This window comes from Ochotona princeps, chromosome 22, assembly GCF_030435755.1.
Source record: "Ochotona princeps isolate mOchPri1 chromosome 22, mOchPri1.hap1, whole genome shotgun sequence".
NCBI lineage: Eukaryota > Metazoa > Chordata > Mammalia > Lagomorpha > Ochotonidae > Ochotona > Ochotona princeps.
Window position 1 is genome coordinate 8,713,102 of NC_080853.1, and position 278,294 is coordinate 8,991,395.

At 51.8% G+C, this 278,294-nt stretch overlaps 2 protein-coding genes and 2 non-coding genes across 8 annotated transcripts; 3 read left to right on the top strand and 1 right to left on the bottom strand.

Moving 5' to 3' along the window:
• Positions 1-62,418: 62,418 nt before the first annotated feature.
• SULF2 (sulfatase 2) lies at positions 62,419-130,013 on the top strand. Of its 3 annotated transcripts, none has more exons than XM_058679530.1 (21): positions 62,419-62,580; positions 79,226-79,502; positions 93,142-93,381; positions 109,174-109,325; positions 112,883-113,052; positions 116,082-116,232; positions 118,160-118,335; positions 119,952-120,080; positions 121,415-121,471; positions 121,834-121,963; positions 122,577-122,787; positions 124,388-124,616; positions 124,736-124,832; positions 125,139-125,233; positions 125,645-125,704; positions 126,115-126,284; positions 126,489-126,631; positions 127,861-127,984; positions 128,998-129,031; positions 129,194-129,247; positions 129,873-130,013. In XM_058679530.1, exons 2-21 carry the CDS (start codon positions 79,328-79,330, stop codon positions 129,901-129,903), a joined length of 2,628 nt encoding a protein of 875 aa, XP_058535513.1. In that variant the 5' UTR covers positions 62,419-62,580; positions 79,226-79,327; the 3' UTR covers positions 129,904-130,013. The 3 variants fall into 3 exon arrangements, with proteins under 3 accessions (XP_058535513.1, XP_058535515.1, XP_058535514.1); XM_058679531.1 differs by lacking the exon at positions 62,419-62,580 and adding an exon at positions 62,828-63,087; XM_058679532.1 differs by lacking the exons at positions 121,834-121,963; positions 122,577-122,787; positions 124,388-124,616; ... (7 more) ...; positions 129,194-129,247; positions 129,873-130,013 and having other exon boundaries at positions 62,420-62,580; positions 121,415-121,475.
• Positions 130,014-134,106: 4,093 nt separating this feature from the next.
• NCOA3 (nuclear receptor coactivator 3) lies at positions 134,107-215,813 on the bottom strand. Of its 3 annotated transcripts, XM_058679510.1 has the most exons (24): positions 215,645-215,813; positions 185,402-185,492; positions 176,710-176,791; positions 160,621-160,725; positions 159,788-159,960; positions 158,641-158,741; positions 156,892-157,066; positions 155,412-155,600; positions 152,665-152,766; positions 151,280-151,420; positions 150,870-151,017; positions 149,832-150,223; positions 148,521-149,389; positions 147,609-147,741; positions 145,165-145,359; positions 144,240-144,479; positions 144,015-144,141; positions 141,746-141,905; positions 139,561-139,854; positions 137,523-137,615; positions 135,894-136,107; positions 135,178-135,352; positions 134,768-134,909; positions 134,107-134,436 (listed from the first exon to the last, which is right to left on the bottom strand). In XM_058679510.1, the coding sequence occupies exons 4-24, from the start codon at positions 160,704-160,706 to the stop codon at positions 134,425-134,427; spliced, it is 4,161 nt and encodes a 1,386-aa protein (XP_058535493.1). In that variant the 5' UTR covers positions 160,707-160,725; positions 176,710-176,791; positions 185,402-185,492; positions 215,645-215,813; the 3' UTR covers positions 134,107-134,424. The 3 variants fall into 3 exon arrangements, with proteins under 3 accessions (XP_058535493.1, XP_058535494.1, XP_058535492.1); XM_058679511.1 differs by lacking the exon at positions 185,402-185,492 and having other exon boundaries at positions 145,165-145,272; XM_058679509.1 differs by lacking the exon at positions 185,402-185,492.
• LOC118760190 (small nucleolar RNA SNORA14) lies at positions 203,225-203,338 on the top strand. The gene has a single exon (XR_004996633.1). It is a non-coding gene; the product is annotated as a small nucleolar RNA SNORA14 (small nucleolar RNA).
• A 29,079-nt stretch (positions 215,814-244,892) lies between the features above and the next one.
• LOC131483057 (small Cajal body-specific RNA 20) lies at positions 244,893-245,017 on the top strand. The gene has a single exon (XR_009247490.1). It is a non-coding gene; the product is annotated as a small Cajal body-specific RNA 20 (non-coding RNA).
• Positions 245,018-278,294: the final 33,277 nt, after the last annotated feature.

The following is a 278,294-nucleotide window of genomic DNA, read 5'->3' on the forward strand; positions in this document are numbered from 1 at the left end:
GTGGTTAGACCCGTCAGCCACTGACTTCGTGGCTTCAATTCCCACACCAGCTGCTGGGAGGCAAGTCCTCCTTAACCCTTAGCAAGCACTTGAGAAAAGAGGCAATTTCTTCCCCACACCAAACACGTGCTTACCATAACCCCCAGCCATGGTTCTCTTGGGCATTTATTCCAGAGAAATGAAAATTTGCTTGCAGACAAAACCATGCCCATGAATATTCACAACAGCCTTGCTCATCACACGGTCGAAAAGCAGAAACAATGCATGGCTTAGGGCGGATAAATGGTTGTGGAAGCTGCAGTGCCTGCGTACCACAAAAGAAGAGAGAGCTACTCCTCCATAGGAGAACACGGACAAGTCTCCAGGAGCTGTAAGCAGTGCAAAAAGCTGATCTGGGTAGGGTCCACACTGAAAATGAGGAAATGGTCAGTGGTGACTGCTGGGGGTGGGGAAGTATCAGTTTCTGAAACGTCTAAGAGAAGATTCTTCGGGAAATAAGAAGTTTATCTGAGCTGACAGGTGGAGGTTATGGGACCAAGCAGCCCTGGGCGTGGTACCTGGACAGCGGTTGTAGCAGGTGCGGAGGCAGAGGCAGGACCTCAGCAGAACTGGGACTCAAACAAGCAAACCTCTCACAAATGCCACACCCTATGGACCCCAGAGACTCCCACAGTCCCATCTTGCCGGCCTCATCAGTAGCTCAGACTTGCACTCATCCCCAATCCACTAGCCATTCCTACGAAGACAGCAGAGGTTGGGCACCTGCCTGAGTTTGGGGAAGCCAAGCCCTGCAGAGCCCACGGTAATGGAAGGATGTGAAACAAGAGATGGAGCGCCATAAACACAAACGCTCACAAATGTGTACAAGTGAAACCCACTTTCTTCCCTGACTCTCAGCTCGCCACGCTCTAGAGCAGTGCTGGGCGGGCAAGGGGACTCTGGGACATTGCAGAAGCCCTGTGTCCTCATCCCCGCCTCCATGGCACTCCACGGCTCTCCCTGGTACTTAGTCACATTCCAGCTCTCTCTCACTGCTCCATGTCCTCCACTGAACTTGGGGAAAAAAATTAAAAAATGATGAAACACATGTAAGAGGATGCCTTGAGGGGTCAGTGGCCAGGGCCAAGGCCACTGGGCTCCTCTTGGTGTCTCTGCTGTCATCAATTATTCACTGGGCCCTGACAGTGTCCCTGGCGCCACCAGGACAGGAAGAACATGGTGGAATAAGGGGGTCAGGGGAAGGAGCTTCTCGGGACATCCCAGGGAAAAGGTGCTGCCTGTGGGGCCAGAAGCCCCCCGCCACAGTCTCTGTGTCCTCTCTGAAGATCACTCCATTCCTCATTACGCCACTGTCGCCACTTTTCCCAAGGCACACTTACTTTCTGATTTCAAAGGTGATATGCAAGGGTGATCAAATAGTCCCCTAAGATAGAGAAGAAATCAACCCAATTCCAGCAGCTTTCTGGGGTTTATGGTCATCACCCAGGGGCTAAGCTGGGATTAGATCTCAACATACGACCTCCCAGTGCCTCCCTGATGCCTACCCGTCCATCAAACATGTTGCTCTCACCCACCCACCCACCCACCTGCAGTGAGCACAGGAGCCCACACTTGATGAACCCGCCTCGGTCCATCCCCGCTCACATGGCCATGGCCCAGCTGTCCTCTCTCTCTAGACAAGGCTGTCCCCTTCTTTTTTAAAAAAAATATTTATTTATTTTTATTGCAAAGTCAGATATACAGAGAGAAGAAGAGACAGAGAGGAAGATCTTCCATCCACTGATTCACTCCCCAAATGACCACATCGGCCGGAGCTGAGCTGATCTAAAGCCAGGCTCCAGGAGCCTCCTCTGGGTCTCCCACACAAATTCAGAGTCCCAAGGTTTTGGACTGTCCTCGACTGCTTTCCCAGGCCACAAGCAGGGAGCTGGATGGGTGAAGGGGGCCACAGGAACACGAACAGCTCCCATACAGGATCCTGCCATGTTCAGGCAAGTACTGTAGCCACGAGGCAACCACACCGGGCCCACCGCTGTCCCTTCCGCTCTTTCTTGGTTCCTGTTGGGTTACCATCACCAGCCGTGCCATGCTCACGGCTCACGGCCTGCGGCTCAGAATCTTGTTTTTCTCAGCATCATTTCCACTCACAGGTCAGCAGGAAGGAGATCCTGACCCTGAGTGGGGAGCCCACGCCCAGGCTCGATTGCAGGTCTGCTGCTAAGGCTCCCAGCCTGGGAAACCGTGGTGGCTGTGCACCACAAGCTGACTGGGCGGCCTCTATGAGCTTCACTTGCCCCTTATGTTTAACGAGGGGGGCAGACACACCTCCTGGGGATGGGCCTCGCTCACTTCCCTGTGGCTGAGTGGGGTCTGCTCGCCCAGAGCTCAGCACACAGTGGGCGGGGCAGCCCCTGCAGAGCCAGTGCCATGTAGGCCTGGCACAGAAAAAATGGTTCCCATGTGAGTTTGCACCCATCTTTGTGATTGTTTTCAGTGCAAGGCCATGCCTTGGTCAATTTCACGTCTCAGCAGAATCTGTGACCCTTGACTGGGGAGGTGGCGGGCACAGCATCCAGCTATGCAGGCTAATAGAGAAAGGGTGGGGCCTGCAGTGAATAATTGATGACAGTGGGGCCTGCAAGTGTCTGTGAGTGGTCACTTTCATGAGAGCATCATGGGCCAGAGCTAAGGCATGGAATTTTCCAGAAATGATGCCAAATTCGTGCCAGGTATCCGGGTCTTTAATGACTCCAGGAAGCCTGCACAGTCACCTTGAGCCTGCAGAGAACTGGTCTGAACCAGCCTGAGCCTGCCGGGTGCCGGATTCCAGGTTCCTTCCTCCACATAACCAAGGTGGTAAATCACAGGTGTCAGACAATTTCACGCTGACGTGGCTGCCTGAGGATGCAATCGACCTGCGGCAGCTCTATCTCACGCATGATCGATCACCAGGGCTTCATGGGGAATCACCCACGCAGGCTGGGCCCAACCTTGACGGCCGTGGCCCCCTCCTGGTCGGCTGGGCACTCCCCACCCCCACCCAGGGACACCTGACCAGGTCGGGAGGCAGCTATGGTCATTGCAAGTACAGAAGCATGAGTGTCCCTGGCACTTGGCGGGCAGGGGCCAGTAGTGTTACTAAGGTCCTCCCCCCTGCTGCACCTGTGCACTGGACAGCCCCACAGCAGACTTCCCAGCATTTTGAAAATGACCCCTGCAGAGCAGGAGAACAACAGAAAATAGATGTGGGACCTGCCAGCCAGGTGATCGTCCTGGCAGAGGAGTCCACAGAAATCTCAGGGGAGAGCCCGACCTGTAGACACCAGAGGGCGCGGGGGTGGCAGCTGCAGAGGTGATGCAGGGAGCAGGGCCCTGAAGAGGGAGGTCAGTTCCTGGAGTGCAGTCAGCATTTTCCCACAGCAAGTAGAGGGCAGAAGGGGACATACCAGAGGATGCCACTCTTTCTGCTGTGTGTGTGGCAGGCACTGCTCGCAGCAGGGTGTGTGCAGCACAGTGAGACTCACGGCAGAGGAGGAGGGATGGGGTCTGCCGTTGCACACTCCTTCTTTTCACATCAGGACCCTGCACCTGCCGTATCCTGTGTTCCATCCTCCTCCTCCAGGAAGCCCTGAAAGCCCTGCTTCCACTCATAGTCACCTCCTCCCAGAGGCCCTCCCTGACCACATGTCCCTCCCCCTCTCTCAAGTCCAATTCTTGCCCTACTCCATGCCTATTGTCCATTGTCCTTCATCCAGCACAGGGGCTGTCCCTGGAGACAGGAGCTGGCTTTGCGGCTGTTGAAGGCATTCATATCTGTATCTTATCTGGGTAGCCAGCTGCACAGAGATGTCCCGAGGGGCTCACGCCCAACCCGACGGCACCTGCCAGGGGGCAGGCCACAGCCTGGGGAAGGCAGGTGAAGGCCTGAGCTGGTTCCACAGGCTCTGGTGTTCCTACAGGGAATCCACTTATCTGCCATTGGTGTTGTAACAGTCCCTTTTAATTAAAAACTCAGTTCTACGCATTATTGATATCACAGTAAAGAAGCAGAATTCTTTCTTCGTGGGAGGAGGTATTTGACACCGGGCACTCTGCCATTCTGAAAAGACCCACCTCACAGCAAACAAGGACGCTGGGAGCATCCAAAGTGACAGGACACCCAGAACACCTGTCCCTCCTGCCGACAGCCAGGTGGGCTCCGCCCAAGCCCCTTGCGGGGGCTCATGACCACCAGGCGGAGGCTGGTGACTCCTCCCACTCTGGAAAGCCTGAGTGGCTTTCTCAGGTTGGGGGTGGGGACACCTGTCTGGGGGGAACAGGCAGCTGTGCACCTGCCCTTCTCTACCTGACCTTGAACCCCTGGCTAACAGCCTCCTGGACCTGCTCTGCCCTGCCCTGCCCTGCCCCCAGCTCCAGTCACCACTACATACATACACGCGAGAACGTTCACATGTGCATTCTAAGCCACACACACACACAAACTCACTCACTCAAGCACTTACAGTCATGCAACCACACATAAATAGCTACACACACAATACACAACTACATCACATAGTCATACACTCACAAAATACACACAAAACCACCATCATACACCGTCACAACCACACACACACTTACCCTAAGGGCAGCAGGCATGGACCACAGGTCACAGACATTCACCTTATACCAGTCCTCACTCCCTTTGGCCTCCAACCTGGCAGAATCTGCTTTGCACAGGTTTGTGTGATCTCTTCTCTCCTAAGGTCTCCCAGGACATGATTCCAGGGATTGTGCTGTGGTCCCTTGGCCACCCAAAGGGCAGCTCCAGCTGGACCAAGATCCAGCATGGGGAAGGTGGGAGGCAGGCAGAGACCCTGGCTCAGCAGGTGCAGCATTCTCATGTAGTGGGGATTCTGACTCTCAGGCTGCACCTGGCTGAGCACTCCCAAGGTAACAGCAGGAGTAGCAAGTAGCAACTCATCTGGGTCGAGTTTTAGTAGCAAAGCGATGGCAGCTCTGGGCTGCTGCACAGTGCTTTGGAGCAGACTAACATCAAGAACTCCCTGGACAGATTCGGGCCTTTGCTGTTCCTCCAGAAGGATTGTGAAGTCCACCCCCTCACCCATTGCTTTCCCAGAGACAGGGTGGATGACATGTGGGGTGCTGGGATGGGGGCCCTCAGCCTGCATCAGCAGAGGTTGGCCGAGCAGTGTCAGGTGCGTCTCATGCCAACTGCACACAGGGCAGCTGCTCTGAACTTCATCTGTGATGGACAAAAACGGGTACCTTCTGCTCCAGAAGACACCCAGGAGACAAAATCCTGCAGGCGGAGCTTTTGGGGCCAAGAGCCCGCATTCTGAATCCTAAGAAACCCAGGGTGAGGAGATCTCCTGGGGAAAGAAGGGGAGGGGCCAGCGGAGGGGCAGGGGTGAGGCCCCAGGTGGCCTGAGAGCTGTGGATGAGCTGGGACGGAGTCCTGAGCTCTTTGCTGATGTCTTTGACCACGGACAGAAGAGGAAGGAAAAGAGGCTATTGGAACGGTGGGGTGGCCTCTGGGGGTTGGGAGCTGGAAGCTGGGACCTTTTAGGGGCTCCTGTGGTCTGGGTGTCCCTGCCTTGCAAGTTCCCAGGCTGAGTCTGCAGCACCTGTTCTGCAGAAGGTTCCAGAAAGCCAATGTTTGCCTTCTTCTGGAACATTCCCTCCAGAGGCAGCTGCAGGTGGGCTCTCATCTCTCTCAGAGGACAGCACTCAGAGCTTCTGGAAAGGCCACTGATTAAACGCTGGGACGGAGAGCGCTGACCCGGGCAGGTGGCAGCTCAGAGCCGACAGTGGGGCAGGTGGGGCTGAGGCCCCTGCTTTCATGCCCCCCTCCTGCCCAGGCCCCTCTGTCCCTGCCTCATGCAGGGCTCGGGAGGCTCCAAGCCACTAGAGAAGGGGGCTTTGATCTCCAGGGCTCTCTGACGGGGCAGCTGCAGACGACCTGAGATGAAAACTGTCAGGCAAGCAAAGGCAGGTGACTCGGGCAAGCAGCAGGTGGGCTGGCTTCAGAGACAGCAGTGCCTGAAGGGAGGCAGGAAGGAGCGACAACTGAAGAACTCCCTTCTGGGGTCTGTGTCCAGAGTTTGGGGACTGTGAGGGCTCCTTGGGGTCAGAGCTCTTTGTGGTTCCCCAGAGTGCTGTGTACTGAGGGTCAGCTGTGGGCACTGACCTGGTCCCCACCTTCAGGGGGAGCAGCCCTGGGAGAGGAGACAGTCAGCATGGAAGCTGAAAGTGATGGAGATTGTGGAGTTGATCTGCTTGGGAGAAACTGGGATTGGAACAAGCAGGGAGCCAGGGGCCCATCAACGGAAGGTGAAGGATGGGCCTTGAGCTGAGCCTGAGCACAGAGAAGACTCCAGCCATGTTGAGGCCACTGGAACATTCTGAGTACGTGTGCAGAGGCCAGGAGGCAGCCCTGGATTAGACAAGTATGGAAATCAGAGATGGAGCTGCAGAGACGGGGTGAGGATGGTGGCCTTCCATGAGGCTGGCAAGGGTGGGGCAAGGCAAGCAGAGCCCTCCGGGACAGGACCCTGGAGTCAGCCTGAAGGTGGCAGGAAGCAGTTACAGGAGACCTGCATCCTGGGGATGCATGGCTAATGCGCACCTTGCAGTAGTCATTGGTTGGCTGCTGGAGGATAGGGCATGGGTACAACGGTGGAGACAGGCCTGGCTGACCCCTGGTTATAAGTGCTGGACCCGGAGCAGCTCACCAAGTCCAGGGTTCTCAGCTGCGAGTGACAGATGCAGGAACTGTGCCAAGGTCGCTTCCAGACTGGCGAGCCCAGTCATCCATACCCCCTCCCTTATCACGCACTTTTTGTAACCGGGACCAGTGACCTGGACCTGCCAATATCCAGGTCTGTCCCAGGTCAAAATGACCTGCCCCGAGAACAGCCCCATCTGAGTGCCTGTGCGGACACTGCCCTCACCACTCTGGGTTCTTTTTGTCTGCTCTGAGGTTTCTTGTGTGCCGTGAATACAGTCTTGGAGTTGGGATTACACTCTTATTTCCACCTCCAGTGGAGCGGGACAGAGTCACTAAGTGACAGAACTGCTGGCTGATGAGGTGGTGCGGCCAGGGACAAGTGGTTTGCTCTGCTTCAGCAACAATCCAGGAGGCCTTCTGAAGACACTGCTGCCATCTCTTGCCCATGTGCCTACCAGCAGGTAGCTACTCAGAGCTCCAATGCCCCCAGGCTGGTTCGCCCATACCAACCAAGGCTGACTGGGACCTGCCCTTTGAGGTGGAAGGAAGTCATGTGCGTCACGTGGGGCAGCAGACAGGCGGATCCAGGCTGGGGCATCCCCTGCAGCGTTCCTGGGACCTCAACAACAAAGGAAAGGGTGAAGGGAGAACTTGGGAGCCCAAGCCCTCTGACTGGTGTAGACACCCCTGAGCTATGATCTGGGCACTGGACAACGCCCAGCCCATATCTGGGAGGCCACAGTGGCCCTGCAGGCTGAGGGGTCCGAGGAGCCCCTGGCCAGTGGTTCACCAGTGTGCAGGAGCCAAGTACAGGTGCAGAGAGCAGCAGCGTCTAGCCTCTGCTCTGGATAAGGGCAGGGTCAGCCCTCAGGTCACTCTTCTCCCCTCACCCTTTTCCACCCACCCCAAGCAGCTAGCTTTGACTCAGGTCTGCACATTCTGTGCGTGTGTTCACATGTGTGTTTGTGTGTGTTCACACAATTGTCCATGCAGGCAATGGGACAGCCTGATGTAGGTCTCTCTGTCGCAATGGCTTTTTCTTTCTCATTTCCTGTGCAGGCTGAGAACAGAAATCTCTTCGGTAATCATGAGAGGTCATGCACGCAGATCTCATTTGTGGCATCCTCCAAAGCCTGAATTCTCTCTTAGAACCCAGACAGGGGAGGCAGCCAGCAGGATGGGGGCTGGGATCATCAGCAAGCTAGGAAACGGGCTCTGTGTAAGTCCACTGCTGGCAAGAGGGTCCCCTGGGGGTGGGGAGGGGGCTCACAGGCAGAGTCAGGACGGGAGCATGGGTGGGGAGCCTTGCTTCTGCATGAGGCTGGAAGTTGGCCCAGCTGCAGTTTTCTTTTCTCCATGAGCTTTTCAGAGACGGAGTCTCCCAGGGCTGGAGTGGCAGCCTCATAGGGTCAGGGAGCAGACTCCTTCTGTCCGGTCCACGTCCTGTGTCTGCAGCCCACCCTCCTCCATGGGCCCACCCTAGCTCAGTGCCAGGGTTGCAGCCAACCATCAGGATGTAGGAAAGAAGTCAGTCCTTACCTTGAAGGGCCCCACCTGCAGGCTGCACCCATCACTTCGCTTTTCAACCCTCCAGGAACACAGTCGTGTGGCCACATCTAGCTGCAAGGGAGTCTGGCAAAGGCAGGTTCCCCTCAGAGTGGCCCCCTGCCCACTTACATTGTTCAGATTCTGCTGGCTGTAAAAGAAGGGACACAGTGGGTGCCTGGGAGCAACCAGCAGCTCTTGGAGATGAAAACCTCTAGTCAGTTTGAGAATCTTCTACAGGAAATTTAGTGAATATTGCTCAAGTAGAAGACTACATTTTTTTCCACTGAAGTTACACACTGACATCAACCTAGAACATTTCATGTGTCATGTTGGGTATGTTACTGAAATTTTCGTTGAGCATATCCATATTCATTGCAAAGTCAAAAAAAAAAGTCTCCCTTAAGGAAATCCTGTCATCTACTTGACCACCTTTAGTGGAGCCCACAGAAGTGCATCCTCCATGGGGGAGCACATGTTGTTGACCCTGTTTCCGTAACTCAGCCCCAGTGCCCATGCACCTGGAGAGCTCCGGGAGCCCTCAAGCATCTTCTGTGCTGAGCAGGATGGGTCTGCTGCATAAACCAGGAGCTGTGGGCACAAGAGAAGGAGCCCCTGGGTTCCCAGGTTGACTCCTGGTTGGGGCATCTCAGAAAGAGGCAAGGGAGTGTTCATGTGGCAGATGAGATATGCTGGCAAACATGGAGCCCGTGGCGGGCTTTGCTATGCAGGGGCAGGTACTGTTGGTCCGAGGCGGCCTTCCTTGCTTTCTGAGTTCCCTGCTGGTTCTGCCCCCATGGAAACCAGGCTGTTTGGCGGAGCCTCCTTGTCTGTGTTTGCTTTTTATCCTTTCCAAAGAAGAGGTAAAGGCATAACATATGCATAATGCATAATTATAGCGCTCGGATTTGTTTAACTTTATCCCTGCGGTTTGTCAAGTGTGCTTTCAATTTACAAGCACTGTGGTGTAATCAGGCACACGTGGGGGAAAGCAAGATACCGCTGCTTGCGGGGACACAGCGTATTCTTAACTCAGCTCCTCACCTAGGTGGGAGGCCACGCATGTCAGGTCTGTGTGCACGTGTGTCGTGTCCACGCCTTTTCCATTGTGCACTCCAAGACTTGCTCCTGGAGACAGGCAGTCACTCACCTGGAATACCTCTTTCAGACACAAGCCAAACCCAGGACCCACACTCCAGCCACCTCCTGTATTCCACTGTCTCTCCTGCCCAAATCACCCCAGGGCCAGGTGCCAGCAATGGGGGGGGGACTGCCCCTCTGCCCCAGACACTGCAGAAGTAGCTCCAACTAATTAATCCTGAATTTGTTAACCCTACCTCACCTGTTCCCACAGCCACCTCAACATGCTTTCCCTTCGCTCCGTCTGCCCCCTCCTAGCCCCACATAGCACTGCTTGGCAGAAAATCTGTGACTCAAATGAACTTTATGGGGGGTAGGGGGAGCAGCTAGCATTGTGGCATAGCAGGTAAAGCTACCACCTGCAATGGTATTTGTACTATACAGGTGCCAATTTGTGTCCTGGCTACTTCACTTCCATCCAGCTCCCTGCTGATGCACCTGGGAAAGCAGCAGAAGATGGCCCGAGAGCTTGGGGCCCTGCCACCTCCACCGGAGACCAGGATGAAGCCCTTAGCTCCTGATTTTGGCATGACTTAGCACCCGTTTTTGCCACCTACTGAGGAGTGAGCTACTGCATGGAAGATCTCTCTCTCTTCACCTCCCTATCTACAACTAAGACTTTCAAATAAATAAACCTTTTTTTAATGAACTTCTTCCTTCACAACACTCGTGTGCGTGTATCTGTCTTACCACACCTGATTGAAAGCCTCCATGACCTCATCTGATGCAGTGTCGATGGGTCCCATTCCACAGACCAACAGGAGAACAGCCCCATACACTCTCGGATCCCTGGCAATGTGTGCAACTTTGCATCACAAAGACATGAGCGGTGTCAGGGCTCCACGAATCACAATGATGCTCCATGCAGCCGGGTGCCCAAGGGACCTCAACCTGCTGCGAGGTCACCTCCTGGCTTGTGAGAACAGGTGGCTGCTTCAATGCCTCCAGAGGAAAGAAATCGAGTCACACCTTCAGTGACCCCCTTGGAAGCACCATCCGAGACCCCGATGACCCCTGGCTGACTTCCGGCCCCCTGGGGGTCCTGGGAACCGCCGCAGCCCACTCAGGCTAGGAGCGACCCTGATGCCTGTGGTCCCAGCGCTTGCTGCTCCAGCCCAGTGTTTGCAGAGAGCCCGGGTTGGGGCCGGCGCCAACCAAGCTGAGGATTCTAAATGAGCTCCTTTCTTCCCTGGCTCTGCTTGGCCTTGATTTGCATGACTAAACATCCCTACTTTTTTTTTTCCAGGAACGTATTTGTTTGTTTGGTGGTGGTTGCTGTCTCCTATGGAGAAAACAAATTACTTGCTCACCAAGCAGATCTGGCAGGAGCCCAGGCCTGCTTCTGGGCAAATGTAGTCTACTACCGGGAGAAGAGAATTCGATGGTGGCGGGATAGGGGTAGGGGGCTCTGATGGGCCCCTCCTCCCACCCAGGGCGGGGGTTATTCACCCACTTTGGTGGCTGGCAGATCTCCCTGAGGGAGGGAGTGTGGATGCTGGCGCAGGAGGCCGAGGAGGCACTAAGATACCCCTCCACAATGCAAAGCTGTTGTCACCCTCTGATCTCACAGGTGTCCCTGACGGAGACAGTTGTAGGGTAGGCAGTTAGTTCAGGGTCACGGAAGCCACTCCCCCCACCTGTGATGCTCACCTGGAACCTGAGAGGGGGCGGTACTGCATTGCATAGCCAATCCCCTCGCAAGCCCCCATAAAGGCCCCTGAGAGGGAGCGGCTCTCTCTCTTGGTCACGTGCTTCCATCACCATTACACTCTGACTCTTGGCCTCCTCCGCACCTGCTGTGTCTCTGACTTCCCGCAGACAGATTCTGACCCTGTATGTCTGTATTCCTCATGCAGCTCACTGCTTGATGTCAATGCTAAGATACTTTGTGTTTCTAATTTGTGCACTTTAAAGAGTTCCAGGAGAGGTGAGGCCTAGCAGTAATGGAATGTGGGCAGAGAAGACAGGAAAAGGTGAATGTTTGCAGCTTTGTGTGTCCAGGTTGTTCACTGTGTATCTCTTAGAATAACATGGTTGGGCAAGCTGGGTCACAGGTATTCCACTGGTGGACTTCAGGGTAATGACCATTTGTTCCTCTCAGGGTTTTGATTTAGACTGGATTGCCATATGGACTTGTCATTTGCTAATTTCTAGTGGGCCCTGTTATCACCAAGCTTGGTTAATAAAGACTCTTAATATACCCCAGATCTGCCTGGCATGATCACGCTCACACCCCGCAACAGGCTGTGGGTTCACCGCATCACCGATTCCTGCAGTGTGGTCCTCAATTCTGCCGCAGCCAGCACCTGAGTTTTTTTAAGAACAACTATTGGCCCATTTCCTTTTTATTGAGCTACAATGACACGCATAGGGAATGTTAGCAACCTCCACGGTCTGTTTTTAGTCAACCTAATATTTTAGCTATAACCCAAAGGGAAAAGGAAAGGCATTACAGTAATTAAGCACCCCGCCACATGGACGTGCCCTGGCACATGCAGCCAGGAGAGCCGATGCAGGCATCCGGTGCCTGAGCCTGTGCCTGCTGTCCCGCTGAGCGAAGCTGCAGGCACAGCCGGCAAGCCGGCAATGGTGATGTGCGCGGGCAACTTGGATGCTTCGGGAGCTTTGCTGCTGGTGATGCGTTTTTAGGTGGAGCAGCAGAAGTTCTGAGCCCTGTGCATCGTTGTGTCGTGGCACACATTTTTCACAAACTTCCTGATGTTTCTTGGTACATATCCCTGCTCAAATTGCATCTGTCAGCTAGGCACAGGAAGAGGTTAGCAATAGCAATAAAATGGAACAATAAGATATTGTGACAAATGTCATTTCGAACTTAGGAATTCTTTCCGGGATTTTTCCATTGCCTGTTTAACAATTTTGCATCTGCAATGGATCACAGGTAACTGGAACTGTAGAACACAAAAACCAGGGTAAGGAAAGAGGAGGGATACTATATGCTTAGACTAGATACCCCAAAGACCCTTTCATCTATGATTCAGAGATGTACACTGCAATATTTTTCTTTTCTTAAAACATGTGTTTTTATTCATTTGAAAAGCAGACACAGAGAGAGAGAGCTCTTCCACCTGCTAGTTCACTCCCCTGATGGCTGCAACAGCTAGGTCGAAACCAAGAGCCAGGAGCTTCATCCAGGTCTCCACTGCAAGCAGCAGGGGCCCAGGCACTTGGAGCATCTTCCTCTGCTTTCCCAGGCGCATCAGCAGGGAGCTGGATGGAAAGCAGAGCAGCTGACAGGGTAGGAGGCTGGCTTCACGGTGGACAGCTGAACCCGCTGTGTCCCAAAGGAGTGCTGCAGTAGTGGTATTCCTGCTACTGCAGTGAGCTAATGATGGTGACGGAGCCTTCCTCTGCTGTCTGCTTGCTTCCGGATGGCCGCTCCCTTCCTCTCAACTCTACATCAAATCCATCCACACTTCTCAAAACAGCGCCCGTTCCTGCGCCACCATCCCCAGCTCTGAGCCTGGCAGCTGCTCTTAAGTTGACCCTTTCCACACCAGGGCGCAGGAGCCGCCCCTGGCTAGCATTGCCCATCTGCGTGGTTCCTTTTTGCTCTACTGCTGTCTCTCCAGCTAGAGTGGAAGCCCCATGACACCAGCACCTTGTGTGTCATGTTCAATACTTTGGCCCCAAAATCTTGCACTGTGCCTGCTATAGCCAGTAATTAGCATTTGTTTGTTGAGTGACCAATCAAAGGAAGTCCACGTGAACTGCCCGCAGGCAGTCTATCTTTGTGTGACTGGACAGGCTCTAGTGTCCTGGTTAAATCCAGGGCCCAGGTGCTCTTAGCACCCTCGCCTGCCTGGGACCTGGCAGGCAACCCCACCCAGCAAGGTACCACGAATGAGAGCCAGCTGATGGAAATGAGCCAGCAAACTCACTTTGCTACATTTAAACAGAAAAAAAAAAAAAAAAAAAATTAAGACATGTGGACCTCTAGGAGATTGCTCACAGTTAGAGAAAACTTAGGCAGAATCTGGTCCAAAAACCACCTCATGGTACCTGATGTACCTCTCTGGCAACTCCAGGCCCAGAAAGGAGAGCTCCCACTGCCCCAGCATCACTCCAAGATGCTGACCCTGATTAGAAACTTATTAGAAACTCCTTATTAGAAACTTCTGAAATGGGATGTGGGAGTAGCTTCTCCCACACCAATGGGCCTATATTGATTTTTAAAAGTTCCCCTTTCTGAAATTTGCAAAATTCCCAATCAGAAGTCGGTATGTGCAAGTACCTATGAGGCCCTGCATCCAGAGCACACCCGGCCTAACCCCGGCCAAGCAGCCCAGGGTGATGGAAAGGCCAAGTAGCTGGAGCCCACGGTGGGCAGCAGCCGCTGCAGAGGTGTAAGGCTTTGCTGCCTGCCAGGAAATAGAGCAGACTTTCTGTGTGGCTGAACAGAAGGACAAATATTCCCTCAACTCCTCAGGCAGGTGGCCCTGGAAGAAATATTGTCCTTTTTAACCACTGGCTCGTACCGCGCCAGAAGGCTGCCATAAGTCACACTGCAGTTAGCTCTCTGCTGCATGGCGGCAGACAGCGCTATGCCCCCATCCCCGAAAGGCCCTGTCTTCTTAGCTTGTGCCCCTTAAAGCAGCAAGCAGATGGCCGAGCGGCCATCGGTGGGCTCCTGTCACCTCATACCGATGCTCGGTAGAGTCTGCCTCACGATCCATCACCTTTAGTTAAGATCCCTCCCAGATTTGCACCTGTGAAAGCCAGCATGGTGGTAGAGCAGTGAAGCCACCCCCTCTGATGATGGCATCCCATTTGAGTGCTGATTCGAGTCCCGACTTCTCCACTTCCAATCCAGCTCCCTGCTAATGCTTCTGGGAAAGCAGCAGAAGATAATTCAAGTGCTTGGGCCCCTGCATGGGAGACTCAGATGAAATTCCTGGCTCCTGGCTTTAGCCTGGTCCAGCCCTAGCCATTGTGACCATTTAGGGAGTGACACAGAGGATGGAAGATCTGTCTCTCTCTCACTCTGTAACTCTGAATTTCAAATAAATAAATCAACCAAAAGAAAGAGGAAAAACAGACAGGGGCTGCCCTGCTATCAGAACTTTCCTCTCCTTCCTTCTCTGCTTGAACGAATATTCATTAGATGTCAGCTGCACGCTGAGTGACAGGCCAGAAGCCAGACACGCACACTGAGAATAAAGCAGCAATGTTCCTGCTGACATGGACGGTTCCTCTGAGGTCGAGTTTAGGGAGGAGAAAGCTTACCCCGATAGTCACTCCAGTGCAGAGGCAAAGAGCCACATGCCCCGTTCCCAGCAGTAACAGCTCCCACAGTCCTGCGCATAGCCCCTGGGGTGTAGCCCCTGCCTGCCACTCCAGCCAGCACGCAGCACCCAGCACCCTGCACTACTGCCTGGGCTCAGCCCACAGGGGCTGTTCTTCCTGCTGATCCAGGCTGCTCAGAATCGAGTCACACAGCAGCAGCAAGCCATTTGGAAGCTTCCGTCCTTCTGTTCAGGGTCCAATTGGAATGCTTAGCCAGCAGGGCACTGTGGAAAGTTAATAGATTGAGGTCCCCCTGGCTGTACCCAGGAGGCCAGTGGTGGCACTGGGGTAGGGTTCCTGAGACGCTAGGACCACTGGCAGAGAGACCGTAGGAAAGACGCTGAGTCTCAGAGACCCCTAGGTCTGGCTGGCCCTGTGTGGATTCCCTGTGGCACCACACCAGTTCATGCAGGACACACGGCCTCGTCAAGGAGCGGTATAAGCAGACCGCATGCTATTTCCCATGAACCCACGCGTGCCTGAGCCACAGCTGCCAGCGAGGCAAGGACAAGGCACCTGTGGCCCTGACGGGTATGACATCAGCGCAATGTCCCTGCTTTGGTCAGCCGACGCTGACCCAGCATGTGCGTACTGAGCAGGGCAGGCTGTGTGTGCTGTGAGCAGCTCTACCTCCTACTGGCCTGTCACTGATGGCCTTCGAGCCTAGGAGCTGAGAGCGTGTCCACTCCTGCTTGGCACACCGGACGTGACAACGTAACCACTGTCCTGAATGTAAGCAGTCCCCTCTCTGACACTCCTGCACCAGGCAGAAGCCACCGCTGCTGTCACTGTTCCCGAGCACCGGAACGAATGAGCTGTCATTCGCTAACCAGGAAGCCGGGCGGCCGGCATGTCACTCCGTGAGGCTGACGTGCACCAAGGTCACGGGCCATTTCCTCTTCTTTACTCCTTGTCTGGACGGATCGATAAAACAGACAGCGGCCGTGCGTGGGTTTGTGGTTTCAGACTTCTAATGATGCCCGGGCATCGCTGTCAACACAAGAGAGAAAGGAGGAGGTGGCAGGGTGGTGGAGAAAAGGCCCTGGGGGCAGGGGTGGGAGGGAGAGTGCCACACAGGGTGGCAGGGCTGTGGGTGGAATCACGCCTGGTTGGTGATTTCTTCGTGATCAGATGTTTCTGCTTAGAGATTCCTTCCCCAGCCCGAGCTTTAGAGGAGGAAGGCATTCCTTGCACATCCCCAGTGGGGGGCACGTAAACCACAGTTACCCCCTCACCTCTCATCGTATGCTACACTCCCTTGTCCTCACCACACAGTCCCCTTGACCCTACTATCCTGCAGCAGCCTTGTTCTCCCTGGTCCCCACACTCCTGGCATGTACTGGGAATAGAACACAGGTCTTGATCAACCCTTGCTAGGTGGGTGGACAAATGCACAATCTAATCGGGGCATTGCCTGCCCCGCCCCAAGGAATGGGGTGTGTGTGCTCAGTAATCGCCTCATGATGCCTGAACACGAATCCGACCATCAGCAAGACTCAGGGTTCCTGGGGCAGGAGGCGGGGAGATGGACAAGGGTGGTGCCTGGTACTTCTCAGCACCCTCCCACAAAGCTCTGTCATCTGTCAGCTAAGCAGAGATAATCCAGGCCTGGGTGGGATGAGTGGGGATCAGGCCAGGCCGGGCTGGGTCAGGTCTCACTGCGTCGGGACTGGAGAGGCTGTCACCACGCAGAAGGCTTGGTCAGTTTCGGCTGCTGTGCACAGAGTTCTTCCACCTCTAATGTCCTGGCCCAGACACCTTTCCTCCTTGGTCCCACTTCTGGTGAACTCCTGCTCACCCTGAACTTCTGATGCACACGTGATATGGTTCCCACCCATTTTCATACTGAGAATGTCAGCTCCAGATCTCAGGGATCCAACAGAATCCTGCCCCTCGTCCATTGCTGGGACAGCTCCTGTTGGAAACAAGCCTGATGCCAGGGCTCAGCAACGGAGGAACAGAATCCAATGGGCATCCCAGAAGGCTCGAGAAGGAGGCCGGTGTAGGCCAGCACCTTAAAGGACAGCAGGTGTACACTCAACCAGCAAAGACTACTGGAGTCTGACGATGCTCCCAACTCTGGGAGCTGCTGAAGTAAGCAAGGCAAAATTCCTGCTCTCCAGACTCGGCCATCCCAGGAAAAGTCACACACACACACACACACACATCAGAGGGCCAGGCCAGGGAGAAGGCACGGTGGAGTTACAGGACCAAGGAAGAAGGGTGAGTTACTGCAAAGGAGTTTGGAGAAACTCAAGGCAGAAGTACCTGCCCTGGTAAAGGATACATGGCCTGGGAGGGGGCAGGGAAGTGTTCTCACCCAACAGATGGAAGCCAGTGCCAGGCGCCCCATTACCCCTCGGGATGTACACAGACTCTTCTCTCCATATCGGAAGTGGGTCCTTGAAGTTGTCAGGACACTGTGCACAACAACGCACAGAGGGACGCAAGTCCATCCTGTCCTGCCCTTCAGTGATGGACGCCTCAAAGGACCAAAGCTGTGAAAATGATCAAAGGATGGCCCCTCCCACTGCCAGTAGCCCAGTATTCTACCTGGAGAACAGGAAGCTCTCGCTGAGCCCCCTGCCCAGATGGAAAGCCTGGGCTCACAAAGGCCTGCGTGCCCTCACGCTAAGATGCGGCTGTGCTGGTTACCAGCTTATTTGGTCAAGGTCAGCTGGGCTTGGCTTTGTGTGAGGTTAACAGGATTTCAGCCTTGGGGGTGGTCCCTTTGATTTTTCCCCCTTTATTCTCCCCCTTTTGATGCTAAAAAATAGCCCCACGACACCAAGAAAACAAGCATGGCAGAGAAGATTAGAATTACACAGATGTAATTCGCTTTCAGAGTCGTCAGAGGGTCAGCTCCCTCCCACCGGAGCCGAACCACGAGGAGCTTGGTTACATAAAAAATACCGTGAGCCACCTCTCTTCGGAATGTCATCTCAAGGACCCCACCTTGAGGTGCTGGTCGTTCAGACCCCCCAAAAACCCCAAGCAGAGCCTCTGTAAAGTAGGGGCAATGCAGCAGCCCAAGCAGTCAACCTTCGGTGGCAGAGTCAAGGAGAACAGGTGGGGGCCGGAGCTGTGGCATAGCAGGGAAAGCCAGCCCATGTGGGCACTGGCTTGTGACCAGCTGCTCCATTTCTGACCCAGCAACCTGCTGATGCACCTGGGAAGGGAGCAAAAGATGGTCCAAGTGCTTGGACTCTTGCAGCCCACATGGGATTCCCAGAAGAAGCCCCTGGCTCCTGGTTTCAGATTGGCTCACTTCTGGCTGGTGCAGACATTTGGGGAGTGAACCAACGGATGGAAGCTCTTTCTCTCTGTCTTTCCTTGTCTCTGTAAATCTGGCTTTCCAGTAAAAATGAATAATTTTTTAAATAAAATTTTTTAAAATAATGGATAAAAATAAATCTTTTTGAATAGGACTGTCCTCCATTCCCCTGTGTGTGCGTGGAAGCCTTTGTGCATGTTTGAGTAATCATGTGTAAGTGTGTGTATGTGTGAGGCTGTGTGTGAGTGTACACACATGCAGTGATCCACGGTGAGGATGACATCCTTAATGTGGGAGGTTTTGAAAAGTTGAGGGGGGATTTTTGGTTGTGCAATAAGTAATATGATTAATGGATAATTTTTAAAAAGTGAAATCATGACTGTCACATGAATTAAATGACTCTGTGTCAGAGATGCATTGAATGCACTCATTCATAAAGGAACCGATTGAAAACCAGTGCAGAGAACATTGCTGGCAAGAGCTCGCACGGATGCAATGCAGGCGTGCAAAGCTGGCTTCTCCCTGGAAGCTACAGGGACCCAGCACGACTCCCACGGGACACCAGGTGCGTCTCTCCGCACAGGAATTGTTGGCATTTCTGTCCTTCACTGCAGATCAGCTTCTACTGACACAGAATCCTAACAATCTAGAAAATGACGGTGATAGACAAAAGTCACCTGGGCTGGTGTGCTAGCATGACATCCCCCCGCAGGCAGAAGTGGGGACTGTCCAGCCCATGAGCCACTTAAGGTCCATGAAAAAGCCTTTGGTCTGTTCCCTGTCGAGGCAACCATATGAAAAACTGGAAATTCAATAAATAGAGAGCAGGCTAATTTCACGTTGGTCATTTTATATGGCTTACAAATGACGCTATAATATCCAAAAATATCCTCTTGGCAGGAAAGAAGATTCCCTATTCCTGTCCTGACAGATGTAGTAGGTTAAGCTGCTACCTGCAACAACCACACTCCATATCTGAACACTGGTTCAGCTCCCTGCTAATGGGCCTGGGAGCAGAAGAAGATGGCCCAAGTCCTTGGGTCCCTGCCACCCACATGGGAAACCAGAATGGAGTTCCATGCTCCTGGCTTGGGTCTGGCCCAGTGCCTGCCTTGCAGCCATCTGGGGAGTGAACCCAGAGATGAAGATCTCTGTCTCTCTTTCTTTCTCAGTCACTCTGCCTTTCAAATAAATTTTAAAAATTGTAAAAACAACCCCTAAATTTCAAAATCTTTCTCATTTCCTTTTTCACAGGAACCACTGGCATGGAGCAGACTGTAGCTTCCACCACCGGTAAGACAATCCCACATAGTAAACCATCGTCCTGGGGCCCTCGGCACTTGTAAAGGGCCTTCTGTATTTTCCTGCAGATGAAAAACTGTTTCTAACTAAGCGAGCCTTAACCCCAGCTCCATGGACGCACGGAGGAGCTGCAGCAGCAGCTCCTTCACACACAGTTACCCTGGACTCTGGCAGCCAGCCCTCCTGGTTCTCCCTGCTCCTGCTTTTCTGGTTCAGGCGCTTCTGACACTCCCCTGACTCTGAAACGGAGGCTTCCTCGCCCATCACTGACCCCTGGCACCTGGCCGAGGAGCTGGTCTCGGGCACCTATTTATGTCCCATTGTTTGGGTTCAGTTCTATTATCCTGTCATTCATATTAGATATACTCATTGTATAAACTTCTAACAAGTAAGATTCTACAAGTTAATCTCCTTAAATTTTTCAATATCGTGGCACAACAAGGGTCTGCTTTTGTTGTTGTTTTCTCAAAGATTTTTCAAAGAGGATGATCTTCCATCTGCTGGTTCACTCTTCAACAGGCCGCAACAGCTGGAACTGAGCTGAACCGAAGCCAGGAACTACGAACTTCTTCCAGGTCTCCACGCAGGTGCAGGCTCCCAAGGCTTTGGGCCATCCTCTACTGCCTTCCCAGGCCACAAGCAGGGAGCTGGATGGGAAGTGGAGCCATCAGGACACGAACTAGTGCCTATAAGAGATACCGACACATAAGGTGAGAGATTAGCCAGTTGAGCCATCACATCCCTAGTCTTCTTCACTCAACCACAGACCCAGTGCACCCTTCACCTGGTTCAGCATCTAGGGAACCCCCTCCCCGCCTCCCTGCACCAGTCTAGTCTAGTAAAATCCCTCCTGCTCTTGGTGTCTCCATGGTTATTTTCAAATACCTGGATTCATCTCCCCCATATAGGAGATTCGCTGGGCCCAGTCCTGGCTGCTGCAGGCACTGGGGAAGGGGGGAGTCGATCAGCAGAAGAGGCTCCCCTCTGCTCTCTTTCACTCCCTGCTCCATGTGGATGCATACATGTGTTCATACTTGTCCTCACTCACATGTCCACATCCATATACATACACATATGCATGCACACTGTGTCTCTCTCTGCCTTTCAAAATAATCATTTTTAAAAGAGGTGGGTGCTGTGGGAAGTCCTTAGGGGCCTCTGGCTTCCTCTACTTCCCACATCACTGTCGCTTTCACATACACGCCCTCCACAGCACCACCATCTGGGACGCACTGCAGCCCTGGGACCCTCCGCAGAGCTGGCCCCACGCTTGGTGGATTCCAGCCTGCAGACATGTGTGCTACATAAAACTCTTCCTTCTGAGGGCCCCAGCCCCAGAATCATGTCCTAATCATGGAAAATGGACTGGCACTGGACTGGCACTGTAGCCATCACCGCAGTCCTAACACAGTCTTCTTTCCTGTCTTAACAAGCTGTCAGAAAGGACTTTCTTGAACATGCTTCCCACAGGGAACCCCTCCCAGGCTCCCAGTGTGTGGCAATACTCCCATTTCAGTACAATAAACCACATCACAAGGCTTGCTGCTTCTGGAAAATTAGAGCCACTTGGGTCAAGGGAGCAGTGAATCCCTTATTCCTCTTGTCTCTTGAGTTGGGCACTCGCTGTCTGGAGTTTCCTGGAAACCGAGAGCCCTGGCTCGGTGAAGGTGGCTTTCACTTACATTTTGAATACCCCAGGGATTTGCAGTGACAAGTGCAAATAAGAAGACATCTTCCCTACAATTCTCCATTTATATCCAACAGCACCTTCCTCTGGCTCACGGCTGTGACCTTGAGGAGTACAAGTGACCTGCAGATATGGTCAGGAATGAACCCCAATGCCAAGTCACCCTAGAACTGGAGCCTCCAAGTTCTGGCTGACTGTGCGTTGGGATTCAATGAAGCAGAACATATTTCTTGGGGTGGAAATACAGATAAGCCCTGCCCCCCTCATCGTCAGAGCATCTGCAGCTTTAACCACTGCTCATGGGTTTCTGTTTTTTAACCAATTTTTAATTACTTCAAATGTAGATATTGCATATATACACATATATACTATTTTTTTTTAAAAAAAAGATTTTTTTTTTTTAATTGGAAAGGCAGAGAGAGATCGATCTTCCTTCTATTGGTTCACTCTTCCAAAAGGTTACCATGGCCAGGGCTGGGCCAGGCTGAAGCCTGAAGCCAGGAGCTTCCTCCAAGTCTCTCACGTGAGTGGCAGAGGCCCAGGCACTTGAACCATCTTCTGCTGCTTTCACAGGTGCATTAGCAGGGAGCTGGATAGGAGGCACAGCTGCCTGGACACGAGCCAGCATTCCAGTACAGAGTGCTGGCACCATGCCAGCCCTTCACTGGGAATTTTAGCTAACTGCAGACCCTCCTCTACCACTCCAGGGGCAGGGCGAGCAGCAGCCCAGCACTCACGGGCCTCAATCCAGGCGCAGAGCCTCCTTACCCTGTAGATATTGTTTCATGTCCTTTTTTTTTCCATCTTGTAAAAAATTAAAACCTTTTATTCCTTTAAGGTTCAGTCTTAGTCCTGTTTTGTTTACTCATCTCTTTGCTGTCTTGACTTTGCAAACTGTAGAGGTTTGATTTTGTCTTTGGATCATTTGTGAAGCTTTTCCTGGCTCCAGTGCATTCGTTTTGAATCTCAGGGAGTTGCTTCTGTGGCCTGTACGCCTGACTCCCTCAGCTGCCATCGTCTAAATGACACAGGTCTTCTGGAAGCTTCCATGACAGGCCCCAAGCACACTGGACACACCCTGCTCATGTCAGTTTTCATCTCCCATCAGACCACAGGCTGAGCATTCTTCTCTGGGCTCCTGCAGTGGGGGAAGTGTTCTTCCCTCTTGGAATGAGTCCCAGGACACGGGCACAGTCTCCTGGGTCATAACAAGGAGGCTGGCAGACAGCTGGACCCATGAAGCAGACGGATTGGCAGGTGCTGCCCCAGGGAGGGGTATTTGCAAGACTCTTGCTGTCTGCGTTTGAAAGCCACGAAGGTTTCTATGGGGACCGATGGCTTCATCGTTCTGCTGCCGCTGGCTCTGTGGGGCATTCCCATCAGTGAGTCACATGGAATATCCATGTAGATGAGAAAATGTCATTAAAACCTGCTTCAGTGGCTTTAGGAAAAACAAAAACACGATTTTTAAATTGGCTTATTAGCATTCGGGGTTTTTTCCCCTTAGTAAACTGGAACTCTCATAATGGTATTTTTTTTACAAGTGGTATTGGTTTAGCAATCAGGAAATTAGAGGCATGAATCTCAATGTTTAATTCCTGGTTTGTTTTTTTAAGCAGACCCTGTCTTTATTTTAAAATCTGATATTTTCTTCTTTCTGGGTTTCTTTGAATTGGTTTTGATTTTTAAACTATTGTGTAAAAAAAGATTTTTTTTTAAAATCCTGAGGCCAACACTGTGGCTCAGAGAATAAAGTCATGGCAATCATGGCCAGCTCCCCAAAGTGGAGTCCCAATCGCAGCCCTGGCTGTTCCGCTTCTGATGCAGCTCCCTGCTGAGGCACTTAGGAAAGCAACAAAAGACAGCCCTTGGGCCTCTGCACCACGTGGGAGCCCCAGATGGAGTCTCCTAGGAACTCTCTCTCTGCCTCTCTTGCCCTCTTCTTTCTCTCTCTGAATGGTTTTCCACTGCATTGACCTCACACACTGGCAAGAACTCTGCTCTCAGCTGCTTTGGATCCCTACAGAAACAAATCCAGCAAAAGAGAGGTGTTCTTGGCACTAAATCTGCCAAGCCTGGACATTGAAGAATCACTTTAGCCTAAGGGAGCCGAGGGAGGACACACCAGACTGCCCTGGCCCAGAAACAGGATCCATCCCCCACAAGGATTAAAGGGAGAGCCACCTTCCGCTAGCAAGCTGCAGGCTGATCCCTGAGAGAAGCAGAGGAATGGCTGGTTTGTAGTGTGAAGCACATGCTGCCATGGAGTGCAAAGTTGGCAGGTGAGACAAGCATGGACAGCCTGTCTCCCCTCGCCCCACTTCCCCAAAGTATGTCCAGCCTAGAGTCTACAGCACCTTTCTTTCTCCCTTGTCTTTGTGACTTGATTAGGGCAAAGAATTACAAATACACACAACTTGTAAACGCCTCTCATACATCCAGGCAGCACATATGAATTTTTGGCAGGTGTAACACATGATGCAAACCCAAAGGAATGTGGGGAAGTTTGCCCCAAACGCCGGAGCTGTGAAGCACACATTTTCCCCCAGGGTCCTGTAGCCATGGAGCGCTCACATCTTGTTTACCTGTGTTTGAGCATTCCAGGGTTGTTGAGCTGCCGCCACTCCTCCACACAACCTCAGATGGCGTGATCACTGGGGTCATGTCCCAGCCATCTCTGTGGTCTTCAGTCTGACTGGGCACCTGGGGCAGCATTCTAACGAGCCTGCAGCCAGCCCTGCTGAAGAGCTCAGTGGTACAGCTGGCCAGGCCTTTGGTTTGCCATGGCCAGTGAGGCAGGAAGGGATGGAAGCTAGGATTCCTCGGAAGGTAGCAAACGGGAAGCCTGCCCCACACCATGGGCATAAGGCCAGGCTTGCAAAGGAAAAATTCCTGGCTGGGACAGCCTTGGGAACAGCTGGTTAAGGCAGCTGCAATGTCACCATCCCACATGGGTGCTGCTTTGAGTCCCAACTGATCCACTTCTAACCCAGCTCCCTGCTAAGGCTCCTGGGAAAGCAACAAGATGGCCCATGTTCTTGGGCCCCTGCCAGCCACATGGGACACCCAGAGGGAGTTCCAGGGTCCTTGCTTCACCTTGGCCATGGTGGCCACCAGGGTTCTGAAGCACTCTGTGACTCTCTCTGTAACTGACTTTCAAATAAGTAATGATAAATCTTTAAAATAAATTCATTGCAACCACAAGGACAACCTATTTGCTTGTCTCTCTCGACAGGTACAGAGTGTCCTCGTGTCACCTCACCTGTCAACCGCCTTTGACTCTGCAGCCCTGCCCCCACCCCAGGGTTCCTTCCCATCATCCTTCTCATTTCAGTCCAGTCACCTCCTCGGGCAGGCCCTCCCAGACCACCCCAAACAAGGCAGCAGCCAGCCCTCCCCATGGGCTTTTCCCCGCTGACCCCCGTTGGTGCCTTTCATTGCATTGTCACCTGCTGGGGTGGTGGCTTCTTCGTTCACTGTTAACCGGGATACCTGAGAACCTTGTAGGAATAAACATATGTGTTCCATGCTGCTCGGGCTCTCACAGGACCTGGGGGAGGAGCCAGGACCAGGGGGAGGAGTCAGGACCGGGGGGAGGAGTCAGGACCAGGGGGAGGAGTCAGGACCGGGGGGAGGAATCAGGACCAGGGGGAGGAGTCAGGCTCTTAAGGTGTCCAGGGAGAACCAGGCTCTGGAGGTTGCTGGCAGCTCAGGAAGCCTGGTCGCTGCCTGCCTGGGTCTCACCTGCCCCCTCACGTGTTTTCTGCCAGGCCCTGTGGGATTCTGGGTTTGGAGCCCCACTATGGGTTGGGTAAGAACAAACTGAGCCTCAGACCCTCGCCTCTGTCAGCCCCTTCCTCCCCAGCCCCACGGCCCCTCCATCCACAGCCCACGGCAAGAGCCCGGGCTTTCTGCAGCCCGCCAGCCTCTGTGGCCAGCGCCTCTCAAGTGTCTCCTTTAATCCCGAGCTGCCAGGGCCGTGCATGAGATGTTACGGCCACCTCAGCCCTACTGTGCACTGAGCTCACCACACACACACTCAGACTACCTCAGCCCTACTGTGCACTGCATACCACACATGCTCATACACACATACAAGACACAGCCACACACATCACCACACATGAGCTCACGTGCATGAACACAAATCACGGGCTTTTACACAGAGATGCATACATGCTCACACACACACACACACACACACACTCACACGCAGCAGGGTCAGTTTCTGCCTCACTGCCTCCCCGATAGCGGGAGCGCTAATGGGGAGCTGCTGATCGATGAATTCACGTGGAGACAGGGTCGTCTGGTCTGACACACAGGTGTCAGGTGCTGTTGCCATGGAGAGCGTGTGGCGGCTGCCAGCACCCACGCCAGGGCTTGAGCCCCGCTGACACGCAGGTCACCGGGAGCTCTGCGTGGAAGCACAGGTGTGGACTGGCATTCTAATGAGGCCTGACTTGCTGCTGCCTCTGGGTGTGTGTGTGTGTGAGAGAGAGAGAAAGAGAGAGACATACAAAGGAGCTTTAAAGGGGCCATAGAAAATTCATGTTCCTTTAACTTCATTTTTCCGTGACCTTTTAGGAGTCCTTGCATTTGTGCATGTCTCATGGTGTGTATGGGTGTGTGCGGGTGTGAATAGATGCGTATATGAATTGTGAGTGTATGCGGTGGTGTGAGAGCGTTGTGTGCACATGCAGGAGTGAGTGCACATTGCATTGTGTGCACATGTGTATGCATGTGAGCGTGTGTGTGGGTATGCACTGTGTGGGTGTACATGTACGAGTGTGTGTGCCTGTGTGTGAGCCTGCACATCCATCCAGACCCTGAGTGCAAAGGGTGACACCTGAGAGGCCCAGGATCCCCCAGCCACAGGGGACAGGAAGTGAGCTCTGAGGTTTCACTGAGCATTGTGGGACTCAGCCCTTCTCCATCTTGCCAGCAGCCTTGAGGCCAGGGACATGCAGAGCACACTCAGCAGCCACACCATAAACCCATAGCAGCCGACCACAGCCCAGCCTGTCACCCGTCAGCTCTGGGTTCCCCTAAAGCTGGATGGGGACAAGAAGAGCAACAGGAGGGGTCGGGAGAGCCTAGCAGGACAGGCAATGGGGGGAGGACTCCAGGCTCTTGGCAAGGTCTGCACCACCTGCCCGTCTTCGGGCGGCTGCCTCGTGTCCCTCCTGCACAGCACACACCACCCAGCAGGGCCCACGCCGGCCACTTCCAAAGGTAAGTCCAGGTGCCTCGGGCCTGCTGGAGCTGCTGCACCAGCCAATGGCAAAGGAGGGACAGAGGGAAGAGGCTCCAGTCCTCCATCAGTCGGTGTCCCACAGTGGGTGGACAGGCTGATGAAAAACAAAGCCGCAGGCATGGCCTGGCAGCCAGGAATCCCAGGCATGTCTCCCATGTAAGGGACAGGAACACGATAACTTGAGTCATTACTGTCGCCACCCATCACCCAAGCAGCAGCCTTGGTGAGAAGCTGGGGCAGGGATAACAGACCCAGGCACGTCCATGTGGGATGGGGTCATCTTTTAACAACAACAATTTTAGGAAGAAATAGTTTCAGAAAATGGGTATCTTATGCAATAGCCTTATAGTGCCCAGGACAGTGACCTTGGGCCAGCCAGATGCACAAGTCTAGAAATGGTCCGGTGACCAAGTGACCATCCAGGTCAGGAGGAGTAGGCACTGAGGGTTAAAGATGCCTGTGACTTCGAAGGCGTTTAGTTTATGGTTAGTGAGTTTGACCTTCAGCCCCTGATCCCACGCACTGCTACAGATGGCATACACTGTGCAAGTGTTATTCAGGGACGTTGAGAGCAATTAGAGATGGAAGTAGAGGGGGTGCATTACTGGCCTGGGCGTCATGACAGGGCTCCTGCCCACAGCAAGACCCCAGGAGTGACAGCCCAGTGCTTGTATCTGAGGTCAGAGGTCCTCGCCACAGGAGACCCGGAGACCGGAGACCGTAGGGCTCTGGGCCTCTGCCAGGGAGGGAGGTGCAGGCTAACGTGGGCAGGTGTAGGTGTGAGCAAACGGCCCTTAGTCAGAGCTGTGATTTGCAGCTGACACGGTGGTGGTGAGGACGTTTTGCAGAGAACTGATGGCCTGACAAGGAGCCTGGAGCTGCTCCTCTCGGCGGGAGGCAGCCAGCGCGATGCTGCACTGTCAGCAGAAAAGGAGCGTTTCCACAGAGTTTAGAACAACGAGAGCAGAGCAGAACTGTGTGCACCTGCCTCGGTGACAACTAAGATTTAATGATGGGGTCATCTGCCTGGGCCATGCGGGAATGGCCACAGTTGAGGAACAAGAGTCTCCTGGCAGGTGGCCATGTCGGTCCATCCCCTCCTTATTTGTCAGCGTCCTTGTTGCTGTGTCACTGCCTCAGTGAGTGAGAGCTGGTTTTTATTTTTATTTTTTTATTTTATGATACAACTCCATAGGTAAGCTTATTCTTTACATTGTGCTCCAAATACTACTTGTACCCTGAATGAAATAGTTCATCCACCCCACAGCGCAACAGCGAGCCTGTTTATTTGACTCTGGTCATTTCAACACCGGGAGGGACGTGGCGTGGGCATGAAGTTACTTACAAGGAGGGCGTAGGCTCCTCCTGGCTCCATCGCAGACCTGACCCACTGGCCTCTGAAATGCCACCTGCTGCTGCTGCTGCCACCACAGACACACTGAAGCCCCAGCACCTTCCTCCAATCCCTTGGCCAGCCCCTGCATCTCCCAGGTGTCCTGAGGCTTTCCCTGTACACCCTGCATCAGTGTCAGTCCCGAGAATAAATCCCATGTCCCTGTCACCAATCTCTACGGTGCCCACTCAGTCCCCGCCATACTGGCCACGCCAGCCTCAGGGCCTTGGTATGGGCTGATGTCTCTTCCTGGAACATTTCCCCACCCCTATCCGGACGCTTCACCCAAGTGTCTCCAGGAACCTCACACTTCTTGGGGTGGGAGTGGAGAGTTATTCTATACATCTCATCACCCCCACACCCTGGCCCTCGCCTGGATCAGCTCCCCCAGAACCCTCTAATGACTCCAGGGCTCACTTCTTCCCACAGTGGAGTGAAGGAAGTCTTGGTTAACTGACCAGATGGAAAGGTCCTTTGCAGCTAAGTTGGTTACCCCGGGGACCAAATTGCCACAACAAGGGCTCTCAGATTCACGTTACCAACACTGCCGTTGGACTCCAGGCCAGACACTGCCCCTGGAGCATCCTATACCTGGTCAGTCACTCCTCCAATACATGGGTACTGCTGTTGCCATGCTCATTTTACAGACACAGACACTGAGACACAGAGAGGATGCCCAGACCTCTTGGCTGCTGGCACCGGAGCTCCTGTTCTTACCCACTTCTTGGGGATAAAAGACCCAATTAGGAATTTGTGCAGCAAACACAACTGAATGTGGAGGAAGGAAGCTCCTCTCCCCTTTCAACAGCATGTGGGCCATGATGACAGATGCACTGGGTTCTTATGTGGTTGGAGACCCAACAAGCGCTGACTTCTGTACAATTCTTCTAGGAGCAGAACCGCACCTTGCAGCCTCATTCCCTGCCTGCAAGCCACAGCCCAAGCAGAGGAGGGCCCTGGTCCAGGGGATTTGCAAGCTTCCCAACACCTGCTCCTCATCCTCCTCTCCACTGAAGACGCTGCCCTGCTCCCACCTCCAGCTTCTCTTCCTCAGTGCTCCCTGGGCCACGGGGGCTGGGCCCTCACTGTCAGGCTCTGTGGGGATGCCAGCTGAGCAGCCAACGTACAAGCTTCCTTCAGTCCCATGGTGAGGGACCTGCCCACCCATTACTGTCACCCTGTGGCATGGTGAAGGCCAGCTCCAGGAACCATGGTGTTCTGACAGGGGATCATGTTAAGGGGTTGTTACCCCTGAAGTGGAGATATCAGCGCTGGTTGGGGGTGAGGGTAGCATTCAACCAAGGACAAATCAGTCCTTGGGGGATTTTCCTGGGAGTTTTGCTTGCTTGCTTGCTTGCTTGCTTGCCAGCACTAGCCTGCAATCACAGCCACCTGCAGCCTGACTTCGGTGAGGATGCCCTTGCAGTCCCAGATGGAATCCACCCGCAGCACGCTCCTGGCCACTTCCCAGCTGCCTTGACCTGCACCTACTTCCCCAGAAGGTGATTCCAACCCCCCAAGACCACACCTGTCACCATGTCACATATGTCCACTAACAGACCCCATCGGGGGGTTAGGGCTGCATCCACACCAATCCCACTGCCTACCCAGGGCCCAGTTCAGCTGCCAGGGACCCCTAATGGCAAATCACCTGACCAGGCAGAGTCCTGAGAACTGCAGTTCCAGATACCGGGCATTCCTGCTTCCCAACTGTCCCCTGGAGCCAGGGTCCAGCCCAGGAGAGAAGCCAGAGGCTCCTCCTGAAGTTTTTCCAGTTTCCTTTTAGCAAGTTCAACCTGGTCAAGGTCTTTTAAAAGTCTGATCAGGTGCCTCCGGCCACCTCTCCTGGCTAACTCACCAAGTTACTTTTCTTTCCCCACTACGTGTGAATACCTGAGATGGGAAGACTTGCCAGGAACAGGCTTGTGACTTCCCAAGCCCTAGTTTTTCTTGCCCTTTAAAGGAGATGGAGATTTTAAAGGAAATAGAAGAAAAACGTAGAAGAAATTGGCTAGTACTTTGCCCAGCTCAGACAGGCAGATCCACCAGCTCCCACCTGGCTACCCTCCTGTCTTCTCATCACCCTTCCTCCTTCTTTTCTTTCTTCTCCTCTGCCGCCCCCCTGGCCCCTTTGCATTATTAGCCTTCTGAATAACACACAGCTGCTCTCTGAACTATCTAGAAATATCCATTCACTGGAAGAATAGCAACAAGCCAGGTTAGACGCCACCTGGCCAAGGGCCTCTTCGAGAGGAATTCAAAGCGCACCGCGCCTGCTCCCTCTCCGGTCTCTTGACTGTACTTTGATTTTCCCCAGCATATTATTTTGGAAAATGTCAATGTGATAGAAACGTTTCAAGAGTAGCACACAGAATGCCCACCTGCTTCATTTCCTTTCACTCATTCAGTCACCAGCATGGCCATGGCACCCTGCTTGGTTCAGACTCCCGAGTGTGTGTGTGTGTGTGTGTGTGTGTGTGTGTGTGTGTTACTCATCTGTTGCTCTTTTACTAAATCACTTGGAAACACAGCATCAACAGCAAGGCATGATCACACGCAACTCTAACAGCCACGATCCCCTCTGCGTATGTGCCATGTGAGGCAACTCTGCCCTTGCACAAACACCAGAGTGCACTTACACACACCTGAAGGGTGTGTTCTACCATACACGTGGGTGAGCAGAGTAGTCCTTCGTTCCTGGGCTACAAACCTGCATAAATCCTGACTGATCGAATATGCTGGTGACCGTAGGTCAGTGGGAAGCCTGTGCGTATCGAGACCTGGTAAAGCCACAGCAGAGGCAGGCATTGGGCACAGCAGTTAAGACGCTACTGAGGACACCAGGGCCTTATCAGAATCCCTGGGCTCGCGTCTGGGCTGTGCTTTGGATTCAGCTTCCTATTTATCCACATCCTGGGAGGTAGTAGGTGATGGCTCAGCATGTGATGGAAGAAGTGGGGGCAGGCTGGGTCTGAAAGTTCCCTGTAGCAGGGCAGTCACCCAGGTCCCCACTGAGTGGCAAGCCATCCCTTCTGGGAGGCTCTGTGGGTCCCCACGTCTCCCTCCACTCCTGATGTGCTGTGGCTGTCAGCCAGGACGACTTGCTGCACCTCTGCGGGGGCAAGGTTCCCTCTGCCATCCAGGGGTACACAGCCCACCTGTACATGAGAGCCCGTGACTGCTCCACCTGGAACTGGTTGCTTGTAGCTGAGTTCTGGGCTGCAGCTCCGGGGCCCTCAGCCCCACTTGTCTCCTCCCTGTGATGAGGAGTGCAGATTCTCCAAACCACGAGGAATGGAGCCATCCCAGTTATGGCGAGGTTTTCTAGACAGACAGAACCTGGGAAATCTCCAGGGCCTATTAAGGAGTCCCACATCCATCCCGCCCAGCTGCCCCTGCAGCCATCCACCCGGAGACAACAGCCAGAAGGTCCTCCCGAGGCCTTCCCTGGACTGACAAGAAAATGTCTGTCCACACAAAGTGACCACACAACAGCCAGCAACAGGTCAGAGGTTCGAACCTCAGGGACTCACCAGCACCCCATGAGCTTCACAGCCTTGATGTAGTGAGAAGGGCCCGTCACAGCACGCACCGGCAAGGGCAGGGCACTCAGACTACCTGATGAAGGAGAGAATGATGTGAGTATCAAAGAAGGACGAGTCATTTGGAGAAAAGGATGGGTCCTTAAATATCTTGCAATACAAAATGCTTTTTGTTCAAACATTAAACCTAATGTGTAAGTGGAAAATACCACTCCACATGCGCTCATGCGCACACACACACACACACACACTGATGCCTCCTTCTTTTTTTATTATAAGCACCAGCACCTGGTTGCAGTGACAGCACCTACCTGGTTATCTACAAGGAAAGCGACTTCTTCTAAGCTTTTCATTCAGCTATTCAGCTAAAGCTTCACTTTTCCACTCCTTATTTTGAAATCTGAAATCCATGTCTGAAGCAATTGACCCTAAAAGCCAGCTGTCCCGAGTCAAGCATCTCTCATCAGCATCTCACCATCAATCAACAAGGCCTTGAAAACGGAGACTGGGCGTGTGTCCTCAGCTTAGTGTGTGCTAGATGACAACTAATGTGAGATGGAGAAAGAATGAACAGACCTGCCAGAGGTGCCCTGATTTCTTCAAGCCAGTTGGAGCACAGAGGCAATGTCCATTGCTATAGGATGTGCTCAGCCAAAGGGACTGAATGGGTGGGAGGAAGGTTCCTAGTCAGGCAACCTTCAAGCAGGGGGGCCCAGCACAACCTCCTGAGCCAACCCCGCTGCAGAGGAAGGCAGAGAGGCTTAGCTCCAGGGAAGGAAGGACTCAAGGCATGTGCCACAGGCTTGCGTGTGAAGAGCCTCCCACCCCCTGCAGCCAGTACAATGGCTCAACAGGCTGATCCACCTGCCTGCAGCACTGGCATCCCATCCAGGTACCGGTTCTAGTCCCAGCTGCTCCACTTCAATCCAGCTCCCTGCTTATGGCCTGGGAAAGCAATAGAGAATGGCTGCACTCCCATAGGAGACCCAAAAGAAGCTTCTGGGTAAGGAATGACTCAGTTCTGGTCATTGCAGTCATTTGGGGAGTGAACCAATGGATGGAAGATATCTTTATCTCTTCTGTCTGTAAATCCGTTTTTCCAATTAAGATTAAATAAAACTTAAAAACAGAAGAAGACCTCTTGGAGAGCACGAGAGGGACATGAACCCTAAACCCAAAGGGGACTCTGGGTCCTACAGCAGTCCTTGACATCAGCCCAGCAAGGCCCTGGCCAGCACACGAGCCACACCATGGGATACTTTGAACATGTGAAACTGAGACAGCAAAGGAGTGCTGCTTTAAGCTGCCTAACTTGCAGTTGCTTGGGGCTGGCCTTGTGACACTGTAGGTTAAACTGCTCTTTGCAAAGCTGGTATGCCATACCTGAGGATCAGTGTGGCCGCCAGCAGTGCTGTGCTAACACACCTGCCAAGGCAGCAGAAGATGCCCGTGGACCTGGGCTCCTCCTGCCACCCAGGTGGGAGACTCAGACAGAGACCCAGGCTCGTGGCTTCAGCCTGGCCCACACCTGGCTGTTGCGGCCGTCTGGGGAGTGTATAAGGGGATCTTTTCCTCTGTCATTCTACCTTTCAAATAAGCCTTTAAAAAAAAATTTTTTTTTTTTTGCAGAAACATGGCATAGCGGTAGAAAGGTAATAAACTATTTTTTTTATCACAAAAGTCAAACTAAGAAGTTGACACGTCAAGAAAAGCAGAAGTGTGTTCCTTTGTGGAACTAAAGGGTTGGTGTTTACTCACATGGGACTGTGCGCACAAACGCACTTACTTTGACTATCAGTCAACCTGCTGCTGTCATAGGGGCCTCCCACAAGGCCGCAGCAGCTGAGCTCATGCCTCCTCCCAACGATCTGCAGCCCAGATGAGCTCTCGCCACAGCTCCCCGGAGCCGGAGCAGGTGTGTGTGGCAGGGCCGTCCGCTCCAGTGGTCCAGATGGCATCATCCTACAGAGCCGATGCCCCCCCACCAGGTGTTCTCATCCCCTGCTCGTGTTCTTTCCTTTTTCCTTCTCAAACCCAGGCCAAGCCCTGCTGGCCTCCTGGACCCGCTAACCCAGAGGAGCCCTTCTGCAGCCCCGCCAGACCCTGCTACCTCCACCACACAGCTGCTCCTGAGACCAAAGTCCCCCCAGCAGGGAGGCTGGACTGCACAGAGGAGCGCATTTCCCTCCAGTGATATTCCACGAGGCGCCCTTGGCAGGGGCTCGGGTTGTTTCTGACCTGCCTGGCCTCGAGTCCCCACCCTTCCACGGAGATTTGCTTGGCACACAGGTCCCTTGTTGGGGTCCCACCAGGTCGGGCATCCCTTTCTTGCCCCCTCGCTGGCCTCAGGGGAAGCCACAGTTGTTCCCAGCCCACGTGCAGCAGCACGGCTCTCCCCCAGCCCCATCCCCGCCCACGCGGCCCCCTCTGCTCGGCCTCTAAGAGGTGACAGGGTCCCCGAGTCCGTCCTGTGGTTCCTCCCGGCGCCGGCTCCGAGGTGAACCATGATTCTCCATGATGGATTGCTGCGCTAGGAGGACGCACGTGGGGAGAGCGCGCTCTCCTCGCGACTCCGAGATTTATTGTGGAGAGCCACAAGTCATGAAATCATGCATTTCCTGGGGTGGAGGCAAAGGATCTGCGCAGGAAGTCTGCGGGGGGGGGGAGGGGAGGGATCGCCCTGCCTCACACCACCCCCACCATGCAGGGATCTGCAGTCCTGGGAGCCCAGTGTGCCACCGCATCTAGACATGCAAGCTGAGGGTCACGTGATACAGAAACGACGGATTGTGTGTGGGCAGACCACATGGGAACTAGCCGTGGAGAGAAGATGTCGCTGTGTCCAGGCGTGAAAACACTCAGCGAAAGGGCAGTAGAGAGAGACAGACCCCTGCCCAGGGCCCCGTGGATCTTCCAGGAGGCCTAGAGGGGTCCGTCCAGCACGCTCCGGACTGAGGGGAGCCACATAGTGCCTGGTTTCCACATCGTAATCTGCACTTGCTAGTCTCCCAGCCTTGGCGGGGCAGCGTTTTAGGTTCCAGTCACAGGGGGCTCTGGGGAAAAAAACCTGCTTTGCATGTCTTGCAGCTTCCAGGAGCTGCCTCCTCTCCGTGTGTCGCCGTCCCCCTCTCATGTCTGGGTCCTTGCACCAACATGGTACAACTGGAAGAGGCTTCTGATTCCTGACTTCACATCAACCCAGCTCCTGCAGTTACAGCCATGAGGGGAGTGAACCAGCAGTTGGAAGATCTCCCTGTCTCCCCTTCCCTCTCTAACTTTGATTTTCAAATAAAACTAAAGAAATCTTTTTTTTTATTATTATTATCTTACTCATTAGAGCCCTAAGCTTCACCGCTGAGTGCTATAACTGGCCTAGAAGCCCCTGTCCGCCCAACTCCATGGCCACGGTGCAATCCTGCCCAAGTACTGCTCAGTGAGGCCTGGATGTGCTACTGCCACCTTGTGGTTACACCTTTCCCCCCCAAGACCCCCAAACCCTCTGAACCCGCAAACTCAGCAGCCATGCCCTGGGGATCCTGAGACAACACCAGCTCTGCCCACTTGTGCAGCCTCAACAAAGCCCCAGGGAGTGTGAGGGGAGCCCCACCTCACCTCCATGTCTGAAGCAGCCTGAGAGACGCAGGGTCAGCTCTTACCTGTTCCTGCAGTCCAGGAGGCACCTTGGGCTCTGCAGTTGGGTGAGATCTGGGAACCAACAGGCTGATCCTCAGCGCTCCGCTCTAGGTGGCCGACCACCCATATGGGTGCTGGTTCACCAGCTGTTCCACTTCTGAGCCAGCTTCTTGCAAATGCTCCTGGGAAAGCAGCAGATAACCCAAGTGCTTGGGCCCCTGCACCATGTGAGAATTCCAGACAGAGTTCCTGGCTCCTGGCCTCAGACTGGCCCGGTGATTGCAGCCATCTGGGGAGTGACCCAGCAGGTGAAAGATCTGTCTCTCCTTCTCTGTGTAGTTCTGCCTTTCAAGTAAAAATAAATAAAATTTTTCAATTGAGCAATGTAATGCTGGGTAAAAGGAAGGTTAGAAGTTATCAGATGGAGGAATGCAGAGCTGGGATGCGGCCAGGGGTATGGGTGGAAGACAGCAAGCTCTCCGCAAAGACAAGGAGGAGAGAGGAATGGGAGGAGATTTGGGTTCAGGGCAACAGCAAGGAACCCCCAAACCACCCATGCAGCTAAGATCGCCCAGGCTGGAAGCCACATGAGGTTCTCTGGAGAGGGCACACAGCAGGGAATCATTAAATTAAGTTTCCAGGGCACCAGAGACACCAAGGCTGATCCAACAAGAGCGGCTTCAACATTACAACCATCTAAACTACTTCCTGGTGCCGCTATTCACGGGGCTGCAGAGGGAGGACTCAGAAGCCAAAGCGGGCATTTCTAACCGAGAGGACTGCACAGAGAGAGGACACTGAGGCAACGTCCACTTATTCTTCATGTGGAGACACAAGTTTCTCTGCCACAGACGAGGCAGACACAGAGAGGGAGCTCCCAGCCGCTGGCTCACGCTCCGGACGCCCGCAACGGCGAGGTGCTGGGGCTGAACACACAGGTCTCCATCGAGAGCAGCCGGAACCCAACCACCCGAGCCGTCACCTGCCACCTCCCGGGTTCTGCATGAGCAGGAGCGGGCACCTGGACTCCAACCCAGGCTCTCCACTGTGGAACGCGCACATCTTAACTGTGAGGCTAACCTGACCTCCCCAACCTATAAATATCAGTTCAGGTTTTTAAACCTGAGGATTTTTCTTCTGGTGTTGAAAAACAAATCAAGTGTTGTTTTTTTTTTTTCCATCATATTCTGTGATTTGTGACTTTTGTTGCAGGGTGGCAACCAAACAAACATAAAACCTAAAAGCACAGGTAATTTCCGAATCAGGAAACACAGTACCTGCCGACTGCCACGGGAACACTCAGAGATGATCTCCTGGCGTAGTGGGGCGCACCCAAGGTCTTTGGGGGCCCATCTTCTTTATGTCGAAGGATATGCCTCTTCCAGGGGGGCTTTCAGATGGCCTCCCCTTCCCGGTGCTGTGGTTCCTTGACTGAGCGGCTGGCCACAGGTGTGTGTACGTGGTGACAACTCATCAAGGTGTACACCGATGGGGGCCCAACCTTGTGGTGCAACAGATTAAGTTGCTACTTGAAATACCAATCTCCCATCTCAGGTGCGAGTTCAAGTTCCAGCCACTCCGCTTCTGATCCAGCTCCCTAGTCATGCGCCTGGGGAGGCAGTCATGGTGGTCCAGGTACCTGGGCCCCAACACCCATGTGGGAGAGCTAGAAGAAGCTCCTGACTTCTGCTGGCCCAGCTCTGGCAGTTGCAGGCATTTGAGAATGGAAATTCACTCTCTCTCTATCTCTCTCTCTCTCTCCCCCTCCTTCTCTCTCTCTCAACACTCTTTCAAATAAATCACTCTTTAAAAAAACATCTAACTTCAGGCTCTATGTATACAATATCTATGAGACATAAACAAATTTCCCGTCTAGTCTAGAGATCCATCCCCGAGAAATCTCATTATACACATGCAAATATTCCAACATCTAAAAAGAAATGGAAATTGGGAACCCTTCTGGTCCCAGACTCTCCTGATGAGGGATAATTAACCTGCACTTGGAGGAGCAGGGGGAGGCCGCAGTGGCAGGGCAGAGCGATGTTCTGATAGCTTCTGGTTCCTTCTGCTCCGCCTGTAGGCAGAGCTGTCCTCTTCCATCTGGTCCCCTGCCTGAAACACCTGCCAGCCCCTGCCACGAACACACACCTGTCACCATGTGCATCCTCGCGTCCCCAGCTGCCCCGCCCCCGCAGGCTCATCTTTCGTGCTTGTCTTTATGAACTCCTTCCCTGGTTTCTCCTGTTCTTTTTCTCATTTTGAAGGAATGAAGTGCTGTCACCCCTGAGATGAGACAGACATGGAGACGGTGGAATGTGCTCTGAACACACAGTGACCCTGTCCCCCAGTCATTGGCCAGACCGCATCAGCTTGCTTCTGACTTCTGTTTGGGTCTGGGGGCTTTCTGGGGGAGAGACCTCCTCCCAAAGGAATGCACTCACTCTAAGTGCCCAGTTCAATGCGTTTCGGTAAAGACGTTGGCAAGCGTCGTCCCAGTCACGACACAACCCTCCCAGCATGGCTGGTATTTTATTATTCATTTTCATGTCAGTTGATGATGATTAGAGCACAGCCTATTAAAAATCTCTGTTTTTTTGAAGTTGGAAGGTTTCCTTCAAACTCAAAGCAGTGATTCTTTTTAAGTAAACATCAAATATTCTCTCTCAGGCCTTTCTCTCGGCCTCTTCCTAATTATTTATTTGAGTGGAGGAGCGAGAAGGATCTCCCTCCCACCCACTGGCTTGCTCTCAGACACTCTCAATTTATCTGCAGATAGGGCGGCGGGCAGGAGCTGGGAGCCCGGTATGCGATCCCAGCCTCCAGGCCGCTCTTCTGGCCCCTTCTGCACACTACCCCCTCCCTACGCTCCTCCCGTGGCCTGTCAGGCATGTCCCTGTGTATCTGACAGCTCTGGCAGGCCAGGATGTGCCCACCAACCTTCCCACCGCTACTGCATGGGCTGGTGAACAGGAGGCACCTGCCAGCTGCAAGCCCCGCCTCCTACTTGTCAGTCAAAGTGCCCTTTTTCCCAAGATGCCTCTGCATCATCTGGGACCTGAGTGGAGAGGATATCACACTGGGCTCCATCAGGAACTTTCTGGAGCTATCAGTAAGCTCCTAGGTGGCCTTATGTCTATGGAGCCACCCACCCCCACCTCAGTTAAGGAGGTACTGGGGACTCTCTCTCTGTCTCCTCCCCTACCACCTTTCTCCCTCTGGGCTCATGGCCCACTTTCAGTGGGGCAACCCATGCTTGTGTGTGTGTGTGTGTGTGTGTGTGTGTGTTCTCATGTGTGTTCATGTGTGTTAATGTGAGCACACATACCTTTGAAAGAAGGTTACTTTACATTTGTCATTACTAAGAATGTCTCTCTCTGTGCATGGCAAGGGCCTCACATCAGCAGATCTTTGATCCCAGGGCCCGCCCCCAAAACACTCAGGCGCAATGAGGAGGCCATGAGGGCGTCGGGGGACCAGCAGCAAGAACCCCAAAACCAATGGCAATTCCCCTCTGCCCCTCCCATCAAACAACTCCCTCTCATTGGGTGCGCATGCGCTTCCAGCGTCCCTGTCGGACCGTCTAAGCAAAGAGAGCAAGCCAGGCCCGGGGCTGCAGCACCGCTTGGGGTTGTCATGTTTATTTCTATGGTTACCTGCCTTGCCAGCATACTTGTTTCCCATTGACTCTGGTGATGTAGTTTTCCTTTGAAATAACAGTTGCTCAGTGAAAACAGAAATGGGCTGATCTAAAGAAAAATCTTGAATAAAGGACCCTGCTGGAGAGGGAAGTGGCTGTGGAGAAGGAAGGGATGGTGACCAGCAATGGTATCAGCTGTATTCATCTGTTTATTTGAAAGATAGAGTGACAGAAAGAGGAAAAGGAGACAATCTCCCACTTGCTAGTCACTCCCCCAGATGGCTGCAACAGCCAGGGCTGGGCCACCCCAAAGCCAGGAGCCAGGACCTCCATCCTGGTCTCCCACATGGCAGGGGTCCATGTCCATGGGCCACTTTCTGTTGCCTTCCCAGGGGCAATAGCAGAGAGCAGACCAGAAGCAGAGCAGCCAGGACACTGACCCAACGCACAGGTGTGAAAGCCAACATTGCAAGTTGACAACTTTACACACCGTGCCACAACACCACCACCAGAAATGATTTCAAATGAACACACGGCATGTGCTGCAAACGGGAACCCCGAGGCTCTGCCTGGAGAGCAGGTCCCACACACGAGGCTCCCATGCAAGGCAATGAGATCATGCAAGACAGGCACAGCCCAGCCAGGGAGTTGCCACTGGGGTTCTCTCCAGGACGGACACATTCCCACCAGCCAGGACAAAGTTTGCTCAGAAGACCAGGGAAGCAGTCACAGTTCCGGGAAATGATTCTGGGAAGCTGCTTGGGCTCAGAACATAGGCTCAGCATTGGTCACGTAGGTGTCAGCTGGGAGGCAGAGGTGAGGGTGGCAGGGGCCAGGCAGAAGGGGAAGGGTTGCTAAGCAACGCATTCTGATGCTGGAGTTGGCAGTGGAAGCCCAGGGACCACTTGTTCCAGGAGCACAAGCCATGACTCATAGCTGCCCAGGGACGGGGACTCGAGAAGGTGGACCTCAGCAGGAGGAACTGTGCTTAAATTGGGGGTCCCTGCAGATGGACAGGGGACAGCAGGAGGAACAGCAGAAACCAGAGTTAGGCATGACTCTGACTAACCATGACAATGACAAGCACAGCAGAGTTGGACCTACCCCCCAGACCAGGTGCAGGTCTGTCCCTCCCGTGAACATGGCTCCCAGTTTCTGAGCCCATATGAATTTTCTGTCACTGAATCCAAAAGTGCCAAAGCCAGAAAAATTGCAGTAGGAGCAGTTAGATTCTCATTTTACAGATGAGGAAACTGAGGCTCCACCTGCTCCTTGTTATTCTGTCTCTTACTGATGTTGCCTTCTTTACCTCACGTTCCTAACCCTACTCTCTCCCAGCCAATGGAGACAGAAATACAGACAATACTCACATCCTATTGGCCAGCTTTTGGTCCCGGGGGTGCTAGGAAATGTAGTCTTTATTCTTAGCGAACAAGTTCCAGCCACTCAGAGACCTGAGCGCAACCATTAGTCCCTGCCACAGCTAGTAACCCCAGTCCTGTACTCCTTTAGTGTGGGAAGAGACACCCCGAAAGTACCACAGCAACTTGACTGGCATGTTTATCACCGGAGTGGAACCCTCTGGGAAAGGATAAACCAAAGGGGGCAGGCACGAACCACCAAGTCCACTGAGGCCCCACCCCTGCCTGGGAAGGGCCCTCCTCCCACCTCCACCCTTATCCCCGCCAAGCATCTGGCTGCTTCCTGCACTTGACACCCGAGGTCGGTACTGAACTGAGGAGAGTCCCCCCACCCTGCCCCATCCCACCCCTCTGGGCAGCCAGGCTCTGTGTTTGGTTGGGAACTCCAGACTTCGAATGAAGTGCTAATTACAGCCTGGCAGAATGGAGTCTGTCACCTGCTAAAAATACCCTCTCCACAGGTAGAGCCATGCTGGGGGAAGTCATGCTGCTTCCAGTGCTAATGCACTGCGGAGCTGACCTGGTCCTGACTCTGCGGGGCAGGGGAGGGGGAGTATAGAGAAGGAGAGGTGGGAGGGCTGACATACCTGCCTGGAAACCTGATTTCAAGAGAGGGGCCAGGTGAACAGCCCCATAGCACGTGGGGCAGTGCTGGAGGAAGTGGTGGCTCCTCCTGGACCAGCAGCTCAGAGAGGAGGCTGCTGTCGAAGCATGGCATGGCAGGTGCATGGGGGGGGGCTCCAACCCCCAGGGAAGGCCCCCATCAGGGTGCAGTGTTGAAGCAAGGGCTGTGCATGTGGAGTAGGGGCGCTGGGAGATCCCACGTGTTCATCCATTCATTCCACAAGTATGGATTTCCTTCTGCTTGCCAGACCCTCTGGCAGACTGAAAGGCACAGATCTGTCCCACTCGTTTGTGGAAGTGCAGCCAACACGGAGCCAGAAGCTGCCCTGGGGTACTAGGAACACAGTGAGGAGCAGAGGGCATCTCTCCCGGGAGGCTGACACCTGCTCCCCAAAAGCACATGCAGCTCCTGGCTCCTGGCTCCTGGCTCCTGGCTGTAGTCTGGCCCAGCCCTGGCTGTTGTGAGTGCTGCGGGAGTGAAGCTGCAGAGGGAGGAAGATGCCTGTGTGCCTTTCCTAGAAGTCAGATAAGTAGGAATTTAGAAACCTCCTGATGAATATGGAATGAGTGACCAATGGTTGAGTCCCTACATACCCTTGGGGCAGATGCTATGCCAGGCATCCCCTGTTCTTGATTCCAACCCCATCTATAACAGGCACCAGCATCAGCCTTACTCAACATGTGAGGAAGCTGAGGCCCAGGGAGTGGAAACACCCTGCCCAGGGTCTCACATTAAGTATGTGGCACCCGGGCTTTGAGCCCAGAGCATCTGAGTCCAGGTCTGCAGCCAGGCCCCACACTTATCTCCCTCCACTGGGGCGCAAGATCCCCAGAGCATTGTCCCTTCGTCCCTGCTCCCAGAACTTGGGGTAGACTATGGCATCTATCCAGGCCTCTGGCTGGATAGCAGGGACCCAAGTCCTGGTGCCATCGTCTGCTGCCTTGCAGGGTCTGTACTGGCAGGAAGCTGGAATCAGACATACAGCCAGGATTCAAACCTCGGTGCTCCAGCATGGCACATGGGCATCCCAGAGGATGTCTCAAAGCCTGCCACTGGGTACTGGCTTGTTATTGATCAATGACACATGGATTATCACATGGCATCTGAGAACCCATCCTCCATGCCAGGCCTGCTCAGTTGCATGTGGTTTTCCACCTGGAATTCATTCCATGCCCCCAAAGCAGAACTTTCCCTGCAGAATCATGGGCTGGGAAGGAAGCTCCAGGCTCACACCTTCCTCATTACCACAGTCAGCAGTGCAGGCATCCCTGAACCAGCCCCATCCCTCAGGCAGCTGGCATTCACAGCCTGCCAAACACGTGCTTCCTCCCAGTAGTCCTAGCACCCACTGCACCCACTGATCCTGACAGCTGCCTAATCTGCCTGGCTTCCTGTTGCCCCCTTCCATAGGGCAGCCCTGTCCCCTAGCTTGTGGTCCCCAGTGTGACTCTAAGTGTGCAGGAGGGTAGCATGGTACGGATCCTGTCAGGACAACCCAGATCTTATCCCCCTCCCCTTCCAGGGAGCACTGCACCCTGGCCAGAAAGTCACTGCTTGGGCAACAGGGGCTTTATCCCCATGTCTTTGGTGGAAGCAGAGTCCTCAAAGCTTTGCCTAGGGAATAGGGAGCAACCAGGTTCTGTGGAGGCTCCATCCCCCTGGCAGCTTTCCTGAGCCCGCAGTACATCCTGGACTGCTCCTGCCACCAGCCCGTGTCTCCTGCACACAAGGATGTGCTCTGTCTCACACAGAGGACCTGCTTCTTCTGCTCTCTCCCACTTGAAAGTCAACTCCAGGAGGATGAGTACATATCCGGGCCAATGTATGGGGCACATGATGAGGGGCCAGGACTGGGCACAGGTGAAGGAGCCTTCCAGTACATGGACAGCCATGATAATCACTTCATCTGGTTTTACAACCTGTGCACAGCCTGCTGCGAGCTCCCAAGCATCCACCTTCCTAGGTACTCAAGCCAGGATATGAGGGAGGAAGAAGAGGCTCAAACACAAGCCCTGGAGGCTTTGGCAGCCTTGAGCTGGAGCGCGCACTCCTCCTGGGCCTCAGGATCCAAGAGGAGGCATCGAGGAGGGAAACAGACACAGAGGTGGTGCCCACAGCAGTGCCAGAGACTTTGGGGGTAGAATTATTTTAAAGGAAGCAGCAACAGAAGGATATAGAGCTGTGGGTACTGAGCCCTGGGCTGGGCGTGTCCAGGGTCCTTGTGTATGACTGCCTGCAGCAGCTGGCGGTGGCTGTGTGGCAGAAGTGAAGCCAGGTCCACCCCACTTCCCTTTCTGCTCTCCAGGTAGGGCAAGGTGCAACAGCTATCGGAAGCAAAGCTGCAATACAGATGCAGTCACATTTCCAGAACCTGAAGCCCCGCCTCCAGGCAGCGGGTGGGTGGTTATGGTGGGTGCGTTGGCACACACGCAGAGCTGTTGTCATACTGTCAGATCCACAACTCATGGGGGAGAAGGCTGGGCAGCCTCAGGGTTCCCCAGGACTCCTGGACTCTGCCAGGACAGTGGAGGTGGGCTCCAGGCCTCCTCCACCTTGCTGGGTGGAGGAGGACAATCACAGAGGAGCCCAGAAACCCACATTGCAGAACACGGGGAGCCAAACAGCAGCCCTTCTGAGAGGAGTGAGGCTCCCGTCCACCCCGACCTGAGGCCCCTGGGCGCCTCTACTGCAGACAGCTGTCCCGGTGGGCAAAGCAGGTCCGCAGCCCAGCACCAGGCAGGTGTAACCAAGAGAGTCCGTAGGGGGCTCTGGACACTGATGGGGCAGTTGAGACACACAGGCCGGCAGCCCTCTGTTGGGCCAGCTTCTGCAGCACCCCAGGTGTCCCCATGCTGGAGAAGGTGGTCATCAGCTGGATTCTCAGGCCAGGTTCTTAAAACCTGGCTTTCCCCTGAGAGGGGTCAGAACAGAAAGCTAGTTGGGCAGTAACCTCTCCTCTCTTTCACATGGGGTCCAACCTGGGAGTCAGAACAGAATGACCCACACACCAGCGCTTCCAGCTACACACTGGCCTCCAAAGAAGTCATGGTCAGGAGAAAACAGCTCTCGATGGGGCCAGTTCCAGGTGGCTAGATCACCAGGTTCACCCAGCCTTCATCCATATGCAAAGTGGGCACCAGGAAGCAGCTTGATGTTAACCAATCAGCCACCTGTCCCATTGCTGGCCCTCCCATCCCAGCCTCACCAAGGAAGTAACTCTGAATAGCGAATCCTTCAATCGTTCTTCGCTTCTGCCTTTTTCAATCCTTCTCCATCTAAGAAAACCCACACTTCTAACTCAGTGTATTGGAGCACTGACTGCAGAAGGAAGTCCTTGCTGGTTCTGGAATTAAAAAGCCGATGAACACTGTTCAGTTTGTCCTTTGCAGGGAAGAATCAAACAATTGGAGCTGCGTTGCTCAGCAGACAGACTAACTGCCCACCAACGGGAGAACTGGAATGCCAAGGCCAAAGACATTTTTTTCTAACCCAGGCCAACTGTTGGCTTCTCCCGCTGCCTCCTTTCACAGTTATTCTCTGATCGTGGAATCAGGCACAGAGGCATGCCTGGCAATGGAGTATAACTTTGCTAGACCGGCACTGTGCAATAGAAACATAATTTGAACTATGTATGCGATTTCACATTCCCCCAGCAGCCACATCAGGGAAATAAAACTAAAAAGAAACAGATGAAATTCGTTTTAATAACATTTTCTTTAACCAACATATCTGAAATATTATTTCAACATATAATAAACATAAAAATTAAGCTCTTTTATATTGTTTTCAGGCTAAGTCCACAAAATCTGGTGTGAATTTTACACCACATCTCCATGTTTATCAGAAACATTTGATTGGGATTTAGATCTCAAAATTTTGTGAAAAATATATTTTATATCTATTATAAGAAAAACATTGCTTCTACAATTTACCCAAAGCATGATTTTTATAATTTTGAATCAATTCATTCTCTTTTTTAAATGTGCCTATTGATATTTATTTGAAAAGCAGAGTCGTAGTGAGAGACAGAGGGAGCCAGAGATCCTCCACCCACTGGCTCATGCCCCCCGTTAGGGACAACAGTCAGGGCCGGGCCAGGTCAAAGCTGAGTTAAGAACTCCAACTGGGTCTCCCCTGTGGGTGCCAGGGACTCAGTCACTTCAGCTGCCACCTGCTGCCTTCCCAGGATTACAGCACCAAGAACCTGGACCTGAAGCAGAGAAGGCAGGATTCAAACCAGGCAATCCAAACTGGGATGTGGGCATCCCACACAGCAGCTTAAGATACTGTGCCACAACGCCCCTCCCCTAACTGTATTCTCAAGTTGTCCGAAACCTAACTCACATACCTGGACTTAACCGCATCATTCAAAGCGGACATTCAGTCTCCTGGTCACACCAGCCCCATTACTAGTGCCCCCTGCCATTCGTGACAGTGACTGTTGTATGGGGCAGGATAGTTCTAAATATTTTTTCCCGTCTCAGCTTATGGTTTTTGCCCTTATCAAGCCTTCCCAAACAAGACTGCAAAGCCGAGACTGCAGGAAGCAGATGTGAGACGCCAAACCTGGACTTCCATTAAACAGGCAGCTTGGAGTGCAGCTGACAGCCAGTCTCAAGCTATGGCATTGTCCAGTGGTGTGGTCTGGATGGAAGCAAGAGTCTCAGACAATTGGGTGGGTCCTCTAAGGAAGCAGGCACAAGGGACCAGTGCTATGGTGTAGCAGGCTAAGCGCCTACCTGCGGCACTGGCATCCCGTATGCGCACTGATTCAAGTCCTGGATGCTCCATTTCCAATCCAGCTCCTTGAGTACAGCCTGGAAAGGCAGCAGAGTGTGGCTCAAGTCCTTGGGCCCCTGCACTGATGTGGGAGACCCAGAAGAAGCTCCAGGTTCCTGACTTCTGATCATCCCAGTTCCAGCTGTTGTGGCTACTAAGGGAATGAATCAGTGAATGGAAGATTTTGCTCTCTGTCTCTCCATCCTTTATAACTCTGCCTCTTAAAAAGAAAGAAAAAAAAGAGAAGAAAAGAGAGAGGAAGGAAGGAAGAGACGAAGGGAGGCAGAAAAAGCACGCAAAGGGAGGAGCCCACTCTCTGTCTGGAATTTCACGACGGCATCCATTGTCTGGAGGAAGGCTCCACCACCCATCGCTCAGCCCCTGCCTCCTCAGCATCCTCCCTCCCAGGCCCCTTTTCCTGATGTAGCCTGACAGCATTGCCCTGATGCCAGCCACACCCCATGCAGCCCCACAGCTCAGGGAACATGCACATGGGGCTCCCAGCTCCACATCCCCAGGACCAGCATGAGCGTCAGCCATCCCACAATCCTGGGCCTGCACGCAAGAGAAGCAGGTCCCACGTGTGGAGTAGAGATGGGTCCCTCAGTGCCAAGAGCCCTGGATCTACGGGTGGAAATGGTATCATGGGGGGTCACTACTTTTGAGAAACTTACCATCGAGATGGAAATTCTGTCCCACACGCACAGCAGCCTCCGTGCCAGGCAGGACACATTTCAAGATGTTCTACTTCAACTGGGATGGACCCCACACCCAGAAAAAGCCTTTGCATCTTTTTCCCAGTTGGTGGGGTTTGCAGACCCAGTGATTTCCTTCCTACAACGGGCATCCTACAGTCAACATTCTAACTCGTGTCAACAGGTGCAGCATTTTCCTGCAAACCCTCAGAAATGTGGCAACCACGTTTGTGGGGAGCAGCTGACCCCACATGTATGTTAGGTGGTCACAAGATGGCGGCTGGCCGAGGGCCAGGAGGCGGGATTTGTCTCGCCAGCAGGTAAACAGGATAGGCTAGTTCCCTCGCTGTGATTGCTGGCCTATCAGATAGCCCCGTGGACCACGGGCAGACGTGATTGGTGCAAAAATGATATAAAAGTAGCCGGTAAAAGCTGGACTCTGAAGGATGGACAGACGAAGACGGACGAAGACGGGGGACAGGGCACGACTGGAACTGATGGACAGTAGAAGACTGAGGGATGACGCAGAGACTCTAGGGGGCGACGAGGAGACTGGGGAATGAAACAGTACAGGAAGAAATGTGGGAAGAAGGGTGGCGGAAGAAGCGGGTAGGAAAGCTTAGACAAACGGGGACAGGAGCAGAGGAGAGAAGGTTTTTAAACACAGCCATTTTTGCCAGTTTTTCCCCGGACCTCCAAGAGTATGACTTGGCGTTTTTAGTGTCGCTGCTGCTGGACGACGGCGACACACGTTGAAGACATCCCCCTGGCCTGGGGTGCTCAGAACTGCTATCAGAACTCCATCCCTTACTGAACTGTGGGGCTGCCCAACTACACCAGAGTGGAGCAAGACCATTCAGATGTAGTCCAGGCTGGGTTTTCCAAGAGAACATGTGAGTCACACTGGGCATCGTGAGAGTCAATGCCACATCAGGGCAGCTTGCCTGGGTTTCAGATGAGAGAGAGGACTGCAGAGGGCTCCTGCGGATGGGCAGAGGCCACAAGGACCAAGGGCAGGCCATCCAGGACTCGCACCTGCAGGTCCACACATGTCACTCATGCAGGACAAGCACCTGCCCCCCCCCCCCCCCGCCATGATCCAGATGATTGGGATCATCCTGTGGTGAACCTCAACACTTGTCTTGCCTCCCTACATTCCTCCCATCCTCCAGCCAGTCCTGTTGGCTTTACCATCTTCTGCACATCCAGCGTGAACGCCGGGTCCGGGGCTCCTTTGTCCCTTGTTGGACCCCAGAAGTGGCCTCCTCCCCAGTGACCCCACATTGACCCCTGTTCAGTTTGCCTTGTGGGCCAGAGGGGTCCTAGCAAACAGCAGGACAAGGACCATTTGGCTGTTTATCTCATCCTTTACAGGCTGACTTACAAATGAGCCTGATATAGATTGATTGAATTTCAAGTCCCACTGGCAGTTGCTGCACAGGGCTGGACCAGAAGGAGTTGAGGGGGACGGATATTCCCCACCCAGGGAATGCAGCCCACGCCTCTCAGGATGGGACCCATGTTTCTTTGCCACAGCCACCAAGGTCCTACCTAACCTCAGCTGTGCCCACTCTCCCTCCACTCCACTGCAGCTTAACAAGGCCTTTACGTACGCTGCTCCCTCTGTCTGGAACATTCCTTCCCAGAGCTTCATGTGTAAGAGCCCTTCAGTCCCTCAGGTCTCGGCTCACAGGGCACGCCCCAAGATCTAGCATGGCCCGCACTCTATTCTGATGGATGTGAGCACACACAGCTGTGTGTCTGTGGGGTTGGGGCATAACTAGGGTTTAATGACCCCCCACCTGGGCCTCCCCGAAGGGCAGCTCTAGGAGAAGCAGTCCTGGGCTGCATCACTCACAAGGACCCTGACAGTGCTGGTGGCTCAGGAGTTACTCTGAGCATCCAGGGGCGCAGCAGGAGCTGGCCTGGCCCTAAGCGTCTGCCCTGGGAGCTGGACTGTCCCCACCCCACCCAGACAAGTCCAGGATCCTCTTGGTGCTTCCGTGAGTGTCTCCTGGGCACACATTCCCGCTCACAGTTTTCAAGGATGTCCCTGAAGCCAGGACCCCATGGGGCCTAAGGACAGCTCTGTCCTGGATGGCCTCAGGCTCTCAGCCTCTCTGCAGGGACCCAGGGCAGCTCCACAGTCCCTCATGACAGAGCCAGGTGCCTGATGCAGCCTTGCTTTTCAGGGATGTCACCGCAGGCCACTCCCACTGCAGCTGGGTGGGGACAGCAGCTGGGAGGGACTGGCCAGCCACAGTAGCTCAGAGCCACCAAGACCAGCTGCTTGCCAGGCCTAGTACACTCCTGATGGAAATTTCTGAACTCTAAGCCCCAATTTCATTTTTGAAATAGTAGGGCAGGAATGCTGCAGCCCCACCAGGCAAATGAGGAAACTGAGGCAGGGTCAAGGGTGTGACTCACCTTGCTTCAAAGAGCTCATTACCTGGGCCTGAGCCGGCGGCCAGGGCTGGGTCCTGGCCTGGCCACTTTTCAAGATGAGTAAATCGCTAACCCTGAACTGTGCCTCAGTCTTACCCTCTGTAAAACGGGTCATTAGCATAATTGACCGTGCTTTTTACAAGCATGATGAAACTAGGCATCACCAACAGGAGTCCAACTCCGGAGCCAGACAGCCGGGTGCAGCCCACACGCCCACCCTCCCAGTGCTGGCTCTAGGACCCTGGATGAGTCCCCAGCCACCCCTCTGCAAACAGGAGGGAAGAATGGCAGTGCCCCCGGCACAGGCAGTTGCGAGTGTTAAATAGGGATCTGTTTGCCGCTTCTGAAGTTGCTGGTTTGTTTTAAATCAGCAGGGTCTCCACACAAAAGAGGCAAGGCAGGTAGTAGTTGTTACATAAAAATACAGGCAATGCCCGGAGGGTGCTGGGACCAGGTCTGTGCCAGTGAGCGCTCAGGGACCAGAACCCGTGAGTCCTCCCACCCGCCTGCTTCCATCTGTGTCCCCACCACAAACCCCCAGCACCTCACTCCTGGGCTCGCTGATGCCCCCTTGACACTCGGCTGCCCTCCTCCCCACACACAGTCACACACACATATACATGAACACATCGCACACATCCAAGCACAGTCACACATACATGTGTGCATCCATATGGTGTGTGTATGCATGTGAACGTGTGTATGTGTATATTGTGTATCTGTGTGAATGGGTATACACATGAATGTGTGTATGTCCATATATACACATGTGTATACATGCATTGTACATACAATGTGTGTGAGTGTGTGTGTGTGCATGTATGTATACATACATGTGTACTCACATATCCACATGTATTCACACACATACACACACGCACACCTCTCACACTCACACAGCCCCGGGTTTGTGTGCAGACCGAAGCTTGAGCCTGCAGCCCTGCATCCCAGCTGATTCCGCAGACTCTGCACCAGCTCCTCCTGGCAGGCCCAGCCCCTGCCCAGACACCTGGCTTTGGGGCAGCCCGAGCCACCAGCTGCCAGGGGCACCTGCTGGGACTCGCTCCTCTGCTGAAAAGACAAAAGAGCTGGGCAAGATCCTCACGCAGCTGCCTCCCCACCCACTCGCCAGCTCTGTGCCTTCCCGGTGACCCTAACCGACCGGCCTGGCTACCAACTCATCATCTCACAAGGGATACCAGGCACCCAGCAGAGTGTGGCATTGCCACCAGGGCAGGCCTGCAGCTGGTGTCACTCGGAACCACACAGGAGAAGGATGGGTGCAGTAGCCCAGTGGGGATAGGCGGAACCTGAGCTGCAGGACCACTGCAGAGCTACACCCCAGTTCTCCGTCTCTGCTCTGGTAGGCCAGGGTGGGGAAGAGTTTGGGGAAGGTGCTGGAGTAGGAAGTATTGGAGTTGGACTTTCAAGCGAGAACAGGATGAGGGTCGGAAGGAAGAAGGTGATGGGGAGAGGCAAAGCTTGAGCCAAGCCAGAGACAAGCATGCACTGTGTGGGGGCGTGAAGGGGCCTGGCAGGCAATGTCCATGTCATCTGCCCTAAGCAGCATCCTCCGTGATGGTGGCTAACATCCTGAATATCAATTTGTTAGGCTCTAATTATATACATTGACTTGCAAAACATACTTTATAGCCTGATTATACTGAAAAAAAAAAATTAGAGACCAAAGCAATGTTGTATGGTACAGGCCCAGCTGCCCCAGGGAAGGCCCAGCCCCAGGCACTCACTCACTCTCCCTCTCACTTTCTCTTATTCTAAAGGACTGTGTTGGGGGTGGAGGGGATGCTGTCAGGAAGTAGGCATGATCCTAACACCAAACACAAACGTTTCTCATTGCAGGAGAGTCAGGAAGGGTCAGCTTCCTAATTCAGGGTCCCATGCTTCAGGAGGGGAGCTTTGAGTCACTCACTGCCCCTAGGCATCGCCCGCAGGACAGTAGGCACCATCCACGCCCTGCATATGGCCCAGGACCTCTGGGGACCTTATACACCTCCAGCTGCCAGTTGAGGCTTCTGTCCATCACTTGCACAGGGCATGTGGCCCCGCACAGGGCAGGCTGAACATGCCAGGAAAGAGCACCTTCCCTTGACCAGCTCCCTAGCTCCTGGACTCCCACTGCCAACTGTGACTGGCCCTGCCACCCAAGCTTTTGCAGAAACTAGCTTGCAGTTGGCCCCTGAGGCTGTGGGCTGAGTACCACACCCCGCGCTAGCATCCCAGCTCACCCCCAAGTGTTGCGGCCGGCTAGGCTGGTAACGTGGCACGAAGAAGGATCTGGAGATGAGACACCGACACGGAGACCAGAGATGGTGGAAATGTCTCTCCCCGGCCTCTCTCAAGGCCTGCTTTTATTGCCTCCACTGTTGACCTCTCACCTAGTTCTTGTTTACGCTTTAGCCCACACTCTCAATATTGGATACAGCTGAGTTCCATTAGACCAGGTGCTTTCAGCCCCAAGCCCATTGCCTGTAGTGCTCAGCTTAGCGAGTGCTAACCAACTCCTTAGCCCACAACACCCAAGGTCACCTACTTGCACTCACTGGGTCTTGGTTCAACCCAAACCAAGGCCCCAACCATCAGTGACACCATCCCACTCGCACTGCCAAGATTGGACCTCCAGTGTGAGAGCTGCAGTCCAAAAGACCCAGAGGACTGCTCAACCCTTACAGCTAGATGTGAACTTGACTCAGGAAAAGCCTGGGCAGCTGTACTTGTTAAGGGGAGGGCCTAGGGTTTTCCATGAACTGAATCCATGTGGTCTTCATTTCTAAGAGTCAGGCTAGCCAGGGTCTCAGTGTGATAGCTCAATTGGCTACTCCTCCCCTTCAAGCACTGGGATCTCATATGGACACCGGTTCGTGTCCTGGTTGCTCAACTTCCCATTTGGCTCCCTGCTCATGACCTAGGAAAGTAGCCAGAAGTTCACCCAATGTCTTGGGACCCAACACCCATGTGGGAGACCCGAAAGAGGTCCATTTCCTGGCTTTGAATGGGCTCAGCTCTGACCATTGTGGCCACTTGGGAAGTGAACTATCAGATGGAAGATCTTCCTCTCTGTCTTTCCTCTCTATAAATCTTCCTTTCTAATAAAGATAAAATAAACATTTTTAAATAAGAGTGAGGCTAGCCAGGATCCAGCTGAACTGGGAGAGCTCACTGCTGCTGCTGCTGCTGCAGGGCAGTGCAGATTTGGGGGTGCCAAGAGAGCAGGGGCAACTGCAAGGGTGTGGCAGGTGAAGACTATAGGAGCTCAGCAGAGGTGGCTGTGCCCGGGGCGGGAATCCAGGCTGAACCATCAGCAAGGAGGTGTAATGCATGAGGTTTGCATGCACTGAAGAGCCAGAAGCAGAGTCACATAATGTCTGGCTTGGAGTGGGCAGGAGTGTCAGTCACCCCACAGACCAACAGGGCCAGAGGAGCAGGTTTGGGGAGGGAGGCCGTGAGGCAGGCACAGAGCCCTCCAGCTGCTGCAGGCCCCTGCAGGTGAGCGACGGAGGAGCCTGTCAGGCGAGGAGGGGGGACCTGGACTCAGACTCAGAGGACAGGGGAAAGTGAATGAGACCCCCAGCATGGAGGTGTTTTAGCTGCTGTGAAGGCCACATAGTAAGATATGCCATCCTCCATACCCACCGAGGGGCACTTATGTGGCTTCTGCCTTCTGAATGCCATGAACAGACTGTACGCACACCTCTCAGAGAGCCTGCTTGCAGCTCTTTCAGTGGGATGGCCAATCACAGGGTCATTCTATTTTAAATGTGTTGGGGAGTGCACCTGATCACCTGCGGGAGGCCTCACCTCCAAGGCCCCCAGTAGCCACTTTCCAGCCAGGCTGGAGACAGTAGTTCCAAACTCCATGTCCTCCTGACTTCCAGCCCTGTGGGGACAACACACAATCAAAACTCAGCCTGGGGGTCATCCAGGACCCATGTCTGCTGCCATCTGCCTCCAGGAGGGAGGACAGCCTAGGGGTTTGTGATCTGCGGGTGTGGTCCCTGCTCTAGGCTCAGCTACAAACTCTGCATTCAGAGAGCGTGTGAACAGAGGACACCAGCTGAGAACACCCGTGGCTGGCTGTGAACTTGAGCAGATGCAGCTGTCACAGTCGTGCATGGTGACAAAGACCTTTATATCCTCTAGAAAGTCGCTGGAGTGGAAGAGGACTGTCTGTGCATGCTGTGTCCTATTCCACACGCTCATCCTGGATCCACGGAGTGATCGGAGTCAGCCAAAGTCAGCCGTGAAGTCCTTGACCCCTGGGGGCAGCAACGCCGGCGCCCATTGGCAGGATAAGGTTAGTAGAGGCTCAGACAGTGTGACCCAGGCCCATATCATGCAGCTGGAAGCTGGAACCAGAGCTCAAGTCCTCTGACTTTGGTGTACAGCTGCATGTCACGTGCCCTACCTGTTGGCAACCCAACACCTGCCACTTACATTCATCAGAGTGTTCAACTGGCAAGGGCCCTGGGCCTGTTCAGTGTCCGCACCAGAAACAGGTGCTGCTGTGGTCATGCAGGTTTCCATCTGCTCCTGCCCTCGGATGCTTAGTGGACATGCTGCATCCAAGGCCCCTGGGGTCTTGGACCAGCTGCTTCCCTGTCTGATCCTCAGCTCCCAAAAAATAGAGGAGGGCTCAGGACACAGACCCCATGGGAGAAGCTACACACCTAGCCAGCCCACTCCCTTCACCCCCCTCCGCACCGCCCACAGGTATCCACCATCAGGTGTGTGCACCCTCACAGTCACCTCGCATCCTGGACAATAAGCCTGTATAGCTGGGATGTAATCATTGACCCATGTCCCACCCAGCAGACCCCACACACAGGAGCCATGGAGGTGATGCTGAGCTGCTGGAAAACCCCATGGCAGAGGCTTTGGGCCCTCCAAAAGCCCAGCGGTGACTGAGCCTTCAGAGTCCAGGCACACCAGTCCACCTGGTAAAGGTGCAGCTTCTTCTACACAGCTGGACTCTCCGGAATTGGGGAAACCACTCACCAATTCTGAACAAATCTCTTTCCTGTAGGCCTGACACTTGCAGCTGACATAGAGAGTGAGCTTTTGGCAAATGGTAGCTCTTACACCCATAGGTCTTCTCTCCAAGGAGAAAGGCAAACAGGCTGGTTCCAGAGGCCTCTCGGCAATCTTGGTTGCCAGCCCAGCCCTTGTGGGCACCAGCACCTGCCAGAGTCACAGCCGGCCAGAGCTAAGCATCAATGCATGAGTCACCCAGGAGAATGGGCGGATGTGGTGTCAAGTGGGCAGAATCTCTGCCGGGACATGGTCCTCCTGGAGGAAGCACAAAGAAGTGTTCCAGGGGACCCCTGAAGGCTGGCCATGGATACTCAGCAGGATCCAGCTGTCCCCTGCCACTCTCCAGGGCCACAAGAGTGAGGCCAAGATGGAGAGTATTGGACCTATGTCCTCTTCTTGCCCCACTGTGTGTGCTCAGGGCTGGAACTTCCCCAGTCTGGTAGCAGTGCCCTCTGTGTGCCTAGCTCTGGGCCCTGCAAGTTGCCCTGGATGCCCTCTGGCTCCCCAGCTGGCCCCAGACCCCTGCTCCCATCCACCTTGCCCAGGATCTAATAGATAACAGGGCACAGGCCATGTTGCTCCAAGCACCGCAGCCTGGCTCTGTACCTGAAGTCAGGGCTCAGCCACCTGCAGCCCACGAGCCAGAGCCAACCCACCCAGTCTGGTTCGGTGCGGTCCCTGAGCTAAGAATGTGCTTTCCATTTTTAAAAAGTTGTACAGAAAAAAGAAGACTGTGTAACAAAGACCACATGTGTCCCATGAGCCCCTAGCTATTCACTCCCAACGCTCCAGCTCCAGCCTGGGACACTGACATGACACAGCTGTCCACAGTCCTGCCGGCTCCCAAGAGGAGCCCCCACCAGGGATCGGGGGATTGTGGCAGGGAACCAGCATCCTTGGATCAGGGCTGGGGACACACGCGGTATGATGCATGTGCCACAGGCATGTATAGCCGGGGCCCGGGGACCCAGGCAGGGCCGATCCCAGCATGGCATGTCAGACCTCCAGGCACTGTACCTGGTTTCGGGATGGCGTGTGAAATGAACCAGCAATTGCTATGTAGCCCTGGGCTTCTGCTGACAAACCAGCTTAAGAGGGCAGGCATCTGACCTGCAGTTTCAGACCCTCATATACCAGAGGAGTGCTTGGATTCAAGTCCTGGCTTTATTCCTGCCTCTGGTTTCCCACGAAGGCAACACCTGGTAAGTAATGGATGATGGTTATGGCTTCAGAAAGCCCCATGGTCGTGGGCATTTAGTGGGTGAACTAGCAGAAGGGTTCTCTTACCCATTCTCTTGCTCTCTCTCAAATAAGTGATTTTAAAATTACAGGCCTAAGAGGGAAAATAGGGGGGACAGATTTATTCAGTCACATAACTCAGAATCCAGGTGTGATGTTCCAGCTTCAGGTCCAGCTTCACCCAGTTGTCCAGGTACGTGCTCATTTCTGTCACTGCATAATATACGACCAGAAACCGGGCGGCTCACCTAACATCAGCGTGTCTGGGCCTCCGGCGTCTAGCTGGGCTCTGGACTTGGTCACTTTGCCAGAAGTGCACAAGCCTGCCAGAACATCCAGGGCTCTGGGATCTCCTCTGAGCTCCCTGGTTGCCAGAAGAGTTTAGTCCCTAGTACCCAGACCCCCACTTCAGTGCTGCATGTCAGGCAGGGCTGCTCCTTGCCATGCGATCCCAGGTGGCAGGTGCCCCCACAAGGCCAGGTGGACAAGCCAGATTCTAGGAACGGCCCAGGTCCCTCCAGGCCTTCTGCTTGCCTAGGTCAGGTCCAGGCAGGGTAATCTCACCTTGAGTGAATACAGCATCAACAGCCTCGGGGCCTTCATGAGTCCACAAAATCTCCCCACCTTCACCTTGTTATGGGAGTGAAGCCATGGGCTACTCTCCAGGGCATGGCCCCCAGGGCTGGGGAGCCCCTGCACAAGCTCCTTTCCCCCCAACTGGTGCATCAGTGCAAGGTCCCCTGTGGCCCCTGACCTCTGCTCATCTCCGGCAAAGAGACAGCTCCTCTCAAAAGCTCAAAGCAAGTCCCCAGTCCCCATTCCCATTGGCTCTATGAGGTTCACGTGCCCATTTCTGACCAATCTCAGGTCACAGCAAGGAAGGGGTTGATTAGCCAGGCCTGATCATGTGCCCAAATCCAGAGCAGAAGGTCAAAGGCCTATAGTTAGACTGATGGATGGCAGCCATTTCCCCCAGGACACCTGGCCAACAGGGCTGGAAACACCCCAACCTTCCTCCCCATATCCAGATTCCATCCTAAGGAGATAGCTGTATTCCCCCCACCAAGTTGAAGGCCATTTTTATCATTCAGATTTCTAATACTGCTCTTCAATCCTCACTCATTCTTACAAATGCAATTTGAACTGAAAAAGCTTAAACCTTGTCTTTACCCAATGCCCTTGCACATGGACATCCAGTGTGGAATTTTTAAAAAGTAGCAGCTGCCACCTCTGCCAACAGTTAAGGCTCAGAGAGTCGACCCATGTAAGAGTGTGGGAAAGTGGGGAGGATCTTGCAGGGCCAGCAGCCAGGCCCCTGGGCTCAGGGTTGTCCAGCACGGAACACTCCGTATGAATCTCCAAGGGCTGGTCTCAGGGTCAGATCCTGATGCTTCAGCCAACAGTCCCTTCCCAGCCAAACGTGGGCAGGTTGACCGCTCAAAGAGGGGCAGCATGTGGCCAACAGGGCCACACAGCACCTCCATCCAAGAAGCTGTCCCGACGGCCTTCTGTTTGCTGGCCATTTTTGTGTGACCTGGTAGTGGCCAGTTGAGCCCAGAGCCACAGGGCCCTGGCCAGCCGAATTGGCAAAGAAGGCTGGGAGCCACACAGAGGCGCTGTTCTAGTGCCTTCCTTGCATTGAGCTCCCTAACAACTCCATTCAACCCTGGGGTGGAGACCATTGTCAGGGTCTTGGTCTGGCAGGTGAGTTTGAGGGACACTGAACTGGTGAACCTGGGGTGCATACTGTGGATTTTCTCCAACCATTGGGGTCCAAGTCACCCCCACTTATCACCTCTTTGCTCTGAAAGAACACACACGGGCTATTCATCCATTCGGTTGACAAATACCTATTTTTTTTTTTAAGTATTTATTTATTTGGAAGGCAGAGTTACAAAAACAGAGAGAGAGAGAGAGATCTTCCATCCACCAGTTCCCTCCCCTTATGGCTGCAAGGCTGGACTAGGACCCTATGACTCCAGTTGGATCTCATACATGTGGCAAGAGCCCAGACATTTAGGCCCACCTTCTGCTGCTTTCCTAGGTGCATTAGCAGGGAGCTGGATTAGAAATGCGACCACTGGGATTTGAACTGGCACTCCTCTGGGATGTGGGCATTGCAGGTGGTGGCTGAGCCCGTTGCACTGCAACGCTGACACCGACAGATACGTGTTACTGACTGAGTGTTACACAGTGTTCTGGGCCCTGAAGCTGCAACCGCAGACACAGCCTCTGCTCTCGGGGAGCTACCATTGGGTGGGAGATGCGGGGGTGGAGGGATAGGTGGGAACAATAGAACTCCCAACAGCAACTTAGATCATAAGAAGACCACAAAATGGGGAGGAAAAACAGAGAACCTCAGAGGCCATCTGAAGGGAAAAGAGGGTGTGAGTCTCGTGGGATGACATTTAGCTCAAACCTGCTGAGGGAGCAAAACCTGGGGAAAGATTATTGGGGGGAGGGGGAGGAGGGATTGACCCAACACGTGCAAAGGCCCTGCGGCAGGGAAGGGCTTGTGCAACAAAGAGACACCTCTGTGTGTGGGAGTCAGCTGGGGTGTGACCGTGGAGTCACATTCATTTCCCCAAGTGAGGCCCTGATAAGGAGGTCAGCTGGAAAAACAGCCTGTGCTTGGGGAAGTGCCCGCCCACATCCCCAGGGGCCGTGTGTCACCCTGGCTGGGAATGCTTTTTCAACAGCTCAGCTTCTCCCAGGGTACTCAGCTTCTCCCAGGGCACTCAGCGCAGGTGGCAGCGACAACTCCTCAGGACACTTGCAACTTTTCTGCATGCCATTTCCCTGACTTAAAAAAAAAAATGCAAGCAGGAGAGCAGAGAAAGCTAATGGAGTGGCTGGCAGGAGCTGTGCTTAGGAATTCAGCTTTTCCCCAGGAGCCTGGGCGTGGTAGGGTATGGCGGGGCGGGGTGGGGCTTGCAAGGCGTGGTCACAACACGCGGGCTGGCCACGCAGAAGCCAACAGCCTGGAGCTTCGTCCAGATGTTCCACATGGGTGCAAGGGCCCAAGGACTTAAACCTTTTTGTGCTGTTTTCCCTGACCATAGGCAAGGAGCTGGGTTGGAAGTAGCACAGCCACAACTTGAACTGATGCCCACATGTGATGCCAGCACTGCGGGCAGCAATTTAACTTGCAGTGCCACAACACCAACCCTCCAAAGTGATTTTTTTTTTTTTTTTTTTTTTGCTGATAAGTGATTGTTAGACTTAGCAGGTCGTCCCAACAGGAGTCTGGAATTGACATTTCCCCATGCTCCAAAGGAGCCTGTTTTGGCCTTTGAGAATACTCAAAGCATCCATGGGCCCTGCCCTCCCTGTTGGCCAAGCTCCACGGTGGGTGGTGCTGCCAGGAATCCCCCACCTGTTCCCCTGGCCCCCCTTTTGCACTCAATTAACCGAGCATCTCTGCATGTGGTTTCATCTGTCATGGCACAGCACGCAGCCTGGGATGCAGGCGGTCCATCTTTCTTGCCTGCTTACCCCGGAAGAGAACTATTGGCAGATCTGCTGCTGCCCCAAGACGAACGGCTCCGGTTATCCTAAACGGCGGCCCCTCCGGGAAGGATGGCTGCAATCACGGCTGCTTCGGAGAGCAGCCTAGGGAGGCGGCAATTACCCCGCGTACAACCTCCTCCCTCTCCTACTAACCCTTGATTCAGAAATGTGCACTTTCAGGCGTGAGGCGTTAGAATAAATTAGACAATACAATTACATGTAATTAAAGGGGAAAATGGGTAGCAAGCTGCAAAGATGAGCTGTGTTTTTGCTGAAGCAAAGCACGCCTCTGTCTGCGGGCCGGCCTCGGGAGGTGGCAGGGGAACAATTATCCTTTCTAACTTCAGGAGGGTTGGCGTTGCTGGTTTTCATTATGGCGAGAGCTTGGCGAAATACAGGCAGTATGTCTCTGAACCCACTGCCTTCTGCGCACGAGACGGCTTGAGTCTGGGTGAAGACTCTGTGGCACTTGCCACAAATGGAGATTGTTCCGGATGATACTGCAATTCGGATTTTCAAGCCCGTGCAAAACTGTCTGCAGGCCAGAGCTAAGCAGTTGGATTTCTCCACCTCACCCCTCCCCCAGTCCCACCCCGCCCTGGGAGGGACTCCACAGCCTCCCTGCTCTGGGAGAAGCGAGTTTCAGCCGCACTTGGCTTATTAAAGCCACCTGTGCCCCGGCTCTGTGCTCACATTCCCCAGCCCCCGTATGCAGCTGCCCGTTTCTGCTTGTAACGGCTCTCCTTTCCACGCCGATTTGCGGGCGGCATGGTAAAAGCTTGCCTTTTACGGCTCTCATAAAATCCCATCTACTGAGGCCTAGGGCCAGCCAGCAGGGCTGGGGTGATCAGATCAGGTTGCAGCCTCTTACAGAGAAGCACAAACACACGGAGAACAGCTCTGGTTTTCTTTTGGAAATTGAGGCAAGCAGAGCCAGCTGCACCTCTAGTGGTGCACAAGGCGGGGAGAGAGGCAGATCGGGTGGGCACCTGCACCAAGGGGCTGCCCAGGAACCCACAGAAGGCAGCAGTGGAAGGTTCAGGTCAGAGGCTCAGCCAGAAGGAAGGGTCGGGCAGCAGTAGGAGGTGGAAGGGCCGCATATCCAGCCAGGATGGCCCAGGAGATGTGGTCAGAGGCAAGGGACTTGGGTGAAAGGGGGCGTCCTGGACAGTGTGGTGGGGGCAGCAGCGGCTGGGGACTCAGAAGCACTGAGGGTCTCCAGGGCACTGCGGAGACCTGAGCAGCACTGTGGCTGTTCTGTGGCTCACCTGCTGACGGTAACTTCCCAGCCTGGGGATACCAGAGCCCCAGAAGCCTCTGAAGCTCCTCTCCTCTCCCAGGCAGTGGGGCCAGGGGTCCCCGCCTGGCTGCAAGGACAGCAGGCTGAGGCATGGGAGCTAGAGGAGAATCATGGAGTTTGGGAAAATTTTCAGGAAAGAAACACAAGCAGAGTGTACAGTCCCTCTGCCCCCGTGGGTGTTTAAGCTGGGGCATGGGGCTCAGAGCAGAGCATGTGACCCCAACACCTGCCCACAGCGAATGTCAAACACACACACACACACACACACACACACACCCCTCTCCTACAAGATTCCTCTCCTGACCTAAGGGTCAAACACAGACAGTGCTATGTTGGATCTTTCAGTGACAACAACACAAAGACGGGCCGCTGTCCGGTCTCCATGCCTAGGCTTCCCTGCTGATGAGAGAATGGAACAGAGAGCTGTGGACAGGACCTGTGCAGACAGGGGGCGAGCTGTGGACAGGACCTGTGCAGATAGGGGGCAGCCAAAACATGCAGGCTGTGGTCTTGGAATGTCTGTGTAGGGAACATGCATCTCCCCCTAAAGTTGGCTCCAAGCAAGCAACTTGGGTAGGTGTCTGGCAGAGTAACCAAGGCGCTGTAGAGACACCAGCATCCCTGATCGGCCATGCCTGGGGTTCAATCCCTGCATCCGGCTTCTGATTCCAGTTTCTTGTTCTTGTGCGCTTTGACAGCAACCAAGGCTCAAGAGGCTAGGTTCCTGGCACTTACAAGAGACGGATCGACTTCTTGTTGCTAGCAGGCATTTGGGAAGTGACCCCGCAGAGGGAATCAGTGTGGCTCTCAGAAAAGATGAAACAGCACAAAGACAGGTTCCCGACTCCTCCAACCCCAGGGTTCCCTCTGCCATCCCAGGCCAAGGAGGTATTGCCAAGGGGCTCTAAGGACCCAGCTGGAAAATTGCAGGGTCTGGAGGGGAGGAAGTCCCACTTGCCTCTGAGCTTGAGTCCCGTGAGGAATTGTTTAAAAGACCGCAGTGACATCCATTACACTGAGCAGCTGACCACCCAGTCCTGCCAGAGCTATGCACAGTCAGGGATCCGGAGCCTTGTGCAAGGCCCTGGTGCAAATGCAGCTGTGGTCGGCGTGGAATGTACAGCCAATTTTAAGACTCACGGAGGGAAGAAGGGCCTGGAAGATGCCATGGATCATTTTTATATGGAACACATGCTGAAAAGATAATATTTTGGATATATGAGGTTAAATAAACTCTATTACTAAAAGTCATTTCATCGGTTTCTGTTACCTGTTAAGAGTGCCACTAAGGAAATGTGGGTGACATTCACCCCTGAGGTACCAGCACAGCGGGCCCCCCTCACTTCTGCAGGGGAGTACACGGGAGGAGTGGGGTCTCCCGTCTTTTCTGGTCCTTGATGATGAAGTGACGGGGGAGGGGAACAGGCCACCTCTGCGGGGCCAGAGGTGTGGCCTGTGCACAATTCAAGCTCTAGGGTTTTTTGTTTGGGCTGCAATTTAACCTGGGGTGCTTAAGGAAGACTGTGAGGAAGCTAGAGGAGCGAGCCAGGGGATCCCCACACTGTATTTGGATTTTAGATAAACCTCAAAAAATTTTTCAGTGTGAGCCAATGACTGTTGGTGCTCCACACACTGTTTCTGAATCCGACGACCCTTTGCAGAAACAAGGAAGATCCCATCAGAGTGGGCTACTGGACTGAAGAGGGAGGCAGTAGCCACCGACATTGAGGAACCTTGGCCGGAACGTAGGCGGAGACTCGGTTTCCACATCTGTGAAATGGGTCTCACCAGACTACCCGTTAGATTTGAAGAAATGCACGTCCGACCGCAGGGTGTGCCCACGCGGGTCAGCCACAGCCCTCTTCTGCCTTCCCTCTCCTGTGCCCCCGTTGGGAACGGGGAGCCTGCGGTGGACAGCGCCACAGCGCCACAGCGCCACAGCGCCGCCCGGAGTCGACTTCCTCTTTGTGGTTAGGAGACTGGCTTCCCCTTTGTTTCCCGCTCCGGGACCACTTTTGGGCAGAGCTGTAATTTCCCCCCTCGACCTGGGCAGCTTCCGAGGCGCGTGGCCAGGCCGGGAGGAGACCCCGGGCACAGGTCGGGCAGACAGTGGCACTTGCGAGTGACCAGGGCCGAGCGCGGCGTGCTCCGCGAGGGCAGGCGCTTGTTTGCAGAGCGGGTCGAGTCCCCGTGCACCTAGATAAAGGAAAACATTTTTTAACGTGTCGCTGCGAGGGGGAGCGCCCTGTGGGACGCTCGGCTCCTAGCAGCCACGAGCGAGCAGACACGGAACGCGGAGGGCAGGCAGGGATCGCTTGGTTGCCAGCACAGGGCACCCTCTCCATGGCCCGCCTGACTTTGCCGCGACTGTAATGCCCGCTCGGGCGTGCTAAGAGCGCACGCGGCTCCGGCTCGCGGCCCAGCTCCCGAGCGAACCCCACATCTGCCTCGACTTTCGGCCGGGGGCGAGCGGGAAACGAATGGGTCCCCGCGAGGGTGCGCGCTCGGTACCGGGAACGCGGTCAGTCGGGTCCAGAGAGCCGCGGGGACTCGCGCCCTCCTCCCGCTGCCCCGTGCGGGAGGAGAGAGACTGTGCGCCCTCCCGGCCGCAGGTAAAGCGCTCGCTCGCGGGGAGGGCACCGCCGCGGGTCCCCGGCCGGCGTGCACCCGCTTCCCCCGCGCCGAGGCCAGCGCGCAGCCTTACGGGCCCGGGCGCGCGGTGCCAGGACGCTGGCTCGGGCCGCGAGGCCGGCGGCGCTGGGAGATTTAAGAACCGCCCGGGCAGGGCGCGGAGACGGACTTTGGCGAGGGCGGCGCGCCGGGGCGGGGGCCGGGGGCGGCGGCGGGGCCCGGGGGGCGGGGAGGAGGAGGAGGGAGGAGGAGGCAGGAGGAGGAGCAGGAGCAGCCGCCGTGCTCGCCGGGGGATGCAGCAGCGGCGGCGGCGGTGGCGGCGGCGGCAGCGGCAGCAGCAGCAGCAGCGGCGCGGAGTCCCCTGCGCCCCGCGGCCAGGCTGGGCTGCGGCAGAGGCGGCAGCGTCGCGCGCCGGGTGAGGCCGCCCGGGCCGTGCGTGCCGGTGAGTGGGGCGCGCGGGGCAGGTGGGCGGGCCGTGGGGACGCCCGGCGCTCCCGGCGTTCGGGAGCTTCCTTCGCGGGGAGCACGACCACCAGCGCCACCCAGGTGAGCCGGGACCGGTCCGGACCGCCCGGCTGCGGCTGCGGCTCCGGCTCCGGCCCCGGGCCAAGCGCGCGGAGGTAGGACCTGGAACGCGGGAGGGAGGCTCCGGCGCCGGCCGGCCGCTGGGGGATGACCCGTTTGACCCCGCCGGCGGGATGGGCGGGCAGACGGGCGGGCGAGGACTTCCCGCCGCGCCCCTAACCCGCGGACCCGCCACACCGAGCCCTGGTGGCCCTGGGGGAGGGGGGAAGGCGCGCCTCGGCCAGCCGGCCGCAGGGACATAGCCTCGGTGACCCTTTTGGGGTGCGACCCGGAGGGAGAGCCGGCTGGAAGCCAGCCCACGTGGGGCTTGTCCGGGCAGGACGCGGCAGAGCGGGGACCGGATTTCCAGAGTGACTACGAACTCGTAGGTCCCGAGGGAACACGCGGGCTGAAAGACAAACTTGCTCCCGGGCCAGGTCAGGCCAGTTGGGCTGCCCCGCGGGAGATGGCCCCTCCGTATCCCCCTCGAGGCCCTCCGAGGTCCAGCGGGCAAGCGGCAGCTATTTCCAAGAGTATGGTTTGAAAATTGCCTGTCTTGGTTCAATCGTTGTTCTGTTCCGGCTTTCGGGGATCTCCTTGTGGTGTCAGGACACCCGAGTGAGCCGCCTGTCTGCCTCTGGCCCCACGTTTCTGGTCTCCTTAGAGGACAAAGGGGATGAGATGGGGTCTCAGGTGGGGAAACGTCAGGAGAGACACCTCGAATCCTGCTGTGCTCCGTGTCCCGTGTCCACAGTTCCCCGCCCGGCTGGTCAGAGATTGAGGTCCCCAGCCCTGCATACAGTAGGTGCTGCACACAGTGGGAGGAGCAAGCCGGCCTCCTCTGTCCACCTTATGAAAGTTCTCTTTGCTTCCTTGCGTCCCCCACCCCCGTCCTGCCTGGACAGTCTCTCCTGCAGCTTGTTTTAATCACTTTGTGAGTTAAAAGTCAATATTTAATTAACCAAGTAATTACGTTCAGCTTACGTTTGAATCTGGGCTTGCGCCCCTCCCCCCTCCATCTGTGCCAGGCCTCTTTCCCCGCAGTGACCCCCTCCCCCTTGGGAGGGGGCTGTTGGGGGCTGCAGGAGCAGGGCACCCCTGGAGGCGCGGGCTGTGCTTCTCCCATCAGCAGTGCTGGGGACCCGCCCCCCAGTGCAGCTCCACTTGTCCTAGCAGGACCCCCTCATTTAATCAAACCCCTTGAGAGAGAGAAGGCAGACAGGGAGAGCTCTGGGTTGATTCAATGGCCAGCGAACAGCTGGGAGGATGTGGTGCAGGTGTGGCTGCTGACACGTGGGGCGTGGGCTGTTTTTCACGAGAGTTCTTATTTGCTCCACCAAGTTCATGAACGTGAAGTCCCAATGTTGGCATTACTGCCATGACTGAGGGCTGGCATGGGTTGGGGTTTGGGCTTTGTGTGTTGTTTCTGGGGTTTTCTATTTGCATTTATGGCTTTTTCAGAAACCCTAATAACATGGTTAAGTTTTTGCAACTTAAGAGGTCCTGGACCATGGGTGAGTTGGCAGAAGTGTGGGTTTGGAGAAAGATCTCCTCCATCGTGTGGCCACAGGTGTCTGCGACCCTGCCAGCACCCTCTCCCAAGGGTTCCCCTGGACGGCTCTCCCCCGTGGTGACAGATAGGCAGCCTCTGGTGACTGGGACTGCCCCTTCTCCTGGGTCAGCTGCGTGTCCCAGCTTGAACCTGCCTCCAGGGGGCGACTCTGACCTGGGAGTTTGGCCCGGAGGGAGAAGAAGGTGTTGGCCTCTGTGTCTTCTTGGTCTTTGCCTCTGCAAGGGAGACACGAGCTCCGCTGCAGAGTGCACCAGCAGTTCCAATCCAGTGTGGGGAAAGGTCTCCTCCAGACCCCAGGTGCCTGTTGGGATGGGACCCCAGCCCTGTGGCAGGTCCCGGTGTGACAGCTGGGCTCCACGGGCACAGGAATGCTGTGCGGTGCCTGGAATGAGGAGACCGAAGCAGCGAGAGGCCCACAGCTTCCCTACAGGTGCTTGGGGATAGGACCCCCATGCAGACTCAACCTTGGCCCTCTCTGCTGGGGACACACACACCTGTGGAGGAGTATCCCAAGGGAACTGCCTTGTACCATCTCGTCCTTCTTTCTCCAGCACCTGCGCTGGCTGGGGGCTCTCGGGTGGGAGACCTCGGGGTGTCTTGGCTCAGAGAAGAATCTGTGGTCACCCAGCCCTCTTTCCTCATGCCTGCCAGAATGCATACCCTGTGTCGACTCCTGTCACTGCACAGAGTGAAATGCCAGATGTGACTGGCACAGAAGACCCGGGGAGGGGGGTGGTCTGAGACGAAGCCTTGAGTCCTGCACAAAGGCCAGAGCCTGGCAGATTCTGTGGCAGGTGCCACCCTCTTGTGGCAGGTGGCGGAGTCGCATGGACCTGGTCCGGGAGGGGACCTCACCCCAACCCCCTTCCCTCTCCCCCCCCCCCCCCCCCCCCCGTCCAGGGTGCTGTGCCCCTGGGTGTGGCGGGGGGCTGGGAGAGTCTGCCTTCGAGAGCCCTGCTTGTGATGGGCCCAGGTGGGGACCTGCAGGCACCTCTGATCGGGCAGATTCAAGGCACTATCTAATTGGGAGATCATTAAGATCATTATAATTAATTGGCATCCTGATAAATGGCATGATTGCCTAATTGGGGTGGTTGCTAGGGAACCAGGCCTCACTTAGAGCCAAAAGGGGAAGAGGCGCTGGGCGGGCCACGGTGGGTGTCAGGGCTGCCGCTCCAGCAGCTGAGGGGCAGGAAGTGGGAATAAACCTCACTCGTGCGGAGATGCAAATGGAGTATCGGTGAGGGGCACTTTCCTAGAAGCACTGTGAAGTCATCAGGATTCTTTCTCCTGCAATCAACAGAAAAAAAAATCGCTCAAAGCTGGCTTAAGGAGACAGGAAGACTCAGGCGTGCCCCTGACACATGGGTACCTCTGGTGCAGGCACACCTGGCTTTGAGGCGCAACCTTGACCCTCAGTCCCCGCCCTTTACATCTCTGCCCTGCCTTCCGTGGGACCGAGCTCATTCTCCAGCTCCGAGGAGTGGGCTCTGGCAGCCCTGGGCACTATGGTTAGGGAAACCAGGCTGCCCGGCTCCCTGCCCAGTGACAAGCTGGAGGCGGGTGACTTAACCTCTCCGCCTCAGTGTTCTCATCCAGCGACTGGCAGAGAACACGGCACCTGTCTCCTGGTTGGTGGTACGGGATGCAGTGAGATCATCTGGCGAGTGTTCTGGCGTGGCGTCTGGCACCGAGAGCTCTGGGCAAATGCAGGTTCTTATCAGCCTGGAGGTTGCCCCTGCGGGCCCTTGAGCTCAGCCCAGACTAACGGAGTAGGCCTCTCCCCTGGGAAAGCTCCAGGGTGCCCAAGCTTCCCACCAGCCACCCCATTTTTGCCGTGTGCTTGCAGCCATCCTTCACCTGTGTGAAAAATGAGGTACTCCCCGGTGTCCCCCTACTGCTAGGGCAGGAGAATGACCCTGAGACCCCCAGAGCCTGAGAGGACAAAGCAAGAAGTTCAGTGACAGGCAGGCTTGCTCACTCTGCCTGTGGCAAGGGCTGCTAGCATGAGTGATGGCGGGTGGACGGGCCTATCCGCATTTTGGCCAAGGTGGGCGCCATGGAAACAGGCTCCTCCTCCCCCAGGGCCAGCCAGCAGGGAGGCCCGCCTTGTCTGCACTGGCCTGCAGCCTGGGCTGACTGGGGGCCGGGGCCAGGGCTTGCCCAGCCTTCTGCCAGGAGAATCATCTGCAAGTATTTCTTCAGAAATGCATGACCTGGACCCTGCTGAGTAGAGTTCTGAGGGAGGATCTGGACGCTGAGGGAATCGCTGTACCTGGGTATCGCACGGCAGTGGGAAGGCTCAGGCACCAGGACCCAGAGTGTGGGGACTTGGCCTACAGGAAGCCTGGGGGAAGGTTCCAGGCTCTGGCCAAACTGCTATGCAGGTTAAGGCAGCAGTTCTTTGCATTTGAGTATGTGTGTTTATTGAGCACCTACTCTGTTCCCAGCCATTGGGAGGCACCAGGGACAAACAGGAGAAAAACCTGGGCTCCTGGAGCTGGCATCTCAGAAGGTGGAAAGCCGATATCATCCCAGGAAACTGGTTCACGAACACAGCCATCTCCCAGGGCAGAAAGCTCTGTGGTGGACACGATAGTGTGGCCTGGTACCCGGGATCTGTGAGGGGGCAGGAGCGGCATTGATGGCCAAGGAGGACTCTCTGCACGTGTGCCCTTTGAGCTGTGGGAACTGTGTTGCAGGTAGAGGGAACAGCAGTGCCAAGGCCTGGAGGCAGAGAGGAGAGGCTTGTCTGAGGTACCTGTCCCAACGGAAACTATAAGTGCAGTTGGAAGGGGAGGGCAGGTGGGAAGTACTGGTTGTGGTGTGACGTTTAGACTTGATTGTTGAATGTGAAAGGCAGAGTTACAGAGGAGACGGAGAGAAATCTTCCGTTGGCTGGTTCACTCCCCAGCTAGCCAGCCAGGCTGAAGCCAGGAGCCCAGGTACTTGGGCCATGCTCTGTTGCTTTCCCAGCTGCCTGAGCCCGCAGCAGGCTTGGGCCGGACTGGCTGGCTCTGGAACCAGTGATCTGAAACAGAAGCCGTGGCCTGGCCCATGGGGCCTCGACTCCAGCTCGTTGTGTTTCTGTGAACCTGTACTGATACATCAGTGTTTGTGGTCACAGTGTGATGCTGGTACACATCCTGTGATGATCAGCTTGAAGTGGTCACTCACACGGCCCTCTTTATGCTAGGGCATTGGAACAGGCCTGAGGCTGGGTGGGAGGTGGGCATGGGGGGCAGTTGGCTTGATGGCCCAGGGGGTCATGAGGACACCTGCCACCCACATCACAACACCTGGGGAGTGCCCCGCTCTGGCTGCTGACCCCAGGCCTAGAAGGCAGCAGGTGGCGCTCCAAGTGGCTGGGTCCCTCCCACTCACGTGGGAGACCTGAGTTGAGTTCAGGCTCCTGGCTTCACCTGGTCCAATCCTGGCCATTGTGGGTGTTGACAGTTGATCTTCTGTGTGGTCTGTCTCCCTCCCAACCTGCACCCTCTCTCTATCTCTTTAAAAAAAAAAAAAAAAATCATCTGCTAGCTCATTAGATATCTACAAAGCCTTCCTGTTAAGTAGGACTCTCAGCTGTGCCCTGGAAGGCCAGCCCTTGTTCTGCCTAACTTTGCAACATTGTACCAATAAAATAACCTCTCAGCTTCTGGGACTTAAGGCTTTAAAAAGACCTGCTGCTCCACTTCCCATCCAGCTCCCTGCTTGTGGCCTGGGAAAGCAGTAGAGGATGGCCCAAAGCCGTGGGACCCTGCATCTGTGTGGGAGACCTGGAAGAGGCTCAAGGCTCCTGGCTCCTGGCTTTGGATCAGCTCAACTCTGGCCATTGCGGCCGCTTGGGGAGTGAATCAGTAGACAGATCTTTCTCTCTGTATCCCCTTCTCTCCGTATATCTGCCTTTCCAATAAAAACAAATAAATCTTAAAAAAAAAAAAAAAAAAAGACCTGGAGGGAGCGGGGGGCTGTTGGATCCTGGGTGCTTTACAAGTGGAGGTTGGGACCAGAGGAAGGGCAGTCAGGCCGGGTGGTGGCTCATAGCAGGCTAGCCAAGGGTGGAAGGCGTGCAGATGGAGTTCGTGGGCGGCATGTTCTGGAGGTGGAGCCGGCGGATGGGATGTCCGGAAGAGCTGAGCTGCTTAGCCCAGAGGCGCTTGGCCCAGAGGGAGGATTTTTGGTTGTCATAGCTGGTGAGAGAATGCTGCTGGTGGCTTTGGGGACACTGGGGCGGGACAGGGGCCAGGGATGCTGCGGGAATCCTCCAGGGCGTGGATCACTCCAGATCCCATAGCACAGGGAGGCAGTTTGGGGCCTGGTGATTGCTAAATGAGCAAGATTTTGGAACGTGGTGGCGGGGGGCTTGATCTGGAATTCAGTGGTGGAGAGGTGGGTGTGAGGGTCTGGGAGCTGGGTGTGTGCGGCCACACAGGTCAGCAACCGGGACTCCTCAGCCCTCCGGGAGAAGGTGCTGTGTGCCCAGGTATAATTCCCTTCCCACACTTTGGTTTGTGGGAGCTTGTAGCACAGGCCGTGTACTCGCTGAAGGCTCACGCCTGGTGACTGGCAGGCAGCGTTCAATGTTCCAGGCTGTGCCTTGGGACTGTGCCCCGGGTCCCACAGGTGACCTCGGTGGGGCCACTGGTGCGGCTTGACCTGTACAGCATCTCCAGCCCAGCCTGGGACTGCGAGGGATTCTCCCCCGCCGGACTTTTAAGTCCCCTGCAGTCCCTCACTGCGCTCGTCTCCACGCACCTGGGATCTGCTGGAGGCGCTAGCCCATCAGGTCTCCCGCGTGGGAGGTGATGGACAGGCGTGTCCCTGGGGACGCCAGGCGGTGCCCCGGAAAGTGTTTGGCCAGGTGGATGCCAGATGTGTCGGAGGGAAACAACATAGCCAGAGGCTTTTCTTATTGGCTGCCGGGCAAGAGCTCCTGCAGGGGACTTGACCCATCTCTGTGGCCCGGGACGAGGAGCTTTGGGGACGGGACTGCAAACACTGCTGGCCCACACAAGTTCAGGAGACTGTTCTTGTTGAAAATCGGATGGTGCCAGAACTAAGTCTCTGGCCCGCTGTGGAGACAGGCATAGAAACCCGTGTGGTCTAAGAGGCCCGAGCCCTGACCATTCAGAGGTGCATGGAGACGCATTCACTGCAAGAATTACCATGCCTGGAGAAGTAGCAGAAATACTTCAGTTGCACCCCTCCCAAAGCAGGGGTGTGTGGGGACGAGTCTGCCCAGACAAGGACTCAGATCTTTCTCATCCCTGTTGCTCTGTTCTCATCATGGCCTTGCTCCCTCTTAGCCTCATGATGGCTACCACCGCTCCAGACATCATATCGCCTGATGATTGGGACCGCAGGGAGGGACACCCTTGCTGTCTCTCTTAACCAGAAAGTAAAACTGTCCCTTCCCGTCTGTCTTTGCACCAGAGAGGAACGTCCTTCCAAGAACCCCCACATCCTAGCAGCCTTTGGCGTTCTGTCTCCTGGGCCGAGGGTTGGGTTTTGCACTTATCTCTAAAGCAAACACTCGGAAAGAGAAATGGATTTTATTGTTTGACTTAATATCCAGCTGTTTCCCCCAACCATCAGTAAATCAAATACCTTCTTCTTTACACCTTTTTTTTTTTTTTGCCAAATTTATCCAGAATACACTCATCATTAACCTAGGCATTCATACTCTCATGAATGAATACCCTGACTGTGGTTCAGAAACGGAAAGGAAATGAACTCTCCTTGCAACTGAGCCTTGGAGCTACAGGTGCCTGGGGACAGTGACCAAGCGGTCATTCGGCCAGAGTCACGTGACGCTCACGGGGCAGGGGAAGGGCCGCTGATGCAGATGCCACGGGTCTAGTGACCCGGCGGCCATAAACAGGGCTCACGTTCCAAGACACACACACACACCCCTTCTTTTTCTCTTCCTCTTCCTCCTCTCGCCGCCGCCTCTTCTTCCTCCTCTCTCACTCCACCTTTCCAAATAAATCCTTAAAATAGAGAGAGGTGGGAAACACTAGGTGGACCCCAACAGTGGCCCCAAGTGCCTCTCCCTGCCCACTCGCCGCCCTCATTTGCTCCGAGACATCCAGCAAGCGTGGCTGGGAGCTCCATGCAGACCTGGGAGAGCCGAGGAAGAGTCGTGTGAGAGGCCGGGTGTCCTTGTGGCCGAGAGCACGGAGTCCGCAGCCATGGCGCCTGGGTTCCAGCCCCAGCTGGGTCTCTCTGAGCCTGCATTCTGGCTCCTGGAGAATGGAGTGATCGCGGCAGCTTTCTCCTGGAGTTACTGTGGACCCCAAGCCCAGGCCTGAGCCCATGGAGATGGCTTCCACGTGTCTGGTGGCCTGGCATTTGGCCTGGCAGTTGAGTCTTCCATGACCCGGTCAGAGAGCCCGGGTTCAGGTGCCAGTATGGCTCCTCCCTCCAGTGTGCTGACGTGTGCCCTGGGAGGTGGCAGCGGTGGCTCCGGTGCCTGGATCACCACCACCCACACGGGAAACCTGGATTGCATTCCCAGCTCCCAGCCTGGGCCAGGGCCCTGGCCGGGTCTCAGCTGTTGCGGGAGGTGCGGGGGTGGGAGTGTGAACCAGTGAGTGGGAGCACTTCTCTCATTCTTTCTCACTTGCTCTCAAAAAAACAATGATAGTAATAAATTACAAAGGGAATGGACTAACGGATGGAAGATCTTTCTCTCTGTCTCTGCTTCTCTGTAAATATGCCTTTGTAATTAAAAAACAATAATAAATCTTAAAAAACCACGTATTTGCTTATTTATTTGAAAGGCAGAGAGCTAGAGGCCTTCCATCCAGTGGTTCATTCCCCGAATGCCTGCAACCCGTGGTAGTAGGAACCTGGAGCTCCACCCCGGCCTCCCCCATAGGGGACAGGGAGCCCGAGCCAGGACTCCAGCCTGCGTCCTCACTGCTAGGTCGGGTGTCCAGCCCTGAAGTTTAAGTTCCTGGGCACTTGCTTCATGCCTGGTGGTGCGTTAAGTGCTGCCCACGTGAGCAGGTGTCACCGACAAGGACAGCGGAGCGCAAAGAAGCCGCTCTTTGTCACTGCAAGCAGCGACTCAATCCGCTGCACCACAACGCCGGTGCCTTTGTGAGATGGGTAGTTCTCAGGACTGACAGTCGTGTGAGTTCATGTTACAATTAGAGTTTTCAGATCCTCCTGAAAGAAAATGGGGAGATGGAGACGGTCTCTGACCACACTGGGCACTCCTTCTGTGCCCCACCGTCCGAGGCCGTGGCCAAGTTCGTTGCTGTGGATCACAGCCTTTACCTGCCATTCTCAGTGCAGTTCTGCTCTATCAGAAGTGAGGACCAGAGAGCTGGGTGTTCCTTACACTCGACAGCCCCCACCCTGGGCTGGAAACATCTGCCCAGCCCACGGGGCGTTTGCCTCTGCTTTTCCCACACTGCAGGAGGCCGTGGGTGGGTTCCAGGGGACCTGCTCCCATCTCCACTGCCTTAGTGAGGACACTGAGGCACCGCTGGTGGTGCCCACGCTGGCCGTGGGAGTGACAGGTGGGGAGGACTGTAGGCACACGCTGAGCAGGTGGAAGGACTGAGCCTGTGTCCTTAGCCTCTGGGTGCAAGGTCAGTGCCCAGGATACCTGGCGGGCATCAGCGTCCGCATCTGTGAACTGCCCACGCATGGTAACGCCCGCCAGCCCCAGCATCCCCAGCCCTGATGGCTCCTGGCTGGGAACCCCGGGACTGGTGAGGCCTTGGCATCCTCCCACCTGGTACTCCTCAATCACCCTACAAACCCAGCACCCTCACGTCCCTACACAGAGCTGGTCAGTGGACCAGAGTCGTTCCTGAAGCGGTCCCTGGCCTGGGAGTCTTGGCTGCTGGAATGGTTGTAGGCGCCAGGCCGTTTCCAAGGTGAGCTAATGAGCGGCTCGGCTGCTCCTAGCAGGGGCGCGAGGCGTGCGGGTGGTGCACGCACACGACCAGGGACTTGGGTAGAAAAGGAAGCAATAATTGGATTATTCATACTGAGCGGTCAGAATGTCCTTTTTGTCTTGTATGCTCCATGCTGAGCAAAACCCTGACCTCTGGGCGCTGCGGGTCGTGTTCCATGGGGTTCTTGGGGCTGAGGAAGCAGGAGGTTAAGGAGTGGGGGGAGGGGCTGCCTGGGCCACCACAATTAGGCGTGAATAATGATTCTCTTGAAGTCCCACTTTATTGCTTTTGGCCAGAGGCCTTCTGCAGAAATAACTTTGTAACTCCCTGCCAGGGAACCATTTGTCCACAGCCCAGACAAAGGAACAAAGAACAGAGGTGGGGGGATTTCTGTGTCTGGTTCCCACTTCCCCTAAGCACCCAGCAAGGATGGCAGGTGTGGCCTGGCTGGAAGGCTGGGGTAGGGGCCAGGCTGCCCCTCCGTGGACAGAGCTGGCTTTCGCACTTGCTTTTTCCTTTGCCAGGAAAACATCTCACCCACAGCAGGCATCGCAGCCGCCTCCTCTGAGAGCGCTCCCTGGATTGACTCTCTGTTGACACCTTTTCTTCAAAGCTCGTAGTCTGAAACTCACTTTCATTGCTCCATCATCAGTTTTACTCCCCACCCCACCCCCTGGCCCTGATTGTCCCACTTCCTGGGGACAGAGGCCTGACCTGGCTCATGTCCAACAAGTGCCTGGTACACAGTAGGTGCTTAGGAGGTATTGGATGGCTGGAAAGGCTTACACACAGCCCCAGCCGAGCCTGGGGTTGGAAAGTGGGCTGAGCATTCGCTTCTCCAGTGCGAGTCAGGCCCTGGCCCTCCTTCTCCTAAACCCAGGCTTCCTCTTTCCCTCTAGTCTCCTGTCTGCCCCCCATGGGATATGGCCTTGTGTCCCGGCTATAGCCAAAGGCCACTGCAAACAGGTGCCTGTCTCCCAAGGTGACCAGCTGATGTTGACTGCTTGTAAGCCGGGCCTTCTGCTGGGTTGTCCCGGGCACAGGTTGCAGGAACTGGATTGAAGGGAGGTGCACCAGGGGTGGACCCAGCGGCCCTTGCGATACAGGAACGTGCCTGGAGCGTAGGTGACACTGGTTCTCAGCAGGAACCAACCGTTCTCTTTCCGTTCCTCCTGAGTTGTGGAGAAGAAAGGTGGTACCGCGCTGCCCCTTGGTCCTGTGTGAGGCCTGTTTCCCTGATTATGGAAAGCTCGCCGAGTCCACACAGGCCAGTGTTGTGGCACACATCTTTAGCCCTCTGTGCGTGGGGGTGGTTCTCGGGTGGGGCACTGGTTTGCCCTCTAGGAGCATTTGGGGGGACATTCAGTTGGGGCTGGGTGCTCCATGCAGGACAGGACCCCACAAGGAGCAGTGACCCGGCCTCCCACGTTGGCAGTGACCGGGCCACGGGGCACTCAATCCCAGGCTGAGACAGCGAGTGAAGTGGGAGCTGCAGCTGGCATGTGTGTGCCCGTGGTTTGGAGCGCGGTCACGACTGACCAAGCTGGGTTCCAGCACGAGGAACCCTTGGCTTTGTTCTAGAAGCCCCTGCCCTGCAAGGCTGCCCGATTTCCCCAGAAACGGCTGAGAGCTGCTGCTGTGGCTGGGCTACGTGCAGAAGCTGGGTGGTCTCAGCGAGTTCTGGCAGAGTGGGCCTGGTGCCAGCTGCCCTGCCCCACCAGGCCCCGAGCCCCTGTCCCGGTCCTCCACGCTGCAGACATGTGCCTCTCGGAACAATGTTCACATTGACCTTGGCCCTGAGCACACCTGGGTTCAATCGTTTCTCACCCCTGCAGGAGGGAGAGGCCTGGACGGCTCCCAAGTCAGTGCCCACCCTGCTGCTGCTACCTTCCCACCCCGAGGAGGTGGAGTTACAGAGAGGGGCGCCTTGCAGCTCTAGCTAGGAGTGCGGATCTCTGACGCTGAAGAGGGGGCTCCCTGCACCTGGTGACCCCATGCGAAGGGACAGTGGAGCCGGGGCAGTCAGCCAGTGAGCCTGCAGGCTCAGGGCATCTTTGGGGTGGGTGTGACCACAACTCCTGCTGGGCAGTGATTCATGGGCTGCTGACTTCCTAGAACGGACAGTGCAGGGAGGGGCCTGGGCACGGAGCCCTTCCAGGCCAGGCCTCTGGACCGGGCAGCTTTCCAAGATAGCCACAAGGTGCCTATGTGCTCATCCACAGTGCCCTCGGCACGTCTCCTGGGGAAGTAGGGTTTGTAACTCCAGCCAACCGTGCGCACCCCTGTAACAGGGTGTGTGGAGTGGTACAGGGCACTATGGGAGAGCGGGAAAGTGAAGGCAGCCCTGCCCGTGTGGCCTCCGAGGAGCCAGACTATGTGCTGGGGCCTGTGGAGAGGCAGTGTGTGAACACCCCCTCGGCCAGAGGGGCCATGCTGGGCCTGTGCTGCAGCTGTGGCTTATGTCCCAGAGTGGAGTGGTCCGCAGTGCCAGGGCTGTCCCAGGGCTGACTGGCCCATGGTGCCAGGGCTGTCCCAGGGCTGACTGGCCCATGGTGCCAGGGCTGTCCCAGGGCTGACTGGCCCATGGTGCCAGGGCTGTTCCAGAGCTCAGCGGTCCATGGTGCCAGGGCTGTCCCAGGGCTGACTGGCCCATGGTGCCAGGGCTGTTCCAGAGCTCAGCGGTCCATGGTGCCAGGGCTGTCCCAGGGCTGACTGGCCCATGGTGCCAGGGCTGTTCCAGAGCTCAGCGGTCCATGGTGCCAGGGCTGTCCCAGGGCTGACTGGCCCATGGTGCCAGGGCTGTTCCAGACTCCTGGCTCCAGTTCTTTGAGCATGAAGAAGACAGATTTATTCCACACTCATTCCTTTGCCATTCCCGCCCTGGGCCAAGCACTGTTCTCTCTCCTCGGGATTCTGCGTCCCCCGGCCTCTCTGCGCACAGCCCGTTCGGACCACGTCGCCCTCCAGGTCCCTCCTCTGCTCCATCCAGCAGGCACTGAGCACTTCTTGTGCCTAAGGGATGTGTGCCCTGCTGTTCCCTGTGGCTGGAATGCTGTTCCCTCCAGCATCAGCACCGCTGCAGGCGCTGGGCAGGTCCCTCTGCTGGCCCCGCAAAGGGCGTTCCCCGCATGGCACCCTCAGCAGGCAGCCTCTCTCTCTGCCTTGCCATTTGCTCTGGTGTCTGATGCACAAAGGGCTGACTTTCCAGATCTCCTAGCACTTAGAAGAGGGCCCGGTGCATGGTGGGAGCTTGTGAGTACCTGGGGGTGCCAGGGTGAAGGGGACATGGCCCTCCCACCCTGCAGGTGACTCCGAAGCGGAAATGAAGGAACCTGGTGTTATGATAGGTGCTCTGCCAAGAGCAGCCGGGAGGTGGGGGTGCAGGAAGGCCCTCCTGCCCCTCCCCAGGCTCCACCCACCCAGTCTTCCTGGCCCTGCCCAAGTCACAGTTGGGGTGGCCAAGTCAGGGCCAGCAGTCACCACACCCACGTGCCTTCCTCTCTGCCACACACCTCTCTTATCAGTGGGCAAATAAGAGAGGAAAGGTTGCTGTCGCAAGGTGGAGACCTGGGCCCAGGCCCAAGAGGCCAGCCACAGGCACACCGAGGTCATACCAGCCTGGGGTGCCGCCTGTATTGGCACCACCTCAAGCCAGCTCTGCTGCAAGGGCTGGCTGATCGTCGGCGTCAGAGGCAAAGAAGGAACTTGCTGAGTGCCGGAAACAAAGTTGTTAGAGGAGGGAGGAGGCACATCCTGCAAGTAAGGTTCCCTGCTTCAGGCTGTGCTGGATCATGCCTTGGAGGTTGTCAAGCCCGTTCTGTCCTCCCGGATGTTTCCCAGGTGACACTGACCTTCCGCCCACTCACACTGGAGCCATGGGGGATGGCAGGGAGAGCTCTGATTGGCTGGGCTCTGGATGAGCACGAGACGATGCCCAGGGCAGTACAGGGAGCTGTAAGAGGAGGCGGGCTGTGGGGTGACTCCAGTCAGCACTGGTTGAGCACCTACTGCATACAGATCTATGACAAAGGCCTCCTGAGTGTGACAGTCATGTAAGGCAAGTGCCAGCTTCTGGGGCCATCGGAGGGACCCGACGGATGGAGCCGGGGTTCCAACCCCTGATGGTGAGGCTCCTGGACCGTCACAACCTCCAGCCTGCACCCCGCATGGCCCCCACAACCTCCCCTGCACACACTGTGTTGACCACCTCCATGGTAGTCCTGGGGAGCAGAAGTCCTGTGCTTTCAGGCGCCCCTCCCTCGCTCCTCCCACCCCACCGACCTGGCAGGTGTCGCAGAACCTTGCTCTGCAGAACCTGTCCTGTTGCTGAACCCGCGCTCCTTGTCCTGCCATGATCCCAGCCTTGGATGCACTGCCCCCAGAGCGCAGGGGTCCCGACCACTCTGGTTTTCCCTTGCTCTGTACCCCAGAGCTGTGCCCTGGAATTTCCTCTGGCATGGCGGTGGTGGCAGCAGCAGGCTACCTGGGTCGACTCCATGTCCTTCTCTCTCTGTCGTCGTTTCTTTCCCACGTTCCTGAACCCTTATCTGGAAACCTGACCTTTCGCTCCTTCGTCTCAAGCACGCTGGCTGTCCCTTCTGTTGCCCTTGAACATTTACTTGGTCAGTTGCCACCAAGAGCACCCAGGGGACAGGTACTGAGACAGGCGAAGGTGTGGCCAGTCCGTTCCAGACCTCCCATGTGACTGCACAGCTGGGCCTCAGGTTGGCAGGTGAGCCTGAAGGACGAGATTGATGCTTGGCCTGTGATCTGTCGCTGAAGACCTCGTCCTGGCCTCGGAAGCCTTTCTGTGGGCTGTGGGGAAGAGGCAGGTGGGTCCAGAGCAGAGCTGGTGGCCGCTGGGCATGGTGGCGTGGTACAAACAGGCTACTGGTCAGGGGCCCCAGTGCATTCGCTGGAGACTCCATGCAGCCACTCAAAGTGTTTTCCCAAGAAGGGGAAAATGGAGACAGGATCTCTTGTGTCATTTTTAATTGATTTTCTCAGCATCCGGAGACAGGCTGGCCCAGGGCCAGAAGTCGGAGCCGAGGGAATTCATCAGACATCGACCCACTGATGAGCCGGTCTGATGAGATAATTAGCTCCTGTTACTGCCCAGGCCCTGGCGCGGAGCTCCGACTTCCATCCGGAGGCATTGCCGCCCAGAGCGGATGCTGGAGGCCCAGTGGGCAGGTGCAGCTGACCGAATCCTGGCTCCATCGCCCCATGGCCCCTTCGCCCCATGGCCCTGGCACCATCCCAGGCCTCCTGGCCACCTGCTGCTGTTTTTGGCAAACATGGGATCTCGGGCCAGGGGCTGTCAGTGAGTTGACTAAAGATGTACTTTTAGCAGGCTTCACCCAGCAGCCCTACTCCTGCTAGGGCTTCTTCGCTGGCACTCCCTGAGCTGTATGATGGCGAGAAAGTGATACTAGTTCTCTGTGCTCCATGGGAACAGTATCCACAGGTGATGCTGCTTGATAAAGGAGGGGGGCACCTGGGCATACCGGGGCATTGCCCACCAACACAAGAGACTTCCTATTCTCAGGGTGATTTCTGGAAATTCTCTCCACATTGTATTCTCTGTGATCATGGGGGCCGGAGGGCTATGTGACTGGACATGCTCATGGGCTGATGGGCGCAGGTACAGCTCCCAGTGCAAAGGCCAAAACCTGTCCCAGTGTTCCCTGAGAGGATGCGGGCACAGTTTGAAAACTACTGGGGACAGGTAAGGACCAGTGAGAGACAAAAGTGAGTCTCTGCTTGGCCACCCCCAGCCACATGCAGTGGGAAGTCCCGGCTGGTGCGTACTGGCTCCTAGAGAGCCTGCAGCAGGCGCAGAGCCTGCGGTGCGCAGCGGGAGCAGAGGTGTGCGTTCAGCTTGCGCGGACTTGATTTGTGCAGTTAGCTCCTCTCCAGGGAAGCACATGCCAGAGTACTCCAGTGCGGCTGGGGTTGAGCTTGGCGGGGAGGAGCCAGAGCGGGCTTGGCGGCTCGCTGTGCTGGGGCTGTCTCACGCTACGCTGGCCTCAGGCCTGCGATGGCGCCCGCGCATGTGCAGCCGCAGAAGTCAGCTCCCTCGGGCAGGAGGGGCAGGCGGTATCTGCCCAGACCCCTCCTGGGCCTTGCCAGGAACAGCACTGCCTGGAGAACCCAGCATGGTCGATGCCTCCCTGATGACTCCTGGCAAATGAGGCAGTGCTGGAAACAGGGAGCTCATCATATAAGACCTGAGGAAGAATTCGGGACAGTAGTGAAAACAGGGCGAGTGCAGAGGCCTGGGGGCAGGAGCGAGCTTGATCCTCCAGCCAGCGGGCTGGCGAGCAGGGCTCAGGTCACACGCAGCCCTGGCAGCCCTGGCAAGAGTCTGCCTTTTCCTGTGTTAACAACGGAAGGCGTTGGGTAGTTTGCCCTGGGAAGAAGGAGGAGGGCCCGTGGGAGGATGCGGAGGCTCCTGGCTGGCTCTGGGTGGTGGCCAGGCTTCCAGCCCTCACCATGGTCAGCAAGGACCCTTCAAGGTCACGGCTCAAGTGACACAGCCAGACCCCAAGCTGTTTGTTGACCTCCCAACACCATGTGCACTGGCACCTTCTCTCTCGCTCTCTTTCTCTCTCTCTCCCTCCCTCCCTCCCTCATTTTAAATGACTGAGGTCCAGAGCCACACTGTTGCCAGTCCCTGTGTCCCCTCCCCAGGGAGGCCCCTCGGCTGCGTGAGAGCTGTGAAGGCCCTCTGCTTCTCCCTCCCGTGGCAGGCCAGCAGAGCTCTCAGTCCCTCGGGCCGTGTGGTCACTGACTTACCTGCAAGGTGGGGCAGCAGTGCCCAGGCAACCACCTTGCTCCCGTCTGCAGGATCTGCTCCCTGGCAGAAGGCAGCGCCCAGGGAGCCCACCGTGGGCCGAATCTCCTGCAGGTGCCGGCGTGGCTCGCCTGGGCTGGGTGTTGCCACTGCTGCAGGCACTGGCTCGGCAGGTCCCGTTCCTGCCAGCTGTCGCACCAGCCGCTCTGTCAACATTGACCTGGTACTTCTCTTCTAGATCCGGTGAGAGAAGAGGGAAGACGGACTGGGAGCAAACCCACACAAGGCAACCTGAGGCTGCTGCACCCCAAGAGTCGTGCCGCAGCGGCCACTGTGCACCATGGGCCCCCCCAGCCTCCTGCTTTGCATGCTGTGGGCCACACTGTTCTCCCTGCTGGCCAGCAGCTCCGCCTTCCTGTCGCACCACCGCCTGAAGGGCAGGTTCCAGCGCGACCGCAGGAACATCCGGCCCAACATCATCCTGGTGCTGACGGATGACCAGGACGTGGAGCTGGGTAAGGGTTCTGGGGTCCAAGGCAGTGGCCCCCAGCGATCACCGGGCTAGGCACCTCCCGCTACCAGGCAGTTGTGTGAACACAGGAAACTCGCTTGTAGCACTCGAGGTCACCGCACGCACGTGGGCTCACAGCTAACCACGCAGGGTAGGGCTGTCCCCGAAGTGCCGAAACCCAGGAGAGGAGATGCTGAGACAACTCCTGCTCATGTTCCCTCCCAGGCTGGTCTGGGCTGCACCGAGGCCCATCTCCTGTCTGGTCTCCTTCCTTGGGGCCAAGGTCAGGGGCTTTTTGGCCCAAGCTCTGGCTTTCTCCACTTGCTGTGTTTGCAGCAGTAGAACATGAGCCCCTGTAAATGAGGCCACCAAAGCTAGGGTCTCGATGGTCAATGTCAGCTGCTCCCTGGTCTAACTCCTCACCTTGGGGTCCGTGTCTGCGTCAGCCTTCAATTCTCTGTTTTGTGCATCCCAGTTCTGTAGCCACCACCATCAGCAGGTGCAGCCCACTGAGGAAACAGGGTTGGAGCATCTACAGGTTTGGGCTTCAGTGGGAGGGTCTTAGAACCCATCTCCCAGGTAACGTTAGCCACAAATGCAAGATGGCACATGTACTTTCACATTTTATTTACTTGAAAGTCAGAGTTAGAGAGAGGGAGAGAAAGAGAGAGATCTTCCATCCACTGGTTCACTCCCAAAATGGCCCCCAGGGCTGGAGCTGGGTCAGTCTGAAATCAGGAGCCAAAATCCTCTTCCAGGTCTCCCATGAGGATGCAGGGTCCCAAGGCTTTGGGTTATCCTCTGCTGCTTTCCCAGACCATAAGTGGGAAGTTGGGTTGGAAGTGGAACAGCTGGGACCCGAACCAGTGCCCACATGGGATGCCAGCTCTGCGGACAGAGGATTAGCACACTATACCACTGTGCCAGCCCCTAGTATCTGCATTATTTGAAGTGAAAGAAAACTGATAAGATTGATAACATTTTGCTGAACCATTTGCAGTCAGTGTGCAATCTGAACATGTAATAGATATACAGAATCATGTATGAGCTATTTTACATTCTTCTAGATCACAGTTGAGATCTGGCCTGCGTATTGCACTCAGCAGGCATCTCACATAGGGTTAGGCGGTTCGTCATGGCTTGTGCCCGCCGTGCTGGGCGGCACTCAGCCCTATGCTTTTCCTTTGTGTTGTAAATTAGGTTCCCCCACCCCCTTAACTGCTGTGCACCCGGAATGTCTTGGGAGAAGTGTTCCAGGCAGTTAAGAGCTGTGTGTGCAAAGGTCCTGGGGCACACCCAAGAAGGCTGAGGTGGCTTTAGCTTGGGGAAGGGAAGCAAGGATGGGACTAGATCTCAGAGATGCTGGTGACTTACGGTGAGGGCTGCCAGTCACTGCCAGACCAGGGAGGGGGCAGTGCCTGAGCCCCTGCCCATTGTACTGGTGGGCTCCCAGGTGAGCCTTTGTGAACTAAATCCAGCTCCAGTTTCAAACCTGAAAGGCTTTTTTATATCAATCCAGGCCCTCTGCATAGTCGGCTTCATGATCGCAGGTATAGATTTTTCTCCCAGAGCTTCTCCGTGCAAGGGCTTGCTGCCAGGAAGAGATCAGAGCCCGGCGCCTTTCCTGACAGGCTGACACCTGCAGTCTGCGGTGGATAGCTGGGAGGAAGGTGGGGGTCTGCTGTCCGTGGCCGTGGCCGGCACAGCCTCACAGGCTGCATCTCGACTTCAGAACCGCTGGGCTCACCTTGTGCAGCCCCTTGAGGTGTTTTGGCCATGGCAGTGCCAGGGAACTGGAGGTCATGGGTAGGACCTAGAGGGGGGCAGGTTTCTAGCACACATCCAGCACCTGTTCATCAGGCATCTGTTGTCTGTGGTGCAGGCGGGGAGGGGCGGGAGGGAGGGCCGAGGTGGAAGTGATGAGCTTCAGTGGAGGGAGCAGGTGGAGCCGGGCCATGGTACGGGCTTTGAGTGGGAGGCGCTGTGACCTTGTTGGAGGAGGAAGTGAGGTCCCTGCAAGGGCAGGCATAGGGAGAGGCAGTGATGAGGGGCGGGCAGAGCCAGGGGAGCCGGTGAGCCACGCTCGGGCCTTGCTGGTCCCCGAGCTGACGCAGGAGCTATCCAGGGTGAAGGGTCAGCACGTGTCGGAGCCCAGGGCCCCTTGAATGTAACCAGCAGAATAACACAGATGTAAAGACTGGAGCTGTGGGCGAGGGAGGACCCAAGGGACGAAATGGTGGGGTAAACACGGCTGACTCAAAGCAGATTTGTTCTGTCCATTTCCTGGGTGCAGAATCAGAGACACAGAATGGCAAGCCTCTTGTCCCAGGCCACACAGCTACCAGCAGGGTTTGAACCTGAGGCCCCGACCTTCCCACTGCCAGTTCCCCAGGACAGCTTCCTCGTTGTTTGCTGTGTGGGTTTTGGGTTTTTGTTTTGTTTTGTTTTGTTTTTCCTGTTAGGAAGTACATTGCTGGTAGTAACTTCACGTGGGCATCTCAGCCCCCTGGGGAAGAGACAGCTTCCAGGACATGGCTGTGGTGCCCGTGGCATCTGTGCCCGACATGCCCATGCCCTGGTCGGTACCCATGTGTCTCCTTCACCGGCTTCTGCAGGAGGTGGGGGGGGGGAGGGGGAGATGCGCTTTTTATAAACCACAAGACAGGTCCCGATCAATAATTCATGTTCCAAAAAAGCCCAGCACATTAGCTCACAGTCTGCTACAACTGGCAGGCAGAGGGTGGTCCTAAAAAATTTATCATCTGCTATTTTCTGCTTGCCCATGCGGCAGCTCTCACGGTTTTCTGGGCTCGGAACTTCTCGGCTGAGATAATCCCAGGCTCCCTTCCAGTCCCAGGGCAGAGAACAGCCGTCAGCCCTCATTGCTGGCCAGGCAGGAAAAGGGGTTCAGCTCTCCCCACCCCCGCCCTCCACCACTGACTGCGGGCCTAGGGGAGGGGGAGTGTCAGGTGCCTAGAGCAGGAGCTCAGTAGCAGGTGGCCTGACTTACCCATAGGTCTTAACAGCAGTTGGGAAAAGCCTTCCATGCTAACGACCTTCAGAAGCCATCAAGGCGTGTGACTGGCCTTGCTTCCGCCCACACCCTCACACCAGGAAACAGACAGAAGCGCTGGGCCCTGGAGGCAGCCAGGCAGGCTCTGGAAGGAACTAGGCAGGACTCCCTGGTTTAACCCGCGAGGCCTCAGACACAGCCCTGGCCTGGGGCGGGAGCACGCACAGCATCTTTGGCTTTCCAAGGCCTTGCATCCTGCACCAATGGCAAAGTCAGACGTTATTCGAAGAGGAAGCCTCAGTTCTCTTGGTGCAAAACCCCAGCCCCCGTGGCCTTGGGTCAAAGGCCACCACAAATCCAACAGCCATTAAAGGCGAGCGGTGGCCTGGAAATTTCTGCCCCAGTGGGTCCGTATGTCACTTGTTACTGTTTCCAGTGAGACAGAAAAGCTGGTGCTGGGCCAGGCCGAAGCCAGGAGCCAGGAGCCAGGAATACCATCTGGGTCTCCCACATGGATGCAGGGCCCCAAGGACTTAGGCCATCTTGTGCTGCTTTGCCAAGTGCATTGGCAGGGAGCTGGATTGGAAGCGGAGCAGCCAGGGACTTGACTGGTGCTCTGAGGCGGTAATGCTTGCATCCCAGGCTTTGGCAGAACGTGAGCTTGGGGCCAGGGAGGGTTTGAGCTGTTGGAGAGGGACAGCCGCAGGGAGGGACATGTGTGTAATTTGTGTCTCACTGTGACCTCTGCCTGCCGGGCGGGGAGCAGGACAGTGTGAAGGGAACAAGACAAGTCCGCTGAGGTGTGTGCTGCACCTGTCCAGGCGTGAGACAGTGGAGGCCGAGATCCGCCAAGAGGCTCGGGGGTCTGGCTGGCGTGTTGCGAGACAGCCAAGGAGCAACAACTGACTTCAGGGACTGGAGCTTCTAGGGTGGTGATGGGGAGGTGGGGAAGGCTCCAAGCCTGGCACTGCAGATGCTGTGGAAGGTAGGAGGAGCCATTAGACTGGCATTGCGGAGGGCAGCGGCCCGGGGCTGGGTGAGCTTGGCTAGGGGACAGTGGAAATTACTCACAGATTGTACTTTCCTGGTCTGAGACCTTGGCCCAGATTCTCTCACAGGGGTCTGCCATCCTGGAACCCACAGGCTACCGGCCCCGGGAGAGCGCTACCCGTGGGAGAGGCCTGGCCGGGTCCCTGTTTGCCGTTTTTCTCCGTGCACACTTGGAGGTCACACCCTGTGCCGCAGTTCTGAGTCCTGAGCCACAGGGCTTGCTGCGGACCGAGTGGTGGGAAGCCCTGGCCAGTTCCAGCTCGGCACCCCCGCGGCCACATCCCCTTGACATTCCTGCCGCTACTCACTGGTGGCAGGAAGACACGTGGGTGCCGGTGATGGGAGGAGCTGGAGAGGCTCCGCTTGACCCGCCCTGAAGTACATTCCTGAAAGTCTTTTTTTTTCCCCCAGCAGTTCAGCTTGAGTTCTGGAAGCTCAGTGAACTGGGTGTAGGTTTGGCTGGAATGGGGCTTCAGCAAGATAAGGTTTTGCTTCTAGCTCACACGAACGTGTCGGAGGTTGGCAGGGACGCTTGCTGCCAGCGTGGGCTTCGAGGCGAGCCGGGACCAGGCTCCATGTCTGCCTCTCTCACCCTACGCTTATGTCTTCAAGATCACCCGCGGTTGGAGCTCCGGCTATCACGGCCTCATTCCAGGAGGCCAGGGAGGAAGAAGTAGAAAGGCGGGGGGCGGGGGAGGGGGGCTCTTCAAACCCCACCCCATCCTAGACGTCACCTGCAGTGTGGATAGAGCTCGCTTTGTCTTGTGAGCTTGGCAAGAACTAGGGGGTACAGGCAGAAGTGGGTGTTCAAGGAAAGTTGTTTTTTTTTTTTTTTTTCAAGTTTTTTATTTATTTTTATTGGGAAGTCAGATATACAGAGAAGAGGAGAGACAGAGAGGAAGATCTTCCCATCCGATGATTCACTCCCCAATTGACCACAGTGGCCAGAGCTGAGCTGATCAGAAGCCAGGAGCCTGGAGCCCCCTTCGGGTTTCCCACAAGGATGCAGGGTCCCAAGGCTTTGGGTTGTCCTCCACTGCTTTCCCAGGCCACAAGCAGGGAGCTGGATGGGAAGCCGGGCAGCCGGGATTAGAACCGGTGTCCATATGGGATCCCGGCAAGGTGAGGACTTTAGCCACCAGGTTACTGCGCCAGGCCCCAAGGAAGGTTTTAATATCACAGTATCGCAGCTACCGTAGCAGGTGGCTGGGGCCGGGGCTGCCAGCAGCTGCTGCCCCGCTCTGCCGACAGCCCTCCCTTTCCTCCCCAGGGCTCCCTTGCGGCTGAAGCCAGAGGCTGAGGGGCAGGGAGGACTTGCAAGGCTACAGGGACAAGACCTCCATCACGTTCAGCCAGTCAGTCTAGGAAATGTCATTTTCCTGCCGGGCGCCAGGGGCCGAGGAGAGAGAAAGCAATATTGGTGGGTGGCCGGGGTGGGGGCATGGGGGGGCTCAGGAGCAAGGACAGCACCCCCTGCAGCGGCCGCTGGCATTGTAAGGAGGGACACGGGGGGGGGGGGGGGAGAAGGAGCCCGTGGGGGCTGGAGGAGGAGCATCTGGTGGAGAAGGAGCCCGTGGGGGCTGGAGGAGGAGCCTCTGGGGCAGGATGAGCAGGTGCAAGAGTCCTGTGGCAGCAGGGTCTGGGGAGTGGGTGCAGTGGGGAGGGAGGATGGCTGGGGTCTGGATCGGACGGGCAGGAGTGGATTTTAGCACGGGCGTGTTGGGAAGTGACTGGAATGTTCTGAGCGTCCAGGTATGCAGGATTCTTCTCTTCAGACTCCTTGGCTGCAGGTAGACGGGGAGGTGCCGGTGCTGGGCAGCAGGGCAGGGCTCCACCGCGGGAGGAGCAGAGGTGGTAGGCGGGAGCAGGGCTGGGATCGAGGAAGGAGAATGGTTCCGATTAAGCAGGTGGACAGCTGGAGGCCCAGAGAGGGTCCCAAGGGTTGCCGGCCACAGGCAGAGCCGCCGTCCTCCTAGCCAGGGGTGGGCGGCTCCCTCTGGCACAGCCTCCCTGCGGGATGGGGAAGTACCTCGGACACCCCACCTTGGAGAGTAAACATCCTGTGGGTGGGGCAGTGCTCAGGAGTGACAGCAGCAGGAGCCACGGTGGGAAGGGCCTTCCCAACAGGAAGTAGCCAATGACTGCCAAAGCCCATTGACCTCACTGGGCCTCACCAGGCCGGAGTTCACTCCGGAAGCTTCCTGAAGGCACCCGCCCCGCCCCCAAGGCTCATTCATGGAATGCCAGCGCTCAGAGAGGATTGGAGCTTTGAGTCTTAGCTTGGCAGAGCTGAGGCTGTAACATTGGGCTTGAGTTTGTGATTCCCAGGAGCCGGAAGTCCCCATAGGGAAAAAGTACATCACAGAGTTAGCTCCCGGGAGCCAATGTCGCCTGGAATCTAGTGTCACAGCTCTGGACTGACTGACAGGCGTGCCAGAGAACTGGTTAACTGCCCAAACCTTTCTTTGCTCCCTGCCTGGGCAGAGCTGTACTGGGACAGTTGGGCAGTCTGTGCCAGTATGCAGGTGCTGCCGGGGGCATAGGCAGGAGGCTCCCAGCTGGCCTCATGACCTTGTAGACATTCCAGGAACACTCGAGGGCTGGAAGAGGACTGCCGGGTGAATTCCAACCCTGCGGGTGGACACGAGCAGCCCAGGCTTGGTGCAGGATGCAGTGCTGCCCCAGCTTGCAGCCTCAGCCCCTGCCATCCCAGGGAGGGCTGATTCACACCTGTAGGCAGGCCCCAGCCCTTCCGCCTGCTGACCACCTCTCTGTGAGGCTCTAGGCCGGGGGAGAGTGTTTCCCCATCTGGGGTGTATCCCTGGTCCTCCTAGAGCGGAACTAGCTCAGGGCTGCTGGACCTCCCAGCACAGGTGGGCTGCAGGAGAGGAGGGGGCCTCGTAGGGGCCATGGAGAATTGGAAGGGCCATTCTACAGAGGCCCCTGCATTTGTCCAGTGAATTTGGAAAGCTGGGTTGGTATGAAGTGTCCTGATTTTCAAAAGGATTGGCAAGGCAGGTGTGTGGCACAGTGGTTGAGAGACCCCGTGGGGTGTCTGCTTCCCATAGGGGAACACCTGGTTTGTGTCCCCGCTCTGCCTTAGTTCCAGCTCCCCACTAACGCTAGGAGACTTGGCTCTCTGCCACCCATATGGGAGATATTGATGGAGTTCCTGGCTCCTGGTTTGGGCTGGGCCCAGCCCTGGCTGTTGTGAACATTTGTGGAATAAGCTCATGGGTGGAAGAGCTCTCTTTGTCTTGCATAAACAATCAAATGGCTTGCTAGGATTAAAATGAGGATTCGATGATGGCATAGAATGTCCTAGAAGGGTGGGCCTGCGGAGGGCATGTGGTATGTTCATGTTCTACCCGTCCCCTGGCCAGGTGGCCTGAAGGTCCTGCTCAACCCCCGTGGGAGATGGCACAGCTTGTAGGCCCCACAAACAAGTCAGGTGTTGGGGTGGGGGTGTAGCAGGTGCTGTGAGGGCACAGCAGTTTCCTGTCTTCCTGGGCCTGTGGGGTTCCACTGGCTGCCTTGCTCCCACTGCCTGAATTCCACCAAGGGTCAGAAACCAGGCCAGCGTGCGTACCCAGGAAGGGCAGGTGTAACAACCTTCTAGAACCCCGGGGCCCTCTGGGTTGTGTTCTTGACGGAGAGCTGGCCTGAGCCCCACTCCACATGTGGGTATGGGGGATGACTGATGGCAGATCCCAGTGGGGTCACCAGGGGTCCCTCACGGGGCAGCTGTGTCCCCGACCGCTCGTGCTGGTGGGGGAGGACAGATTTCCTACTTCTCCAGCAGACGTCAGGAGAAGCCGGAGACAGAACTTATTATGGGATATCCAAGGCATGGGGACAGTGGAGAGGAGACCCTGGAGGCTTGTGTGGGCCTTTATGTCTAAATTTGTGAAAATCAGAATCTGTGAAATCTAACATCAAAGACTGTGTTGATAAAGGACAGTAAGGCATTCATCTTCATACCCGTGTATAAAAACACAGCATGCAGTGGTCTGTTTTTTTGAATGGCAGAGTACGCAGAAAGGAGAAACAGAAATACAGCTTCCATCTGCTGGTTCACTCCCCAAATGGCCGCAATGGCTGGAGCTGAGCTGATCTGAAGCCAGGAGCCAGGAGCTTCTTCTGGGCTTCTCATGTGGATGCTGGGTCCCAAGACTTTCAGCCATCCTCTGTTGCTCTCCCAGGCCATAATCGGGGAGCTGGATGGGAAGTGGAGCAGCCAGGACACAAATTAGTGTCCATATGGGATGCTGGCACCAAAGATGGAAGATTAGTCTACTATGCCATGGTGCTGGCCCCAAACTGCAGTTTTCCTTATCCTTCTACAAGGGAAGGAGCCATAAAACAAGGGTGCCAAGTGCGCCGAAAAGCCAGCAAATGGTCCTAGAGAAATGTCCTGTCTTCTTTCTTAACAATTTACTTATTTGAGACAGAGCGTTAGGGGGAGAGAAACCTCCTATCTACCAATTCAGTCCCCAAATGCCCACACGGGCCAGGCCCAAACCAGGAGCCCCAGCTCCCTCAGGGTCTCCTATGCAGGCACCAGGGACCCTGAGCACTGGAGCCATCATTACTGCCCCTGAGGGCCTGCCTTGGCCGGAAGCTGCAGGCAGGAGCCCGAGCTGGGAGTCCCACCCAGGGACCCAGTGTGGACTGCAGGCAGGCGACCACCAGACTGGATGCCCCCCAGTCCTGCTCGGTCAGGTGTGGGCCAGTCACTTTATGCCCTGGGAAATGAGGGCAAAATACTGCTGGGAGCTGGCCCCGCCCCGGGCCTCGACGCTCGCCTCTTGTTCAGTGTTCACAGAGGGGGGATCCTTGTCTAAAAGGCCTCTTCTAGAACACTCCGTGCTTTACTATCTATTCCCCAGATGAAAGATGTGGGTGGGAAGGCCACCAGCGTCACAGAGCCTCTGCGTTCACTGTTTCTAGCCCATGCCTTGTTCTCCCCACAGCTGCAACCTGTTAAATACCATGAATTTAACAGATGTCCTTTAAAGAAATAAAACCCTGTGCCAGGTGGTGCCAGCCTGTCCTGTGGGTGCTGGTTTGAATCCCAGCTGCTCCACTTCGCATGCAGCTCCCTGCCTGTGGTTGGGAAGGCAATAGAGGATGGCCCCATTCTTTGGGCCTCTGCACTCTCAAGGGAGCCCCAGAGGAAGCTCCTGGCTCCTGGCTTCAGATCGGCTCAGCTCTGGCCATTGCAGCCATTTAGAGGGGTGACCCAACGAATGGATGATCTCTGTCTCTTCCTCTGTAACTCTGCCTTTCCAATAAAAAGAAAATATATATCTTTTAAAAAAATTTGAAATCCTGTGAAGCAAAGACAGCCCATATGTCTTTGCCACCCCTGACACACTCGCCCAGGGTGCAGAGGGGCAGCCCTCCGCAGTTCGCGTCTCTCCTGAGAACATGTTTTTTCCTGCATTTACTCCCACAGTTGCGGCCAGGAGAACAGTGGCTGTGGTTAGCACAGTCCTGAGAGGCCTCTCTGAGCAGGTGCTGTTCATATCTGCAGGGGCCCCAATGTCCCCAGGGGTCAGTCTGCTGGGGAGAAGCAGGTGTGAGGGCCCGAGGCTGGAGTCCCTGTGGCTGCTGGAGCCAGAAGGCGCAGTGGGAGTCTCATAGGGTCTGGGGGTGGGGGTGTCGAGGGGGCAGTGATGGCCTCAGAGAGTCAGAATGACATATTTTAAAGGAGCCTCTGGCCAGCGAGTGTGGCACCTCGAGTGGGGGGCCGGGGTGAAGGTGGGTGACTCTTTAGGAGCCCCCCTGCATCCATCCAGGCAAGGGCTACAGGTGGAAGCCAGGGTGCCCTGTGTCCGACTCCGATTCCATTTCCCTGGCCCAGTCTACCTCCCCTCCCCAAGCAGGCCCTGACGTCATGGGCATCAGGCAGTCCCACATGCCAATGACTGACCCGTGGTTGCTTTAATTAGATTGATTTATTTACTCAAAGGCAAAGTTACAGAGAGGAAGAGACACAGAGAGATCTTCCATCTGCTGTCCCACTCCAGATGGCCTCAACACCCAGGGCTGGGCCAGGCCAAAGCCAGAAGCTTCATTTGGGTCTCCCACGGGAGTAACAGAGCCCAAGCCCTTGGACCAACTTCCACTGCTTTCCCAGGCACATTAGCAGGCAGCCGCAGCAGCCCAAAATGCCCCCCAAAAGTCACCGTGGATGGGTGAAGACTTCCAGCGGTGGGCCTCGGAGTTACAGACAGCTGGGAGAGATGTGGGGCTCCCACCAGCGTCTGCAAGAGAAGGAAGCAGGCTGTTTTTGTCTGCAGAGCTCAGATTGATGCTGGACAAAACAGGTTTGGGTTGGTGGGCCTGGCAGTGCTGAAAACGTGGGCGTGGGCATTTCCTCCTGTGGGCACCACCCATCCGCCCTCGGGCTGGGCCCGGGGTTTGAATGTATGTTGTGGTGCTGCAGCAGGGAGTTCAGCAAGGCCCCCTAGCACTCACACAGCTGCCTCACCGGCTCACGGGGCAGCGTGGATATGCAAGCACCCCACAGCTCGTGCCCATTTGTTCGTGGGGAGAGGATGCGAGTGCTAGCAGGCTCCTGTTTTGAGCACATTGAAACCAAACGGTTCCTTAGCTGCCTGCTCTTTGCTAACAGCTTTCAAGCGAAGGATTGTTCAGCAGGTGGTGGCTGGGATGGGGGCATGCCCACCCAGCTGGCCTTTTGTCCTGTGATCTCTGGAGACCAGGATGGGCTGAGTCCTGGCTGCCAGATGCTCTGGACTGGAGCACCCAGATTTGTGCAGTCGAGACAGTACCTGTGTATGTGAGTGTGCCCAGTCTTAGGTCAGAGCTCAGAATTGCCAAGCCCGACAGGAGTGGCATCTTAGCACAGCGGGTTAAGCAGCCATCTGCTGTGACAGCAGCCCATATCGGAACACTGGTTCCAATTCTGGCAGCTCCACCTCTGATCAGCTCCCTGCTAATGCACCCGGGGAGGTAGTAGAGGGCAGCCTGAGTCTTTGAGTCCCTGCACCCACGGGGGAGGCACTGGCTCCTGGCTCAGTCCTGGCCATTGTGGCATGAACCAGCAGATGAAATCTGTCTTTCAATTAGATAAATCTTTTAAAAATAAATCAGGGATGTGAGATGCTGGGGCCAAGAGTAGAATCTGAATGTGGTAGCCAGGGAGGGGTCAGCTCTGGGGATGGATGAAGGGGGCTGGGTACAGCCATGTGGGAGCTGGGGAGAAGCTCCCCCAGTGGGGATCTGTGTGCCGATTCTGCTGTATTCACTTGTTGAAACTGGGTGGATTTTGTTGTTGTTGTTGTTTTTAAAGATTTTTGTTTGAAACACTGAGTTATGGAGAGAGAGGGAGAGAGATCTTCCATCCGGTGGTTTACTCTCTGAATGGCCACAATGGCCAGAGCTGGACTGGTCTGAAGCCAGGAGCCTCTGGGTCTCCCGCGAGGGTGCAAGGACCCAAGGGCTCAGGCCGTTCTTGCTGCCTTCCTAGGCGCGTTAGCAAAGAGCCGAATCAGAAGCAGAGCCTGCCAAACCTGTATCCGGCGTTGCTCCAGGCACCCTTTCCAGGACCTGGTGAAGTAGGCGTACCACTGTAGGAGGTGCTGGGAGTGTGGCAGAGTGAACTGTTTGAAGCTGGGTAAGGCCAGACTTTTAAAATCCAGTGGACAAGACCCACACACAGAGGTCAGGTCTGCTGAGCTCCGTGGAAATCCAGAGAGGAAGGAGGTGTGTGAAGTTAGCACACAGCAGATACTCAGGCATTTGCTGAGCACCTACTGTGTGCTGGGCTGTGCAGTAGCCGGTGAACCCCTGCCCTCCTGCTGCTGCTCTGCTGGGCAGTGGCTCCAGGGGCCTCACTCCCAGAACCAGGGGGTTCCTGAGCCCCCCTAGCCATGGTCACCCAGAGCGAGTGGAGGAGGGGACCAGCTGATGTAAGGACACCTGCCACTCTCTCTCCCCAAAAGTCCCCAAGGGTAATCACAGGGCTTCCATTAGCCCTACAGGAATGGCCTGGTGAGGCCCAAGGCTCTGCCTGACCCCAGCTGACCACAGCTTCTTTCCAGGCTATGGGCTGAGCGGCACCTGCTGGTGGAGGGAGGCCTCACGGCTGGCCAGACCCTCTAATTGCCCAGATTTAAACCAAGTGACAGGAAAGGAGAGGGGGCTCCCTGAGGAGCACTTGACCTTTGTCTTAAGTGAAGGATGGGCTCTGCCAACCCAACTTAATCAATCTCAGGCCTAGAACTCCAGGCAGTGGCAATAATGCGTGCAAGGATTGTGGGGGCGGGAATGAGCTTGGCGCGTCCAAGAGCCAGGAGCTTAGGGCTGGGGCGCAGGTGGGCACCACGCAGAGACTCAGGCTGCTGGGAGGAGGCGGGCTCAGTCTCCACGCAAGGGGAGACTCCTGCCTCGTTTCGGACAGTAAACCCATCAATCTGCTTACCTCAAGGACCATCTCATTCCATTGGCTTTCTTCCTTTTTACGCTCAGTGCTTAGGGATGACATTAGCAAGGGGAGGGAGTTCAGGCTAGTCCTGTGCCTCTGAGGGTCTCTGGGGGTTGCAGGGTGCTGAGCACAGCTCTCGGCATGACCTTCAGCTGCCTGTTGCACGTGTGTTGGCTGCCCACAGCCTGAGGGCTCTAGCTGTGGGAGGGGACTTGGGCTTGGGGTTCTGGAGCTGTCACAGGCCCGTGCTGGCTCGGAACGTCCTAGGGGAGTGGCGGTTCTGCGCCTTCCAGCTTCCAGGGGCCTCAGGTGTTCCTGGGCTTACAGCTGCATCATGCCAGGCTCCGCCTCCTCTAAGAGCACCTGCTGTCGAGTTTAGGGTCCATCCTGGTAATTCCAGAATGAGCTCTGCAGACTCCTGTTTCCCCCATAAGGTCACAGTCCCAGGTTCTAGGGCTTGGGACTAGGGGCACCACCCACTCAACCCACTCCGGACCCTGAGACCTGGTGAGGACTAGGCGGAGAGATGAGGCTGGCCTTGGCAGAGAGGATGCCTATGGGGTGTTTCCATGGAGACCAGGCAGGTGGTAGGGCAGTCAGGCCTCCTGTGTTTGCTGAGTGCTTCCCACATCCCAGGGTTCTGTCCTGCAGAAGATCACACCACGTGGTGTTGAAGTTCAATGCCACGAGTTGGGGGAACCCTGGGGCTCCTGGCAGCCGTGCAGTGGGTTTTGTGGGGACACTGTGGGGGTTCTGGGCTCCAAGAACCAAGCAGAGCCAAGTGAATGGTTCAGGGCTGGTACAGGACATTCCAGCTGAGCCATGTTTGGGGAACAGGTTGGCCAGGGCGCTGGCATGATCTGAGAGCTAACGGTTCTAGGGAAGGCCCAGCCAGACCTAGTGCAGTCCCATGGTGGTTGCTTTCTGAAAGGAACAAAGTGCCACGTGGGTGTGAGTGACCCAGCCCAGCCCCAGACCCGGTTCATCTACCTACAGTCATGTGGCGGCGGGGAGGACTGGGGAGGTGTGGGCCCACCACTTTCACAGTGCACCTGGGACGGGGGGCGGCAAGGGCCTTGACCGCCGCTGGCCCCAGCCACCTCTCACCCACACCTGTGCTTGCAGGCTCCATGCAGGTTATGAACAAGACGCGGCGCATCATGGAACAGGGCGGGGCGCACTTCATCAACGCCTTCGTGACCACGCCCATGTGCTGCCCCTCCCGCTCCTCCATCCTCACCGGCAAGTACGTCCACAACCACAACACCTACACCAACAACGAGAACTGCTCGTCACCCTCCTGGCAGGCGCAGCACGAGAGCCGCACCTTCGCCGTGTACCTCAACAGTACGGGCTACCGCACAGGTGAGGGAGGCATGCGGGGGCAGGCAGGCAGGCAGGGGCTGTCCTTGCGCCAAGGATGGTGCGGGATGAAGGGGACAAGAGACAGCTTGGTCTGTTCCTCCCAGAGTTGTGCAGCACGCAGGTCTCTCTGCCTGTAGCCATGTCAAGTGGCGTTTGCGTACCAGTGGACATGTGCACGGTTGCAAAGCAGTGTGCGTTTCTCTCAGTTTGTCAACCATGTCTCTGAGTCAGCCGTTGTTGACTGTTGGGTTGGCTTCAAGCTGTCAGCATGGCGGAAAGCTCCAGAACATTGGGAGAAGGGCATTACAGTCAAGTGTGGATGGAGTAGGGAAGTGGAGCAAGGACCGGATTTGCTGTCTGAGGTGGCGACCAGGATGGTGCAGAAGTTGCCGTGGCGTGGGATGTTGGGCATCCCACGGGGGAGTCGGGGCTCCTGTGCCTTTTCCGTAGGTCCTGGAGACCTCGGCCCACCCTGCCAGGCAGGTTACCTGACTCCGCCATTGCCAAACACCCCAGATCCGATGAACTGAACTTGCATCAGTGAAAACGTAAACAAGCTCCCCCACTCCCCAACCATTGGGCAAGAAGTGCGTGCTGTTGTGAAATCAGACTTTGTAGCTGAGACGTCAAGGCCCTGGGAAAGTGCACCCAGGTGACAGGGGAGGCGTGAGCGACAGTGACGTGGGGAAAAGATGGACTCCTGGGCTAGGGAGGGGAGCAAGCAGGAAGACACATCTGTCTGCATGCTCTTCCTGCTGCTAGAATCGTCTGGAAAGTGAGTGCTTCTTGGGAGAACTGGGGGTGGGCAACTCGCCCTGCCTGGGTTGTGGGCGCTGCGTCTCTGCAGAGGGTGGTGTGTTTCGGGGAGCCCCTTGAACCAGCACCCCAGATGGTGATGTCACTGCGGGCAGTGGACAAGTGGGAACCTGAGAGAACAGGGGAGCGGCTGGTACTCGGGCCCAGGAATTCTGGCCACCCCTGCTCGGAGTTGCTGGCTGGGGCTCCAGTCTGCCACTTTCCAGCTACCTACTCTTGGACCAGCTGTATTTGACTTCCACGTCTTGGTTCCCACAAGCATGGATGGGCAAGGTGACGCAGCTCTGAAGGTTTTGCAGATTCAATGTGCGAGAACAGTGCTTAGGGCCAGGTGCTGGCACCTGCCAGGCCTTGGTGTCAGTGTTGCCTGGCTGTGACCTGAGGTAGGCTGGCCTGTAGATTGGGCTCGGAGGCCTGAAGGGAGAGCAGCATGGCAGGGTCCTCCTGCACCGAGCCTGGGGTGGCAGCTTGGGCTCCTGTGTCCAGAAGGCCTCCAGGATGGAGTCGGGATCACTTCTGACTCCCCACCACCACGTGGTAACCGTCCCCACTCTCAGTAGGGCTTCGGTTCCAGCAAGAGTTCAAGGTGAGAGTGGTATTCATCTTAAGCTGTATCAACCTCGCTAGCCACCAGCGCCCCCTCCCACCGCCGCCAGTGGAGCCAACGTCACTCTGGTGTGTCTGTCCCGACCCTGTAGTCCAATGAAGCCCGGCAAAGGGGATCACTCCCTGGAGAGCCGTTCACTGGTTTCTGACAAAGCAGGAAGAAAATGTCTGCTGCTTGTCAGCAGGGTGCTCAGGCCCCAATCCCTGAGTTCTGCAGGGCTGAGGCGTGAATTTTGCTCGAGTAATGTGGAGAAGGGAGTGCCCTTGCTGGCCACTGTGCTGGTGGCCGGGAGATGCCCTTAGCCATGTCACAGTCTCAAGGTGTCAGGATGGGGACAGGGACATCTAAGGGTTCCAGTCTCTTCACATCCAGCAGGAACTAGAGGGCCTTTGCCCAGTGGCTGGACTGGTGAAGTCCTCTTGGATTGGCCCAGCTTGAGTCCTGGGCCAACCCCTGAACCAGTGAACAGGGAGGGCACTCGGGAGCTGTCCTGCCGCTGAGCCTAGCTCGGTCAGCTGTCCCTGGAGCAGCAGCTGCAAGTCCTGTGGCCCCCTGCCTGAATCAAAAAGTCCATGGACAAATCGCGCTTGTTGGGTGGGCACTGTGGCATATCAAGTCAAGCTGCCACCTGGCGTGTCCCCATCCCATGCTGGAATACCCGATTCCAGTCCTGGCTGTTCCAACTTCCAGTTGATGCACCTGGAAGCAGCAGATGACAACGCAGGGCTTGAATTCCAACCACCCGTGTGGTAGGTGGAATTCCTGGTTCCTGTCTGTGGCCTGGCCCAGCCCCAGCTGTTGTAGGCATTTGGCAGTATGAACCAGTGAATGGAAAGTGTGTGTGTGTGTGTGTGTGTGTGTGTGTGTGTGTGTGTGTCCGTCCTTTCCTTCTGTGTCGCTCAGAAACCACAGGGCCTTTGCAGTTACTCTTTCTTTTTCTAGAAACTTCTGTAGCCACACAGCCTGTTTGCCCACCTTCCTCCAGTCAGTGTCCCAGTACTACCCGTGCCCTTCCTGACTGAGGAAGCCCATTGTATTTCCCCTTAAAGCCCTGTGACCCTACTAACAGATTTGCATATTACACATCCGCCCATGCTAAATCAGCCCTGCCCCCTGGCACTCCTGGCACAAGGCTCGTTTCCTTATGCAGCTCCATGCCTTTCCTGCCCCTGGGCCACGTCTGCACCCCAGCTCTGTGGGTGCAGGGACTATGTGCTGGGGTCCCGTAGAGGTGGGGGGGATGTTGCACCTGCTCCCCTTGAGCCAGGCCCGCACCGCTCCATCCTTCCTATGCCCCAGCTCCTTGTGTCTCTCCCCTCCACCCCCACCATCTCAGCCCTTCTTGCTCTTTCTTCCCGGCCCTTGCGCACGACACAGGAGAGAGGACCACCCCACCCCCCCGGCGCAGCTGTCCCTGCCGTCACAATGGCGGCCTTCTCTGCTCTTGGCTCTTCCCAGGCTTGGCCCCCTGCCCCCTTCTTCTCTCCTCAAGCATACACAGCTCCCTTCTTCCTTGGCCCAGCTGCCCCGTGTGTGCCTGCCTGTCACCTCTGGCTCCATCCACCCACCCTCCTGGGACCCACCAAGGCCGGGTCAGCTTTATAGCCCTTACCGGCCTAGGCTGGCCTGGGCAGTCCCCAGGAGACAGGGCTTTGCCACTTCCTGTGCCCTCAGGCCGAAGGCCCCTGAACTCCAGCTGAGTGGTCACTCCAGCTCCCCTAAGCCTACAAACTCAAACCGAGCAAGGCCCTCGGGCAGCGGCCTCTTATTTTTGGGGGTCTCAGTTTCCCCCCAGCACAGCAGTGCAGGCCTCAGTGCTGCCCCCACAGACCCAGGCTGGGAGAGGAAGCAGGTGCCAGTACTTCACAGCGGTAAGGAGACTACCAGGGCCAGGCTCGTCCAGATGCAGCCAGCACCCTCTGTCCCAGCCTCGTGGGCCACGTGCTGGCTCCTGGGGTGGCTTCACAGCCAGGACACTGTCTCGCTCCTGCTTCTGGATCCCACACACCCCCAGATCGCGTCATGCACGGGGCACAGCTGTGGGGACCGTCCTGCCCTGCCTCGCGCAGCACAGACAGCCTGGTTCCTGGTTGCATCCCTGCCTGCAGCCCTCCCCGGGGGACCCCTGTCCCCTTTACCTTCTCCCTCTTGTCAGTCTGGATGCAAATTTCCTTTACATCGGAACACCAGCACAGGCCCACCGTGACCCAGAAGGACCTCGCCTTAGTTGAGTCTATCCAGTTGCAAGTAGATGAGTGAGGACTAGCCCGTGCAAAGGGCTGGGGGAGGAGACACGGGTGAGTCTGCCCAGCAGGGTCCTCCCACATGGTCCCCTTCCCCAAGGATGCAGAGTCGAGAGCTGAACCCCAAGCAGACCAGCCCCTCCCCACCTGAACGTACCCTCCTCCACCCTGCAGAGTCCTCCTGTTCCCAGCACAGACTTCTCCCAAGGGCCCCTAACAACTTTGGTAGCTTTCAAACGCCTGGGAAGGTGGCAGTGCAGGCGCGGGGAAGCCTGGCTGTGGGGTGGGGTGGGCACATGCACCTGTCCTTGGGGCCTTGAGCAGCCTCCAGGGGGGTTCATGGCAGGTACGACCTCGGTGGCATCCCCTGCGTGCTGGCCGGGCCTCCCTGAGTGTGGCCACTAGCCGTGCTCAGCTCACTGTCAGTGAGCTGAAATGGAATCAGATTCAGATGTCAGTTTCTCAGGCAGGCCAAACCTGGATGCACACAGGGCAGGCTGGGCAGGCTGCAGGTGCATTGCCCCTTGTAGACCAACCCCACTGTCAACACCTGGCAGGCCCACAGCACACCCTAGGGGTCAGAGTCTGACAGCGTCTCTGGTGGGGCTGTAGTCTGGGAGTGACAGCTGTGCCCCCTACACACCCGCCAACAGAGCCGGGGTGGGCGGGGGGGCCTCTGTCTTCCAGCTCTGCACAGGAGAGCCCCCACAATGCTTTGCATTCCATGTGGCTTCTGAGTTTTCTGCCAGCCCCTTTGCTGGGCAGGTTGGTGTAGGTTTATCATTTCTCAACCTTGTGCCTACGTCTCTTTTATGTCTGTACACGGAACATTTGGAGGGGTAGAGTTTAATATAGCCTGCGATTCCCACAGTACAGCGTAAGACAATGGAGGAAACATTGTACTCAAATGCAAAACTGGCACGAGTGAGTCCTGGCTTCTGAAATCCTCACCCAGGATGCCAGAGCAGCCAGACTTACTTGCATTGCAAATGCTGGGCACCCACTCGTGCTGTCCGTCCCCTGGGCTGGCTCCTGGGGGTCCGTGGCTCGGTGCAGGCGTGGGACAACCCCTTGCCAGCTGTGCTTGGGAAGTTTCATGTTCAGGTGCCCTGGTATTACCAATTAGCTTTCCTTTCCTTGTAGACTGCGGGCAGAGCACTCTGGTAGGGTCGTTTGGATCTGGTGCGCGCACGCAGCTTTTCCCTGAGAGTTCCCTTGCGGGCGCATAAGGAAGCCTCATAGTGTGTGTGTCGCTGAGCTGGGACGCAGGTTGGATGGTGCTGAGAGCAGGTCCTGGCAGGTTCTGACTTTTGGCCTACCTCCCCTGCCAAGGTGATAATTAAATCCCCACCAAGGGCTGCAGGGCTCCTGCGGCTGTCCTCTGGCACCGTGGTCCCGCTCTTCAGGACCAACCTCCGCTTAGAAAGGGGCGACAAGGACATTCGGCTCTGGCTGTTCCCGGCCGTGACTCAGCAGGCAATGAAAGCTGGCACTGCTGCGGGCGCCTCCCTCCGCTAATGGAGTCTCCAGGAAATGAACCGGCCAGCCTGGCTGCACTGGCTGTGGTCACATGACCCTCACAGGAGCAGGTGGCTGAGGCCCAGCAGTGCCCCCCTATGTGCCTGTGCCCACCCCTGCACTGTCCCGGTCTAGGTGTCACCTACAGCCCAGTAGTGGCAGCTTCACCATGGCCAGGACAGGGACAGCTCTCCACCCCTGCCTTGGTGATCCCATTTCCCCAAGACTCCCTGGAACCTGCAAGTGATCTCCTGTTGCTCACGGCTTTGGACCCTTCGGGAATATTAGCAGCTGCTCACCTGGGCTCCCAGCGCCTGTGTGAGCTGAGCCCACGCTCCCTCTGGCCACATCTCCCTGCCTTTCTAGCACCACTTGGGCTGTCCTGTGCTGCTGCTTCAGTCCTGCCCCAGGGCCTTGGCACAGCGGTTGTCTGTCTGGTGTGCACCCCGCACAGTTGGTACTTGCCGTGGCAAACACCCCTGGCCCACCTCCTCCTCTTCCACGGCCTCCCTGTAGCAGGGAGCTCTCGCCATCCTCTGTCCTGTTCCGCCGTGACACCTGCTTCATGGTACTCTTGGGACATCCTGTCTCCTTGAACTCACCACCACTGTTTGTGTACCTCCTGATGCACTGTGCTGGGTGCCCATCAGTGAACAGTGCCCAGCAGGTGTTACAGCCTCAGCAAAGACCTGCACCAACATGGGGCGACTCGGGCATCCCAGCTCATGGCCGGAAGTAGGAACACAACGCCAGCTGGGTGACTTTCACTGCTCAGCATCTAGAGTGTAATTGAAATCAGCTGGTGCACATTTGCCAGGCCTCTGTGCTCAGCTGCTGTCCTGAGACCCACGTCTTTGAGCATCTTGGGTTTGCTTTCATTTGGGTCGCCTCTATTTTTAGAAAGATTTCCCCTTTGGGATAACAAAATGACTGCCAAGGTGCAACTCCTAGCCAACCCCCGCCGACAACCAGTGTTGTTTCCAGTGGCTCCAGCCAAAGTCCCAGGGGACCCTCCCTTTGGCTCTGCTGAGGTCCTGTCTCTCTCCCTTCACCCAATCAGGAGAGACTAGGGGAAATGGACTACCCTGAATGGCAACTAGCCGAGGGGTAGGAGCAGGACCCACCTCACCAGAACAGGTCAGATTGGCTGGGGCAGGGGGTGTGATGTTGGCTGTTTCTCGGGCTGCTGAAGCAGCAAGAGAGGGGATGCTGGCAGAAGAGCGAAGCAGGTGTCCACACGGGAGCCACATGCAGCTTCCCTCCTGAAACAAGGGGCAGTGGGAGGAGGGCATTTGTCCCAGCCTCCCCCCCTCCCCCGCTCACTCCACCTCCAGCCCGAGAGAGCTGCTTGGCACAGAGTCAGGCCCCACCCCCTCCTCATTCATCTCCCCGCTGGTTCTCAGGACTACAAATCCCAGCTCCGACATGTAGAACTTCCTCGGCATTGATGTAGCACTGCGGGCAATAATTTGCGTTGGGCGTCTTTTCAGAGCAGAAGAAAGACTTGTGTTGTAACCTTGCAGGCAGCCCAGAATTCAAAGGCTCCAGTTAGAGAGCAGCGCAAAGCGCCCAGCGCTCCGAGCTTCGGGGCTTGGGTTTATGGCATGCCCCGCCTTCCAGCCCTGTCTCCTCCACCAGTGTGAGTGCCAGAAACACACGGACCTCAGGCTGGTGGCATTTGCATCTCCTGTTGATACAGTCCCCGAGCAAGCAGAGGACTTTTCGCCCATTCACCACTGGCCCTCAGAAGTCCCCAAGAAACCACAGAGCAGATGGCGAACGCCTCCCACTTCCAGCTCCTTCTACTGGTGACTGGAGTAGGAGCAAGGCGTGCCCCCCGAGCAGCTCAGAACCAGCCTTGAGTCTTGCAAAATCCAGTAGCTGCAGCCCGCCTCCCTCTTATATACCTGTTCCATTTAAGTTACAGACTGCTTCTTACAATCTGGAAATTGTACTCCAAAAAAATTCAGATCTCAGCCTGTCTTTTAAGAAAAAGACAATGCCAGTGTGAGCAGCCATTGCTGTGCAGCCCAGCCCAGGGGAGTCTGCCACCTCTTTGTACGGTTTTCTTGCAACGTAGCCCCATTGAGTTAGGCATCTTATGTGTTATTTTCTACTGATTTCACTGCAGCAGAAGGGTTGGATGAGCACCACGGGGACTTGATGTCTGCAATGCTGAGCGCATGCACCAAGTCCCCGGCTGGCCGGGTTTGGGTCAAGGCCACGCCCTGTGTTTGCCACCAGCTGGGTGGTGCTGATGGCAGTGGGGTCCCCATCAGCGGTGGTTTAAGGATCCTACATGCTTGCTTCTCTGGTGGGCACAGACAGCCCAGGAAGGTGTGGACCTCTGGGCTCCTCGTGGTGGTGCTGCTGAGAGTTTGCCTCTGTTGAATGGATCCCCACTGTGGCCACGCCCAGGTGGCAGGAAGTAGAAGACAGAGAGGAAGCATGCCCACTTCCTGTGGAGGAATAACTGGAAATCGCCCATGACTTGCATGCCAGTGCATGGCAGAAAATACTCAAAATTATAGAGGAAGTCAATTACATGCAGATACGTTGATCAAGTACTTTACACACAGTGGCACGGCCGCTGCTTTACATGAGTGACTCGTTAGTGGAGAGCAGGTCTGATTGCTCCAGAATAATGAAGTGTTAGCTGCTCATGGCGCAATCAAGTGAAGCGACTGTGCGTTGCTGGCTGCATGACATAGGTGGAGGCATTGCAGATGAACATGTGGCTTCCCCGGTATGGACAGCTGCCCAGATGGCCCAGAAAGTTCTCCAAAAGAGAGATATCTTAAGTCCCCTTGACTGCTGCTCAGTGGGGCAGCCCGGCCCCCTACCTGGCGGTGGGCAGTGGTGCGCTATGGCTAGCTGAAGCACCATGGGGTGGGTGACTCGCCTGGGGTCCCTCGGTTAGGCAGATCCAGGGTCAAGCCCAAGCATTCAGGCACCTGCTGTGTTGCTAGGGATGAAGGAGTGGATGCTGAGGGTTAGTGGGTTCCTGTGTGGCCAGACCTGCTGGCCTGCGGAGAGCAGTGGCCCTGAGCTCTCTGTTCGTCTCTGGCAGCAGAGCCCCCTGCTTTTGTTTGTTTTTAAGATGCATTTATTTTTATTGGAAAGGAAGATTTGCAGAGAGTAGAGACAGGGAAAGATCCTCCATCCACTGGTTCACTCTCCAAATGGTTGCAAAGGCTGGGGCTAAGTCCCCGAAGCCAAGAGCGTCCCTCCTGGTCTCCCACGAGGGTACAGGGTACCAAGGCTTTTGGTCATCCTGCTCTGCTTTCCTGAGCCATAAGCAGGGCGCAGGATGGGAAGTGGAGTACCGGGACAAGAACCAGCGTCCATATGGAATCCTGGCACTTGCAAGGGAAGAATTAGCTAACTGAGCCATGAAGCTGGCCCCGGAGCCCCATGTTTCTCTCTTGCCTGTGCTAACATCCCCTGCACTGGGCTTACAGGTTCCTGATGGGGGCTGCTGGCTATAGGAGACACGGCTTTTATAGGACGCAGGTGTGGGCGCGGTCCCAGACTGCCTGGTTCTCCCGTCCAGCTCTGGAACGTCCCCAGCAGCATTCAGACAAGCAGGGTCTACCAGGAGTGGTGACTCCAACCGCAGGACCTGCTGCCCTGTGGGGCGGGGCTGGACAGGGCAGGGGAAGTTCTAGGGACAGCAATGACCACCTCTCCTCATGCCCCCAGCTGAAGTGGGGTTGGGAACACAGATTCTGTTGTGTTTGTGTAGGGACACCTAACGCAGATGTGAACTGAGCATGAGGTGGGACGTGAGGGACGGCCCATGGTGGCTGTGAAGACACCACCTGTCATGGCACTGCTCTGTGCCAGCCCATCAGTCATGGGTCCTCAGATGCAACCAAGGGCAGAGACTCCTCACTGAGCCTGGATTCCCTGAGCTGCACATGTAGCAACTGTTCACGGGGCACTGAGGTTGCATTGGCTGCTCAGGGTGACCCACACAGGCCTGGGGGTACCCACACCCAGTGACAGAGTGCTGGCCTGAGGTGGAACTCCACTTCCACTCCCCAGGGGGCAGCGGCGATGGATCCCTGACACCCAGTGGGAAACCCAGGCTGAGTTCCCAGCTCACAGCTTCTCCCCAAGTGTGCACACTCCAGAGAGAGAGTGTGTGTGTATGTGTCCGCCTTTCAAATGAATACGTGTTTAAAATTTTTTTAAGAATTTATTGGAAAGGCAGATATTCAGAGAGGAAGAGAGAGAGGAAGATCTTCCATTCATGGATTGACTCCCCAAATGGCCACAATGGCCAGAGCTGAGCTGATCAGAAGCCAGGAGCCTCTTCCTGGTCTCCCACTTGGGTGCAGGGTCCCAAGGCTTTGGGCCATCCTCCATGCTTTCCCAGGCCACAAGCAGGGAGCTGCATGGGAAGTGGGGCTGTCGGGATTTCAGATCCAGCGCCCAAATGGGATCCCAACGCATGCAAGGTAAGGACTTTAGCCACTAGGCATCGTGCTGGATCCACAAGTTAAAAATTTTTTAGGATAAAGTATACAGAAGGATGCGCGTATGTGGTTATGTGAGTACTACCCTCGAGATGACCACATGAGTTTTCAGAGCAATCCTGCAAGGCACATACTGTGTTATTCCCATTTCTCAGATGGGAAAATCGAGGTCTCCAGAAGGACCTGAGAAGGGTTCATTTTCATCACTGCCAGTGCATCCAAGTGGAGCTGTTTCTTGCTTTTGTGACTCTCCCAGCTCACTCTCTTCCTACCCCGCTGTGAGGCTGTGTTGTCTGGGAGTCGCCATGAGTGCCCCTTTTCTTCCTTTTCTTGATGAATTCGGCTGTGCCCAAGTGCCCTGGACGTGCGGGGCCTCGTGGCAGGGACGCAGCCCCTCCTGCCAGCAGCAGGCCGGCACAGCTCTATAATTTTTTCGCCTTTGTGGCATCTCCAACTTTTTTGGCTGCCAGTTCTGGATACCAGCTGTGGGCTTCTGCCCCGGGAGGACAGAGAGGCAGTTGCAGGTGGAGTGAGCTGAGTAGTGGTCAGCAGTGAATTTGCAGAAGGGGACACAGAGGCCGTGGCCCACCGTGTGTGTGTGTGTGTGTGTGTGTGTGTGTGTGTGTCGGGCACAAGGGTTTGTGCCGTGAGGAGCTGCCAGGAAGCTCATCCTATACCCAGCTGTGGTTAGGGCCGGGACTTGAGCACGCGTGGGAGGGCTGCTATTGCCAGCCCAAGCCACAGAAATCTGACTAGACTGTTGGCTGCCTGTGAACAGCCACTCCCCTGGACCCCAGGCTATCACTATCTTTTTTTTTTTTTTTTTTTTAGGATTTGTTTTCATTGGAAAGGTAGATCAGATTTATGGGGAAAAGAAGACAGAGAAAAAGATCCTCCATCTGCTGGTTCACTCCCCAATGATCGTAATAGCCGCAGCTGAGCCGATGTGAAACCAGGGGCCGGGGGCTTCTCCCTGGCCTCCCACATGCGTGCAGAGGCCCAAGGTCTTGGGCCATCCTCCACTGCCTTCCCAGACCACAAGCAGTGCAGTGGGTGGAAAATGGAGCAGCTGGGACACAAGCCAGATCCCCTATGGGACCCTGGAGCTTGCAGGGTGAGGATTTAGCCATTGTGCTACGTGCCAGACCCCGGGGTTTTTTTTATAAAAAGCAGGGTTAGGTCTTCTGTCTACCAACTCCTCAAATGGCCAGAATGAAGCAAGGAACCAGCATGTTCATTCAGGTCTCCCACACGGTACAGGGGCCCAAACTCCCTTCTGCTGCTTTCCCAGGCACATTAGCAGGGAGCTGCATCAGAGGTCAAACAGCTCAAGTTTGAAGCAGCACCTCTATGGGGTGCCGGTGTCCCAGGTGGCCACTTAACCTGTGGAACCACAGTGCTGGCCCTGAGCCCAGAGTTTGTGTATTCTCTACAGGTGGGAGCCCACGGCCCGTGTCTGCCCATTTCCGACTGAGCAGCATGACTTCCGGTTCTGTTGTGTTGCTGCAGGTGCCTTGTTTAGGACTGGGCAGCACTCCCTTGGCCGCAGGCGGTGTGTTTCATTCATCAGTGAGCGGACACTCAGGCCATTTGCATTTCTGGGCTGTCGCGAGTAGTGCCGCTGTGAACACGGGCGTGCGGGCATCTCTCTGACATGGGTTGTGTTTCCTTCAGACACACACACACACACGCCTGGTGGGGGTTTACAGGATCGTGGGCTGGGTCTAGTTTTCATTTTGGGAGGACCTCCACAGGAATGAGCCATCTTGCTGTGGGGAGACCACAGCTCACTGCAGCCTCTCCCTGCTGAGCCACGCCGTGGAGCGTCATAGGTGCACCTGCCGGCCATCTATACATCTTCCTTTGGAAAGTGTCTCGTTGGAGCTGCTGCCCGATTTCCCATGGCTCCTTCGGCTGTTTGCTGTCGACTTCCTGAGCTCTTTCTCCACCCTGTGACGCGCAGACGGACCCCCGTTGTCCCAGCTGCCACCTCACCCTGTCAGCTGTCTCCTTTGTGAGGCGGATGCTCTGGTTTGATGACATCCCATGTGTCTGCGTGTGTCTGTCTGCGTTTTGGGTTGCCGAGTTTCCAGGGTCTGATGTAAACCCCGCTTGGCCCATTCTGATGTCCCAAAGCGTCTCCTTGATGCTTTGTCCCAGTGGCTCAGTGTGCCCAGCGTGTGGCTCTCTGTGTCCCTGAGCTGGCTGCAGGGCCAGGCAGCCGCGATGCTCTGACTGCTCAGTTACATATGACACACACCTCTTATCCCCACACCCACCGCCGCCCCGGGAGCCTGGACTTGCTGTGTCCCTGAGGAAGGAGCCCATGGCACCCAGAGGGCCACAGGTCCAGCCAGGCCTCGCCACACCTCTGACTGTCAGGTCTGATTTTCACTCTGACAGACACCAGCCTGCTTCCTGGGGACAGCTGGCAGCTGACACCCTGTCCGTGGCCTTCCCTGGCCTGGCCCCTGCCTCCCCTCTAGCTGCCTCTCTCGGCTTTCTGTGCACTGCACTTTTGCCATGCCTTTAATTCTGGCTCATTCTCTTGGCTGGGTCTCCCAGTCCCAGAGCCCCAGGGTCCATGCTAATTTGCTTCTCCCACCTCAACTGGTGCCGGAATAACCATTTTAAAAACTGCCTTGGGAAATCTAATCAAATGCAAGCGAAATCTAATTTGGCACTAAGAGCCTGGCTGCAGCCCCGTTTTCCAGGGCCCTGTGGAGCCTAAATAATCAACTCCAGGGTTGGAAGGGGAGAGGGAGGAGACGGCAGCAAAGGCTGTTCCAGCAGAGAGAAGAGCTCAGGGCAGCGGCGCCCTGGGACAGCCGGCAAGGGTGGGCACCCAAGAGCACGGGAGGGACGCTGCGTACTCTCCCCCGCAGCTCTGCCCCGGCTGGGCCAGGACCGGAAACTCATTAGCATGCCTCACTGCACGTGCGCTCTCCTGCCAAGACCTTGGCCCAGATCCGGATCTGTGGGGACAAACCTGTAGGCTCAGTTGCCTAGGAACTAGGGAGACCTTGGAGGGAACCCAGGGCCCCACGGCATCTATCTGGGTCCTCAGCTACTCTCCTGCAGACCCAGGAGTGACAGAGAGCTTTTCCATCAGCTGGTTCACTTCCCAAATGGCTGCAGTGGCTAGAGCTGGGCTGGTCCAAAACCAGGACCCCAGAGCTTATTCCAGGTCTCCCATGTCGGTGGCAACAGGGATCCAAACACTTGGGCCATCCTCCACTGCTTTCCCATGCCATGAGCAGGGAGCTGGGGCACACAGGGAGCAGCTGGGATGCGGGCAGCACTCATGCGAGGTGCTGGTGTTGCACCCCGCGGGCCCCAGATCATTCTCCCTGACTGTCTTGATCCCTCCTCTCACCCATAACACCGTCTTCATCCATCACAGTCCCCGCTAGGATATCAGCTCCCAAGAGAATCTGCCTGCTTGTTCACAGCCACACCTTGGTGCCCAGGCCAGCTCCTGGATGGCCTCACGTGGTGCCTGATGACGGGGACAGAGAACTGTGTCACAAGGAGGCTTTGTGCAAACATCATAGCACGTGTTGTGGGCCAGCATCCGTGCCGGCCGTGGTGCCAGGCTGTCGCTGTGGAATGAGCAAGGTGGCATGCACTGCCTTGAACCCAGCAGGCGGTTCCAGGTACCGCCCGGACACACCCATTCTGTTATTTGCCGAGTGTTTTTCTTCAAGTTGCTTTATCCCTCAGACATTGCTTGTTTCAAAAAGAAACTTGCATACCACCACTGAATAAAGTGCCAAGCTTCCTTCTGGGAGGTTCTGAACCCATGGATAAGTGAAACTAAGAAGTTAGCAGCTCTGGAACTAGCGTTGTGGCTTAGTGAGTTGGGCCACCACCTGCAGTGCCAGGATCCCATCTGATTATGGTTCAAGTGCCAACTGCCTGGCCTCTGACCCAGTTCCCTGCCAGTGCACCTGGGAAGGCAGCGGGAGATGGCCCTCGTGCTTGGGCCCATGTCACGCGCATGGCAGACCTGGATGGAGCTCCAGGCTCCTGGTTTCATTTGGTCCAGCTCCAGCCATTGCAAGAACTCTTTCGAATAAGTAAATACATCTTTAAAAAACAAGATCCGCAGTTGTCCAGCGTAGCCATCTACCGTGCTGTGGCATTGGAAACCACTGCTCCTTCCAGCTGTGCCTGGGTTGCTTTGGAGTCACTGGCCTAAGGTGAGCGTGTGAAGAAGTGCACCCCTCCCCAGGTATGCAGGCCCCGGGTTCAAGCAAGAAATGGAGAAGCCCCCAGGCCCCTTCCCACCCCCTTCCTGTCTGGCAGCCACCCGGTGTGCTAACCGCAGAGGTCCGGTTGGTCCAGTTCTGAGTTCTGTGAAGGGCCTCGCACCACATGTGTCCATGCCAGGTTGAGGAGGGCAGCTGCGTGCTTGGGTACAATTTTGGGCGTGTCTCGTGACTCAGGGTTCCCGCTGCACATAAAGCTGCATAGTGCTGTGTAGCCATTTTGCTGGAGAACATTCCTTTGGTTTCTGGTGACTTGCTGTTGAATGTCACTATGAACATATCCCATGTGTGCCAGGTGAATGGTGAATGCTGGTCTGTTAGGTAAATGCCAAGATTCTTTTTCTTTTTTTTTTTAAGAATTATTTAGTATTTTTATTGGGAAGTCAGATATACAGAGAGGAAGAGAAACAGAGAGGAAGATCTTCTGTCCGATGATTAACTCCCCACATGGCCGCTCCTGCCGGAACTGAGCCAGTCTGAAGCTAAGAGCCCTGACCCTCGTCCGGATCTCCCACCTGGGTGCAGGGTCCCAAGGCTTTGAGCCATCCTCCAGTGGTTTCACAGGCCACAAGCCGGGAGCTGGATCAGAAGTAGAAGAGGGCCCAGCGGCGTGGCCTAGCGGCTAAAGTCCTCGCCTTGAAAGCCCCGGGATCCCATATGGGCGCCGGTTCTAATCCTGGCAGCTCCACTTCCCATCCAGCTCTCTGCTTGTGACCTGGGAAAGCAGTTGAGGACCGCCCAATGCATTGGGACACTGTACCCGCGTGGGAGACCTGGAAGAGGTTCCAGGTTCCTGGCTTCGGATCGGCGCGCATCAGCCCGTTGCGGCTCACTTGGGGAGTGAATCATCGGATGGAGATCTTCCTCTCTGTCTCTCCTTCTCTGTGTATATCTGACTGTAATAAAATGAATAAATCTTTAAAAAAAAAAAAAGAAGAGCTGGGGCATGATCTGGCAGCCCTATGGGATGCTGACAGCTACAGGTGGAGGATCAGCCACTTGAGCTATTGCACTGGCCCCTTAGTACCAAGATTCTATTTACAGAGTCAGAAGATACGACTGTGTTCATCCCGAGAGGTCTCTATGGTGGGGGGGCTGGCGCGCCCCCTCCCTAGCAGGCTGTACAGGTCCCAAGCACCCCATAGCCCCATCCACGCCAAGCGTTGCCCTTTGTTTTAAATACCAGCCATGCTGCCAGGCCCCAGGGAGTCCACAAACTTGAATGGGAAAAATGATTCTCGTACCCCTGACACTTAGCCTTGGCTTTCAGAAGGAGCGTGAGCCACAAGCCCACCGGGTGTCACCCGTGGAGGTCCGCGCTGCTGTGAATGGTGGTGGTGGCTGCTAGCCCATACTCTGATATTGTCACTTAGCCTGGCAGCACTCACTCTGCACGGGCTTGCCTCTGGTAGCTGAACTTTGCAGAGGACACATGACTGTACCCCAACTCATGCTGACACTTGGATGGTCATATCTTAAACAGCGTAAACAGTGACTTTTCCCTTCTGTAGGGTGTTATTGTGTGTGTGGAACATTGGAGAAGTGGACACAGGCTCCATGGCCGGGGCTGGGGGTGGTGCTGTTTTAAGTCAGTTGGTGGCTTCAAAAGGAGTAGGGGATGTGTTTTGCCTAGCAACATGGCCACCAGCCCAGCTGCCACCTCCTGGGTTCAGTACCCAGCTCTGGCTTCTGACTGCAGCTTCGGCCCAGTGCCAGCCGCTGAGGGCATCCGGGCATGAAGCAGCAGGTGGGGGCTCTCTCTCCGTCTGCCTCTCAGATACATCAAGCGGTGGTCTTCTCAGCCAAGCGCTGGGGCTCCCACCGTCCATCTCACGCGCCTCCCCTCCTGCCCACAGCTTTCTTCGGGAAATACCTGAACGAGTACAACGGCTCGTACGTGCCGCCCGGCTGGAAGGAGTGGGTCGGCCTGCTGAAGAACTCGCGCTTCTACAACTACACGCTCTGCCGCAACGGCGTGAAGGAGCGGCACGGCTTTGACTATTCCAAGGTGAGCCGGGGGTGGGAGCCTGACCGCCCAGGGTCTGACCATGACCATGAGCCTCTGCTCCCAGGGGGTTTTCTTCTCTTGGGGAGCAATGCCTGGCCCCCGGGAGTCTGGCTAGTTGACATCTTGTTGAAGCAGTGGGAGCCATGCGTTTACACCCAGCACCCAGCACCCAGCACCCAGCACGGCCACGACCAAGCTCCTGCAGCAAGGGCGATTACAGATGAAGCTGCTGGCGCTCAGCAGGCACCAGCTCCCTACCCTGTGGTTGGTCTTAAATGCCAGGTGGGATCGCCAAGTGGGCTGTGCCAAGCACTGAGGCCGCTGGCACTCCCAGCCCAGAATTGTGCCACCCTGTATTCCGCACTTGGCGTTGTCTTCCTCTTTAAATCTCACACAGCCCTTCCACTGAAGAGAAGATCACCTGAGAAAGGTTTACTTGAAGAAATGGGTTAGGGAACTCCAGCAGTGACGGTGTTGGGCGTGGGTGTCGGGCGTGGCTGCATCTGGAGCTCAGAAGTTGTTTCTCCTTACTCTGGGTCCTGGCTTCCATTCTGTCCCCACCCCTCCTCCTGGGGGCAGGGGCCCTGTCCGACACCCACCTAGCTTCCTGCTTGGCTGCAGACACCGCATCCCCCACCCAGCAGTCTCGTTGGGTGACTGGGTCCGTGCCCTGACTCTCCCTGGGCTGCCTGAAAGTCGCATGCTGTCCTTGGTGAGCCGGAGGAGGGGCTGGCCGGGCCCTGCCCTGGAACGCAGGCTGAGAGCAGAGGCCTGAGTGAAAGCAGGGAACCCACAGTGCGAAAAGGTGGACAGTGCTGCAGCCATAAAGGCACCCCAGCCCGCCCCTCCTGGGGGCGCCAGCGAGCTGGGGGGTCCCCCCCTGCCTTTGCAGTAGTCAAGGCTGGTGGCTGCTTTGTGCCTCATTGGCTAACATGACAGCGCCCACCTGGCCTCACCCCCAAGCCTCCCCTCCACCCCAGTGACTCAATCCCAGCTTCCCGGTGGGGTCAACCCAGGACTCCAGGCTGGAGCGAATCCCCGAGGCTGGCCGCGTGTCTGCCCCGGAGTGGGCAAGTTCCCTGAATCTCCTAAAAACCCCCACTTGCTTGCCTTTTCAAATTCCTCTGCACGCTGGGCCTTGCCCCCCTACAGTCCAATGATGACGTCCTGGGAGTCCCCTTGCTGCTGCTTGCCCGGTTCCCTGCTGCCCTCACGGCAAGAGCCCCCCAGGACAAGCCCGAGCATTCCTGGCCGCCTAGTTACTGGGGGTCCAGGGACAGAGAGCAGGGGCTGGGCAGTCAGAGCTGGCAAGTGCCCACTGCACTCATTGCCTGCCCCAGCAGGAGGCAGCACGGGGAGGAAGCTATGGTCTCTGCCCACGTCCCCTCCAAGGCCCTCAAAGTCTTCCATCCCAGCTTCTGGTCTTCACTTATTCGTTGGTGAAATCCATCTCCCCGTCTGTAAAGTGGGTATAATCTACTTTTCGAAGTCATTGTGAAGGTCACTGGAGAACTCGTGTTGGTTATGGGGTGGGACTGGGGTCAGGGCAAGGTGCGGGAGGCAGGCTCTGGCCAGGTTCTTTCTCTCCTGGTTAAGTACTGACACCACCACCTGGGAAGGGAAGGCAGATGGACACAGGAGATCTGGGTCCACCAAGACAGACTGTGGAGCTGGGATTTGAACCCAGTTTTGCCTGACCCCAGGGCCCTCCGCCCAAGCTGCGGCTGCTGCCTGAAGGCCTGTGACTCTAAGCTTAGCAATGGGTAACTCCACCTGGACAAGCCAGCGCCCAGGAGAGGGAGCCCCACCCATATTCCTGGCTGACCACCCCAGAGGGGTGGGCCAGGGGGCTGACCTGGGGCACAGGTGGCCTCTCCTCCCCAACCCAGCTCTGGCAGCTGGAGGATTCAGCCCAGACTTAAGGTAGGAAATGTTCCTAATCCTGAAAGGCAGGAGACTGATGCGGGAGAGGCCACTCGTCTCAGGCAAGGTCAGACCAGACATAAACGCTGGCCTCCCGGGACAAAAAGAGTGTCCCCTCCTAGACGCACCTGTGGGCACTGGGCTCCTGCAAGCACCTCAGCCGGCTGTGGTCTCCTTCCCAGACCTCCATCGGCCACTCTGATGCCCCACTCCCCTGTGCTGCAGGCACCCACAAATGCTTGTTAAGCACATGCCGAATGAGTCCTTTGCACCTGTAAATGCCCAGACCAGGCAGGCGGAGCAGCCCATGCGGCAGCTGGTAGCCGGCAGCCAGGGGAGGAGCACAGGCCCATCCTGGAGCACAGACACACAGTGCAGCGCTCACTGCTTCCTCCTTCCAGAGCAATCCTGTTGCTAAATGACAGCTGCAGGGAACAACTGCTTTGGACCAGAGCCACGGGCGAGCAGGTCTCCCTACATTCCTACCATCTCGGGGAGCACTGTTAGCGCTGTAGACCCTCCTGTCGGCCTTCAGAGACAGGTGTGATAACTGCTCTGCCCACCGCACACACACACACGAAACACCCACCAGGACGTCCAATGCCAGAGCCCCTAGCCTAGCCCACACCCTCCCATGCATGGGCCTTCCTTTTTGTGTCTCAGCCATGCACATGGGGGTGCTCCCAAAACCCACTGAAAGGGGAACACAAGAGTAAGTTTATTTTGATGCAAAACATTTTGAAACCCACCTGCTCAGGAGGGTTTGAATACTCATCAAAAATGTGTTATGATCCAATGATTTCAGAATGTTTGCACCAAAACACAAACTTGCCTCTTTTTTTTTAAAAGGGGGGGTATTTATCTTTACTTGAAAGCAGATTGTTTAGAGGAAAAGAAGAGAAATTCTTCCATCTAGTGGTTCACTCCCCCAAACGGCCCCGACAGCCAGAACAGAGCTGATCTGAAGCCAGGAGCTTGTTCCAGGTCTCCCACGTGGGTGCGGGGTCCCAAGACCTTGGGCCATCCCCTGCTGCTTTCCCAGGACACAAGCAGGGAGCTGCATGGGAAATGGAGCAACCGGGATGCGAACCAGCACCCATATGAGATGCTGGTGCCACAGGCTAGAGCCACCCTGGCAGCGTGAGTTCAAGTTCAAATAGGAAAAATGCATTGGTCCTAAGCAGTAACCATCCTTCCCCATCTTTCCTACTGGCCCGAGGCAGCAACATCCTTTTCTGTCTTATTTATTTACTTTTATTTATTTGAAAGGCAGAGTGAGAGACACAATCTGCTCTCTACTGATTCATAACCCCTCCCCAGACGTCCGCAGCAGCCGGAGCTGGGCCAGGCTGAAGCCAGCAGCCAGGAGTACCGTCTGGGTCTCCCACAGGGACCCACGTTCTTGAGCCGTCACCTGCTCCCTCCCAGGTGGCCATGAGCAGGAAGCCAGTGGGGAGCAAAGTGGGGATGCTAGCCAACACACTCGGGAGGGGCAGGTGCCCCAAGCACTGTTACTGGGTTTTGTTATTTTGTGAAGGCAGGGTTGCAGGGGGAGGGCGGGCAAGCCTGGTACGCCCTGTGCCCTGCGGACACAGGCCCGGCTCCTCACCGGTTCCCCACTCTCCTGCCCCCAGGATTACCTCACGGATCTTATCACCAATGACAGCGTGAGCTTCTTCCGCACGTCCAAGAAGATGTACCCGCACCGGCCCGTGCTCATGGTCATCAGCCACGCAGCCCCCCACGGCCCCGAGGACTCGGCCCCCCAGTACTCGCACCTCTTCCCCAACGCATCCCAGCACATGTGAGAGTCAGCTGCCTGCCTGGCAGGCTCACGGGGTGGCCCAGGGTGGAGGACCAAGCTGCAGGACAGGTCTCCTTGGCTGGGGACCCCGAGGAAACTGAGGCATGGAGAGGCGAGGGCGCATACCTGAGAACCAGTGTTTGAATCCAGCCTCCCATCCCTTCTCCTCCTGCCAGCTGGCTGGCACATCTTTCTGGAAAAGTCTCTGACTTTTCTCTGCCTCCAGCCACCTCCAGCTTAGCAGGGATGCTTGGCAGCCCTCGCCGTGACATTCCTGGGCTGCAAGGACAGGGCAATTTGGAGTCTGCCTGAATATTCAGGGTGTTTAATTTTCATTACAGTCAGAATGCATTGCCCTCCTCACCCTGCGGCTGTAATTACTTTCTGACAGCGCCGCCTGAGGGGTTGGGGAGGGAGGCAGAGGCAGTGCAGTAACCTCCTGCTCCCTGGTCTTTAGGGACCAGGATGTGACAGAAGATGATGAACCGCGCGTTGTTCCAGCCTTTAGTGCTGCCTCGCACAGCTCCCCGCCTGCCTCCCCCTGCAGTCCCAGCTGCTCCCCTGCCCAGGCTCCCCCATGCCCCACCTGGTGCAGCTGGCAGGTGTCCTGTCCTGGGCATCACTGGGGATATGGGAGCACCTGCCCACTTCCTGCAGTACCATCCCCCCACCCCAGCCACTCCATTCCCAACCCCAGGGCCCGTCGCCTTCCCCCCTGCACAGATATGGGCACGTGGGCACACAGAGTACATGGGAACATGACAGCACACACAACCATGCACACCAGCACTTGAAAACCTACACACAGGCTCACACAAAGGCAGACATGGGTTATCTTCCCTGCTGTCCCCGCCCCAGGCCCAGGGCAGGGGGTGCTGTCCCACAGGTTTCCCCACAGCTGCTCTGGGGGCCCTGGGCAGCCAGTTTTGCATTATTTGGTCTCAAAATCCCCTTCCCAGAGGTTTACCCAGGGAAGGGCAGCAGAAGGCAGTGTCCCCTCACTGTCTCGGAGTGGGGAGTTGGGGAGATGCCAGTCTAACTCAGGTTCAGGGACCCTTGCTACAAGTTGGCCCCCAAGGCCTGCAGCCAGCCCCCATCTCCTGCCACAGCTTGCTGGGGGAGAGGGAGGGCACCAGGGGAGGTTGGCTCATCACAGAACCTTCTGTACGTGGGTCAGGCCCTAGGCCAGTAAGCCAGTGCAGGGAAGGCCACTGGTTCTGGAAATCCTAAGAAAGAAGGAGGGCCTGGAAGGACCTAGCCACGGGAGGCGGAGGGGCAGAAAGCACAGTCCGGAAGGTGCCCGGAGGCTGCGGCTCACTCCCACCTCGCGCAGCAACCTGCTGGGGGCCAGCGTGGCGGTTGGCCTCCGCCCAAGGCTGCACAGTCATGCTCACGATTCCTGCCCTTGGAGCAGGAAGGTGTTGGAGTTCCTGTGGCCCAACACCGCACACCTACTAGGGCTGTCACTAGGGGACCCCCAAACCAGGTCCTCTCTCCCAGCTTGCAGAAAGCCGCTTCCCAGCACGGGGGAGGTGCAAGGAAGGAGGTGTTTGTTGTGAAATGGCCAGGGTGCGCCGAGGGGTCTGGGAGCTGCCCGCAGGTAGCAGTTGAGTTCTGGGCTTTCCCTGTACAAATCACCCCAGGACCTCTCTGGCCATCAGGGTTCTTACCTGTCTTGAGCCTGGAGATTAGAACCTTGTAGGGCCAGCTGGGTCACTCACTCAAGTCAGCGAATTCTTCTTGATGGAGAATAGGCAAGGACATCTTGGGCTATGGAAGACAGACAAGTAGCTGGGTCCTGCTTTTACATTAGAGAGGTTCAGTTTTGCCCCCGTTCTGTACGCAGGATGGCGGGACAAGCGGCCATCTCCGAAAAGGCCATCTTACACTCCAGTCCATCCCCACAGCCTCCTGTCCCTTTAAGGCTCCTGTTAAACAGCTCCATCTCTGAGCAAGGCAAACTTAGCCTTAGTTTTCAGCTTGGCTGGGGGAAGGCTCAAGGGGCACCTGGCCCCAGGCTCCAGAGTCGGCCCCATCACCACCAGACGGGGTTCAGTCAGCCTGCCCCACGTGCATAAGCTAAAGTGACAGAAGGCTGTTACGGCTTCAGAGGGAGCTATCTTTCCTGGAATCTTCTGGAAGGTTCCAAGGCCCCAAACCAAGCACAGCTGTGTTTCCACTGCATCATCTTGCAGCAGGCGTGTCTCGGCCAAAGTCTTGCAGGTGCACTTGTGATGTAAGTGCCAGACAGGCCGTGGATGTATGATAAGACGGCCTTGGTGACCGCATCACCTGCTGGGGCCACAGCTCTGCCTCTAGGAAGTGACCGCCTTGCTTCCCGCCTCCAGGCAGCCAGCAGCAGCAGCTGCCAAAGGTGACAGTCAACGCTCAGGCGATAGTTCGCTGTTTATTGATTGCTACGGATGGTCGTCACCACCACAGCCGCAGTCAGGTGGCCACTGACTCCATCACTCATTCTCCGAGATCCTGGGCGGGTCCCTGAATGTCTCTGGAGCAAGATCGTGATGACGAAGTTAGAACGTGGCATGTGCCCGACGTGCGTGCTCAGCAGCTGCCCTCTAGACTTTGCCCTTACAGGCATAAACGGTCAGCTACGGGATCTTTAAATCCAGAAGCTAGTGTGAGGGACTCTTCTGTAACCCCAGCTCAATCCCTGTGTCACCTGCCACCTCCCAGAGGGAGCTGGGAGGTACCCAGGAGTGCAGGCTTGGGCGCCGGGCGGTGGCAGGGTGTGCACCTCAGCCAGTCTCAGACAAGTGTCAGAGAAACACCTCTGACCTTGTGGCCAGTCATTAACCCTGCAGCTCTTGCAGGCCTCACTGTGGAGAGAAGCTGGAGTACCCTGGAGCAGGGTCACTGCCCCTGTCCTCTCTGGGTTGTGGCACAAAGGATGGGATGAGCTGTGCCCTCTGCAGGTCCACCTGGGGCAGAGGGGTGTTGGGGGGCTCTGGAGTACCGGGCCCTGCCCCTGTGTCCTGACCACCGTGTGTGTGTGTGCCTCCCACCAGCACGCCGAGCTACAACTACGCCCCCAACCCAGACAAGCACTGGATCATGCGCTACACAGGCCCCATGAAGCCCATTCACATGGAGTTCACCAACGTGCTTCAGCGAAAGCGCCTGCAGACGCTCATGTCTGTGGATGACTCCATGGAGACGGTAGGCACCCGCTCGTGCTCCCTGCTGCCCACCCCCAGGAGCTGGGCCGAGCCGGCCCGAGGCAAGGCTAAGGCACCGTCTCATCGTGGGGAGGCGCTCGACGCACAGCCTCCCAGGTCCGCACAGCCCTGTGGACACGTGGCTCCTCTGTGGCCTTTTATGTGTACGTGTTCTGAGCATTTATTTATTTACTTGATGAGCAGAAAGCGGGCTCGCATCCACTGGCTCACTCCCGGAACACCCACAGTGGTCAGGGCCAAGCTGGGGTAGGAGCCCGGAGTCAGGGACTCAGGCGCCCAGTAACTTGGGCCAACACCTGCTGCCTGCTGGGCTCCCTATTGGCAGGAAACTGGAAGTCAGGAGCAGAGGCAGGACTTGAACCCAGGCCCCCAGCATGGGAGGTGGAGTCCCACACACAGGCTTAACTGTCACCCCCGTGTCTGTCCCCATGTGCATTTTGCTAACAGCTTCATGGAGACTTAATGTACCCACCATGCAACCCACCCAGCTCAAATGTGCACCTCCTATACTCACACCACATCCGCTTCTCCCTGCAGTGCTAGGCCTAGACCAATGGTGTCCCCCTCTCAGAGGATCTACCATTGTGCACGTACCACACCAGTGTAGCTGCCCGCTGTGAGACCTGTGGCACCCCCTGCTGTATTCGAGGTTGTTCTAGAGTGTGGCCTGTGGCAGGATCCAGCCCTGCTTATTGCTGAACAGTGTTCCGGCACATGGACACAGGTGGCACACTGCTTATCCATGTACGTTGGTCACAGTCGTGCTCATGCAGCCAGCCAGTGTGGGTCCCACACTCTGAGCACCACAGGGACCAGCATCCCCTTCCTTGAGGCTGTGCCCTGGAGACCCAGACCCCAGCAGTAGAGACGCCCACGTCCCGTGAGTGCCTGGGTTGGAGCCCAGCCCTGCTCCCTGTTCATGTGCACTCCAGGAGGCCGCAGGTGCTGGCTCAAGTCTGTGGGTCCCTGCGACCTGCTGTGAGACCTGGGTTGGGTTCCCGGCTCCTGGCTTCAGCCTGGCCCACCCTGGCCATTTGGGGATTTGGGGAATGGATGGTAATGTTTCTCTGCTTATCTTTGTCTCTTTCAAATACAATTTGGAAGACTTATTTGTATTTCTTGGAAAGGCAGATTTACAGACAAAAAGAGATCTGCAGGTTCACTCCCCAAGTGGCTGTAACAGTCAGAGCCGAGCCAATCCAAAGCCAGGAGCCAGGGTGTTCTGCTGGGTCTCCCACGCAGGTGCAGGGTCCCAAGGCTTTGGACCATCCTCCACTGCTTTCCCAGGCCATAAACAAGAAGCCAGGACATGAACCAGTGCCCATATGGGATTCCAATTCATGCAAGGCGAAGATTTTTTTTTTAAAGATTTATTCATTTTATTACAGCCAGATATACAGAGAGGAGGAGAGACAGAGAGGAAGATCTTCCGTCCGATGTTTCACTCCCCAAGTGAGCCGCAACGGGCCGATGCGCGCCGATCCGAAGCCAGGAACCTGGAACCTCTTCCAGGTCTCCCATGCGGGTGCAGTGTCCCAATGCATTGGGCCGTCCTCAGCTGCTTTCCCAGGCCACAAGCAGGGAGCTGGATGGGAAGTGGAGCTACCAGGATTAGAACCGGCACCCATATGGGATCCCGGGGCTTTCAAGGCGAGGACTTTAGCCGCTAGGCCACGCCGCCGGGCCCAAGGCGAAGATTTTAACCCCTAGGCTACTATAATTTTTTAAAGATGTAAGCGTTTCCCCTAAGATTATATATATATATATATGTATTTGAAAGGCAGAATTCCAGAGAGAGAGAAACAGATCACTCTACAAATGGCTGAAGTGGCCAGTCACTCTACAAATGACTGGGCCAGTCCGGAGCCAGGAGCTCCCTCCAGGTCTCACCCCAGCCCATATTGCAGATTTACAACATGCTGCTCGAGACAGGCGAGCTGGACAACACCTACCTCGTGTACACCGCCGACCATGGCTACCACATCGGCCAGTTCGGCCTGGTCAAGGGCAAGTCCATGCCCTATGAGTTCGACATCCGAGTGCCGTTCTACGTGCGGGGCCCCAACGTGGAGGCTGGCTCGCTGTAAGTGCCCCACCCTGCACCCACAGCCTATTCCAGACAGCCCGGGGCGGACCCTCCCACGTGTGACCAAACTCTGCGGAGCAGCATGTGCCACTGGGAGTGGCTCATGCCTGAGCAAGGGCTGCAGGCCAGAAAACCTAGGAGCTTAGGGTGTGGGGGTGTGTGTGTGGAATTCAGTTCTGGGCGTGGGCAGTTGTCAGGCCCAGGTGGAGGGTTATTGCTGACAGGAGCTGAGCCGGCTCCCCCGCCTATCCTCACCCCGGCACCACGTGGGCCGCTCCCCTTGGAGGTGACACTTGCTGGCACCTGCAGTGTCAGTGCCAGGGGGCAGAAGGGAGCAGCAGCCACGGCTGTTCTAAGAGCAGGTGGAATGGGGTTTCCGGAAAGCAGAGCGATTGCTGTTAAGGGTATGGTTGAGCAGGGAGTACCTGGAGCCAGCAGGGGCTCACTCCTGCCCGCCCTGGCACAGTGGGCCTCCTCTCTCACATGTACCTGTGGCCCTGGGAGCAGAGTATGGGCTGAGCTTGTCCCGTGGCTTCTCGGTGTCCCCACCAGCAGAGGTGCTGTGATTACCCTTGGGGCCTGTGCCTGCTCTGTGTGCCTGGACTGAGCACTTTGACGGCCATGTCACTTGCCCAAGTTCTTACTGAACAAGGTGCAGTTACGGCCCTGATTTGTACTGAGGACCCAGACGCATGCGGGGGTTTGGCTGCCCAGGGTCACACGGTAAGGGGAGGAAGGCCAGTGGGTTTCACCCACTGTGCCACACCATGTGCTGCTCTGGGATCACTCCCTGGCTACTGAGGGCGCCCTGAGCATGGCCACTGTGGGGGTGGCCTGTGTTGGAGGCTGTGCTGTGGTTCCTAGGACCCCGGCCTACACCCCACACGGACGAGGGAGAGCTACTGGGTGTCTGAGAGCTGGCAGTGGCAATTCCTCAGCAGATATTTCTCAAGGACCTGCTGTGTGTTGCAAGCATGCCAGTGCTGGGGCTGCAGCAGTGGCCTTGGCATTGGCCTTCCTGCAGCATGCGTCCCTGTGCTGCAGAACGCGTGGTCCCACAGAGCGGCGTGTACGGGTGTCTGCTGCCGTCTTGCCTGGAAACACGCTGGGTAGGGGTGGGACAGGCGCAAGCCAAGCACGCGACACCCACAGCTGGTCCCACCTGCTGCCCTCGGGCATCCCTGCCAGGGTGGGTGCGTGGTGGCTTCTAAACCAGCCATGTTCCTGTGATTGCTGCAAGGCCAGGCCTGGCCCACACTCACTGAAGTGTGAGTCGGGGGCCACTTGGTGGGACACAGGGGAGAACATTCCAGACACAGGAGCCAGCAAGGACAGAGGTTCTGAGTCCGGACTGTGCCAGGCCTGTCTGGGAACAGTCAGGGGGCTGTTGGTCTCAGAGGCCCCAGAAGATCGGTTAGGGTCAGGGTGAGGTGGAGAGGACAGGCAGGCCTGGCTGCCCAGCCTGTGCTCTGTACCATCAGGCAGGGGCACCCAGAGCAGAGCTGGGGGTGGCAGGTGTCCTCCGGGGGGAGTCTCTCTGCAGCAGGGCTGGGTGCCCTCTCCCCTGGCTACCACTGCCCAGAGAGCCAAGTGTTTCCCCTCTGTCTCCTCAGGAACCCCCACATCGTCCTCAACATCGACCTGGCCCCCACCATCCTGGACATCGCGGGCCTGGACATCCCCACAGACATGGACGGGAAATCCATCCTCAAACTGCTAGACACCGAGCGGCCTGGGAACCGGTGAGGGGCGGCGGGTGCCTGGTCGCGGGAGGTCAGGCCACCTCTGCCCAGGTCCTCCCCAGCCCCACCTGCCATCAGAAAGAAGGGTGCCCTGCTCCAGGGGCCCTGGAGTGGAAGGCTGGGAACTGTCCCCAGTGGCCGTGGGAGCTAGCACCTGCTGAGCACTCCCCACGGCAGGCAGGCTTTCCTGCTCTGGAGCCGTGCTGGGTGGGGGGCCTGGCAGTTGGTCATGGTGGTCCTCGGGGTTCAGTGAGGTGGGCAGCATTATCAGCCATAGTTTCTTGTATTTCAGCTCTTTGGAAGGCAGAGGGGGCCGGTGTTGGGGCACAGCCCATTAAGCTGATGCCTTTGAGGGTACATCTCACATGAGCTCTGGTCGGACCCCCACTTCTGATCCAGCTCCCTGCTAATGGCCCTTTGGCTTGTCCCGTCCCTGACTGTTTCAGCCATTTGGGGAAGAACTGGTGACAAAAGAGCTGTTTTTCTATCACTCTACCTTTTCAAATAAGTAAGACAGAATCCCTAAAGAGAGACCAAGCGAGATCACTGCTCGTTTACTCTCCAAGTGCTCCCAACAAGCAGAGCCCAGCCAGGTCAAGGCCAGCAGCCTGGAACTCCATCCGGGTCTTCCCTGTGGGTGGCAGGGACCAGGTCCTTGGGCCATCCTCTGCTGCCTCCCAGGACACACAGCAGCAGGAAGCCAGATCTGAAGTAGAACTGAGACTGGAGCCCCAGCACCCCAAGCTGTGCCACACCGCCCATGTAGTGCCTGTTGGGAACATCCGGAATTGGGAGTCCCAGGTGTGACCCTGGGAAGGCAGACCCCCCACGTGCCTGGCAGTGACAACCAGATGGGCTGAGTCAGGACAGAATGGGAAGAACCATGGCCACTGTGGCCACAGCAGCACCTGGCGGCCAGCGCCGTAACTGCTCCTGGCTTCTGGCTTCTGGCTTCCAGGCACCTCTTGTGGCCCTGGCCTCCTCCAGGACCCAGGCTGTGTGTCTGTGCACAGGTGACTGCCCTGAGGGACCCTGCCTCCAGATAGCCTCCCCACCCAGTCATGAGGCCCGAGGATTGGGGATGGAGGAGAATAATGGGACTTGGGACCCTTGGAGCTGGTGGGGAGCAGGCCATGGCATCATCTTTCTCAGCCTGTGAGTCTCCCCCAACCCCCATCCCTGGGGCATGGCAGCCATGCAAGGGCCTGAAGGATCACAAAGCAGAAGACCAGAGTCCCTGACAGCGGCTGTGTGTGGTGTCGACCACCAGGGGGCGCCGTGGCCCTGCTGCCCTGGGTGCTGGTGGCTAAGAGCTGGATGTGTGCTTTCTGCAGGTTTCACTTGAAGAAGAAAATGAGGGTCTGGCGGGACTCCTTTCTAGTCGAAAGGGGGTGAGTGCCAGGTTCTGGGGGTGCAGACTAAGTGGCCCCATATCCCAGGGCGTCAGAGATGTCACCACAGGGGGTGGCAAGGACAAGGGCACTGCATCCTAAGCCCCAGCCACGAGTGAAGCCCACGTGCGTCCCTGTGGGTGGGAGGGAGTCCGTGTGCGGGTCATGCACGCCCTGCGTGGCTCCCCACAGCTACACAGCAGCGTCCCTGGTTCCTAGACTCCTTACCGTCACGTGCTGCCTTGGTAGCACCCAACCTCTAAGTTGGACTGGGGTCAGGCTGCACCTGCACGCCCCAGGGGAGGATGCTCCCGTCAGCAGGCTCCAAAGCGAGCTTCTCACCTCCTGTTCCCACCCCACAGCAAACTGCTGCACAAGCGTGACAGCGACAAAGTCGATGCCCAGGAGGAGAACTTCCTGCCCAGGTACCAGCGCGTGAAGGACCTGTGCCAGCGCGCTGAGTACCAGACGGCGTGTGAGCAGCTGGGGCAGGTGAGACCTGCTGCCACCCTCCCAGCTGTGCCCTGGGGGCTCCAAGAGCAGCCGAGGCCAGTGCCCACCGCCCACTTCCGTGTGCGGCACTGGGAAGGGCAGCAGAGATGGGAAGTGCGGGTCACCTGGCCTGGGCGCAGGCACACGGCGGGGCAGGGTGAGTGGGGCCTGGCAGAGAAGGGAGGGAAGCAGCCAGGGCTGGGGTGGCTCAGGGCACACACCCCGGAGCTCGCAGGGCCGTGCCCAACAGCACAGGGCAGCAGATCTGGGTCCTGTCTGATTGGCAGGTGGAACAGGTGCAGAAGGGAGGGCTCAGAATCCTGCTGCTGGGAGCTATAGCTTAGGGGAGGATGGGGTCAACAGGAGAGGGAGTTAGAAAGTACTGGACTGGAGCAACAGGTGGCGCGCACCTCGACCGCGTGCACTTGTCTGGCCTGGGGGTGTAGGTTTTCATGAAGGTAACGCTGGAGCAGAGAACCAGAGAGGCCTCCAGCTGCACGCAAGCCAAGGAGCAGCGTGGGCGAGGGTGCTGCGGATCCCAGGGGAGGGCCAGGGCCTGGGTGTGGGCACCTGGAGCTGGCCACCATGCAGCTGAGCCCGCTGTGTCCCACAGAAGTGGCAGTGCGTGGAGGACGCCGCAGGCAGGCTGAAGCTGCACAAGTGCAAGGGCCCCATGCGCTTTGGCGGCGGCGGCGGCGGAAGCAGGGCGCTCTCCAACCTTGTGCCCAAGTACTACGGGCAGGGCAGCGAGACCTGCACCTGCGACAGTGGCGGGGACTACAAGCTCAGCCTGGCCGGACGCCACAAGAAGTTCTTCAAGAAGAGTGAGTGTGGAGGCCTGGACATGGCGGGTGGCACAGGCGAGCCAAGTGCCCAAAAGGATGCCCCATTACTCCATCGCCAGGGCCACAGCCAAAGCTTGCACCAGCCGCCCACGCCAGCACGGGCAGCAAGCAGTAGACAAGATGTGAGGTTGGCTGATGGCATGGGGCATGCTGGGAAGATCAGTGAGGGCAACGGGGGCGGGACGGGCATGGGCTGGGCCACCTGCACACAGACAGGGTGGTAACAGGAAACCCTGAGAGGCGAGGTGTGACTTGTGTTCAGAGCCACGGCCATGGCTGGCCAGGGTGTGAGCTCCCACAAGCTGGGGCTTCGACCCAGGTCTTCCCCACGGGTGGAAAAGCCAACTGCCTGAGCCAGCACCACTGGCTGCCTGGGTACACGTTCACAGAGCTGGAACTCAAACCCAGCTCCCAACAGTACCATGCGGGGGGGGGGGGGCGGTGTGGTGGTGCTGTGGGTTAAGCCGCTGCCTGGGAGACCCACATCACAGTACCTGGGTGCAGAGGCTGCTGATTCGTGTGGCCCATTTCCCTTCCCCTGGCTGAACTGGAGGCGTGAGTTCTTTGTCTTCATGGCATTGAACACCCTTATGGGGTGACTAGAAGTTTAGAATGTTGCGTTGAGCAGTGCTAAGTGTGGCCAGTCACCACCAGAGCCCCCAGTGTTTGCAAAGCCGACCCTCTGGCTGCCCCCATGCCTGTGCCCTCTGCTTCCCTGGCGAAGTTAAGGCCCCCCTATAGAGACCTCCCAGCAGGGGACCCACACAGCATCTGCTCTTTGATGACTGGCTCTCTGCCCGCTGTGGCCCCTGTGACCTACACCACCTCTGCCCCAAGGGCCTGAGCAGTGAAAATGGCTCTGCAGCCCACCTCCAGGCAGTCCTGCTCGGTCGCCCTCTAGTGGTCACCTGGGATGCAGCCGAAGCCTAGGCTTGTCTGGCTGCGGGCCCTAACGGGCCAGACTGAAACAGGAAGTTGGCAGAGGAAGCGGGCAGAGCTGGCAGGACCCACTACACTGCAGGCTTCTGCCCATCCTAACCCTGTGGAACCTGGGCTGCAAGGCAGCTCTCCTGTTCATTTTTGCTTTTAAATATTTATTTCTTTCAAAGGTAGTTACGAAGCAAGAGGCAGAGCTCTTCCATTTGCTGATTCACTCCCCAGATGGCCGTACAGTTAGCCCAGGAACAGTTCATCCTGGATGCCCCACACGGTGCCAGTTAGATGTATAACCCGGGCACTGCGATGTGAGAATGCCCGTCCTAACATTCCCTCGGAAGTCCCCTCTCTCAAGACCTTTGTACCCTCACTCCACATCCCACCTGCGTGAGACAAGCCTTTCTCTTTCCTAGTGCTGGCACCCACAGCCATGTGTCTCAGCTCCCACGCGAGGCCTCGGGCCATGGGTGACCACCCTGCACTTTGCCCAAGGCTCCGTCCCCTTTAGGGCCAAGTGTCCTGCCATGGTCTGGACTTGCCGTAGCTGCCTCATCTGGGATCAGGTGCCTGTGGTGGAGGACCCTCCTGGAGACACCAACCAGCCCATCCCAGCCCCCCTAACCAGACTCCCCCTCCCACACAGAGTACAAGGCCAGCTACACACACAGTCGCTCCATCCGCTCTGTGCCCATTGAGGTGGATGGCAAGGTGTACCATGTGGGCCTGGCTGGCACCTCCCAGCCCCGCAACCTCACCAAGAGGCGCTGGCCAGGGGCCCCCAAGGAACAAGACGACAAGGATGGGGGGGACTTCAGTGGCACCGGAGGCCTTCCAGACTACTCATCCCCCAACCCCATCAAAGTGACACATCGGTGAGTGCAGGCGGAGGTCGGGGGTGAGGGGGCGCGGTGGGTGTTGGTGCCAGCTGCCCACACCTTTCTGGCCCTGGACACACCCCCTGAGAGCCGCACATGTCCCATCTCTCGAACAGGTGCTATATCCTAGAAAACGACACGGTCCAGTGCGACCTGGACCTGTACAGGTCCCTGCAGGCGTGGAAGGACCACAAGCTGCACATCGACCACGAGGTGAGAGCCCCATGGGGGGCCATGGTATCCCAGCACCCCTGGCGAGTGCCTGTGTTACAGCCTGTCCTTGGCACAAGCCTAGGGGGACAGGGGAGCTCTCGGTGGGCAGGACAGTCCTGCTCCTTCATTGGAGCCTGGTGTGAGGGGAGGGGGCTTCCTTCGGCAGGTGGAGCCACAGCGGCGGGTCCCACTGCTGCCACCACCAAGCCCAGGCGGCGAGGCCGACTGCGGCTCGCACAGACCATGGCTGCCTTGCCCGCCTGGCCTTGGCAGAGTTTCAAGGCCACCTCTTACTCCCTTCCTCAGATCGAAACCCTGCAGAACAAAATAAAGAACCTGCGGGAAGTCCGGGGCCACCTGAAGAAGAAGCGGCCGGAGGAGTGCGACTGCCCCAGGATCAGGTGAGGAGGTGGCAGGGCCCTGGGCGCTCCCGGCTTGCTCCTCTGTCCCCTTCCTCTCAGCCTGGGATGAACCCTCAGCCAGCCGGGCCTGCAGCACCCACGCGAGGTGGCAGAGCTGCCCCCGGGGCTCGAGGTCCACTAAGGACCCAAGTCTGCAGCGGCTCTGTCCAGCACCACCTGACCCGGTGCTGGAGCTGGGCTTCTGGAAAAGCCTGCACACCCCAGCTTCACCCCGTGCGTGGACGGGTGGAAGGGACGCCACCTAAGCCACACCTGGCCCTGACCTCATCTTCCCCAGCAGGGAAGAGCCCATCAAGCAGGCTGCCCTGCCCCATGTGCATGGTGGGGGTGTCCGGGGGACCCCAGCTGGCCCTGCAAGGGACTGAGACCTGGGCTGGGCATCTGTTTCAGCTACCACAACCAGCACAAAGGCCGCCTCAAGCACAAGGGCTCCAGCCTGCATCCTTTCAGGTAAGAGGGAGCTGTGACAAGGAGGCCCCTGAGGCCACTGCTGTGACAAGCAAAGCCGCGCCCTAGCCCCCTCCCACCCCCATCCTGCCATAGCAGTGTGGCCATCCTGGGAGCCTGAGCAGGTCTCCGGGCGCCTCCTTGTGGCAAGATGTGGGCAAGTCCAGCAGCAAGCAGGGGCAGGACTCGGGAAGGAGGGGGCATGAGTAGGGTCCCAGGAGCCACCCCCTTCTGACCTGCTGCCGCCTCGGGGACCAACACAGGCCACAGGCAGTGAGGAGACCCCGTTCTGGGCCCAGCTCTGCCTGGACCAGCCGTGGCGAACCCTGGATGGCTACGCCAGTGCTCTAGGGCCAAGTGAAACACAGATGCGGATTACTGAGGCCCCAGGCCTGCACCCCATGTGCCCCCAGGAAGGGACTGCAGGAGAAGGACAAGGTGTGGCTGCTGCGGGAACAGAAACGCAAGAAGAAGCTGCGCAAGCTGCTCAAGCGCCTGCAGAACAACGACACGTGCAGCATGCCGGGCCTCACATGCTTCACCCACGACAACCAGCACTGGCAGACGGCCCCGCTGTGGACGTGTGAGCAAGCCCGGACAGGGAAGGGCGGCCTGGGACCCCAAGGGCCAGGGGAGTTCAGGGGAGGGAGCTCAGGGGCGCTTCCCGATGTCTAGGATCCGCAGTGCTTGTCCACTCCGGAGCTGGCGGGGGTGGGTGGGTGGGGTGGGAGTAGGGATGGCATTCCTGGCAGCCACAGCCATGTCCTGCTGGCACACTCCTTGGCAGTGGGGCCCTTCTGCGCCTGCACCAGCGCCAACAACAACACATACTGGTGCTTGAGGACCATCAATGAGACCCACAACTTCCTCTTCTGTGAATTTGCCACGGGCTTCCTTGAGTACTTCGACCTCAACACCGACCCCTACCAGGTACGCACGGCAGCAAAGATGGGGGTGGAGGCGGAGGGTACCACCAGCATGTCCTGCACCCCTCGAGGAGGTGACAGTGTTTTTCCCACATCCCACCGAGTCTCCCAAAGAGAGTCAGGAAGCCATGGAGAACTGCCCAAGGCACACACAGGGAACACAGCAGCCCCAGCAGAGCGACCGGGACACATGAGGAGCAAGGGAGGCAGTTTCTCTCATGTAGCCTTGGGCTGTCTATCCTTCCACCCTTAAAGAACATTGAGGAAGGGAGAGAAGACATCTTCACCTGCTGGTTCAGTCTGAGGGAGTGGCTCCCTTAGGCAGGTCTAGTCCAGGCCAAAGCCAGCAGCTCTCCCATGTGGGCAGCAGGGGTCCAGTTACTTGGGCCATCATCTGGTGCCTTCCCAGGCACATTGGCAGGGAGCTGGATCAAAGCAGGAGGGGGTAGGACTCGACCTAGCACTCCAGGATGGTATGTCCGTGTCAGGGGCAGCTTCACCCTCTGTATGCCATGCCAGCCCACGCCTAGAACCTTTCCTGCGTGAGCTGTGTGTTGCCAGTGTCTGCTGTCCCACTGCTCTGGTCGCCATGCAGATGGCCCACCTTCCTACTCAGGGGTCAGCCCTTTTACCAGAAACGCTGGCAGAGAAAAACAGTTCGGTCCATCACTGGGAGCTCCCAGACCTTCCTTCCGACCAAGGTGGGTGCAGGCTGCAGACAGTAAAGGCTGCTGAGCTCAAAGCAGGAAGGGAAGCTATCGGGCCAGTGCCTTGCAAGTACATAGGAAGTACGCTGATGTGACTTTTGTTTTGTTTTTGTTTCATCCCCCAAATGGGTGTAATGGCCAGCGCTGAGCCTGGGACTCCACCTGGGTCTCCCATGTGGCTGGTAGGGCCCCAAGCACTTGAGCCATCTGCTGCTGCCTTCCCAGGTGCATTAGCAGGGAGCTGGATCAGCAGCAGAGCAGCCAGCACTCAAGCAGTACTCGCAGGGGAAAAGCTTAACCCCGTGACCAGAGCACTGGCCCCCACAGACACGGCTTTTACTCTCATCAAGACAGGATCTAGTGGGTCTGGAAATGGAAACATCCCTCTCCCCCTCAAACGTCCCCCTTGCGGCTACAGTAGAGGTTGGGGAGCAGGCCACACCTCCCCAGCACCTGCACGACAGGTGTGGGAGTTAGGGTGGGGAGGCCCCGAGCTCATCTGCTTGACTGCCTTCTTCCCGCTCAGCTGATGAACGCCGTGAACACCCTGGACAGGGATGTGCTTAACCAGCTCCACGTGCAGCTCATGGAGCTGCGGGGGTGCAAGGGCTCCAAGCAGTGCAACCCCCGCACCCGGAACATGGACCTAGGTGAGCGGCCACCCCAGGCCAGGGGTGAGGGAAGCGTGGGGGACAGGAGGTGTCCTCCTGGGAGGACCACGAAGGCCACAGTGGGGCTGAGATTCTGTCCGTCAAGGGCCATCGGGGAACAGGGAGGGCCTGGGCAGTGAGATGGTCTCCACCTGGAGGGATGTCCCTGTGGCTTCATGGGCAAGGAGATTGTAGGGACACAGCCGGGAGCAGGGACACAGGCACGGGGGGCGGGAGAGGGTGGCAAATGAAGTCCACAGAACATGGGGTGAAGGAGCCTTGGGCAACCCCTCCCCATCCCACATGGGATGCACTCAGCAGTGCTGAGAATGCCAACTGGGTATTTTAACATTGCCTTTCGCACCCCTATCCCTTGCCAGAAAGGGAGAAGTGCCCTCTTAATGGGCACAGCAAGCGCTGAGGGAGCAGCCAAGGCAGAGCCAGGGCCCCATCCCTCCCTCCAGGAGGGCATCTCTGGTTAGGTCAACAGAGCACCAAGTGACTTGGGAGGAAGGGCGCAGCTGCTGCTATCAGACTGAGACATGTAGCCGTACTGCTCTCTGGGAACTGGGGGTGACCCCGGCTTCTCCTCAGTGGGCCCTAACCTCCCTCCACCTGTCAAGGGCCCCCATGGTGATCAGAGTGGCCGGGAATTGAGCAGTGCACCAGTGCCAAGGGCCCTAGATGCCTTCGCTGATAAGGCCCGGACAGCCCTGACATCTGACCTTCATTGTGGACAAGTACAGTGAGCTCACTGGGCAGGCTCCAAAAACCCATGCACTTGACCCCACCAGTTCCCCAGGTGACCTGCCTGAGGACCCAGCGACAGTGGCATCTCCCTTCTGCCTACCTTTCTCAGGGCCCTTGGCTTCCCATGCTGTGGTCTGGGGACACTTCCAGGATGGTGGTGAAAGCCTTCAGGAGGCTTTCTGGGTTGGTGGGATTTGTTCATTGAACAGGTAGAGTTTGTCACTACTCTCAACTCTTCCTTTTCTACTTACTTCCTCATCTAGGACTCAAAGATGGAGGCAGCTATGAACAATACAGGTACTGTGTTTTGTCCTTTGCTCCTAGAGAAAGCACCATCCCAGCCCATCCTGCTGCTCCACCGGGAATGGCTGGCACCCGGGATACCTTGTGTGTGTAGCCCTTTGGGAACGACTCTCTTGGTGATAACATCCCTTTTCCTTTTGACACTTGAAAATGTAGGCAGTTTCAGCGTCGAAAGTGGCCAGACATGAAGAGACCTTCCTCCAAATCGCTGTGAGTCGGTTTGCCGGTCGCTTTTCTGTGTGCATGTCCCTGCCCGCTGCCTTGCTGTTCCCACAGCGGCGGCAGGCCTAGAAGATGGAGGCACCCAGGGACATACGTGTCACGCTTGCCATGCATGCTCCTGGGCTATCACTGAAGAGGCGACAAGCCCTTCAGTGTCAGAATGGCCAAACAAGGCTGCGGATGGCAAAGGGTGTGCTGGGCCCTTAGCGGTACAGCCCAGCCTCGTCCAATGGCATCCAGAAAGCCCAACCCACACCCCCATGGCACTGCTTCCTAACTGCAACCAACAGGAAAGGGGTTGGCGTGGGGGGACCCTCAGTGACGACCGTGGTAACCTCACCGATCCTGTAAATGGGGTCTTCAGGCTTCACTGAGGAAGCTCGGAAACACAGACAGGCGAGAGAATTTACCTGTAGTCACCGTGTGAGCTGCCGTGCCTGGGTGTGCATGGTGAGCTCTTCAGCTAACATCGGACCAGCTCCTCTGGGGCCTGCTGTCTCCTTCCACATTCCCCTGGGCCAGAAGCAAGGTCAACAGGTGGTAGCAGGGTCCCACGCAGAGAGCTTCCTGCCCTGAGGGAGCGAGCATCCTCACAGTGTGTTTTGTTCCACAGGGGACAGCTGTGGGAAGGCTGGGAAGGTTAAGCCGAGTTGCAGATGGACCTCCAGAACCAAGAGGCCTCGCCTGAGTGCACACAGACAGTGAGAGCCCTCGAATGACTTCCAGCAGGCCGGGACTGCGGGCCACGAGGCCCAAGACAGACACAGCCTGCTTGTGGGATGCCCGGCGGGAGTGGAGAGCCTCGGGAAACCCACTCGTGCCCCTGCTTTTGCTTTGAAGGATTATACCTCACCAGCCACACAGAACGCATTTCCTATCAGAAAGTCACCACTAACCGTCCCCAGGAGGCTCGCGAGGGAGAACAGTGGAGACGGCCTCTTGGAAATTCCCCAAGGGTGAAAGTCACTGGAATTTTTCTCAATCTAGGGGGAGAGACAACCCGTTTTTAAAATGCTCGTATTCTGATTCATCACACAGAGGGACTCAGCGGCAGCAGGACTGGGGCGCATTGCAGATGCTAGACGGCGAGCCCTGTGTAAGCAGCATCCAAGAGGGGGACCAAGCTGACCGAGTGCCCCGGCTGCCGCTGTGGACATGGACTTGGCTGTATATACAGGACTGCTGATGTGTAACCCACACGGGAACACAGGGGAATCTGACTAATAAGAAATCCCGGTTTTCCAGAGTGCTGTGCAAATAAACGCCCTGTGGCCAGTTGTCAGAGAAAACCCCTTGCCACTGTGAGCTTTGTGTTGCCGCACAGACCCCATGCCCCGCGGTCCCTCTTAGCCCAGAACTGTCGGTGAAGGTACTGGTCTGCCCCATTTTAAATCATATTTGTAATGAAGTTTTGCCCTACAGTGTTCAAAACCTCAGCCAATGACCAGCAGTTAAATATGAAGAAACGTTTGACTTTTTGTTAATTCCCAGGAGTGTTCTGCTGTGTTTGTTTTGTAAAGAATTCAAGATACTAGCCACAAGTACCTTTTTCCAAGGAGATGCTGCAGGGTTAGAGAAATGTGTAGCTGGGAACAAACGGTTGTAAATCAGTATCTAAAATGTATCAGACTTCAAGAAACCACACAGGTAAGTGCACCGTAGTGGCTTTGTGTACCAGACGGGCCAGAACCTCGAATGCAAAACCTTGAATACATCACGGAGGCTTTTGCCGTGACCGGCTCAGTGAACTTACCAACCGGGGAAGTCCTTACATTTTGTAACAACAGTTCTAGCTTTTGCAGTGTCCCAAACCTGGCAACAGTTGCCAAGGGTTTTGTTCCTGGGGGTGGAGAGGGGCGTTATTTTCTTTCAGTCCCCAAATGTACAGAGGCTGGGACAGGCCCAACGCCAGCAGTCAAGAATTCCACCAGGCCCTCTGAGAAGCTGGCGTTGGGGCCGGGGCAAGGACTTAAGCTGGGCGCTCCCAGGTGAGGGGACCCAGTGTCCCAGCCACCTGTCCAAATGGTGCACAAACTGCCACCATGACCTGAAATAGGTTTCTTTAACCTCTTCAACAAAACAACAAAAACAAGCTGGTAGACTCGAACTTTAAATAGAAACCTTTATTTACAGTAACATCTAAAACGGCCAGCGAAGCAGTCACAGCTCAGCACCCCACCTTCTGAAGTCATCTCTCGTGGTCTCGGGGGTCTGAGGGATGAAAGAATTCTAAAGCAGTACTTAATGTAAACTCGACTGAAACAAAATTCATTCTTAATACTCTAAATCAATTCCTGAGAATTGAGATATTGCTCTCGGCCTGACATTTCCATCTTGAAACGTCCACACGTTGGGAAGGACACGCTGCTCACTGCTGCACAGTGACCCTGCGGCTGAAAGCCACTCACGCTGCTTGACAGCAGGCCTGACATGTCATGCTGCCTGGGGACGCTGCCCCAGCTTCTGTACAGGCAAGGGTGACGGGCAATCCGCCTCATTTCTCTCCAGCTGCTTGTACCTAGCTGCGAGGACAGGAGCCGGCTCTCCACTCTCCCACCACAGACAGTAAACGCTGAGTCTGAGCAGTACTGTGTATGATATTTACACCTTTTGATCCAGATGCAATTTTAAAAGTGGCATTAATATGAACATTAATGCTGCTTCTATTTTTGTAAAGGAAAAAACATGTATGTGTTATATCATTTTGAGCGTCACAAAATATATTTTTAATTTATATATCTTTGGATTCAGCAAAACAAACAAAAGGTAGGTACTGGAAATATCCCACATTTCTAAAAGCAGATGAAAAACTGACTTGTCCTGGTCATCCAGAGACACCTAGGTTTGCGGAGGGGTGAAGAAAGGGTGGAGAGAGGCTGGCAGCAGGAGTACAAAGAGAATCATCCATAACAGATAAAAGGGCAAGAAAGATTAAAAAACTAAATGTCTCAAAGATGGCACTGATCAAAAGAGAATCGAAATCTTGAGTTTGCACCAATAAGATGAATAGGTAGAAAATATAAACACTTGTAATAAATTTAAATTGTCCCTCATATAAAAAGGAGGTGAGCCCAGAGCCAGGCCTGAGGGAGGAGGGCAGGCGGCGAGCTCCTGCTGGGTTCGGAGTTCTGTCGGAGTGCAAAACACATCCGACACGGCTGGTCAGGACAGACTTGTCCTCTGCGCTACCTGAACCCAGCAGACAGGAGAAGGGGTCACCAGAAAAGTACAACGAGGGGAAGTCTATGGATTTATAATCCCAACTTTAACACCAGTGGAGAAGGGGTAGGAGACTCAAAATGCTCTATACGCTGTTGGGAAAAAGCAAAGTGCCCCCTAGTGGTGGCTCTGGGAACATCAGGGCCGATGCTCTTCCCAATCAAGCCATCTTACCCACTTCCTTCAGACGGGGTGAAGGTGTGAAAAACAACTGTAAAAAAGTTATTGTAGTATTACTATAGTATTGCTAGAAAATTATGCCGATGCTGGCAGATCTTTGAAATTCATAAATATTCCAAAAACCCAGCTCTATGAAACTGTTTTGAACCTAATTAACCCCAATAAAATAATTAAAACTCGATTTTCCCCCTGCTCCTAAGTCACTGTACAGGTGTCGGGGGAAGGCAGCTGCAGGAGACGAGGTGGACTGAAGAGGGGGTGTACAGGATCCAGACCCCAGCAGACCACTCTTAGGGACACTGCTCTAACTCATGGGCACGTCGCTACCACGTCGTGCGAGCAGAAGGGCAAGGGAACACGCCCAAGCTTACTCCTGGGAACTCACATGGGATTTGGGTCCTAGCCACCAAAATCCTCCCAGAATGGATGAAAAGACAACTTAATTAAAAACAAAGAATTGCTACTGTTTCATTTATGGACTAAAAAAAAAAAAAGCCAGATTTCTTTTAAATCAAACTGCTTATTTTTGATTCCTGATTTTTAAAAAGAATTTATCTCCATATATTCATTCTTTCCCCCTAAATTAACAAAAGTGCTTGGTTTTGGCAGATTTTTTTCTTTTTAATTTAAAATGCCTACATCTAAGTAACTGATCTTTTAGAAGCATTTAGAGTATGAGATGGATAGGGGTGAGGCCTCGCAGGCTGGAGGAGACAGAGCTGCCGGCCGCGGTCCCTGCCCACGCCACACAGTTGAGGGCAGGGCTCTTGTGTTGGCAGCCCACCGCACTGAGCTACTGAAATCAGCAATGTTAAATATTTATCTTCACAAACTCTGTAAAAATGAGTTACTGTGATCTAAAAAAAAAGATATATACATATTTTACATAATATAATATTTTAAAGGTCATATTTACAAAAAAAAAAGCTATTCACAGAAACACTGCAAAATTCTGATTCAGAATGCAGTACCTGGCCTTGAGTTTCACAAGTTTATTTTCAAAAAGCATTATTGCTCTACCATATAGGCAAAGGGTGACACTAGTATTTAAAGAAAAAAAATCGTAGTTCTTGTCCAACAGATTAGACAAAAACCAGGAATGTGGTTCACTCCTCAAGACCTCAAGAATATTGCATTTATCCTTCTGTTTTAAATAAAGTGCACTCAGCTGCACGCTAGCATGTAAAACTTTTGCTACTGCTGCAATTAAATACTGTCATCTCATTTTCCCTTCTGCAAAGCCATCCGACATGGATGACAATCCCTAGAGGTGAAGCATTACAGAACGTGGGGACACTCCGAAATCTTCGTCAGGGACAGAGTGTTCACCACCACCAGCCAAGGGCGCGCGTAGGGAAAGCCAATTCCAAGGGAAGCGCTCAGCACAGACGGACACAGGACTGCGACTGTGTTCTTGGTCCAACACTGCTCTCGCTCTCTCCGATGTCCTCTGGCCACCTACACTGATCTGAAAGACTTTGGCTATCAAGGCAGAAAGAAGTGACACAAGGGAGTTTTGCGATCAGTGACACCTCGTATCTCCAGAGTCGCATCCCTGGGAGGAGTGACACCAGAAATGCTCGTCCTCTGGACACCAGGAGACAGGCAGACACTGCGCTGCAGCTTAGAAGTCCATTTGGCTCGGACGTCATCGCTTGCAACACCCTGGACGGAAACCACATGGGACACTCCAAACGACTCTCCCGCCCGACGGTCCCTGCACAGGGTCACCTGACGGTGATCTCAGAGGACCTGGTCCACAGACGTCAGCAATATTTCTGTTAGCAATCAGAGAGAACAGGAACAAAACAAGCTGTTAACATGACACACACACACACAAAATCCCTTTGTCTCCAGTGAAGGCTTGCACCCTAGCTCTGGCTTAGATCACACATTATCAAAGAATGGAATGCCAAATGCCTTCAAACCCAAAGTTTTTCTAATAAACATATTTGGGTTTTTTCCTCCTTTTTGGTTTTCCATTACTATATTTTTTAATTTATAGCAGGACACCGAAGTTAAAACCTACTTAGAACCTATAGATCACAGAGGGAAGAAGGTTCTATTCAGAGCACAAGAAACTTCTTCAAAAAGGGAGCCATCGCATACCTGATCAGGACCCATGGGCATGCCGGACATGGGCATGGGGTGCATGGTCATCTGTCCCAAGTGACCACTGCTGCCATTCATGTGCATCATGCCATACGCTGCAGGATTTCCCTGGTGGGCAAACTGCTGCTGGGCGAAGGAGCTACAAAGAAAGTGCACGGTTACCCCTAGAGTTGCTTGAGCAACACAGAGCACACATGGAGGCCATCACACCATTTTAGCATCGAAGAGGATCTTCCCCAGAGCCTGCCCTCCATTTCTCACGCTGTCTGCACTCAGCACCAAACAGCACACTCAATAACCCGCACTGCTGAGCTCTCCAACCGAACGTGGCTCAAAGTGCATACAGGTTACTTTCCTGGACTCTGGGCACTAGGATGGGACTAACTTCTGATGGCACTGGTCTTTACCTGTTCCTGGCCAGGTTTCCTGATGGCCAGCCCTTCATTTCTGAGGACTGATACATGGGTGCAGTCTGAGGGTGCTGCATCATGGGATTCTGGGAAGGACCCATTCTTGGTGACATCACTGCATCCGGAGGACTGGACACTCTTGCGAAGGCTGGGTCCGGCTGTTGTCCCATTCCTTGAAACATGAAAGAAAAAGAAATGACTGCTCATGCCTCCTTCTCAGATCATCAGCTTTCTGTAGTAACCTCATTATCCCTTCCCAAAGGGAACAGGTACAAGGGGCTGCGTCCCTGCTTCTAGTCAGGATGGCGGTGACAGCACGGGGCTCAGCACACACAGGCTCCCTGTCTGATCACCCACAGGCTGTGGCTTCATGGCCTTGCCATGCTCAGAGGACTTTCTCCACTTGCACCCTGGCCTTGAGAGGGAAGAGTTCTTGTCCCAAGGTGGGTGGGCTGCATCCAAGGTGTTTAGCTTGAACCCCACAGCATCCTAGAGACTCTTTAAGGCAGAACTACAGAGAAATCAGTGTCACTCTTGAGGTGCCCCTGCAGTGGACCTGCAGAGCCCACACAGTACATTCCTGCCACTGGCCTGTTCTCCTACACCGCGACACACAAGTAAGGAGAGGGGCTGAACAGTGTTTGCTTCTCAGGACACTCAAGTCCTTTCCACTGTCACTCTGGGGAGAGATGCCCGTTCCCTGTCAACTTTACCATAATTTGGTGGATATGGAAACTGCTGTGGCGGTGCTTGTGGCATCGCAGATCCTGCCAAAATGCCATCCATGCTGGGGGAGGCGGTCACGTTGGGGGGCGGGCTGAAGGCCTGGGGTTGCTGCTGCATCATCATGGCTACCCTCTGCTGTCGGAAGTGATGACTCAGGAGCTCTCGGCTGCGCTGGGCAGCCATCTGAGCATTAAGAAAACCCTGCCAACAACCAAGAAAACAGTGCTGTTACACAGGAGACCCCTGCGCTGCATCAGGGCATAGGGAAAACCACCACCCAGTCTTTATGATAAAAACTTTCAGGCTAGAAAAGGGGTTGGTGGTTATTGGTGCCGAGGGAAAAAAGTTGTCAAGTTTTCAATGTAGCTAAAGTGACAGAACAGTTAGGGATAGAATCTGAACACAAACTCTTCAGGAACCAGGAAATAAAACTATTAAAGAGAAGACTGAGAACGTGTTGGGGCAATGGGATGGAGCAAGAAGGGGATAGGGTTACAGGGTTCCACTCAAGACAAGCAAGAACCCACTAGGGAAGACGGAGTAATCTCATCTAAACCTTCTGGAGGGAGAAGAGAAGAGCTTGCCAGGTGCTAGGATCTGCATGCTAAGTGAGGAAGCGACAGCTCTACAGCTCAGCTCAGGGCATCCTTTGCAAGATACTAATTTTCTCCATCTCTTTGTAGGGCATCCCACCCACTTTTTTTTTTGAAAGATTTTTAATTTTTATTACAAAGTCAGATATACAGAGAGGAGGAGAGACAGAGAGGAAGATCTTCCGTCCGATGATTCACTCCCCAAGTGAGCCGCAACGGGCCGATGCGTGCCGATCCAATGCCGGGAACCTGGAACCTCTTCTGGGTCTCCCACGTGGGTGCAGTGTCCCAATGCATTGGGCCATCCTCGACTGCTTTCCCAGGCCACAAGCAGGGAGCTGGATGGGAAGTGGAGCTGCCGGGATTAGAATCGGCGCCCATATGGGATCCCGGGGCTTTCAAGGCGAGAACTTTAGCCGCTAGGCCACGCCGCCAGGCCCCATCCCACCCACTTTCACAGGATGTCGGGTTACCAACTGTACAGGTACTTCCAAGTGGGGCCCAAGAAGGCAATAAGCCAAACATTTCACCACTTGTTGTTTTTAAACAACATCCACAGTAGGCGACTGTCAGCCATCTGCCTCCCTCCCATCAGTGACTCAAAGCCCTCTCCCCACCACCCGCTGCAGACACAGAACGTGAATCTTCCCTCCCAGAACAGACCATCACTAAGACTGGAACTGTATTTTATCAAATGAACACCTGTTTTCATAATCCTGGAACGCAGAAATGCTTACAGGTTATTTTAAGTTCCTAAAAACCAAGGGATAGCTGCTATTCTGACACAACAACTGCCTACACATTAAAACAAAACAAACAACAACAAAAAAACTCTAATCAGAGTGATTTTAACGAAGGAATCCTCTGCCGACTCCTGTCACCACCAGCAAAAGAACAGAACAGGAGACAGGTGAGGGGCTGTGCAGTGAGCACAGACTGGGAGCACAGACTGGGAGCACAGACTGGGAGCACAGACTGGGAGCCCAGCAGCTCCTGCCCCAGCTGAGGACGCGGGACACTCACCTGGGGCTGCGTCATGGGCCTCATCACGGCAGCACCGCCAGCAGCTGGGTTTTCCATTTTCATTTCAAGTGCCTGGCGACTCTGATTCAAAAACTAAAGTGAAGCAGGCTCGTTAGATGGCAAGGAATCTGCTGACATGCCCCAACAGCTCAGCAAGCCCTCAGCGCCACCCAATACAGTCACAGTGACACCTCTGAATCCACTCATTTGGTTAAATGTCACATCGAACTGAACCAAGTATGCTTCCACACTGCAAACAGCTAACGAAGCAGGGGAGTGCTGTGTGGGGCACAGTTAAGCTGCCACTTCCAAGTCCCGCACCCCGTCCTGGAGTGCCAGGCCCAGGCGCAGCACCTCCACCCGTCACCCAGCCTCCTGCCCATGCCGTCCAGGAAGCGGCAGGTCACAGCCAAGCGTTTGAGCCCCTGCTACCCACAGGAGACCCCAGACAGAATCCCTTCCCAGCCCTGGTTGTGGTGGCATTTGGGAACTAAAGCAAAAGAGACAAGAGGTACCTATCCACATCTTCTGGCATCTACCACCCAGCCTTTCAAGCAGACGAAAACAAACATTTCTTTTAAAATGTTAATGATGGAAAGTGCTTGCCTAATGTATAAAGCCTTACTGTTTGACATGGGGAAGAAAATACAAGTGCCACTTTATAGTTGAAAGAGAATCTTCCTGACTGTTCAGGCACTTTAGCAAGCAGGTTGAAGTTGCTCAGACCAGCAGTGAATAAAGTACATCCTCTATCACCTTTCCCTAAGTAACTTCTAGTGAAAAGAAGGAAAGTGACAAGTAAAATGGTACCAGGAAGCCACAAGCCCAGCTTTCCCAGGCGCCCTCAGTCACTGGTCAACCTGTGCAGTTTAATTCTGTCACATTTAATAATTCAGCATACTTTAGACACACACTAGAAATTCAGTCCTAAGACACCTGCGGGGAGGTAGGCATTGGGTGACTCAGACGCCCACATCACACATTAGAAGGCAGGAGCTGGATGGCAGCTTCCTGTCGGCGGAGACCCTAGAGGGGCAGTGACGGCTCAGGTGGCTGGGGTCCTGCGCCTGCCTGGGGGACCTGGATTGGGTTCCAGCTCTTGATTTCAACTCCCCAGTAAGTGGGGATGAGACCCACTCCTACCTCTCAAATAAAAAATAACTTTTCAAATAAAATTGGAACATTAGTTGGAAGTAAAAAACTCTGGCCCTATACAACTACAAATCAGAGGTTCCAAACACTGGCTAAAACCAAGGAGGCTCCACTATTTGGTTACTTATACTAAGGACTTGCACCGGGTTCAAGTTGCACTCTGCTCTTCCAATCCAGCTCCCTGCTAAGGCAACAGAAAATGACATAATTATTTGGGGTCTTGCCACCCTATGGAAAACGTGGAAGAAGCTCCTGGCTCCAACTTTGTGCAGGCTGGTTGTTGCAGCCATCCGGGAGTGAATCAACAGGCAGAAGTGCACTCACACACACTCTCTTTAGCTCTTCTAAATAAATAAATCCTTAAGAAATGTTTAAAGGGATGGCGCGGTAGCCTAGCGCCTAGTCCTTGCTTTGCGTGTGCCAGCATCCCATATGGTCACTGGTTCTAATCCCAGTGGCCCCGCTTCCCATCCAGCTCTCTGCTTGTGGCCTGGGAAAGCAGTCAAAGACAGCCCAAAGCCTTGGGACTCTGCATCCGCGTGGGAGACCCCAAAGAGGCTCCTGGCTTCAGATCATATTGGCTCAGCTCCGGCCGTAGTGGCCACTTGGGAAGTGAATCAATGGACAGAAGATCTTCCTCTCTGTATATCTGATCTTTCAATTAAAAAACCAGTATCCAGTTCTAAAAGCACGACTCTGGCAAAGAGTCACCTGTACATATTTTACATGGAAATGCACACAAAAGGAATTCTTTTGATTGAGAAGAGAGAGAAGAGAGAGACAGCAATGGGAAGAGCTCTGAGGAACATGAGCCAAAAGAACCTGAAGACAGCGAGGTCAACACAGAGCCCAGCGGGTCCGAGCGGCGTCCAGGACGGTTGGTTACCTGCTGGCCCTGCAGCCTCTGCTGCAGCTGCATCCGGAGCTGCTTGGGGGTGCTGGTCCGGGGCCTCATGATGTTGGCCCTTGGGTGCATTCCCTGGAGAGCAAAGTTGCCTTGCTGGTTCATCTGATTCATCATCGAGTTAAAAGGTGGTGATTGCCCCTGAAGGTTAAAGCCTCCCTGCATCGGAGGCCCCTGTGCAGGGTACGTCTGCCCGTACAACGCGGCCTTCTGATCCATCATCACTGCTGCTTCTTGGCCTTGGAAAGCATCCTGTTTGGGCTCCAGAGCTTGTCCCTTGACATCAAAGACAAAAATGAACAGTGAAGTACACCTTTGAAAGCTCAAAAAGCAAAGCAAGTCTTCGAGGGAACGCAGTGCAATCACGCTGCACAATCCCAAAAGCAAAATCAAGGCGACTTTCGTATCATCTTCAAAGTGTCACAAGGACACACTACACACCCTCTCTGTCAGGACTATGTCCTACTGTCCGGCACAAAATATGACACAGGGAGACACTCAGATACTGTATGAGCCAGATAATCATAACCCATCAAACACTTGGAGAAACAAAAGTGCTTCCAAACCAGACCAGTGCAGCAACAAATGTTGATCGCCCGCGCCAACTAGAAACCAATTAAAATCATTGCAGTCAATCCATTCTCCTAAATTTTACACTTTTGAAGGTAGCAAGTGGCGATTTTTTTAATAGAACCCACAGAAATAAACAAATGTTCATATTCTGTTGGCACATATACACCAGATGAACATGGTGGTGCAAAAAGTAGAACAGAAGGAATCAATTTGTCTAACAAGTATTTACGAAATCACATGACAGGTATCACTCCGCCACGGGCTGGGACATGTACAGGTTAAGGATCAGCAGATGGCAGGGAAAAAAGTAAAAATTAAAAATGTTTTAAAATATTTATTTGAAGGGCAGAGATACAAAGGTCTCCCAACTGCTGGTTCATTTCCCCAAGTGGGCAGGTGAGGGCCAGAGGCCAGGGACTCCGCCTGGAACTCCCACGTCGGTGGCAGAGACCCAAGCATCCGAGCCATCACTTGCTGCCCAGCTGCCCCCAGGACACACACGAACAGGGTGCTGGAATGGAGGGCAGGCTTGGGACTTGAATCCAGGCACTCCAATACGGGATGCAGGCATTCCAACTAGTGTCTTAATCACCTCACAAAATGTACCTTACATATTCTGAAGGAAGAATGCCTGTTGTGCTATGACCTGCCTCAAGAACTGCATTCTCCTTCATCTGTTCCGTCACAGGCCTGGACCATTCTCCCAGCATGCAACAGCATGTCCTGGAACAGTCGGCCTTTTCCTGGATGATCAGCAAGAGTCTCGCAGGGCGTGGCCCCAAACCCCACCCTCCCTTTCCGTACACTCTATGCTTGGGCATTTTCATCCACAGGAAGTTATCTCTGAAACATCTGCCTCCAACTCAAACATCTCCGAACTCTTCATTTTATTTCTACAAATGCCTACTCTACAACATGACCTGGGTGTCACAAGTACCTCCGAATCTCCCTGCATCGCACTCCCTAGTGTCAACATTCACCGTCCAGAACAGTCAGCAACTGTGACACTCCCCAGCTCCCTCTCCCAGTGCACAGTCCCAGCACCGACACTCCCCAGCTCCCTCTTCCAGTGCACAGTCCCAGCACCGACACTTCCCAGCTCCCTCTCCCAGTGCACAGTCCCAGCACCGACACTCTCCCCAGCTTCCTTTCAGAAATACAGATTTGTAAACGCCATATCATCAAGAAGCTGGCATACAAACAGGAAAAGGAGAAACCGTGCTCTGGTCAGATGGCTGGTAGAGCTAATAGTTTGTCCAAGCTGATTAATTTAAACAGAAAAAAAAAAATGGCCTGCCTCCTCAGAGAACACAATGGTTGGCTAGGAAGCATAGGTATCTATACAAACAAGAACTTATAACTAACAAAAGGCAGTAATTTGTAAACTATAGGCTCATTAGATGTCTATGGCTGACTAAAATGTGACATGTCCGTAACACAGAAGTTGGCTAGAAGTGACATCATTCACAAAGTCTGCTTTAACAAATGCTATGAATGCGTGCTGTAACGTCAGCGGGAGGAGTACCCCACACACAGCTGCACAAGGCCACGGCTCTGGGCTCCTGTGCCGGGCACAGGCACACCCACAGCCTACCTGATTCACCAGCTCGGGGATGCCCAGCGCTCTGTCGATCTCCTCCAGGCCCGTGGCGTCCGTGTTGCTCAGGAGGGTGTGCAGCTGATCCAGCAAGGCTCTTTCATCAGTCTGGCCTTCCAGGTTAGGAGGAGGCCCAAGGAGATCATCCAGGGAATTCCTGAGAAAGGACCAGAAAGTGACTTGCCGTCGATTTATTCTCTGTTTAAAGACAACACTGGATCCGAGCACCGAGGCACAGTATTTTCATGTGCAGTAATATCTCACATGACTGCAAATTGTGAACCATATAAACGAGAAACCAGCACCAATTTAAACTTAAGACCAGCGGTTTGAAAACTGCACCAGGTCATCTCAGAACATCAAAACTTCATCCACAATCCTGCTACCAAAAATAATCGCCAAATGCTACGCATTCGGAGAACAGCAGAGACTGGGACTGGGGGAGGGGACTGTTTTCAGGATAAGAATAAAGATGATGGAAACTGCGATATTTGAAAACTTGGAAAATCAAACAAAGCACAGAAGAAAGAATAAAAACACTAAAATATCAATGACTACAGCCAGACAACTACCAAAACACCCTGGCTTTCCCTAACCCACAAAACACCTACTGACTACGCAATACCAAGTTCAGAACTGCAGCCCTAGGTGCCACAGTTCTCCGACACCAAGTGTGAAACACACTGTTGCTGGGCCTAGCGGCTAAAGTCCTCGCCTTGAAAGCCCCGGGATCCCATATGGGCACCAGTTCTAATCCCGGCAGCTCCACTTCCCATCCAGCTCCCTGCTTGTGGCCTGGGAAAGCAGTTGAGGACGGCCCAAAGCCTTGGGACCCTGCACCCACATGGGAGACCTGGAAGAGGTTCCAGGTTCCCGGCTTCAGATTGGCGCGCACCGGCCGTTGCGGCTCACTTGGGGAGTGAATCATCGGACGGAAGATCTTCCTCTCTGTCTCTCCTCCTCTCTGTATATCTGACTGTAATAATAAAGTGAATAAATCTTTATTAAAAAAAAAAGAAACACACTGCTGCGCACAACCAGAACACTCAGCTAACAAACTCACTTAGTTACATCACTATCTACGAACACTCAGCTAACAAACTCAGTTACATCACTATCTACGAACACTCAGCTAATAAACATACTTAGTTACATCACTATCAATCCACAAACTGGTTCCTTTTTCTCTTAATTTACCATACAGTTTGAGTCACAGTGGACACTGACCATGACTTCTTACAAGCAAATAGGTTAGAAGTTAAATCAGAGACTGACCCTCCATTCTTTCACAAAATGGGTAAGGGTACTCAGTTCCCCTCCACTATCATCACTGAAATATTCAGACAACTTTTCTCCCCGAAAAACTTCATCAATTTATGACTGTTAATGCTAAACAAGACGTAACTGCATAGAAACTTTGATGTTAAGTTTATACTCAGTTGTTATATATACTAAAATTGAGATGTCAAGGAAGTAGTTACAGGATGTGGTTAAGAACTTGCATTTTCTAACATATTGGTCACTCAATACCATGTTAATTAACTTCATGATGTTCTTAATGTCGATGTTTCTTCCTGTTGTTGAAGTTGTGTAGTGACATCTCACTGTAGGAGATGATATTCTACCAGCTCTACTTTCAGACCAAGGATGGTCTCCCAATGAAACTGTTGAATTTATCTGGACAATAAGATGCTGGGCTCTCGGCATGGTCCATACCCACAATGAAGGAATCGAGACTGGATATGATCTGTACCACTGTCACAATATGGAGGAATTCAATATGGGGGGAGGGCTTGGGGAATCCCAGAGTCTATGAAACTATGTCATAAAATTATATAAAATTTAAAAATAATCTTTAAAAAGAAATATTCAGACAACTTTAGAAAACAACTGTCTTAATCCACAGTAAGTTTCCAGACAGCTATAATGTATCCTTTGAACATCATTGATGAAATCACTGGCACTTATGCCTATCCTGTCACATCACACAGGAGCTGATCGCCCCCCGCCTCACGGAATTCTGGAAGGTTCTGAGTCCTAACCACTGACAGGCGGTGACACGGCACTCCGTAGCTCTCCTGGCTCCCTCCGACAGGCTGCACTGTTCACCTCAGCCTCACTTTGTTTCAGTGTTCTGAGAAGTGCCTTCCTTGGCCAAGTACCTCAGTTTCATAGAGAATTTTCTCATACTCTTTCAGGTTTGCCTGTATGCCCCCATAATCCAATACTAACTTGTCAACAGAGGTAACAACACAAAAAGCCTTACCTGGTTTGAGTCCCATGCGGGCCCTGTTCCATGGCCAGCATGCCATCCGGCCAGGAACCTGACTGGTTAGTTGGGGCTGCTTGGCCATAGGGGTTGACCCCCATTCCCACAGGAATCTCACCAGGCCCTGGGGGGAGGAGAAAAACACGCACATGTCCAAATAAGTCAACAGCAAAAATGACCTGAAATATTCAATTTTCTCTTTTCAATGAAGGGGACACTCACTCATTGGAAGTTGCTGCTGCTGCATCACTGGTCTCGCACCTGGGATGCTGTTAGAACGCAGGGGCAAGGAGGGCACAGAGCCTCCCAGTGCAGGTCTGGGTAAAGAGCCATTGTAATCTGCTGCTGGTCTGCCCATGGCACCTGAGCCCATGGGTTCCACTCGGCTGGCCTTTGGGTTCGGCAAGCCCCAGTCTCCCGAGGAAGGAGTCTGAGTCACAGCCATGTTTCTGTTTGGTCCACCTAAGACAGACAGAAATAATTAGGTCTTTCCCATGTTATTTACACTCCTCCTTATTTCGTGCAGTCATCATGCACCTCAATGCTGGCAACGAAGTGTTTTGCCACCATAAGAACAGGCTGGCCAACAGGACGGTGCTGACAGGTCACCACGCCGTGTGTTCATTTCAGGTTCAAAAAAGTCACAGCACTGAAAGACTCCAACAGTTTAAATAATCATATCAGTTATTTTTTTTTTAAATCAGATATATAGAGCGGAGGAGAGAAGAGAGGAAGATCCTCCGTCCACTAATTCACTCCCCAAGCGGCCGCAAGGGCTGGAGCTGAGCCAATTGGAAGTCAGGAGCCAGGAGCCTCTTCCAGGTCTCCCACGTGGGTGCAGGGTCCCAAGGCTTTGGGCCGTCCTTGACTGCTTTCCAGGCCACAAGCAGGGAGCTGGATGGGAAGTGGGGGCTACTGGGACTGGAATCAGTGCCCATATGGGATTCCAGCACCTTCAAGGTGAGAACTTTAGCCAGTAAGTTACCACGCTGGGCCAATACAGCAATTAAAATTTCAAGCATGAACGCTGGAGGGGAGAAAAGCTTATGATTGAGTCCCAATTATTTAACAGGTTTTAAGTTTTTTAAATTTTCTTTGCCAAAAAAGATTTTTTTCTCATCACAAACACGAATCAAAAATAACATACCCATATTTGAGCCATAATTTTCCTGGGTGTCCACCATCCTGGGATTTCCACCCATCGCAGGTTGCTTTGGTAACGTAGGGAAAGTACTGATATTCTTTCCGGGAGGACCTGAGCCAACAGAAACAGGGCTGTCTAGAGACACTGCTCGGTTATAGGGAGGGCGAACGGACTGTGCAGACTGGGGGCTTCTCAAACCTGGTGAAAACAGAAGCACTGTGTACACAAGTATCCTGACAATGCAAAACACACAAATCAATACCAAACACTGCAACTCCCCAACCCAGGGTGGCTTTCCTTCTCATGAAAATAAACATTGTCTTCCGCTACAAAGTAAACACTAGGGAGCTCAGGAAGCCTGCATCAGACTACAGTGCAAGTTCAAGTCCCAGCTGCTCCATTTCCAATCCTGCTTCCTGCTAAGTTTCCTGAGAGAGTTCAACCATGGTCTGTTTGGGGCACTTGCCACCAGTGGGAGATCCTGATGGAATTCCTGGCTTCTGTCTCCAGACTGGCCCAAGCCTGGCTCTCGTGGGCCTCTGGGGTGAACCTGCACATGAAGAGATCGCTGACCCTCTGTGTGTCTATCTATGCTTTTCAAGTAAAAGATTTTTTAAATTAAATAAATAAGGCCTGGCATGGTGGTACAGCATATTAGACTGCCACTTGTGGTGCCAGTATCCTGTACTGGTGTTTTAGTTCAAATCCCACTGCTCCACTTCCAATTCAGTTCCCCCAAAGTGCCTGGAAAAGTGGCAGAAGATGGTCCCAGCACTTGCGTCCCTGCCGCCCATGTGAGAGACCCAGATGGTGTTTCAGGCTCCTGGCTTCAGCCTCTGAAACATCTTGACCACGGAATATTCAACAATTCTGTCCAAGGTTTCTAAGAATCTTGCACATTCATTGCATGTATCCCCCAGCCCATTTAACTAATAAAGTTGGTGTGCTCTTTGTGAGGCACTGTAACTAATGCAGCACAAGACTCAGGCTCTGCCTTCCAGAGAATGGGGGCAGTTAACCAGCTGAGAAGTGCAACAGAGATGTACAATGGTGTTAGGAAATCCAGCAAGAAGCACATAACCTAATTTGGGATTGAGAGAGGGGGTATAAGAGAGAAAGCTGTAACAAGGTGGCCAGAACTGTGGCACAGCACATTAAGCCACTGTATGTGGTACCAACTCACATATGAGCACCAGCTGCTTCTCTTCCAACTCAGCTCCCTGCTAATGGGCCTGAGTAAGTAGTAGTAGAAGAGTCATGCGCTGGGGCCACTGACACTCACGTGAGAGACCAAAGGGAGTTCCTGGCTCCTGGTTTCAGCCTGGCCGTGGCCCTGTGCCAGCCATGGCTATTTGGGAAGTAAACCAGAAGACAGGAGGCTCTTCCCTCTCCCCTCAATAAATCTTTTAAGTCAATACATAAATACTAAGCCTCTTCCCTGCCCCTCCCCCTCAAAAAAATCCCATATTTCAAATACAACAGAAACCATTCTGAGGCTGAAATACTGATCACTTGTTGAGTCTAACATGTTCATTCCTATTCTGTTTTACTTAATATTGCAAAGGTTTCAAACTCCTATAGGTTCTTCCAACCAGACAGGTTGTCTTCTAATCAAATATGGAATGAAACATGGAATTTCCTCCTAACTTGGTTTTCTTGTTCCAATTTTCTATCCATTTCAGTTTAGGAAATAGCACCTCTGCAAATAGGAATAGCCATCATCAATTATTCCTTTATACTTGGTTCACACAATACATCCTCATTAAACTGATAAAGAAGCAAACACACAGGAACAAAGGAGAGGTTGGGAGAGACCCAGCAAACACTCAAGATGAAAACTCTCATGTTAAATGACAAAGTCCCCAAATTTTGTTTTTAACTATTTAAAAGGCAAAATTACAGAGAGGGAGGGACAAAGAGATAATAAACCAACCGGCTTATTCCCTAAAAGTCCACAATGGCCAGGCCAGAGCCAGGAACTTCTAGGTCTCCCATCAGATGCAGGGCTTTCCCAGGAACATTTGCAGGGAGCTGGATGGAAAGTGCCTCAGCCAGAATTAAACCAGTGCCGAGACGGGATACTAGCACTGCAGGCAGCAACTTCACCACTGTACTACAAAGCCAACCCCAAAGAACAGGTTACAATCTACAGATTGAACTGCTTTTTAATCCTCCTGTGTGTGGACAAGGACACTATATGCCCCAACACCCATTACTCATCTAGAATAATCAAAGATGAACATTTTCTTATAAGCACCATGATTACTGACATATGAGTTAGAAAAAGACACTACAAAAAAAAAAATCTAAGAAGTTTTTCAAATCACACACACACACACACACACACATATTAAAAACCAGTAAAAGAAACTGAGAGGCAGAATATCTGTGGTATGTTTATCAGTGTGCACAGACTGCAAAAAACCAACCTGTTGGTACTTTCTTACCCAAAGAATTAGCTCCTTGAAACATCTGCTGCTTGGTCCCCAGCTGACTACCATTTGTAGACATGGAATTGTAGAATTCAGAACTGGTTAGATCACCAAGAATAGCATCCAGGTTATCCAAGTCTCCAGAGCCCTGGAAGCAAAATTTTAAGAATCATATTGTACACATTCCTAGATGTACACACACACCAGAATACAGGAAATGCGAGCAAGCAGAAAACAAATTACCTGAAATGATAGTGCCCGACTTAAGGTTGTCTCCTTTATGGCAGCTTAAACCACTAAGATAAATACTGGATTTGGTGCTTTCAAATGGGGCATTTTTCAAACATTTGGTTCTCACACTGTACAATGTTCTGCAGCTGACCCTGGTCACTGCAGTGACCTGAGCCTCGTCTGTCGGGGATGTGAGTCTACACATTTCCTCTGTAAATAAGCGTCACTGGACATAAAAGTGACAGGCTGACACTCAGGAACACATTCTTAGGCACGCTCTCAAAACAGCTTTGGTCAACAAACTTGGCAAACACTAAGTTAAAGAAACTAAACCTACACCCAACTGTTGGTCTTCCCTAAGCCTTTTATCTGCTCTTTTATCAACAACCTCTGGTGTTCCTCAAAACACCAGATTTTATTGGAAATCTCCCTTTCCAATAATAATAAATAAATCTTAAAAAGGAAAAAAAAAGATTTCAAAATGGCCACTAAGAAGTTATATTTTTAAATATATACATCTGATATTTCTACACTATATCAGAGTAAACTTACTGATGCTGAAAGAATAACAGAACAAAAGATCAAGATTAATTTCCATAAACCAAACCTAAAACAAAAGAACTGGTGTATAACATATCGAAAGCAAATGATGAGACATGATGACTAAGTTGGGATAAGAGAGAGAAAACAAATTACCTCCTCGCTTGGTTCTGTTTTAATTTTTGTGTCCTTCCCTTGGCTTGAGCTGGCAGTGGTGGCGCTGCTGCACTGACCCATTTTAGTCTCTGCCGTGTCCACCTGGGGCTGCAGTTCCTTGGCGAGGGCATCGCTCGGCTCATCCCTGTCCAGCAGATACCTAAGCAGTGCATTATTCTCCTTCCTCTTGGGACTGAGCTGCTCCTGCTTAATGCTTCCCTCTGCGCAGCAAAGCGCGCTGCTCGTGTCCTTGCCGGTAGCCTCGGCAGTAATCTTGGCCACTTCGGCTGGCGAGTTCCCATTCTGCAGCAATTTGTGCAAAATCCGGTGCTTCTCTTGCAACAGCGACCCGTGCAGATTGGATGTGGAGGACACGCCCCCTGACGTCGAGGAGGATACTCCAGAGGGGCTGGTGATGCTGATGGAGGAGTCTTTAGAACTTGAGTCAAGGGGGGAATTGGTCAGAGAAGAATGCCCCCGGTCATCAGAGGAGCAGGTGAGTAGTTGAAGCAACTTTTTATGACCTTTGCTCTCTAAGGGGCCCCGCTGATTCTCTGACACCTCCACACTGCTCTCCTTACTTTCTCTGTCACTGAGGTGTTCTCTGCTATTTGACTGACACACTGAACTCTCCACTGGGTTCTGGTCACAGTACAAGCCAAGGGGACTTTTGGAATCCTGACTGTTTACTTTATTTGGTTGGGTTATATTCATATTTGGAGAGTTATCCAATTTGGGGCCTGGTGAAGACAGAGTTGATAAAAGAGAAGTGCCCACGCCTTCACTGATGGCTTGCAGGGCGCTGAGAGAGCTGCTGGAAAAGCTGTGGCTCCCGGTGGTGCTGGAAGACCCCATGGGAGAGTGCACACCTGGATTGAGAAGAGTTAGGAAAAGAAGCTATCAGACTAACACGTTACCACTTAATTCTTCAAAATTCACTTTAAAATAAATTTGTAACAATTACAGTGATATGGAAATAAAAGAAGATTTGCTTAAAAACAAAAATTAGAGCAGGCACTGGGCCCAGGAGTCAGGACATGGGTTAAGATGTGTGCATCACACACTGGAAGGTTTGGGCTCAATACCTGACCCTGGGAAGCAGCAGGTCACGGCTGAAGTAAGTGGAGCCTGTCACACAGGGAACCTGGACTGAGTTCCCAGCTCTGACCTCGGCCCTACCTGAGCTATTCCAAGTATTTGGGGGAATAAACCAGTAAACAGGAGCTCTATCTCTCCACTGGCAAAATGATTTTTTAAATTACCTTAAAAAAAAAAAAAAAAAAAAAAAGAAAGGAGTGCCAATATGAATACCTGCAACGGGAGAAAACTGATGCGAGGCCATCTTTGGACTACCGCGATGACGAGGCGAAATCATGATGTTCTGCTGGCTGGAGCCCAGACCAGGACTCCCGTGCGGGGGGCTGCTCATGTGGAGTCCATAGCTGTTGTTCTGGTACGAAGATGGTGACTGCATGCTCGGCCCAGGCGTCAGCGAGCTCATGTTACTGGAGCTCGCATACCTAGCTCCACTCATCTGCCCTGTGGTGCTGGGGTCTGCCACGCCATAGGTCCTGCTATTCAGAATCTGTAGGCCTTGGTTGGCTGACACGTTCATGCCACCCACAGAACTACTGCAAGCTGGGGCAGGAGCTCTAACGGCCTGTCCAACAGAGCTTGGGGTTGGCCTATACCCATTCTGTTCCCTGCAAAGAAAACCCACATCAAACCTTCACTACAAAATGCTAGCCCTGCACTACAGTCCTCAAACATTCCCAGAAAAGACATAGTAACTGCCTAGGAATTTAATTCATTAAATGCTCTTCCAACTGATTTGTCCAATTCAGGCACAAATCAGTTATCAACCTAAAAACCTACTTTAAAATAAGTGACAAAACTTCCCATGAGTACCGCCAGCACAGCACTGGGAACCAGAATCTTAGCCATAGGAGTTAGTCTGGAGGATCTTGCAAATTACTCAAGAATCCTTTCTCATGCATTACTCATTTACCATCAGCAACAGCGACAGTAAGAACACTTTATTCCTAAAGAGTACTTTCAAAATTTAAATTCAGACCCTAAAAGCAAAGGAGTGTATTATTTGAAATAAAAGAGAACAGAAGTAATCACATTATAAATGCGTTTTCCTCCAGCTTACCCAAGAAGTAATTAACGAACAAAAGTCATTTCCACATAAAACCTTAAAGAAAACATACCTTAAATCGAGGCATCTAAACGCATTTCACCAGATCTAAGCACCTTTCTGCTGCTTCTCCCATTTTATCTAAACACCAAAGCATCTTGGAAACACTAATGCATTTCACTCAAGAATATACGACAACACATCCCTACCTCTGGAGGAAGTGGGTTGACACAAAGCCGTGCCGGTCGTTAGTTACAGGATTGCGGAAGAGCTTGCTCTTTGTCTGTGCAGTCACGATGGTGCCATCAGCCAAGGAAAACCGGTACACTGGTGTTTCTGCATGGCCGTGGATGTAGGCTTCAGGGGAAATTCGCCAGCATTAGTAATGAGAAGCAGTGACATGAATATCCATAAAGAGAAAGCAATAGATTTTGAACATATTTTCAAAACACAAGGGAACAGTGTACTTACAACATTATGGACAGGCAAAAGTGTGCTCAAGATCACCTGCCAGCACAAACACCCACAGATAACCATGGGGATCGTATGCTCAGTAGATGCACTACAGCACACCCAAGACAGTGAGAAATGAGATGAAGAGTCAATTCAATTACTTTACCTTCTTGATAATGACGCTTCTGGGTCCCCGGCTGCCCGTCATTAAGGCTAAAAAATCTCTGGATACACCTTCGAATTGTATCTTCAAAGCCAGGCCTCATGGAGGACCTCAGTGAATTTGTATCTATATTGACAACTTTTCCTATTTAGTAGAAAATAAAGATTTAAACCCAACCAAGAATTACCAACACATTTAGCATTGCAAAACAAAATACATCAGATTTTCACTCCTCCACCTTCTCTGGTTCAAATTTCTGTTATATCCAGAGCTTGTCTTATTAGGTACAAAGTTCTACTTGCAATATTTGGTCTTTGCCCAGAATCCTGGCATAGAACTCCTAAAATGCTTGAACTGTCCTGTGTGATAAGAGCTCAGTTCTGCCAACACCATCACCCACCTTGTCCCAGCATGATGGGCTGCCACCAGCGGGTTGTGCCCAGGAACCAAATTCTATCGATTCCCAATCTTAAACTCTGAAGCTCCGTAACCATGAGCTTAAATACATCTATTCCCTCTGTAAGTGGCCTGTGCCCAGCAGTCCACTGTAGTGACGGGAAGGGACTGCTATGTAATGAGGTAGACGACTGTCAGTATACCCACATCCTCCATTGGAATGGTGGGGCTGAGTTCCCGGCTCCACCACCCTGCCACTCCACATGCTGGAAGTCAACAGTGCTAACTCTAATTTGTTGCCCCATCACCTACTTGGGAAGCCTAGATTCAGCTTCAGGTTGTCAACTCTGGGGTCTGGGCCAATGGGACATGTGGGAAGTAAAGCAGTGGATGAGACAGCACATGTGTGTGCTCTCTTTCAAATGAAAGTTAAAAAAATACCAGACGTGCGTTCTTTCACAATGAGGGAAGACGCTCAGATCATCTGAAACATTTATTTTCATCTCGGTGAGAAGCAGAGTGACAGAGACTGATCTTCCATTCCTGGGTTTAACACCCCAAATGCCAACAACAGCCAGGGGGCTGGGTGAAATGCAGGATGCCAGCTCCAGCTGGGTCTCCTGCATGGCTGGGTCCAAGGAGAACCAGGACGCAAGCTGCTCTCTGATGTGCTAAATGGACATCCTGGGGGGGGGGATTTAACCCACTGCACCACACTATCCACCACATAAGGGCACTTTTTTATGTGTTTACTTTAAAATTTGTCATTGATTTATTTTAGGGGCAGTGTTAGAGAGCAGAGAAATCTACCCACTGGGTTCACTCTCCAAATACTAAGAGCTTTAGTAAGAGTCTCTTAAGGTTCTGGAAGAAATCCACACGGAGCCACTGCTGCAGCCAGTGCAGCCTTGAGGACAGTGCCGTGCACAGTGCAGGGACAGGTCACTTTCACTGGAGATCATGGCGCGAGAAGGTGTATGTCCAGTTTTTACCTGAAAGATCATGTCTAGTAATAAAGCTCTCAGGGTTGGGTGGAAATGCTCTTTCTCCTGTGGTGATGCGGCGTGCCACACAGATCATGCAGGACTGCAAATCTGCAATAAAAAATGCAACCAGATAAGAACTTCCAGACACAGCCATTCAAGAGGTGAGTAGGGGCACCTACATGGGAGGGCGGCAGACTGTGGGGGTCCGGAGAGTGGGCTTGTGCATGGCCTGGGGGATGGCGCTGGTGGGGCATGTGGGGACCTGGGGACTCCTGCCCAGACGGGCAGAGCAAGCCTGGGGATTTCCCCACATCCTTGATCCTGGGTGGCTGGAGGGAGGGAAAGAAGGGGATAGTATGCTGGCCTGGTGTGCTGGTGGACCAGGCTTGGAGAACTTCAATCGGGCCTGGGTTTCAGGTCACGCTGCAGCATTCAATGGCAAAAGCCAAAATGGGGGGTGGGCTATACTGAACTTCATCAGAACAACCACTGGCACATGAAGATCTGTGGCTGGGAACAGGCCTAGCTGGGGAGTAAAGAGGATGTTCCAGCTGGCAGTTCCCACTGGTGAGTGCAAGAGCAGGAATGGGGCAGTGATCTGGGCTGGACATGGCTGTAGTGTCCCTTGGCATGGGTGTGGATAGGGTCTGGGGTGTGCCAGACTGGACTAGACTCCAGCTCCCACTGGTGTATGTGAGAGCCAGGGTAGACAGGAGATGGACTGGGCCTTGGTTCCCACTGAACCATGTAAAAGCTAGAGCCATACCAACAGCAAGAACCAGAATGGGTGTGGGCCAGTTGGGCATGGCTGCTGTTCCTCCCAAGACAGGAAGTAAACAATGTCAATCTGGGCCAAGGACCCACCAATGTGCGTGAGATCTGCCCAGGGAGATGTGATAGAGGAGCTTGGGGAACTCCTTAGCCAGGACACAGTCCCTGCAGGTGAGCACAAGAACCAAGGCTGGGAACAACCCAGACCAGGCCAAGTTATGGTACTCACTGACATACACGTGGGTCAGGTCTGGGGGCAGGTCAGGCTGGGCTAGTTCCTAACACCCACTGGCAGATCTGAGAACCAGGACAGGGTGCAGGAAAGGCTGGATCAGGCCACAACACAAACCAGTTCACATTAGGGCCAGAACTGGAGGCTGGCTGGGCTATGCTAGGCTTTAAGTTACCACTAGCATGACCTGGAACAAGGGGCAGATTGGGCTGGGCCAGTCTATAGCATCCGCCAAACTGGGCCACAGCACCCACCAGCACATGCAAGACTCTGGGGAGGAGGAGTGCAAGCCCAGTATGGTGGGGGATGCCCTGCCACAGGTGAGCATGAAAACTGGGTCAGGGACAGACCAGACTGGGCAAGGCTACAACACCTGCCGGCCTTCATGTGAACAGGATTATAGGGAGAGCCAGGCTGTGCTAACCATCTGTATCCACAGGTGCATACATAAGCCAGAGTATGTGCAGGTTAGTTGGGCTATGCTGCAGCATCAGCTGGCAAGTGCTCAAACTGGGTACAAATACTGCCAAGCTAGACTGCAGAACCACCTGGAAAATGTAAGATCCAGGGCTGGGAGTGGGTCCAATAGGGAAACAGTGGGCACCTCTTTGATGGGCTGCAACTCCCACTGTTGAACATGGGCTACAGGCGGGCCTGGCTAGACAGGTGGTGGCACGTGCTGGCAAGAGCATGGGCTAGCTAGTGGGGTTGGTAGGGTTGAGCTAGACTTCAATGCCCATTGACATGTACAAGAGCTGGACGGAATGTGGGACAGACTGGACTGGTCTACCACACATACTGGAGAGCATAGCAAGCAGCGCAGGAGGTGAGCCTGGTGAGGGTTACTGGGGGTCATTCCAACTAAGCTATAGTTTCCACTGGTGTACGTGAGGGCAGACTGTGTGGTGGGCAGGCCTGGGCTGATTTATGTAGCAGATGGGGCTGGAGATAGAATCGATGCAGCAATTGCAACCACCAGTGTGTGCACAGGCTGATGTGGGTGACTAACAAGCACATACAAGACAGGCCTGGGATCACTCAGATGAGGTTTCCTTGGGGGTTCCCCAAACTGAACCACTGGACTCAGAACTCTAACCCTGGGGAGAATTGCAGAATTGGTGGACTGACCATAGAGTGCTTGTGTCAGAACTGGGCCATCTCAGTGGAAAGGTCGTGGACAGCATACGCAGATGCACATGGAGGATTTGGCAGTCCATTGGGGCCTGTAGAGGACATCTAGTACCATGGCAGAAAAAGGAGGGCAGAACTGGACAACTACCCCAGCCAAGCGTTGACAGCAAACATCTGGGCGAATGGAGACTCTAGGGTGGACTATGTCAGCCAATGGTCCTTGGAAGGATTTCCTCATTCTTGGAGCAGCAAGACTGATAGCATTTTGTAATTATCAAAACCACTCGACCAGAGCCCTTGGAGCATGCCCTACCTCAGGGAACCTGGGATGACAGCAGGTGGCCGTTTCCCATACCCAGGTACTGAGGAGGCTGCATGTGGCTTCCTCCCAACATCTCCCTTCCCCCAGACAAGAAGAAAAAGAAAATCCGGTCTCAACACGTTCTCACCCACTTTCCCCCAATCCTTGACCCTTTCCACCAAAATAAAATTTCTATTAAAAAAAAAAAAAAGAAGAAAAAAGTTGAGCGGGGACAGGGAATCCAACAAGAGCCACAACAGTGCGAGTTCCACAACTCCAAGTCTTCACTGAACTTCGCAGACATGGAAGTACTCTCACCTTCCCCTTCCTCCATCATGGCCCGGGGCTGAGACAGGGCAAAGCATTGCATGGTTTCATATCTCTGGCGCATGTCAGGACTGGTGTTCGGATCATCCAGAAGGTCATGCGACGTTTTCATCAGCATACGGCAATTGAATGTATGACTTTTTTGTCTCTGGGTCTCATTCGTCCAAGAAACCCCATTGACTTTGGAAGACAAATGGAAATCATGTTTAGAGAACGTGGGTAACTAGAAGAATGAGTATCAGGAGTTCAAGCTGCATTTTTTAAACATATTTTTCTTATTTGAAAGGCAGAATTACAGAGAACGAGTCAGAGAGAGACCGTTCACTCCTCAAAAGGCCGTAACAGCCAGAGCTGCTCTGGCCCAAATCTGGTAGTCAAAAAACTCTTCCAGGTCTTCCTGTGGGTACAGGGTCTATCTTCTGCCGCTTCCCCAAGTGCATTAGTTGGGAGCTAAACTGGAAGTGGAGCAGTGGGATTTGAACCAGCGCCCACAGGGTTGCCAACACAGCAAGTGGAAGCTTGGTCTACTACCTGACAGTACCAGCTCCCAAGCTGCATTTTTCATTATGCATGTTTTCCATAACAATGACACTAACATTTCGCAGTGGCAATACATAAAGCATCCAAATAATTACAACTTGAACAACTGTATATTTTATTAATTCACTCCATATTCTGACCCTATGAAATACCAAATTTTGAATTCCCTATGGCCATATTTGAAAAGTTTGCTATTGGGGCTGGTGTGGTGCCTCAACAGGTAAATCCTCCTGCAGGTCCGGCAACCCAGATGCCTCAGCTGCATGTACTGGCTGCTCCACTTCCTATCCAGCTCCCTGCTTATGGCCTGGGAAGCTGAAGAGAATGATCCAAAGCCTTGGGACCCAAAAGAAGCTCCTGACTTCAGACTGGCTCAGTTTCAGCCACTGAAGTCATTTGGAGAGTAAAACAGCAGATGGAAAAATCTTTTTGTCTCTCCTTCATTCTGTAAATCAATTTAATATAAATAAATAAATATTTTTTATAAGTTCACTATCGAGTCTGCGGCTGTGGCTCAGCCAGGTAAGCCAGAGCTGCATGCCATGTGAGTGCTGGTTCCAGTCCCTGCTGCTCCACTTCCCTTCCCAGGTCCCTGCTGATGTGCTGAGAAAGGCAGAACACAGCACAAGTACTCAGGCACCCTGCCTCCCACTCAGGCAGCCCAGGCAGTCTCCTGGCTCTGGCCTGCGTAAGCCCGAGCTGCTGCAGCCCAGGCTACCACGGATCCTATCACGCTCTCTTTCTCTCTTTCGCCCTCCCTCCCTCCCTATAGCTTTGCCTTCCAAATAAAGAAGTCGTTTTTTTTAAGTTTGCTATTCACTACTTGCCTTTACATGCAAGTTTGATCTGTTGCTTCCTTAAACATTCATTCTATTTTAAAAGAAATGATAAGAGGGAAACATTAAACATTGCTACACATGTAAGAGCCTACCTGTAGACTTTGGCAAGTTCTTAAGAAAATCCTTTCTATCTTCTTCATGTAAGATACTGTAGACACTTGTGTTAACCAGGTCCTCCTGCTTATACTGCAAATACTGGGTAACATTTTCTGACACAAACACAATGTTTCCATCTCTATTCACCACAAACAGGAAACCATCCAATGCCTGAAAAGGGATATGTTAGTTGGGCTGTTAGTGATATAACTGCACCCCCAAACTCTTAACTGAAATCTTGGTCCTCAGCATGACTGTATCTAACAACAGGGTCTCCGAGGAAGTGACTAAGGAGAAAGGGGTTGTAAGGTGGGGACCCCACTCCAGGCAGACTGGCAGCCAGGAACCCCCATAAATGTCAAGTGACACACCAAGAAGAGAGACCAACTCCACTGCCACCTTCATCTTACCCTCCCAGCTCCAGACCGGCAAGCAGTAAACTTGGTTGGTAAAGTCCCACGATCAAGTGGTGTCCTATCAGGGTAGCTTTAGCTGACTCAGACAGCAGCCTTGGCAGTAAACAAAACTTGAAAATTTAAACAATCACTACAAACAACTGAGAGCCATCATTTCTACCAAAATTATTACTGCCAAAACACAAGGATTACCCCCACCCCCCCCCAAAAAAAAAAGCATTAGGTTTTTCTTATTTTCAGTGTTGTTTACAAAGCTGAGAAAGATGTATGCCCAAATGGGCTGATGATTAGGGAAGGGTCAGAGCACGGAGGCAGGTGAATAGGACAAATGTTTCCAATTAGATGGGTAACAGCTCCTCTGGCTAATCCTCCACCTCCAAGTGTTAGGATCTCAGATAGGTGCCAGTTCATGTCCCAGCTTCTTCACTTCTGATCCAGTTCCCAGTTCGCGGTCTAGGAAAGCAGTGGACAACTGCCCAAAACCTTGGGACCCTGCACTGGGTGGGGGACCCAGAAGAAGCTCCTTGCTCCAAATTGACTCAGCTCTGCCCACTGTAGCCATTTGGGGAGTGAATCAGCAGATGGAAGATCTTTCTCTCTGTAAATCTGCCTTTCCAATAATAAAAATAAATCTTTTTTAAAAAGTTCCAATTTTTTATTCTCCTGTATTTGTGAAGTGGAGGAGTGGAGGAGCACTAACCGACACAGCAGCTGCCACCTGACACTGCGTCCATACAGAATCGCAAGCTGGAGGTGCAGTGCTTCTGCTGCCAATCGAATTCCAAGGTTTTCTTTAAAATATTTAATTTCTTATTTGAAAGTCAGTCACAGATAGAGGGGAAGAGACAGAGACAGACTGATTCACTCCCCAGATGGCCACAACGGCCAGTGCTGGGCTAGGCCAAAGCCAGGAGTTTCATTCAGTCTCCCACATGAGGGGCAGGAGCCCAAACACTTCAGTAATCTGCTGCTTTTCCTAGGCCATTCTCATGGAGTGAGATCAGAAGTTGGAGCAGCCGGAACTCAAACTAGTGCCATTTGGAACGCAGGTATCAAGGTGGGGGCTTTACCTGTTATGCCACAGTGCCAGCCCTACTCCCAGTCCCTGCTGATGAGTCTGGTAGAACTGTAAGACGGCCCCTTGCAGGGGACTCTATCACCCATGCAGCAGATGTGGATTGAGATCCAGGCACGTGGCTTCAACCTGGCCCAGCCCCAGTTTCTAGGGTCATGTGGGGTGTGAGCCAACAGATGGGAGACCTCTGTATATCGTGTCTGTCTGTCTCTCTCTCTCTCACAGCATTGGATGGCGAATGTTTCCACACTTGCCTGAAGCAGCAGAGGGCCCAAAGAGTCTTTATCAATCACTCCCTGACCTGTCGAAGACACGTCAGCTTTCTGAACATCATCATCGTTGCAAATCGTTTTTCCTGAAAAGACAAGAGACAACTCTATGAATATAGCACATGTATGTAAGTTACAGATCTGACACAAAGACACATATGCATACATACACACATAAAGAAAATGTCCTGATAAGAGGATGCCATGATTGTACATTAAAATTGTTGAATAATTACCCAGAAAAAAAAGATACCCTAAATTCATTCAGCACTAAATGCATCACCTCATGGTGCCCTGAAACAGAACTAACATGTGATATGGCAACAATGACATTCCAATTCTGTTGACTGTTTCCTAAAGAGCAAAGACAGTGCATGCATTTACCCTTGCACACGGCCACTAACCCCAAGTAGCTGCAGGCTGTCTAAAGAAGGCAGCAGAAGGGCAAAATGCAGAAGCTGGAGCTGTGAGCAGCACGGGAAGAACGCCCCCCGCAGGCCAGCAGGAGAGTCCAGGGGCTAATCCTCGCCTTGCACGTGCTGGGATCCCATATGGTGACAGCTCGTGTCCCAGCTGCTTCATTTCTCTTCCAGCTCCCTGCCTGTGGCCTGGGAAGGCAGTGGACAACGGCCCAGAACCTTGGGACCCTGCACCCACATGGGAGACCCGGAAGCTTGTGGCTTGAGATCGGCTCATCTCTGGCCGACGCAGCCACTTGGGGAATGATCTTTCGTGTTTCCTTCTCTCTGTTTATCTGCCTTTCTGATAAAAATAAAATAAAATCTTCTTATAAAAAAGAATGCCACCTACAACCCCAGCTGCCCATACGGGCACAGGTAAAAGTCCAGGCTGCTCTATTTCCAATATAGCACTCTGCTAATGATATAGAAAAAGCAGAACCATGAGGACCTGGGTGCAGCTCCTGCCTTCTGGTTTCACACTGAGCCAGCCCCGGCCACAGTGGCCATCTGGAAACAAACCAGTTGATAAAAGCTCACTCTCTCTCACTCCCCCCTGCTTTTGTAACACTGCCTTTCAAATAAATAAACCTTTAAAACAAAAGGGAGGTGGGACATAAACAACAAGAAGTTTCTCCCCCAAAAACTTGAGTGTTTTTCTTACTTTGTATTACCTTGCTCTTTTATCTGACGAATCTGTCTTACTGTCTCCTTTAAAATCGCGCATTTATCTGGCTTGACATTGAATGTGTCAATATCACTCAGATTTGCAGAGATCAGTTCGGCCAGTTCTTCAATATATTTGCTCTCCTGTTCTCGTCTCCACTTTTCACCTGTGCATGTGAGACTGAGGAAACAGAGAGGCACGACATTCCCGTCAGCTATCATACAGCAGCACTGCTTTCACACGTAAGCAAACCAAACTGAGCTAACGGAAACTCAAAGCACTGTCCTGTAATCGGCATGTTAGCAGAAATTCATGCAAACCTAAATTCAACTCCATCTTTTCGCTAAATGGCCTTGAGTAGAGCTAGCCTTAGCTCCTTTATCAGGAAAGCAGGAATAAGTAAGAGAGATAGTAAGAAATAACAAAAACAGTGACAACTACTTATAGTTCATGCTGACCATTAATTTTTCAGACCATTTATCTTTCAATTATCATAGTAAAACTCAAAGGACAGAGATCTTGACTTAAGGCTAAGAGCAGTACCATTGAAAAACCAGCATTGGTTTACCTTCTGGCTTTGTAAAGAAAGAGCGGTACAGGCTCACACGGTCAGAATCAAAGATTCTTCCCAAATCTTGGTCGTCTGCTCCTCAGTGCTCCCCTGACTGTTGGCAGAATGCTCTTCCATGGGAACCAGCCCCTTATGAACCTTTACTAAGGATGCTCCCCTCGTTAGGACCGCCCGTCGGCACGGAGAAGGTTACTAAGTGGAAGCAGACATGCTGCCTTCCCACAGGGCGCAGCTGGGCAGGGGAGGCCAGGCCCACATGAAGCACATACCCTGGTCCCGGGGTATCACACTGCAGCTTACGCTTTCGCGAGTCACTAGCCCGAGGATCCAAGGAGTTCTCTCCTGGTCCACTCATTTTGAATATTCATCAGCAACTAAGGAAGAATAATTAGGCAGACACGAGCATTATGAAATATTCATGACTCGATGACAATGTTGTAGGGTGGAATGACCACATCCAATACATCAGTATCACTTTCCAGTTCTAAAATGTCAGACAAATCAGCACACTTTGTCACAAACTATAATACTGCAACTACCCAAGTTCATGTGCCAGCGTAAGTATTCAGAATGTTCAACTTGGAGGCAGAAGTGCTTCCAAATCCTGGGATGAGTACTGTGGCATAGGAGTTGAGCTGCTGCCTCGAAGGTCGGCATCCCAAATCCAAGTGCAGGTCCAAGCCCCTGCTGCTAAGCTTCCCACACAGCGTTCCCGCTAACAAAGCCTGGGAAAGCAGCAGCAGATGAGCCAAGGGCTGGGGCCTCTACCCCACACAGCAGACTCACTGCAAGCTGCACTACTGCCTTTAGCCTGTACCAACCTCGGCTCTTGGGCATCTGGGGAGTGAGCCAGTGGACAGGTCTCTTTTTTCCTTAATCTGTGCCTCTTTATAACTCAAATAAACAAATAAGCTTTAAGAGAAAAAAAAATACACTGTCCTCCTATACAATAACAAGAAAAGGAGATTGCCAAGTCTTCAATGCTGACAAAACCCTCAACTTTATTTATACAGTAATACCTTATCTTGTAATTTGGTAAGAGGTCTCCAGGGCCCAGTGCAATAGCCCAGTAGCTAAAGTTCTCACCTAGCATGCCCCAGGATTTCATATAGGCACCGGCTCATGTCCCTGCTGCTCCGCTTCCCATCCAGTTCCCTGCCTGTGGCCTGGGAAAGCTGTGGAGGACAGCCCAAAGCCTTGGGACCCTGCACCTACATGGGAGACCCAGAAGCACCTCCTGGCTTCTGATCAGCTCAGCTCCGGCCACTGCAGCCACTTGGGGAGTAAACCAGGGAATAGAAGATCTGTCTCTCTTCCTCTCTATACATCTGCCTTTCCAATAAAAATAAATAAAGATTAAAAATAAAAGAGGTCTCCAAATGATAGAAGTCTGACTTCCCCAGGCTCTTTCCTGGCAGGTCCCTTTGGGAATCTCATTCATACTAATCCCCAGGTGAGTTCTCTCTTCCATCACAAGGAAATAAACCCAGAGTACGGGAACGACATGCTACAACTGGCGTACATGTTCCTGAGGTTGAGGGGACATTTTGACATTGATGCACAGAGCACCAATTATTTTGATGTTTGTTTTTTTTTAATTTATTATTTTTATTGGAAAGGCAGATATAAATAGAGGAGAGACAGAGAGGAAGGTCTTCCGTCCAATGGTTCACTCCCCAAGTGGCTGCAACGACTGAAGCTGAGCCAATCCGAAGTTGGGAGCCCGGAGCTCTTCCGGGTCTCCCACGTGGGTGCAGGGTCCTAAGGCTTTGGGCTGTCCTCAACTGCTTTCCCAGGTCACAAGAAGGGAGCTGCATGGGAAGCGGGGCTGCCGGGATTAGAATCAGCACCCAGAGAGGATCCCGGTTTGTGCAAGGTGAGGACTTTAACCACTAAGCTATCACGCTGGGCCTTTGATGTTTCTTGATAGAAATAGAGTATAGAATAGCTAAAGATTTATTAAGAAAAAATGTAGGGTATTTCCTGAGAAAAAGAAGTCACTTTAACACACAGTAGCCAATAATTTAACTTAAGACACCTTCTGCCTTCACTTACTAATAATTTTATCGGTACTAAATTTTCTTTTAGGAAATGACAATAAGAATCATTCAATTCTATATCAATAGTCAAACATTGTAAAGCACTTTTAATGAGAAACAGCCCAAATAATACAAATGTCCACTAGGTGGCACAAAACTATCAAGAAGGAAAACAAGACTAAAATTTAAAAAAGAATGAAGATGCTGATTATACTTAAAATAAGTAGTTTTAAAAATCCAAATCACATGATAAATAGTCAGGATTTCTGAATTATATCACCACAATCATTAATGTAATAGGTATATATTAAGTACTACTGAAACCCATTTTATAATTTTGGCAGTAAAGGATAAAGAACAGATGTCTGAAAAATGTGTATTCTCTTTGACATAATTTTAAATGAAACAGAGAAAATCACTTGAACTTGACTGAAAGTGTCTCTTTTTTTTTTTTTTTTGGTTTTCCTTATTTTAATTACTATTGCACAGAAACAGAGAAAATCACTTGAACTTGACTGAAAGTGTCTCTTAAAACATAACTCAGGATCACACAATCTCAGGAAATCTACAATTTTAAACAATTTCAAGCCAAAGAAAGTCATCAGCAGGATTAGCTTTGTGGCGTAGTGGTTACCATCACTGCCTGCAACACCACACTACCTGTGGGCACCGGCTCGGGTCCCAAAGGCTTCACTCTCCACCCAGACCCCTGCGGCACAGGAGGCCATAGCCTGGTCCAGCACCAGCCACTGCAGCCTTCTAGGGTCTGTCACTCTCTATAACTCTTTCAAATAAATATACAGATCTTGAAATTCAAGCCCAGAAAAGTAATCATCATAAAAGACAAAGTCTAGATTTCAAAACCTACCAGAAATGAATGCAACATTTGATCCTAGACTGACTAGATCCTATACCATGTAAGAGAAAAGGCACCATTAGCGGTCAGCAAACCCGACAGCGGACCAAGCAGGCATCTGTGCCCCTGAGCCGCCTTTGTCGAAGGGGCACCAACATCAAAGCAGACTACCGATGGCCGCTGCCAGCTTCTAGAAATTCAATCTCATGGAGAACCTGGTTGTTGTCTTACTCTCCTTAATGCTGCAGGCCTTGGGGGAGCTTCAGTCCTCGTAGTATGAGCCTTAGTTGAAAGCAGGAGGAAATAAAAAGACGCAGGACAGCCCCTCAGACAAAAGCAGCCTGGAGCTTTCAGCAGTAAGTAACTTCTGCGTTGTTAATTTGCTGCTATAAATCACATTGTTCTTAATAGAAAGCTTTCATTTTGAAAATATACAACTCTTCAACATCCTTAGGCAAAGCCTCACAGTTAATTTAATGTTTGCACTCTGGTACCTGTTAACAAGAGGGGCTTGATAAAAGAACAGGAGGGGATTCTTAGATCTTTTTAATAAAATGTTGCCTTTGTATTGTACAGAACATGTAGAATATGCTCTTTAAATTAGTTGATAATTTTAAGAGGTAGAGATGCATTTTTGTTATAAGCTTAAAACAGGACCCGGCGCAATAGCGTAGTGGTTAAAGTCCTTGCCTTTCACACACCAGGATCTCACATGGGCGCTAGCTCTAATCTCGGCGGCCCTGCTTCCCATCCAGCTCCCTGCTTACGGCCTGGGAAAGCAGTCGAGGATGGCCCAAAGACTTGGGACCCTGCAACCGCATTGGAAACCCGGAAGAGCTCCGGGCTCCTGGCTTCAGATTGGTGCGGTTCCAGCTGTTGCAGTCACTTGGGGAGTGAACCACTGGACAGAAGATCTTCCCATCTCTCTCTCCTCCTCTCTGTATATCCACCTTTCCAATTAAAAAAAAAAAACTTAAAACAATTCCTAATTGGCGCCAGCACCATGGTACAATATGCTGAGCCTCCCACTATGATAAAGGCATCCCACGTGGGTGCCAATCCACATCCTGGCTGTTCCAGTTCCAATCCAGGCCCCTGCTCATGCCCTGGAAAAGCAGTGAAGAACAACCCAAGTGCTTTGGACCCCAGCATCCATGTGGGAGTGAAAAACAGAATTTGAATAAATAAGTAAATAAATTTTAAACCACTCAGCATTTTTTTTTTGAAAGACAGATATAAAGAAGCAGATACAGAGTTAAAGATGTCCCAACCGCTGGTTCACTCCCCAAGTGGCCACAATGACTGGGGCCGAGCCACTCTGAAGCCAGGAGCCAGGAGCCTCCTCCAGGTCTCCAACGTGGGTGCAGGGTCCCTCCTTGTGGCCTGGGAAAGCAGTTGAGGATGGCCCAAAGCCTTGGGACCCCGTGTGAGAGACCTGGAAAAAGTTCTTGGCTCCTGGCTTCGGATCAGCACAGTACCGACCATTGCGGTCACTTGGGGGGTGAATCATCAGACGGAAGTTCTTTCTCTCTGTATATCTGCCTTTCAAATAAAAATAAAAAATAAATCTTAAAAAAATCATCAAAATAACAATACAAAAAAAAGAGGAAAAAGAAAAAGCAGGGGACAGGGAGGGGAGAAGGGAATGGGAATCAAAGCCTCTGGGAAAACCTGAGACAGGCACTCCATAAAGGCTGCACTCCAAATTCCAGTTTCCAATCAGCGCTCCTACTCAGACAACTCTGCGTAGCTGCCACAAAGTTCATCTATGGGCTTAACGCTGGAGATGATTTTTTCCCCGAAATATCACGCAGATTACAAGGCTTTCTGGATATGTTACCGCAAGCTGGTCACCTGTGTATTTCACAGGCAAGGGGAAGAGACAAGGGCATGACCATGGGGCCATCATGAAAATCTCACTGATCAGACGATTCTTCCAAGGTCTCCTGCCTCCGCTTCCTGTTACCCACGGGATCACAAGAAGAAATGCAAGGAGAAGGCAAAAGAACAAATGCTTTTAAATAAAAAAAACACCCAGATCCTTTTGTTTTGCTGACAACAATTTAGCTTTGGGAGGCTACGATATAGTTGAGATAATGCAATCAATTTTTCAGTTTTTGTGCAATTACAGCTCCAACAGCAGGCCCTCTGGGCACAGGCCGCAGATGAATGGCACCACAGCACGAGTAACTCCCGCAGTACCAGAAGAGAAAACGTGCACAATTACAGGCTGCAGCACCACAGCAATCCAGCCAATAGGAAACTGTCTGCAGACACCTTCTAAAAACAGACAGGAGTCCACTTCTGGTATCCACAACACCCAGCTCTGGCAAAGGCCTCATCCACAAGGAAACAGGGCAGACTGGAGTCCTGCGCATTTCTTGCCCTTGCTACTTGTTTGTAATCCCAGCATCTCAGGAAAGGGATGCAGCAAGCAACAACAAAGTCATTCTACGTTTACTATACGACCTGAACTGAAAACCGTCCGAACAGGAGTCAATCACTCTACACACACAGCCTCTCCTCTCCTTTTGGATGCCTGCTTTTCACTCAAGCACACAGGTTGACTACAAAGCTCCTTCAAGTTTAGTTCAGGCTGGACCCTGACGAGGCTGCATTCCATCCCACCTCCACAGGGCCTCTGCGACCAGGCTGGGCCTGCCATCGGCACACCCGGGGGCAGCTACAACAGGCTTTTCCACCTCTGCACGGACAGCAGAGCAGTTCACACGTCCTCACTGCGCACGAGCAAAGCAAGTCTGTTCCACCTAAACAGAATTAACCTCTTCTGACAGCATCCTAACCAGCTGCGAACTCCTGTTCCTCTTACAAGGCATGGATCTATCTGCTATGTAATTCTAGGTCTGAGCTTCATACACTTTAAATTGAGCTTCATTTTAAACACGTCATCCTTTTTTTCACTACCCGCACCACCAACACCCTCCAAAGTAATCTATGTTGAAAGAGTTTTGGTAAAAGATAATCCCTGAAACACTTTGTTTTGTTTCTAACCTCAAGTCACTCCTTTGTTTTTAAATCTTACATCCAGCTAAAATATTAAGATCACCATCAACTGACACCTTCCCCAATTCTCCCAGAGAAAGCTCTCAACGCTTTCATATCTTATCCTAATATTTTCGTATTTTGGGTCCCTGTACTCACATGGGAGATCCAGAAGTTCTTGGATCCTGGCTCCTGGCCTCACCCTGGCTCAGCCATAGCAATTGTGGGCATCAGCAGAATGAGCCAATGGGTGTAAGATCTCTGTGTTTCACGCTCTCTGTAATTCTTTCAAGTAAAATAAAAACTTTTTTAAAGATTTATTTATTTATTATTGGAAAGGCAGATAAACAGAAAGGGAAAGACAGAAAAATCTTCTACCTGATGCTTCACTCCCCAAGTGGCCACAACGGCCGGTACTATGTCAATCTGAAGCCAGGAGCCTGGAGCTTCTTCCAGGTCTCCCACACAGGTGCAGGGTCCCAAGGTTTTGGGCCATCCTCCACTGCTTTCCCAGACCACAAGCAGGGAGCTGAATGGGAAGTGGAGCAGCCAGGACATGATTTGGTGCCCGTGTAGGATCCCGGGAGCATGCAAGGTGAGGATTTTAGCCATTAGGCCACTGCGCCAGGATTATGTAAAATAAATGTCTAAAAACAGTATTAGAAATGTCCGTAGAAGTCACCTGTCCTATCAAAGATCTTCCTAGCAATTAAACCTCTAAAGCAACTACCAATCTTAGGATGATAATAATACTATATACAAAGAAAGAATGAAAATATTTGTCAAAAGGCTAGTAGGTAGTGTTGTGTGTTAAGCTGCCACCTGCAACGCAGGGATCCCTTTTAGGTAGAGCTGCCAGTTCAAACCTAGTTCCCTGCTGCTGTGGCCAGGGAAACAGCAGAGTGTGGCCCAAGCGCTTGGGAGAACTGGATGGGGCTCTAGACCCCCCGGCTTCACACTGGCCCAGCCTCAACCACTTGGACAGTGAATAAGCTGGGGGGAAAAATCAGTCAGTCACCCTCTGAGGTCCCCTCTAACTCTTCCTTTCAAATAAAATCCTTTTGAAAATGTCCAAAAAGAAAGCAAGAAAGTACTTTTCACATTACTAACCATTGGGACAGTGAGGAAGCAGTAACAGGTTAAAAACATCAAAATGGAAACTCCACACTAACTTTGTAAGCTTTCCTGACCTCCAAACAATAGCTGACCACATTCTGTGGGGCTCCACATCTTCAAGACGAGGTCGCATTAACCCGGGAAGCAAGCTGCAGCAACATCACTCCAGTGATCTCAAACGGGAATGCAGAGTGAGCTTTCCCTTGTTGATGTTCAAAGGTTAACTTGGGGATTCATAACTTCATAAAAAGCTTCTGTGTACTTTACAAAAGCTACTGCAGCCTGTCTAGGAAAGGCAGCAGGGACTACCTCGGTATTTTAAGAGCATAATTATGAACTTCTGTAAAATCCATCATGCAACTAAACTGGTTGCCAACAAAACCTGCTGTCAGTGTTATGGCACAGCTACCACTTTCGATGCCAGCATCTCAAAGGGGCACAGCTTCCAGCTCACTTACTGGGCGAGCTGCAGTAGGAAGTCCTAGTGCTTGGACTTCCGCTCCCCACATAGGAGCTCAGATGGAGCTGTTAGCGCCTGGTTTCTGCCCCAGCCACTGTAGCCATTAGGGAGTGACCTTTTTTATTTTTTTTTAAAAAATCATTCATCCTTATTGGAAAGACCAATCAGATTTATCGAGAGAAGGAAAGACAGAAAGACCTTCCACAACAGCCAGAGCTGAGCCAATCCAAAGCCAACCCAGGAGCCAGGAGCTTCTTCCAAGTCTCCCACACAGGTGCATGGTCCCAAGGCTTCAGGTCATCCCATACTGTTTCCCATCCATAAGCAGGGATCTGAATGGGAAGTAAAGCAGCTGGGACACCAACCAGCACCCACAAAGTATGGGGAGTGAACTATTTTCTTTTTATTAAAGATTTTATTTATTTGTATTGGAAAGTCAGATATATAGAGAGGAGGAGAGACAGAGAGAAAGATTCACTCCCCAAGCGAGCCGCAACGGCCGGTGCTGTGCCGATCCAAAGCCAGGATCCAGGAACTTCTTCCAGGTCTCCCACGCGGGTGCAGGATCCCAAAGCATTGGGCTGTCCTAGAGAAGTGGGGCTGCCAGGATTAGAAACGGCGCCCATATGGGATCCTGTGCATTCAAGGCAAGGACTTTAGCCGCTAGGCCACGCTGCCGGGCCCAGAGTGAACTATTTTTTTTTTTTAAGATTTATTTTATTTTTATTACAAAGTCAGATATACTGAGAGGAGGAGAGACAGAGAGAAAGTGGAGCTGCCGGGATTAGAACCAGCAGCCATATGGGATCAAGGCGAGGACCTTAGCCACTAGGCCACACTGCCGAGCCCAGAGTGAACTATTTTTAAGAAAGCAAAAAGCAGGGGCCAGCCCGTGCTGCAGTCGGTTAAGCTGCTATTTCTGACAGCAGCACTCCAGTTCCAGGTGTGACCGCCCTGCTTCCAATCCAGCTCCCTGCTACCTGACCTAGCCTGTTTCAGCTACCTTTACAAGATTGTTGGAAAGATTATAAATAAAATTAGACCTCCAATAATGAAGAGCACCTCAGTGTCTGGCAAATGGCAGGCTCTTAAATGAGTTTCCCTAAGAATCTTAAGGGCTATAGATAGAAACAAGGGTCTCTAACATAAAGCACACTGATTTCAACCTAAATTCAGAAAATAATACATTTGTGTTTTCTAATTCCTACACTAACTTATGTAAATTATCTAAATTATCTAAATGGCTGTCAGAGAATTAAAGAGCTGTCTTAGAAATGCTAAAATCTTGGCGGTTTTCTGCTGTAAAGGAATGCCTGTGAGAGAACAGGTCTAGCCGGCTCTTGGCTCAGAAGGCTGGGAGGCCCAAGAGGATGGCACTAACACTTGGTGCCCCACCACCCCAAGGCACAAGGGAGGCAGGTGTCAAAATTGGGAGAGCAAAATGGGCAGAGCATGACCTTGACCCAAGTCCGGAGGCCGGCACAGTGGCACAGTAAATGGCGGCCAGTTGCTCCACTTCCAATCCAATGCCCTGCTAATGTACCTGGGAAAGGAGCAGAAAATAACCCAACTGTTTGGGCCTCTGTGCCCATGTGTGGAGCCCTTGGCTTTGGGATTGCCCTGTCATAGCTGTTGCCGGCCAGCTGGAGAGTAAGACAACAGAAGGAAGATTCTTTACCTCTGCTTTCAAAATAACTAAATAAATAAATAAACCTTTATTTAGAAGGGAAAAAAAGTCTACTACTCCCTTGGTAACTAGCCCATTGGCCCAATGTCAATCCATTACTGAATTGCTTTTCAAAGATCCCAACTCTTAATACTACCACAATGGTAATTATATTTCAAGACAAATTTTAGAAGGGACAGTCAAATCACAGCAGATGCTATGGTAGAGAGAGGAAAACTTGAATTGCTGTTCTGTAAACAGCTCATGTATTTTCTTAAAATTTCTGATACTACACATTCCTCAGTCAAAAGAATATATAAATGTAGAATTGTTATTAAATATGGCACAAGGGTCGTCAGTGATTAAGTATGAGTTCATCTTGGAAAACTCGGGTTTCACACTCATAGTTGATTGCCACCATTTTCATAAATGGAAAGACAGTGGCAACTTAACTAGCCTAAATTTAAAATTCCTTTCCCAATACATCACTCTTAATAAAAACGGCTTCCTTTTCAACTGCCAGAAGAAAAATGGAACGGAGTTCAGGCTTCTTACATTTCAAATAGAAATAAATGGGAGAGCTATTCAAGTACTGAAACACCAACAATTTACATGGTGTCTTCATACCACAAAACAGGCTTACCAAAAATCCATCTAAAATTTCTCCTACACATGAACCATTAAATTCCAACTTCCTTCCCACGGCCTAGAAATCAAAGCCTCGCCCTCCTGCAGCATGTCTGGAAAGGAAAAGAGTATAGGATCATAGCTGTGCATGGTCAATTTACCTTCTAAAGTAAAAGCTTGTCTTAGTATCTTGTAGCAACTTAATCTGATGTGTACACCAATATCAAAGGGTCAAATATGTGAAAACACCAACCACAAAAGATGTTAATAAGTTTGCTGACATATTATGAAACATTTTTAGTTCAAAAATTTTTTTTATTTATCATGATCTAAATATAAAGATAATTTTAAGAACCAAGAGTAGGAACCATATACTTCTGATTTTACTTCTTTTTAAAGATTTATTATCTGTTTGAAAGACATTGGGACCAGCATTGTGGCAAAGTGCACCAATGCAGGAACCCCTTATGGGTACCAATTCACGTCCCAGCTGCCCTGCTTCTGCCCCAGCTCCCTGGGGATGGCCTAGCAAAGCAGCGGAGTATGGGTGAGCGCTTGGGCCCCTTTAGCCCATGCAGGAGACCCAGATGAAGTTCCTCGCTCTGGACTGGCCCAGCCCTGCCCTTTGCAAACATCTAGGGAATGAAGCAAAGGACGGAAGATCTCTCTAACTCAGACTTGCAAACAAACCTGTAATAATTTAAAATTCAGAATTCCACGGAAATGAATGAAATGTCCTGCACTGCTGTTCTCTGGATGCTTCTGCACTGAGGGTGAACACACGACGCTCTTCACAGAGCGATGGTTTCGTGTATTAATGACGAGCAATACATAATGGAAAATTTATTTAAAGCTTAAAAAACATGTCGAGCATGTGTGCACATGTAGAGCTTTCAAATCTGCTTTAAAATGTGAAAATGAGCAAGGGTCCTGTTATCACAGATCAACGTCGGCTGTCACACACTCGTGTCTAATACATACTATTTCTCACAAAGCATAAACCCAGAAAAGGCAATTTTTCGAATCCACCAGCTGCAAGCAATGATTATACACAGCAAATTCTATTCAAGGTCAGAAGTTTAAACGTTTTCAGTATCAACTTCTAAATATTACAGGCTTTATATATTAAGTATTATACTGATTCAAAACCAAATTCTTATTAAAACAATCTTTGGAAACAAATACAATCATAAGAAAGTAATAGGAGCTGGCATAAGACAGAGCTGTCTGATACCATGGATATAAACTGCACTATTTTCATTTTTTTTAAAGATTTATTTATTATTATTGGAAAGCCAGATATACACAGAGAGGAGGAGAAACAGAGAGGAAGATCTTCCGTCCGATGATTCGCTCCCCAAGTGAGCCGCAACGGTCGGTGCTGCGCCGATCCAATGCCGGGAACCTGGAACCTCTTCCAGGTCTCCCACGTGGGTGCAGGGTCCCAAAGCTTGGGCTGTCCTCCACTGCTTTCCCAGGCCACAAGCAGGGAGCTGGATGGGAAGTGGAGCTGCCGGGATTAGAACCAGCGCCCATATGGGATCCCAGGGCTTTCAACGCGAGGACTTTAGCCGCTAGGCCACGCCGCCGGGCCCAAACTGCACTATTTTCACACCATGTCAGAGTTCAGATCACTGGCCTGATATTCAGGCCAATTATGTTTCTTAATTAAGTTGCAAATGCAAATATTACAACAATTACAGAATAACTGATTTCAGAGTTGTTTTCCATCTGTATTTGTCCAAATCCAATAAAGCTGTCAGTTTTTATGAATAGTTATCCAAATCATATCTCCATCCATTTTCATCAAGAACAGAAAAGGGTGGCTGGATTAATAAAAAGTGGTTTGTGGGCCTGACGCAATAGCGTAGTGGTTGAGGTTCTTGCCTTGAACTTGCCAGGATCACATATGGGTGTCGGTTCTAATCCCCGCAGCTCCACTTCCCATCCAGCGCCCTGCATGTGGCCTGGGAAAGCAGTTGAGGACAGCCCAAAACTTTGGGATCCTGCATCTGCATGGGAGACCCGGAAGAGGCTCCTGGCTTTGGATTGGCTCAGCTTCAGTCATTGCAGCCACTTGGGGAGTGAATCATCGGACGGAATATCTTCCTCTCTGTCTCTCCTCCTCTCTGTATATCTGCCTTTCCAATAAAAATAAATAAATCTTAAAAAAAAATGAATCGTGCAGAGCCGGGAAGAGCTGCAATACTCATCGGTTCCAATGGAGGTCGGGGCTCAGAATAGAACCAACCCAGGGATTACAACCACCAGCTGATCAGAGTGATGGACTGTGGCGGGCACTGTGCTTACTAGTAGTGCATGTAGGAGCCTGGACTGGGAACACCTCAAAGTTTCTTTGGGGATTCCCCTGAACAAAATGGAGGAATCAAAACATTAACCAAGAAAAGATAGAAGATGGAGTATATCAACCACCTCAGCTATATGTTTGCAGCGAAAAACTGGACAAGGGGAAACTCTAAGATGGACTATGTCAATCAGTGGACTCTGTACCAGTCTCATCGTACCTGGATTGTTGCTGATATGTTGGAGCTTCTAATTGATCGAGGTGACGCTCTGCTGGCTCTGCCCTCAAACCTGAGAGGGCCTCCCTAAGAGGCCATTGAACTTGACTGGACAACTGGGATGCTGGACTCTGTATGGTGTGAGCTTTTAATTAGGGAATCTCAACGGAACTTGAGTTGTGGTTATGCATCAAGGTGAAGGAACTCACCATTGGGGAGGGGTTTGGGGTGAAGGGGGGAGAATCCCAGTACCTATAAAATTGTGTCATGTAATACACTGTAATTAATGAATAAATTAATAGAAAAAAATTTTAAAAAATAGCGTAAAAAAAAAAAATGAATCTTGGGCCCGGCGGCATGGCCTAGCGGCTGAAGTCCTCGCCTTGAAAGCCCCGGGATCCCATATGGGCGCTGGTTCTAATCCCGGCAGCTCCACTTCCCATCCAGCTCCCTGCTTGTGGCCTGGGAAAGCAGTCGAGGACGGCCCAATGCATTGGGACCCTGTACCCGCGTGGGAGACCCGGAAGAGGTTCCAGGTTCCCGGCATCGGATCGGCGCGCATCGGCCCATTGTGACTCACTTGGGGAGTGAATCATCGGACGGAAGATCTTCCTCTCTGTCTCTCCTCCTCTGTGTATATCTGGCTGTAATAAAATGAATAAATCTTTAAAATATATATATAAATAAAGCGTATTCAGAATGCAACATTCTGAAAGTAAACCAGCTTAATTTCGGCCTTTGACTTTAAAATACAACGATCACCAGGAATCATCTTTTGAAAACATCACCTACAGCATATATTAGCAATGTCTCAAAAAAATTACCTTTTAAATTGCTATGTGATTGAGATTAAGTTCAAACTCTATGAACATTGAAAACTGGTTTCTGAGTGGGACAATCACAGGATTCCCACAGCGAGAAGGCAAAAGAAAGTGAAGACAAACCTAGATATGACAGTAAGAACAGAGTTGTTTCAAGGTAAACTTTGTCACAAACAAAAATGCTGCTGTAATTTACATGGACCTTACAGTTACAGGTTGTGAACTGTTTTTTCTTTTTTAACTATTTCTCAAGATACAGACACTGATGGATTTCTCTTACAGACACTGGCTGTCTGGGGACTAAACCAAAGGATAGGAGATCTGTTACTCTATATTTCAAATAAATAAATAAAACACTTGAAAGAAAAGTGAATCCTGGAAAAGCCATGCGAAAGAATACAGTAGTAATAAAAATTATATACAAAATGGTTGAATCTCACAAATCATTATTTAATTTAAAAAGCAAGGAATTACACACATTCGTAATAGAATTTCCCAGTAAGCTAAGCAAAGAACAAGCAATAACAGGTCATCACCAACCAAGGACTGTGTATTCTTCATCTATCCCTACAAAACTCTTTCGAAACAATCTTCAATATTTTCCTTTTATCAAGATTTTCATCTCTTAATCTGACTAGTTATCTCCCACTTACATTGAGCAAGGAAGAAGCAGCTGACTGATAATAAGTAAATGGCTCTGACATAAAATACCAAATCCATCAATCATAGAAATGTGAAGCTGAGTTCAAGGCATAGCAAGAGGCTAGGCCACTGCCCAGGACACAGGCATCTCATACGAGCACCAGTTTGAATCCCTGATGCTCCACTTCCAATCCAGCTCCCTACTGATGCGCCTGGGAAAATAGAAGAAGGTGCCCAAGTACATGGACCTCTTCCATCTACGCAGGAAACCCAGATGGAGTTCCCAGCCCCTAGCTTTGGCCTGCTACAGTTCAGCAGGGACAATGATTCAAGGAGGGAGCCAAGAGGAGCAGCTGGGACTTGAATCAGCACTCACTTGGGATGCTAGCTTAACCTGCGTACCACAATGCTGACCCCTCCAGGTTTTTCATATATATATATATATATCTCTAAAGTCAACAAACTCTTCAAAATGTGACTAAGCAAAAACAGAATCACACACTGCAGAGAAAAAAAAAAGGAGAGAGAAATTTAGCTATTGTTATGAATGCTATTTTTTTTAATTCTATATTCTGGTGCATATATAAAAAAAACAGCTTTTGCTTTATTTATTTGTTGCTAGCCTTCAATCTAATAAATTATATTTTGCAGACTGAAAAATTTTAAATAGCATCAGATTGTATCTCAAATTTCAAGGAAACAATTTATTTTTTTATGATTTATTTATTATTTTTATTGGAAAGGTAGATATACAGAAAGGAAGATCTTTCATCCGATGGTTCACTTCCCAAGCGGCCTCAGCTGAGCCAATCCGAAGCCAGGAACCTCTTCTGGGTCTCCCACGCAGGTGCAGGGTCCCAAAGCTTTGGGCCGTCCTCCACTGTTTTTCCAGGCCACAAGCAGGGAGCTGGATGGGAAGTGGGGCTGTCGAGATTAGAACCAGCATCCATATGGGATCCCGGCATGTTCAAGGCGAGGACTTAAACTGCTATGCCATAACGCTGGGCCCAAAACAGAATTTTTAAGTAACAACTGGCATTTGGCCTAACAGTTAAAATGCTGGTCAACCCCGGCACTTCATGTCTTACATCAGAGTGCCCGGGTCTGACTCCAGCTTTCTCCCAACGCAGATGGTGCAAGGCAGTGGTAAGGGTTCCAGCCACCCACACAGCAAGCCTGGCTTGACTTCCTCACTCCCACTACGGCCCCACTGCAAGGCTGCTGCAGGCATCTGAAGAACAAACTAGGGAATGAGAAAGCTCTCTCTGCCTGAAAATAAAAACTGATCTGAAGGCAGTTAAGAGAAAGCTCTTGGGGGCTGGCGCTGTAGCTCAAGAGGCTAATCGATCTGTAAGGGACAGATGCCATATGGGCACCAGTTCATGTTCTGGCTGCTCCACTTCCCATCCAGCTCCCTGATCGTGGCCTGGGAAAAGTGACAAGGATGGTCCAAAGCCTTGGGACCCTGCACCTGTGTGGGAAACCTGGAGGAGGCTACAGGCTCCTGGCTCTGGATCAGCTCAGCTCCAGCTGTTGTGGCTGTCTGGGGAGCGAACCAGCAGATGGAAGATCTGTTTCTCCTTCTGCAAATCTGACTTTCCAATCAAAAACAAACCTTTAAAAGGTGAGAGAGAACTCTTCCATCTGCAGGTTTATACTCCAAATTCCCCCTCCCCAAAATCTTAAAAAGACTAAGAACATACAAAAATGATTGTAAAATTACATGTACACGTAACTAAAAACAGTAAAACAAGGAATCCTCTTTACTTTTCATGTCAAGAGTATCATTTTGTAGGTTTAGTAAATATCTGTAAACTGATTCACCAAAACAAGCAGACCTTAAGTGTTACAACTGAAATATTTTTCGAATTATTAACAAAGACTGCAATGCGGAGAGACCATTGTCTAGTACTTATTCTGGGTTTACTGGGACAAACCTCACCAATAGAAGGTAGGTAGATTACTTCCTGGCAGCCTAATAACCTACTAAATTAAGATAATTTGGAGGAAAAATGACCTCATCCAAACTGTGAGTACAGCAAGCTAAATCTGGTAGCAAGAAATTATTTAGAGGAGCAGGCACTGGCACAGTAGGTGCGTCACTGCTTCAGCTGCTCACATCTCCCACCAGCCCAGCTGCTCCGCTTCTAACCCAGCGTCCTGCCGATGCCCCGAGCAGGCAGAGACAGCCGCGACACAAGAGGCCGTGCCACCTGAGGGTCCAGGGGGAGTTCCGGGTGCCTAGAAAGCCGGGGGGGGGGGGAGTTCTAAAATTTTGCCTTTCAAATGGCTCTTTTTAAATTTTTATTTTTAATTTTAGAAAAGCTTAGGTAAAAGTTTACTTGTCAAACCAAGCAATCTCAAGCAATTCTACTACAAACTTCTGTGAGGCTGAGCCCAATGTTACTATCTGCTCTTAAGGCCGAAGCAGAAGAGGCAGGTGTGCTCTCATGCTAACCCCAGAAGGCTCGGTGAGAGGCAGGCCAGCACACATCCCAAGCCCATGTATCCACCTAATATTACAGAATAAAACACTAAGCAGAAAGCAAGTTTAAATTAAAACAAATTAAAGAAAAATCACAAAAGATCAAGTCAAACTGAATTACCTGGCTAACCAGTCAAATGATATTCAGGTAGAAGTTTATTTTTATTGGTCTCTGGGTCCACTGTTCAGCAAATATTTTAATCCTGAGGGGGAAAAAGAAAGGAGTTAACTTCCAATGCTCTGTTCTTCATATAAACATTGTTTTTAGTCACACAAACTAACTGTTCCTTTCCCTTACCCGGAAAATACAACAGCCATCAGGTACCATGGTTCTTCCCAGGTATCTGAGCAGACACCTCATTTTCCCATATTATCACTTTTATGCTTAAAAAAAAAAATCAGATGCAACATATACAATAAATGTACCGAAATGCCCTCACTTGTCCAACATGAATGTTCAATAGTCAGTAAGGCAACACTGTTACCCTGGCAGTACTCATGCGTAAATGCCTTGGTCCCAAAAAGCTCAAGGCCTACCACAGGGTGGACAAAGCAAGCAAGCACAGGGGGAGGGTCCAAGGGCCAGAAAAGTTTCCTTGACCGCTTCGTAACAGGATGCATTTGGGTCACCTAAAAGTATTATTTCCAAATAGGAAAATGAGGACAATATACAATAAAACATGTGAACAGTAGGCTTTCCCACATGAAGAAACTATAAAGTAGGTCCTGATGTAACAAAGAAATGAGGCAAGAAAAACATTCACCTCTACTTAAGAATTTCCAAATGCAACAATAGAGCAGTCACCTGACAGCCAGTAATTCTAGTAGTATCTTTATCAGGACAACTATAACCTAAAAGTAACAGCATTCATGTTAGAACTGGCAGGCCTGCCGGGAAGCGGAAAGAAACAACACAGCCAATAGCTGAGCCCCACGGAATATATGCGAAACAGAGTGAGTACGGATGGGGAGGCAGTGCGCCCTCTGTAGGACTGACGATATAAAATGGGCAGCAGGGAGCTTAGTAAAGGGCATCTCAGACGAGCTGAGGCCAGAATGAATAGTCAACCTAAGAAAAAGAGTGAACGAAAATCTAGGAGGCTTATCCCATGATATTGCATGTAAAGCTGCTACCTACAGTACCGGCATCTCCCATAGATGGTTATCCCACACCCAGCTGCTCCAACTCCCTCCGAATGCGCCTAGAAAAGCAGCAGCATCCCGTACTTACAAAGGAGACTCAGAGAAGCTCCTAGCTCCTGAATCTTGCTTTGAATATTCAGGGAGGGAACCAGAAGGGTGGAAGATAAATGTCTGTCCCTCTACCTCTTGTTTCTCTCTCCAAATCTCTGCCTTTCAAATAAATCAATGTTGACAAAAGAAAAAGAAAATTGGAACTACATAATGCTGGCGCCTGGAAATGCCAACAGGACATAAGTGGCCAGCGATGTTGCGGACGCGTTTTTCTCCTCTGCTGTAGAACGTGGTGGTGACCAGGGCTCTATCAGCAGTCATATGAAGCTCCTTGTTCTTCCCTGCTCCTGCTGGCACCACTCCCAGAGATCACCTCCTCACTGTCCTGAAGTCACAAAGATGCAGGAAAACCCAGATGCCATCCACTCATCTGCAAAGCATTACAGAGTAAGTTTAGGCTCACACCCTGGACATCCAGCTAAAGGCCGCAGAGCACTGCTGTCAGATGCAACGGTGTTTTGCTGCACAGCGCTTTATCAAGTGGTAAACATCTCCTTTGTCAAAATTTATAACAGATTTCACTTATGAGAGTCAGATGCAACCAATCTACAGCCAAAATGCAAAGGGGAAACAAAATCTTAGAAAATTTAAAAAATATTTATTTTTATTGGAAAGTCAGATTTACAGAAAGGAGGAGAAACAGAGAGAAAGATCTTCCACCTGCTGATTCACTTCCCAAGTGGCCACAATGGTCAGAGCTGAACCGATCCAGAGCCAGGAGTTAGGAGCTTCTTCCAGGTCACCCATACAAGGTGTTGGGTCCCATGGTCTAGGACCATCCTCCACTGCTTTCCCAGGCCACAAGCAGGGAGCTGGATGGAAAGTGGAGCAGCTGGGACACAAACCTGCACCCATATAGGATCCTGGCACATCCAAAACAAGTATTTAGCCACAAGGCTGTCACATGGGGCCTAATGAAAAATTAAAATTACATAAAGGCTACCATATTTTTTCAATCATGTAAGTTCAGAAAAACACAACTTTACTGTTTTTTAGTCTGTTATTACGTGTCCAAGTAAGTAAAAATGCTTTTGGTGCAGCAGCAATTGCAACATAGCACGTTAATCCCCACTGGGGACGCTGGCGTCCCACACTGCACCCCACACCCAAGTGCCTGAGTCAGAGAGCCGAGGCGTAGGGTGCACTCACCATTCTGCATGCCCCAGGAGGCAAGCGAGGGCCTCACTGCCTGAGTGCCTGCCACCCACTGGGGAGACCTGGGCCGTTCCTGGCTCCTGGGTCAGCCTGGCAGGCACTGGAGCATACCAGCAGGTGGACAGCTCTCTCTGCCTTTCAAAAAAAAATAGCATTTTTTTAAAAGATTTATTTATTTTTATTACAAAGTCAGATATACAGAGGAGGAGAGACAGAGAGGAAGATTCTCCATCTGATGATTCACTCCCCAAGTGAGCGCAACGGCTGGTGCTGCACTGATCCGATGCCGGGAACCAGGAACCTCTTCCAGGTCTCCCATGCAGGTGTAGGGTCCCAAGGCTTTGGGCTGTCCTCAACTGCCTTCCCCGGACCAAGCAGGGAGCTGGATGGGAAGTGGAGCCACCAGGATTAGAACCGGTGCCCATATGGGCTCCCGGGGCATTCACTAGGCCACAACGCCGGGCCCAAAAATAGCATTTTTTTAATGGGAGAAAAGGAAAAGCAAATGTCTGATAAAATAGGAAAAGGGCTAAAAAACTGACACATTGCCATTTATCCTATGATGTATAACAGAAAGGATTAGGATGACAATTCATTCTATGTAGTTATTTTAACAAGTTATAATCACAACAAATAATTTTAAAATTATATACTTTTCGTTCTATACAGTCAACATGGAAATTCAAATGATGAAGTGAAAATAGAATCTCTGGTTTCAGAAAAACAAAGGTTTGATCAAGTCCAGCTTACTGACAAGACCCTGTGCAAGACATTTAATTCAATTAACTGCTACTAACTGCACCTATCAGATGTCAGACACTGTACTGGTCCTGGAAAATGCAGCAAATCAGTTCCCATAACCAGTTAGGAAGCAGGTAAGAGGAGCCACTAACACCTCTGCAATGAATCAGGTTCACCCAGTAAGCACTTGCTGAACATAAATGTCGCACGCAGCCAGACAGCAACACACCAGGGACAAGAGAAGACACCTAAGAGCAGCAGGAAGCCCGAGTGGTTCCTAAGGAGAGAAGGAACACCTACCCGGCCCTTGCCACAGGGCTGGCCTGAGAAACGGGAGTCACCAGCCACAGCTGACAGCTAGGCAGTCCAAAGCCAATTGTAAAATAGATGAATAAATAATGCGCAATTTTGCAATTCTTGCCTAGTTATAATCAAAATTCAAAAGAGAAGGCCCATCCCTCCCCCACCATGGTTCAACTGGCTAATCCTCTGGCAAGCACCAGGATCCCACATGGGCACCGGCTGCTCCATTTTCCATCTAGCTCCCTGCTTATGGCCTGGGAAAGCACTGGCAGATGGCCCAAGTCTTAGGAACCCTGAACCCACATGTGAGAACCAGAAGAAGCTCCCGGCTTCGGATCAGCTCTGCCACGGCCATTGTGGCCATTTGGGGAGTGAACCAGCAGATGGAAGATCTTTCTCAATGTCTCCTTCTCTTTGTAAATCTGATTTTCCAATAAAAATGACTAAATCCGAAAAACAAAAAGAAGGGAAAAGAAGGGCTGATGGGCTGATATGGTGGCTCACCAGGCTAATCCTGTCAACCAGTGCCAGCATCTCGTGTGGGTGCTGGTTCTAGTCTTGGCTACTCCAATTCTGATCCAGCTCCATGCTTACAGCCTGGGAAGCTAGTAGAGGATGGTCCAGGCACACCCACGAGGGAGACTCAGAAGAGGCTCCCGACTCCAGATGAGCTCAGCTTTGGCCCTTGTGGCCACTTGAGAGTGGACCCGTGGATAGAACACCTCTTTCTGTAAATCTACCTTTCCAATAAAACTAACAAAAACAAAAGGCAAAGGAGGCCATCTATGTAAAAATTGCATGAAACATAGAAACTCTGAATAAATAGGATATGTAAAAGGTAGCTCAAAGTAAACCCTTTTAAACCAACATGTCCAGAAAAAATTGTACCATGCATTTTGTTTATATATTGATATTATCCAGTGACTGAACTATGGCAATAAATGCCCTAGCATTTTTTTAAATTACCTTGAGATTAAGAAGAAAACTAAAATAAATCCGCTTGGCAGACCAGTTTTTACTGAGGCCTCATATCTTTGGCGAAGCTGAAGTTAAGAATGAGGTGGTTACTGAAACTGCCTGCTAGTGCATGTTCTGCCTCCCTCCATGTCCCTTGGAAAAAGTGCGTGCAGTGCCGCAGGAGCACGCAAAATAAATACAGGAAAGAGGGTGGGAGGGTTGGGTGGGGAGGGCAGCAGCCGGGCTCCACCAGCGGAAGGCGTTCCACCAGAACTGCTACAGGGTCAAAAGTTTACAGTGGTTTCAATTTCACCTTTTAGCAGCCAATCAGGAAACAGACTGCTTGCTGACCCCTCAGGCTGCAAATGAACATTAACCCATTGGCTACCAAGATTGCAAATACTGGCTTTCTTGTAAGGTGTTCTGTTTCTTCATCTCTCTCTCTCTCTCTCTCTCTCTCTCTCTCTCTCTCTCTCTGAAAGAAGCTAGAGATGGCAAAGAATGTCTTGAGTTCACAGTGACAATTTTATTTAAAATCGTGCCCTTTTTTACAGATGCTAAAGGGGATAAACAATCAAGTAATTATCATTTTCCTTCCTGAAATAACTGTTGCTACACCCTGTAACAACTACCACACCAAGCATTCATGCAGTATGAAGACAAAGAATGAAATTAAGCAGAGACACACTTCCATAAGACTGCAAGTCTAAGAACAGTAATAAAAGACAGTGCTGGCTGTGTTTCCAGCAAATGCTGTAAAAATAACTCAGGTAATGGCATTTAATTATTTACACCCCAGTTTTTCTAATTGCATGGCTTCCAATCCCCTCCCCAAATCATTAACATAAACATAGAATATTCCTTTTCTTTTCATACTGCCTATCTGCAGATGGAATAGGTACAGCTCTTGAGGTTTAAATGTTTTTTTCTCCTCTGTTTCTCTCTCAGACACTTAAGAAATTCAGGAGTAATCGGCTATCCAGTGGACTCAGGTGTGAAACCTCCCGCAACAGACCCAACTCACCCTCCCTTCAATTTTTTATGTCAATTTCCTCCAAACACAGAAATTGATAAACCATTAAATACTATTTTCAATGTTCTGTATTTAACACTGAACATGGCTAAAACAAAGACCTCTACTTTATATATTTACTGTACTACACTTAAAACTAGATCCAAATTAAAATATTAGATCTCTGTGGAGCATCTGAAGGATGCAAGTACAAAATAGCCATATTCACCGTTCTTATCAGAATAATCATGTGAACTCTAAATAAGCAGTCAACCTAGTTAGCAATATTTCTCAAGGATACAAAAGGTAGCTGAATTTTAGCATTCTACTAACTTAAGTTGAAGCTTAGTAGCCCATCCAGGTACCACTATTGCCTAAGAAAATTATTTCATGTAAGATCACCCTTATACAAACCAGCAGATGACACGGAAATTTTTGAAAACCCCAAAGTAACCAACATGCAAAAGTGCCTTACTTAGCACACTGCTAAAATGCCTCTAGTTTATGTACATTATACTTCATAGTGCATAAAATTTGCATAGTAATTTAATGTCAGTTGTTATAAGACAGTAAGTAAATGTAAAGCTGAAATAGTCATTTCTTAATTCAGCATTAAAAACAAGTAATTTTCTAGTTAGCACTCTCAAAACCTTTTGCGTATTTGGCAATAAGAAAACTACAATTTTAAAACAGATCTAGTTGATTTCTTAATATGGCTGGCAAAAAGCTTTATCTACATTAAATTAGGAGCCTTCCGTATATCTTCTTACAAGATGGCCTCATTCTGAAAGAAAATGGGTGTGATAAAATTTTACATCAAGTCAGCATGTTAGCAAGCAGCTTTTTTGTGTGTTCTGAATTTGATTAATACAAGCCAAGGTCACTTCCTGAAAGATGCCTACCACTGCAGCTGCAGGCACACTAAGACTGGCGCGAGGCTGGGGGAAGGGAGTGGGTGATGGCATTTATTACCACTCAGGAGTCCATCTGCCTGCAGCTAAGCTGGGGGGTGGGGGGGGGGAAGGAGGGGACAGGGTGCAGGGAGACCTCAGAGCTCCTAGCATGGGCAAATTAAAATATTTTCATTCCTTAACATTTACAAAATTTAACCCAACATGTAATTTTCACATCAACAGTATATCAAAGATACCCTCCCCTGTAATGTTTAAAAATGCATCATTTTTATTCCATACAAATCATTTAATGCCAAACACTGAAGTAAACTTAACATTCAGCACTATTTAACCTGTACTTGTTATGCAAAGTGCCTACAAAGGAGGATACAGACCACTGATGAAAACAGAATCAGATTCAAATTTCTTTCACACAAAACCAAAAAGAGACCTAAAAATAATCATGGTAGAAATCTTAAACACAAAAGCCTGAACTGGAAAATACTTGCAGCTTTTGTTCTGAAATTCAACTGAATTTTCATCTTAATCAACATTAACATAAAATTTACACCTCCATGCTTAAAAAATCATCAAAATACATATTATCAACCACTACAAAACAAACCCTCTCCTTAAACAGTCAACAACATGACGTATAGAGTAATTAAGAAACCATATTATGTACAATACTCTATACTCCAAATATCTATACTTCAAGACTCTAAACACATTTCTACCAATTGGATAAAATATTAAGCATGGGCAACAAATATAGATGTTCCTTGGATAGAATGTTGTTGCCTGTAGAAGGAGAGTAAACAGGATGACAACTGATAGGATATCAACTGTATGAGAACAACTGATTGGATATCATTTGAATCAGAACACTTGATAGGATATACAAAACAAAAAGTTTCAAACAAGGTATGGAAACAGTTGATGGTTCCATAGAAAGGTTTATGGGAACTATGTAAGCTCCTCAACACCTCCTCCCTAATCTATAAAAGCCTCCTGCTGCTAACCGACTTCTGGTCAACTTGGGCTATCTCATTTCCGGCTCCATACACCAAGTCCATCGTTGCTGTGGACAGTTCCCTTTTACTGAATCTGGTTATACTTGAACCTTAATATTCTATTTACAATCAGGAATACACTTTGATGTTTTTAATGGTTGTGCAACAAAGTAACTTATCTCATTATTTGTTTTTTCTACGTGATTTTTAAGTAATATTTTGTAACATTTATTTTTATTGGAAAGGTAGAACAGATTTATAGAAAGAAGGAGACAGAAAGAACGCCCATCAGCTGCTTCACTTCCCAAATGGACACGATGGCCAGGGTTGGGCCAAAGCCAGGAAGCAGGAACCAGGCGCCTCTTCCGGGTCTCTCCCGCAGACGCAGGTTCAAGGTTTGGGCCATCAGCTGCTGTTTTGCTTTGCTTTGTTTTGTTTTGTTTTTAAAGATTTACTTATTTTTTTGTTGGAAAGTTAGTTATACAGCGAGGAGGAGAGACAGAGGAAGATCTTCCATCCATTGATTCACTCCCCAAGTGACCCCAACGGCCGGAGCTGAGCCAAAGCCAGGAGCCTGAAGCTTCTTCTAGGTCTTCCACGCGGGTGCAGGGTCCCAATGCTTTGGGCCATCCTCGACTGCTTTCCCAGGCCACAGGCAGGGAGCTGGATGGGAAGTGGGGCCTTCTGGATTAGAAACAACGCACATATGGGATCCCGGTACGTGCAAGGTAAGTATTTTAGCTGCTAGGCTACCACACTGGGCCCTATCCTCTTCTGTTTTTGTCTCTCCTTTTCACTTTAATCTTTTTCTGATTGAGATTTGTGTCAAAAACTTGAACAAGGAGTAAGTGCTGCTACTCTCAAGACCACACTAATTAATATTGTGTCTTTTACAATCTTTTACCTTCCAATGACCGACAGGAAAAGGCTACTATTGAATAGGTGTATAACTTTTGTATATGCAAATACCTATTTGAACCTTCTTTGAGTACACTGGGAGGAGTAGGGGTCCAAGCGTAAGGAGGGTACTGACAAGGCCTGAGCAAGATCAGAGGGCATTCCTCTGAAACAGGACAAATCCGAAAGCAGCATCAATGGGAGGCATTAGTTATTCACGCTCCTTTCTCCTCAAGAAACATTACAAGCAATGAAGAGCATCATTTTTTTCCTCAATTTCTCCTGACTCTTTTTTTTCCCACCACATGAATCATTTCAAAACAGTAAAGAAAGTCCCGTTAAAACAGTAAGCTTCTGGGCCTGGCTTCAGATGGGCTCAGCTCCAGCAGTTGCAGCCACTTGGGGAGTGAATCAGCAGAACGGAAGATCTTCCTCTCTGTATATCTGATTTTCCAATAATATTTTTTTTTAAAGTCACCCACTAGCTACTTGTCATAACCAGGAGAAGAAAAGTGAATATTCCCTCTCCAATCCAACACCATCTTTCCTCTCTCCTGGTTTCATCCAAGTACTCAACACATTCTTCACTTGGCACAGAACACAAATGCAACTCAGGCCCAGCAGCTTGCTGCCTGGTCTTCTTCCTGGACCACCGCAGTTTGTATACCAAAAATAGGACCTGAAAGGAAATTTTGACTATAAAACAAAAGCAAACAAAACAGTGGCCCGCACATCTTCCAGCTCTTTTTTTTTTTTAATGCTCAAATATTTTCTATGGTCTGACACTGGACAGCCTGGCTGCCCTATCCTGTTTCAAAATTTTAAAGGTATTTTTGCCTACCTTGTAAAGCACCGTTAATCAGTAATAACGTAAGAATGTCATTGGCTTGGGCCCTGCACGGTAGCCTAGCCATGAAAATCTCACCTTCCATGCCCTGTGATCCCATATGGTTGCCGGTTCTAATCCCAAAGGCCCCACTTCCCATCCAGCTCCCTGCTTGTGGCCTGGGAAAGCAGTCAAGAATGGGCCAGAACCTTAGAGCCCTACACCCACATGGGAGAACCAGAAGAGGCTCCAGGCTCCTGGCTTTGGATTGGCTCAGCTCCAGCCATTGCAGCCACTTGGGGGAGTAAATCAATGGATGGAAAAGCTTCCTCTCGGTCTCTCCTCCTATCTGTATTTCTGACTTTCCAATAAAAATAAATAAAATAAATGTATTTCTTACCGGCTCAGCTTTTTATAAACCACTCATGCTGGCACTGTGACACAGGTTGTGATGCCAGTATTTCACTGGGTGTGTTGGTTCACGTTCTGGCCGTTCCATTTGTCATCCCTCTCCCCGCTCAAGTGCCTTGGAAAGCAGCGGGAGATGTTCCCTAAGTCCACAGGCCCCGCACCCAGGCGCGAGATGCCGGAGAAGCGCCCGACTCAGCCCCAGCCACCATGGCCAGGTGGTGAAGGGAGCAGTGGGCAAAAGGTTTCTCCTCTCTCTTCCCCCACTCTTTTTTAACCCTGCCTTTCAAGTAAATATTTTAAAAATAAATAAAAATAAACAAAAATAAAAATTGTTTTTAAGGAGTGGTCATTTGGCCAAGAAGTTAGTTACTAGTTGGGATCCCCACATCCCAGAGTGCCTGAGTTCCAAGGTTCAGGCTTCACTCCTGACCCTAGTTCCCGGCAAATGCTCCCTGAAGCACGCGACACACGATGGCTCCAAGCACTGGCCTGGCCTTGCCGGAGACGCACCGAGCTCCTGGCTCCGGTCTGGCCCAACCTCAGCTGTTGGGCTTTTAAAGGGTGAATGCTTTCTCTGCCTTTCAAATAAATACGTTTAAAATTGTCATGTTTTGCAGTGCCGGAGCCCGGCGTCGTGGCCTAGCGGCTAAAATCCTCGCCTTGAAAGCCCCGGGATCCCATATGAGCACCGGTTCTAATCCCAGCAGCTCCACTTCCCATCCAGCTCCCTGCTTGTGGCCTGGGAAAGCAGTCGAGGACGACCCAAATCCTTGGGACCCTACACCCGTGTGGAAGACCTGGAAGAAGTTCCTGGTTCCCAGCTTCGGATCGGCACAGAATCGGCCATTGCGCTCACTTGGGGAGTGAATCATCGGATGGAAGACCTTCCTCTCTGTCTCTCCTCCTCTCTGTAGATCTGACTTTCCAATAAAAATAAATAAATCTTAAAAAAAATATTTTTTGCAGTGCCACAATACCTACCAAGACATTTCTTAAACCAACACTTTGTCAGATGACAACTTCTTACTTTTAGTTCACTTAAAGAGGGGAGAAGTGCCATTCACCCAAAAAGAATTTTTTTTTGTGTTTTCCTACTAACACTGGGTCAATATGTAGACTAAGAAAAACCTTGAGAAGCAGTGCATACTAACAGATTTTGGTTGGCAGACTGTTTTGGGTACAAGTAAACCCAAACAACTTCTACTATTTGTCATTCCAATTATTTTCCAACTTGAACCAAGAGAAACAAGCTGTTTACAAACACTGCTAGACTAGATCCTACCATTTCATCAACAATAGAGGAGAACACTAAACTTTGACTACATTAAAATAACATGCATGGGAGACCCGGGTGAAGCCCTGGCATTGCTGCCACGCAGGGAGCCAGCAGTGGGTGGAAGCTCTGTCTCTTTAACTCTTTCAAATAAATAAACCTTTTAAAAAGAAAAAATAATAATAAAAACATGTTGAGGAGCATGCATTGAGCCTGATGGTAACGAAGACACCCACATCCCACAGGTGAGCTTTAGCACCACGTCCAGCTCCTGACTCCAGGAGCCTGGGATTCACTCAGCACAGCCTGACAAGTACCTGGGGGGCATAAAGGGAATGAACTAATCAATGGTCAATGGGACTGCACACTCACTCTATCTCAAATTTTTTAACAGAATCTTTTTTTTTAAAGATTTATTTATTTTTATTGCAAAGTCAAGATATATAGAGAGGAGGAGAGACAGAGAGGAAGATCTTCTGTCCATTGATTCACTCCTCAAGTGGCTGCAATGACCGGAGCTGAGGCGATCTGAAGCCATGAGTCTGGAGCCTCTTCCCAGTCTCCCATGCTGGTGCAGGGTCCCAAGGCTTTGGGCCGTCCTCGATTGCTTTCTCGGACCAAGCAGGGTGCTGGATGGAAAGTGGGTGCCCTTAAGGGATACAAGCACCCATATGGGTTTTTGGCTCATGTAAGGTGGGACTTTAGCCACCAGGCTATCACGCCGGGGCTGCTCTGTCTCAAATTTAAGGTGGACTATGTCAGCAAATGGACCTTGGAGGAACTATCCTCAACCTTGGAACAACAAAATCAACAGCCTCTCAGAACAAAACCACTTAAGCAGTACCCTCAGACCATGCTCCACATTGGGGACTCTGGGATGACACTAGCTGACCATCCCATATTCCCGAGGACTGACGCACTCTCCGTTCCTCTCCCCACTTTCCCCAGATACAGCAAGAAAAAGGGCTTGGAAGCAGCTGTCTCATCCATTTTCCCATTCCTCGACTCTCCCCACCCTAATCGTTGGTTCACATGGGCATGTATCCCATGTAAACATCATCAAAAATAAAATGATTATTTTTTTAAAAAATCACACACACATTCAAACATCACAAATATAAAACATACAAAACGAAAGGAAAAAATGTAAAATGGCTGATGTTAGGAGTGAATTGTGCCTCCAATTTCATATCCTGAGGTCCTAACCCCAGTAACAGACTATTACGGTACAAGTACTTGGGGATACTAAGGAAGTAAAAGGCCACTAGATATAATCTAATTAGGGGGGATTAAGACACTAACAAGCAAAAAACAAAATGCAGTTCTTTGTGGCCAAATGGGCCAAACTGGAAACCATAATGCTAAGGGAAATGAGCCAATCACAAAAGGTTAAATACCACATGTTTGCCTTAATTTAAGATGATATGATGTTATGTATAACATGTTATGTTTTGAATGTTATATGTTGTGTATAAACTAAAATTGAAGTGTAGGTGAGGTGGTCACAGAAGGTGGCTGGGAACTCGCATTTACTTTTAACATACTGGTTACTCATTACTATGTCAATTAATTCCATAATGATGTAAATTTTTGCTGATGGTATGTTGGAGCTTTCAATTGACTGGGATGATACTCTGCTGGCTCTGTCTTCAGACCAGAGAGGGTATACCTAAGAAGCCGTTGAACTTGACTGGACAATAAGATGCTGGACTCTATGTTTGGTATACGCTTGCAATGGGGGAATCTCAACTGAACTTGAGCTGTGGTTATGCAACAAGGTGGAGGAATCCACCATGGTGGGAGGGTTTGGGGAGGGGTGGGAGAACCCAAGTATCTATATAACTGTGTCACATAATACAATGTAATTAATGAAGTTAAATAATAAATAATTTAAAAAAAAAAGACACTAACAAGCACAGAAATGGCCATGTGAACACCCAACAAGAAGCCAGTCATCCATCTGCAGGTTATGGGAAGACACTTCTAGAGAAAGCAACCTTGGCCAACAACTCCATCTTTGGACATCTAAGCTCCATCACTGAAAAACAAATGTCTGTTGCTTAATCCTTCCAGTCCGTGGCACTCTGTAATGACAGCCCTAACGTACAGATCATTCTTTCTAAAGCTAGGCTGAATTTATAAGATAGCAGTGTTTTTCTAGTTGCAGTCACTGGGTCTCTATCACTCAAAATTAAACAGACTGGCAAAGACCCCACCGCAAAAAAATCAAGCATCTAAAACCACGGTCACACATTACATAAGCATATTTCAAAAAGTTAATAGAAAATGAAACCAAAAGGAAAATCAATTTTTGTACAAAAGATTTTTGGTATTTAAGCATCATTTTCTTCACAACATGAATTTTCCATGAACTTTTAAAAGATCCCTTATATACCATATATTTCATCTCCAAAACTATCATTGCGTTATCTATAGTATCTAGACTATGACTGATGTGAAACAATCAGCATTAGCATTCTGTGTAATTATATAACAACACCTCTTTTGAAGGAAAACATCTAGCTTCTGAATCTGTAAAGGTACCTATTAAAAGATGCTCAGAGGGCCCAGTGCGATGGCTCAGTGGCTAAATTCTTGCCTTGTGAGCATCAGGATTCGTTATAGGCACTGGTTGGTGTCCTGGCTACTCCATTTCCCATCCAGCTCCCTGCCCAAAACCTTGGGATGCTGCACCTGCGTGGGAGACCAGGAAGAGCTCCTGGTTTCAGCTCAGCTGAGCTCAGCTCCGCTCCGCTCCGGCCGTTGTGGTCACTTAGGGAGTGAATCAGTGGATAGAAGATCTTTCTCTCCTATATTTCTCCTTCTCTCTGTAAATATCTTTCCAATAAATAAATCTTTAAAAAAAAAAAGATGGTCTGCTCACTCTTGCAATGTTAGGAATACTTGTGTAAGGAACAGACTGGGACCAGACTAGGGTTTAAACCCTCGGGATGGCCATTCACAAGTGATGCAGGCAGCAGCGTGCTAGTTCACCTCTCTGACCCTCAAATTCCTCCAGCGTAAATGGGGATCAAACTAATATCTTACAGGATTACCAGGATTAGAGAGAGGCAAGTGAAGCACCTGGCACAATTCTTAACACAAGGTAGGCACTCAATAAATAGCGGCAGATCAGACTGTCATCCACGAAACATGCACACAGAAAGCAGGTGTCTGTGTCTCACCAGAAACAGTCTCTAACACAGTAAACCCTTCTGGAAGGCAATGCTGAAATATCTACCCAAGCATAAGCTATTCGTCAGACATTCTCAGGCCCAGAAATTTAATTTCAAAGAATCTGTTCTATGGACTATTTGAGTAAGTGGGTAGCATTGGTAGCATGCTCTTGGTGGCATTGTTTTAATATCAATGATGGTTTGTTTTTAGACTGCACCAAAATCACATTTGGCATTATTTTTAAATGAAGTATGTCCGTATACTAACAAAAATATAGCAGTGACAGCACAATTAAAGTGATCCACCAAAGTAAAAACTACCTGTCTATACAAGCACATGCAATAGATATACTTCTGAAAAATAAATGGCTCTGACTTTTCACTCACATTCTATTTCCTAAACTGCTTAAAGTGACAGTAATTGGTGCAGCATGTTAAGCTGTCGCTTGTGACGCCAACATCCCATATGCAATAATCCACGTTCAATCCAGTTTCCTGCTAAGCACCTGGGAAGGAGCATGGAACCCCCAATAGAATGCCTGGCCCCTGGCTTTAGCCTGGCCCAAATCTGGCTGGCGCCACACCTGGGGAGCAAACCAGAGGAAGGAAGCTCTCTCTTCCGTCTTCTCCTCTCCTCTCCCAAGCCCTTTTCTGTCCCTCTTCCTTTCAAATAAGTAAATAAATACATTCTAAAAATAAATAACTGCTTTAGACTCAGAAGCCAGCACTTAGCCTATCAATGCTCCCCAGCAGCAGGTCTGGGTTCAAATCCCAGCTCGGGCTCCTGATTCCAGCTTCCTGGGAAGAAGCAGTGATGGCTTAAGCTCCTGGATTGCTGTTCTGCACACAAGGCTGAGTTCCCAACTGGCTCAATCTCAGACCACTGTGGGCATCTGAGGAGTAAGGAGAGACAGAACTCTCAAGTCCTCTGTCTCCCAAACACATGCTGACCACTCAAACGTTAGAAAAGCCCGGTTAAACGTACCTGGCTTGTTAAAGGAAATGACTGCACACAAATCCAGAAAAGTCAGTTTGAAATAGCATTTTGCATTAGTACAACCGTAATTCTCCCGCATTACTCAAGATAAAACTGTACTGCACAAAATATTGACAGTAAAATTATGAAAACTCACAATGCAAATGGGACCTCCTTGCTTAGCAGATAGGAAAATTAAGCCCAACACAACAAATGGCAGTAATACATAGAGGATAAAGGGTGAGCACAGGGGACCGGCCTTCAAGCCCAACGACCTCTTTTCTAGTTACGCTGCAGCATTGTATCACAGCTTACACAGTTCCAAGTCAACTCCTCTTTTCAAATAAAATAGCAAAAGCAGGACCATAAATATGCACAAATGAAGCAAACGGTAGCTGGCTTACACTACTATCTTTTCTGGCGATTTGCTCAGCATTCCCTGACATTCAAGCACGTAAAAACAACCTGATCAGACATTGCAAAGGCACCTGCCTGCAAGACCGAGTAACAAACGCTCACCAAGGACTTACTCGGTGATCCCTGGGAAGTCCCACGACTAGTCAGCTCCTAACCAACTAAAAGAGCTAATTGTCCAGCCATGCATGTTCCAGCAGCATTTCATTTGTCTGACTAGCATTTTCCTTTTTCCAGTGTTCCTCACTGCTGATTTCAAAGTCACCTGCCAACTTCAAGCAGGCGACTACCACTGATTTTTCTATCCCCACAACGAAGATGACAAGAGGCCATTTCATTCATGCTTTCAGTGGTTTGAAAGTGACATATAAAGATACTTAATGAACAGCTTTTCTCAAACATCTGTATTTAACTAAAAGATAAAAATTCAGATAATTAGGACAGAGAAAATAATAGTATAAGACAAAGAGTGCATGAAACAGAAGGCAAGTAGAAGACAAATCTCTAAAAGGCGATTTGGAGATGATTCTGTTCTTTTATGAATAAAGACAGAAGCAAGAGACGCCTTCAAGGTTCAAGAAAAATATTCAGGAATTTCTGCTCTTCCATTAAGAAATAAATCTTAAGGGATACATATTTAGGCATCCTCAACATAAATGTAACAAAAAATGAAGTCACTTCATATTGAAAAGACACAAATAGGATTTAATCAAAACAGTACAACACAGGCTTCTAATCTGGAAGGTGAAAATTTAATGTTAAAAGAATAGTTTATCAATGCTCTTAACACAAAACACTATTTAAATACATAATTCTCCTAAAAAGCTTGATTAAGGCGACATGACAATCAGCTTCACTTTATCCACTGAGTGTAGATATTTTTCTTTAAAAATCCAAGTATTCAGAGCTGTGAGTGATGAGTGACCTTGAGACAGCACTTGGAAGACAGTCACCATGGCAACACTACCACCAAAGTGCTTCATCCTTAGCTAAAGGACCAACCTGGCGCATCAGGATTTAAAAATCTCCAGAAACAGTGCTTCCGAGAAGAAATAAAATCTGGTTTTAAAAATGCTTATATTAACCTTTCTGTTTTAGCCTTCCTATTTATTATTCATAGAGGAAGACATATATAAACACACTGTTACCTGAACGGTTACATGTTAGACCTTGCAAAGATTCTTTTTACCTTTTATTTTCAATGCAGGAAAAAGCAACTGTTGATGAGCACATTACAGTCTTTTGTCTTTTAAAGCACATTTTTTTTTTTTAAGATTTATTCATTTTATTATAGCCAGATATACACAGAGGAGGAGAGACAGAGAGGAAGATCTTCCGTCCGATGATTCACTCCCCAAGTGAGCCGCAACGGACCGATGCGCGCCGATCCGAAGCCGGGAACCTGGAACCTCTTCCGGGTCTCCCACGCGGGTGCAGTGTCCCAATGCATTGGGCCGTCCTCGACTGCTTTCCCAGGCCACAAGCAGGGAGCTGGATGGGAAGTGGAGCTGCCGGGATTAGAACCGGCGCCCATATGGGATCCCGGGGCTTTCAAGGTGAGGACTTTAGCCACTAGGCCACGCCGCCAGGCCCCTTTTTATTTTTTTAAATTGCAAACTCAGATAAGCAGAGAGGAAGATCTTCCATCCAATGATTCACTCCCCAAGGGGCCGCGATGGTCAGAGCTGCACCGATCTGAAGGCAGGAGCCCTAACCCTCTTCCAGGTCTCCCATGTGGGTGCAGGGTCCCAAGGCCTTGTGCCATCCTCAACTGCTTTCCCAGGCCACAGCAGGGAGCTGGATGGGAAGCAGGGTCTCAGGGATTAGAACCAGCACTATTCGGGATCTCAGTGTGCTCAAGGCGTGGACTTGAGTCATTAGGCCACCATGCCAGACTCGCAAAGATTTCTAGGTAGACAGAAATGGAAGATCTTCCTCTTTGTCTCTCCTCCTCTCTGTATATGACTTTGTAATAAAATAAATAAATAAATCTTTTGATAAAATAAATTAAAAAAAGAAGCCGAGGATAGGACCCAGTACAATAGCCTAGTAGCTAAATCCTCAACTTGCACCTGCCAGGATCCCATAAGGATGCTGGTTCGTGTCCTGGTTGCTCCACTTCCCATCTAGCTCCCTGCTAGCGGCCTGAAAGGGTAGTAGAAAATGACCCAAAGCCTTGGGACCCTGCACCCACGTGAGAAACCTGGAAGAAGCTCCTGGCTTCAGATTGGCCCAGCTCTGATTGTTCCAGCCACTTGGGAAGTGAACCAGCAGATGGAAGACCCTTTTGTTTCTCCTTCTCTACATATATCTGCATTTTCAATGAATGAATGAATGACCCTCTGAAGGCTAATGCTGAGCTGTGCCTGATCGGAAGCACACCCAGAAACACTATCAAGCACAACCTCCTGGCACTTGGCGGCCCTTTCTTTATTTTCTGTGCATCTATAATATTTCTGTATTTCAAAATGTCAAAATCTACACTAGTGTTTCTAACTTTTAGAAGTTCCTCACAAACACTAGGAGTCATAAAAAAAGCAACCTTGGCAAGTGAAACTGAGTCTGTGTGTCACTGAAGGCAGTTCACGATGCGAGCTGCCCTTTCTCTGCATTCCCAAGTCTTCCTAAAGCGGCTACCTTCCCCATCCACTTGATACCACAGAAGCAAACACAGGTAGAAAACATTTCTTTTATCTTTCAAATAATTTGCAGCTCCTATGATTTCACACAGAGAAAACAAAATTGCTACAAAATATTCACACTCAGTTTGCAGTATCATTTATAAAAACAAATTAATATAATATGATTTAAAAGTAAAGTAAATAACTTCACTAACTGAAAAATATCTCCCAGGAATTCATTTCAATCTTTCCCTGGATAAACCCAGCCTCAAGCAACTCCCCTTCCTCTCAACTCCATAAGCAATTATTCGTACAATTTACTTGGCAATTAATCCTGCATTGCCTTGTTAAACCTGCTCCATTAGCCCCTGAAATGTTATTTAAAACTCCTATATCTAACTCTTATTTATTTCTCACCTCCCCAGACTATAAATTCCTTGAGACACACACATACACAAAGCCTTTTTTTGCATATACAGATGCATAGAGTAGCTAATACGTGGCAAAAATAATAGTTTTGCTATTTTCTTAAAAAGGAAAAATCAGGGCCTGCGTTATAGTGTAATGGGTTAAGCTGCCACTTGCAATCCCACATGCCGTATGGGTACCGACTTAAATCCTAGCTGTTTCGCTTTGCATTCAGCTCCCTGCTGATGTGCCTGGGAAAGCCACAGAAACAGCCCACGCCCTGGGCCCTGCTTCCTTGTGCGAGGCCCACACGAAGCTCCTGCCTTTGGCTTGAGCCACTGAGGTCAGCTGAGAAGTGGACATGCAGACAGAAACTCTCTCCTTTAAATGCCTTTCAAATCATCACAATCTTCTAATGAATAAAGTGAAGGTAAGCATCTGCCTCTATAAGATTCCAATAGTTGAATGACAGTTTGTGTTTACAAAATTAGAAATTTTTTTCATGTTGCAATATCTTTGAAATCAGAACATACCATATGACTGACAACACATCATAGTCTAATGGGCAATTTCACTTTTTTCCAAAAATAGTATATATATATAAAATACTATGCTTTCTAATTGAATTTTTTCTTTTGAAGATTTTTTTATGGGGGCCCGCAACGACAGCATAGTGGCTAAACCCTTGGTTTGCATGCACCAGATTCCCATATGGGCGTCAGTTCACATGCCAACTGTTCTGCTTGCCTGCCAGTTCCCAAGTCCAAAAGCCTTGGGACCCCGCACCCACGTGGCGGACGCGGAAGAAGTTCCTAGCTCCTGGCTTTGAACTGGCTCAGCTCCGGCCATTGTGGTTACTTGGAAAATGATCCAGTACACAGATCTTTCTCTGTCTCTCCTTCTCTCTGTAAATTTGACTTTCCAATAAAAACAAATAATTTTTTTTAAAGATTTATTTATTTCATTACAAAGTCAGATACAGACAGGAGGAGAGACAGAGAGGAAGATCTTCCGTCCGATGATTCACTCCCCAAGTGAGCCGCAACGGGCCGGTGCACGCCGATCCGAAGCCAGGAACCAGGAACCTCTTCCGGGTCTCCCACGCGGGTGCAGTGTCCCAATGCATTGGGCCATCCTCAACTGCTTTCCCAGGCCACAAGCAGGGAGCTGAATGGGAAGTGGAGCTGCCGGGATTAGAACCGGCGCCCATATGGGATCCCGGGGCGTTCAAGGCGAGGACCCTAGCCACTAGGCCACGCTGCCGGCCCAAAAAAACAAATAATTATAAAAGAGAAAAAAAAAAAAAGATTCACTTATGGGCATTAGCACTGTAGCACAACTTGTTAAACCAACACCACCTGCAATACCAGCATCCCAACTGGCTATGGATCCGGTTTCAGCTGTTTCACACAGAATCCAGCTCCCTAGTAGGCACACCTGGAGGGGCAGTGCAGGATGGCCCAAGTGACTGGGTCAGAAGACACACACAAGAAGCTGCCGGTTGAGCTTAGCCCAGCCCTGGTCACTGCAACCATCTGCGGAGTGAACCCGAGGCCAAAGATCTCTCTCTCCCTATCCCCCTCTGTAACTCTGATTTTCAAACAAACAAAAAAAAACATTTCCCAAAAAGCGAGTTACAAAACACCAGTGCCATACACAGTGGCCCCCAACTGATGACATTTTAAGTTTGATGAAATCACTATAGCTGGCAGCATCCTCCACCAACACCAGCTCTACCTCCCCTTCTTCCCTCACATCCATCCATGCACTGTAACAGGAAACCACTCACTCAGCTGTAAAGTGGAAGCACCATCCAGTTCAAGCACTCCTCACACAGCACCCAACAAGCAAAACCTTTGTTACCACTACTCTAAATTTATCCCAGAAACATTTCAGTGCTTGTCACCACTCTGGAGCGCCAAGACTACAGGAGTAAACAAAGCAGATGATTCTCGGTGCAGACACATTTATCTTCCATTAATACACACAGTTTTGGGCCCGGCCGTGTGGCTTAGCGGCTAAAGTCCTCACCTTGAAAGCCTCGGGATCCCTTATGGGCGCCGGTTCTAATCCCGGCTGCTCCACTTCCCATTCAGCTCCCTGCTTGTGGCCTGGGAAAGCAGTTGAGGACGGCCCAATGCATTAGGACACTGCACCCGCATGGGAGACCCGGAAGAGGTTCCAGGTTCCCGGTATTGGATCGGCGCGCACCGGCCCGTTGTGGCTCACTTGGGGAGTGAATCATCGGATGGAAGATCTTCCTCTCTGTCTCTCCTCCTCTCTGTATATCTGACTTTGTAATAAAAATAATAAATCTTTAAAAAAAAATACACACAGTTTTATAGAACAAGAAAGGCAAAGCCAAAATTCCTAACTGAAACAGGTTGAAAAACCTAGTAAACCAAGAAAAATACTACAACAACCTAGGCAAACCATTACAGAAAATTCTATCAAAGGGCAAAATGAAGTCTTAGAAGCAAGGCATTCAAGAGGTGTTTTGTTCTAATCAAAGGATTAGGGAAGGTAAAATGGGTCCCAGTGCACTGGCTAAGTAGCTAAATCCTTGTATGCAAGTACCGGGATCCCATATGGGTGCCAGTTCAAGTACCAGCTGCTCCACTTCCCATCCAGCTCCCTGCTTGTGGCCTGGGAAAGCAGTAGAGGATGGCCCAAAGCCTTGGGACCCTGCCCCTGTATGGGAGACCCAGAAGAAGCTCTTGGTAGGATCATGGCTACAGATTGGCTCAGCAATCACCGTTGCAGCCACTTGCAGAGAACCAGCAGATGGAAGATCTTTCTCTGTCTCTCTCCTCTCTATATATCTGCCTTTCCAAGAAAAAAATAAATAAAGCTTTTTAAAAAATGTTTCAATCACCCGAGTTTTCTCCTTAGACCCATCCAAGTCAAATCCAAGTACACCTTTAAAATACACACAATCACTTAACACCTCCACTGCCATCACCATAGCATACATCAACTGTACCACTATTAACAGCTGTCTAATCCAAATCTCCCTGCTTGACTCATGTGCTGCTCCGGGACAACTGGAGGGGTGTGTTTGCTTTTTTAAGAGTTATCTATTTGAAAGGGGCAAGGGAAGAGAGGAGAATCAGCTCTTCCATCAGCTGGTTCCTCCCTCAATGGTTGCAATGGCTAGGACTGAGACAGTCAAAGACAGAGGCTGCTTCTGGGTCTCCCACTTGGGCCACCCTCCGCTGATGTACTAGCGCATCAGCAGGGAGCTGGGTCAAAAGTGGAGTAGCTAGGGCTTGAACCGGCAGTGGCTTTACCCACAGCAATTGCCCCAGGATTTTTGTTTGAAAGATTTGAACACTTGCTTTAGCACACATATACCAAAACTGGAAAGATCTGTTTGAAAGACGGAGTTAGAAAGAGAGCAAGCAAAAGAGAAACAGAGAAATCTTCCGTCCACAGACTCACTACCTGATATGCAACTCAGGTATCCCAAACTACATCTTTTAAAAAAAAAAAAAGATTTATTTTTATTGGAAAGACAGATATACAGAGAGAAGAGACAGAGAGGAAGATCTTCCATCCAATGATTCACTCCCCAAATGACCAGCACATGCAAGGTCACTACGCTATCGCGCCAGGCCCCCCTAACCACATCTTAACCACTAGACGAAATGCTCATCTCCACAGGTTACTGGTAAGCCTTATTCTTTCAGTTTACAAATCTTTGCACTTTTATATATTGTACATCAACATCAATTAACTTTTGTAATCAAGAATGAAAATTCTTTAATCAGAGGGAAAGGAATCAATTATATTTCAGAATATTGAAAAGCATGTCTAAAAAATTGTAGCCGCTTCCCACCTCATCCAAAATGAAAAGTCCCAGTCTATTCAAAAGCCCGAATGCCCAGCTCACAGCACTCAGATGCCTCCCCCGGAAGCAGCTGGTTCCCTGCCCTGCCATACTGCTCACCTGGCTGTTCTCAGAAGACACTAAGAACACCCCACCCCCAAACCCTCTGAATGCAATCTGCTTGACACACAAGGCTCCCGATGAGCAACCCTGCCCCACAAGATTCACAAGGATTACATCCTGAGCCCTTACTCAATCAGTTCTCAATAAAGATAACCATGATTTCCCATCTAAAATCTAAATCCACACACACACAACCAATCCCCAGAACTTGCACAACTTAGTTTTTTTTTTTTAGGTCGTCTTTCCAGTCACTGTTACATTCCTGACATCTGGGCCCAGCATCGTAGCCTCGTGGCTATAGTCCTTAACTTGCATGAGCCAGGATCCCATATGGGAGTAGGCTCATATCCCAGCTGCTCCACTTCCCATCCAGCTCCCTGCCTGTGGCCTGGGAAAGCAGTCAAGCACAGCCCAAATCCTTGGGACCCTGCACCCATGTGGGAGACCCGGAAGAAGTTCCTGGTTCCCGGCTTCAGATCGGCATAGCATCGGCCGTTGCGTTCACTTGGGGAGTGAATCATCGATGGAAGATCTTCCTCTCTGTCTCTCCTCTCTGTATATCTGACTGTGTAATAAAAAAAAATAATAAAATCTTTTAAAAATATATAAAAAAAACTACATGGAAACAAAAGTGAGACCTTGCACCTACATGGGACACCCTGGAAGAAGCTCCTGGCTCTCGCCTTCAGATAGGCTCAATTCTGGCCATTGCGGACACTTGGCAAGTGAACCAGTAGATAGAAGGTCTGTCTCTCCTCTCTGCAAATTTAACTTTCCAATAAAAATAAATGAATCTTAAAAAAAAAATACATAAAACATCTTACGACTCAGGAACAAAAGGCAAAAAGGCAAGGGGTAAGAAGAAAAAAGAAAAAGAAGCCAAAGATTTGAACACATTGTTAGAATACATACATATAAATACATATTTTCCCCCCATTAGTAAGGCAGACTTACAAAGATAAAGATTTACAAAGATACATAAAGACCTTCCATCCCCAAGCAATCACAACGGCCGGAGCTAAGCAGATCCGAACCCAGGAGCTTCTTCCGGGTCTCCCATGCAGGTGCAGGATCACAAGGCTTTGGGCCGTCCTCTACTGCTTTCCCAGGCCACAAGTAGGGAGCTGGATGGGAAGTGGAGCAGCTGGGACTTGAACTGGCACCCATATGGGATGCTGGCAGAAGCAAAGTGAGAATTTAGCCACTAGACCATCACATCGGGCTCTGAACACACATCTTAAAGATAAAAAAGATTTACTGATTGATTTGAAAGTCAGTCTACTGGGGAGCAGGGGAGATAGAGATCCTCTTTTGGCTGGTTCGCTTTACTCCTCAGACGACCACAATGACAGGGCTCAACAAGGCCAAAGCCAAGAGCCTTTTCTGAGTCCTCCATGTGGATGACAGGGGCCCAAACAGGCCATTTTCCACTGCTTTTCCCATCCCATATGGGATTCTGGTGCTTGTAGGTGGAGAATTAGCCAGCTGAGCTATCACACGAGGTCCCTGGTATAAAATCTTATATCCACACTAAGACTTGAATCCAATGTTCAATAGCAGCACTAATCATAATAACTAAAAACAGAAACAAAAATGTTACCTAACTGGATTTACCATCCATACACTACCAAAATACAGTAATGTACATACACATACCATGCAATAACAGAATTCCTGATACATACAAACTCAATGAGGCTAAGCAAAAGCACTGACACTATCTACCAGAGGTTCCAATCAGATAAAATCTGAAATTCAACAAGACAAAGCTATACAGATAAGCAAACCCACAACTCACCCTCAAGCTGAGAATACAGATAGGAATTCAACATATTCCTGAAGGCACTAGCCACTACAATAAAGCAAGAAGAAAGCAATACTGGAAACAATAAGGTAAAACTGGATTTCCAGAAAGCATCTTTAGCACCTACCATCTATGGAGTAACCAGACTCCAGTTGAGAATAATCGTATTCTTGTAGATTGTCATACAGCTACAAGTAGATGGATATACAGCAACTCTAAATCCCAATTCAGCTGTAGTGGGTTTATTGAATCAAACACCAGCAGGAATCAAATCCAACTTCACCTCTAGATAAAAAAAGTCCAACACCTCCCCCATTAATTATAGTGCTCCAATCTCTTCCTCCAAACAGGATGTATATATGATTTATTGGTCATATTACTCATCTGTTGGCATACATGTGGGCCGGGTCTGGGGTCAGGCCAGGCTGAGCTAGGCTGCAGCACCCATAGGTAACATGAGAGCTGGATGGGATGCGGGCTTGGCTAGTCTAGGCCTTAGCAGAGGCTGACATGCACAAAAAAAATCAGAGCAGGCCTGGTGAGAGTTAGTGGGGGTCGCCTTGACTAGGCCACGGCACCTGCTGGAAAGACCAGGTCGATGGCAGGCTGGCTATTACTAAGCTGCAGCACCAATCAGTTCAGCAAAATATGATGCTGGGGCAGAACTGACCAGGCAGCTGCATCCACTGATGTGCGTTAGCTATTCAGTGCACTAGCTGGTACACAGAGTCGAGTCTTGAGCCCAGAGTGGTAGCCTAGTGGCTGGAGTCCTCACCTTGCATGCCCAGGATCCCATATGGCCACCAGTTCATGTCCCGGCAGCCCTGCTTCCCCTCCAGTGCCCTGCTTGTGGCCTGGGAAAAACAGTAGAGGATGGTCTTGGGACTGCACCCACATGGAAGACCCAGAGGAAGCTCCCAGCTCCTGGCTTCGGATCAGCTCAGCTGCAGCCATTACGGTCGCTTGGGGAGTGAATCAGCAGATGGAGATCTTCCTCTCTGTTTCTCCTTCTCTCTGTATATCTGACTTTCCAATAAAAACAAAAAAAAAAAAGAGTCAAGTCTGAAGTCATCTCAGGCAAGGTTTCTTGGTGGATCCCCCACCTAGATCACTGGACTCAGCCCCAGCCACATGGAAAACTACAATATACGTGGTCTAACCTTGGAGTGGTATCAGGACTCCTTAGCTGCCCACGCCTGTGCAGTGGACAGCATGCCCATATGCACACAGGGGACATGACAGCCAACTCATCTAGACCAGCCTTTAAAATAAAGATAAATAATTTTTTTAAAGCAAGCTCCATAAAATTTGTTAACTCCTGGCTGCTCCAGCATCTGGTTTTAGTCGATAAACCACCTAGCTCTTGGTTCGTGCAATTCAGTAAACTGTTTTCTATTTACAGTTCAAATTACTATTTTATTGGTTCCATTGGCATACACACTACACATAAACCTTCAGGTATTTTACCCAATTACATGATCAGGATGTGCACAACTCTACACAAACTATTAAAAAAGCAACTAAAATAAGATTACAATATATACTGTCAATATATAAAAATAAATTACACTTAAATATACTAGCAGAAATAGTGGAAATTGAATTTTTTTGAAATCCTTTTGAAGATTTGTTTGCTTTTATTGCTATTTGAAAGGCAGAGCCACAGAGAGGAGAGGCAAAGTTCCACCTGTTGATTCACTCGCCAAATGGCCACAGTAGCCAGAGCCGAGCCAGGAGCCTCTTCCAGGACTCCCATGCAGGCACAGGGTCCTCCTGAGGACCTGAGCCATTGCACATTGCTTTCCCAGGCCATACGTAGGAACCTGGATCCGAAGTGCAGCAGCCGGGATACAAACCAATGCCCATTAGGGACGTTGGCACAGCAGAGGCTTAGCCTACTACATCATAGAGCTGGCACCAGAAATTGAAAAAATTTTTTTAAAGATTTATTTATTTTTATTACAAAGTCAGATATACAGAGAGGAGGAGAGACAGAGAGGAAGATCTTCCATCCGATGATTCACTCCCCAAGTGAGCCACAACGGGCCGGTGCGCGCCGATCCGAAGCCAGGAACCAGGAACCTCTTCCGGGTCTCCCACGCAGGTGCAGGGTCCCAAAGCTTTGGGCCGTCCTTGACTGCTTTCCCAGGCCACAAGCCGGGAGCTGGATGGGAAGAGGAGCAGCCGGGATTAGAACCGGCGCCCATATGGGATCCCGGAGGTTCAAGGCGAGGACTTTGGCTGCTAGGCTACACCGCTGGGCCCCAGAAATTGAAATTTAAAAACCAATGCTAAAGCAGGCATCTGGCATTTCCCTAGACATCAGTCAACACACTGATCTCCCATATCAGAGTCTCTGGGTGCAACACCTCATTCCAGTTTCCCACCCATGCAAACCTGGGAGGCAGCAAGTGATGGTCCAAGTAGTTGGGTCTCTGCCACCCCGAACAGAAACCTTAAGTTTCTGACTCCTGCCTTCAGCCTTTACCCAGCAGAGGAACAAACGCAAGAGATAACTCTAATTTGTTTTTTTAAGTTAAAAATAATAAAATGTGTAGCTTCACTGTAAATGCCTGCAAGGTCTGAGTACTATTGAAATCACAGAAGGGTCCAAAGAGCTGTGCTTCTCTTGTGGCTCAGTTTTACTTCAGGCTTGGGACAGTTTTCAGATTTAATAACTTATTTATTTGAAAGTCAGGGCTGAGCAGGAGGAGCATCCGGGTCTCCCACATGGCTGAAATGGGCTCAAATACCTGAGTCACCTTTTGCCACTTTCTCCAGGACATTGGCAGGCAACAGACAGAAGTGGAGTAGCTGGGACTCGACCCGGCACCTACATGGGATGCCAGTGTCCCAGGCTGCAGCTTCATCTGTTACCTCAAAAGTCTAGCCCTGTGACATGTTTTAAGAGAGATTTGCAAGAAGTAAACTGTCAGGCCCGATAGCCTAGTGATTAAACCTTCACCTTGCATCTGCTGGGATCCCATGTGGGTGCTGGTTCGTGTCATGGCTGTTCCACTTCCCTTCCAGCTCACTGCTTGTGGCCTGAAAAAACAGGAGAGGATGGCCCAAGACTTTGGGATCCTGCACCCAGGTGGAAGACCTGGAAGAAGCTCCTGGCTTTGAGGTTACTTGGGGAGGGACCCAGCAGTCAGAAGATCTTTCTCTCTCTCTTTTTCTCTGTAGACCTGCCTCTCCAATAAAATAAATAAATAAATAAATCTTTCTTTAAAAGATGACGACAACAAAGTAAACTGTCACTGAAACCATTCCTATCCACTTGGGTCTTGCAGGGTATTCATTTGCAGCAAGAGAAGAGAAAATCTGCTGCAATGCAATACGTCTTTGCAACTGTCCAGGTTACTCTCCAGAAGAGTGACATCATGAAAGTTTACATCATGAAAGAGCAAGCAGCTTACCAGACAGAGCAGAGCTTTTCATGTTACCTGACCTTACAGACACAGAAGCTCATCAGAAGTTGTTCCTTGAAAAACCAGCATGGTGAAGTTACCAGCGCAAGGTGAATTTGAGAAGGCCATGGCCCACCGACAAATGCAACTGGTGTATGTGGATTGCCAGCAATTACTAAAAGTACTACTGCACATGCTTCCACCATCAGTGTCCCAGATGCTACTCCCAACAAAGAGAGAAACATAGTGGCTCAGAACCTGGCTGACAATGATGCAGGACGATGAACAAACATCAACATAATAAAATCTCAGTTCAAACCTTAAATAATAAATAAAGGGGGCAACATTGTAGCACTGCACATTAAGCCACCACTGGTGACACGAGCATCCCAAGATGGTTTCCAGCTTCCTGCTAATGTGCAAGATTAGCAAGTACTTAAGCCCTTGCTACTCATGTGGGAGATAATTGTCTGCCTTTGGCCTGACCCACAACTGACTACTGCAATCATTCGGGGACTGAACCAGCAGATGGAAACTCACTCTCTCCATGTGTTGCTATATATTTCAAGTAAATAATTTTTGAATGTATATATAATAAATGATATATCTATAATCACATCTTAAAGCAGTGGACAATGACTACATGGGCCACTACCACCACGTGGAAGATCTGGAGGGAGCTCCAGTTCCCGGCTTTAGCTTGGCACAGCCCCGGCCGTTGGGCCTATTTGAAAAGAAAACCATCAAAAGGAAGATTCTCTCTCTCCCCTCTCAACTCTCCCTTTAAAATTATAAATAAATATATAAATATTTCTTTAAAAAGAGAAAAATACTAAGGACACTTGGTTTGGCAGTTTGCTCACATAAAGAAGCATGGGCAATTTTTTTTTTCCAATTTATTTGAGAGGCAGAGAGAGACCAGAAACAGAAACTGCCCGCAGCAGCTGAGGCTGGGCCATGGTGGGGTTAGCAGCAGGGCACTCGGGGCTCAGGAGGGAGACCTATAGTCTGCACTGGCAGGAGGCGGAGTCAGAAACCAGAGCTGGGATCACAACCATCACCCCAGTACAGGACAAACTATTCACCAGGAGGCTGAATGCCCACTCTATCTTGAACTAACTTACTTAAATAGACAGAGATAAACAAACATGGGGCCACCACTTTGGTTTAGTGCATTAAGCCACAGTCTGAGGTGTTGGGTGCTGGTTCAAGTCCCAACCGTTGTACTTCCAATGCATCTCCCTGCTATGTACATGGGAAGGCTGTAAATGACAGGCTAAGTTCCCGGGTTCCTAATGTCAGCCAGCCCAGGCTCCTGCCACTACAGCCATGTGGGGAGTGAATCAGGGGACAGAAGACCTCTGTCTCTTCCCCTCTAAATGTGCCTTTCAAATAAACAAAAAATATTTTTAAATACATTAAAAAACACAATAAACTTGGGCTGAAGTCATGGCAAAGTCAGCCAAGGCTCTACCCACAGCGCCAGCATCCCATCTGGGAGCTGGGTGTAGCCTCGACTACGCCACTTCCAGCCCAGCTCTCCCTACTTCTGGCTTGGGAAAGCAGTGAATAGCGGCGGAAGTCCTTAGGCCCCTGTACCCACATGGGAGACATGGAAGAGGCTCCCAGCTTCAGGTCAGCTCAGCTCTGGCCACCGTGACCATGTGAGGAGTAAACAGGAGATGGAAGATATCCATCTCTCTTCTCTCCTCTCCTCTCCTTCTCTTTGACTTTCCCTTTCAAATAATAAAATAAACCTTTTAAAAAATACAATAAATTGAACTTGATTAACAGCAAAAGCTTTTGCCCTTCAAAAACAGTAATGAAAATGGAGCCACAGACTGAAATTATTTGCAAAACATATCCAAAAATAGGGCTTGGCAGCGTGGCCTAGTGGCTAAGGTCCTTGCCTTGATCCCATATGGCCGCTGGTTCTAATCCCGGCAGCTCCACTTCCTCTCTGTCTCTCCTCCTCAGTATATCTGACTTTGTAATAAAAATGGAATAAATCTTTAAGAAAAAAAAAATATCCAAAAATAATTTAGCCTATAGAATAAAGAAGTTAGATCTCCATAGAAAGATAAAATAATTCCAATTTTAACATTGACAAGATACCAAAAAAAAGATAGCTCTTTATGCAAGTGGCAAAAATGTACAAGAAAAAATGTTCAGTATCAAAACTACAATGCAATACACTCACTACAAAGAATGACCGCACTAAGCACTGATGAAAACACAGAGTAACTGGACCTGGGTGCTACATACAGCACCCTATGCTACCACCTGTGACACCAGCACCCCATATGGGTCATCTGAGGAGTGAACCAGTAAGATGCCTGTCTCTGGGTTTTCTACTGCTCTCTGTAAATCTGCCTTTCAGATTAAAAATATATACTCAGTTGCTCCTATAGAAGCCTTTTTTAAATATTTACATACACTCGCAGCTAGTGTTGGCGCTGGTTAAGCTGCCACCTCAGACACTGCTATCCCAACCAGAGCATGAGTCCTGGTGGCTCCACTTCTCATTCAGTTTCCTGTTAACACAGATGGGAAAGCAGAAGATGATGGCCCAAGTCCACGGACAGCAGCTTCCCGTGCGGGGAGACCTGAATGGCAACTCAAGACTCCTGGCTTTGGCTCTGGCCCAGGCCACTGTGGTCATCTGGAGAGCAAATCAGCAGACAGAAGATATCCGTGCATGTTTGCAGAGCCAGGATCCCATATGGGCGCCAGTTCATGCTCCCAGCTGCTCCACCTCCCATCTAGCTCCCTGCCTGCGGCCTGGGAAAGCAGGGTCACAAAGCAAAAGCCTTGGGACCCTGCATCTTTGTGGGACACTTGGAAGAAGCTCCTGGCTCCTAGCTTCAAATTGGCCACTGTGGCTACTTGGGGAATAAACCAACAGATTGACTTTCTCTCTGTCTCTCCCTCTCTGTAAACCTGTGTTTCCAACAAAAATAAATACATATTTAAGAAAAAAAAGAATGTATATGCATGTAATTGTATTATATGCAAATAAACTGGAGGAGCTGATAGCTGCAGCACAGTGGGTAAAGCTGCCACCTGTGACCATGGCATCTCACACGGCGCCAGTTCATGTTCCAGCTGCTCCACCTCCCATCCAGTCCCTGCAATGCCGAGAAAAGCGGTGGGAGGCAGCCCTAGGGCTTGCATACATGGCAGTCATGTGGGAGAACCTGTCGGACTTTGAGGCTCTGGGCTTCAGCCTGACCCAGCAGCCTTTATGGCTATTTGGGGGCCAGAACAAGTAGATGAAACATCTTGCATCCAAGGGTTCTTTCCCCAAATAATTCAACAGCAGGACCAGGCCTGGCTGAAACCCGGAACTCAGTTTGGGCCACTGACATCAGTGGCAGGATGCCAACTGCTTCGGGCATCACCTAGAGCTTCCCAGGGTGCCCTTTAGAGTGGAGAGCAGGTCCAGGATGAGCAGCTAGACACGCTGGTATGCAGTGCAGGCATGCTAAGTGGCAATCTTACCACTGCATCAAACACACCCAGCGAAATTCTGAATAGAAGGTAACATGGCTACTTGAGGAGTAAACCAACGGATGGAAGCTCTTCATCTCTCCTTCTCAGTAAATCTGACTTTCCAACAAAAAATAGATACATCATTTAAAAAAATTATTCAGGGGCCCGGCGGCATGGCCTAGCAGCTAAAGTCCTCGCCTTGAAAGCCCCGGGATCCCATATGGGCGCCGGTTCTAATCCCGGCAGCTCCACTTCCCATTCAGCTCCCTGCTTGTGGCCTGGGAAAGCAGTTGAGGACGGCCCAATGCATTGGGACACTGCACCCACGTGGGAGACCCGGAAGAGGTTCCAGGTTCCCGGCATTGGATCGGCGCGCACCGGCCCGTTGCGGCTCACTTGGGGAGTGAATCATCGGACGGAAGATCTTCCTCTCTGTCTCTCCTCCTCTCTGTATATCTGGCTGTAATAAAAATGAATCAATCTTTAAAAAAAATTATTCAGTTAATGAACACTCTGAAACCTGCATTTGACTTCACACAAAGAACTTAATTCATTTAATGTTTTTGGTCAATAAACTTTAAATTCTACAATTCCCTGTGATGCCTTAGGATTTTCCAACATAAGAAGTCTTGGAAAATGAGATCTTTGTTTTATAAATTTAAAAACAGACCCAGAGAGACTCGACAAATTACTCTGAATCCTTCACTGCTAAGTATTCTTTTCAGAGTAACAACCTAACAAATGATATTATTGATCAGGCATCAAGAGAAAAAAGAATTTTCACTTGTAGAATGTCTTAAGTTCTGTTTTAAAACTGAGAATGTGACCATGCTATTCTTATCACTGAGAGCAATTAACTTTCATTATGTAATTGTCCATTTGGGGTTTAAATTATGGTACACAATTGCTGCAAAGTAGAATTATTTAATTTTTAATTTTTATTTAAAAAGAAAGGAGTATTTACTCCAAAACGACCCCCCTCTTCTTCTGTTGTTGTTGCTGAAGTCCTTTCTCCCCCTGCCCAAGCTTTCTCCTCTTTTGTACTGGAGTGCTCAAATGCATGAGCTGGAGGAACAATACCACAACACAGCTGCGGGCTCCCTGCCTACTAGTCGGTCATTATTCTTAAGACTTGAGAACTCTGAAAACACTGCTTGGGCAGCTTTGAAATTCTCTTTCAGAGCTCCGTCCTTCATGGAGCATCTATTAAAAGAATGACTTCAAAAATGTTTTCCTATACCCAATCAAAATTCTCCAAGGACTAAACAAGCGCCAGCCTTAGATATGCGAGTGGGATGCAAATGCCTGCGGAGTAGGGGGCACCAACACCAACCAAGAAGTAGAGGGCAGAAAAACGTTTTTTTCTGAAGTCAGATCAATTCCAAGTTACAGGCTAGAGTGCTACTGTCACTCCTTCCCCAACAATACCACTTACAGACCTAGTGACCACCACCCACAAAAAGCTCAAAAGAACCATGTCAAGTACTGACTCGAAGGAATCTTCACATTAAAACAAAGTGTATCAGTTGCAGACATCTGAGGGGAGCAGAAAAACCAAGCCCCGGCAGCCACCTGAGACCCTGGGGAACTGCCCATCACTTCTGACCACGCTGACTGTGGTGGTAATGAACTCCGAGCTTGTTGAGATGAAACAATAGAGCTGCTCAAGACATGTGCAGCAAGATAGCCTGTCTGCCTGGCTCAACATACATTTTTTTTCCTTTTTAAAAGAAAAAGCCATAGAAATAGAGGATTCATGAGTAATTTATGAAATTACTTCATAAAATTTTCTGCCAAAACCTCCAACGCTTCCAACAACAAAAAGGGCTAATTTGTTTTAAACAATATTTAATAAAGCCTAATCCCAGTACCACAAAAATAATGTAGCCAGTCCCCTGGAGTTTGGTATGATGGGATTTAACCTGTACACTCAACATTCAATTAACCATAAGGCTTATCCTAATTGAGGATTATGCTGACTTGGGCAGTCCTTTTCCATGTCTCTCCACTGTGCCAAGTCAGCTGCCTCACCACCAAAAGCAGAGCCCCAGGGAGCAGATTCCCCAGCACCGTGTGACACCAGGCCAACACTCCCTTTTCATGAATTCCTACACAGAAAACCAAGAGCTCAGTTGTCTGCTTTCCAAAAACAAAACAAAAACTGCATGACCCTTACCCGTGGCCTCTTGGAAATTAAGCACCTCAGAAGAATACCTTCATCCCAACAGCAGACAAAAACATCATACTCTTTCCTAGAACTTATCAACGCAAAAGTAACAGGAAAAAAATATGTAGGGCACAGGTGTACAGGTATTCTGAACCAAAAATATTTTTTAAAAAAATTCAAACCTGAAAAGACAGTAGTCAATTTCCTGTCAGAAGAGCCTATAAAATGGGCCAAGACTGCTGGTCACTCCACCCAGACTCTCCTCCGCCTGCAGGCCACACCCCGGACCCCACAGCTACACAGGCCTGTGTCGCTCGGTCCACTGTGAACTCACCTAGGCCTGCAGGACCCTCCACACTGACTTAACCCAAGGTGGACACAGACAGCATGCAGTCTAAGGTTGTTACCCAGCCAGCAGATAATGTGGATTCTAGATGGAGCCGGTCCTTTCCTTCCCTGCCACGTGTCTTCTGGCCTTTTTTCTGCTCATTTAACAACTCATCAGCAGCAGATAGGAGAGGGCAAGGCAATTACATCCAAGTCAATTCCATCATACTTAGGGGGTTGAAGATAACGTCAGGCTGTGGGTAAACTATTCTTAACCTTAAAGGGAGCACCAACATGGCAGCACAGTGGGTAAACCTGCTGTCTGTGACGTTGGCATCCCCCACTCCCCTCCGCAGCTGCTCCACTTCCAATCCATTTCCCTGATGAAGGCACGGGAAAAGCAGCAGAGATGGTCCAAGTGCTTGGGCCACCACTATCCTTGTAGGAAACCTGGACAGAGCTGGCTCCAGCCTGCTCCAGCCCCGGGCAGGGGAGCCATCTGGGAGTGAACCAGCAGACAGGACATCTTTCTGCCTCCCCCTCACTCCGGAACTCTTCCTAATAAATAAATCTTTTAAAAATAATAATCAAAGCTTGCACAATGCCTCAACTGGCAGATCCTTTCCCTACAAGCGCTAGCATCTCACATGGGGCCTATGTCCCGGCAGCCCCGCTTCCCATCCAGCTCCCTGCTTGTGGCCTAGGAAAGCAGTAGAGAATGGCCCAAAGCCTTGGGACCCTGCACCCATATGGGAGATCTGGAGGAGGTTCCTGGCTTCTAATCAGTTCAGCTCCACCCATTGCAGCCATGTGGGGAGTGAACCAGCAGATGGAAGATCTTTCTGTCTCTCCTTTTCTCTGTAAATCTGCCTTTCCAATAAAAATACATTAATCCTTGGGCATAGTGCAGTGGCCTAGTGGCTAAAGTCCTCACCTTGCACACGCCGGGATCCCATATGGGCGCCAGTTCTAATCCCGGCGGCCCCACTTCCCATCCAGCTCCCTGCTTGTGGCCTAGGAAAGCAGTAGAGAATGGCCCAAAACCTTCGGACCCTGCACCCGCATGGGAGACCAGGAAGAAGTTCCTGACTTCGGATCAACTCAGCTCAGCTCTAGCTGTTACGGTCACTTGGGGATTGAATGATGAAGGATCGTCCTCTCTGTCCCGTCTCCTCTCTGTATATCTACCTTTCAAATAATAAATAATTCCTTAAAAAAATAATAATCACTCAGCTACCTTCTCAGAAAAACCAAACCCATTTTTTTTAGCAAATATAAACTGATGCAATAAGCTTCATTAAAACAAAGCCAGCACTGTGGCATAGTGAGTTGGGCCGCTGCCTGCAACTCGGGCATCCCCCAAGAGCACTGGACGGACTCCCAGCTGCTCCACTTTCAATCCAGCTTTGTGCTAATGCACCTAGGAAAGCAGCAACAGATGGCCCAAGCAGGCCCTGCACCCAGGTGAGACACCAGAAGAGTTCCAGGTCTTTGGCCTACCCAGCCCCAGCTGCTGCGGTCATTTGGAAAGAGAAGCAGCAGCTGGAAGATGCGGAAGCCCGTATGTTTGCCAGCACTGCAGAAGGCTTCAGTTGCTATGACCAAGTCTCCAATCTTTTTCTAAAAAATTAATGAAAGAGTCTCTCCTCCACTTTAACTATGAAATGCTAATTTTGTAATCCCCTTCCCCATCCCAAACAGGACTCATCAACTGGGAGGAAGTGCCTCTGTTACAGCACTGTCCTCGATCTCCATGCTATTCTGGATGGAAAGCTATCACCTTGTTCTCTAATCTGTGGAACTACGAGAAAGCAAAGTTTACCTGCATTTCTAGTTCCCATTTTCTGCCAACAGAACTTTAACCATGCAATAAAAAAGAGATATTATACACTACTCAGTAAATTCAAGCTGGTCACGTCTGGTGTAGCCGATGAGAAACTACAGTCCCTCTTCAATCATGACCAACATGTCCTAACAAGTAACAACTGTATTAAATTGTGGCCAATTTGCTATGCAGACAAGGAGCCAACAGAGGCTATACTCATTCTAAACTTGCAACAAATTAAAAGTTTTCATAAGTACTATTTATCATCTGGCCAAGATTTAAAATTATAGATTCTGAAGAATGCAAAAGTCCTGAAGCCATTCAGTTCAACAACCAATTAGTAAGAGGACAATAGTATGGATTATTTTATCTTACCCTATTGCTCAAAGTAAAAGATTTTTATTCTTTGAAAACACTTTTGAAAAAAACACAGAATCCAAGTTAGAATAACCTTCTAAACCCAACAAACTTCTAATGCATAATGGAATTTGTTTGTTTTTAATTTATCTACTGACACAATTTGTCAACTGGGTGCAGCCCCTTCCCCTTATCTCCTTCCTCCCAACCCAAGATACAGGAAAACTGGAAGAATTTTTCCACTCACCTTCAACCAAGCCTCGTCCTAAGCCTCGACCCTCCCAACCCTAATCGACCCTCCCCACCCTAATCGCTGGTCCTCATGACTATGCATCTTTGTTGTCAACTATGTGAGCAACATTAAAAAAAAAAAAAAAAAAAAAAAAAAACTCATGTCCCTAACAAGGGAAAGTAGTTTAGTTGAAAAGATGAAGAGGGCGCCTGTTAGCCAGCACCTGAAGAACTGCTTACCCATCTCCTAGAAAAAGGATAAAGGGTGTACTCACTGCTTAGTGAATTAATTCAAACGGGTAGGGCGGCCCAGCACCTTCTGCCTTGAACGAGCCAGGATCCCATATGGGTGCCAGCTCTAATCTTGGCTGCTCCACTTCCCATCCAGCTCCCTGCCTGTGGCCTGGGAAAGCAGTTGAGGACGGCCCAAAGCCTTGGGACCCTGCACCTGCCTGGGAGACCCAGAAGAAACTCCTGGCTTCAAATCAGCTCAGCTCCAGCTGCTGCGGCCACATGGGAGCGAACCAGCAGACAGAAGATCTTTCTGTCTCTGTAAATCTGACTTGCCAATAAAAGTAAACAGATCTTTTTTAAAAAATCAAAAGGGAAAGAGGCACTTTAAAGAAAAATTTTATGAGGGGAAATGCACAGTGTAGTTAGTTTATATATATTTGCATATACATTCTAAGAAGGAAGAGGAATGTGCCCTCTGGGAAGAATCCAAAAGACAGGGATGTCCCTTGAAAGGAGAGAGGGAAGGGAGGGAAAGACAGGAAGTTTCCAGAAGGTTCCTGGGATTTTTAAAGATTTACTTATTTTTACTGCAAAAGCAGATCAGATTTATGGAGAAAAGCTCAAAGATCTTCCATCTGCTGGTTCACTCCCTAAATGGCCGCAACAGCCAGAGCTAAGCCAATCCAAACTCAGGAATCAGGAGCTTCTTTCAGGTCTCCAACGCAGGTGCAGGGTCCCAAGGCTTTGAGACATCCTCTACTGCATTCCCAGGTTACAAGTAGAGAACCTGATGAGAAGTGGAGTAGTCAGGACAGAGACAGACACCCATACGGGATCTGGACACTGCAGGGGAGGATTTAGCCACTGAGCCATTGTGCTGGGCCCTAATGTGTATTTTATTTAATATAGTTCCTAATGCTCTCGTACCACTGAATTTCGCATGAATTTTTAGTAAATTTGAAAAGCAGCCATTCCAAAACAAATAAAAATAAGTAATTCATTCAGGCATTTTTACATTCCCAAAGCCTCTGGAGTGAAGTCATATTTTCTGATTAGACGTTACAGCTTTCCCATTCGGTCCACGGTCCCATCTCCAAAATGCACTTCTTTATGCCAAAAAGTAGCAGTCCTCTTTTTCTTAGTGCTGCTATTTCTATCCATACACAAAGTCTTCCTAATTTAGGTTTGCGGCCAATTTATATCACTGCTCATTTAAATGCAAAATCTCAAGCAACCTGCATTGACTGGAGCCATCGTGTTCAATATCATCTTACATGGAACAAACAGCGGCTTCATCTTGCATGCCAACAATGAGCCCAGGCAGAAATCTCCATCCTGCAGCCCCCAGAATGTTATTTCTTTTAGGATATTCAGAGATAAGGCAACTGCAACAATAAAGGCAGGGAAGATTTTCTAACAGTTCCCAACCTTGTTACGAAGACAGTAAAAAAGAAAAGAAAAACAATGTTCACATTTTCCTTTGCTTCTGTTCCTGTCCTTCCCAGCTTTTGGTTTCCAACATGGGTGCGTAATCAAAATCTTCAAAGAATGATCCCAAAGACTCTACAAACTAGTGTCAAGCCCCGCCTCTCAGGAGTAAGGGACGATCCGATGGTCTGCAAACAAGAGATGCCCTTTTCCAATGCTTCGCGTGTCCTTTCGCTTATCTGCGGCAGAACCTTTTCCTAAACCAACCAATCATGGTTTGGGCTGTTTTAAGTACCAACAGTTGTTGAAACTTGCAGATTTCCACTAACGTTTTACGGTAGGCAGCATTCATAGATCACCACCTGTGATTCCCCCAGTCACCATCTCAACAACCTGCAGCCACAAATCTAGCTTTCCTGCAGCCAGCGATCCGCCGGCCAGACCCGAGACCAGCATTTCCACCAAGGACAGGCGGCAACGTAGCCCACGCCAGCCACCACCCTCACTCGTGTCATCCCTCCATTTCAAACCGCTGCAGCCACACAGCTGGTACTCGCCTTCCTGTTTCTCTACGGCTTAATCACAAAAACAGGGTGGCTTGCAGCGCTGCTCAAAAACTGCGAGAAGGAAGTCTCCGCATTCAGAAAAGGAGAATTAAAAAAAAAAGTTTGGACTCAGCCCTCCTGGGAATCCCGCCCTGGGCCAGCCACCCCGTGCCCCTCGCCGGCTGCTGTCCGGGTTAACTGTCCCACCTCCGGTGCCCTCGCCCTGCCGGCCAGCTGGTTCCGAAGCCGCGGGTCAGCACCCCACACCGATTCAATGAGCGGCGGGAGAAGGGCAGCTCCTCCAGCAGACGGCGGCACCCCCACATGCAACCCCGCAACTTCCCGCTTGCCCTTCCGCAGCCTTCACCCCGAGAGGTAAGGCAACGCCTCGGGTCGGAGAAAACCGCTCCGAAGCGAGCCCCGGACGCTCCATTCCACCCAAGATCAGTCGCGTTCCAGTTGTTGTTTTTTTTTTTTTTTAAATGCCCCAGTGCAGGAGCAAACCCGGCAACACAGCCACCCCGACCCCAAGAACGGGGCGCGCAGGCTGGGCCGGCGGTGGGTGGGGGTCCCCCAATCCCCAGCAGCGAGACGCGGGGCTGCCTGACGAAACCCGCCCCCACCGGGCGGGCAAAACTTTAGGGACAGGCGGGCAAAGTGGGGGCCCTTCCTTCGGCAGGGACACCCCACCCACCCACCAACTCCTCAGCGACCCCCTCGTCTTCTCCCGCACGGGGACCCCGAAAGCCGGCAGCCGCCTGCCTCGGCTGCCCTGTGCCTGGCCCGTCGGCCGCCCCCGGGCTGCAGGCGAGCGCCGTGGCCCCGACACCCCGACACTTCTCCCCTCGGCGCGCCCCTCAGCCGAGCCCAAGCCCCGGCTCGCGGCAGCCCCGCGCACTTGCCTCCTTCCCTGCGCCTCGCCCGCCCCCCGCCGCCGCCTTTATCTCCACTCACCGCCCGCCGCCATTTTCCTCGCAGCAAAGCTTTAAATCGGAAACTCGCCGCTCGCTCAGCAGCCGCCGCTGCCACCGACTAAGCCGCGGCCGCCACCGCCGCCGCCGCCGCCGCCGCTGCACAGGAGCTGAGGCGGCAGCCGCCGGAGCCGCGGCGCGCGGGGGCCGCCGGGAGCTGTAGTCCCGCGGCCACGCCCAGCACTACGGGTCCCAGGGGGCCTTGCGCGCCGGGTCGGGCTGCCGCGGCGGAGGGCGTGGTCACGGGCCGCGCTGCGGGCGCCGAGGCTCCCCACTGCAGGGCTCCCCGGGCTGGAATGCGGCGCCAGCCCTGCCCTTCATTTTTGTCATTCTTGGCTTCCCCCCCCCCCCCCCGGCGCTGTCTGACATGCATGGAGCGCGTGTCGTGTGCCAAGCGAGGATCCTGAAAACAAGCATCTTTAAGAGCACAGGCAGGAGGCTGGTTTTTCGGAGGAGGAGGCGGCGCAGGGTCGGGAGCCCCCCACGCCCTGCGCTAGTCAGCCCCCCGACTGTCACCCCGAATTCGCTTTCCGGAGGCGAGATCTGGCAGACACGACCCACTCGAGTCGCACGGTACACGGGGGAAACACACACTACCTAGGTGGTCCTGCTCCCAAAACTAGCCACCCTGACTCTGAGAACACAGAACCCAGTGCAGGATTCTTAAGGATCTGGAAACATTGGGCGTTGGCACAGGGGGAATGTATCATACTAATCCTCCACCCACCTATGGGGTTCAGATTTAAGTCCCAGGCTGCTCCACTTCCGATCCAGCCTCGTGCTGATGCGCCTGGGAAAACAGAGAAGAATGGCCGGAGGCTTTGAGCCCCTGTACCCACGTTTGAGGCCTGGAAGAAGCTCCCTAACTCCTTTCTTCTGACTCTCCTCTTTCTGTAACTCTTCCAAATATCATTTTATTTATTTATTTGTAAATCTGGAAGCACGAAAGAGGAGAGAACCAAATGTAATCGGATCCCGGACAACGTCCTTCAGTAAGAATTTGAGGGTGGGAATTCATACGGACTGTATGTGAGGTGTTAACACTGAATCTACGCAGTGTCTTGACTGTCAAATAGGTCTGCCCATCCAGCTGTCCCACCTGCTCTGTTACAGGAGCCTCCTCCCTGTCCTCTCCCTGGAACCTGCAAAGCCCCACACTCCTGCCTCCCGTCTCGCTTCTGCCACGCCCTTCTCCCCAATCACAGCCCAGGCCACACACACCAGAGCCACTGACTCCCTACTTGCACATACTACACCGCCAGAGACCTTGCACCTGCTGTTTCCTCTGCACAGAGCACTCTCCCACAAGCTTCAGGAAATCCGTACAGCCCACTCCCTCAGCACCCCGTGGTCCAAAAGTCTCCCCTTTCATAATGGTGCTTTCATGTCTGTGTTAAGCCCCTTTCACTGAGATTTCAACTTCCTGTTCTTCCCTGTTCACTCGCCATGAAGAGTGTTTTGGCCATTAGAAATACTATATATATTAGTAGACTTGTGTCACCTGTTATCTGCCTTTCTCACAGGAATGAACGCTCCATGCAACTTCTGTTCTTTCATTTCTTCAGCACCCATTGCAGAGCTCAGCAGTGGCAAGTACTCCAGCCATGTTTGCTGCCTGGACGAATCAACTTCCTCACCAACCTACATGCAAATGTTCTGCTGCCTGCTTAGAATCCAGAAGAGGAACCATCAGCTGTGTGTGGCCTGTCATCTGGGCAGCTACACCTACTCCCAGCTACTCTCCGTAGTCTCTCACTGGCCTTTGACAAGCCACACCCCTCCTAGGAGCCAGAGGAACCTTTGAGAAGTCATAGGTTAAATGACATCACTTCCTCCTGGCACGCATGCCAATGGTATCCATTGCATTGGAGGAAAAAAAACTTAGTTTTAAAATCATGCGAAGGGCCGGCGGCGTGGCCTAGCAACTAAATCCTCGCCTTGAACGCGCCAGATCCCATATGGATGCCGGTTCTAATCCCGGCAGCTCCACTTCCCATCTAACTCCCTGCTTGTGGCCTGGGAAAGCAGTCGAGGACGGCCCAAAGCCTTGAGACCCTGCACCAGCGTGGGAGACCTGGAAGAGGTTCCTGGTTCCCAGCTTCGGATCAGTGCAGCACCGGCCCATTGCGCTCACTTGGGGAGTGAAACATCGGATGGAAGATCTTCCTCTCCGTCTCTCCTCCTCTCTGTATATCTGACTTTGTAATAAAATAAATAAATCTTTAAAAAAAAATCATCTGAAAGGGAGCTGACCCGGGCTCAGGCTCCACCAAGGTTTTCTCTGCACCTCTGCTCCCAGGGTAGCACACGTATAATTCCTGTGTCTTGTTTAAAATACAAAGAAAAAAAAACTGTCTCTAAGAAAAATCATCTTGATGGCAAATGTTGGGTAAAGAGCAGCATAAGTTCTTCCACCCATAAAAGCCTTGTTCTTGCCTTGAAACCAAGATCTGTATTTAGTATCCACAATCACTGTGCCAGAGTAGGTAGGCGAGGCGGTTAGAAGTGGCACCCAGATCCTGCCCCACCACCTGTAAATGACTACTTGAGATTAGAAGAACCAGTAGTTTAACTCTTTTTTTCTTTCCAGGACTTAACATGTTACATGTATTATGTATTGAATGTATTTGCTTTAGGAAAAAAAGAGAATACTTTACTATGAAATGCTTTAAAGCATGTTATCCATGGTAGGATAGCGAAAATAAAAAAGTATTGTTTGGAGGAGAATTATGAAGAAGCAGGTGCGCCCACACCCACTACCAGAGTGCCTGGCGACCCCACTTCCCATGCACTTTCCTGCCAATGAGCACGCGGGAGGCAGCAGGTGCCGGTCTAAGTAGGGTCCTTGCTGCCAACACAGCTGGGAGACCCAGGTGGAGTTCTGGGCTCCTGGCTTTGGATTAGCCCAGTTGAAACTTCTTTTGGCATTCTGGGAGTGAACCAGCAGTTATAAGATGAATCAATCAATTTCTCTCTCTCTCTCTCTGTCTCTCTCATACACATTGCCTTTCAAATAAATAAATAACCACTAAAGAAGAAGTGTTGACAAGAATGAGCAAACTGGATATTTAAGTGAAAACACATAATGCTGCCATCTTAGAAACAGGCCTTTAAGGTATTTAACATAGTTGCCGCATGACCTAGCAATTCTACTCCTAAGGATCTTTGTATTTGTGCCCAAGAGAGCTGAAAACAGATATGTACACAAAAGTCTGAAGATATTGAACTAAATGTAATAGCCAAAAAGCTGGAAAAACCCAAATGACCACCCACTGACGAACTGTTGAACACAAATGTTACACTCTTATGATAAATCTTAGGCAAAAGTGGGAATAAAAGTATCAGTGTACACTATAAGATGAGTAAACATTGAATGCAACGTACTGAAAGGATTCCATTTATAAGAAATATCCAGGATGGGAAAATCTGTAGATACACAAAATAGATCAGTGGTTGTCAGGAGCAGGGTGTGGGAAAACAGGGAGAAATGACTAAGAACTATATGGTGGGGCAAAACCCATTTGAGGGTATAGAAATCAATCTTAAGGGCCTGTCCATTATTTTTTTTAAATGATAGTAAAATGTTAGTAAGTATTAATGTAAATCTCACATGGTATGTATTGTCTCAATTGTTTTAAAAGATTAATTTATTTTTCTTGGAAAGTTAGATTTACAGAAAGAAGGTGAGACAGAGAAAGATCTTCCATCTGCTGGTTCACTCCCTAACTAGGCAGAACGGCTGGATCTGAGCTGATCTGGAGCCAAGAGTTGGGAATTTCTTCCAGGCCTCCCATGTGGGTTCAGGATCCCAAGGCTTTGGGTCATCCTCTGCTGCTTTCCCAGGCCACAAGCAGGGAGCTGGAAGGGAAGTAGAGCAGCTGGGACATGAACCAGTGCCCACCTTGCAAGTGCTGGGATCCCATATGAGTACCAGCTCATGTGCTGGCTGTTCCACCTGCCATCCAGCTCCCTGCTTGTAGCTTCAGTGGAGGACGGCCCAAGGCCTTGGGAACCTGCACCCATGTGGAAGACCCGGAAGAGGCTCCTGGCTTCTAGTTTCAGATGAGTTTAGCTCTGGCCCTTGCGGTCACTTGGGGAGTGAATCAGCAGATGTAAGTTCTTCCTCTCTGTCCCTCCTCCTCTCTGTATATCTGTCTTTCCAGTAAAAATAAACAAATTTTTTAAGTGTGTGTATATATATATAGATATATATCTATATATATATATCTATATATATATACACTTAAAAGACAAAGTTACACAGAAAGAGGAAGAGAGAGAGAATCTTCTTCTGCTGACTCAGTCCCCAGATGGCCATAATGTCATGGGCAGGACTAGATCAAAGCCAAGAACCTTGGACTCTGTCAGCTGGCTCATGTGGGGACAGAGGCCCAAGTCATCGGCTGCTTTCCCAGGCCCCTTCGCGGGAAGCTGGATTGGAAGCGGAACAGCTGGGAGTTGAGCCAGTGCTCAGATTTAGAATGCCAGGATGACCAGGGGTAGCTTCACACACAACGCAGGTCCCAGTTTCCAGGATTTTAAGGCTTGGCTGACTCCAACCTTGGAATTATCTAGTTACTTTTTTTCTAATGTAGTTCGGTGTTTACGTGATGACAGTGAGCTTATTTAAAAGAATAAGTGCTCTTCCAGTTAGTTAGTAATTACAGAGTAAGCACAGCAGAGGAGTGAAGGTGCTGGGGCCTAAAAATAATCTTTAACAGAAGTGAATATGTGAAACCCAGTGAGCTCGAGGCTAGCTTTAAAAAGAAAGAAAAAGGGGCCCAGTATTATAGCCTAGTGGATAAAACCCTCTCCTTGAACATGCAGGAATCTCATATGAGTGCCGTTTGGTTGTTGTTTTAAGATTTATTTATTTATTTATTTTACTGGAAAGGCAGATACACAGAGAGGAGAGACAGAGAAGAAGATATTCTGTCTGATGGTTCCGCCTCCCCAAGCAGCTGCAACAACTGGAGCTAAACCATTCCAAATACAGGAGCCAGGAACCTCTTTTGCGTCTCCCACATGGGTGCAGGGTCCCACTGCTTTCCAATGCCACAAGCAGAGAGTTGGATGGGAAGCAGAGCCACCAGGATTAGAACCGGCGTGGAGACCTGGAAGAATCTCCCTGCTCCTGGCCTCAGATAGACTTAGCTCCAGCCGTTGTAGCCATTTGGGGAGTGAACCATTGGACAGAGATTTTGCTCTCTGTGTCTCCTCTCTGTATATCTGCCTTTCCAATAAATAAATAAAATCTTAAAAAGCAAAGAAAGAAAAGTAAATGTTGTGGTTTATGAATCCACTACCTGGTGACAGAGCCTATTCAGGTGAAGTTGCCATGCTCCTAAGCCATGACTTTGCCCCAGGAGGAGCCACCTCCTCTCACACCACAGCTGAAGGGGCATTGGAGGGGAGCCTCAGCCCCAGGGGCAGCAGGTGCACAGAAACACGAAAACATCCGGCTACGCGGGAACCAGGTACAGCCATCAGATGTCTATGCAGGGTGAATTTAGAAATCACAGAATGAATCAGCTTGTCAATGTAAGGACCGGAAGCCTGACCGGATAAGGGGTAGATGAGACGGGAGGAATGAGACTTGGCTGGGACAGAACAGAAAGTTCATATTCAGTGCTGGGAGGAAAAGATACCAAATAAGTCACATGCAGGCGACCCGTTTCCAGCAACACGGCTGATTTAGAGAAACTGCAACACCCTGCCCCCACTGCTCAAAGGTTTAAAAATTCTAGGTAAACACTTTAAAAAAAGAGAGAGAAAAAATAAAAATTCTAGGTAAAGGAGCACAAGACTGGTTTCAAATGAATAACTGAATTCGCGAAAAAGTAAGGGAAATCCCCAAACAGCAACAACCGAAAATAGAACCAAAAACTCTCCGTCAGTTGCTGGGACCTGCTCCTGTGATTGGCAGAAGGAAGGGCTCATGGGTCTCCGAAACTGAGGGTCTCAGGAGGAAATGCAAATTCAAGGACCAGAAAGGGGGTCAAGGGTTCTCACAGGCGGGAATGTCGCCAGCACAGGAGGCCAGAGGCAGCGGACTCAGCAGAGACGAGAGGAGCCCCTAGAACCCCAGGGGGTAGGTAGAAAAGATGTCAGAGCTAACATTTTACTTACTTTCAGTTTATCTGAAGGCCAACAGAGATCTTGCCTCCGTCCTTGGCAGCTAGGGCTTGGCCAGGCCAAACCCAAGAGCCCAGAATTCAATACTATCTTCCATATGGGTAGCTAGGACTCAGCCACCTGAGCCGGCACCTACTTCTCCCAGGGTACACATCAGTGGGAAACTGACACCGGGAGAGAGAAGACCCAAACCCAAGCACTGCCATAGGGGATGTGGACAGCCTAACTGGCATTTTTTAACCATTTATTTATTTCAATTGGATTGGCAGATTTACAGAGAAAAGGAGAGACAGAGGGAGAGATCTAGCCCAAATGCCTGCAGCAGCCAGAGCTGAGCCAGTCCAAAGCCAGGAGCCAGGAACCTCTGGGTCTCCCACAGGAGTGCAGGATCCCAAACACTTGAGTTATCTTCCATTGCTTTCCCATACTGTGAGCAGGGAGCTAGAGGGGAATTGAAGCAGCTGGGACACGAGCCAGTGCTTGCAGGTGGAGGATTAGTCTGTTGAGCCATTTTGCCAGCCCCTCCCCCTTACTGGTATCTTACCTGTTGTGCTAACGACCTGCACAGAGATTGGCACTGGTGAGGAAGCTTTGGCATGTCTGGAGGCTCCCGCAGAACCTGGCATTTGGGTGCCTCAGGAACAGGCACTGGCAACAAGAGGGCACAGCAAGCGCAGAGGATGTGGGGCATTCAAGGAGAGTGGGGAGGCTGTGCCAGGTGAGAGCAGACCGTCCTGTGGGCCTCTGCCTCCTGCAGGAACTCACTGCTTGGCCCCTGCTGACTTTCTCAGCGAGAGCCATGATGCCACTGATCTTCACATCATTCCAATGTTAGTGTATGTGCTGCTGAAGCAAACGCAAACCCACCTTTTTCTTTTTCTTTTTTAAGATTTTTTTTTTAATTGGAAAGGCAGATATACAGAGAAGAAGAGAGACAGAGAGGAAGATATTCCATCCAATGGTTCCTTCCCCAAGCGGCCGCAATGGCTGGAGCTGAGCAAATCTGAAGACAGGAGGCAGGAGCTTCCTCCAGGTCTCCCACACAAGTGGATGCAGGGTCCCAAGGTTTTGGGCCGTCCTGGACTGCTTTCTCAGGACACAGCAGGGAGCTGGATGGGAAGTGAAGCTGCCCGGATTAGAACCAGCGCCCATATGGAATTCCAGCGCATTCAAGGTAAGGACTTTAGCTGTTAGGCTATCATGCTGGGCCCCAAGCCCACCTTTTTCCAAAGGTGACCAGATGCATGTTCACTTGCAACCAAAATCTCCCCAAGCAGCCCGGCCTGTGTTGTGAGAGGTCGGGTGAGAAGCAGCTGCTCTGCAAAGCAATGCAGCACATTCCCAAAGGTGAAACACAGAGACACCACACGCTTCAGCCACCTCACAGTTAGCTCTGCACCCCAGAGCCCCGAAAACAAACATCCACACAAAAACCCAGACTGGACATGCATGAAAGCTCTCTTCTCAAGACACAAAGATGGAGGCAACTCCAACATTGTCACACAGCAATGATGGTAGATCCACCCGATAGAGTGATGCCTGGCAGTACAAAGGAACGAAGCATTAGTGTGTTCTACGACATGGGCAAATCTTAGCACGGTGGGAAGTGAAAGAGGACCCTCATGAAAGAACACACACAGCCTGAGTCCATTCCTAGGGGATGTCCCGGATAGCTAAACGCCTGAGTCAGAAAACAGTGATTGCCAAAGAAAAGGAAGCAGAAAGGGATAGGAAGTGACTGCTCTTAGATAGCTGGTTTCTTTGGGGGTGATAGAAGCTCTCTGCAGGGGGCGGGGAGGGAGAGCAGTGCCATGGTGAAGCAGGTTAAGTCCCTGACTGCGATGCCGGCATCTCATCCGAACACTGGTTTGAGTCCCAGCTGCTCCACTTCTAATGCACCTGGGAAAGCTGCAGAAGATGGCCCAAGTACTTGGGCCCCTGTACCCACGTGGGAAACCTGGCTGGAGTTCTTGGCTCCTGGCTTCACCTTGGCCTAGCCCAGCCAATGGGGCCATTTGGGGAGTAAATGGATGATGATCTCTCTTGGTAATGCTGCCTTTCCAATAAATATAAAAATATATATTTTCGGGCCAGGCGGTGTGGAAGGGAGGAAGGAAGGCTAGTTGGCAGAGCTCTCCAAGCTGTTGGCTTTCTCCCTAAATCCCCACAACTAGGGTTCGGCCATCAGATGCAGCGAGCCCAGGGCTCTGTCTGAGTCTCCCATTTGGATGACACGCATTACCTGCTGCCTCCCCCAGTGATGCCCAGTGGCAGGAAGCTGGAACTGGGAGAGAAACCTAGGCACCATGATATGGAATCTGAGCATGCAAGTGGCATCTCTTTTTTTAAGATTTATTTATTTTTGTTGGAAAAGGAGATATACAGAGAAAAGGAGGTATGGAGAGAAAGATCTCCCATCTCCTGGTTCACTCCCCAAGTGTACTGAGCTGATCTGAAGACAGGATCCAGGAGCTTCTTCTGGGTCTCCCACACAGGTGCAACGTTCTGAGGCTTTGGCCTGTCCTTTACTGCTTTCTCAGGCCCTAAGCCAGAGCTGGATGGGAAGTGGAGCACCCAGGAAACAAACCGGTGCCCATATGAGATCCTGGTGCTTGCAAGGATAGGATTAAATCTATGGAGTCCAGGGAGATCGTAACTGACGCATCACACACCCACCCCGAATCAAATGCCTAACCCATGAAATAAACTGTAAACTATGTAACTAAAAATAGCTAACTGATTTCAACAAAAATGTTCTTGAGGTCAGTAATTCATGTAATGTGGGGACACGGCAAAAATCAGGAACAAGTGGCACTGGACAGACAGAAATGGGAAGCGAGTGCGTTCGGCCCCTTGCGCAGTTGAGACTGGGAAGACCTGGAATAGGCCATGGGTCGCTGACACACTCACACAGCCACAAGCACTGCTAACGGAGAGGCAGGGGGTGTCCACGTGTTCAAAGTGTGGCATGCTGTCCTGAACCCCTGGGGGCTTCAAGTCAGCGAGCACGTGGGGGGCTCAGCACTGAATCTCCACTGGATATTTCTGGATATTCCCCTCCACCACTTCCTGGTTGGACAAGACCGATCCGCTAGACAAGCACGACTGAGTGGCGGCTGCTTAGCGGGCACATTCTAATCAGACAGAGGCCAAAGGCTCCCTACTCTCTAGGAAGGGGTGGGGGGTTGTTTTGCTTTCTTTGTTTTCTAACTTAACTGGTAGTAACAGGCACAAAACATACAGAGAGAGAGGGAGCAGAGATCTTCTATGTCCTGGTTCATTCCCCAAATTGCGGCAATAGCCAGGATCCAGGAGTTCTTCCAGGTTTCCCACAGTGGTGGCAGGGACCAAGCACTGAACTGTCTTCCACTGCCTTCCCAGGCACATTAGCAGCGAGCGAAACCAGAAGTGGAGCAGCCAGGACTCGAACCGGTATCATATGGGATGCCGACAGCTTTACCCTCTACACCACAGCAGCCCTGCTTCTTTGGCCTAACAGCACATGCTGGATATAGCTTTGCTTATCTTTAAAAACAGAGATGTGTAGTGGGTTGCCCAGGTTCCAAGGTGTGGATGGGGACACAGCAGCCAGACACAAAGACCAACATCTGTGCAGGTGTGTGTGGGCTGGTGCAGCCCCTAGCAAGTCAGCAGTGTGAGGAGGCGGACTCCAGGAATGCTAACGCCAGCTGGGGGAAAGGGGCTGGGCAGGCAGGAGCTTGTTGGTTGTGAAAGAAGTTTGCCATTTATTCTAATAGCAGTTGCCGTTGGATGTGTTTCTGGCCAGGCGTCATGATCAGACTGGCATTGCTCAAAGATCTGTCTGGCAATGCTGGGGGCAGACTACGCTGGATGCCAGGGAGAAAGTAGCTGCTGCATTCCAGATGCAAGGGAATGTGGGCTTGGGGACCAGGTGGTGTAGCAGCGAAGGGCAGCTGGGGCACGTGTTGGAGACAGATCAGTGAAGAGCGCAGAGGGAAGCAGTGAGCCCCTGAAAGCAGAGGCTGTCAGATCTTATAGGTGTCAGAGTGTCTATAATTTACTTCATAACATCAACATAACCAGAGTGGGTGTGTGAGGCACCCACATCCCACAGGAGAGTGCCTGGGTTGCAGTCCCCATTCTGCTTCACACTAACACAGGGGGCTGCGTAAGGACCGTGTCCCTCCCAACCACATGGCAGACCTGCACGGAGGAGGTCCTGACTCCCAGCTTTGACTGGCTCCACTGGGACTGCACGTGTATGGGGAGTAAGCTGGCAGATTCTCTTCCTTCTCTCTCACAGCCACTTCCACACCACCTTCTCAGATGAACAGCAAAAGCAACAGACTTTGGTCATCAGCCTGACATTACACAACACAGGGAGGCCAGTGATGACAGTGGTGGGCACGGACCCACAGCATCAAGATCATTCAGGAACAAATGGAAACTGTGAACCAGGGGCCAGTGCCGTGGCATAGTGACTGATGCTGCTGCCAGCAGTGCCGGCATCCCATATGGGCACCGGTTGGAGTCCTACTACTCTCCTTCCAATCCAGCTTCCTGCTAATATACTGGGAAAGCAGAGGAGAATGGTCCAAGTGCTTGGGCCCTTAAACCCATGTGGGAGACTTGGAAGAAGCTCATGAATCCTGGCCTTGGCCTGGTACAGCCCCAGCCCTTGCAGTCACCTGGGGAGTGAGCTGGTGGATGGAAGAGCTCTGCCTCTGTCTATAATTCTGCCTTTTAAATAGATAGATAATTTTGTTAAAATTTATTTTTATTGGAAAGGAAGATTCATAGAGAGAAGCAAAGACAGAGAGAAAGATCTTCCGTCTGCCAATTCACTCCCCAAATGGAGGCAACAACCGGAGCTGTGGCAATCCAAAGCCAGGAGCCAGGAGCCTCCTCTGGGTCTCCCATGTGGGTGCAGAATCCCAAGGCTTTGGGTCATCCTCCACTGCTTTCCCAGGCCACAAACAGGGAGTTGGATGAGAGGTAGAGCAGTGGGGACACGAACCAGCGCCCATATGAGATCCTGGTGCATGCAAGGCAAGGATTTAGCCACTGAGCCGCTGGGGAGGGACCATAAATAAATGAGAGGAAGGAAGAAGCAGAGAAGGAAAAGAATGAGACTGGAACCAACGCACAGCTCCTCCCCAGGAGCGACTGAATCAGAAGTCCCGGAGGTGGGGCCTAGTCATTTGTGTTTGAACAAGCCCTCTGGGTGATTCTGATGTATGTTCAAGTTTTACAAGTTTTGGTTTAAGCTGTAATTCTGGGAACTGTCAACTCTAACTGGCTGTTGAGAATGCACACTAGCAGGGTAATTAACCAGCCCCCTCAGACCGGAGGCACGGCCCCCTCCCCCAAGATTCTGGAAATGTGTCTGCAGAGAGCAGGGCAGACAGGTAGGAGACACAGGGACACAAGGAGTGTCCTCAGCTTATCAGAGAAAGAGAACAATACTCCTGGAACAGCTTCTGTGGGTGTGGCTCCCCTGGGCCCTGGGAAAAGCAGGCCTTATCTTGGAAAGAGGAAGATTGGAGGGGGGGAGGGAAGCCTGAAGCAAACAATGGAACTTGGGGACTTTGTTGGAGGGGTCAGAGTTAGGCCCATGAGCTACGAACAACAACTAAACTTATTTTTGAAGCAGAGCTGAGACCCCAAGAAACTGTGCTATGGGGGGTGGGGGTGGGACGGAAGCAAAATCTTTTCTGGGAACACGGAACAAAGCATGGCAGTGGTACAGAAGGACATGGAGACCAGGATCACGGCCACCCCTGAGAAGCACACGTGACCTTGGAGGACCTTTCACCTTTGAGGGATTCCAAGGTGTTCCCCTCTAAGCGCTAGGACTGTCAGCTGCTGTGAAATGGTAATCATTCCTTCAGAAGGACATCCATACGTCACTTTCGTGGGATTTTGTTTAAAAATGTTTAAATCTAAATCTGTGGGGGGTGGGGGGATTCAAATCCTAAAAGGACACTCTGTAGGAAACATCTAGACTCTGGCAAAAACAAAATCTTGCAAGGCAGAAAAGAAAAAAGGGGGGTGGGGGGGTGAGCATCTCATCCAACCATTGACACTCCTGTATCCCCCGTCAGACCTAATCCCAGCTCTGCTGCTGCCCGCCGCGTGCTGATTCAAGTGTGTGGGTCCCTCCCCAGGTTCTCCAGAGTGTAACCCAGCTCCAGCTTCTGGCTCCCAGCTCTGACCTTGGCCCAGGCATTTGGTAAATTAATCAACACATGGTTCCCAAATAAAAATTAAGAACGCTTTTTACTAAAAAGCAACCTTGGGGCTGATGTCATGGTTCAGTTAGCTAATCCTCTGCCTACAAGTGCCAGCATCCCATAGAGCACTGATTCATGTCCCGGCTGCTCCACTTCCCATTAAGCTCCCAGCTTGTGGTCTGGGAAAGCAGTAGAGAATGGCCTAAGGCCTTGGGATTCTGCACCTACAGGAAAACTGAAGAAGCTCTTGGCTCCCAGCTCCCAATCTGTTCAGCTCCAGCCATTGTAGCCATTTGGGGACTGAACCAGTGGATGGAAGATCCTTCTCTCTCTTTCCTTCGCTCCATAAATCTGCCTTTCCAATAAAAGTAAACCTTTTTATTTTTTAAAGATTTATTGTATTTTTTTTTTTTATTGGAAAGGCAGATATACAGAGAGAATGAGACAAAGAGAGAAAAAAAATCTTCCGACTGCTGGCTTACTCCCCAAGTGCCCACAACAGCTAATGCTTCTTCCGGGTCTCCCACACGGGTGCAGGGTTCCAAGGCTTTGAGCCATCCTCGACTGCTTTCCCAGGCCACAAGCAGGGAGCTGGATGGGAAGTGTAGGCGGAATACAAGCCAGCACCCATGCAGGATGCTGGCAGACACAAGGCAAGGATGTAGCCATTATGCTATTGCACCAGGCCCAAAGAAAGAAAGAGAAAAGAGAGGGAAGGAAAGAAAGAAAGAACAAGCAATCCTACAGGACTTCATTTATTTTAAAGATTTATTTATTTTTATTGGAAAGGCAAATTTATAGAGAGAAGGAGAGACGGAGGAAAAGATCTTTCATCTGCTGGTTGACTTCCCAAGTGACTGCAATGGCCAGAGCTGAGCTGATAGGAAACCAGGAGCTTCTTCCTGGTCTCCCACGCAGGTGCAGGGTCCCAAGGCTTTGGGCCGTCCTCGACTGTTTTCCCAGGTCACCCATATAAGATCCCAGCAGATGCAGAGCAAGGATTTAGCCACTTAAAAAAGAAAAAAGAAAAAAACTGGGGCCCTGGGAGGTGTTTAAGGGGAGAATTTTGTGGCACCGGCAGACGCCCTGGGCATGATGGCTCTGGGTGAAACCAGTCCCAGTTCCCGGGGCTGGATTGTGGATGCTGGATACAAGAGCCACTCCGTGTCCATGGAGCCCTAGAGGCTTTCTTGGTTTTAGTCCTGCAAGTGCTGTTTCAAAAACAAAAACCAAAAAACTCTTCTTTCAATCCAAGGAAAATTAGAGCAGTTGATCTCCCTAAAGGGAGACTTAAATCATTTCCTATCAAAAATGAGAGAAAAGGAAGGTATTTGCTGTAACAGCCACCAGTTCGCCACCTCCTGCTGGTTCCTGGAGGTGGTAGCATCCTCAGGTCCCCAGGTCTCTGAAAGTGCCTTGGAAACAAGCAAAAGACAACAGAGAGCATGTGGCCAGGGTAGCTGCAGGAGGCAGGGGAGCAGCCTTGGCTCCGCAGCTTTAATCAGATGCTGTTTAGTTGAAGAAGTCCCAAGTGGAGCTGTGAAGTGTGCAGTTTGAGCTCAGTTCCCAGCACAACTATCTTCAGAAAGCAAATGACCACAAGCTAACCCTCAGATCCACTCTCACCCCCAGAGGGATCCCGACCCCCTCGGGTTCAGCGGCTCCCTCCTGGGTGCCTGTCGCCTGTCTGTTTTGCGTGGCTGTCTCCGAAGTTAATTGAGAAGTAGGGTTGGTTAAGAGGCAGTCAGATGGCTTGGTTCAAAGCTTAGCTCAACTGTGTGTGACCTGGGGCGATTCCTTTCTTTCTCTGGGCCTCAGTCTCTTCCTTTGCAAAACGAGAAAAATAATGGTAATAATTACATGGGGATGTTGTAACAGAGAAGTAGGCTAATGTGTGTTATGTGCTTAAAACAGGGCTTGGGAGCCCTTTTTCTGTGAAGGAACCACTGGGTAGTAAATATGTTAGGCTCTGAGCCCCAGGGCTGTGAGCAAGCAGGAAGCCTGAGAATGAGCTGCAGGCCTGTATAGCTCAGTGGGCCAGGCAGTGATGCGATAAAACAGGGGTTGGCGCAGCGGCGTAGCCAGCTAATGCCCACCTGTAGCACCAGCATCCCATATGCACACTGGTTCGTGTCTAGGCTGCTCCACTTCCAACCAAACTTCCTGCTTATGGCCTGGGAAAGCAGAGAATAGCCCAAGTGTCCCTGCACCTGCATGGGAGACCTGGAAAAAAAACTCCTGGCTCAGCTCCAGCCATTGCAGCCGTTTGCAGAGGGAACCATTAGAGAAAAGACCCTCTCCGTCTCTTTCTCTCTGCTATCTACATCCTTTCCAATTGAAAAAAAAAAAAAAAAAGACAAGGACTTTACCCAATAGCAGCAGATGACACCGGAGCCTGGAGACAGCCCCGATGTGTGTCCACCAGGTCATCTCGTTGGCTCCTCCATCCTACGGGGTATTTACATGAGGCAGCAATGAAGAACAATGTTCCAAACCACAGTTCGGATCAATGGCTTGCATTGTGGTGCACAGAGTTGAGCTACCCCTTGTGACACCCTTGTCCCAAAGCATTGATCAAATCCAGCTATGGCTGAAAGCATCTAGGAAGAGAGCAGGAAACAGCCCAAGTTCTGTCTCCCATATGGGAGACCAGGAGGGAGCCCCTGGCTGCTTTGGCCATTTGAGGAATGAAGCAGCGGAAGGGAGATCTCTCCGTCTCTCCCTCCCCAAAAGATGAAAGTGCTTGAGTGTTGATAGATTTCACGTAAGCAGCTGTATTTCTTTCCCTTTGTAACTTTTGCTTTTAAAGATTTATGTGTTTTTATTGGAAAGTCAGATATACAGAAAGGAAGAGAGAGAGAGAAGAAGATTTTTCTGTCTGATGATTCGCTCCCAAGTGGCTCCAAAGGCCAGAGCTGAGCTGATCTGAAGCCAGGAGTCCAGGAGCTTCTTCTGGGTCTCCCACGCGGGTGCAGGGTCCCAAAGCTTTGGGCCATCCTCCACTGCTTTCCCAGGCCACAAGCAGGGAGCTGGATGGGAAGCGGGGCTACCAAGACTAGAATGGGTGCTCATATGGGATCCCCTTCTTTAGCCACAAGGTCATCGTGTCAGACCCCCAAACAGCATCTTAACCATTGAGTCAAATAGCCACCCCAGAGGTGATTTTTTTTTTTTTTGAGAGATGTGCTTAATTAATCTCAACAGGCATTCTTTTCTTTACCTGTTTTCACTTTTCATTGATGGATGCAAAAGGGGTGTGTGGGACTTTTGGAGGGGGAGATCATGGATACAGACAGGAAAAGAAGAAAACTTCGCTGTGGGTTAACCAGCCTACTGTGTGCCATCAGCCCCCTGAAGCAAGCATTTGATGCTCTGGGGACAAGCCAGAAACAATTCCAAAGTGACATGAGCTGCATTGGATCATGTGTCCATGACTGAAGGAGATAAAAGAAAATGAAAAGAAGATACACACTCTCTCTCTTCCCCCAACTGGACAGAGTTTAAAGCAGCCTGCTCAGCAAAGCCAGGCTTTCTGTAAACAAACAGCAGGGATCTTCTAAGGTCGTGGGCTCTGGGTGCCACTCTAGGGTCTTGCCTGGGCTGCCAACTTTTTCAAGTCTATCTGGCGAGACTTCAAACGCCAGCTGCTCTGGCTGTTTGGGGCTTGCGGCAAGGAGCTTGAACACACAATACCTTCCCTCGCTGAAATACAGACTTGTCAAAGTCCATTTGAAGAAATCGCTCCCCTTAGGTTTGAAGAAGCTGTGCATAAGGACTGTTTTTGGACATTGGAGTTCACCTGGAGACAGCAGCAGCAGCCACACAAGGGAGACGGTCCAGTGGGGTTCCATCAGATACAGTCCCAGAAGAGAGCCTGCTGCTGCTGCTGCTGAAGTCCCCAAGTTTCATTCACGCATGTAATACCTTGGGATTTTTGTGTTACCACCACAATCCACCTAATCATTGTTTGTCCAGTATTTATTCTTCATATTGAGTCACCTTTTTAAAAACTCTTATTTATTTATTTATTTATTTATTTATTTATTGTTTTAAAAGCAGAATTAGAGGGACAGACAGAGAGAGAGAGAGAGAGAGAGAGAGAGAGAAATCTTTGATCTGCTGGTCCTCTTCCCCAGATGGCTGCAGTAGTCAGGGCTGGACCAGGCTGAAGTCAGGAGCCTGAAACTCCACCAGAGATGCCCATGTGGATGGCAGGGACCCAAACACACCGCCTTCCCAGGTGTGTAGCAGGGAGCTGTACTGAAAGTGGAGCAGGTGGATTCTCAGGCCTGCAGAGTCACATGCTGCACTGGAGAGACGCCCCCAGACGAATCACATGTTCAGTAGTCTTCGAGAAGCACTGGCAAATGGACAAGTGCCCAGAACCGATGTCCAGCATGCACAGTCGTGCACCACACATATGACCATGTGGTCCTATGAGATGACAGTGCAGCTGAAATGGTCCTGTGGCCCAGTGACATCAGAGCCAGCCTGAGGTTGTAGTGCAACACATTACTCCCGTGTCTGTGGCGAGGATGATGGACACAAGCCTGCAACACCACCCCTGGCACCAATGACAGCACCCCAAAGTGTCTCCAGAAATTCACGGACATGACTGTATGCATGCATCCCAAACAACATTTTTGCACTAAAATAAATGTTTATTATTTAGTTGAGGGATAAACAGGAAGATAGGAACAGACAGAGTTCCCTGGTGTTTCTGGGAACAGAGATGGGTGATGTTGTAACTTGAATGCTTGGCATTGTGGTGTTATTGGCAGCTCAGGTGAGCAGAGCTGACGTCCTGAGAAAGGTGCAGCAGGAATGCAGGAAGAATGTAGGTTCCGGCAATATTGGACTACTGGAACCATCTCTACTGTGGCTCCTTTTTGGTTTTTCTGGGATTTTTGTTTGCTTGTTTTTGTCAGATTTATTTGAGGGGGTCAGCACTTTCGTACAGTGGGTTAAGCCACCCCTGAAGTGCTGGCATCCCATATGGGTGCTGGATTGAGTCCCAGATGTTCTACTTCCTACCCAGCTTCCTGACAGTATGCCTGGGAAAGCAGCAGAGAAAGCCTGGACCCCTGGACCTACATGGGAGACCAGGAAAAATCTCCTGGCTCCTGGCTTCACAGCTGTTTGAGGAGTGAACAAATTTCTCTCTCTCTCTCTCTCTCTCTCTCTCTCTCTCTCTTTCTGTGTCACTCTGCCTTTAGTGACACACAGAGAGATAGAGAAACGAAGAGAGACACATCTATGCACTGGTTAACTTCTCACATGGCCACAGCAGCTGGGGCCAAGCCAGCCAATGACCAGGAATGCCATCTGGCCCTCCCCTGTGGGCGGCAGGGGTCCAAGTGCTTCAGCCATTACTGCCTCCATCCCCCAGGCAGTGTCAGGAAGCTGGGTCAGAAGATGTGCACTTAGAACTCAGTCCGGGCACTGTAACATGCGGTGCCAGCAGCCCAAGTGCTAGCTTAACCAACTGTGCCACAATTTCTATCCCAAACTTCCCTTTTAATTCCATTTGCCATAAATGTTTTTTTTTTAAAGATTTATTTTATTTTTATTACAAAGTCAGATACACTGAGAGGAGGAGAGACAGAGAGGAAGTGGAGCTGCCGGGATTAGAACCAGCGGCCATATGGGATCAAGGCGAGGACCTTAGCCACTAGACCACGCCGCCAAGCCCAAAACCATAAATGTTTTGAAGCATTCTCGTATCTATGCTTTCTCTTAGAGCAGAAGAAACCACCTTCCCTGAAGACTTTCAGATGTCATCTTCTATTTCATTTTATTTATTTCTGTTGGAAAGGCACATCTACAGAGAGAAGAAGAGAGCAGAGAGAATACTTTCCATCCACTAGTTTACTCTCCAAGTGGCCGCAATGGCTGGAGCTGAGCCGATCCAAAGCCAGGAGCCAGGAGCTTCCTCCAGGTCTCGCATGTGGGTGCAGAGTCATCCTCTACTGCTTCCCAAGCCACCAGCAAGGAGTTAGATGGGAAATGGAGCAGTCTAAACGGGAACCAGCACCCATATAGGACCCTGGCGCATTTAAGGCAAGGATTTAGCTACTAGACTATAGCACCAGGCACAATATCATCTTCTGTCTTATTGCCTTGGTCATGGTCCCTAACAATGAGGTTAACGGGAAGAAAACACTGTACATCGACACCTTTACCAGAACTCAAATCCAGAATGTGGACTAAGGTCAATCCGACATGGGATATGGGAGGTGGTGCTTTGTGCTCCTATAAACGGTGCCTTGGACAGATTACAAAAATACACTTCAATTCCCCTGCAACCCAAGAAGCAGCATGACCTTGGGTCAAAAACAACCATGGTGTTTGTTCAACATGGTGCTTAGCATGGCTAAGTTTAACAAAATGTATTGGGCCCAGCGTGATAGCCTAGTGGCTAAAGTCCTTGCCTTGAACACACCAGGATCCTATAAGGGCGTCGGTTCTAATCCTGGGAGCCCTGCTTCCCATCCAGCTCCCTGCTTGTGGCCTGGGAAAGCAGTGGAGGATGGCCCAAAGCCTTGGGACCCTGCACCCACATGGGTGTCCTGGAAGAAGTTCCTGGCTTCAGATCGGCTCAGCCCCAGCCACTGAAGCCATTTAGGGAGTAAATTGGCAGGTGGAAGATCTTTCTCTCTGTCTTTGCTTTCTCCATAAATCTGATCTGTCTTTCCAATAAAAAGAAATAAATCTTAAGTGTATTTTAAAAATAGACATAAGATATATATGTCTGCTCTCAGAAAACTTAGCTGTGAGATTACGTGCCTCTAAATGGTTCAGCCTGGGAGGCCTGCCCTTCCGACACTATTTTTGGCTGATCATCCTATCAGAGCAACACTAGCCACTGCTGGACCAGAGGCAGCACTTGCATCATAACGTTTTATCTGCTGTTCACAGCGCTAGCCGGCGCTGGGTTACCAGTTGACTGACAGTTCTGCTCCATCCCCAGGGCCTCATCATTGTTGTCTACAGCCAGCCAGCGATGGGGGGAGGCAGAATGGAGCAGGCACACACTTCTCTATGGCCATGCCCATAGCTAGCTAACCATTGCTTTTGTTCCGCGCCCATTTGCATGAGGCATCCCATGGGGCAGCCCTGGGCAGTCAGCTCCTGTCTGCGTTCCAGTGGCCACTCTGTGTCCTCACGGATAGCAGGCTGCTTCTGCAGCACATCTTGGCCAGTGATGATGGCAGGTGCTCCATGAGGCAGAAGCCCCTTGCTTGCTCTGAAGCAACTAAAGTTATTTCCCAGCTTCCTTTCTCACTTGGGCCCTTCCAGGATGGCTTCCGCAAAGGCAGTGGGCAAGAAGAAGGGCCATTCTGCCATCGGTCAGCTTTCACAGGCGAGCCATGGCATGGGCTCCAACAGTGGGCCTGCAGACACTCACTCGCAGGGATCCAGGCATTTGTTGCAAAGGAGGTGGGGGCTCCAGCTATGCGTCCTGTCTCCAGGCTCAACACCACTAACGGCCTAAGGACTACAGAACATCCCATATCCCATCCACTGGGCAGTGTCCAGAAAGAGAAAGTGTGAAGATGAAGGGGAACATAAAGCAAGTTCCCTGCTTTGGGTACCTATGGACCTGTCACGGCCTATATGGATGAGAACTGAAAAATAAAAGAAAGAAATCCTTTCCTAAAGTTTCTCAACACCATATCGCCACTTGGGGCTAGTGAATTCTTCCATGCGGGGCCACTCTGTGCATGATGGGTGATGAATAGCACTGCTGGTCTCTGCCTGTGGGAAGCCGATCACACCCCCAGCCCAGCCAGGAGAATCCTTGCTCCCTCCCAAGCAGAGTCAGCACTGTTCTGACCCTTATCACTCTCCATTGTGCCTTGAACTTCCTACTTTCTGCTTGTGCAAAATGACCTCCTCTGTATTGACCTCATGCTTTCCAGATCCAGTCACAGAGCTGAATGCCCTGGTCATTTCCCTGGTCACTTCATTCCTTTTCACTGTTGAGTAGCAATCCATTACTTGGCTACACCATCATTTATATATTGAACCTCTTTTTTGTTGTTGCTGTTTCAAATTTTTGTTTCAATTATTTGAGAGATGGAGAGAAAAAGCCCATCGAGCCCATCGCTGGTTCATTCTTCAAGTGCTTGCCAGAACTCCTGGTTGGAGCCAAAGCCAAGAGTCAATTCATTGCAGATGGCCCACTTGAGCCATCACTATGGCCTCCAGGAGCTTGTCTTAGCAGGAAGCTTGGACTCAACTCACTCCATCCTCTGGTGGTGAGCATTTAGTTGTTTCCAGTTTGGATTAGTATGACTCATATTTCTGGGGCTAGTGCTGTGGCAATGCCAGCCTCGCTTAGGGGTACCAGTTTGAGTCCTTGCTGCTCCACTTCCAAACCATCTCCCTGCTAATACACCTGGGAAAGCAGTGAAAGATTGCTCAAGTGCTTAGGTCCCTATCTATACGTGGGAGACCCAGAAGAAGCTCCAGGCTCCTGACTTAAACCTGGCCCAGCTCCAACCGCAGCCACTGTAGCCATCTGAGGAATGAACCAGTAGAGATTCTCTGTCTCTCCTCTGCTCTTTGTAATTCTGACAGTCAAATAAATGAACAAATAAACACAGTTCTGCAGATATTCTTTCTTTTGTTAACAGTTATTTATATGAAAGACAGAGTGGCAGAGAGAAAGAGAGACAGATCTTTCATTTCCTCTTCACTCCTCAGATGGCTGCCACACCTAGGGCTATGCCAGTCTGACTCAGGAGCCTACAGATCCATGGGAGTCTTTCACGTGGGTGACAGGAACTGAAGTACTTGGGTCATCTCCCATTGCCTCGCAGCACATTAGCAGGGTTCTGGATGGGATGTAAAGCAGCTGGACTTGAACCAGCACTCTAATATGGGAAGCAGGTGTCCCAGGCAGTAGCTTAACCCACTGTTACAACTTCCACTCCTTTATAAACACAACTGAACAAATGTTTTCAGGGATAAGGACACTCATTTCTCTTATCCCAGGAGTTTTGAATCGCTGGGGCTGGAGCATAACAAATAAAGCTTTCACCTGTGGTGCCAGAATCCCATATGGGTATCGATTTGAGACCTGGCTGTACCATATCTGATCCAGCTCCCTACTAATGTGCCTGGGAAAGCAACAAAGGATGACCCAAGCACATGGGTCCCTGCATCCACATGGGAGACCCAGAAGAAGCACCTGGCTCCTGGCTTCAGACTGACCCAGCTCTAGCAATTGCAGCCATTGCAGCCATTTGGGGAGTGAATCAGTAGGAGGAAGATTCTCTCTCTCCCTAATTCTGCCACTCAAATAAAAATAACATATCTTTTTTAAAAAGATCCTACACTGGGATCCCATATTAGCACCGATTAGTGTCCCGGGGGCTCCACTTTCCATCCAGCGCCTGTGTGGGAGTCCCAGAAGAAGCTCCTGGCTTCGGATTGGCTCAGCTCCAGCCATTGTGGCTGCTTGGGGAGTGAATCGGCAGACAAAAGATCTTCCTCTCTGTCTCTCCTCCTCTTTGAATATCTGACTTTCCAATAAAAAAAAAAAAATCTTTTTTAAATTATTATTTTATTTTGATAATCTTTACATAGTTGATTAGGGCACAAAGGGTCAAGGGCTACAGCAAAGTGGGTAGTTTTGAGTAGATAAACCCATTTGTTTCCCAGAGCTTTTCTGTGAGCTAGTTGTCATGGTGTCCATCATAATCTCTGTTAGAGCAACAGTCACCTGCCCGTAGTCGCATGGCCACCAAGAGTTCAAACCTCATTTGACCTCAGGTCACCTGGGCCCCCCTGAGTGTGTATTCTGGTCTGAGCCACAACTTACCTGTCTCCCCAGCCATCCTCACACCTGCTCCTTTACCCTCCATCCCAGCAGTGCAGGTCCTGGCTGCTCTGTCTTTCTAGAACATTCCTTCAGTGTACCCAGCTGGTTTGTAACAATTAAGGGCTGAACAACACAGCCTTGGGCTTATCTCTGAACTTTTTGCATCTCCCTTGTTCTCTGCCAGCCCAGGGGCAGCAAACTCCAGAGGCGTGGGAAAGGAGAAGGTAGTGTGCGGAATGGGGTCACCGACAACGTGGGATTGCTCGTGGGGGGTCAGGTAGCTGCTGATTAGCCAGGAAGGGGCGGTTCTTCCCTGTACTTTTAGGCTTCATGGATCAACAGTGTTGCAAATGGGTGCCTGTGCCTACCCAAGACCTGGTCTGTTTATCCACCACATGGAAACAAAATGTGCCCAGTGCTGCCCTCAGCTTTTTTCAACTTAACTCTTCTTGCACATTTTATCTGACACTGCTTCCTGCAGCCCACCACTTCCTACACAGCTCACTGGGGTCCTCTGGCTTAAAAATTCATCAGTGACAACATTTGTGAAGACTAAACTGCCCAGACATAACTAGGTGGTTCTTAGACCATCATCTGAAAGGCCTGTTAAAATTCAGATTGTCAGGCCCCCATCTCAGAGTGGCTGGGTCAGGAGGTGCGGGGTCAAGGCACTCCCACTACACCCCAAACTAGTTCTCAGCAGGGACCTCCTGAGAACTGCTGGTGTAACTGTGACTCTAACCGAAGAGGTTCCGGTTTATTTGCCACCTTTCCACATCAGGAACAAGCCACTTAGGACCAAAGAGAGCTGCTGAGTGGTCTCCCACATCTCCTCCTTATTCTCTCTGGCCTGCTGTCTACCCTACAGCCAGTAGGATCCTTCCAGAAGACCAGCCTCAGCATGCTCACCCTCATGCTCCCTTAGGTTGCATGTCTGACACATGCGCTACCTTTCGCGATTTCCAGCAAGCAGCCCCTCCCACTGCAGGGTCTTGGTAGAGCCCTCTTTTCTTACTTTGCTTAGGAAACTGCTTCTCTATCTAACATTTAAGTCATACCTCAAGCTTTTCTTCAGGATCCTTGCCCTGAAGTATCTCCAATACTGGAATAAACATCTTAAGAAAAAAAAAAAAACAACTCAGCAAAGCTGATACAGGTGGGGATGTCTTAAAACATCTGTGGCCGTCACGAGGCTAAGAGGGCAGTACTGGCCTCACCGGGCATGGCCGGGGATGCTACAGGCTTTGCCAGGGAAGGAAGATTTTCTTGCACAAAAATAATTATCTGGAGCCAACGCTGTGGTATAGTAAGTTCAACTACTACCTGCAGTGTATCGCAAGTGGGTGCCATTAAATTCACAGCTGCTCTACTGACCCAGCTCCCTGCTAATGTTCCTGAGAAAGCAGTAGAAGATGTCTCAAATGCTCAAGCCCCTGAATCCATGTGGGACAGCTGTGTGAAGCTCCTGGCTCCTGGTTCCGCCCTGGGTCAGCTCTTTCCATTGCGGCCATTCAGATCATGGACCAGCACATGCAATGTCTCCCTCTCTTCCTCTTTCTGTAACTCTTCCTTTCAAATTAAATATATACATATAAATAAAAATTTCTTCTAGTTTCTCACTTTTTTCCCCAAAGTATTAAGCTCTTATCTTTAATTTTCAAAACTTTAAAAAAAATGTGTCCAAGTCAGAGTCTGAAAGAGAGGAAAATCCCCCATCTACTGGTTCACTCCCCAGATGCAGCCAGGACTAGCTCAGGTTAAAGCCAGGAGCCTACACCTCAATCCAGGTCTCCCGCATGGGCAGCAGGGACTCAGCTGCTTCCGCAAGTTCCTGCTGCCTCCCAGAGCATCAGCAGGAAGCTGGCATTGGGAGTGGAGCTGGTGCTTGAACCCAGAGACTCTGATGTGGGTGGGAGGCATGCCCAACGCTGCTGTACTTGCTGTGCTGAATGCCCACCCTCTGCATATGAATTTAGAAATTGGTGAATTAGGCGCTGCCATTGTGACACAGCAAATAAATCTACTATCTGTGATATTGGCATTCCTTATGAATGCCAGATCGAGTCCTAGCTATTCCACATTTTTAAAAAAAGGCTTATCTTATTTTTATTGGAAAGGCAGATACAAAGAGAGAAGAGACAGAAAGATCTTCTGTGCACTGGTTCACACCCCAAGCAGCTGCAACGGCCAGAGCTGAGCCAATCTGAAACCAGGAGCCAGGAGCTTCTTCTGGGTCACCACGAAGATGCAGAGTCCCAAGGCTTTGGGCTGTCCTTGACTGCTTTCCCAGGCCACAAGCAGGGAGCTTGAAGGGAAGTGGAGCAGCCAGGGCATTGCGGATGCCAGTGTGTGCAAGACAAGGACTTTAGCCACTAGGCTACTGCTCCGGTCCCTGCTCCACTTCTGACCCAGCTGCCTGCTAATGTGCCTGGGAAAACAGTCTAAGATGTACCAAGTAGTTGGGCTCCTGCAATCCACAAGGGAGCCCTAGATGAAGCCCCTGGCTCCTGGATCTATCCTGGCCTGGTCTTGGCTCTTACAACCATCTGGGAGTGAACCAAGAGATGAAGATCTGTCTTTCTCTGTCTCTCCCTCTCTTCATGCGATGGAAACTAGGTAGCTGTGTGAGATGGCTTTTTCTCTGGTTCTCTACGGCTCCCTGGTTCCTGTGTGTGGCACCTACAGAAAGTGACTCACCAGGAGCTGGAAGTTAGGGCCCGTGGGTGACTTACAATAATAGTTTACTCTCATGTAATAGTGGCTGCCTGCCAGCCCCTCTTGTTAATGTTTTACAAGGGTTTACCTGTTTCAATTTTTCATCAATCTTGAGAACTTGTGCCTGTTGTCCAGATGAGGGAACCTCAACAGGGGATGGGGGTGTCACGTGACTCAGTCAAGGTCTCGTGGCTAGGAAGTGGTGAGGACGGGGTTCCCACCCCTGCCCTGCCCCTCATGGTTTTTCTAGCTCTACTTTTAATTTATGTATTACACTGGCAAGGCAGAGAGGCAAAGAAACAAAGACACAGAGATCATCTATCTCTTGGCTCACCCGCAAATGTCTGCAAAAGCCACAGCAGGGCCAGGCTGAAACGGAGCATGGAACTCAGCCTGGGTTTCCTATGAGTTCTAGAGTTACCACCTGCTTTCTGCCAGGATGTGTGTTAGCAGGAAGGTGGATGCCAGAGTGGCACTGGGACTGCAGTCCAAACCTCTCACATGGAACCAACCCAGGTGGGATCTTCACTATAATGCCAGATGCCTGCTCCTTGCTTATTATGGTCCATCCCCTCGTGGTTGCTTGATGATGTGTCCTCATCAATTTGTTAAGCATCACATGACAGGGAGGTGGGAGTAGGAGAATGCTGATGAGCAGTGCTCCTTCTAGAGAAATCTGAAAAGTTTCTGGAAATAACAGGCCATTTCTATTGTTGATCGGCCCTATGGCAACCATGGTATAATAACCACTATTTAAGGAATTTCTGCATATAAGCCATTGCTCTACAAGAGAAAGAGACTGTGATGATCTCATTTATGTGAGCCATGGTTCTCAGTTCAGGGATTTGTTCTAAACCTCAGGGATGTCTCTGTGCAAAATCCTTGCAGCTTCCAGGATTATTCCCTGGGATCTCTGCCCTGTGGCCCCCTAGGACAGGAGAAATCCTTGAGTGTAGGAGCACAGGGTAAGACCCTGAGCCACAGAGCTGTCCCAGTGGAACTCATGACCAGCTGATCCTGTGGCTAAATTCTGCTGTGTGGGGCTTGCATTGGGGCATTGCAGGCCTCCACCTGCAACTCTGGTATCCCAAATGGGCTATAGTTCATGTCCCAGTTGCTCCACCTCCAGTCCAACTCCCTGCAGCTGACCAGGAAAAGCAGTAGAAGATGGTCCGGGTTTGGGCTCCTGTACCTGCATGGGAGATCCAGAGGAGGACCCTGGCTCCTGGCTCCTGGTTTTGGCCTGGCTGAGTCCAGGCTAATTCAGACATTTAACTTGTGTGTGTGTGTGTGTGTGTGAGAGAGAGAGAGAGAGAGAGAGATTGATTTATCTATTTTTACTGGAAATGCAGATTTACAGAGAAAAATAGAGAGAAAGATCTTCCATCTGTTAGTTCACTCCCCAAGTGGCCACAACTATGGGATCCAAAGCCAGGAGCTTCTTCTAGGTCTCCCATGTGGGTGCAGGGTCCCAAGGCTTTGAGCCATTGCTACTGCTTTTCCAGGCCACAAGCAGGAAATTGGATGGAAAGTGGAGCAGCCAGGACATGAACTGGTGTCCATATGGAATCCCAGCAGGCACAAGGCAAGATTTAGCCACTAGGCTATGGCACAGGGCCCAGCCACTTCACTTCTATTCAGCAGATAAATGCTCTCTCTCTCTCTCTCTCTCTTTCTCTCTCTGTAGCTCTTTCAAATAAATAAATAAATTTTTAAATAAATAACACAGCTGTGTGCGTAAAAGCAGGTGAGAGTAACGCAAGACTCATGCAACCAACCCAAAGAGTCATAGGAAATCACAGATAATTATTCTGAACAACTAGATGGTGGAATGCTTTTACTTTTTCTTCCGTCCTTCTTTCCTTTCTTCCTTTTGTAAGATTTATTGACCTATTTGAACGAGCTACAGGCAGGGGGCAGAGACAGAGACAGAGAGAGATCATCCGTTTGCTGGTTCACCCCCAGATGACCACAAGGTGAATGCAAGGCAAGGATTTAGCCACCATACTATCACACTGGGTCCATACTCTGTCTTCTTTTTTTTTGGGGGGGGGGAGGTGTTTGTTTTGTTTGTTTCTTCATACTCAAATAAAATAAAAACACATGAAACTAAGACCACCCTCAACAATAACAGCCCGACTTCCCAATGGAAAACCTGTAGTGCCTGCAGTGTCCATCTTGTTGCTACTCCCAAATGCTGCTCTCCGGCCTGAGAATAAATGACAGGGCTTCACCTCTTCAGGGAAGGGTCTCCTACAGCAGAGAGGTTTCCTGGCAGAGTGGAGGAAAACAGTATGCTGTCATCTTCATCGAGGTCCTGGGGCCGTGGCAGGAGAAGGCTCAGAAGCGACAAAACCACCTCCACCGTGGCCGGAGACCAACATTTGATCCAAAGGGGTTTGTGTTTCCTTTCATGCGTTACATTCAAAGCTGGTTTTGTTGCTTTTAAGAGCCTATGTAAAAACAATTAATTTGTGGTTCATGTCCCATCTTTTGAACAATGACAAAGGTCCCAGATTGACGCACAGAGTTTGGGGTCTGGCTACTTGAAGGTAGCCACGGGCAGCTCTCGGGTCGGCACTTGCTTCAAGTGGTGTCTGCAGTCAGTCAAGGTCGAGGATCAGCCAAGCTCGCCTGTAGCCAGGGGCGTGGAGGTGAATCAGGGAACCGTTCTGGCTTCCTCTGAACGCTCCAATTCTCTGAAATAGCCATGATTTAGGAGGATTATGAGTCTTCTAATTAGGTCATGTATAATTTAATTTCATAGTGGTGAAACTTGCAAGGACTTCTAACTGAACATGGAGCAAACACTGAAGCCTTTGAAAGTTCACGTCCACAGTTATTACTCACAAAATTCTGCTCTGCTCCAAGTACTGCATATGGAACATATTATAGGTTCAATAAATTCAGAGTTGTTGATTTCAATGAGAGTTAATCAGACACCTAAGGGAGAGTGAATAGCTCAGCGTCCCCATAAGGTCCATCTCTTTGATCACCTTCAGGTCTCTGGACTCGGCCAAGAACAGCACATGAGCCTTACCGTCTTTAAATACTTGTTTTTCATTTTATTTCAAAGAAAGAGAGAGGAAGAGAGATCTTCCTTGTGCTGGTTTCCTCCCCAAATATCCCAATAGCTAGGGTTGGGCCAGGCCAAAGACTGCAGCCTGGAATCCACTCTGGGTCTTCCATGCGGGTGGAAGGGACACAGGCAGTGATTTGATAAAACAGATACTTGAGTCCTCATCTGCTGCTTCCCAGAGTGCGCACTGGGAGGAAGCTAGAACTGGGAGCAGAAAAGCTGGGACTCAAAGCTGACACTGACATGCAGTGAGGGTAGCCCAGAGGGCAACGTACCCAGAATGCCACACTTGCATGCCTAGTCTCTTTGTAGGATTTTTAAAAAGATCTCTCTCTCTCTCTTTTTAAGATTTATTCTATTTTTATTGCAAAGCCAGATATATCGAGAGGAGGAGAGGCTGAGAGAAAAATCTTCCATCTGATGGTTCACTCCCCAAGTGACCACAACAGCCAGAGCTGAGCCGGTCTGGAGCCAGGAGCCTAGAACTCTTCCAGGTCTGCCACACAGGTGCAGGGTCCTGAGGCTTTGGGCTGTCCTCGACTGCTTTCCCAGGCCACGAGCAGGGAGCTGGATGGGAAGTGGGGCTGCCGGGATTAGAGCCGGCGCCCATATGAAATCCCAGTGCATTCAAGGTGAGGACTTTAGCTGATAGGCCACCGCGCCGGGCCCTCTTTGTAGAATTTGATGCATGTGTTTTACAAGACTGGTGTTACTCCAAGCTGCAGAGCCCTGGCCATGCTTGTTAGAGCTGAGAGACATGCGTGGCTTCAATTAAGGTAGGGAGTAACCCCCAGCAGTCTCTTTTTAAATAGACTTTTAATCATTTAAAATTTTATTTTGTAGGTATTTAAAATAAATTTTAAAAAATTCTTTAAATCTTTTTTAAATCATTAAAAATTTTTTTTCTTAATTGGAAAGTCAGATTTACAGAGAGGAGAGACAGACAGGAAGATTTTCCATCTGCTAGTTCACTCTCCAACTGACCACAATGGCCAGAGCTGAGCTAAAACAAAACTAGGAGCCAAAAGTTTCTTCCTAGTCTGCCACACAGGTGCAGGGTCCCAAGGCTTTGGGCCGTCCTCCACTGCTTCCCCAGGCCACAGGCACGGAGCTGGATGGGAAGTGGAACAGCTGGGACATGAACTGATGCCCATTTAGGATGCCAATACTGCCGGACAGAGGATTAGCCTGTTGAGCCATTACAATGGCCTCTTGAGCATTATTTTAAGGAAGGAAAAAAAGTAGTAGAAAACAGGCCTGCCTCCCTTGGGGCTGTTGTGTCCCTCTTCTCCCCAGCCAGAACTGGAGACAAGAGTAGCCTGCTGAGGCCATCGTCGGGACTGTGCGAACTTAGCAGCCTCATTTTTCCTACCTCGCACATCTGCAGGCGCTGCTACCCTTGCTTGGATCTGCAGTGCCAGCATGGGGCGCGGGGCCTGGGGTGTCCCCTGTGAAGGGTGAGGAGCCTGAGGACACACATAGACGCTTTGCCCTCAGGAAGGAGACCAGAGTGCGGACCCAGGGTCCCGTTGCGGCTCTCAAGACGGGCACTGGTGAACAAGACTCCCGGGGGGTGGGTTCTGGAGAAGGAACTGCAGATAAAGGTGGGCAAGGAGGCCCCGCCTGACACCTGCTGCACCGCAGCAAGCGCAAGCCCTGCTTCTGAACTGCAGCTGAGAGTGGAGCACAGCCCTGGGGGCCTGCGGTGAGGCACCAGCCCCTGACGCGTTCCCATGTCCAAATGCAGACATCACTAGTATTTTAGGAAAACCCTAAATATGTGTTCTCTTACCAAAAATAAATAAATAAATAAAATAAAAAATAGAACAGCAGTTGACAATTAATTGGTGGAGATAAAACTTAAAGGGTTGGAATTGTAATTCTGGCTAGCTTGCTCATCAAGCAAGAAACCATCAGAAGGGTGTGATTGGTAACATCTTCCTATTTTAGTATACGTGCTGCCCAAGCCAGCACATGGTAACTTCTTTCTAGTCTCATGATAACCTAAACACTCAGAAGGACGGGACAATAGCCTCCTTGCGATTCTCATGACAAAACCAGAAGCTCAGGAGTCGGGGAGGTGGTTTGTCTTGCCAAAAACAGCTTCTAGGCGAACAGCAGCATTCTCCTTTTAGGGAGACTCTCCCCCATTCTCATCCTGACAAGCACCTGACCTTAACTATTTATTAGCTCATCTAACTGTCACATCACATCTTAGTATCAATCCATCTCTTCATTGTTTTTTAATGTTGAGACTACAACAAACAAAGCAATTCACTCAAGGACACTATATTAGATTCTTGACGATAAAGGGACTAAAGGTAAAATGCTAAGGATTTAGGATGAGAATAACAGACTCCCGGGCCTGCAGGGTCCAGGGAGTACCACTTCAGGAGGGGACGGACCCTGAGACACCCAGTCAGATCACACCCTCCCTGTCTCTTGGTCCGTTTCCTCTTTGTCACCTGCATTCTTACTTGGGCTTCCTCATACGCGACCCACCAAGCCTCCACAGCAGACACCATACCACGTCCCGCTGCCAAGCCAGCGTGGTAGAAAAACAACACTTTTCTCCCGGTATTTCTAAAAAAAAATCCCGACCTGACTCTTATTGGACAGCCTTGGTCTAGTGCCCACCTCCAAGCCAATCACTTCGGGGGCTAGCAGCATGGGTATCCAAGCAGACCTGAGTCACTTTTCTGATTCTTGGAACCTCAGGGTGGAAGTTAGCTTGGTTGAAACCGCAGAGCCCAAATGAAAAAGAAGAAAACAACCCTTCCCCCCCCCCCCGCCCTGCAACCCCCGCCCCAGGAAACCTGGAGCACTGCTTCTAGAAGGAGGAGGAGTTGCTAGGTCAACTGGACTACAAACAGCTGCTACAGTCATGGGGTGACTCTGTACAGGGCTGTACCAGGAGCCCAGTTTCCCCATGCTTAACTCTCGGCACCCCGCAACTGCCCCAGCGCTTCCTGTTGCCTAGGAACTGGCATTTCAGAATCACAAAACATCAACACTGACTAAAGGAGAAGTCATCAGAGGAAGAGGAGCAAGTGCAGGGGGCGGGGAGCAAACCTGGGAAACACACGGCCTTTGGACTTGGCTCACCTTGTCCCAAAGTGCGCAAACCTGAGGGATGGCATTCCGAAGGGAATGGCATTCCGAGGGAATAAACCAGGTATCTTTAAGGAATAAAGGTGTCTTTAAGGAATAAAGCGGGTGTCTTTAAGGACACAGGGTTGCTTGTCTTGCAGAAATTGTGGGGAATAGGAATAGCTGAAATATGGGGTACCCTGGGAAAGGTGCCCAGGTCCTCAAAGCTGAACCCCAGAGGCCAGCGTCATGGTATAGTAAGGGACTCCTGTGCCTACAGTGTCAGCATCCTGTGTGGGTGCAGTTTCATGTCCTGGCTGCTTCACATGCGATCCAGCTGTCTGCCTACAGCCTGGGAAAGCAGCGAAAAACGGCTCAAGTCCTTGGTCCCGTGAAGTCACAGGGGAGACCCAGAGAAGGCTCCTGGCTCTAGGCTTCAGATCAGCTCAGCTTCGGCTGCCACTGTAGCCATTTGGGGAGTGAACCAGCAGACAGAAGATCTCTCTGTGTGTCTCTTCTCTCTGTAACTCTGTTGTTTAAAACAACTCCTAGAATAAATAAACCAATAAAATAAATAGAATAAAAATAGGGCCGGTGCCGTAGCCTAGTGACTGAAGTTCTTGCTTTGCATGCACTGGGATTCCATATGGGTAGCAGTTCATATCTCGGCTGCTTCACTTCCCTTGGGGTACCTTGAGGGGTGATTCATCAGATAGAAGATCTTCCTCTCTGTCTCTCCTCCTCTCTGTATATCTGACTTTGCAATGAAAATATATAAATATATATATATTTTTTTATTTTAATTTCAGGGCTATGCGATAGCCTAGCAGCTAAAGTCCTCACCTTGAACACACCAGGATCCCATATGGGTGCAGGTTCTAATCTCAGCAGCCCCACTTCCCATCCAACTCCCTGCTTGTGGCCTGGGAAAGCAGTCGAGGACGGCCCAAAGCTTTGGGATCCTGCACCCATGTGGGAGACCTGGAAGAGGCTCTGGGTTGCTGGCTGTGAATCGTCTCAGCTATGGCCGTCGCGGCCACTTGGAAAGTAAATGAATGGACGGAAGACCTTCCTCTCTGTCCTCCTCCTCTCTGTATATTTGACTTTCCAATAAAAACAAATAAATAAATCTTTAATTCCCAAGACCCTTCTGAAAACCTTTGGTGTCTTCCTCTTTCCTTTCAAGAAGCACCCCACCTTCTGCCTCTCTCCTGGGAGGTGTTTCCCCTTCCTCTTCTTTCTATGTTCACCTGGTCACTTTGCAAATAAAACTTCTCTGTCTGCAACTGGAAAAAAAAGAACCATACCATCTGAAAACATTGCAAGGATCCAAGACAAAGCGCCTGGCAAGAAAAAGCTTCTAACAGGGCCAGGTGCCCTTCTCAAGGTTAGGCCTTCCCTTTAAAGTCTCCAGAGGCCCAAGGTTAATGTGCAGGGTGGGTCTTCACTGAATATTCAAATGAGGGTGGAGTTTGGGGCAGGGCTCAAGCCCCACCCATCTCTGTGCTTTTTTTTTAGGAAAAAGCGGAAGTGTAAGGCTGTCAGGGTGAGAGTGCCCCATATGGAAATATGCCGCTAATGACCGAAAAGGTCGTGAGGCATGGGTGGGGAGGAGACGCCCTGCAGCCATGTTGTGTATTTCCGGCCCAGCCTGGTACCTGCATTTTCTGCGACAGGAAAGGGGCAAGGACGCAGCAGAGCGCAGGGAAAGGGAGGGGAGTGCGCGCAGGCCTGTCACCACAGGCCATGGGGAGGGTGAGGGGATGAGCGCTGTCACACCTGCCAGCCTCGGCCTACCTGCCCCCTGTTCCCACAGAGCCACCCCTACACTGGCCTGCGTTACTGCTAACGCACATCAGCTCCAACAGCATGTAGCGACACCCCGCACTCAGGACACAGGTCTTTTCTCCAGGACATGCACCCGGGATTCTCCTGTGGAAATTCTCTTGCTCCCAAGTGTTTGTAGAAACTTCAGGATGGTGCTGGGGCTCAGGATGACCCATCTGACTTCCTCTCTGCTAAAAGCAGAGGTAAGAACCAGTCTGAGTGTACGAGACCTGCAACCAAAACTCCTATCTGATAATAAACCTGCTTTGTATACACTTTTGTTTATTTGAGAAGCACAGAAAGAAAGAGAGGAGAAGAAAGAGAGGCATTGGCAGGCAGAGAACATCCACCTGTAGGTTCACTCTTGGATGCTGCAGTGGCCAGGCTTGGGCTGCGCCAGGACCAGTTAAGGTTGGGAATCAGGAGTCCACGCACTTGAGCCATCACTGGTCCCTTCCAGGGTGCACAGTAGCAGGAAACCAGAGCCAGGAGAAAAACTCCTAACTCCAGAGTAGGAAGAGTGTGTCTTCACCAGCAGATTAAATGCCACCCTTAGGGACTAGCGCCATGGCATTGGAGGCTAAACGTCCATTCCCAGTACCGGCATCCCATATAGGTTCCAATTTGATTCCTAGTTGCTCCACTTCTGATACAGCTCCATGCTAATGTGGCTGGGAAAGCAGTGAGAGATAGCCCAAGTTCTTGGGCCCTGGACCTACCTGGGAGACCTGGAGGAAGCTCCTGGCTCCTGACTTCAGGCATTTGGAGAGTGAGCCAGCAGTGGAGGATCCGCTCCTCTCTCGCCCCTCCCCCATCTTCTCTTTATAAATTTGCCTTACAAATAAAAGTAAATGTTTCCAAAAAAGTCACCCTTCGAACTTTTTCTTTTTTCTTTCTTTCTTTTTTTTTCTTCATAGTAAGCAGCCTAGCTTAGTGGAATGCAGAAGATACACCTGACAGTCCAGGAGAACATCACAGGAAAGGACAGGCTTGTAGTCAGACTGGAGACCTTAGGGTCTTGGGAAAGGTCCTCCGGGTCTCCCCCGTCTACTCTGTCTGGGGTGTCTCTGGCTGGAGGGCCTCCTGACATCCCACGGCTGGCTCTAGAAACTTGCACGCACGTTTTAGGGACATCTCCCAGCCCCGGGACCTACAACTACTGGACGTTCAGTTTCATCTTCCTTGGGTCATCCTGTGCCGCTGCTCCAGAATTCGTTCCCTCTCCTCGCTTCCCCCGACCCTCAGTCCCCGACCATGCTTTTAAGGAACACTCGTATTTCCACACTTTGGGTGTGAAATTGATCTGCTGGGCTGTGAACCACATTTGACTTGCGCATTGACCAGCAGATGGAAGATGGCGTAGAAGACCCGAGACGGGGCTGAAGAACACCGCAGAAGCCAGTGCTTCATGGAAGTGCAGGTGGATCTCTGTGCATTCTGGCCTGAGTGTAAAATTTGCCACTGTCCGCAAGCTTGACCTCGGAGCGGTGGGCTGTGCCCTGATTATGTGGTCTCCCATAAACCAGCAGCAAAACCATCAGAGGACAGACTTCAGTCCTTGTTTGCCCAGCGATAAAGATCAGCAAGGCTGCTCATCCCGTCACCAACATGACAAAACCAGAAAGCTCTGCGTCACTCATTGCAGAGATTACAAGAAAAGCTAGGGTTCTTGTTACCATCCAGTCCTTGGGGATTTTCTGCCCAGACAAGGGACAGGGAGTTGGGGTGCGCTTTCATTCTGATGCGTGCCAGGGGAGGCATCAGGCGACAGCTAGGCGGCCGGGTCCCTGCCATGCACATGGGAGACCAGGGTAGAGGAGTTGCCCACTTCTGGCTTCAGCTTCATTCAGCCAAGGGTGTTGCAGACATCTGCAGAGAGAACCAGCAGGTAGGAGGTAGGACACCTCTTTGTTTCTCTGGATCTCTCTTTTACCAAGTAAAGAATAACTTAATTAAACTGGGGGCTGGAGGTGGGGTTGAGAAAGAGGCAGAGGGACCCAGACAGATGGTCCTTGTTTAAGTTTACAGAGGCCCTGGCTTGTCTAATGTTCACGAAGCAGCAGCAAGAAAATTCTCCATGTATTTGTGAGTTCTTCCTAAACCATTTAATTTTTAAAAAGTCCTCATGGAATGGTCGTTCAATATTAAATAAGAACTTTCTATTTCTAGAAGCATGTGAAAGATTGTTTTGTTCTTTAATCTACAAAAGGATCTGCAAACTGTTTATGTAAAGGGGCAGATAATAAATATTTCAGACTTTATGGGTCCTCTGCTTCCATGACTCACTCCGCCCTCGTGGAGCCAGGCACCCATAAACAAAATGTAAATGAATGAGCGGGGCTGTGTTCCAATGAAGCTTTATTTGTGGACGGTGAAATTTGAATTTTATAGAATTTTCATATGTCACAAAATATTATTCCCTTTTGGAATTTTCTTTGAACCACCAACAACATAAAGAGTACTCTTAGCTCCCTGAGCCAAGAACGAGTTTGTGTTAGTGAAAGAAACTTGTTCGGCTTCTCACATTTTTAATTTTAATTTTTTTTTTAGTAGGTATAATTTTACCATGGTTCCAATAGTATTAAAAAAAAAAACACTTCCACACCCCGTGCTGGAGCCACACAATTCCCTATCTCACAAATGAGGATTTACTCGGGTTTCTTATGGATACTTGCCATAAATAGACAAATTGCTTATGGGGCCAGCAACGTGGGTACAACTAGCTAATCCTTCACCTTCAGGTACCAACATCCCATATAAGTACCAGTTTGTGTCCTGGCAGCCCCACTTCCCGTGCAGCTCCCTGCTTGTGGCCTGGAAAAGCAGTCGAGGATGGCCCAAAGCCTTCGGACCCTGCACCTGCGTGGGAGACCCACAGGAGGCTACAGGCTCCGGGCTTTGTATTGTCTCAAATTCTGGCCATTGTAGCCAATTGGGAAGTAAATTAGTGGATGGAAGATCTTTTCTCTATATCTCCTTCTCTCCATAAATCTCATTTGCATTTTAAATAAAAATAAATTTTTTAAAATAAATTGATTACACTAGTGAACACTTTTCTCTTACAAATGCGTACTGCTTTGAGCTTTGCTTTTTTCGCTGATCTTAGAGGACCTGGGGAGGAGAGGTACCCCATTGGTCCCCCAGTTAACAGCACTCCCTCATGTAGCTCAGGGATCAGCGCATTAAAGCCCGTGGCCAAGTCCGGCCACCACCTGCTTTTTGTAAATAAAGTTTTGTTGAAACACAGCTGTTTGCAATATATAAGCATATAGTAATATGCTCATTCATTTACAAGCTTATACCAAGTAGGACGGCCTTTTGAGTTATACCAAAGATCTCTTAGCTTGCAAGACCTAAAATATTTTACTAATCCTTTACATAAAAGGTTTGCTAACTCTAAGTATGGATGTTCTATAGTTTTTGTAGCAATCACTTAAAAATTAGCACACAGCTCTCTCGGCTTCAGCGCCATCTTCACAGAGGGCCAAGTGGCTGCCCGTGGGAGGAGGAAGCTGGGGCGGCACCTTCACCGCCAGCTGAGACCCTGGAGACCCCCTGGCCGGCCCCAAAACCACCGGCTGCCCCTGTCCCAGGGCTGACATGCAGACTGTGTCCCCACCGTGGCCCAGCGGAGCACGCGTACAGTAAAGCTGCTCTCCCGGCCGAAGCACACAAGTGTGCATTCTGATTTTTCTCACTGCAGATAATGCTGCAATGCATAAGCCCCCCGCACGACATTCTGCACACGTTTTCTACATGTAGCGTAAAATCGTAGAAGGACAATTGCTGGCTCCAAAGGCATGTGTATTTGTAATTTTGATAGAAATTGTCAAATCATCTCCAAAAAGATGATTTCCATTTGCAATATACTCCCACCAGAAAAGAGAGAGAGATGGCAGCTATCCAATTGCTAACACAGGTGCTGACTTATTGTGTTATCAGACTTTTGGATCCTCGTCAAACCGACAGGTTGAAAAAAGGCATGTCTGTGTGACTGCAGTTTCTGTTTTGCTTATTGGAGGTGGATTCATTTCCTCAGGATGCAGTGATAAATGATCACAAATTTGGTGGCTTCCCGCGACAGAAATCTGTTCTTTCACAGTCACTGGGACAAGAGATGGGAGCCAGGGTGTGGGGGAAGGGAGTTGCCATCCTTCTCTGAAAGCTCCAGGGAAGGAGGCTTCCTGGCTGCTTCTACCTGCTGTCGGGCACCAGCAGTTTCTGTTGCTCAGTGGCTGGTATCTGCATCACTCTATCCCTGCCTCTGTCACCTCACCTTCTCTCCCGGACTTACTGCTTCCCTATCTCGTTTTCAGATTGAAGATTTATTGATCTTTATTGCACAGGCAGAAGGGTACACACACAGAGAAAGATATTCGATCCACCGGTCCACTTCCCAAGTGACTGCAATGGTAGGAGCTGAGCTGATCAGGAGCCAGGAGCGTCTTCTGGGTCTCCCATATGAGTGCAGGGTCCCAAGGCGTTGGGTCAACATCTGCTGCTTTCTTGGGCCACAAGCAGAGAGCTGGATGGGAAGGGGAGAATCTGGGACACTCACTGGCAGATGGAGGACTGATTAGCCAGCTGAGCCACTGTGCTGGCCCCTCACCTATCCCATTATCACCTTATTTTATTGATCTTATTGATTTTTATTATTTATTTTTATTCTTTAAGATTGATTCTTTTTTAATTGCAAAGTTAGATATGCAGAGAGTACGGAGAGATAGAGAGGAAGATCTTCTGTCCAATGATTCACTCCCCAGGTGGCCGCACAGACTGGAGTTGAGCTGGTCCGAGGCCACAGGGGTGCAGGGTCCCAAGGCTTTCGGCCATCTTCGACTGCTTTCCCTGTCTCTCCTTCTCTCTCTAAATCTGCCTCTCCCGGAAAAATGAATAAATCTTTAAAAATTATGAAGGATCGCATTGAGCACACCTCTCTTCTTAAGTCAGTCCCTGCCCACGGAGGACATCTGTGTGCGCCTTCACCATGACCTTTGTTTTTCGCTTTCTTTCTTTTTGCTGTGTGTGTGTGTGAGTGTGTGTGTGTGTGTGTGTGTGTTTCTCAATGTTCCACTTCCTCAACACTCTTCCTTTAACCCATGTTGCTATCTCAGATCAGTAAGATTAAAAAGTCATAAATAACTTTTCTGCGAATTCGTCTACAGGAAGTTCGACGTGATCAGACGTTGCTCGTCAGTGCTCAAGTGGAAACAAAGCAATGGCAAGGGTAGGACAAAGCTTCTCAGAGAGTGACCACGGCAGTGTCTGTCCTCCCAGCCCGCTTTCAGCAGAAAGACCCTGCAAACCACACTGCCTGCACCCGTGACAGGTGACCAGCCACTGAGCAAACCGCCTGCTTCTTCTTTTTTTTTTTTTTTTTTAAGATTTTTTATTTCAGGGCCCAGCGCAGTGGCCTAGTGGCTAAGCAGGAGCTAGATGGGAAGTGGAGCAGCAGGGACATGAACTGGTGCCCATAGGGGATCCCAGTGCGTGCAGAGCAAGGACTTTAGCTATTAGGCGCCTGTGCAGGACCCTCAAACGCTTTCGAATGAATATGTGCACTTGAAGAAGCATGCCTGGAGAGTCACAGCTCCCACAAACTTGGAGTAGTCATGCCTATTGCAATGCGTGCCACATACCAGCTGCGTGAATTTGAGCAAATGACTACTTCTCCCTGCTTTAGATCCCTCACCAGTAGTGGAGAAAACAACAATCTCTCTCCACAGATATGCACAACATGAGAAGGACTTCAAAAACTTTCTGGAGGGGCAGCTCTAGGGCACAGGAGCACCACGGGCTAATCTTTCACCCTGTGTGCCAGCAGCCCAGATGGGTGTCAGTTCACATTCTGGCTGTTCCACTTCCCATCCAGCTCCCTGCTTGTGAACTGGGGAAGCAGTAGAGGCTGACCCAAAGCCTCGGGACCCTGCAGCCACGTGGAGGACCTGGAGCGGGCTCCTGGCTTCTGATCAGCTCAGCTCTAGCATTGCAGCTGCTTGGGAAGTGAACCAGTGGATGGAAGATCATTCTGTCTCTCTCTCTCTGTAAATCTGCCTTTCCAAAAATAAATAAATAAATAAATATTTTTAAAAATATGTAATAATGTCACTATATAATGTTACAATTATAATATCATACAATACATATTTATGTAAGAATGCAGTTAAAATGTCACATACGAGCATAGGCTATTTTGCACATCGGCTCAGGGGCTTTTTTTTTTCATTTTTTTTTAAAGATTTATTTATTTTATTACAAAGTCAGATATACAGAGAGGAGGAGAGACAGATAGGAAGATCTTCCGTCCGATGATTCACTCCCCAAGTGAGCCGCAACGGCCAATGCGCGCCGATCCGAAGCCGGGAACCTGGAACCTCTTCCAGGTCTCCCACGCTGGTGCAGTGTCCCAAATCTTTGGGCCGTCCTCAACTGCTTTCCCAGGCCACAAGCAGGGAGCTGGATGGGAAGTGGAGCTGCCGGGATTAGAACCGGCGCCCATATGGGATCCCAGGGCTTTCAAGGCGAGGACTTTAGCCGCTAGGCCACGCCGCCAGGCCCGCTTTTTTTTTTTTTTTTAAGATTTATTTTACTTTTATTGCAAAGTCAGATATACAGAAAGAGGAGGACAGACAGAGAGGAAGATCCTCCGTCCAAGGATTCATTCCCCAAGTGAGCGCAACGGCCGGAGCTGAGCCGATCTGAAGCCAGGAGCCAGGAGTTTCTTCCGGGTCTCCCATCCAGGTGCAGGGTCCCAAGGCTCTGGGCTGTCCTCAACTGCTTTCCCAGGTCACAAGCAGGGAGCTGGATGGGAAGCGGGGCTGCCAAGATTAGAGCCTGCACGCAAATGGGATCCTGGTGCGTTCAAGGTGAGGACTTTAACCTCTAGGCCACTGCACCAGGTCCAAGGTTTTTGCTGGTCACAGTTTTCTGGGTTGTTTTCCATCGCTTGGGCATTAAGGTTCCCTGTCCTCCACAGAAAACCGGGAAACATGACCATGGATGATGCTTCTCCCAGGACCAAGATCAAACACCCAGTTGCCCCAAGCAGCCTCCGGGGTTGTGTTTCAGGATGTGCTGCAAGTTCAAAGTTCCCAGGGAGGGGAAAGCCCAGAGTCAGGCCATTTGCACTTGTTAGCACTTTGTGAGAGTGGCCAGGGAATGGTTTACTAATTCCCTCTTTCATTAAGGCTGATCATCATGATTAATTAACACAGCTGCTTTCGAGATGTAATCGGAGCCCTTCTGAATCAGAAGGTGAAGACTAGTTCAAAGAGGGCTCTCCGTTGGAGCTCTGGTGGCGAAGCAGGTGGAGCTGCGACCTAGTGGCTGGGACACTCATCTCCCTCAGAGTGGCCCAGCCCAGTACTTAGTTCCTGACTTCCACTTCCTGGTAGCGCCACGAGGCAGCATGATGCCTCCACAACTCCGGTCCCTGCCACTCATGTGGGACGCGGGCATGGAGTTCCTGCCTCTTAGCTCCAGCCTGGGGCAGCCTGGCTGCTACGGGCATCCAGGGACTTCACCTGCAGACTGCATTCTCTCCATCTCTCCTCTCAACTACATTTTAAAAACAAATGATGGGAAGATATTAACTGCATGAGGCTACTGGCTTGGAAGCAGAGCCTGTGACGGCAGGACTGTGCCTGCTATTAATGTTGACAGCAATCAACATATGTCTGGGGCTTATTGCTTGTAATATATTACATTTCCCCCAGGCTATTTAGCACTTGACATTTAAAAAAAATAGTCCAATTTACTCTTTTGTCTGGAAAACAATTGTATAATCATATCCATTTTTTTAGTAATGTTTTGGAATACGTTCTGCTCCTCTCCCACATCAGAACCACTGGCGGTGTTGTTCAGGCCATAATTGCTTTTGGGATTTTAGGGTGCCTAACAGGCATCATCCTCTTCCCTCCCCTGAATTCAGAAAAGCTGGAAAAGCAAATGCTGGTCTCGGAGGGAGAATAAAGGCTTGCTGTCTTCCCCAGGCGAGCGGATTGGAGAGCCTGGCTTTGTGTCTGCAGACAAGCAAGCTTGCAAGCACCTGCCCTTGACACTGAGTAGGCTGGCTGGCTACACTGCCAGACTGTGGACACACAAGGCCTGCATCATGGTGCTCGGGCACAACAGAAGCGCAGCTCTTGCTCTTACACGTGCCCAAATCAAGCTACGTTTCCGGAGCTCGCATTCTCCAATCCCTGTCTGTCCTGAACACTTACCTTCCAAGGACACTGCTGGCACCAAGCCAGAAGGTGTGTGGGCCACAGGGAACTCCAGAGAGACAGAGGGGAGAGCCGAGGACTCGAGATCTGTATGACGGACCAGGAGGCAGCCTGAGGAGAGGGGAGCAGGAAGGCAGGAAGGTTTTAGGGACAACAGACGAAAATACATCCGGATTCCCCCAAGAAGGGTCTAGATCCTGAATAAACAGAACCACGAGTGGCAAGGGGCACATGAAGCCTGGTGGGAGGGGGGAGCATGACTCCACCTGCCATGGTCCTTACCTTCCCTTTCCATCTCAGCTTGATGCTAATCCTAAGAGGTAGCAGGTGATAGCAGATGCACATGGTCCCAGCCATCCACGTAGGATGCTCAGATTGAGTTCATGCTGCTGGCTTCAGCCTGGTCCAGCCCTGTGGGCTGCTGTGGGCGTCTGAGGGAGTGAGCTAGAGGATGGCAGATTGGTCTCTGATGTGTTGGTCTCTCAGCCTCTCCACAAAACAGCAATAAGCCATCCTCCGCAGTTACTGTATTTTGCAATGCACTGCAGACGAATGAAGATGTCACCGAAAAGATATCTCATTCAAGCCATGGCGGCAAGGTGGGTACTTGGCCCAAGGTGATAGCTGTTTTGACTTCGTGCTTCCTGAAGGTTGGCAGGAGATGAACTCAGAAAGTCAGGTGAACAGCTTGCTTGTGGGTGTGGCCTTCAAGTTGGACTCACCAATGAGGAACCAGGGGAAAGTTGGGGTCTCTAGCGGCTAGGCACAAAGTAATATAGCTCTTTGCCACCGCGGTCTGGGTAGGGAATGGGCTGCTGCCTCCTGCGCTCTGGCTTGGGCGGGGCAGGTGAGTCATTCTGGCGGGGCAGGTGAGCTGAAGGGGCGTTCGCATGCCCTTTCAGGACTGCCCCAAGCAGCCTTTTTTTCTCTGGCGGGGTCCTCAGCCATGTCAGCTCTGAGCTAACAGCTGCTGCTCAAGGCACAGTCAGGGAGGAACAGAAATGACCAGAGCCTCTCGAAAGCTAGATGTGCCTGCAGCGGGAGAATTAACCATCCATGGTGCCACTTCTCCACTGTCAGATTTTGAAAAAGAAAAAATAGCATCTGATGACTCAATGCAGTAGCCTAGTGGCTAAAGTCCTCACCTTGCATGCTCCAGGATTCCATAAGAGTGCCTGTTTGTGTCCCAGCTACTCCACTTCCCATCCAGCTCCTGCTGTGGCCTGGGAAAGCAGTAGAGGATAGGCCGAAGCCTTGGGGCCCTGCACCCACATGGGAGACCTGGATGGAATTCCAGGGCTCCTAACTTCAAACCTGACCCAGTCCCAGCGATTGCAGTCACTTGGGAGCGGACCAGAAGAGGGGAGATTTTGCCGTCTCTGTCTCTTCCTTTCTCTCTCTCTGCAATTCTGCTTTTCAAATGAATGAACCAATCAACCGGTTACTCATTGTGCCACACAGGGCCACCAACATTATGGCTGTTTTCACAGCTCCCAGTGCTTGGAGGTGACATGGGTGCCTCGGTGGAAGGGGTCTCTGGATGGGCAGACAGACCCAACACCCTGTGACTCATCGCACAGCTCCCTACCAGTTTGCAGTGTGGGAATCGGGGACGGGACGAGCGACAGGGAGGTGTGCACTGTTGCTCAGCCGCTGGCCCTGTCATGAACTCCTCCCCCAGGAAGGCCCCTGCAGCTGCAGTAAGATCATAACTTCATTAGGGGCTCTTGTCTTCCTGCCCACCACCTCCTGGTACACATTTTCCCCTAGAAGTTAATGGAAAGGAAGCCACCATCTAACTGCTCTTGTACGCTGGGAGGCTACTTGGTGTGCATCCATTTTCCTAGGCAATCTCACAATGACAGGAACCCACGTGTGGGCTCCCGGCTACAGCACTGTCCTAACGGCTGCTACACAGGGACCAAGGGAGCCTTCTACGGGTCAGGGCTCCGACCTCACAGAGCTTCACTTTGGCTTCCCCTGTGGGAGAACAGTCAACCAACCACCTGGACCCAGTCCCATGACCCTACAGGTGTCTGCGCAAAGCCTGCCCTGGCCTCTTTTCCTTCGTATATTCTCATTTTTATTTTAAAAGCAGAGAGACATGGAGTGGCAGACAGGGAGAGAGATCTTCTATCTGCTAGTTTATTCCCCAAATACCCATTACTGCCAGGGCTGATCCAGCCAAAACCAGGAACCTAGAACTCCAGCCAGGTCTCCTCTATGGGCGGCGGGAAGCCAAGTGTTTACGTCATCTTCCACTGCCTTCCATGAGCAGGAAGCTGCGTAGAAAGCAGAGCGCCCAGGACTGATAGGGAAGGTGAGTATCCCAAGCAGAGGTTTTACCCGCTCCCTGGGACATTTTTTTCAGTGCTCCCCAGGTGGCACGGTTTCCCAGCTGTGCTGTGAAAGCATGTTTGGACACAGGGTCTGCTTGGAGAAACCCAGCGAACGCCAGGCTTTGTAGAGCACCGCCCCTTCCTACGTGTCCAGGAGAGGTGTGGCTGACAGCAGTGGGGACCGCAAGGTCCTTCGTCTCAACCTCTGCTCGTCTGCATCTGGGCACTGGGCACTGAAAAAGTGCTTGCTTGGTGCTGGGCATCACCTGCCGTAGGCCACACTGCAGGCTGGGCCCCAGCATCAGGTGCCTCTCTGGCGTCTGCTGCAGGTTCATTACAGCCACTCCCGAGGTTGTGTGTCCACTGCGGCCTCCCTGTACTGCATGCGGCAGGAAATAGGAGGGAACTGGCAGGGATGCCGTGGGGTGCTAACGAGGCCCCTGGCCCCTCTGGGCCTTCGTGCAGGGAAGCTGGACACAGTCCTATTCCTCTTGGCGTCTGACTCAGTACAGGGTTAGGGCCCTTCCTCCCTCGCTCCCCTCCCCACACAGCCTCTCTGCCCTGCAACCCTCAACCCTGGTGATCCTCCCCATCACAGGCCACTGGCCCAGAAAACCAGAGCTCCGGCTTCCTCCTCCCTCCTCATCTCGCTTCTCCTCAGTCTTTGGGGCCGCCATGCTCTACAGGCATTTTCAAAAACTAGGTAAATCAGTGCACTTTCAAAAATGTGTTTCTGGGTCTAGCACGATGGCTCAGTGGCTAAATCTTCACCTTACATATGTTGTGTTCCAGCTGCTCCAGTTCCCGTCTAGCTCCCTTCGTGTAGCCTGGGAAAGCAGTGGAGAATGGTCCAAAGTCTCAGGACCCTACACCTGCATGAGAGACCTGGAAAAAGTTCCTGGCTTCAGATAGGCTCAGCTCCAGCCATTGCAGCCACTTGGGGAGTAAGCCAGTAGATGCAAGATCTTTTTCTCTCTGTCTGTCTTTTTCTCCGTAAATCTGCCTTTCCAAGAATAATTAATGAATGAATGAATTTAAAAAGAGTGGAGCCCCGGCAACCAATACCATGATGCGGTGCCAGCATCCCAAATGAACAGCTGCTTCACGTCTCAATCCAGCTCCCTGCTACTGCACTTGGGAAAGCCACAGAAAATGGCCCAAGCCTCTGGGACCACCACCATGTGGGAGGCCTGGATGTCATTCCAGGCTCCTGGCTTTGGGCTGGTCCAGCCCTTGGCAGAGTGGACCAGCAGATGAAGAGTCCCTCCTTCCCCTCCAGCCCCCCTATTCCCCAGCCCCACCTCTCTTGTAACTTTCAAATAAATACATTTTTTGAATGTTTATTTTTATGGGAAAATTAGATTTACAGAGAGAAGGAGAGACAGAGAGAAAGATCTTCCATCCACTGGTTCATTCTCAGAAGGAGCAGAGCCAGAATTTCTGAAGCCAGGTCTCCCACGCGGGTGCAGGGTCTTGAGGCTTTGGGCCGTCCTCCACTGCTTTCCCCTGGTCACAAGCAGGGAGCTGGATGGGAAGTGGAGTTGCCAGGGTCAGAACCAGCACCCATATGCGATCCCAGCACATTCAAGGTGAGGACTTTAGTTGCTAGGCCATCACACCAGGCCCACTATAAATATATATATATATTTTTTATTTATTTTTTATTTTTATTACAAAGTCAGATATACTGAGAGGAGGAGAGATAGAGAGGAAGTGGAGCTGCCGGGATTAGAACCAGCGGCCATATGGGATCAAGGCGAGGACCTTAGCCACTAGGCCACGCTGCCAAGCCCTATAAATATATTTTTAAGAGGAATTTGTTCTGGCATTCTCGGACTGGGAGGACTAAGCCTGGTGCTGTGAGGAGCTGGCTACAGAAGAATACACCTGCCTGGTGTCAGCAAGCACCAAGTGGTGAGAGCTCCAGGCCTGTTCACACTGCTTCAGGTCCGAGCCAGCACAGTGTCACTAGACCCTCCTCTGACACCTGTGACCCAGGCCCACAGCCCTGCCTCTGCAGCACGGGCTACCGACATCCTACACGGAAGCCCAAGGCTGGCCACTCAAGTCAGCCACAGCCACAGTGGGCAGAGCCTCACCCACCTGCCTGCCCTGAAGGCTGCCCCAACACCAGAGTCAGCAAATCCAGTGTCCCCATCTCCTGGAGGGACAATCCAAGAAGCACTGGTTTCTGCGGTGTTCTTCAGCCCCGTCTCAGGTCTTCTACGCCATCTTCCATCTGCTGGTCCATGCGCAAGTCAAATGTGGTTCACAGCCCAGCAGATCAATTTCACACCCAAAGTGTGGAAATGCGAGTGCACCTTAAAAGCATGGTCGGGGACTGAGGGTCGGGGGAAGCGAGGAGAGGGAACGAATTCTGGTGTTTAAGAGAACACAGGAAATATATTCATCAAGCCCCCTTCTGCAGAGCTGGCATTTTCTTATTTATTGATTTATTTATTTTTGTCTGACAAGGCTTCCTAACCCAGATACCACCCAGGTGTGGCGGCTCAGAGCCTAAAGAAACTCAGTCCTGCAAAATCCTGGTGCATCACACGAGATCCGGCCAGCCTGGGAGGAGGCCTTTGTCCTCGGGGTGATCTGCCCAGGAACAAATTCAGGCTCAAAATAGCAAACTAAAGTTAGCTGAGATGTTCCGCGTCACGGCCACCTTCAAGAACATCCTGTCCAGAGGAAGGGATATTTAAGGAGAAAGGAAGTGGCAGCAGCTCGGCTCAGCCAAGCAGTGGAGGAAGAACAGGCCCGGCACACTGTGTGCTCCGCCTGTGCTCCGAACACGAGCAGGCCTGCAGCACCTACTGTGCACCTGCTCCTCGGTGAGCGTCTCCGTGCCTTTTACTCCTTCTCTCCCCCCGTGGGGCTTTACTCCATCCCCTTGGACTAAAGCTGACTCTCCAGGAGAGTCGCTCAAGCCGACTTGAACCTGCACTGCCTCAGTGTACCTTTGGTGACAGGCACAAGACCACTGGGACCCTTTCTGATTGTGTGCACACACTCCTTTCGGGGAAGGCCCACTCAGCCCAGGCCTGGACGGGAAGCCTCACAGATGTGACCAGCTTTGATGAGGAGAGCAGGTGGCCATGACTGCAGGGACGTGACACAGGCCAAGGAAGGACAAGGACCACTGGCAGGCACGGCAGCTAAAGCACAAAAGGGAGACGGATTTTCCAGCCAGAACCAACTCAGCAGGGGTTTTTTTTCTTTTCTTTTTTACTTTTTACTTATATATCTATCTTTATTTTAGAGGCATAATTGCAAAGAGGAGGAGATACAGAGTATGCTTCCATCTGCTGGTTCACTCCCCAAGTAGCTGCAACGGCCAGAACTGAGCCAATCTGAAGCCAGGGGCCAGGAGCTTCTTCCAGGTCTCCACCTGGATGCAGGGTCCCAAGGCTTTTGAGAAATGAACAGAGCAAACAGCTCTTCTTTCTCTTCCTCCGTTTGCCTTCCTTTCAAATGCAATTTTTTAAGATTTATTTATTTTTACTGGAAAGGTAAATCAGATTTACAGAGAAAAAAAAGAGAGAGACAGAGACAGAGAGAAAGAACTTCTGCCCACTGGTTTACGTCCCAAATGGTCACATATCCAGAGCTGAGCTGATCCGAAGCCAGGAGCCAGGAGCTTCTGGATTTGCCACATGGGTACAGGGTCCCCAGGCTTTCGGCCTCCCTCTGCTGCTTTCCCAGGCCACAAGAAGGGCTATCACACCCACCCCCTCAAATACTTTATTTTAAGAACCATTTGGGTCCAGTGCGGTAGCCTAGTGGCTAAAGTCCTCACCTTAAACGCGTCAGTATCCCATATGGGCACCAATTCTAACCCCAGCAACCCCACTTCCCATCCAGTGCCCTGCTTGTGGCCTGGGAAAGCAGTCAAGGAGGGCCCAAAGCCTTGGGACCCTGCATCTGCTTGGGAGACCCGGAAGAAACTCCTGGCTCCTGGCTTCAGATCCCCTATGCTCCAGTCATTGCAGCCACTTGGGGAGTGAATCAACAGACAGATCTTCCTCTCTGTCTCTCCTCCTCTCTGTTTATCTGACTTTGTAATAAAAATAAATAAATAAAATAAAATAATAATTAAGGGTCCGACATGGTAACCTAGCAGATGGAAGATTGCATTTCCCTGTGGCTCTGCCTTTAAATAAAAAATAAATGAAGGGCCCGGCGGCGTGGCCTAGCGGCTAAAGTCCTCGCCTTGAACGCCCCAGGATCCCATATGGGCGCCGGTTCTAATCCCAGCAGCTCCACTTCCCATCTAGCTCCCTGCTTGTGGCCTGGGAAAGCAGTCGAGGACGGCCCAATGCACTGGGACCCTGCACCCGCATGGGAGACCTGGAAGAGGTTCCTGGTTCCCGGCATCGGATCGGCACAGCACCGGCCCGTTGCGGCTCACTTAGGGAGTGAAACATCGGACGGAAGATCTTCCTCTCTGTCTCTCCTCCTCTCTGTATATCTGACTGTAATAAAATAAATAAATCTTTTAAAAAAATGAAATAAATTGCATGGCGAAGGATGCAATTCAAGCCCATACTTAGGTTATTTTATTAAAGATGCATTTATGTTTGGGCCCAGGGTGATAGCTCAACTGGTTAATCTTCCACCTCCAAGAGCTGGCATTCCATATGGGTGCTGTTCCAAGCCTGGGAAAGCAACAGAGGACGACCCAAAGCCTTGGGAAGCTGTACCCATGTGGCAAACCCGGAAGAAGCTCCTGGCTCCTGGCTTCGGATTGGTGCAGCTCCGGCCATTGTGGGCATTTAAGGAATGAAGAAACAAATAGAAGACCTTTCTCTCTGTCTCTCCTTCTTTTTATAAATCTGCCTTTCCACTAAAAAAAATTTTAAAATATCTTATTTTTAGTGGAAATGCAGATTAACAGAGAGAAAAGGAGAGACAGAGCTCTTCCACCTGCTTCACTCCCCAAATGGCCACAGCACCCAGGACTGCACCGGGCTGAACTCAGGGACCTGGAATTCCATCCGGAGCTCCCACTGCGGCCCAAACAGGTGAGCCGTCTTCTGCTGCCTTCCCAGCAACTGGGTATGAAGTGGAACAGCTGGGACTTGAACTGGCTGTTGTCCAAGGTGGCATCTCAAGCCATGGTGCCACAGAGCACTGGCCCTTCCACCTTCTTTCAAACTCAGGTGAATTTTGCATCACCCCAAATTAATCCATGGTGAATGGTCTACAGCCTCGGGGTGTGTAAGCCGAGCCTCCCTCTGTTCAAAGGCATCCTAACTCCCGAAAGGAAACCTCTTATCCGCTTGAGCTATCTGTGCAAAGCCAAAGCCAGCAAGCCTCACTCGGCTGGCAGACAGACGGGACAGACTGCGGGCACAGGCCCACGGCTAGCGCCAGCTCACCAATGCCACCATTTGCTAGCCCTTCACTCCCCACAGAGAACCCTGGCATCCAGCAAGATCCGAGAGCATTCATGCCTCACCCAGGTACAGAACACGGGGACACCACGGCTTCTCTCAAGCTTGCTGTGACAGCACAGCCGACGGGGTGAACACCGGCTGCTCCCAGCCCCGGGCTCACTCCCTCCCCCAGTTAGAAGCTAGAAAGCATCAAGTTTGTTTTCCCATGTTCCTTGGCAGCAACGTCTGCCAACTATGCTGTTGGATTTACAGGAAGTGTTTGCCTTCCTGATCACACACACACACACACACACACACACACACACACACACAGCATAGCTACCTCCTGTCCACTTCCAGCCTCTCCCTGGAACACAGGAATCTAGTACTGATGTGATGTGATGCCTGGAGCGGTAGCAGCTTTATTGCTGCACTATGAAGGGTTTCACTGCTCTACCTCCAGATTTCTTGTTTTGATAAACAATGATGGGGGTCCTGCATCTAGCAACTAAAGTCCTCATCTTGCATGCGCTGGAATACCACACGGGCTCCAGTTCTAATCCCGGCAGCCCCACTTCCCATCCAGCTCCCTGCTTGTGGCCTGGGAAAGCAGTCAAGGATGGCCCAAAGCCTTGGACCCTGCACCCCACTGCATGGGAGACCCAGAAGAAGCTCCTGGCTCCTGGCTCAATTCTGGCTGGTGTGGCCACTTGGGGAGTGCACAAGTGGATGTTGGAACTTTCTTCTCTCTGTAAATCTGCCTTTCCAATAAAAACCAAAATGAGTGTTTTTATTTATGTATGTATACATTTATCTATTTTTATTGGAAAGTCAGGTATACAGAGAGGAGAGTCGGGGAGTAAGTGGCTGTAAGTGACCAGTGGTGGTGACAGCCCCACCCAGACAAAACGGGCAGCTAGCTCGGCTCCTCCCCTTCCTGCAGCTCCCGCCAGCAGAGACCCGCCCAGATAGATAGATAGATAGATAGATGAAAGATAGCCTTTCCGAGAGAAGAGACCAAGACAAAGACCTTTCGTGTACTGGTTCCCCAAGCGGCTGAAATGTTCCCTTTCTGGTGGGGTCCCATCTTTTCTCTATGTTTTCTCCGCTCTTCCACTTTGAAAATATCTATATTTTATTTGACCAGCGGGGTTACAGAGAAATCTTTCATGGGCTGGTTGGTTGGCTGCAAGGAAGCCAGGAGCTTCTTTCATGTCTCCCACGAGGGTGCAGGGGCCCAGGTACTTGGCCCACCCTCTGCTGACTTCCTTGGCAGGTGCAGTACCAAGGAGGACGCCAAAGCCCAGAGGGGACCGCGACTGCCGGAGGTGAAGCCCCACCCCATCCCGCTACTCTCATTTATCATTATCATTGATTTTTTTTTTCACTCTTAGGCCACTCTGGGCCAGCAGGGATTCTGTCTCGCTGCACCTAGGTATGTCCTGGCCATGCTGAGCTTCCACGGAGGTCCCTGGGTATCCCAGGCGGCCCACAGCCGGGGATCAGGAAGTGGGCAGTGGCTCTCAGGGAACAACCCTGGGAGGAGGGATGGGGTTGGAGCCCGGAATTCCTTAACAGGAAGGTCAAGGGAAGGTGGAGGGTCAAAGGCCGGATTGGTCTCAGCCGCCCTTTTGCCAGCGGGCCCCTGAGGCCTCCAGGGCGCGGTGCGCCGGCTTTCCTGAACATTCCTCAGCCGGGCAGGCCGCAGCCCCTTTCAACACCCGGAGCTGCGCCTGAGGATGCAATGGGCCAAGGAATTCTTTCCACCTTAGTCACGGAGCCCGCAGCGCCCCGGCCAGCCAGCAGGGGGCACCGTGTGTCCACGGACTCGGGCTGAGGTGACCCAGCCAGCAGCCGCTCGGTGGCGGGGGTCTGGCCTGGCACCTGTGGGGAGAACTGGCGGGACCCTGAGTCGCTGCACACCTGCCTCCCTCCACCCGAGAGGGGCCCCTTTATCTGGGCCTTGGGACGCGGCTGAGGCGTCCTGCTCGGCCCTGGGGCCCCGGGTGTGGCCTGGGCCTCCCCACAGCAGCACCTGCCCCAAGTTCCTCTGAGGACGCGGTGCATGGTGGGGAGAAGCCAGCTCGGTGTGGGGGCCAGCGGGATCCTGTGGACTGGAGACAATGGAGCGGACACCAGGTGCGTAGTGTCCTTGCCCGGGGTGGCCTCCTCTCGTTCCTCCGAGCATGCTTCAAGTGGCCCGTCTCCCCCGACCCTCGTTCTGGAGGTGGGGCTGAGTTCCCCAGCCCCTGTTCCCCCTGCACAACTCAGCACCACAGCCCCCCAAACCAGGCTCCCAGCTCTTTGTTTTTGTTTGGTATTTAGTTTTTAGAATTTATGTTCATCTATTGGAAAGGCAAAGTGACAGAGACGATGGTGAGAGATCTTCCATCCTCTGGTTTACTCCCCAAAAGCCTATTATTGTCCAGGCCAAAGCCAGGAGCCTCGCCTGCCACTCGGTCTCCCAGCTGGGGTGCGTTTGCAGGGAGCTGGATTGGCAATGGAGCAGCTGGGACTTAAACAGTTACCCCAGAATATTGGCATTGCAAGTAGAGGCCTTACCCACTATGTCACGATGACTGGCTCTAAATCATTTTTTTTTAAAGTCCTCACTCAGGGGCAGGCCTTGGTGTAGTGGTTGTGACACCAGGTACGGTGCCCACACCCTCGGTCTCAGCTGCCAGCTTCTGTCCTGTCCCAGCCCTGGCTGTTAGAGATGCTGGGGGAGCAAACCCGTGAATGGAAGATCTCTTTCTCCCCTTCTTCTCAAACACTAACAATTGAACTAACCGGTTCAGCATGCCTGACTGTGTGGATAGCCAGGAAGGACAGAAGAGCACAGGAGGTCCCAGTCTGTAGTGACCTGCCAGGCGTGGCCCTCTGGAAGGGGCCCTAGGGTCCAGGGTCCAGCTCTTCAGCCCAGGAAATCTGTGATTGTTTCAGACCTGCTCCACAGCCTTCTCCGCGCCTGAGACCAGAGTAACCGCAGGAAGGACCAGGCGTGGACAGGTCCTTTCCCAGGCCACCAAGCTGCCTGCTCAGAGCTCCGGAGTGTCACTGGGCCTGGCCTGCTTCTGCTCGGCTGCGGGACCCGCTCCCCTCCAGCTCTGAGCAGGGACACAGCTGCGATGGCGGGGCTCAGCGGCCAGGTGGCGCTCACTCCCCGCCCCAGCAGGCGGAAAGCCAAACCGTCTTCACAAGCTGGGTGTCCTTCACCCTCCCTGTGCTACAGGGTCAGGGTCCAGGCAGCCTCCCGAGAAAGCCTCGTGTCACAGCCACAGAACTGTGTGTTCCTCCAGCAGAGGACAAACCACTGCATAAAAATGCAGACCCTTGAAGAATGGCTCATGGGGGTCTACAGTGCAGACTCCTCCCCCAAAGGAGATTAAGGGCTGGGACCTCAAGATGTGTTTTCTGAGTTCCCCGGGGTCTTGGCTGCTCCACTTCCCATCCAGCCCCCTGCTTGAGGCAAGCAAAAGGCATGGGAGATAACCCAACACCTTGACCATCCCTGGCCACCTCCCAGGGTGCGTTTCAGCAGGAAGCGTGGCGCTGTGGCTAGGTTAAGCCACTGCGTTCTGAGATACTGTCGATATCACCACTCCACGGATGAGGAAGTCCTTCCGAGGTCAATTGGCTGTCATAGTCCAACTCCGAGTCTCCACTTGCCCAAAAGTTTGCTGCCAAGCTTCGCTGGGGTGGTGGATCATTTCGTCCCATCCTCCTTCCTCTGCAAAGCAGTGGGCGGTGCAGCCCAGCCCAACCGCGCCCACTTCACACTCGGGCCTCACAAACAGCAGGGGGAGCTGCAGCCCAGTCAGAGCGACCTCCAATAACCCTCACTGGACAGGCCCCCCACCCCTGCTTCCTGTCCCTGCTATCACATGTAGTGGACTGGTCCCATTCAGCTCTTGTACACATCGTTGGCCATTGAAGCCTAACAGCCTAACCGACTCCACCCTCTAACCCACACTCGTGCCAGTGGGTGCCACTGCCTGTCCAGCCAGGCTGACCCCCAGTCCTGGTTCTCACACTCACCAGTGGGAGCTGCAGCCCATCAGAGAGGTGCCCACAGCCTCCTCAATGGATCCACTCAGAATGTACATGTCTTAACTAGTGCCTTGTTTTTGCTGTTAAGATTCTTTTATTATTATTAGAACGGCAGGTTTACAGAGAGGAAATGGAAAGATGTTACATCCGTTGGTTCACTCCCCAAGTGATCACAGTGGCTGGAGCTGAGCTGATCTGAAGCCAGGAGCCAGGAGCTTCTTCCTAGTCTCCCATGCAGGTTCAGGGTCGCAAGGCTTTGGGCCGTCCTCAACTGCTTTTCCAGACCACAAACAGGGAATAGGATGGGAGGTGGAGCAGCTGAGACCCCCTAACTTGATTACCCCAAGGGCACTCATTTTGCCATCAGGGGACGTCCTTACTGCTCCCCTGATGCCAGGTGCCAGTAGGACCCCTCTGGGTTTCTCGGGCTCAGGGCTGTGGCCATCTTGGCCTGAACCATTCTTTATGGAGGGGGCTGCCTCGTAACGCACACTGTGCACCACCCCTGGTCTCTGCCTCAGGTGCCAGCGCATCCTGAGGACCGTCAAGTTTCGCTGGACGCGCCCCGAAGGTTAACGTTGTCCCTGCTGGGAACCACCACTGGGCAGCCTTTGATAGCAGGTCCCCATGCCTGTCACCCTCCCCCAGAAGCCTGGTTCCACACTGCTTTCACTGCTGCCCACGGCTCACGGCTCACTCCCCTCTCCTTCCTTCTGGGTCTTTTTCTATGGGTAACATGGCACCTGTTAGCGATTTGGGCTACAAAGGCACACCACACACCTGGAAATGCACAAGAGGTCTACTGTCCGCAGCCAGGGCCACCTGCCAGGCCATCTCTCAGGCTGTCTTTCGGAGTGAGAGAGCTGCAGTCTGCTGAAAAGGGGATCTGACAGGGGCCGAAGAGAGTCCTTTAGTTTAGGTAAGGGGTTTTATGAATCGGGGGAGAGTCTGTCTGATGGGTTGTTCCTGGTGGGAGACAGCCGGGGACCACAGAGCAGGGTGACCAAGTGAGGGAAACAGCCACCCAGGGTATACAACACTGGGCATTTATTATTTTTTTTTTAAAGATTTATTTATTTCTGGAAAGTCATATACAGAGAGGAGGAGAGACAGAGAGGAAGATCTCCCGTCTGCTGATTCACTCCCCAAGTGACCACAATGGCGGAAGCTGCACTGATCCGAAGCTGTGAGAGGAGTTAGACTGGGTAGTAGGCAGTTAGGGTATTCTGGGTCCCCAAGTCATTTTTTTTTCTCAAATATAGAATAGTATTTTCCCCACCATGTCTTGGATTCACCAGAGCACGTCTCTTCCAAGGGACAAGGGTGACATTAGCATATCAATTCCCCACCTGAAGCATCAGCCCTTATCTCCGCTGTTGTATGGGAGGGCCTCAGGCTGGTCTCCTTATCATTGAGGGACTGAAAAATATAGTACTCCTATTCCCAAGGCCAGGAATGTCCAGTGTCCCACACCAGTCTGGTCTTTTGCCCTAGAGCCAGATACCACGGGGGACCAGGAATTTCCTTTTGTCTTTGGAGAGCCCCTTTGAAGTAAACCTTTGAAAGGTGGGTTCACCACCATTAATACGGGTCTCTTTTTTCTCCACTTCTCCTCCTGCCATTATGGCAGGGGGTGGGGGTCCTCTCTATCTCAGAGCCCCCTCCCGTCACTAGGACGGGAGTCACCTTTCTCAACTAGTCTAATAAATCTTGCTTTAAAACTAATCTGTGTCCTCATGAAAATTCTTCTTTCCTGCGAGACAAGAATTGAGGTTGTTGCTGTACTCGGCGTCAAAAACCCTACAACAAAGCCAGGAGCCAGTAGCCTCTTCCAGGTCTCCCACGCAGGTACAGGGTCCTAAGGCTTTGGGCCGTCCTCTACTGCTTTCCCAGGCCACAAGGAGGGAGCTGGATGGGAAGGGAGCAGCTGGGATTAGAACTGGTGCCCTTATGGGATCCTGGCATGTGTAAGGTGAGTATTTTAGCCGCTAGGCTACTGTGTCAGGCCCCAGCACTGGGCTTTTATGCATCTTAGGTGCAGGGGAGGGGAGAAGGTAGCAATGCCATAGTTTGCCCAGGCGTGTAACTTGTGGTGCCGGATACTCATCATGGCCAGCGTTGACTTGCACACGGACAACAATAGGGTGATTCTGCATTCCAAACATTCCTGGATTGGAGTGCCTGCTTGATTTCCGCAGGATGCTGGAGTCACCTCTGATCAACCCAACCTAACAGTCCCTATTTTATTGTGGTACTTATTATCTGCCTCTTCTTCCTAGGACGTAAACTTGCAAAAAGCCAAGGATTTTTGTCTGTTGTTTTCTGTGATGCATCTCCAGCTCTTGACAGCTGGGCTGGCATAGCAGCCACTTGATCAACACTTCTGAAAGGAACAAGGAAGTGCCAGTCTTTGTAGCAGGTGCCAGAATGAGAGATGTTGACCTTGTGGGCATTCAGCATTCCAGCCGGGTACTGGGAGTAAACAGACAAATAAATATGCATAATGTAGCCAGGGCGGCCAGGCCGGATAAAGCAGCAGAGTACACTCTTACACCACAAAACGCTGCGACTTCAAAAGGCCACAGTGCTGGAGCCTGGTGGCTGCCTGCTTCCTGCAGGGGATACTCCTTCGCTGCCTCCTCCCAGCTCCCCGTTCTGTCCGGACCATCTTGCTCCATCCGTGGGCGGCGGTCTTCCTCCATCCTCATTCAGATTTGATGTCTTTGATTCGGACATTCTGGAATGGGACTCATTCCGGCATTTCCTGTTCAACATTCAAGGAATTCCCTCATTAAAACAATTATTTATTTACTTTTAAAGATTTCTTTTATTAGAAAGATCTTCCGTCTGATGATTCTCTCCCCAAGTGGCCACAGTGGCCAGAGCTGAGCTGATCCAAAGCCAGGAGCCAGGAGATTCTTCTGGTCTTCCATGCGGGTGCAGGGTCCTAATTTTGGGCTGTCCCTGACTGCTTTTCCAAGGCCACAAACAGGCAGCTTGAAGGGAAGTGAAGCAGCTAGGATGTGAACCAGTGCATATGGGATCCCCATGCATGCCAGGCAAGGATTTAGCCATTAGGTTATTGTGAAAGGCCCCCATTAAAACAATTTTTTAAAGATTTATTTATTTTTATTGGAAAGTCAGATATACAGAGAGGAGGAGAGACAGAGAGGAAGATCTTCAGTCTGATGGTTCACTCCCCAAGTGGCTGCAACAGCTGGAGCTGAGCCGATCCGAAGCCAGGAGCCAGAAGCCTCTTCCGGGTCTCCCACATGGGTGCAGACGCATTCAAGGCAAGGACTGTAACCACTACGCTATTGCACCGGGCCCCTGCTTGTGGCCTGGAAAGACAGTAGAAGATGGCCCAAAGCTTTGGGACCCTGGGCCCTCATGGGAGACCTGGAGGAGGCCTTTGTTTGCTGGCTTCGGGTCTGCTAGGCTCTGGTCCTTTTAGCCACTTGAGGAGTAACTCAGCAGATGAAAGATCTTTCTCTCTGTAAACCTGCCTTTCCAACAACAATAATAATAACAATAATTAAAAATTATGATTGCCACCAGCCCAAGAATGGTATAGGCAGATCTGATTCATTGCGAAGCAGGTCTGGGGAACTGCCTGCAAGAACGGGATTTTGAAGGATGAATAGGAATTAGTTGATACCAAGTGCAGCAGCAATGGCCAACAGGCCCCAGGTACTGTGCTAAGTGAACACTTACGGGGAGCTAACTTCATCGGAATTGCGGCTAAGAGGTGCTTGACAAGGCCAGAGGGCTGGCTACTGCGAGGAGGCCCAAGTGAGTGCGTGCCAGAGGCAGGACTTGAACTCTGGCAGCCCCAGCCTCAGAGCCTTCCAAGCTGGCTGTGGCTGGGAGCCCCAAGCTGAAGCCAAAGGAGGGAATGCTGCTGACCCCCTCTGGCTGGGTGAAGAATTTGAGACTTTGGAGCGAGAACAATGGGAAACCTTTGAAGGGTCTGAGAGGTGGGGGTGGGGGGTGAGGAAGTGACCTGGTCCAAATTGAAATTTGAAAAGATCCCTCTGGCTGCTGGGGGTGGGGAGGGGAGCAGAGCTGGGGCTCGGAGAGCGGCGCCTGGTGGCTCTGGGGTCGGTCACGGCACTGCAGGATGGAGCTTCGTCGGCGCAGTCGGACGTGGAAGACAATCAGGTACAGTCCACGAGGGCTGCGGGGAGGGCAAGGCCTAGGAGGCGTCCGCATTCAGTGCTGGTGGAAGTTGGTGGTTGAGAACTCTCTGGGGGCGTGGGATTTGGGGTGCAGGAGCTGCACGTGGCTGCGATTGCCCAGCGACAGGGATGCCCGCCTCGTCCTAGGGGTGCTTCACCCGCAGGCGCCCCATGGCTCCCTGACCACCTTGGAGTGTTTTCCCATTTGCCTGAGTTAGTTTTCTGCACAGGTTTTGTTTCTTGGAATTTCAAAGGCCACAGGGGCCGAAATTTCATTTTTCTCAGTGGTGTCTTCCTGTTTCCGTCAGGTGACTTCCTTAACCTTTGTGTCCCTTGGTTTTCTCGTCTTTAAAATGAGGGTGATGATAATGCCTGCCTCAGAGGGCTGTTGGGGAAAGAACTGAGTGCAGAAGCTGGTTCCTAGCAAGCCTCAGTGAGCACCCGCTAGTGTGGTCGAGTGAAGATGGTGGTGATGGTGAGGATGAGGTTGTCATGACAACCAGGAGGGCGATGGAGGCAAGGGTGGTAGCAGAAGTAATCCAAAGTTTTGGAGTAGTGGCTCCAGGTACTAGTCCACAGGAAGCTTTCTGTACCCAGAAGTAAGAAAACTGTTTAAAAAACAAAACTATGAATCAAAGCTCAAAGAATTCACATTCACTGCGGGACCTCCTCTGATCCCGCAGTGTTTATGAATGACAAAGGTTCCACTGTGAGAAACCCAAGACCCTACCTGGATAATGTGCTGTCGTGCTGGTGTGTCAAGAGGGCCCCCTGGAGGAAGTGGCGTTGGGTCTTGTATCTGAAGCGGGAGAAAAATGTGGAGGGGTGGGTAGCGGTTTGGGTCTGCCATGCCACAGAAGGTCTGTGGGGCCCCAGTGCAGCCCCCAGGGGAAGGGACCCTTTGTCTTTCTGAGACTCTTAGAGGAATGAGGACACCGTGTGGCTCAGCATGGTGGACTGTGAAGACGGCAAACCTCAGCTAGGACTTGGCTGATCTCCCAGGGGAGTTTGTAGAGAATCAGCTCTGAGTAGTGTGATGTCCTGGGGACACTGGTAATTCAAGGAGCACCTGCTATGCTCCAGGTACTACGCTGACCCAGGGGACCCTAGGAGCTTTTGCATACAGAGCAAAAGTCAGGGAGCAGGCGTGACTGGGGGTGCTGGTCCAGCAGTCAAAAGGGAGCCGTGTCACCCCGTGGTGGGGAGGGATTGGCTTTTGTGCTGGGCCTGAGTGACGAGGAGAAGAGAAGGAGTTGCAGGGAGCAGGGCAAGGGTGGCGAGGGACTGCCAAGGTGGGGACATGGGTGGGCCAAGGGACAGCTGGTCTTGGCAGAACGGTGGGCATGGTCAGAGTCACAGGACTTTTTTCTTAATCTTTAGGGTTTTTTGGTTTGTTTGTTTTAAAAGATTTTATTTATCTTAAAGGCAGAGTTACAGAGCGAGAGAATCTTCCATCTGCTGGTTGACTCCCCAGATGGCCACAATAGCCAGAGCTGAGCTGGTCAGAAGCTGGGGGCCAGGAACTTGATTTCCCACGTGGGTGTGGCGGCCCAAGCACACGCCATCCTCTGCTGTTTTCCCTGACATACTAATGGTGGCAGGTTGGGTCACTGCTAAGGACACCGCAGCCCATGCCTCGACCTGCCCGTTGGAGTCCCAGCTACTTTGCTTCCCAAGCAGCCTCCTGTTAATGCAGCCTGTGAGGCAGCGGGTGATGGCCCAAGTGCCTGGACCCCCAGCGACCTTGTGGGAGACCTGGTGGGAGTTTGGGTTCCTGCCTCAGGCCTGGTATGGTTCTGACTGTAGTATTTGGGAAGGAACCAGCAAATGGAAGGTCTCCCTGGTTCTTTCTGTCACTCTTTCAAGTCGGTGCAAATAATAAACATAAATGTTTTTGGAGTTTATTTAGCTCTCCAATGCCAGCAAGACAGGTGTTAAGGTGGATTTGGCTCAGGGCTCTCGTGTCCTTGGGTTAAGGTCGTGGGAATTCATTCAAGGGTTTCGAGCAGCAGAGTGATGTTATGTGACTGGTGAGGGGAACGTGAGGCCACGGTGTGACGGAGTGGAGGCGGCTGCACAGGCTCACGCCTGGGGAGACCTCAGGGGGACAGTCACAGACACCTGTAGGCTTCAGGGTCCGAAGGGATGGACAGGGGCAGGTGCTTACACCTGGGCGCATCTGCCTGCTGGTGCAGACCCTGGAAAGCAGTGGTGACGACTCAAGCATCTGAGTTCCTGTTATCCACATGGGAGACCCGGACAGAGTCCCCAGGCCTGGCCCTCGTGGATTACTTCGGGAGTGAGCCAGCTCTGTCTGCTGGCTACCTCTCAAATAAACCAAGTAAGTAAATAAACCAAGAAAAGTACGGAAAGTAAAGGGCGCAGTGTAAGACGGCAAGGGCGCGGAGGTCGGGGAAGAGGGAGCCCTGGAGCTGGTGATGTGGTAGCATGCTTGATGCGAAAACGTGGCAGCAAGCTCGTTCTTGTCTCACAGGAAAGAAGAATTTTCATGCGGACAATTCTAGTTTGCAAAGCAGGATTTATTTAGGGGAAAAGGGCTCCTGCCATAGTGGCAGGAGGGGGTTTCATGTATCCCAAGGAAGAACCCCAGTCCTCCTGTCCAAATCCGAGTTAGTGGTGGAGATGTTGTCTTTTATGCACCATCTCGGGGAAGACAAAACCACTATTGCATCTGGTTTCCAGTCAAACCTCAGAAGGGTGGTACTGCTTAACTCCCTCCTCCCAATCCAGGAGAGCTGATCACTCAGGTACCAGCTCTCTGACAGTGGCCCAGAGGTGAGAATGGGTGGGTCACTTCTCCTCGCTTTTGTTACTATGAGATGGTGAATACCTGTGCTAATTCTGCCCCTGTGTCTGTTAAGGCAAGAGGAGAAACGTGCTCTGGGGAAATTAAGACATGGGGTGTAGGAGGACATTGTGACCCTAGTTCAGCGAGCACAGGATTACAGTTGATGGGACAATATTTGTATGATAAACAACTGAATGGATGTCTTGTGGGTGACTGATTGGATATCCTTTGCATGAGAACAACTGTATGGCTGCCTTTTGTATACCTGATGAGATATCATTTGTATAAGAACAGTTGAGTGGGAAGTAATATACAAGGCAAAAGGACTTCCAAACTAAGCCATAGAAACAGTTGATGGTTCTGTTGATGAACTAAGTATCTCTACCCTAATCCTGTATGACCCTCAGCATATAAAGTCTGTTGCCCCTAATAAATTTTGGCTATTGATCATCAGTCAGTAGTCCAAGCGTGTTATTATCGGCTCCGTGCACCAAGTCCATCGCTGCAGGACAGCGACAATGGGGGAGAAATACAATTTTATATTTAAATATAACTTAAGGCCCGGCACAGTAGCTTAGTGGGAAAGCAGTCGAGGATGGTCCAAAGCCTTGGGACCCTGCACCCGCCTGGGAGACCTGAAAGACACTCCTGGCTCCTGGCTTCTGATCGGCCCAACTCCAGTCGTTGCAGCCCCTTGGAGAATGAATCAATGGACGGAAGATCTTCCTCCCTGTATCTCCACCTCTCCAATCAAAATAATAAAAAAAAAAAAAGAAAAAGCACAGGAGTGAGATGGGTCCACGTCCCCTACCAAGTGTCAGGCTTCAGTGTTGGTTCCACTTGCAATTCCCACTTCCTGCTGATGTGCAATGTTCACTGGAGGCAGCTGGTGAGAGCCCAAGAGCTTGGGTCCCTGGAGTCGGTGTGAGCTCATGGCCTGGTCTGGTCCACTCTCGGCCGCTTGTTGTTGTTGTTGTTAGTATTTATTTATTTATTATTATTACTATTTTTTGAAAGGCAGATATACAGTTTTCTCCCCAAATGCCTGCAACAGCCTAGGTTGGGCCAGACTGAAGCCAGAACTCCACCTGAATTGGGGTCTCCTATGTAGGTGGCAGGGACCCACGCCCTGCCGCCCTCACCTGCTGTCTTGCAGGGTGTGAGCATCAGCAGGAAGTCAGGTCTGAGTGGCCTGGACTCCAACCCAGGCCCCCCGAAGCTGCATGCACGCGGCCTTGAGTGGCACCTTAATAGCTGTGCCAAATGCCTAGCTTTATTATTTTATTTTTGAAGAAGTTGTAAAAATATACATGATTAAAATTCCAGAGTTATAACAGAGCTTACAGGTGAAGTGTCTCCCTTTGGTCTCTGGTCCTTGATGCCAAGTTCAAAATGGCAAGGAAACTGGTCACACACACACACACACACACACACCACACGCAAGCCTGGCGCTGCTGGCTGCTGGCTTCGGCCTGGCCCAACTCTGCTTGTCACAGTCATTTAGGCAGTGAGCAAGTAGGTGGAAGGATGGAAGGTCTCTCTCTGTCTTCCTTTCAATTAGTAATTATATATACATACATATATATATAATTTAGATTTTTAAAATTTTTATTTGAAAGGTAGATGTACAAAGAGAAGGGGAGACATAGAAAGATCTTCCATCTGCTGGGACACTCCCCAAATGGCTGCAACAGCCGGAGCTGAGCCCATCTGGAGCCAGGAGCCCAGAGCTTCCAGGTCTTCCATGCTGAGTGCAGAGTCCTAAGAGTTTGTATCATCCTCTAATATTTTTCCCCAGACCCCCAGCAGGAAGCTGGGTGGGAAATGGAGCACTTCTGGGATACAAACTGGTGCTCACAAGGAATCTCAACCAATTGAGCCATCACGCCAGGGCCCCCACAAATAAATGAATCCAAGAAAAGTGAGCAGAGGAAAATGGTGACAGCCCCTCAGTGAGTGCTAGCCTGAGGCGAGTCACACACCTGCTTCCAGTGCCTGCCCTTGCTTCCATTGTAAAGCTGAAAACATCAAGGCATGGCGAGTGTGGCATCACACAGCTGCGGGGGGGCAGCTGGTGCCAGCAGCCACACGCTCAACCTCAGCATCCTTCTACCTCTTGATGTGGGGAAGAAAGGAAATTTGTTACAAGTGTAGGAGAGATGGGGGTGGCCCCTGTGGGGGAACCCAGCTGGGAAGGGGGCTGCGTGGGGGCTGGGAGCAGGAAGGAGGGGAGCCACTGAGGCTGGCATTAAGAAACGCCTTGCTGTTGGGTGGGGTGGGCAAGTGAGCAGGGCAGGGGCAGGAGGGGCCGTGTGGAAGGCCCCCCGGGGTGGGGTTGGATGGTCAGCATGGTTGCCTGCAGCAGTGAGCCAAAGTGTGAGGGAGGGGGAGGGCAGAAGCACGCAGGGCTGCCGCAGCTCAGGGTGAGTGGACAGCAGGTGGACTGTGTGCAGCCTTGGGCTTCACAGGGGCGAGTGAGGACAGACAGGATCTGACTTGCATTTCACTAAAGGTCCCTGGCTGCCTGCAGGAGTTGTGTGTGTGTGTGTGTGTGTGTGTGGTGCTGAGGCGTCTGCAAGGGTAGGAACGCAGGGAACTGCTGGCTGCCACCATCCTGGAGCTCAAATCCCTGCCGAGCACTGTGTACAGCTGTGCAGGCTCCATGTTGAAAAATGCAGACCAGCTCCTCACCTTGTGGAGGCTCTTGGAGGGGGGGCAGTGCTTGGAACACCCCTGATGTGCGTGGCTGGCTGCTGCTCTG

Bases quoted from the DNA above. Each gene is read 5' to 3' on its own strand.
- NCOA3 (XM_058679509.1), bottom strand. From the start codon at position 160,706: ATGAGTGGACCAGGAGAGAACTCCTTGGATCCTCGGGCTAGTGACTCG. The intron at 159,961-160,620 runs GTATGTGCTTCA...CTGTTTCCTCAG, and splicing joins TGTGATACCCCGGGACCAGG to TCTCACATGCACAGGTGAAA. The intron at 151,421-152,664 runs GTAAAAACTGGA...TCTACTAAATAG, and splicing joins TACTAGACATGATCTTTCAG to GAAAAGTTGTCAATATAGAT.
- SULF2 (XM_058679530.1), top strand. From the start codon at position 79,328: ATGGGCCCCCCCAGCCTCCTGCTTTGCATGCTGTGGGCCACACTGTTC. The intron at 121,472-121,833 runs GTGAGTGCCAGG...CCCACCCCACAG, and splicing joins TCCTTTCTAGTCGAAAGGGG to CAAACTGCTGCACAAGCGTG. The intron at 126,285-126,488 runs GTGAGCAAGCCC...ACTCCTTGGCAG, and splicing joins GACGGCCCCGCTGTGGACGT to TGGGGCCCTTCTGCGCCTGC.